The sequence below is a fragment of the Empidonax traillii genome, unplaced genomic scaffold (genome assembly GCF_003031625.1).
Source record: "Empidonax traillii isolate 1590-97213 ecotype Southwest subspecies unplaced genomic scaffold, ASM303162v1 scaffold23:size2178997, whole genome shotgun sequence".
Lineage (NCBI taxonomy): Eukaryota > Metazoa > Chordata > Aves > Passeriformes > Tyrannidae > Empidonax > Empidonax traillii.
Window position 1 is genome coordinate 1,171,091 of NW_020955216.1, and position 288,358 is coordinate 1,459,448.

Below are 288,358 nucleotides of genomic sequence, written 5' to 3' on the forward strand. Positions count from 1 at the left end.
ATCTCTGCACTCAGGATGCCTCGCGTTTTATGGGCACTCATATGACGGCAGCTTTGTTTTCTGGGGGGAAAGTGGAGTGCTGAGCAGGGAGAAGCAGGCACCTGGCCATCAGCAATGGCTCTCAGGGGGTTTTCCTCAGCTCCCTGCAGTTCCTCTTGGCTGCTCCAGACAGGACAGACATAGAGATGATGCATAGTATTATACAGGACAATGTCTGAAAAAAATACCCCATCCTGCCGGGGAAAGATCCAGATGCAGTCCCGTTCCTGGGCAGAGCTTGCACAGAGATGCGCATCCCTTCTGTCGAGATGGATGCTGAGGGAGGGACCGAAGGGCCAAGCTCCAGGGTGGCTCTATCCACACGTTGTTTGGGATGACTGGGGATTTAGAAACCTCATCTCCAAGCACCACTGGTAGATTTTATAGGAGTTACTAATTTAACTGCTGGGCTGCTCCAACGGTGTCACAGGGAAGGCGCACTTCTGGTGAAGGAGAGAACAACAAACTACGGATATTCTTGGCCTCTGCTGAGCTCCGTGTACCTGAGCTGTGGGGCTCAGATGCTAGGGATGCTGCATGAGCTCCTGTGCCGGCCACCAGCACCCAGCTCTGGCCTTGTCCCAGCCTGGGGAGTGCTGGGCTCCCTTGATCGGGGAGTACCCCCTGCTCCCCGGGGCTCTCCTGGGCACTGCCCACTCCGGGAGCCCCCCGGTGACACGGGCGAGCCCCGGCCCCGCGCCACCGCAGGACCCGGGGCACTGGTGCGGCGGCCGCGGGCGCGAAGGGGTTACGGGCAGCTCGTCCGGCCCGGCCCGCCCCGCCGCCTTCCCCGGCTGTTCCCGGCTGTTTACCTGGAACGCCCGGCCGGAGGCAGCGCTGACATCACCGCCGCGCCCCCTCCCTCCCTCGCTCCCTCCCGCCGCCGGCCCAGCCTCGCCCGCCGCGGGGCCGCAGCTCCCGGGGCAGCGCACGAACCTGTCCACCCGGCCCGGGCCCGCCGAGCGGACGGTGGCCCCGTCACGGGGGTGGTGGCCCTGCCATGGGGATGGTGGCCCTACCAGGGCAGTGGTGGCCCCACACCGTGACGACTCTGCCCGTTTTCACCCTGTGCCCACGCTGGGTGCAGCACACGCCTACGGTGCCCAGGCTCAGCCCCGCGGCTGTTCTGCCCTCCTTGCCCGGCAGCTCCTGTCCCTGCCATCCGCAGCTCGGCCCCCTCACCCACGGCCCTGGGCACACACGGTGCCACGGCGCTGCCTGCCCACCCACCTGGCTCCCGCGTCGCAGCCCGATGCTCGGGGGCAACCGTGCTGCCCGCTCCTCACTGCCTGCACCCTCCTCCCCAGGGCTGCTCTTGGGCGCTGGCGGTGCCCGAGCCCGGCTGGTCACATCGGGCTCTCTGGCAGGCCCGGGTGGCCCGTGGCCCCGGGCACACGGTGGCCACAGCCAGCGGTGCAGGTGCTCACCCCTCCGGGGGTTGCTCACCCCAGCCGCCCGCGGCAGAGCTGCTCTGTGGACGCTTTCTTCGTGCATTTGGGCAGGGAGCCAAAGTATGCAGCTTAAAGGAAATGTTTAATAAAGACACAGGAGCCCCAAACTGTTTATTTTTCCTTGCAGAAAGGTGGAGAGACGATGTCCCTGGAAATGCTGCCGGGCCAGGCGCAGGCTGGGGGCCGGAGGCCGAGCTGGGGCTGACATAGCCTCTCACCTCTCCCTCCCCTGACAGCCCCGGCCGCGGGGTCATAAACCGTGGGGGGAAAAGGCAGCCTATTAGTAACTCTATTAAGTCTCCATTAGTTAGGTGTGAACTCATTACTCTAATATACCTGGAGGTGGGATCCCACTTGCAGGACATTAGCGCTGCAATAAGCACGTTTACCACCCCAGCCGGACGGAGCAAGGGAGAGGACGGAGCAAAGGAGAGGACGGAGCAAAGGAGAGGCGCCCCACCACACCTGGAGCAGGCCCGTGGCTGCTGCAGCACCACCACGGAGAGCCCCTTCTAACCATGCTCACCCCGGGGGGGGCTGCACTCCTCCCACACAGGGTCCCTGTCCCCATAGTGGTGGCCCCTGTGACCAGTCCTCCAAATCCCCCTCTAGACCCATTCCTGCAGTAGCAACAGGGGAGTCACTGAAAAACACTCTCCTCATCTGCTCACCCAAGAGTGGCTGTGCCATGGGGAGCTGCTCTCCCACCCTGTAGAACCAGAGTCATTCAGTTTGGAAAAGCCCTCTAAGATCGAGTCCAGCCATTCCCCCAGCACTGCCGAGGCCACCACTAACCCATGTCCCCAAGTGCCACATCCACACGTCTGTTAAATCCTGCCCTGGCCAGCCTGTGCCAGTGCCTGACCATCCATTCAATGAAAGAAGTTTTCCCTAATCACTGAATTGTAGAATATCCTGAGTATGAAGGGACCCACAAGGAATATCAAGTGCAACTCCTGGTCCTGCACAGGACACTCCCAAGAATCCCACCACGAGCCTGAGAGCTTTGTCCAACACTTCCTGAATGCCCAATCTCAACCTCCCCTTTGCCTGACCTGGCCTTTTCGATGTGTTGGTGCTTTGTGACAGCAACTGCTCTGCTGTCTGCAGAGCTGAGCACGCTGTGAGTGACTCACAGTGAACTAAATAATGAGCTTATAGGAAATCAATTAATTAATAATAGATAGGATGCAGGAGCAGGACTTAACTGGGTTTGCCGAGTTAGCACAATGAAAATATGATTGTATGGAGAAACCTGTAGATGTAGAAATTTTTTTCCACCTCTTCAGTCAGCTTTAACATGCTTGCCCAAGCCCTCTCTGCCCTCTGCCAAAGCCCCTCAGAGACAGATACTGTTTGCCCTGCAGAACACAAAGACTCCGCACCGTTCCCTCTCCATCCTTATTCACACTTCGAGGCTGCACAAAAGCACAGTCCATGCAGAACTCTTCCCAAAGCTAATTTTTAAGCCCATTTATTCCTAAATAGGGCTAAACTGTACACGATCCCTGAACAAAGCTGTTCAAGAGCACACAAGTAGGATTTCAAAAATTATTTCAGGAGGAAGCATGATCTTATTTCTAAGATCCTTGGCCTAAAAGAGTATAAAATTAACGGCATTAAGTGCCTAAAAATGCTCTTGAGGATCTGAGAGTTGGAAAAGGGGCCTGGATTCTGTTCCTAGCTCTGCCATAGACTCACTGTCTGTGCCGAAGGACCAGCCCAAGCAGGACATGGGGTACACCGTGAGATCGGATGTTGGTGTAATTCCTCCTGGTGTGTTTCCAGAACACCATGAAACCATGTCCTTTCACAGTGCCCCACTGATCACCGGCAGCTGCCCTTCTCTTCCTTCCCTATTTCTCTGGAATTAACTCTCACAATTCAAAACATCAGCAGGTCCAAACAATTATGATTAAAAAAGAAATTAACTGCTAGAAAAGTACTTTCTCCCTTCTAGCAAATGCAACATCTCCTTGTGCTGTCCTCCTGGTCAGTGGCAACTTATCTACTGTAAGGATGTTAAAGTCCAGTATCCTGCAAAATTCAGTATTAAATGTGTTTATGCCTCTGAGCAGGAGAGATAGGTATCCTTAAAATGCAACACTAGCTTTTAACCCTGGGAAATCCTGAAATATTCACCTTTTAATATGCAATATTAAATTTAGGGAAATTATTTTGTCATGTAAAAGTGATTTTATGGGGTTTTCTCACTCTGTTTTTACTGTTACCCTGTTAACTAAGGTTTCTGTTTCTACATGAAATCTCATATAAAACCAGAATAAAATAACTGTGTGAGTGTCTAAAATGTGAACATCTTGCTAGTGGCAGGATGCCCAATGACAAAACAAGGGTCCATCAGCAAAGCCTGAGCAGAACTCACTGGTAGCATCTCTCATTACAAAAAAAGGGACATCCCAATGCTCTTTTGACAAGATCTCAAATCCCTGTAATTCCCTGTGTGTCTCAGCTATGAAATCACTTTTGGCATAGTAATTTAAACTGCTAACAGAAGATTCAAAATAGTACACTTCAGTGATAAATGGGAAAGTTTATGCCCCATAGTTGCTTTCACACCAGCATGGGGCACTGAGATGGGACAGAATCCTGTAGAATGTGTTCTGTATGGATCCCAGACTCTGCCAGGCTTTGCCATCAATAAAAGTATTCCAAGAGAAATGAAAACCCAGGCAGGGAAAACCTCCGCTCACCCACAAAAGGGAAAGAAAGAGACCGGTGTTTCTATGGGTGACTCCATCTGATAAAATCAAGTATTTAAATGACTTCTGTTTACACAGGATTTTGAGAAATAATGCTAATTTGCGGAATTGGCATCTGGGGTACGAGTATAGGTACCCTGGGAGAGCACTTATGGAGCCTTTGTGAAGCTAAGTAATAAACACTTTGTCTTCACCACACTATTTATGGGTTGCTTGGGGGCATCCTGCTCTCCTCCTGCCCCTACCTGGGCATAAAATTATTGCCCAACTAGGTTTTAATCAGAGCAACAGTAAATCTGAATGACCACACATGCACAGCCATTCCTGCTCCCCGATCTCCAGCATTAATTACGAAGTGGGAGTGTTTACACAGTACATACCACTTTCCTGATTTCTTTCTTGTTTATGTCTAAACCTTTATGGACATAAAACTTTGGAATTTGCTTTTGGAATAAAACTGCAATTGAAGTGGCAATAACTGTGTCGGAAAACAACTCTGCCCTTGCTCCCCCGGTTCCGCGGTCACAGCAGGTTTGCACTGGAACCTCTCCCATTGGAGCGTGTTGGTTCAGGTCATCTCCTTGCTGTCCCGGCTGGATGGCTCCTTAGAAACTCCAGCTTGAGGTGGCTCAGAGCAAACAGTCTGGCTTTCCCTCCTGAGTCCTTTCCTTTGCTCTCCCCATGTTTGGGCCCACCACACGCATCCCCACACTCCCAGTCAGGGGCTTGTGGTGCTCCTCCCGTGCCAGGCTGGGGGTCAGGTCCTCACTCCTTCCCTCCCAGTGTACTGACCTGGCAGCCTCTTTGCTCCTCCAGGTACAAACCTGGCACAAACCTGGCCCATGCCCTCAGACACCCCCTCACTCAGACTTCCACTGAAAGGGAAGCTTTTCTTCCACAATAAGTTATTACAAACCCAAGGGACATCCATCGGATGCCATGCACATGCAAGGATACCAATAGTAAAGTTACTCATGCTCCACAAGCACTAAATTATTCCTTGTCACATTGGCCTGGCTGCTCGTTTCGTTAGGCTGTCACACAGTAAATTAATATGTTGGCTGTTTGGGGCTGAGAACTCTTTTTTCTATTTGTTCAGTAAAAAAGATACTGTACACCCTGGGCACCATATAAAAATAATAAATTACCATAGCACACAGGCAAGGTATTACTCGTGTCTCTCTTTGTCTTTACTTTATCCCCTCCATCCTCTGCCTTTCCCCTGATCAATTCATCTTCCATTTGCTTTCTATTTCTGTCTGTAGGTTTCACTCTAATATGTATTGCTCCGATATTCCAACCATGCCACCTGCTCCAGAAGTACAAGTACAGAGGTTTTACTGACATGGAGAAGAGGGAATCAGCAAAAGCTCAAGGGGAGGAGAAGAAATAATGTATATACTGCAAACTGTAAAAATATCAGGAAAAAGGAATTGAGTCTCTACCTGGTGCTGTCTCTTACTCTTAGATGCCTCTTTCTTTACTCTTCACATCCAACACAGAAACGTGGAGACTTGGTAGCCAGAGGAATCAAACAGCCTTCTCTGTGTAGGCAGGTTGGGAAGTGTCTGACCCAATCTCCCTGGCAGGTTAAAATGCCTTTTAATTCTGGTGGGCTGTGTCGGGATGGGAATGAATAAACTCTCTCTTCATTTCAGTGTCCAGCTCGTGGAAGCTGCACAGGCTGGATATTAAGTCTGTCCAAATTCCTTCCCTCCTGGGCAAAGTTATCCTACCTACAAAAAGAATTAAAAATACGTCTGTGTTTGGCCCTTTACAACTTTGGTTCTTGCCTCTTGTTTGTACTTTCCAGGGTATGGTTCTGACCTGGGTTTAAGGACACAGCCCCCCAAGAGCATCCTCGCAGTCATGGGGAGTAATCACTTATGGCAATACTTAGTGCATCATGTTTCCAAAGCATCATGTCATCTTAACTAATAAAAAATCAACAGAATTTACTGTTTGTTCTTTAAAAAAAATAAATAAGCAAAGAAGCAAAATTTAAATATTTATTGAAAAGCTAAATATTGTAGCCTTGTGCAGTTATTGGCAGGAGATGCTGTGCAAATAAAACCACGGCCGGCTGCTGCTGCCCACATCCCCAAGCGCTGGCTGGTGGCTGCCGCTCTGCCGGAGCCTCCCTCCACTGCTGCCAGGACCCTCCCCAGAGAAGCACCTCTATTTCTGGCACTTCCAGGGCTCAGGTATGTGCTGGGCCCTCACCCATCTCCCTTCTCCTCTCATGGGAGGGTCTGGGGTGTAACCAGGACGCAACTCTCCTGAGAAGTTACAGACATCACTGCAGCGCTCTGGCAGGTAACTGGCCCCAAGGGCTGGGGAGGAAGCCAGGTGTGTTCTCCTGGTGTGTCCATGTGCTTTGTGCAGCAGGAAGTGCCGGACCATGGGAGCTGAGTGTGTGGCCGAGCCCTGGGCCCTGCTCGGGGTTTCTGAGCTCCACAGGTGAGCTGGGCTGACCGGGAGGGGAAGGTCGCCTGCTGCTGGTGTCCTGCTCCCACCCCTCTCATCCCACGTGGCCATGCATTAGTGATGGGCAGTGCTTGCAGATGGCAAAGTTCAAGCCGGCCTAATTAAACATACCAAGCTAATAACCTTCCATTTTGGGACTGGTATAATTCATAATTTAATGTATTGCTGCTGAGACATTAACCTTTCAACAACTGGCACAGTGCCCACAGCAGCCTGAGTGCTGACCATCTTTCAGGAAAATGAGTATTATTGTTAAAACAGGTATAAATCATTCATGGCTTCAGCTTTTGTGTCAAACTGCACATGAAAATAAGTAGTAGGCTGGGTAATTTATTTACCTTTTGGTGGTTATTCTTGTGATTTCATGATCATATTCTGTGATTCATAAACACTGGCCAGTTGCCATTCTGTTCTCATTTTACCTTTTCAATATTGCAGTGGTTATTCTGATTTCCATCTTTAAGGAGTTCAAGACTGGCGCAGAGTTGCTTGAGCCAGGCACAAACATAATCTCATTTCAAGAAGGAAAAATTTATTTTAAGCTAATTCTGCAGTATTCAATGCAATTATTAAGCTTACCAACTTGTTACAATTTTGCATTTTGCTAAAAGAAATATTTCTTTGAAAAGTGGTGTATAAACACAGATTCAAAGACTTTTCTAAGTTCTCCTTCAGAGGCAGTCAGGAGGAAGCTCATACGTTACTAAAGAGTTTAATAAAGATCACCTATCTCTTCCAATCAAATGGTGAACAAAGACGGCCCCTCAGTCAAAAGGGGAAACTATCTGTCTGTGAAGACACATTAAAGATGAGTCTAAAAAAAATCCTAAGTGGATGCTGAAGAACTAATCCACCTGAAAAATTGCTATTTTTGAAGAAATTAACTAAGCAATCAGCAAAAAGCTGTTTGTGAACATGTCTGTCACATTTAGTGCTCAAGATAATGCCAAGACCAGGACATTTTGGAGACACAAGAGAACAAGGGAGCAACACCAGCACTCTTGGTTTTAGGCTTCTCCTCAGGACTTTGCATGGTCTCTCTCAGGACCATGAGAGCAGCGTCAGAACAACCAAACATTAGGTGTTTGAACCTGCTCATGGGAACAGCACTCAGAGCCCCTCAGAACAGGAATTATTTGAGAGGTTGAGGTTCCTCTGGATACTTTCTTCCTATTGGAAACACACAGTGTTAGCCCCAAGAGCATTTATTTTTCCATTGGTAATGATGCAGCAGACAACCCCTCACTCCTACAAGTGATAACCTGCCTTTGTTAATCCATATCAGTGTTACCTGTGGCCCGGGGCTGAGCTGGTGCACCCACACTTTGGGTTCTGAGATGTGTTGTTTGATCCAGCTGCACCTGGATCAAAGCCCAGCAGCTCCTTTTTCCATGGACACTACGGTGTCCCTGCATTTCACTCCCTCTGCTGGCTTCAGTTATACATCAAATGAAGCTTTTGAGACCTGAAATTTCTTAAGGCAGGGATATCTTAAGTTCACCTCGATCTTCAGGCTCCTGGGCCTGCCTTGCTCTGCTCTGCTCTCCTTACAGGCATCACAGCTGGCAGGGATGTAGCCCTTCCTCCTCCCATCCCGGGCTCAGGACAGGACCGTGATGGCACCCCCAGCACTCCCAGTTGGAAGTCTGAGTGGAAAGTGTGCAGCTCCACCTCTAACAGAGGGAAGGACCTCACCTCACCAAGCCATGCCTGTGGGTGCAAGAGCCGTGTGTAGCCACAGGGAACTGCAGTCACGGCCATGCCTGCTGCCATTGCCTGCTGCCTTGATGTAACTTCCTGAGGGAACTGGAGCATGGACTTCAAATATTTGGTATTTAGAGAAGAAAAAAAAGAAAAGTAACACTTTTGAGGAATGCCCCTCCTAAGTCTGAAGGACCAGGAAGATCCCAGCCGTGGGTGTGCACCGGCGCTGCCACAGCTCTGTGGGAAGTCAAGTGCTCCTTCCCTGCTCCAGGCAGGCTGGTGGAGCACGAGCCCTCTTGGCCAACACTCCCCGACACAGCCGTGCTTCGGGACAGGCTCTTATGCAATTTTTTGCTTTCCAGTAGCCACGTGACTTTCTATGGCAAGAATTACTCAATGTGCAGTTCCTGTCTGAAGTGGCCCGTCCGAAGTATTCAAAACAAGTTCTGAGCAAACCCACATCTCAAGGGCTGGTGTTGCCTCCAGGCAGATATTGTTATTTCACAAGCGAGAATACTGAGGTGATTTTTTTTCTTTAAGGGGGGCAGATGCTGCCTGTGTACAGGCACTGAATACCCTCAGTGCTTGCCTAAAGCTGGGAAGAAGCATTGAAAAAACACACAGATGTGACAGATACTGCATTTTTGGGCACGGATTCCTCCCAAACCATTATGCTTTTTGCCAGGCACATACTTACCTGCCACAGAAACGGACCTTGTACCTCATTGTTGAAATACTTGGCTGAAGTTATTCTGTATTTCAGGTTTTTGATACTTCCCCCTTGCTCACATATCAGGCTGCAAGCCCCAAACCAGAGCAGAAGTCGCTTCCTGCACCGTGGTTATAAGGGAGTTAAAGTTCAGGTTTCTAATTGCTCTCTCGAGGCCTTATTACTTGTTGATTAGGGCCTTTTGGGAATGGCATCAAACCTATAATAATAAACACTCATTTCACTGGGAAGTTTGTAGCTGCTGTGGCAGCCCTGCGGCCCTTCTGTAACAGCACAGCTACAAACCAACCAGGAAAGGCCTCTGTAACCTTTCCAGAGGCTTTCCAGGCTGGACAGGTCTGATCCACTGGCATTTTCCTGTCAGGTTGGAGCTCGGGCTGCACTTCTGACAGAGACGCCTGTGTCTCTGTGTGACCCTCTCCCCTCTTGCAGCCCAAGGACCAGCGCTGTGAGTGGGGTCTGGGGCAGGAGCCTGCGGGGAGCACATCTGTGTGCTCTCTGACATCTGTTAATTCCTAATTCCCTAAATGCTGGCAGATTTGGGGACAGCAGCAAGTAAGAAGTATGACTGCCAGCACACTGCTGCTGGCCATTCAGTTTTGCAGAGATTCCTCCTGTCGATGTTCATAGTCTGTTATCTCCTGTTCTGTTATGGCACCCGAACAGCACAGATGGCCTGAAGGTGCCATCCTGAAAAGCAGGTACTTTATGATTCAGCAAAAGACACTGACATGTGAGGATGCTGCTGTATGAGAAGTTTCTCAGCAGTATCCCTGGCACAATGAGCCTTCTCTTGCAGGTGCCCATGGCCTGACCAGCCCTGTGGGAGCTGCAGACGGTGCCCAGTGCCAGCTCAGGGCTGTTTCTGCTGAAGGTCAGGGATGCTGCATTCCAATGGGGATCATGGGGATACAGTCCCCAGACCCCCAACTGCGACAGGAAAGGTCCCCCAGTGAGGAGCTGTGGTGGGACAGTCACAAATGCCCAGCTGGTCATCCCCACTCTGTAGCTTATCAGTGCACATATTCTTATTTACAAAACCACTGATTTCTCCTAACGCAAGCAATCCAAGGTGTCATTCCCAGGTTAGGTGCTTTTGAAGTGCTTGTACGGTACAGTCTGGGTGTCAGAAGGGGTGGGATGGGTCACAGATCATCTTGAGCAGGAGAGAAGTTGCTGTGAGTCCGCTCTCGGCAGTCTCTGGAGAAGGGCACTGGGTCTCCTTGAAACACCCGGAATGAATGAGCCTGGAGTAAAAGTAGGTGTTTATCTCAAGTCACTGCCTCAAATAGCTGGGTACCTGTTGGAAGGGGCTGATCGATGCAAACCAAGGCAGCCATGCGTGAGCTGTTACACAGTGGTTAGTATTGATCAGAGCTAACGGCTGCCGATAGGAATGCGGAGTACACTGACAGGCCGAGAAGAGGGAAGGAGGAAACAGCCTTTGCTGGTGGCAGACGTACAGAGGGAAGCCGATAAAAAGTCAATTCCACTTAACTGAATGGCTGCTAACTAAATATTTTTGGGGCCAGAGCCTTCCCAGATAGCAGCTGGAGCGTCTCTGCTCCGGAACTGAGACATCAAGTGAGCGTGGCATCGACGGCTGAGATAAGAGGTGCTGTGATGGCCGGTGGAGCACGAGAACCTGATGAGCCAGCCCTGCATGGTCATACACTGGATCAGAACAGAGCAATCCAGAACTGCTTTTCCCAGGCCCAATGCTCAGATTGTGGGCAGTGTTTCAGGCCAACTTTTAGTGGACTGGATCAGTGCTTAAGGCACCGCATATAAAGTAATTCTCCAGCAGTTTGATTAATAGTGTCACAGTCATAGCTTCAGTTCAGGTTCAACCTTTTTAACGTTTTATTATTTTACAGCGTAATAAATCAGGGCAGCAGGAAAAGACAGATGTAGGAATGTCCCTGTCTCCCGTCTGCTTGTGCAGACAATGGGTCACAGGATAACGGCTTCCAGGGCTGAGGCAGCTGATATTAGAAAATCTACTGGAGAGGAGCCTGTAACAGAGCCAGAGGTGCCCTGAGGAAGGAAGAGGCAGCTGGAAGCCGGACAGCATGTCCTGCAGAGCTGCAGCACTGACCAGGGAAGGAGCAGGCCAGCGGTCCCAGCGAGCTAACTGGAATGAGATGTCTCCTTGCCAACTGCAAGAAGAAAGGCAGCAGTGCCACAGCACCAACTGTCCCAGAGCAGAGTGGGATGCGGCCTTTTCTCATGGAGCAAATGAACCCCTTCCTGCCTTTCCAGCACCAGCAGTGGCCAAATCAAGCTCACCACACTGGTCCTTACTGGGCTTGGTGATGCAGGGATGGACACAGCCCCAGGATCATCATGGGAAACTACAGTTTGGGGAAAGAAAAGCCGGGTCAGGTAGGGCCAGTGCAGGTTGCAGACAGGAGAAAGCAGAAGCTTTGCAGCTCATCTCATGGACAATAATATAGATGATACAGATGGAAGAAAGAACAGAGATGTTTTTATGAGATCAAAAAAATTAAAGAAGTAAGTGTAGAGGTTCATCTCTGATGGAGCTGACGGAGAGACTGCGGGAACATGAACCTAAAACAGGCAGGGGAAGGGATGGAGGTGGTGAACGTGAAGCTTGACTTGTTAGGAAGGAGGGGTGAAGGAGGAACAAGGGATCTGAAGGGATAAAACAGATAAATCAAATGCTAAGAAAAACTCTCAAGGTGTAATTTTTGAAATGTGTGTAACAGCAAAAAGAAGTCACTTTGGCCATCAGAGGAAGCGATGACAGAGCCTTGGAAAAGAGGTTTTGCCATTAGAACGAAGAATGATCCAATAATTCAGAAATTGGGAAGGGTAAGGGAAAAACTGGAATTCTGGTTGGGTCATAGTAAGTTAAAAATTTCATGGAAAAGTAACCAAAATCTAACGAATGTACTTTGCTTCTCATATCACCTGCTTTGTTCTGTGCAATGCAAATTTGAGGAGAGCACATAGAGATGCAAATAAAGTCATGTGTAACGTGGCAAGAACAAGTCAGACTAATGCTTGAAATTTCTGCCCTGTATTTATAGCCTGCTGCTTACATTGCAGAGCAAAGCAAGTTGTATATTGAACAAACACTGCACTGTTTTCCATCTTCCTTTAACAGGACTTAAATTTGCTTTTAAATTTTAATTAGTTTCACGCAAGGGCCTGGCAGTCCCAATGCAGAGGCACCACAACTTACAGGTTATTTGTCATTCTACAACTTCTGAACTGTTAAAAGAGGTGTAAGTTACAACCCAGGGACCTGATGACCAAAACACTGTCACCAGCTGGACTCTGCACGCAAACATTTGTATTTGCGTATGTTGATAGTTCAGGTATTTAAAAAACAAGGGTATTTGCGTGTGCCGATCGTCCAAGTGTTTATAAAACAAGGTCCTCGTTGCTGTCACTGCCTGTCTGACACTGATACGGGTGTGTGGTTGCCATGCAGGTGTTGCAGGCTGAACCACCCTGGCCACAGACAGGGACAGACACACTGACATCCAGAAATCCCACAGCTTTTATACACGTGCTTTTAAAGACAGTGCTCTGAAACCTTATATTTACTTTTATTCTAGTTTAAATAAAGGTTAACTGTGAGATTTAAGCCACTTTCTGCCAATGAACTTTTAATTACACGGTGAAGGCATCAGCACAGATGGAAAACTCCTTCAGCCTGCATGTACCATGGCTGGACAGTCAGTGGGATGGTTTAGGGGAGAAAACAGTTCAATATTCCAGTATGTTTTCTGCTAAATACTGTGCAATTCCAAAGTGGACTGAAATCCAGCCTGTTTTATTCTGCTTTCCTACCAGGTTACATCCCTGCACTTCATTACACTGGAATGTTTTAAAGCTGACACAGTACAGGAAAAACTAATGAAATCTATGAGACTTCCAGTACAAAAGAGGAGAAATTTCTAAGAAATACTGCACAAAAAAAGTGCAGATTAAAAAAATAGAAGCAGTGGAGAACAGTAACTATGTGCCACAAAAAGATAAACACAAAAAGCTCAGCTCTCTCTTATAAGACACCCACAGACTCCATCTGTCATCCCAACCCTTCCTCTCCCAACTGTTCTTAAATTAAATGAATGCTTCTAATGGGAGATTTTCTCATGAAAGCTTATGAGAATTCATCCACAGACAAATTAAAACAATGCTGTGGAATCAAGCAATTCACCTCTCTCACAGGTTGCCTGGCTTCAATGGTTTCATTTACAATAGAAAAAAACAACAATAGAACACCCAAATAAAGAACAACTAGCGAAAGAGCAAACCTTACATTGACCAGTGCTGATGCAGGTTGCTCTCTGCAACTGTTCTCACAGTCCCAAAGTTGAGATAAAGGTTATTTTACTCTGTATGAAAGACTCCTGTACACATCAGATTTACTGGTTCTGTCCTTTACAGGCCCTGCAGTCTGAACACCTCCCAAGAGATCAGCAATCTTAAACTATATATCATATTTTTCTTCATGTAAAAAGACCTAGCCTGGGCTACTGAGTCTGAAGTGGCTTTAAAATATATTTTCCTACTCACCACTTTATTTGCTTTTAGCATCCTACTCAGCATCCTATCCATACTGGACATGAATAACCTGTCCAGACTTTTCATTCTCACTTTTCTTTCGCTTCATCTGGGTTTTGGGGTTGCTGTTTTGTAACAGAATTCTTCTGTGTTTGGGTCGAATGCCTTTAATTTCTGTCACTCGTAGCCTAGAGGGACATATTAGCAAAACTGTAGCGCAGTGTTTCTATTAAACCCAGGTCTGAAGGAGGACACTTGAAAAGGAAAGAGATCTTAAATTCAGACCCCATCAGCTGTCAGTGCCTCCTTCATAACAGGTCTCAGTTGCTCTGTATTTCACCATTTGCTCTTTGCTTTCACACCAGGCAGTCTGATACCAAATGGTTTGAGTATTTTAGTTTTCTTAGCTAATAGTCCCACTAAATTTAGATCTAGCAGCACAAAGGAACTTAAAAGGAGACAAGCCACCCAAGCCACCCCTGGGGCCCCAGAGAAGTTCCCAGTGCCAGGACGGGCTGAGGCTGGAAGCAACTGGGATGGGGGCCACGTGGCCGGGCACTGCTCCTGGTGGCTGTGGGGCCCGTGGCTACTGGTCTAAGTATGGCTAGGGCCAGGGCCAGGGCCAGGGCCAGGGCCATGCTCAGGAGTGTCCCTCTGCCAGGGAGGGCAGGGGCAGCCGGAACGCTGCCTGCATAAACCAGGGGCTCTGCCTTCAGCACCCTTTGGTCTAGACTGTTCTGCTGCTGCAGGTGCTTCATTTCTCTCTCTGGGTCTCAGCACTGGATTGCAATGCTCACATTGCCAGTCCCCTTGGATTTTCTCCTCCAATTGCTTTAATCTGTTGTACTTCCTCCCTGCTCTCTTGGTCCCTTTGCATGATTCCTGCCCTCACCCTCTTCATTACCAAAGTCACTGGGACTTTTGGAGTTCACAGCGGAAGGTAACTGACCCCCCAGCTTCCCTGCTCTCTGTGATTTCTGCATGTGCTCTTTCACAGTTTCTCTCACTGAAGTCCCTCACTGTTGTACTTAACCACCGTGAGTGACAGAAATCCAATGCTGACCACTTCATTATCTGCCGACCTTGTCCCCTGGCCTCCTGCCCCTCCATCTCTCTTGGGCAGTTTGCCCTGTGTCGCAAGTCCTTGTTAAAGGTCAGGACCCCAAACCATCAGCATTGGTCGTGTTGTTTTACTGTATCACCAGAGAAATCAGGGCTGTCGGATCTCATTAGAGCCCTATTTACGGGTGGAACGCCGCTCCTGGCGCGGGATGAGCCGCTACCTTTGAAACGCAATCTTCCCCAGATCTAACCAGCAGCACGCAGGGATTATATTCCACCAGTCAATCTCTCATAATCGCTCCCACCCTTATTGGCATGGCTACTGTGGTCCCTGCATGAGAAAGGAAATCCTCTTAAACAAATACTCTCCTCGGGAGTAGGACTCCACTTCCCGATGAAGGGGCACGGGCCGTGGCCGCAGGGAGGACGGGACAGGCGGCCACCCAGACTCACACAGGGCAGCCCGGTCAGTAACCCCCATGCACTGCCTGGTTCTTCCTGCTCAGCAAACCAGAGACACGTCACACTCGATGCAGCGCCAGTGATGGAGAAGTGTGAACTGATCCTCTCAACGCGCCTCTGAAATGAGCCGGGAACTGTCACCACCGCGTGGGAGCGGGGAAGTGACGCCGCTTCCTGCGTGTGACATCGCAAACCAGTGGCAGCACTGGAAGGTTAATTATTCCCAGCCTTAGAAAAACTTCTTTAAATCCTGACTCTTATCAGCTTCTTCTCTGACATGAGCATTAAAACAGAGAGACCCCTTCCCTCTCAGATTACACCACCGTTTTCAGTCACAGTCGTGGCAATGCTGGCATCGCACGAAGGGATTTCCAGAGGATGTTGTCAGGTAAATAACATCGTGCTCCACATGTCGATTGAGCCTTTTAAAGAAAGTTTCAGCATGGCTGTGTGCTGAATTGGTAATTTCCCCAGTGCACAATGCAGAAAATAATGCAAACCCATTACATGATTTCTGAAGACAAAGAGAAATCTCAGCTGCCTAAATGAGAATAAATCAAAAAGTAAACATGGAGGCTAACAAGAACCATAGAAATAACCTGGAAAACCAAATCACATCTAAGAAGAATCCCTGTACAACATGGCAGGATGGAGGAGGCAGCATGTTAAACTCACAAAATATAGATGTTTCACTGAAATGAGAGATTTGTAATGACTGCCTGTTCGGCCACATGAGCTCCAAGTTGTGCACTACAGGGTCGCACCTCATGATTTTTCTAGAAGCATTTAAAATATTTCAGCTTTCCTTGCCTGGAACATTCCACCTTGTTGTCAGCTGATGTTCCTCCTGCTCAGGATGGTTGAGCTGATGTGCACAGGGAGGTGCTGCTAAACCCAACAGCCCACAGATAAAAAGGGAGTGATCATGTGAGGAAAGAGGGGCTAAAGGAACCATAAGGGCAACCAAGCCTGGAGGCAAGGTTTGGATGAGCTTTTACACCACCTTCTTGGGGGTTTTGTTACTAAATTTAATGCCTAGAAAGAGGATAAAGTTAGATGTTGTATGGTGAGAGGATTATCTTTGTATGGCACTCTGGGAAAGGCACGGCTCACATGCAGTCCACGGCGGAATTTTGAAAAATCCTTCTTCAAAAAAAGTATAAAAAGAGGAAAAACTCTGAAATCCTCAACTAGATGGAAGGAAGAGAAGATCTTAAGAAGTCTAACAGACAACCCTAAAACCAAAGCATGTAGACTTGATATAATTTTTTACAGGGGCTGGAAAAGGCAGTATCTGCAGTGGAACAGTGAAGTTGTCCAAGGGGATTTACCAGGAGCTCAAAAACCTGCGAATATGGTCCAAATTAAGGGAACTCGACACCTGCTTTGCCCAGTTCAGAGCCAGGCAGGTGCAGCTGCATTTTTAAGAGTGTGTAAAAAAGGACCATGCCATACGTGAGAGGTGTGACAGCAAAGAGCCTTAACCAAAAGCAGAGACATTTTACTCCAGATTCTCAAGCAACTGGGAACTGAGAGGATGAGGTTACCACACGTGTAAAAAAGCCAGATCTGCTTTCTTTTAGGTCACTAATTCTGATATTTTTGCATCCACTGGGGTCAGCAGGGTCATAAAATATAACCTTTCCATTTTGCAAAGTTTCTTCAAAGTCATTCTCTAATAGCTCCTTTAATGTGTCCGTACCCGGAGCAGTGGGGCTGGCTCAGCTGGGCTCCTTTTCCATTCCGTGCACAGTTACAGACACTTTACTGCTTGGGCCTGTGATGTTCAATAGGGGAAGAAGAGCTAAATTAGGCTAAAGTGTATTTTAATTTAATACAATTGGTGCTAATACTGAAAATACACATCTATTATATCTGACATTGTTTAACATTTCAGTATTTGCTTAATTAGCAATGCCCTATGAGAATGAGTGACTCCTGGTAAGTGGTTTCCTTTGGGTCTCTAGAAGGGGTCTCTGCCCCAGAGCAGCTGTTCCTACAGCTTGTTCTCCGTGCGGCCGCAGTGGATTTGCTGCTTGGTTGCAGCACTGAAACTATCTGTCAAGTCCAAAGCAGAAAAAGAGTTTGAAAGGCAAACATGATCTGTGATCAATATCCTAACAAATCCAAAGGAAGCCCCAGCTCCCAAAGGGTTAATCCGGAGAAGAAAAGGCATCCACATGTTTAGCGAGCTAATGTGTTTATTGACTCGGAGGCCTTTAAGTCTTCAACAGGGAAAAGCTCTGATAAGTGACTGGAAGTTCAAGTCAGACAACCTAGATTTGGTGAAACTTGGGTGGAAGGGGGGGGTTACCTTTTCCAGCTGATTGACTTTTTGGACTCCTAGGGGGTCATCCCTTGGGTGTCCTTTGGCAGGGGGTCTACACCTGCCCAGAGCGAAGCCCACTATGGAACAGGGATGTTCCCAGAATGGGGAGCATCCAGGCTGGCCGGCATGGACACAACACACACACACCTTGTCCCAGAGAAAAATGATGGGCCAGTGTCCCTCCAGCATGCCTCAGTGCCTTTCAGCATGTTTGAGTCTGGAACGGACGTGTGTTGTAACCCTCTGACAAACCTGTCACCTGGACACTCCTGACTTCTGTAGAGACATTCAAAAATCTACAACTCCCTGCTGAGAGCACAACTCTACTTGGTGCCTCCACTTCCCAACCTGGAGCTGACTCCCTGCTTCCAGGCCAGCACTGGGACAGCTGCCCACCAGGCTGGTGGACACTCCTGCCTGGTACTGCCCTGAGAACTGCACTGGACCACTTTAACCGCCCGAGTCCACCCCCCACAGCCACGGGCACTGCCAGGGTCAGGGGTCGGTGTTCGCTTCCTGACACAGTGCGAGCCAACACTGTCCTCAAATTGCTGCAGGAAGAGACAATGCCCCCCTCCTGCTGCCAGCTGTACCTTGGGGCAGGGGTATCTGCTCTCCTGGAAAACTGCCAGCCTGGGAGGTGATAGAAGTGTCTGAGAGCAGCTGGAAAGTCGGGAACCTCTGACAGGCAGCTCAGTGACCTGACCAGCCCTACGGAGCTGCATGGCACTGGCTGGGCTTTTCCCCTGGATGAATCCCCTGGGATGAATCCTCAGCTCTGTGGATTCAGCCCTCTGTGCCAGCCAGGAGTTGCTGGTTGGGGACAAGTCTGGGCTGCCCTTCCCAGTCTGATCAGAAACACCCGGTGACCTGGCCTCATGTCCCCACACCCGACAGCTGGACCCTGTGCCCTGGCATGAGCACCCCACTGTCAGACCGAGGGTAAGGGAACCCTGGGTTACACGTGGTGCCTTTTGCCATGGCACTGTTGGAAATGGCTTTACAATCCAAATAACAAAACCAGGAGGTGAGAGACATTACCAGGATTCAGGATAACAGAAACACCAGAATTTTGGTAAATGTACAGGTTTTGATCTGTCCCACACCATAGCATGCACCCAATTCAAGACAAGTCTGCCCTTCTCGTGCCAAAACCCCCTGGTTCAGGTACCATGGCAGCAACTACAAAAGTGTAATGACAGGATATTCCTGACAGATTTCTGCTGTACTGGGAAAGGACTGTAACTGAACCAGGTACATCCCATTTCTACATTAGTTGAGAGATTATAAGAAGATAAATTAAATTAATGGTCCATCTAGCCAATATCCTGTCATCAACAGGGACCGGTAACAGCCCCGCAGGCAGGAGTATGGAATCAGTGAGCAGACAGTGCTGCTGCCCCAGAAACCACCAACAACTTGGGATTAAAGGACTTTCTGCACTACAAGTATGTCCCACTTTTCAGCAGTCCTCAATGGATTTTTCTCCCAGGAAGCTGTTCAGTTGCTCCTGCACAGAGAGATGATCAAGAGATGCCAGGATCCCAAGTGCCTATTCAGGAAACAAGTAAATACCCTGGAAAATTGTTCCCTGTGGGCCTGGCAATCTGGTAGGGAATAGCCATGAGGAGGCGGGTGGGTAGTAACACCACTGTGGCCTCGGAGAGAACGGGCATAATGTATCCTGGCACTGCTCCCAGTGAAAGGCCTAAATTGGAAATTTAGGGTGGGTGCTGCCCACCATGCAACACAGATCCCGCAGGAATATTCCCCTTCTGCAGAATCCCAGTCTTGCTGACAGGGTGGAGATGCAGCCTGAGCGGTGGGATCTGCGGGCAGACTGAGCACAAGGGCTGAGCAGGGGTTGGAGCCTCAGTAGCTCGAGATCCAGAATCTTCATGGGTTGGGCTGTTTGATTGACCGGGCCATCAAAGGAGACACCACGGTCGTTCTTGCTCTCAGGCTTCTCCTCGCCTCGATTTGCATATTCAAGGATCTCCGGTGTCTGGCTGTCAGAGATGGTGACAGTTGGGGGGGGTTTTTTAGCTTTATCAAGGGGGATTATTTTTAACCCAAATTATTTTGCATTGTAAATGTTTAAATCCACATCAAATCCAGATTAATGCATAAAATAGTCCAAGAGGGTATTTACTGGGGGAAAAAAATAACAATAAATCAAATTATTATGGCCAGTTCTCATCTGAAGTGTTTTAAAAAGGAGAAAGTCTGAGATTTTGGCTAAAATATCACTTCAAGGAGAAGATTGAAATAAACCTCTCTGCAAAACGGCCCAAGTTTACATACAAACTGGAACCCTTGGTACTTTTTCACAACATGACTGGAATTAATAATGCAGATAAATCCTAAATAAATCAGGATTAGTGTTAACTACGTCTTGAGGTTTAATACGCTGTACGAAAATGAAAGGGGGCTGGCGGGGGAGGAAGGAGCTTTGCCTTAAACCCCGCCGGAGCAGAGCCCGGAGGAGGGCCGGGAGCCCCCGGACCCGCCGAGCTGGGCAATCAAAGAGCCTCTAATCGCCCCGCTCCGGGATGTGTTCAAAGGATCCGGGCTGGCCACGGGCTGCCTGAGGTCACCAGGGAAATGCAGTCGCGGGGCAGGGGGAGGGGTGTCTCGGATTTTTGGACAGCCCGGCTGTTTGGATCTGGTTTCAGGAGGTCAGCCGGATTGCAGTATTTTACCGTCTTATCAGCAAAAAGATTAAATTTCCCTTCGTGGTTAAAGAGCTCAGCCCCACTCTGAAGGAAAATATAAATAAAACTGCCAACACAATTGCCCGAGCAGAACCTGTGGCAGCGTGTCGGCAGCTCAGCCTGGGGAGCCGCTGCCCGGTAACCCACCAGCCACACTGGGGGATGTCCCCAACATCCTCCTCCTCTTCCTCCTCGGGGTTTAAAGCATGCTCCAGGTCGGGAGAGGGGTGAAAGGGTGGGAGGGAAGGCCGAGGGAGGGCGGTTGGCTTCACTGCCTGTTGAGGTGAGGGTGGTTCCAACAGTGTTCCTGCAGGGGTGGCTCCACTGGTGTCCCCGTTCCTCCCCAGGGCTACTGCCCAGCCAGCAAGGACTGTCCTGTCCCATCCTCCTCCTCCCTATGCTGGATGGAGCCAGGGTTGATGAACCCCTCACTCTCTGATACAAAATAGAGTGTCAAAGTTTTTACATCTTTTTCAAAGCCACAGAGGAGTAGAAAAATGCTTCTCGTATTCACTTCATTACCTGGGAATTCACTGCCCCTCTCTGTTCTGGCTCTCTCCTTGTGTAAGGACAACGCTCACTCGGGGCTGCCCTGCCTCTCCCAGGTGTGAGACAGGGCTGGAAACTCTCAGAAATTTGCAGCATTCTAAGAAATCTCATCTCCCATCTGTTTCCTGTTCCTCTTTCAGCACTTTCTCAGCGCTCACACCAGCTCTGGGGCTCGGAAGAGCTGAGGGCCAGATTCTCACCCATCTTGTGCCACAGCTCATCTCTGACATCTGAGCCAATGGCGGTAAATCCGTCAGAATGATCCCATGGAACATGTGCCACTTCTGCTGTCCCAGGTCCCTTGGCCCGGATGTGTATGTCACAAATCCGAACAAGATCCCAGCTCTTTCCCTAAAGCAGCCCATTGGCTAACCTGTTGTTTGGATGTGGAATATTTACTTATGATTAAACATTGACCAGTAAGCAAACAGAGGAGGTTTTCAATAATTTTTAAATATTTAAGAGCTAGAAATGACCCTATTTTATATCATACACAGCAAAGTGTCAGCAGTCAGTGGTGCTGGTGCTGATGTTAGTTGTTGGGGTTCTGAAACACACGAGTCTGTGTCTCCAATCTCTACAAGAACAAGCCTGCAGGTCTGTGTTCAGACTGACAGACCCAAAATGGTCCTGGTGACACCTCCTGGGCAGGTCCCTCTGCACAACGCAGTACATTCACCTCAGTGCCAGTGGAAACTTAAAAAAAAGTTAAAGAAAATAAACCCGAAGTCTATCCTTTCTTTAGGGGAACTTAAGCGTAGATCTGAGGAGATAAAGATGAGATGCACAAGTGCAAGAAGACCTGAGATACCTCTGATTGCTCTAACTCCTGCAGAGAGCACGGTGCTCACCGCAGGTTCTCCTCTGGCAGGAGCAGCCGAACTGAGCACGAGCCGCCCACAGACTGTGCGTGACCTTCGGGTCGGTTCAGATGAACCCAACCCAAAGGATGCTCTCCAGCAGCTGCAGCACCTGCGTGGCCCCAAGGCAGGATGAGCCCTGGGCTGAGCTCACAGTGGCTCAGGCTGCTCATCCCTGGGTACCTGGTACCACCGTGTAATGCTGAGACCGCCCTGTTCCACACTGCACCAACACACCCATGCAGCCAAAATCCCTTCTCTGAGCTGACATGGATAGTTCAGCCAACACCTGCAGGCACCAGGCTGTGTGGGAGCAACGAACCAACTCTCTCACTGCCCAGTTCCAAGCAAGTATGTGTTGGAGCGGTGGGACCTGGGGTATGGCTCTGGCACCGCTGGCTCTGGCCAAGGCAGATTGGTCCTGTCCCAGCTCCCTGCCCCCTGTATTCATAGAGAACAGGAGGTTTTTATTTATACTGTGATGTTTAAATGTTTGGGTTTTACCTCCAGCCATTTCCAGTAGAAGAAAAAGGGGGGGGAAAAAAAAAGGGAGAGGGTGGGAGATCACTGAGAAATGAATGTGACTTGTGCTTTGTCCACTGCCATGACAGGGCCATGCAGCATTAGACCCTCACCCTAGCGGGCAAACCCTGAGTGGACTGATTGCACAAACAGCCAAGCCTTGTTATATTTCTTAAAAACCCCACACAGTGCTATTCCTGTGTGTTTGAAAGGAGTAAATCTCCCAACCCTAACAACACCTGTGCGGAACAGAACAAATAACCTGAAAATTCCCTGTGAAAACCAGCCAAGATCTAAGGACGAATTCATTTGGTGCCCCAAAAGCTGCAAATTTCTCTTCACAAGGAAGTTTATACATCTCTGCTAAAAGAGGATATGAAAGCAGCTATAAAAAACAGGAATCAAAGTACAACAAATTAAACAAGGAAACATCTGTGACGATCAGTATGAGCCAAAGCTGATGGGTGTGAACAACTTGTAAGAAGAGTCAGCTGCGTCGAGCACTACCCACAGAACCCTCACAAACAATAAACCGAGAGTTCTGAAGTTCACCTTTGATACGATAAATTCAAATAATTGATTATTATGTGCAATAATTAACCGTTACTAAACAGAGAGAGGAAAAATGTCAATAACTGTGGAGTAAAACACTCCTGGTGCACATTTGTAATCAAAGTAGTTGATGTAAATATATAATCAAGGTCATGCAATAGTAAAGGTGTAGGTTAAATAGCATCTGTTAAATATAAAGATTTTTAAATTACCAAGTCTGAACACTTGTATCTAATAATTTTAAAGGAATCATTTGGAAACTCTTCAAACGCTTCTGGCTAATCCTTAATACGTTTTTGAGAAATGGGGAAGTCTCCGGAAGGCCTGGGAGGAAGTTTGGTTGCAGGTCTTTAAAAAGTACACATGATTGACCTGAGTGTGTAATAGAAGGTAACACTTGCCATGTGTCAGCAGAGAGATGAAGGACGGAGACACGCTTCACGCTAACATTATTGCACTGAAAGTAATTATTGGTTTTAATTTTCTCAGCAGTTTTCATTGTGGACTCTTGGATCACCAAGTCTAACTTATGGTGATGTTGCAAACCCGCGCCAAGCCCTGATTTCCCAAAGGAGAGCTATCAGAAAAGCTTCCAGCCCTCCACTCTGGAGAACCCAACACTTCACGTGATGATCTTCATCCATGACATGTGAAGTAAGTGGAGGTCTGACAGAGAACATCCAGGAAGGCCAGGCAAAGAGGAATGGCTCATTTGGATCGCATGGAATAGCCTCTCAGGACGCAGCAGGGTAGAAAATTATAATATACTTAAAGATATTTTGATTTGTAGGGAATGATAATGCTCATTCAAACAAACAAGTAACAGCAGCGGGACTGAATGCTGCAAGGTGGAGCAGGCGAACCTGAGGAGAAGGGTGTCACTGGATATCATCCAATCTTCAACTATAAATGCTAAGTGACATAGATTCCTTCATGGGCCACTCACTTAAGAGTTAGACTCAATGATCCTTGTGGGCCTCTTCCAACTCAGAATATTCCACAAAATCTGTGAAATCTCCCTAAACAACTTGTTCCAACAGTTCACTAGTTTCATTTGATAAAACCTAGATTGAGTTTCTCTAAATTTTAAAATGCAAAGTACATTTTACAGACCACCAATCCCTGCTGTAGCTCTTCCCTGAACTCTGCACAGTTTTCTTTTTCAGATTCACTCACCCAAACCAAACCACCACTGAGAGCTGGAGCCCTGCCAGGAGCCTCGCAGGGGGCTCATACAAACAGCACCGCGACACTCACCTGCAGGTATCCAGCATCAACCTGGGTCCTTGTCTAAGGCACAGCAGTTACAGCCACCGGGCAACATGGACTGCCTGAACATCAAGTCCCTTTGCAGCATTTCAAGCTGGACACACAAAATTACGAATAACTTTGCTCTGCTGACCAAAAGGTCAGTTTCTAAACAAAGAGGTAGAAGATGTTACACCAGATGGCAGAATTCAGGAACTGACATGACTGCAAAGCCGTTGAAATATAGAGAATTGGGAAAATAAATAAATAAATATTCAATAAATTAATACACAAATAACAACGGACTCTAGGGCCACCTTTCATAGGAGAGGAAGAACTTGTAAAGAAACATGGAAAGTTTGTTTTCTTATGGCATTTACAATGCAGTATTGAACTTGAAATGATAATTTCCTGTGCCCACTGATCATGAGGATGTGATCTTCCTCGCCTTCTTACCTCCGTGTTTTTTCTATCACTATTTTCATTTGGTCTTAAACTAGACAGCAGTATTTATGGAATAAATGTCACATTTTCTCATAAGTTTAGTGGCAAGCACCATGACAACCATGTTCTGGTTTAGATGCTATTGACATTAAAGTAGGATGCAATAATAACAATAATAATAATAATAATAATAATGTAAAGGCCCTCAGCTGAGGTCTCTATCACTGCAAACCATAACTTACAAGAAGTGCACACCAGTGTTACACTACTGCAAGGCACAGTGTTCTTACAGGGTTGGACAATTAAACCCAATCACGTGGTCAATCTCATAAAAAACTTCACTGACAACTCACAAATAATCTACTATTATCCAATATATGCTGTCCCTAGCATATGAGTGTACACATATGTGTAAATACGCATGTATTTCATAGGGAGTACATGGAGAAAGCCAGGGCAATGCTCAGTGTTATCTTCCTCCTCAAGTGGTTAAACCAACACCAAAGTTCTTGGTACCAGCTGATGAACCTGAACAATTTTAATAAAAGAGACAACACTGAATAACAAAACAAAGAGTAAAGAATCATTTTCCTACACCTCAAATCATGTGGCTGCATCCTCCATATGGCCAGAAGGAAAAGCCATCTCCCATTTGCACACCAAACCACATATTTAATCCATGTGCTTATGTCAAACTTAATTACAGCACATTTGGCATAAAATAACAATCCACATCCTTGGAGAGGGGAACTTAAGTAGTTAATATGTGTGATTGAACGAAAGTGCTTTGCTGAATGTTTATGAGAAACCCAAGACAGCCAAATGTGGTGATATTTTAACCCTTTAAACACCAGCTCTCCCACCCTGTGCCGGAGCCCCTTCGTGCTCCTGCTCCCAGCCCCACACCAAGAGAAGGGCCCTGTCCACACACCTGGCCAAGCCTCACCCAACGAACTCACCAGCCTCTAATCACCCACTTACAGCTCTGAGAGACAAGATGCATCTTCCTGCCCTATTCTCTCATTCTGTGCCTTAAAAATATCTTGGTGCTTCTTTACTACTCTCATGCTAGTTTGTGGAATCCACAGATCTCCAAAATGCAACTTTCCTCTCTCTGTATTTCCCAGAACCTCTAAAGAACCAGCTCTAAAACCCGACAAGAGGTTCTGGATTTATGCTCAGACACAGATTTACCGGGGAGATAAGGACAAAGTAAAGAACATGAGAGGTGCTTCAGGTCGCACGGGGGAATCAGCTGTCACGGCTGTCCAGGTGAGCTGGCTTTGGGATCACTCTGAGACAGGGTCTGAGAACTCCTGGCAGCAGCCAGAGCCCTTGGACTATGAGACACGCTCAGCTGGTCTGGGAATCCTGCTCATGGGGACTGTGGGGTGCAGGACAAGGCACCTGCTGGCTCCAGCTGGCTCCCTGGCCCTTGAGGTGAGACCGGGAGATGGAGCTCACGGACACTCAGAGCAAGCTTCAGAATGAATCCGAATTCATTGCAGCCCCTGGAGCGCAGGGCAGGCTGGAGCGGGTAAGAGGGACAGCCTGGGAAATGGGGGCTGTGCACCAATGGCAAAAGGGGATGAAGCCAGGTCCTGGAGGGGTGTGCAGTGAGGGGTGACATGCGAACAAATGTTTCATGAAATCAGTCAAGAAGTGGGACAGGGGTCCAGGGAGGCTACTGAGGTTTTAATGCCTGACTGGAGAGGGCCTTTGGCAGCTTGATTTCTGTTGGCCTTGCTTTCAGCAGGGCTTTGGACAAGGTGACCTCCAAAGGTCTCTTCTCACCTAAATTACACCCCAATAACCAGGAAGGACAGAAATAGGGGGGTCGCCGCAGCGATGCACCCGAGATCACAGAGCGCCGAGTGAAGTTCCTGTGTGAGAAACGGTTTCTGTGGATAGAGCAGGGGAAGAATAAAAAGTGTTCAGCAATGACCTTGCTACAAGAAGCAGGAACAAAGAGGAAACAGCTGAATGTGGCGCAGGGGTGACGAGCCCTGGTAATGGCCTGCTCCTGCTCGCAGACAATGCGCATGGAAAATCTCCCATTAACTTCGGTGACACGGGACCAGGCTCTAAAAGAGCAGGCACTAAAGTGGATGACAGTGTCAGAAAAGAGAGGAGGAAAGAAGGAAAAATTTAAGTTTCGCTTTCATCATGGTGAGGACGAGTTCACTGCTGAAATTCTGCTGTTCTCTCTTTCAAAAATGAACATAAATATTTTGCACCAAACACAGTGCTGCTGCTGGAGTTAACTGGCTTGGGTGTCTTTAAAACGATGGCACGGCTTTCTTCTTGCCAGAGATTAATTCCTGATGATTTATCGGACTTAGTGTGAGTCCTTCACCCTGCCCTGGATATAAAAAAGGTGGGAATAGCCTAAGAATTGTCACATTGGGTGCAAAGTCCTACAGAACACCCTCTATACACTGATGTAACTGAGCACCATGTGCTGAATTTTACATCACCATCATTACCCTGCCTTTGCTAGTACAAAATAAGGTTAGTTTGCAGGCTGATTGAGAATATTTATATAAAAAAGATACATATACAGAGGACAAGCACATTAGGGAGCCTTCGATACATAAACACATATAATACAACCATATATTCCTACGTCTAGAAAAAAGCACACGTTGAAGAACTTGCAGAGTTTCTAAAAACCAGTGTTTTTACCCAGGGTGGACAAAAGAGTGCCCAGACTAACACATAAATTGTGTTTTTCGGTATGGGGAAGGTTATGAGAAGATAATACTGAGATTCATTGAACACCTGTGGGGCAGAGCTGGTCTGCAGCCCGGCACTGTCGCTCTCTGCTGCCACTTGTTCTGTTTGCTGTGGCATTCTGGGTTGTTTGTGCCTTGTGAGGAAGCAGCAGCCTTTTCTTTTGATGCAGGGGACACGGTCCCCCATGCCAACACAAAGCAGATACCCATGTGTCAGGATCCAACAGTGCCTGAGCCCTGTGAGGCGAGGGCAGCCCTCACCCTCCAGCTCTGTCGCACTCTCCCAGTCAGTAGTGCTCCAAGGAGCAGGATCCAGGCACAACCCGAACACTCCCAGGTGCGCTCCCTGTCCCACAGAGCCAGTGGCTGCCCTGCAGAACGCCCTCCCTGTCACACTGACTATGGCAGCAAACAAACCGCCCCGGCAGTGCCTGGCCTGGCCAGTGACGTCCCACGTCTGCCGAGCACGGTGCCCTCTGCCCCCCAGGGCTGGAGCGAGTTCCCCTTCCCACGTCTGCTGGACAGCCCTGTCTGCTCGGAGGGACCCAGGATTCCAGGCAGAGCTTTCCCATGCCATCGTCCCTCAGAATAGCTCTGCTCTCCATATTTTTAGCAAGGCTCTAATGGGCCAATATGTTTGATTTTCCACTGTTTCCACCCAGCTCGAGTCCCGCTCCATGGCAGCCTCCCCGCGTTTCTGCCGGCGTGTCTGGCCAGGGGCGCAGGGCCGGGGACACGGGTGGAGGAGCTGGGAGATGGTAGCTCTGGCAGCAAGAGCTGCTTTGCATACTTGGAGTTGTACAAAGCTGATTTTCTGAGAGAGAGAAAGACGGAGAAAGGGGTTTCTGTAAGTAGCGGAGACAATGAGAACAAGGCAGGCACTATGCCAAGCACGGGAGGGCTGCCAAAACACATATCATTAGCTTGGGCCAGCTATAAGCAAGGAAATGAGAAACATATGTTGGAGAGCAAGGTTAGGAGCGAGGGACTATGGGTCAGTGACAGTCGTCCGAAAACTTTTCCCTTGTTCTTCAGCTGTGGCCCGCCGGTGTCAGATGTCACTCTGACAGCCTTCATTTCTCATGACGGCCGGGCTTATTTTGGCCTGCTTGTTTTTTGTTGTGTTTTTTTTTTCCCTCCCCTAATGGGAGTTATTGAGAGGAAGAAGAGAACAGACAAGAAAGCCTTTGCCATTTTTTTTTCCCACAGTTATGGGAAAATAACCTTGTTTTCTGTGATGTTCTCTGAAATCCTCACCCTTTATAAAATAACGGTGTCTCAGGATTGGGATTCTGCCTGGCGCTGGTGAAAAGAAAAGGGTGGGTAGTGTATTCTTAAGTAGTTCTTGCTGTTCTTTCTTAAATATAATTAGATGCACCTCATTACCTCAAACTAAAGGCCTTTTGTACTTCTTCAGGGCTGTGCTTCCTGAAAGCCATGGCATGCCACAGCTTGCAGCACCCACTCTTATTTTATCACATTAGCAGTGTATTTTTAACTTTTTTACCCTCTATCCAAGCTGTTTGCAGATAATTTCATTTTTCCACGCAGGCTACACCCGGATGATACGTTACTCACTGACATTTAAGGAAGCGTTTGAAGTTCCCGCTCCCTGTCCCAGCTGTGTCTGTTTTCCCCTTGTGGAGCTCGCACTAGAGAGCGCCTCAAAGACCATTGCTGCTTCCCTCCCAGGGCTGAAATATTCCCAAACAGAGAAGAGCCTGATAGGGATCTTAGACACCATCCCAAGAGAATTCTGTTTGACCACAGTTCCACAGAAGACTGAATGGAACTGATGGGCCTCTCCACTTCACAAGGACCATGATGGGGGCCAAGCACCTCATAAAACCCCAGGTATCCTCAGATTGGAAATTTAGAAGAGGTTCCTTTCGCTTTGGGGCTTGGAAATGTGTCTGGAGTGGGAAGAAAGGCAAGGATGCAAGGAGGAAATTCATCTACAGAAAGGCAAGCACCATTTCATCCTCATGGATGACCCCTGCACTGTTGGAGGATGCAGGATCAGGGTTGGGCATGGTGGGGTTGGGCACCCTTTGTGTGATGGCATCTATCATGCCTAAAAGTTTGCAAGAAATAATTTTGTTCTAAAGACTTTTAATCGCTTTCCATGCCCTAAAGCCTGCTCTGAGAGCCAGGCAATGCCACTGGGGGAAGCTGGACTATCATGTTTCTAGGGAAGTAGGTGAGGTCCAAGACCAGTTTTGAAAGGAAAAGAGAGATGAAGCAAAGGTCTGACAGGAACTCAATGCAGGTAGAGACCAAGGTCAGAGGAGCAGTGACGAGGACAGGCTCGGGCTGGGGATGGCTGTTACTGCACTTAACTTGTCACCTGCACCGGCTCCAGCCAGGGATGAGGGGTGACAGACCTATCATTTCCAAGCACTTTAACTCCCCGACTTTGAGGAAGGGCTGGCACAGCACACAGCCACTCACACTCGTTTTCTCTCAGGCAGCAAGTTAAAATGCCTGGAAATAATATTCCTCCCGCCCCGTTTTTAGAGCCTTGGTTGGGCAGCAGCGACAGCAACAGCCCTTACAGGGTCCTCCCCGTCTGTCTTGCTCTGACACACCTGCAGCAGAATTCTTAGGGATTTGCTAAATTAACATACTCTGTAAATCCAGTATCTTTGATTTTTAAAATGCCATTGGAAACACTTGCTGGCAATTTTCTTTTTTAACTAAAGGGAGGAAGCTGTGCTGGCTGTCAGCTTTCAAACACCTCTGCTTTTCACACAGCCTTGACTTGTAATGTAAGATGATCTAAAGATGAAACGCAAGGTTTAAACAGAAATTGATGACCTATGGTGCTTCAACTCAGCCACCTTCACCAGCACAGACCCTGTCACTCCCAGTCATCATGGCCCAAAAGAAACTGCTCACTTCTAATTACATGCAATGTTCTAGGGGCCTAAAAGCAATATAGATCATAATTGTGATACCCAGGATTATTGGAAATATGTGTATCCTCGACTTCAGTAGGTGCAGTCACCTAACAGGGAATTTGGCTGAACAGTCCAGGATCTTCACAATAAACAAACAATTATAACTTAAAAATAAACAAATAAAGAAAAATAAACACTACTCTACTCAGAGTTAGACAAATCCTTAGGAAAGAAGATATTAACCTTGAAGTTAAGGATAAGTTGAATTCAAAGCTTTGCTACATAGTATCCCCAAGACACTGCTGGGTTTTGGAGGGTTCATTTGATGTGAAGCCCAATTCAGCTCCTGTTTTATCCCCCCCCAGGAATGCCCTTTGGGGCAAGCAGTGGGTATTTTCAAAAGCCTAATTTTCTTCTCTAAATTTAAAATCACATTAATGCGTTTAATTCAGATTTACAAAGCAGCAGGTCACACAGATCCAATCACACAGATTTATCAACAAGTATGGACTGGAAATTATGGGGTTCTAGATAACCCTTAATTATGTTTAGCAGCAATGACTTCAACATAGTTTCTTCCCAGCTCAGAACCACTATGGAGATGTAATTCCATCTGCTCTGCTGCTAAGGTGAGCTCACGAAGGTCCAGCTGTTTCCATGCACCCCTTTATTTTTGGAGTTGGAAGGGGAGGCTTTGTCTGACTGGGAGTTTTTAAACCTTGGTCATTTCCCTTTGTGTTTTTCAGTGTGGCTCAGAACCAGCTGTATCAGCACAGCCATAGGGATGGCAAACCCTGCCCAGGAACAGGCTCTGTGTGGAGAGCTGGGGGCCTGGAAGCACCAAGGCCAACCTTCAGCCTCGGTGTGTGACACAGGGAAGGGACGGGCCACGTGGGCTCGCGTGGCTGCGGCCCCGGACACGACTCGATGGCCTTTGTTTTCTTAAAAAGAGCTTCCTCAGAGATTCAAGTGGTTCCTCAGGGGCTGGTTACCTGCCCCCAGGTAGAAGGCTGGTGAAAAGGTCTTTTCTCTCACCTCTTTAGAGAGTCAGTCCCTTGTGTGTGGAGCACACCGACCTGTCACCCCACTCGCCCAAATGGACACCGAGGGACAGAGGGTGAATCCAGCTGGGAAAACCAAACAGGAACCAGCCAGGGCAGGGAGGCACAAACCCAGAGAACTCCTGTCTTCGAGTGTCTGAATTACAATGATGTCAACGCAAGAAAATATCTCAAAACAGATATAGCTTGATTAAAATTATAGACTGTAGGTAGAAAATATCTGAGCAGAACTGGGAAATGTGGACTAAGGAGAACAAGAGAAAGTGTGTGGCAATAATTACAGTTAATTTCCATCTTTGCTCTGAGGAAGGGTTACACAGAATTCCAGCAGCCTCAGCAAGTGTAGATGGATGCACAAGGACTTTCATGTCTCTTTGCACTTGTCCACAGAGCTAGAACCATACAAAGCAGATAATTTCTTTTCACCTGCATTTCATTATTTTCACTTTATGGTCACATACACTTATTTCTGTAATTAATATGGATGTGTGTGGTAATATTTCATGTATCTTATGTTTATTTATATCTATTTAATTGGCTTCCCCCAGGCAGAGTTGTGGCGCATCTGAGGTGAGAGTGAAGATGTTTTACTTGGTGCTTGCCATCAGCAGATAAAGTTTCCTGCTATTGTCCATATCAGACAACACAGAAGCACAGAAATAGGGAAGGGTTCATTTTAGTCTGTGCTTGCACTGAGCAGAAACTTCACTGGAGAAGTCCTTGAGCAACTCCATCTATTTGTAATTGCCTTGAGCAGGGGCCTGGCCCAGATGATCCCCAGAGGGCCCTTCCAGCCTAAATCATTCTATGATTCCTTGGCTGTATTTTCTGCCTTTACACCACATGTTCCCGTAGCAAATCAAACCACTCTGAAACGCCTCTGTGAGAGCCAGTGCTCAGGTGACGTTATTCAACACACACCTACGGCGGGTGGATCCCTGCGAGGCTGGGGGTGGGTTTGTGCACACGTACAGACCTCAGTGCCTACCCTGACGGCATTATCTGGATGAAATACTAAACCCAGTATGAATAATATGATTCGTTTTCTCTCCAAATCCATCAAATTTATAATAAGGGCATGGAAACTCGAAAAAAAACCCAAATCATTCCTAGCACAGTGATTATTTTATAAAGCAGGTATTTAATTTGTGTTCAGAGGTCATCACACTTCAAAAAATATTTTCACCTAAACACTTGGTTTTCAGCCTGTTCTAAGCCTGAGAATTCAGACCAAGCTGGTAACTCTGAGAGTGTACGGATACTTTTGAAAGTGGAAACTATTCTCGTGCTTATAAGTAATTCTGTGGGAGTGAATGTATTTGCAGCTTCCAGGCCAGGCGGGATGACCTTTCCAGAACTTGTAAAATCAAATCAAATAAAAATAGATTCAGACTTTCTTAAAATGAAACCACTTGAAAAAGAAGCCCACGGACTGAAGCGCTGGAAGAAAACAGAACGTGCACTCGCAAATATACTTAAAAATGAAATTTCATACTTACAATGGCAGTATTTGTGTCTCTGCTCCTCCGTGTCTCTTCACTCCCTGCCATTTCTATCTCATTCTTATCAGAGTTCTGTCAGCCCCTAAAGTGACATTTTCCCATCCTGATCATTCCCAGGATAGAGGAGACGGAATATTTTTCCCTTGGCTGATGCAAACAGCAGATCATCCTACAGAGAAACGTCAAGGACAGTTCGGAGTCCTAATCCCTGACCCGCCTGCCCTTTCCTAACTCGCTATTGACATTGAACTTAGAAAGCTGCAATGCTGAGATGAGATAATGAATTCTGTTTGCTCGGAATGTGCAAGAGGAAGAGGGGAGATAGGGAGGAGGAAGGGCTCTGGCTGCAAGGGCTCTGTTACGGTGCCAGTCCAGCTCATGCCTGAAACTTGGTTAAGGAAAATACCTGGAGAAATAACAACTCTTTTTTCCCCTCATTCATTTTATTGCTTCACAGGCACATCCAGGGAAGATGGGAATTACTCATCAACCAAGACTCCAAAGCCTTCTCTGTTTCTTTCTAGGATCAAGTGCTGTGTGCTGCAGCTCTGATTTATGTCTTTTATACTTTTAAACAATTACTTGTTGGTTTGGAAATCTTAGGAGATGCTACCTATTGTACCTATAATTCCTAGAGTAGCTCATCTCCACAGATGCTGCTGCCCAGTATCGCTCACTCCCACCCAACTCCATTAGAGTCTGAAGTGGAAATCAATTAAGTTTTGCCATCAGGAACTTAGGAACACTCAACTTTGAATGCTGCCATCCACAGTTTTAGCATGTTGAGTCAGAAAACCTGTAAATCCTAATGTAAGTCATAAGATTTATAATTTTTAAATAGCATTTGCTGCTTGTTCCTATACTGTATATTGATATTTTTACTGAGTTTTCAATTAAGGACTCATTAATCACAACCTGAGGACAATGAGTCCAACTTCTGGAAGATTAGCTGGTTTGCTATTTTGTATTTCTAGCACTATATATTCACCTTTAATAATGCAATTATCCTAATATGCTGAGAGAAAACAACACAATTACTGCTACTGAAATACGAAAAAAATAGGTATTTCTAAATCAATGTTAAAATGTTGAGAATGCCGTGAAGGTACAGCTCTTCCTGAGAAAAATAATGCCCGTTCTGGAATGACTCATTAAGAAGAATGAACAGGGGCACCAAATGATGTTGCCTTGTGTGAATTTGTTTACTTTCTTCCAAAGCACACAGGACACGGAGTAGAAAAAAACACACTAAAGTGACTAGTTTTTCCTGCCTATTTCAGCACTTTTGATCAGCAGATATTACTGGCATGGAAAAGGAAATCAGAAAAAAAAAAAAAAAAAAAGAGAGTTGGAGAAACCAAATTACTTTTGGCTGTACTTGTAGGACTAGTTCATTAGTTTTTAAAAGTCAATACCACTATTAACTGACATTTTTTAACTACTTCTACTTATTCCTGCCATAGGAAGTCAGGTATTGTCTCATTTTTTCTGAGCTGTGGTAATACGGAGTCAGCAACTGGGTATGACATGGCAGCTCTTACAAAGTCAGCTGGACTTGACGACAAGTTAAAATTCATCCTAAAAGTTTAAATTTTTGGGTTCTACTAATGCTGCCTGTGTAGGAATCCGGATCAGGTAAGTATTAACCTCTTGTACAGAGGGATTGACTATAAAGGGTTATCTACGAGTCTGCAAGTGCATAAACCATCTGAAAACCTGACACAAATTTTGAGATGCAGCACTTTATCCCATCTGCAACCAACCCTCCTCAATGAGAAAAACTGAAAGTTAGGCTGATGAGTGGTCTGAAATGGTTATTTGTCCATTTTCCTCACTGGTGGCTTTGGCTGCCCATTCTTTGCAAAACAGAGCAAACGAAACCAAACTCCAGCTGCTGGAACAGAGCTTTTCCTCTCATCTCTTCCCAGCCACGCTAATCAACATAATTCATGGTAAGAAGGGAGGAAAATGAACATCCTCGCATGGGTATTTCATCAAGATTCTGGAGAGCTTCATAAAGCAGCCTCTTTTAGAAACCATAAAATGAAACAAGACATATTTCTGGGGTTGTCAGCAGGTAGATCCACTGGTTTTGTGGTAAGTAATCTCTTTGGGAGGAAGTCTTTGCTCTGATGTCTGTGTTGGATGTTCTGTGGCTCCCCGCAGCCGCCCCAGCGCAGGTCTGTTCACTGGAAGAGGAGGTGGTGATGATATTGCTTCTAACAACCAGACTGAAGTATAGCCCCAGGCCATCTTCCAAAGCCCCCTCCAAACAGCCTCTAATTAATTTTAATCCTGCCACTCCAATGAGTCCCAAGAGTGCAGCAACCAAAACAAAAAAAACCTTCATCAAGTCATTCAGAGGAGCTCTGACGGCATCGCGTCACAATTTTAGGGCTCCAAGCAGAAAGTGCTATAGAAAGCTTTTAAATGCTGTTTTCCTTCGGTTTCTTTATTTTCTGTCCTCAAAACCAGAAAGAACCTATTTCTGATGAAAATGTAGTTCCCATCGCTCTCCAGGCCCCTCCAGTTCACTCTGCGAGGTGGGTGGCAGGGCTCAGGGAGACCCACCACCGTCATCGGCAGAATGGCTCTCCCCTGCCTGGGCTAAGCATGGCAGAGACATCCCCTCGGCTGCTCCTGCAGCCCTTGACCTCCACGGAAAGCCTGTCTGCAAACGTGGGAACCAGCCCAACACGCCCAACAGCATCCTGACACTGGACACCCCACACGGGAACCGCTGCCCCCAGAGCCGCCGCTGGCTTCAGCACCCATGAACCAGCCCCCTGGAGCACGAGGAGCTGCTCCCTAAGCTGCTCATTTTGTCATATCCCTTGGTATGAAAGTAGAAATGCTCACTCTATTTTTGTCTAGCTGATCTATTGCTCACATAGCCCCCAGAACATGAAATTTTGGGGATGCTCTCAAATTTAGCAGTAAAAGTGCTCTGCGTGGTGAACTTCTCCACATTTACCTTTCCACCAGGTTTTATGCGATTTGATTTTATTAGCAGAAACACTCACAGAAAACAAATTTCTAAACTGCCATAGAAGATCTCCCAAACTGAATTTTAGATCTGTGTTGCGTAAGAGTATCAGTAATGGAAGGTGTGTATAAATAGAACAGAGGAGCTCATGGAGAGGGAAGCTCAGGAAGACGAGAATGAGCAATTACACTGTGATGTGAATCAGTCGTGAAGATTTCCTTGTGAATCACCTTTGCAAAAAAAAAAATGCTGTTTATCCTGTTGGTTTATTCCATTTTAAATGTGCATGGAAGGAATTAAGTTTTAAGGGTTTCCTGGGAAAAGGACTTTGGCTGGAGGTGTTGTGTGAGGAGACAGGGACACTTAAAACAGGCTGTTAATGACAGATCAGAGAAAGGGACATGAAAAGGACCAGATTAGAAATGCAGAGATCCCCTCCTCCATTATACAGGTTATAAATTGGGGGCCACACTATTTTTTCCCCCCATTTCCACCGTTCTGATATGTTATGTAGAACAGACATACATATTTTCCCTTCGTTGCTCAATGCATGGCTCCCTTTATTTACTTTATACAATTCAAATGCTACTCTGACGTCTAAGTTATTAAATTCCTTGTAAGCTTTTCTTCAAATCCCTTGTGATCCAAGGTGCTATTATTACCTCTGTTGCACTGACTGTGGAGCTGAGATCTATAGTGATTAAAGGAAATGTATCTTCTAACTGCGGATGCCTAATTAAGAGAGGTCTACAAACTGTTTTCTCAGATCACTCCTTATGTGTCCAAAATGGTCTTCAGCAGCAGTTGAGTACAAATTCAGAGCCCTGCATCTCAAATGAACCATGAAGAAATTGAAGAATACCCAATTAGTAACAGTCTGTGAAAAGTTAGGTTGAAGTGAATTAACCAGCACCACAAAGGAGAAAAGGTGGTAAAGGAAGGGAAAACAATCAGTTTTCCAAGGCAGCATTCAACCATCTTAACCATCAAATAATCCTTTCTTCTCCTTTTCTTAGGCTGATTTGCTACTTCCAACTTCTGGAGCAGACAAAAGAGGGGTCCTGCAGGCAGCAGCGTCCTCCACCTCAACCCCTGCTCCTTCCTGCTCCTTCCTCCTCCTCCCTCGTGCTGGCCCCAGCAGGGGTCACTCAGAGCCCAGGAACCACGGGCTGCCCAACGCCAGCTCAGATGGGCAACCTATGGATCGTGCTGACACCATCATGGTGTGTCACCACACAGTGCCAACATGATTTGCCGTTTTTGTTGTCCCTGTATTTCCAGTATCACCATTGTGCCCAGTGAATGTTGTGCCATGAGCCTGGCTGTGGTTCTGCACCAGCTACACCTCCTCCTACATCAGATGGTCTGAGCCTCCTCCTGCTCCCATCAGCCTCCAATCCTGGAGAAAGGCGGTGCTGCCACATCATCTGGCTCTCTCAATGCCGAGTTGGATATGGATGATCCTGTCTTGTCCCCTCCCCTCTGCTGGTGATGATTCTCTCTCTCCCCAGCAAAGCACCAGAGGACAGACCCTACGTGCTGTCCTGGAGCCCATGTTATATGGACAGTGGAGGCTCCTCCTTCCCACAGGGGAGGGACAAGAAGTGCCCAAACCAATGTTATTCTGTAGCTTCTACCATGGAGCCGAACAGGAACCATCCAACACACAGACATTCTCAAGAGCATCACACATCCCTAACACAAGCACCTCAGTGAGACACAGCAACAGCTCTGACCTGAAACTGAGGGACAACCTCAACATCCGGCTGAAGTGTGCCTACCATGCATGGAGTCTCCTGAACACCTGTTTGATCTAACCCCATCTCCCTGCACATCTGAGAAGTGCAGGATTTGGAACTTGCTTTAAAGCTTATGATGTGGGTAAACAACAGATAAATCCCTGGTGCCAAATCCACTGTCTGCCAAATGTACTTGAAATCTGGGCTGGAGATTTCTGAGGAAAACTTGGTAGAATTCCTTAATATAAACAAACTATTGTATCCCTAACTCATTTTTTCTTTAAAGGATTCAACAATTTCCCTGGTGGGAATAAAAAAGACAGCCTATAGAAGAAATGGAGGATTTCCAGTTGAAGTGGGTTATTCCAGACAAAGGCAGAGTGGCTGCAAACAGCATTTCAGAATGGGAGTGTAAATTATCAGGTGTCTCTGCTGTGGAACACCAGCACAGAATGTCTCAGAATGTGTCCCCAGGACAGGAGTACTGGTCAGACTCTACTGGAGTTTGCAGTGGCAGCAGATGACTCGTCAGGGTGATGGGAAAAGGCAGGGAAGCTCTGCATCCCAACTGGATGGAGAGTCCCCTGGAAACACAGGGTCTCTGCACTGCACACTGTGTCTGACAGCGTGGGAAGGCCAAAGGGCTGCACTGTGGCACTGGCTGGTAAATGTTTCCTCCCAGTTTTTGTCATGAATGCACTATGGAACATTCTAGATTTACACCAATAGGATACTCCCACGAAAGAAATGCCTTCTGCTTCCAAGGTGTACCTATTCTGCTCCACTGAATTCCTTGAGATCTTCGTAGTATTTACGTGCTCCTTCCTTGCAAACAGTCCTGCAGTATCCGGAACACTCCAAAGTGTCCGTGCCAAATACAGTGATTCATTGCACTGCATTAATAATGGGCAAGAAAAGAGGCTTTTGAGTTCTGTAACCCATAACAACTTTGAAAAGAACAAAGGGCCCTCTCCGAAGTCACTGAAGTTAATGGGCTCTTTTCACTCAAGCCCAACCTGGTTTTCCTGAATGCCTGAACACGAGCTCCTGCCATCTCCCTCCAGACACTCTTGCTGGGGCAATAGCAGCTGTTCATTACCTGCTTCCCCATAATGAAACAAAATCAGGGAGGAGTAAAGAAAGGCACCAATGGTCCACGGAGGTGACTGGAGCCAGTGACATGGAACCAGCATCCCCCGATGCCCCTGCTCCCCACAGCAGCACACGCAGGCTCCCCGCAGGATGTTTCAATCCTGTGCCTGCTTACCCAGCGAGCATTAATCCTTATCAAAGAGATCATCTGTGCACAGTAAGGAAACCATTTGCCCTCCTCCTTTCCCAAGGACTACATTTCTCTGGCTGCCTCTGGCAGAGTCTCCCCCAGAAGCTGACACAGAACCCACCTTTCCAGGCAGCACACAGAAAGCACAGGCAAAAGCATCCAGAGAAAATCTGAGCAGGACCATTATCCAACCTGGCTTTTCGGTTTCCTGGGATCAAAGAGCAGCTCAGTGTCTTTTAAAACCGATTCCTTTCACAGATCTACAGAGAGGATAATGGGCTGATTAGCCAGAAAGCCTGAAGTGGGGGGATTCTCTCTTCACAAAAAATGTTAGTTTATCTTTCACAAGACACATTTGATTTAGTGGTATTTCAGTCATTCATTTTGTTTAAATACATTTTAACTATCTTACATATCCATGTGGAAAAAACTCATCAACTCTAAGAATTCATTTGAGAGAAGCTCATAGTTTATGGATTTAAGTGAAAGACTCTCATGGCAACACCCGGCTTGGGAAAATTTGTTTCAGTTCAATATATTTCTTCTTCTTTTGGAGCCAACTACTCTTTTCGAGCCTGATTTTCTAAGCACTCCTTCAGGAAGAGAGACTGCCCCTGCCTGGTCATTCCCACCTCACACCCAGTTTGGCCAATTTCAGCTAAAATGGAAAAAGAGGAGAAGTCTCAAAGATATTCTGTGTGACCACAGATGTTGAGGAAGGGGTTGCTGCCTGGAGGAAGCAGCGTTCCCAGGGAGAGGAGCCCAGGTGCAGCACAGCCCATGTGGCCAGCACGGCTCTTGGCTGCCCTGGTCCAAACACACAGTCCCAACACGACAGAGAAATGCAAAGAGCTGTAGGTGCTGCCATGGGATGAAGAGAGCACGTTGAGGGCACGGCCTTCATGGAAAACCAAGCCTTACAGATTCACCTACACAGAAATTCATTTTACTCTATTGTGTTTCAGAAATGTGCAGTCTCAGGCTAAGAAGGACCATTCAAGGCTGACATAAACCTGTGATCAGTTCCCTTCAGAGCACTGGGAAAGGCACAGGGGAGTGCTGGGTTTCCAGGGTAAATGTTCTGCTGGTGTTTCCCAGCTTGCCCGTATGAGATAACTTGGGATGGGTAGATGTGAGATTACTGGGAATTAGAAGGAGGATTAAACGACTCTTGATATGAGCTGACATTAGTCCACAGCATGCAGAGGCAGAGGAGCCATTCCCAGCTTCATCAGGAGGGTGAGTGCCTGCCCAGACCCCTGCCAATGCGGGGAGGGGGACGCAGGATCCAGGAGGAAGCGTACCCGCACCTCCGCACTGCTCTTTTGTATTTCAATTTTCTTTGGCCAGTGGGGATGATTTTATAGCATCACAGCAGAACATTATCTTTTATACTTTGACAAAATGAAACCGAGTCCTTGGGATTTTTTCACCCATTGCTCTCTTGGCTACTTCACTGCAGTACTATTTCATTACTTATTGATTTTTCAACGTGCTGTCTGCATCGCTGTAATTTACACAAGTTCTGATAGCCCTCAGCGATTCTTAACACCTCAGGGTGAGATCATGGAGTTCACCTGAGATACCAAAGGCAGGCAACAAGTTCTTCAGGAAAGACGACAAACTGACAAACTTGATAGTCAAGAAGGAAATTTGAGCAGCTGCAGGTGTATCATACCCGAAATTATCAAGATGTTTTTCTTAGCCAAACTGAATTAGAGCAAATTTGCACCCCCAAAATTAGTACAGCCAATAAGGGACTGCAAAGCGTACGGCTAAACCCCAAGAAATTAATAATGCATGTCCCTCACATGGCAGCTGAACTAATATGCTATTTTTGCTGTAGCTGAAGATAACCACTGGTCTCAGATAGGCGGGTGAGACAGAAGGCAGCCTCGTCGTGAGCAAGGACTGGGAACTACAGAGAGCTGCTCTTCCATGAGGCAAGTAGCTGCTGCTTCTTCAAGGCCTTTTCCATATTTCTGCCATTCTGAGCAGCTCAGAGCCCTCACTTGTGGCAGGGCTGTGCTCCCCTTGACCAGACAAGCCCGATGTCCCTGACACGATGTGGTGCTCTAAGGTCCCATCTGCCTTCCGCTCCTCAGAGCTCCCACACCGGGATGTTTCTGCAGTCAGTGCATAGTGAAATGGGCACTAATCCTGTCACAGGGTCTGCTCCTGATGGTACCACATGCACTGACCCTCCAATCACTTCAGGAAATCTGAGTCCATATGGACTGGCCTTTCCTTCCTTCCACAAATACTACAAAATCACAGAATCACAGAATATACTGAGGAATATCCCTAAGAAGACACAGGTACCTATAAGATTCAGGTATTTTATTTTGGTCTGTGTCAGGGAGAATGAACTCCACCCCTGCCCCCCCAAAAAAGCTTTTTTTTTTTTTTTTTTTTTTTTTTTTTTTTTTTTTTTTTTTTTTTTTTTTTTTTTTTTTTTTTTTTTTTTTTTTTTTTTAATGATAATTAATTTGGAGTATATAATTCTTAAACGTCAACTATTTGCTTTTTAAGCAATGGAAAGAGATCTAAGCAGCTCCCTGATGTTCCTGCAGATCACAGAAGGGGAGGAGGGGTGACTGGAGACTGGTGACCTGGAGACTGTTTCTGCAGCTCCAACGTGCTCCTTGCACACTCCATACACACATCTTTAACTGAGGGTCACAGCTAGTAAAAAGCAACCTGATTCCAGGGTGACTAAACAGAGATGGCTTTTTCTCCTTTTCTTTGGGAAATCTTACTATTAAATTAAAGATGGAAAAACATTTAGAACCTCTGGAACCAGAAAGGTCTCCAGTTCCTCCAGTGGCCAGACTGGCTTTGCTTTGCACGTGCATGCCTGGGTTTAGTTTTTATTGGTTTGAATCAAACTAATACCTTAAACTATTGCTTTTAAAAACTGTCAAGTATTTACATAATCCTTTATCTGCTAATGAGGCCAAGTTAATGATACTAACTAATGATAACAATATGTTTTTTCTGTAGCTCTAAAGGAAAACACAAATGACCTTGCCAGAACCTGAACTGCATCACCTCTTGACTTTGTTTCTTATAATCCCCACAGTACATGAAAGGCCTTTTTCCATCCCACAGCCTGCACTTTTGTGCACACTCACGCTCTGTGCAGGAACACCCACCCTGTGTGTGTGCACACTCATCCTTATTTACAGTCCCGACTGCATGAAACTGTTCATCAATGCTGTGTGAATAATGCCAGGAAAAGACACTCTTCAACAAAATCGATACTCTGAAAGTGCTGGTTTAGGGTTGCAGTAGTTTTTGGTCGTGTTTCTGAGTTATTCCTATTGACCTGAGTTCAAAAACAAGGTATTGATTTATAAAGCACCTTCAGTAAATACATGTGCATTCCCTGCTGCCCCCAATAACCTGGAGCACCTGGAGCAGGGTGCCAGCACAGCTCAGGGACTCATGTGCTGGGTCAGGGGGTTCCAAAAGCTGCCAGACTGTTCTGACAGAAAGGGCAATGGAGGAAACATTCCAAAAGCTCTGCGAGTGCCTAGGCTGAGAGCCGGAACTAAGATGAGGGAGAAATCAGGAGGGGGAGGACTCATAAAGGAAGTCCTGGGAATAATGAGGTTTGTTGTGTGTTTGCAAGTGGCACACAAGAGAAATTCAGCCTGTGTTGCCTGATGGTGCCCAGAGATCTGCCTCCACTTGGGAACTGTTGGGATGTATCATTAACTTCCAGAGTAAATGCATACTTCTCTGCCTGAAGGATAAAGTCCATACTGATTTGTTCACGTGGGTTTTAATTAAAAAACCTAAACCATCAAGGAGGTTTTGGAATAATGCTGCTTCATCTGAATTGGCAACAGCTCACAGGGCTGAGAGAGCAGTACCTGCAGCCTGAGCTCACTGAGCAGAGCCAGGGCTGGGCTCATCCCAATCCATCCATGGGATCACATGCAGGGGCTGCTGCTGCAGCACAGCACCTGGGCACAAAACCCCTGCACCAGCGACCAGCATTAATGTCTGCTACAGCTGCTCTCTCCAATTTGGGATGGCCACCACAAATATGCCTGTCACCAACACATATTTTATCAGAAACCAAGCTTTACAGAGAAAAATATCCCATATTTTCCCTTGAACTTACAATGTCACATGAAACCAGCCTTATGGGAAATAAGACAAACAGAAATGCCAGTGAAACTCTCCCAAAATAAGTAAAACATATTCATGCAAGGAGCCAGTGCCTGCCTTGCTAGTCCCTGCTTTAAGTTTCTCAGGATATTTACTGCTCACAGAGTCAAAATACAAATATGGGTCACTCACTGTGAGAATCTGACTACCCTGTAGTTACAGATTTCTGTTACATGTGCACTTGTGGGATGAAATCCCTTTGCTCCTCAGTCTGGGCACCACCTCACTCGAGCATCCCTGGGGACAGCCAGCACCAGAGTGCAGCGAAAACAGCCCCAAACTGCCAAACCTGAGTGGAGACTGAAAGGACAGAGACTTTTAGGCTGTATACAAAGCATATGTTTGGATCAAAAAGGAAATATTTCTGCTGTCACTGTTTTCCAAATGAAGCATTTATCCTGAGAGGGTCTTTTCTTTTAACAATGAGACCAAAAATAAGGTGGGATGCCCCACAAGGCTGAGTTTCCACTGCCAGTGAACTGACCGTGGGACAACCAGAAACAAGATGGTCAGTAAAATAAGAGAAGTGAATTATCTGTGAAGCTCTGTAAGCTCTTCCATAGTACCTTTCATCTTGTTTCCCACTACAGACCTGGACAAATTGGACAGGTCAGTGAGGGCGGAAGTCAGAGCACAGCCCAACGCTCCATGCTGGTGGCTCCTGCCTAGTGTGACTTCAAAATCAAGTGGTTTAGAAAGTACAAAAAGGCATCTGAATTTTCATGCATTCAGAAAGATTATAATACTTTTACTGCCATGGAAGGAAATTGGCAACAAGCAATGGCCTTTCCCTCCCAGCCCTCCCCTGTCGGCAGCGTGATGCGCACCCGCTCCCAGCACACAGTCCTGAGCTGGGGCTGTACATCCACTGGAGCTCTTCCAGTGCAGCATTTCCTCATGAGATCTGTCAGCCATGAAATGCTTCACAGGAATGTCTTGGTTTAAGCCCATCTCGTGAGGAGTCCCAGCAGGTTTTTGACAGACACCTGCCCACCCTCTCCTCCCTCGTACAGCCCCGCAGTGTCTTGGCAGTCCCCACCCGAAAGCAACGTCCTACACCCTGTATGGACAATACACATCTCAGGTATTGACACTGTTCGAGAGAGTCCATCAATTTAGCTCATTATGAAGGGAAAGACAAATGCATCCAAAATTAATGAAATTTTCCAGACAATAAAATTTTTAGAAGTACTGCCTGTTCATTTTAATAGTTTATGAATTTGAAGTGGCTGATCTCTCCCTATTTTTACTATCATAAACCATTCAGACAACAACTGCTACACATATTTCCATAACACTGTTCTAACTTTAGCTCATTTCATAGTTTTATTTCATACTCCTCAACGGCTGTACTTCAAAACTTACAGTCTTGCTACAAAGGTCACATACGACCACGCCTAAGTCCTCTAAAATCTGTGATTCCGAAACGCTAAGCTGATGTTGGTTTAATTGATTCTGTGGAAGCAGCGATGTCTGTAACCCCTGAGAATTGCGCCTTCCACAAACTGGCAAACTTTCAGTGGGTAAAATAAATATCCTCCTATCCCTGTGATGGAGGGTATATGCACAGCACACAGTTGTATCAACACACCTCTCTAATGATGCACTTTAGTTTAAATACAGTGTCCAAAGGAGCCAAAGGATCACAGTTTCTGGAGGACAAGCCCCAAACAAACAACGGCAACAAGTCCCAGCCATTCCCTTTCCCGGGTGCCGCTGCACCAAAGCCCAAAGATTCCAATGGCCTAGAGGGTTCCAGGAGCCCAGGGTGACCTCACTGCACTGACAAACACCCAAATGAGCCCATCTACCAGCACAGGCTCCCTGGGGTCCCCCCCAGCCTCCCCCATCCCAGGCCATGCACTGCATGCCCTGACACAATCCCATGGAGTGCCAGACACACCTGCTTTGGGATCTCTGAGCCTGGCCTGCACACTTCCCAGGACAGATGTAATAAAAGTAATTTATTGCCCCTTTTCCCCAACAGGATTATAGAAACATAAACAAAGAAATGTTGAGTTCTTCAAGGAAAGGCCCCTTGAACTCACGGATGAGACTGGGAGATTTAAGACTGCTCTTGCCAGACTGAGGCTCAGAGTAAAACTTTCCTCATCCTATTTCTGCAGGGGTCTGGAGAAGGTACAGCAATTGGGGTTTGAGGATTGTTTCACTTTGAGGGAGCAAAGCTTTAGCTGCAGGACTGGGGTGTCGACATCCTCCACGCGAGGAGGCAGCTTGGGGGCTGTCCAGGAGCATGGGCTCGGAAAGCTCAGACCATGCTGCAGATGAAGGGTATGAAACTAATTACAGGAACCTCATAAAGTGTTACAGAGCAGATCAGCAGCCCCAGCTGATGACAGCACGTACACGACGGGAGGAACACCAACAGCTTGTCAGAACCTTCTGCACGCCCCCACTTCCCTCCTGGCCCCATTCCCTGTGCTCGCTCTGCAGGACGGGATCCTGCTCCCCAGCTCCAGCCAGGCAGATGCGAACCCGAATCCCACAGCTGCACTGCAGGCGAGCCCTAAACTGAACCAGATGGGCAGGGCCCAGTGCCTGCCAGCCATCGCCGTGGCACACGCAGCGGAGCCGGGGAATGGGACTGGGACACTCCCAACATGCTCCTGCACGCTCCTTCCCCGCTCTCCAGGCCAGAGTTGCTGGTGGAAGGACAGAAATAGAGTGCCCAGAGCGCTGTTCTCCCAGTAGCTTTTCTCCGAATTTTGCTGATAATAACATTATGGTTTTCCCTGCACTGGCAGTCGGATGAGAGGAGCCTGCAGCCTTCGGAGGGATCGATCCGATCGATCCCAGAGGCTCCATGTCATTTCCAGGGGATTTGCTAAAGAAGCTACTTATGTCCCTTTTTCATTTTCACCAACTCATTACCAGCTGCTGCTGCTCCCTGCACTTCAGCAGCACCTGCAGGAATGAATCCTGCTGCTCCCAGCCCTGGATCCAGATGCAGAGCCCTCTCCCACAACTGAACGCCGCGGATCGGAGCCCAGGGCTGAAGGCGGGCAACGCCAGCGCGCGAGCGTCGCTCCCCACCTCTCCCTCTGCGCAGGCACGCACACACACTCTCCTTTCTTTTTTCTTTTTTTAAAGGGCAGCCCAGCAGCAGACTAAGCAACTGATCCCCTAGCTTAACTTTTAAATTAAGACCATTGTAAATTTGGGAACTTGAGAAGAGATGGAGAGGACACCCATAATCCTTTGCAAATGTCAAGTGGCTCTCGATATTGGTTACTTTTCAAAGGTAGCTAGGCTACAGCGTGCGCAGTAATGAAAAAGCCCTGCCAGGCCCACTCCATAGGGCTTCAGTCAATATACATAATATTATTGGGCTTTGAAAGGATTAAAGATTGTTTCTTTTGCTTCCTTGTAATATGGTGATCTATTGCGCTTAAAACTCGGAGCGCGCCTTCTCCCGTGGGGGAGATGCCGGAGGCCCTGGGATGCTCCAGCACTGGGCCTACGCCCGTCCCGGCAGCACCGGTACCCTCGGCACGAGCCCCACAGACTCACCCAGTCCAATCAGTCATTCCTGTTGACACAGGCATCCCACCACTTTTCTACGGGAAAGAGGAATCAAGAATTTTAAAAAAATAAAAGTTAAACGGCACAGAAAGTCTACAGCTACTAACAGGGCCGGAGAGCACACCTGAAAGTGTTGAAACATCTGGAAAAATACTGGTTTTTGCTACATCCTACTCAGAAAAGAGTGCAAGAACGTGGTTCCTCACAATCACCCATTAAGTACAAGAAATCTGAATAATTAGTACCGCTTTGAAGCTCCCAGGACTCCTCTGAGCTGTCATGGCAGCTCTGGACGAGGAGGTGGTGCAGGATGAGGCCCCAAAACAATGAGACTCCTGACATCAGATTCCCATGTTGAGTCTGGGGTTTCTGGAAACACCATCTTGCAAAAGGCACGTGCAAACCTTGATTTGAGGGGTCTCAGACAGAGCACCTTGTGGCTGAACTACTGACAAAAATATTTTTTTTTATCTTTTCACATCTGCATTTTCTTGTCCTGCTGTTTAATGAATATTATTTCACTCAATATGGGGAATTTTTCTTCTCACCAACCTTCTACATACAATTATAGCAGGATCACCTCTGACTCTCCTTTTACAAAGCCAAGTGTGCAATGTTGGCAAGGCTCTCGGTTACGCTCAAGAGAAAAGCAGCACTTGAGATTCCTGAGTAGGAGAGAGCAGGATGCGGCATCCTGGACACCAGCAGAGCCCAGCAGCTCCTGAGCTCCCTCTGCTCTGGAGTGAAGTTCCTGTGACTTAATGGCAAAGAGGGTGAACAACACCTGAGCCATTACACTGATCCTTCCTCACTGGGTCTTTACTGAAGCCATTAATTCTGAAAAAAGTAGTTAAACAAAGTAGTTTTTCCACAATATTGTGATCTTCAACAGGTGAGACAGAGATTAGAACCTGCAGAATTCCTGTTTCAGCAGAAGATGGGAAACGGGAAAAGGAATCAAAGGCAATGTTATAAGGTTTTTAAAAGTATCTCAAAAACCTTAATCTCAGGAAGATTTTAAACTTAAAACCTAACGAAAGGGCTGCTGCAGTATCAGGCCATTAATCCTAACCAAGGCTTCTCCGCTTTAGGAATGATCCAACATTCACTGAATTCAAGAGAAACGGTGTCACTCCACCAGCAAATACAGCCTTTGATTTCAGATTGATTACAAAAAAAAAAAGTTCTATATTAAACCAGTAAAAAATAACAGGGAGCATTTACAGACTGGGTTACACGTTAGTTCAGTTGCTGAAAATAGTTTTTCTGAGGTCAGGTGGAATAACCAGAAGAACAACTCCCAAAATGGACATACCCAGAATGGAACAACCAAAAGGTTCTAGTGCTTCTGGTTTGTCTGATGCTTGTGGGGACTGTCACAAAGAGGTCAAAGACAGTTTAGTTGCTGATTTCTTTCATGAGATATTGAGATACCAGAAACTCTCTGAATATCTTGTGTTTTCTATAATGTCACAAAAATCCCCCTCAGTCTTCAAAGGGTCTGTAAAACTCTGCTGCAGAGATCTGCAGGTGAGGAATCCCATGTGAAATCAGGGAGAAAGAAGAAAGAGAGCCAAGAGAGCAGAACAGGCCCAATCCAGAGGCTGGAAGCACGGACATTACACCAGGATAATGGAGAGAAAGGGAATAAAGACTGAAAAGAAATCTGTGTAATGACCAGATGATCCTTGCTCAAATAAACTCTCTTTACAGGCATCGCACTGTCACTTTCATCTTCGGTGATCACAGAAATCCCAGACTCGTGTGGTGCTTCTCGTCTGGTGATGGAGAGAAAGGAGACCTAACCCTGCTCTGCCTGCAGGTGTTGCACCCACCTCTGCCAGCAAAAGGGTCTGCAACGTGTTTTTAAAGACTGTAGCACAAATAGCCCAAATCCATTACAGTAAGGGAATTAAAAAAAATAAAATCAAAAGACTCCAGCCTGTCGGGGTGATAAATCAGAGGTTAAATACCCAACACTCGTTCAGGTATCACTTGGGGGATTTACTTTTCCTTTTCATGGTAATTTTCATTTGAATTTTCAGGCCGGCAGTTGTATTTCTTGAGAAATCTATACCATTCTCCTAGTAGTTTCCTTGAAATAACTGACGGATCTTCAGCAACTAAATTCCAATTTAAAAGACTTGTCAGGAAGAAAATCCCAATCTCAATAAAAGGTAAATGCAGCCGGAGCTCTCCGAGCCAGGCTGACGGCAATAAAGGAGCAGGGAGTTTCTATTAGCTCAAATAAGTTAACAGATTCCAGGTAATCCTTCCTATTACCACTAAACACCTGCATACAGATGCCATATCGTAAGCGAGGATGGATTTTTAATTTCTGGAAAAGTGAAATCCCAGCAACACCTTGTGCTGGGAAGGCAACGGAGGAGGAAGTGATTGTGGGGAGACCTTTGCCAAGAAGAGGTTTCCTATTGCTGAAGTCCACGGGTTGCTGCAGAATGGTAAAGTCATTCATCACATGTATTTAAAGTTGAATTTGCTGATATTTTATGGTATTGGATTTTATTTCTATTAACATTTTATGCTGAAATTACAGAATGATTCGTGAGTACTGAATTTTTGATTGCTTTTATACTTGCTGGGACACTATTAACGTTGATTTACGTTAATAGCACTGTAAGAAGATATTAACAATGAAATTTCCAAAAGCACTTAGCATCCCATAATTGGAGTTAAATGACAAAAAAAATGAGGGGATAATAAAGTAGAGAGAGACACAGAATTTTTGACAATACTCCCTCTAAACTGTATTTTTCAGGAAGAACTGGAGCAGGACAATTTTATAAAAGACTTAAGTCACCCATCAGGATGGAGAACACGCTAAGCCAAGCAACAGTGAACGGAGCAGCAGGTCCAGCACAACCTCCCACGGTGCCAGAGCCAGGCAGGGCATCCCAGGGAACGACACAGAGTCACACCCTCACACCAGCCAGGGCTGACAGTTTCCAGTCTGGACTGTAATCTGGGAGGCTGGCACAGGAGGGACACTGAAGAGAAAAGAAATTAGCCAAGTTTCATCTTTGGAGGCTGAAAGGATGAGGTTTCCCGAGGCAAGAACACAAACCAAATGGGACACTGGGGAAGGTGCTGCAGAATCAGCCACTCGACAGCTGCCAGAGGTGAAACTGGCCCAGACAGCCAAACCTCACTCCACACACCCCTACGATCTCCTCTGATTGCAAATCAGGCTAAACCAAATTTCATTTACTTTTTTCAAGCAGAATTTCCACAAACTCTACTTTAACATCACTTGTATACTGCTTTTAAAATTCTCTTCCCATTAAAAAAGCATCGAAGTGCTTCCTGTGGTTAAAAGGTGCTGCAGTGCTTCACTGTTCTCATCACCCAGAGTTAAACAGCTCATTTAGTCAGTCAGGGAACACACTGGACAATGTGACAAATCATATGAAAACGTGGAACAGAAAAGTAAACTGGAAACAAAAATCTTAAACCAGACAAGATAAAGAAGCAAAACACCTTGACTGGCTTTCAGTAGCTCTGGAAAAAAATGCCACAAGGGTTTGTAGGGATGTGTTTTAAGGGTTTGGTTTAAATGACGCTTTTGTGGGGCTAAGAAGGAGGATTTGACAAAACATTTTCAGGCAATTTTAATCAAGACAGTAACTACAAAATTATTACACTGGAAGAAGACTGTTTTGTCATTTCACTCAGACCAAGAAGGAAGCCCATGTCAGAGTTTTCTTAAAAAGAAATCTTTTCAGTGGCATTTTATGGTCCACTAAAATGTGGAAGAAAGTCCTCACAGAAGTCAAATTACAGAGTAGTGAATGAAAACTCCTGGCTCTACATAGAAAAATAAACGTGTAGCAACAACAAGTCTCATCAAAGAGATGGTATATCAGGTGTGGGATTCAAAAATGAGAAAAGTCAAGGAAATCTGAGACAGGACCAAACCCAGCTCTGTCTGAGATCCACAGAGTGATCAGAGGGAACACTGGGATCTCACAGCCTGGTGACCTCATCCCCAAATTCAGACATGAAGCTGCTGTTACAGCTTTTAAAATATAAAAATATATATAAAGAAAAGCAACCTGGTCTAGTGGAAGGTGTCCCTGCCCATGGCAGGGGGCTGGAACTGGATGAACTTCAAGGTCCCTTCCAACCCAAACCATTCTGGGACTCTGATAAATATTAATGTACAGAGTTCAGCTGAGCAGACACCTGCGAGATGGTTTGTTGGAGCCTCATGACCTGTCGTTTACCACATAGAACCCTTCTCGAGTCTGGAGTTGTCCAGCTGCAGTCACGGCAGAGATCAGCTAGGGAAGGGAGTTCTTTTGTCTGACCACAAACAACGATTGTACTGGTCAGGAAATACAAGATTTATTATTACACAAAAGCAAAAAGATTTCTTGTTTTGAAAGATCAGCCAATATTTCCTTTCTGTGGGAGAACAACTGTTCCTAAGGCAGAGCTGTATTTTGGGTACCGCCACCTTCACCGAGTTAAAAAACAAACAAACAAACCCCAACCCAACCCCTTTTATCAGCAGGAACCACATTTGCTTACAAAGAAGATCTGTCAGCAGCCCAGAGTAAATAGATCAAATGGAGCTGACATGCTACTAAATTTAATATGCATCCTCGTGTCTTTAAAATTCCCATCTACCCATGCATTTAAAAGGTAAGTTTGTGGACTTCTTAAGTAATTATATTTCAATAATAGGCGAGAGAGAAATGCCTGGAAACTTAACAACAAAACCACTGACTGCTTCATAAATTAAAAACTGATTGATGGATGGAGAACTTAAGACGAATGGTTAAATTGGCACATGATTGGAAAAACCAACAGATTCAAGACTTGTAGGGCCCAGCTCAGCAGGCTGTGTCAGATACTCACTCAAAGAAAGAGCCCCGCAGACATAACGAGGGGGTGAGGGCTCACTGGGTCAGCAGCTGGTACTCAAGGGCAGAGTCAGGTGCTGGGTCCTCCATCAACACATGGAGGAGAAACACAGAGCTGCAGAGCCAGGTAACAGCACGCAGCAGTAGGAGGACACAACTGTTCCCCACCCTGTCACCCTCCTGGATGTTCTCCCACAACCTGTTTCCAACCTGCTCCTGCACTGCTGTAGAAAATACCACCCTGATGGGGCTGACACGGCAGACGGAGGGGCCCAAGGCTGAGCCCTGCTCGAGGAGAGAAGGGCTGACACCAGAGTGCCAGAAAATGAGTATTTCTGGAGCAGAAATATCAGAAAGCGGTGGATTGTTTGCGGGGGGAGAGGAGGTGGCTGTGCCCCTGAGAGCAACACTGATCTCTGTGCCGTCGAATCCTCCCGAGGGCCCAGCGCCACGCTCGCCTCTCCAAGTTGTGCCACCGGCCAGCGCCTGCAACATCTCAAGTGGGAAAATGTAATTTTATTAAGGCTCTTGGAGCTTCCCTCTCAGCATCTGCACTGCAGCAGAGCATACAAAGGGAGGTTATGAAGAATTTCTCATTATGGCCATGGGCGCAGATTCATAACGTCCCCTGGCCAACCTCGGTTAATAAAGCTCGTGCTTGGCCCACCTGCCCCCGGCCCCTCACAGACAGGTGCCCCAGCCCTGGGCCACGCAGCACATCACCCCCTCAGCCTCCACAGACAGGAAACTCCTGCTTTGCCTTCCCTAAATTCTTATTTCATGGGCACCTTCATTTGCAAACCTGCTCTTGGAGGCCCAGAGCTGTAATTAATCCATGTCACAGGAAAGATGTAGTGTCGGGAGAATTTATGACTGGCTCTGAGCTGCTGTGATGAGCAGGGGCACCTCAGCCCCTTGTGATATAAATGCCTCTGCTAATTGGATTGCGGGAGCTAATCAGGAGCTGGAGAGAGAATGAAGGCGCTCGGCCTCCCTGCTGCTGGCGTGGGCTGATAAAGCCGGCAGCTGCGCTCGGGGAGAGGCGCAGGAATTGCATCCACGGGAATTGCATCCCAGCACAGAGCCTGGCCTGAGATGGCTATCACAAGGTGCCCAGGGCTGCCGGCCGTGCAGCAGAGAAGAGAAGGCTGCCATTGACCCAGGCCAGCCACAGGCAGACACGGAGGGCTGTGCACACTGCAGGGGTGTCCAGGGGGGCCCACGAGCACTGGGAGGCTGGTGAGAGCACTGGTGAACAGCCTGCATGGCCCTGGTAGGCTGTATCTGGCCAGGAGCTGAACAAGAAGCTGTGAGCATCCCGCCTGGCTGCTCCGGCCAGCAGTACCTCAGGCAACCCTGGGCCAGGGTATGGCAGTGGCACCGCGTGGCCGCCTGGCATGGCTGGTGTTCAGACACCCCACGGTCCTTCAGCAATCCTTGGGGTCTCCATTGCTGACCTCAACCATTAGAAAAAGGGCTGAATGCTCAATGATCCCAATATCGTGTCTACTGACACCTTCGGTATGTGCCTTTCCCCAGCAAGACAAAAATCTAAAGGGATGGAGGTGGAAGTCATGCAACAAGGACACTCCTGCAGTGGGAGTGGGGTTGACCACACCAGGAGCAAACTGTGTGAATGTCACCTGCTACATGTGTGCTCCACACATCATATGGGCCATCAGATGGTGGTGGGTGGGCAGGCAGGAGGTGGCTTCTGAGGATGGGCTCAGGAGGCTCTTGAGATGCTCCCACTCCAACCTTCAAGGAATCTTCAAGCTCCTTGATCATCTCCAGCTCCTGACAGAGTGGGCCTGTCCATGGGGAGAAGGGAAGAGCCCTGGATGGAGAGGTCTGACCTGACTTCACACGTGCACAAACTGGACACACACAGGGCCTGGCTGGAGACCAAGGGTTTCTCTGCAATACAAGGATCTCCCACTTTCAAACAGCTTTTCTGTCTTCTCCACGTCCTTCTTATTGCCCTTTATTTTGCTCTCTGCCTCCCTTTCTTGCAAATACATGGGTTTGAAAGTAAGTCCTGAAAATTATGACTAAACCCAGCCATCCCTCCTTACAGAAACACTTTCCCACCTTCTTAAACCTTTTTGGAGGCGCGAGGGAAAATAACCCTTGTATTTATGCAAATTTCAAAGTGGCGTGTGATGATGGAAACAAAACAGTGCTGGAGCGCAGCCAAGACATGGCACCGACGGGGCCTCTCAGCTGCTCGCCTCCCGATTCTTCGGGGGAAGCAGCTGTAGAGAAATGAACATACAGAAGCCCCCGCGCTCACCCGCCACCGCCCGCGCACACATTCCAGCACCCGTCACCTCGGAGGCGGCAGGATGCGGGCTCTGGCCAGGCACTGCCTGCAGCCCGGAGCACCCTGTCGTCCCCCACAAGCCTCCCTGTCCCGCTGTTCCCGATTCCCCTTTCAGGAATTTACAAACATTTTCCGCAGATCAATATCTGTATTGATTATTCATTGTGAGCGAGTCGTGTGTCTTTGGTGATCCAACCTGGCAGAGTGAGCAGCCAAAGGCTGCGGCAGATACGGGGGGGAAAAAAAAGGAGAAAAAAACCCCACAGAAGGCGAGAAGGACCCAGACCTTGCTGGGTTTGCCACTGCCAGCAACGGAGACGGATGGAGAGGAAGGAAGGAAGAAAATGGGGACGGCATGAAAAGGAATGAAGAGACGAGGGAGCTGAGGAGAGAAAGCGAGAGCAGGAAAAACAAAGTCACCACTGGAGAACTGGTGCCGGGGCACGCCGGCAGCCTGGAGAGATTCCAGCCTCGCGCTCGCCCTTCTGCACACGGATGCGATGGACTTATTGCTCCGGGAGCGAAAAGTGACTCACGGTTTTGGTATCTGCTACGTAAGAGCTTTGGGGGGATTCCTTGGCTGGCTGACAGAAAGGGAAGAAAGCAGCAGCAGTGAGGTAAAACGCGATCCCTTCCTCCTGCCTTCCTGGGAATACGCGTCGCCCGGGCTGGCTGGAGCAGCTTGCTGCTCGCTTATGATATGCAAAAGGAGAATAATTAAAAGCGCCAGCATCACTTGCAAAGTGAGTAAACACAAAGCCTTTCAAAACATGCTCTTCAGCTAATGAGAAGCTGTAATTTCTTATACTTAAAGGCAAAAAAGACCCTGATGAGGCTCGGTGGAGGGTGCGCGCGCGCCTGCGTGTGTGTGCATGTGTTTGTAGATATGAGAGAATCAGTTAATTGTTGATGATGTTTAGAAAAGGGATTATGAGAAAAGACACTGAAATGATGACAGGGAACATCTTGGATCAGAGCCAGAGAAATAAAATAATCAAGGACAATCAAGCCTGCAGCTCCGGAGAAAGCGCCGACTGCTCTGCCAGGGACTTGGAAGGAATTTCCCCGCGCTGCCGAGCTGCAGCTGGAATACGTGCTTGGCACCAGGAGGGAGAACTGCAAGGAGCAGTTTGCTTGAAGCATGAGACAAGAGAAGAGAGAACTATGGAGCTGTGCTATAATTCAGAGGTTAAGCAGCTTTGTCTGCCTATGTGTCAGGTGGAGACTCGGTTTTGTCCACATCTGACCTGCCCTGAAAATGCAACTTCTGAAATCCCCTGGCTGAAGGGGATTTCAACCTCAGCCGGAGCTGAGGATTCTCCAGACGCCTCTCCAGAACTGCTGTGACGTTACAAAAACAAAGGAAAGGGAGCTCGAGGAATTAAGTTCTCCTGTGGCTGCAGGACCTGATGGACCTGACCATGGGAACTGGCTCTGGAATTGATTCCTTCCTTAATTCCGGAAATCAGAACCACCTTGCTCCGGCTGGGGGTTGCAGCTCACTGCCTCCAAGCACACAGGAAAGGTGACACTCATCGGGAATACCAGGAGCAAGCTTTCCTTCCCACCTGGGCATCTGCCTGCTGTCCTGAACGGATGGATTTTAATAAATGTTGGCTTTCTCTTGGGCTGAGGTTGGGTGGGGAGAGAGAATAAAGGGAAATTTAAACCATCCTGTGACTGCTGTGTTGTCAGTGAGCTACAGAAATGCCGTCCCTTTGTTTTGGATGTTAAACTCCGTCTGACTTCATTGTTGCTGAATTTTGGCACGTTACACTCTGGGCTTCTCCAGCAGCAGAAACACATGGTCTGTTAAAGTGGGAATCTTTGGGGACGCGGAGGCAGAGGAACGAGCCAATCATACATGGCTTTTCCACATTCCATGTTTTTCAGCATTTGCAGGAAGCTTTCCGGATGGTATGTATGTGTGTGCCCAGGGAGGGGAGCGGGGTGGGCGAGGGGAGCGAGCGCGTGGCAGAACAGGCACGATGCCGGGATGTGTGTCGTGGACGCGGCGCGGTCGGTGCTGCCGGGCAGACACCCCTTCCCCACACCGGCTCGCCGAGCTGCGCAGACCTGAGCGGAATCTTAAACGCCGAGGAGCAGATTAGCATACTAACCAGTGGTGTCAACCCCGCAGCAGCCATGGCCATCGCCCCGCTCCCACAGCCTGCCAGGCGCTCAACCGGCTCCTTTGTCACAGCCCTTTTTATGTTTGTGTTTGGCTTTTGTTTCCCAATCAGACCCTAGAAATTCATTAACAGCAATGAAAGGCAGAGATGCAAAAACCTATAATGAAAACAAATGATCTATTTAAACGGTGCTGGGGCTGAAAGGAGGGGGCTCGCGGCGCCGGGACCAGAGGAGAAGGAAATCCTGCCACCTGGAAAATGCCTGGACATGCATGTCCTTCCCCGTGCCAAGGCTCCAAGGAGACCGTTACTACAAAGCCGGTGGTGTGTGTAAGGATGTTGTAGCATTGTCTTTACAGACTCTCAAACAAATACCAGCAACCAGCCAGAAGGAGAGGTTGGTCCTCATTGTCCCTGCTCTGGCTGTCGGTAATGCAGGAATTACTCTCTGCTACTCGACAGGCTTAGAGAAAACTTTCAGTGCCTGCAAACACAGACTTTTAAAATCACTCAAGTTCATTCACGCCACTCCTCTGCTCTGGCCCAGCAGCACAGGCAGCCTCAATGGGAAGGCACGGTGGCCATGGGGGACAGCATGGACGAGCCAGTGCCCCCGTGCCCAGAGCCTGCAGGATGCTGGACATGGCACCAGGCTCTTCAGGTGTTTTCCTCTCCTGTATTATCCCTTAAATAGATTATTTCACAAATGTTACTGCCCCCTAAAGTATCACGTGGTTGTGGAGAATAAAAAGATTTAATCCAAGCATGGCCTTTTTATCAGGATCGATCAAATATGGGAAAAACTGAAATAATCTATGTTGTATGATTTTTGTTTGTAAATGGTGTATGTGGGCTTTAAATGGCACAGAGGCACAGTTTATGTACTTGTCATATGATTTTTAAGCAAATCTGGATGTTCTCAGCCCCACTGCTCCGTGCCCAGGTTGAGTGTGCAGGTCCGAGGGGCTGGAGTCCAGCGCCGTGGCCAGAAACACCCTCCCACCACCCTCGGCTCGGAAAGAACCCGGCACAGCATCCTGGAAAATGTGTCACTGGCACAGTTCTCTGAGCTCTGAGAGTCTGTGTAATCTGCACCTTTGGGAAGCAGGCATGGTAGCAGGGAAAAGGGAAATGGGCTTCAGCCCCTTTGTCATTCTGTACCCAGCTCTTACTGCAGGCTGGGTCACAAGGGCAAAGGTTCCTGGGCTCTGTGTGTGTCTAGAGAGGTATCCCGCTAATTCCAGCTGATTTCACTGGCTAAGAACCTATAGCTTAAATGTTTTAAAGATAGACAATGTAAAGACTTTATCTTTCGGAGAAATTAGAAGAAAATCTCCCAACACCTGCCACATGTCCACATTTTCCAGTGAGGAAAACAACAACCAGCTCATGTCTGAGGAAACCTCTCTAATCTGTACATGGTAAGGACATGCTGGATAATCTTACTCAGTGTAGTTTAATCTACCTTCACAATTAGATAAACAAACTAAAGCCCTTAAGAACCTTCAAAATTTATCCTAAACTACCACCAGTCCCCATCACTACACTTTTAATTGCAAACATGGCAAAACAGTGGTGAAATCAGAATCACAAACTGGTTTGGGAGGCAAGGGACCTTAAAGCTCATCTCACTCCACCCCGTGCCATGGGCAGGGATACCTTCCACTAGCCCGAGTTGATCCAAGTCCCATCCAACCTGGCCTTGAACACTTCCAGGGATGGGGCAGCCACAGCTTCTCTGGGCAACCTGTGCCAGTGCCAAATGTTTTCTGCTTGCTCGGGGTTCCTACTGACCATGGCTGGACTGATGATGTGGGGTCAAAGAGTTTTGGAGCCACTGAAATAAAACCACATCTCCACAGCAGCTTCTGCAAGAGCCTTGTGCCAGTTAAAAAGAAAAAGTATTTTGGGAAATCACATGAGAACTGTCTCTCATATGTCAGCATATCACCCAGGTGATGAGCTACAAACACATTCCCACTCTTTTTGTTCAGTATTGAAATAAAGTAGAGGAAAGTTACTAAAAATATGTTATATTCTTATGCCAGAAGATCCAGACACGCATTAAAAGACATTAATGAATACCCCTCTTTTACTCTGCAGTACAGCCTTGGTCCCATGTTCTACATTTCCTTCACACTTACAGAGGAGCAATTAGCCACTAAACAGGTGATTATCACAATATCCCATAATGAAATCCCTGCAACTATAGCAGAGTACGAACAATGGCCTTTTCCTCAACAGGTTGAAATCAAAGCCTTTCATCTAATGACCAAGCCTATTCTAGATCCAAAAAGAACACCACAAACAGCATGGAGAAGAAAGTTCCTTTTTTACAGGGGAAGGGAACAGTGTGCTCTACTGACACAGAACCAATATTGTTGATTTTCCTCCCTGCAGCTGGTTAAGGCTTTGGGCCTCTTCTGGAGGCACATGAGCCTCACGCTATCCTGCCCTCTGGCAAAATGAAACTGTACCTACAAATTTAAAAGTTACAATTCTGAGAAACAAAAGCCCATTTTCCTGTGGACATTTAGAAGAATTATTCTTCTTGGTTTCTTCCCACTTGTGTGAGGTCCTTCCCTCCTCACCCCACACTCTGATTTTCACCACCTGTGTTTGTTTCTTCAACACCATCAAACCTGCAGTTCTAATTGACTAAGATGCTCAAACCAATCACCCACAAAGCTCCCCGAGGTGTTCACTGCCCATCTTCACTGCTTCCCCAGTACCAGTTTGGGTTTGAGCTTGTTTCACTTCCTCATAGCACCATCACTGCCCTGAGTCTGATGAAGCTCTGAGGCTGGGAGGGATTCCCTCAGCGTAATCCCACTTCTCCTGCTCCAGTCATTAATGGAAACAGCACACAGACTGATCCCAAAATGGAGTCCTCTGGTAGGTGCTGCTAATGTTTTTAAAGAAAACTTGCAATTTCCAATACAACAAAATCAGTCATGACATAAGAGTGTGAGAAAGTCACAAGTGACCACGTGTGCTCCCTCTCCAAAATGTTTCCAAACGTCCTGATGCCACTCCCCTTTCCCCCTCTCTTACCTTCTCTGTGCTTTTCTGTCCTTTCTGTGCTCCATCTTTTTTCCCTCTCATTCTCATATCAAAGTCAAGAACACCGACCAAAGGGAAGGTGGGATTTCAGCATTCCTCCCCCAGATCTCTGGATTCAGTTTACAACACCTCAAAAACACCATACACCCACCCCACAAAGGACACCAAGGCCTGCAAAGTTTCTAAACTAAATGGAAAAAGTAGAAGCTCTGCTCAGGATCCTCTGAGATATTGAGAGCACAAAGCGAATGAGTGTCTGCCCATCACACGATTTCCCAAGGCTTCCATTTAATTTATAAGTCTGATGATTCTCAAGAAATTGAAGTGTGCACTTGTGTTGTAAACAAAATACTTCAGATAAAAAAGCAGGAGAGAAGCTTTCCTTAAAGGATAAAAATACCCCAAAAAGTAAATACAAGGAAAAAATCCAACTCCAAATTACATTTCTCAGTTTTCCATCGAGACAGAGAACTCTGATGAGTATTTTCTGAAGCCTGCCATTAATCCTTCAACCGCTATTGGTATCACACAAGGTTAGTTTGATATTACCAAGTATCCCAGAGATTATGAAGGACCTTATAATAACTCAGAATATACAGATACATTAAAATCAGGTACTTAACACTGACTCACTGATTTCTAGTAACACACAAAATAATTCTAAATGAAATTACTATACTTGGACCACTGGAACAGAGCTTTCCAGTGTCAAATCTCATGGAGGAGTGATTGGTAGGAAAGGAAGGGATACTTTTCCCACATTCAGGAAGATGTGCTTTCTGCCCACACATCATTTACCACAGTTTTAGGGAACTGAATATTTAAGAATTAAAACAAGCCATCCAAATATGATTTACTTTCACCAATTCACATGAAAAATGAACAGGGTCAGGAATCTTGTCCTTTTCTCATCCCTCCTTATGCCTGTTTGACTTGGACAGACATTCAAGGGACAGTTTTTCTGCTAAGAAGATTAAGCCAGGGGCACTAATCATTTGGCCTGGTCTTAATGACAGAAACTAACAGTTAGGGTCAACATAAATAATTAAATACAGAGTCCCAGTGGTTCGCCACCAGCCCACACAGAACTACAGCTTGGCAAGGTATCAGCTTCGTAGGAAAAAAAAATCCAAGGATGGTCTTGCTCAAAAAACACCTTTTCATTGAAAATAAGAGGACCCAAAACAACTGACCAGTGAGTGCTCAGAAACACTTCACACAGATGGCATTTAAATAAAACCACAGAGCCGCGAGAAGGAAGAGCGAGCAAACCCTGTGGCTCTCCGAGAACACAAAGAACTCCCAGCTCCGCCAGAAAACAGCACAGTGCTGTTACATGTACCTCTCTTAATCCAGGTGATTTACTTACACATCCCAGGAGGGCAACCAACACTAAAATCACCTCTCCAAGGCTTACAAAAATTAGGTCTTCCTACCTCAATGTGGAAATGTGGAGATGTCGCAGGATCCGGTGCCAGTGAATGGAGCAGAGGAGATGGTTCCTATTCAGACTGGAAAAAGTCGGTATAAACTCTCCAGATCAGAGCCTGCAAATGAAAGAATAAGAAATACATAAAATGTCCTGAAGGATTTGCAATAATGCACCAGAAGCAACAGAAGTTTGGGTACAGCATGGAGTTGTTAATATTTTTTGTGTTCAGTTCCAACTCAGTCAACATTCCCAACAGTTCCACCTCTCCTGACACTGAAGGCTGACCTGTAGCACCTTTATGACAGGTATATTTTGCCTCCTACAAACCAGACAGCTGCACCTTCCAGCTTCCTGGCTTCATAGGGATAAGACTGTACCAGCTACATATAGGTGGCTTTGCCAATGGAAAGCCCACGTTTATCTGTACCACGGAGCTGGCTCAGCCATCAGCAAACACAGAAGCTCTGTGGGCTGTTCTGTTCTATCCAGTGCAGCCCAGTCTGGCTGCTCACACACCCAGCAGGGGAGCAGAGACACAAGGAAGGAAAACAAACACAATGAAGAGTCAGGGAAAACAGCTGGATTCATGAGAAGCCACCTGCTTCCCAAGGAAAACCCTCCCTGTGGGTGCACAGCTTGGCACCTGTGTGGGCAGCTGACCAGGAGGTGTCATGCAACTGGTGCCAGGAGGTTTTTGGGATGGGAACTCTACCATACTGATGGGGGTTCTTGTCGCAGTCACATGTCTGAAGGTGTCAGGAAATTATCACCAGGAATTACAAAAGCCTCATGAAATACTGTTTGCCTCTGCCCAGTTTGTTACTCCTCTGTCAACCCTCTACACCTGAAGTTGTGGCTGCCCCATGCCTGGGAGCGCTCAAGGCCAGGCTGGACGGGGCTCGGAGCAGCCTGATCTAGTGGAAGGTGTCCCTGCCCATGGCAGGGGGTGGAATGAGGGGAGCTTTAAGGTCCTTCCAACCCTAACCGTGATTCTATGACACGCTTTGGGACAGGAGTGCGTGTGAGACACACCAGGCGAAAGGCTAAACCACCACACACTGAAAGCTTGGTTTAAACCAACAGAACAAGGAAGCTATCCAAAATAAAAAAGGTACTTTCAGGAAAATGGAAGTTGTTTCCAAACAATGAAAATAGAAAAAGGACATAAATCCAGCACGCTAAGTGCAACCCCACGATAAGGCAAGGCAAAACGGGGCCTGGAGAACAATCACCAGAGTTCAGGGAGCTAATAAAAACTTCTCCAACACAAAAGCAGGAAGCCTGTCCGTCACCCAGTGCTGCTGATGGATGAGCAAGGCGTAAAGGGGGGAATTAAGAAAGATAAGGGCACAGTAGCAAAATTAAATTAATTCCTTGCACTGCTGTTCACTACGGAGGGGTCAGGAGGGTTCATATGCCAGAGCAACAAATCACCAGAGGCAGACAGGGCTCCCTCCAGAGTCCTCAAGGAGCCCAAATATGAAATTGCTGAACCTTCTTCCTTTGCATCTGAGGACCGGAAAGTGGTAAATTTTTACAATAGGCTGTAGGAGTGACCATGGGAATGACAGACCACAAAGTCTGACTTCCAGTACAGGCAAAAGGGTAGAAAACTGTGGGACTGGTTTGAATTAGCAGTGGTGAGTAAACACATGTCTGGGGAGGAGCCTGAACGCCAAGAGAAGAGTTTATATGTACAGATCCGAGTTGCCTGACAAGGAACCAGCCCTGCTAATACGGGAGATTTGAGCTGATACAGTGGAATCAGATTTTCTAAAAGCTTTTCTAGAACATCCCTCACTAAAGGTTCTTAAGGAAACTAAACTGTCATGGAGAAAGGAGGATTAATCTTCCTGAGAATTCCTGATGGAAAGATAGGGGAAAAAAGGGTACGAACACAACGTTAGCAAGGGAGGGAGCAGAAATTTTGCACTGCCTCAGCTTAGTTATAAATAACCTGGCAAGAGGAGACAGCAAAGTGACATGCAGGTAATGAAGGTAACACAGAATTTTTCAGGAAAGTCAAGTTTAAGAGTAACAGAGAAGAGTTTCTGCCAAACCTCCCAGAGTTCAGACTGGAGACAGGATGCTGATGCATCCTGTGAATGGCACTGTGGCTCGTGGCCCTGCTCCTGGTGTCACAGCAGTGGCACAGCCCACGTCCCCTGGGGCACCTTCCCGCACCCGGGCACGGCCCCTGCTCACCTCCCACAGCTGGTGGGATGGGATGACAGAGACAAATGGTTCTGAACCTGTCACAAAAGGATTGTTTTCTAGAAAGGGAGCTCTGGCGAAAGGAGGCTTGTCCCTCTGCCCAGCCTCACTGGCTCCTCTCCTGGGGCTCCTGATTGACGTGGGAATCCCCCCTGCGTGGCTGTGACTGGCAGGGAGCTTTCCCCATCAGCAGCTGCCCTGACTGTACAGCAGCTGAGTTACTGTACGGCAAAGAAAGAGCATCCGACAAAGCCCACACTGAACAACCGGAGCCCTCGTCGCCAGCACGGAGACAAAGCCCACGGGGAGCCTGCCCGGGGCAGCAGCGATCGGGCAGCCCCTGCCCCCCTCGTGCAGGGCCAGGGCACACGCGGGCTCGGGGCGCTCGCTTTGTCCCACCACGTGCCCGCACACGGAGGCCACTTGTTCCCGTCTGATCGCAATTAGCACCGTGCCAAATTCCACTGCCCCACGCTAATTCGGGAGGATGGGCATGTCACACCCTGCCAAGAACTACACCCACCACCGAGCCAGGGCCTGCCGACCCTTTCATTAGGCTTTTGTTTCAGAAGTGAGGGCTCGTGGACTCCCCTTCTTTGTCAGAAATACCCGTGGAGGCGCTGGAAGAGGCAACAACCTCAGGTCTGGCCTGAAAGATGCTGTGTGTGTCACTGAGCAGAGCAAGGGACGGCTGCCACACCCCCTGCTCCATCATGGATAACCTGCAAATTCAGAAAAATCAACTGGCTCCAAGATGCTGAAAACCCAAAGCTGCATCATTGCTTGCAGAGCTGGGGCAGGCGCTGTGGGAATGGAGCAGGGAGCACATCCCTCCCACCCCTCACCCCAAACCAGCCACTGAGTGCCCAGCCAGGACACAGCACACACTGCACCCACTGTCCCGCCCCCCCAACTCCGGACAGCTACAAACAAACCAAATGCTGTCAGGACAGGGCTGTACCCTGGCCACACTGGCCTGGTCATATCATTCTGAAAACCTGAGATGAAAACGGAGAAAACATGATTGTTTTCACTAATGTCCTGTATCAGATGCACTGTGCTGTGCAGCAGCTGCTCAGTTCCCAGGCTGCTCCCAGAGGAGCCATCATCACCCCACAAAGGGAGTGGGGAGGCTCCTCCAGTGACCTGCTCAGGCCCCGTGCCCAGGGGCTGTGTCTCCCTGCAGACCAAGCCATGAAGGGTGATGAAAACATGCTCCTTGCTGCCTTCTTGTCTCCAATTGCCATTTGAACATCACTCCTGACGTGATCTGGGGATGCCATGATGACAGCCATAATGCCATCCACAAATTCTGACCACTAAACTGGTGTGGTGGTGATTCCCACCTGCCTGATGATGGCCAGAATAGAATCACATTTGGGTGGGAAAAGGCCTCCAAGCTCATCGAGTCCAACTGTTCCCCAGCACTGCCGAGGCCAGCAGTTAACCAATGTCCCCAGGTGCCACATCCACGTGGCTTTTAAATCCCTCCAGGGATGGGGACTACACCTCTGCCCTGGGCAGCTGTGTGAGTGCTGGAGAACCCTTTCCATGAAAGAATTTCTCCCAATATCCAACATTACACAGACTCAGCAGTCTGGCTTCTGAAGGGAGCTCTGCTCTCTTGAAACCGATACTGTCTGCAGCACCCAAGGCTGTTGTAAAACCTCAGTAATTCCCACTGATTCTGAGGATAATGCTGTGAATTACCAGATTTGCCAGGTTAGCAGCACAAGAGCAAACTGTTCAAACAGACAGAACAATGCTTCACAAAATGCAATTTAACTTATTTTCTTAACTGTGGGCTGATTCCTATTTATGCTAATTCACAACAGATTATGAACTCTATTATGTAATTGGAAAAATGACCATAAAACTTTCACAGTCCTAGAGAGGTTTTGGTTGTCTGTTTTCTTACACTCCATCGCTTACAAGGGCTGGCACACACATGGCTGGACCCGTGTCCCCATGTCACCCCCACACACAGAGCCACCATCGATTGCAGGGCACAGCCCGCTCCACACAGCAAATGAAGCCATTTATCGAGCCCTGGGATTGCTCTGAGAGGGACTGTGGGAGGGACATGGATCTTTGTAGAGGCTGAGGCACACCAGGATGTGGTCAACTGCCCCATGTCTGGAAGTGTTCAAGGCCAGGCTGGACAGGGCTTGGAACAACCTGGGATAGGGGAAGGTGTCCCTGCCCACAGCAGGGGGTGGGATGGAATGGGCTTTCAGGTCCCCTCCAACACAAACCATTCTGGGATTCTGTGATGAGGACACTGCTCCGCTCACTGGAGTGCTCCCACAAACATCTGCCTTGGATCAGGGGGGCTCCTCTGGGTCACATCCTGCTCTGCCTCCTTGCTTGGGAACAGGATAGACAGACAATGACTGACTGCAGAAGGGAAAGATACACCATCAGCACCTCAGGGAGGAAATGCCCCAGCAGAGCACTGCAGCAGGACATGGAGTTGTTACATTTTAAATTCTGGTTTTGTGGGTTTTTTGCCCCTGGGTGTGCATTGCTGGCAGGGCCTGAGCCTGAGCGAGGGGCTGGGTGTGCAGCCACCACCCAGAACTGGGTGTTTGAGCTGTAATTGGTTTGCAATGATTGTATCTTTTCCCTTGTTATTGCTGTACATGGCCGGGTTTTGTACAATACTGAAAATCAATAATAATGCATGAAAAAATGTTCTCCCACCCCCCTTAAAAGTTAAATAATCTTGTTAGGATTCTGGCACTGCTATTTTAAATCAGTTAGTCTATGTTTTTAATCTGGAGCTCAAGACACACCGGGGGTTACCCACAGCACCTCCCGACTGCGGAGCCAGTGCAGCGTTCCTGATGGGGCTGAGGGGCAGGCACGGCCAGGGGAGCCCCTGCCCCGTCTGAGGTGCACAGGGATGTGCCTGGGCAAGTCCATGGCAGCATCACCTCTGTCACCAAACACTCTGGAAGAGTCAGACCCAGGAGGGACGCTGACTTTGCCCCAGTCATGGGGAAACCCATGGCAGGAGGAGCCAGAGCTCCCTGCCAGGACAGCCCACCTCGTGCTGCTCTGACGCCCCTCTGCACCTCCCTCAGTACCAAGGCAGGCAAACACACTCCTAAAGTTACACAGTACCCCCACACTGATGGGTTTGTGTTTGCCGACGTATACAACAAACCACAGAACTGTAGAATGGTTTGGGTGGGAAGGGACCATCCCATTCCACCCCCCTGCCATAGGCAGGGACACCTTCCACTATCCCAGGTTGCTTCAAGCCCTGTCCTTGGACACTTCCAGGGATGGGGCAGCCACAGCTTCTCTGGCCAACCTGTGCCAGGGCCTCACCACCCTCATAGACAAGAATTCCTTCTCAATATCCCATCTAACCCTGCCCTCTGGCAGTGGGAAGCCATTCCCCCTTGTCCTGGCACTTCAGGCCCTTGTCCAAAGACCCTCTCCGGCTCTCTTGGAGCCCCTTTAGGCCCTGGAAAGGTCTCTAATGTCTCCCCGCAGCCTTCTCTTCTGCAGTTAAACCCAAGGAGAATAATAACAGAAATCCCCCCCACAACAGCCTATTTACTCTCCACTCCAGATTAGGATTGGGATAGAGATGCTACAGGAGGTAATGAGCATGATGAGATGAGAACAGGGGAGCTACTTAAAGAGATTAAGGGATTCAGGGCAGAGTAATTGAAAGGGCCGATGGCCTCACCGTGGCCTTTAACAGCTCCAGGAAAAGGAGCCCGACCTGCCGCAGCAGCCGGCAGCAAAGCTGGGCAGCTGGGAATGGCACAGCTGGACAAGGGGCAGGACACTCACAGACAGCCACAGCACCCCAGCACAGGGTCATCCTGACCCCTGGGAGCCCTGGTACAGTCTCATCCCTTTTTGATACGAATCCACTGCTTTGTTCTGGTTTGGCAACTGACCATCGAACCCAGAGCCTGAAAGAAGTGTTTCATGTTAAATGGAAACATTTATATTTCTGAAGCAAAACCAAAAATATTTTGAGTTTGATAAGAGTATTTTGTTTGATGCAAGCAAAACCTTTCCCTTGGACTGTGGAGTTTTTAAAATGTTCTGTTTCAAGAGAAAACCTTGTTAACAAAACAGAGACATTTTCATTTTTTTCCTAATTTTTCTAAAATATCTTCACTTTTGTTCAACCTCTTCAATATAATGCAGCTTTGCAAACTTTTAAAAACTGTTTTTCTGAAAACAAATTACTTCCCTGTATGTGCTGGGTCACTGCAGGAGCCTTTGCCCCACGACAAACACACACACGTGTCTCCGAGTTAAGGGTGTTTTGTCACGTTATCCTGGCCCCACAGTTTGGAATTCCTCAGGAATTAAAGCCTTACATAAACACAGCATTTAACTCCATTACAGTATAATAATGGTTTTTAAACAACTTTGTAATAGGTTCTATAATCTTTTTTTAAAGTGCGTATTATTGTACTGTCACAGTTTCCTTCGCTCCATAACAGCCCAGTCAAAGCAACAGATACGAAGGTAAACACAACTGGGAAGGTACCGAGTGCTACGTGGCCCCTTTCCCAGGTTCAGAACTTGCTTTTCCCAAGTGCCAGCTGCTCCACAGACAGGCCGTACTAATTGTGGGACAATTTGTGTATTCTTAAACTAAAATATTTTTCAGTTAAAGCAATGCATAAATTATTTATTCGTTTGTATTTGCATTTAAATAGTTGAAAAATGTCCAAATTAACTGCTTTGAAAATTGTTCCAAAATTTCCCCCTAAGCTGTGACCTTGTGGCCAAGTTTAATCTCAAAGCAAATTGAAAGAAGGGTTTGTAACGAACACGTCCAGCGGCTCTGAACGCGCTTTGCTCCAGAGAACCAACACAGCCATTTGCAAACTCGGCCAAGGGCTGCATTTGAGGCCCCCACTTGGGATTCAGACATGGGCTTTTCACCAAGTTACCCAGCTCCAGAGCTGACAACACAAGACTTTGTTGGGGAGGTTTTATTCATCCTACTTGGTGGCTTCCTTAAAGCTGCTGCTCGCAGCTGAACACAGCTCAGCCTTCCATTAAAAAACCTTCCCAATGTCCGTGGATGTGGTGGAAAACACTGAGTGTTAGAAACCGGAATTCCAAGGAAAATAGGAACTACATCAATTCTAATATTCTATACATATTTGTGTCAAATCTGAGCTTTAGGGAGCTCAGCTCACGGCCCTGAGAGCAGTTTTGTTCCATCACCTCTAACCCTGCACGTACCTACAACCAGTTCTGCACCTCACGGCCCCAGGGCTGATGGCCCAGCCTGACCATGGACCTCCAAAGCCAAACACCGTTTGTTTATGGTCTCCATGGCAAGTTTAGCTGCAGGGAAACAGCCTGTCCTTCTTTGTCATAAATCTGGTTCCTGCAAACGGCAGAAATTACAGCAGATTAATTCCTTACACCACCCCTCACAAGGAGAACTGCTGAGAGGGAAGGGAGAAGCACAGGCACTGCTCTAAGATCTCAGCCAGCAGAAAAATGTCAGGAACCAGCAAGAGAGGTGGTTTCCTGACAACATGTGTCCTGATACCAGTTCCCCCAGATGAGGGGGAGCTCCCATGCTGACAACTATGCTCATTTCAGGAACAGAACGAAGAAAACAGTTATAAAAGAGAATTCCTAAGTGGGCAGAAGTGGACGAAAGCCAAAAGACTTTGTCAAATCTTCAGTGGAATAGTCATGTAACTAAAGAAGTAGCCAAGAGGTTTATTTTATTTAATATTTAAAATTAATAGTAAAATTCTAAGATAGTAAAAGTCTAGGTCAAGAGAGCAGGATGGATTGGGTTTGGGGCTCCTAACTTAGCAACCAACTTGGCACCTCACCTGTGAGCATCGGCTCTGCTGGAACAGGGGTGAAAAGGAGCTGTCATGCTCTGCATGGTGCAACTGCTATTTCTTTTATACCATTTTATAAGAGCATGTGATTCTTTAATAAAACCTTAGAGAAAACATCCCAAGTCCTCTCCCTCCCCAAGTACTCACGCCTCAATTTATAGAAAACAAAACCACTTATCAAGAGAAGCAAAATTAAAGCACAGGAGGCATTTCAGCTCCCTGTAAATAAGTTTAAAACTTGAAGGAAGAAAAAAATACTAAATGCCAATGAAGAACATATGGACTTGGCTGGTAATTTCTCTGGCATGGCTTGCTTGCTTTCCACCAACCTTCTGAGGTACTGGACAATCCTGAAAGACATTTACCCAGAGAAGCTGTGGCTGCCCCATCCCTGGAAGTGTCCAAGGTCAGGCTGAACAGGGCCTGCAGCAAATGTTCTAGTGGAAGGTATCCCTGCCCATGGCAGGGGGCGGAATGAGATGAGCTTTAAGGTCCCTTGCCACCCAAACCAGTCTGGGATTCTGAGATGCCAAGATGAAGAGACTATCAAAGCCTCCACTGCTACTTCAGCCCCTTCTCACTTCAGGGTCTCTGGGTTAGAGCCCTCTGAGCACCACAGTCTCTGCTTCTGTCCCTTTCCTGGCTTAGGGGCAGCTCAGGCTCAAACACAGAAAATACAAAGCTTTTGTCAGGGAATGGCTCCAGGTTGGGACAGAGGTTGGGGTGCCAGAGGGGAGCAGCTCCCCACCCCTTCAGTACACACATATCAATTATAAGGTTACTCCACCTTCCCCTCTGCTCCTTCCCAGAGCAGCACTAACAGTTTCCCCTCCTTCCCTCAGAACCCATTTACTGCTCTCATTTTAACATTCTCCAGTTCTGGTGCCCACAACTCCAGCCCCTGCACGGCAGCGAGGATCGGCTGCCGGCCCGCCCGTGTCCTCGCACCAGCGGCAGCAGGAGCAGCATCCCGGCACAAAGGCAGCACCGAGAGCCAAGACGATGCTCGGTGCCTCGCCGGCTCATGCAGCTCGTATATATCTTCTGTAAATAACCCTCAGTTTTCACATGGATTATTTAGACTTTCTGATGAAACTGCAGAAATGCCACTGCGGTGGCCGCGCACCCAATCAGGCGGCGGCTCCCTGACCCCAGCACCGCTGCCATTAGCTTCAAGGGGAAAAACCCTCCTCGTCTCTCGTTATCCCTTTTTTTATGATCTAGGATTCTGTTAATAATGACTCCGTGTTACATAAAACAGATACATTAATGTCACCAAGTCCCAAAAGTACTGAATCAAGCTGACTCCTTCAGAAAGGAAGAAAGTAATAGATATGAGCCTTAATAAGAGCGCGGATCCGAAGGACGGGAAGGGCTCCACCAGATCGCTTTCTCCTTCCTATTTGAAACGGGGGATTTAAAGGGCCATGCAGCTAGAGAAGATCAGAGTCGTGGCAAGATGACTGTGAACACACCATCAAAGGGAGCAAATCAAACGTGATTTTAGGTGGTGCTGCAAAGGCACGCTCAGGCTGCTCCACCTGCCCGCTCCGCTCCCAGGTGCTAATGGGGAATGGAGATGGAGAGGCTCGGCAGCCCCACAACCTGGCACTCACCTTTCATCTCCAGAATGAAAGAGCTGGCTTAGACCAACAGCTCTGGAGAAATAAGTTGCCTCGACTCAGTTTAGAGGAAAAAGTGGCCAAGTCTTTGACCTATGCACATGGCTGAGACTATTTCTATTCTTCTCCAGCTGGAGCACATGTTATCATTAAAAGCAACACCCAGTGATAGTTAGTGCTGGACAAATATTAAAACAGAATGGAACCTCTAATCAGAGCATCGAAGATATTTAGTGGCAAAACTAACTATGTCTGAAAGCTTCAGAAAAGAAAACCCAGGACAGTCTGGCCAAGTCATCTCCAAGAGAACAAGACACAGAAAAGTGCCATGGTCAGAATCAAACATCTGGTGGTCTCACACAGATACAGGGTGCAGACCCTTGTGTCAAAGCCCCTGTAAATTATGGCCAGGGAACGTGAAAATGGATTAATAAATTTGTAAATATTCGCAAGTATTTTAAGGAAAGAAAAATGATGTGAAAACCAAAGCCATGTTTGTGGGGAGCTTTCCACCAGCTGCAGAGAGAGCAGGTATTTTGATTCCCACCTCAGTGAATTTAGGAAAGGGTAAAATCCTAAGGCAAATTTGGACATAAAGACGGGTGCAGTGTATTTTGCAGACTGGCACCAACACCTTCTTCAGGCTCCACCACCACATCCACGGTTTCTGGTCTGTGCCAGAAGCACCTCTCCCAGCAGACAGAGCCTGGGAACAGCTCTGTACCAGCGTTAAATTTAGACTCATCTGTACAAACAAATCCAAATTCAACTCCCCTGACAGAGATACTCCAGAGGATTAGGTCTATTAAAATTTGTATTTTGCAATTACTTTAGTTTGCTTTGCTTCTTTCCGAGGTTTTATGCTAAATTACATGGATGGAAGATCAAGCTTTGCTTAAAAGATCTGGTTTTCTGAGTTGTGCTACTGTTAGAACAAATTTTAAATCATGTGATACAATCACCATTTTGATTGACAGGCTCACTTTTTAACCAGCCTGTGTGTGTTTAATAGAGAAAAATCTGACTTCATCTAGTAATTTCTAATTTAACATAGATAAAGAACATGACACATTAGCCATTTTTTTCTTAATTCCTTACTGGGATGAGGTTCGTGTTTATGCAGCCCACAGTGATCACCATCACCTTTAGGGAGAAAAGCTACCATCTCTGTGTCTGTTCCGAATTCACAGATGGCCGTACCGGTTCTGATCTCAGAGTGGCTGGAGGATTAACTTGTGAACAACCAAAAGTATAATGTAACTGGTAGGTGCAATCATTTTAAGTGCTAACTATCTCCCGACGATGGCAGATAGGAGTTGGACAGCAATGAGACTAAACTTGTGGTTATTTCATTATTGCATAGACAATGCCAGCCCTCAAAGCATGCCAGGCATTTTCCAGATCAGAGGAAAACGTGATCCCTGCTCTGAGAGCGCCTAATCTAAAAAGTCAAAGATGAAAAGAGGGAAAGGAACTCAGGATACAAAGGAATCTATGTAGTGACAGGTCCCAGCTTGTTATTTTAATTAAAAATATGCTAAGTCCTTCTTTTTGCCTCTTTCAGCCCTCTCATCCCAGCTCTAAGCTTCAATTTCAGTGTCCACATAACCTTCCTAATCATCCACTACTCCCTCCACATAAAGGAGCTCTTTGGAGCCGGAGTCAGTCTGGGAACAGGCTACGTGGCAGAGGGTGACACTGGGTAGGATAACAGACCCCAAAGACTGGAAATCCAACAGATCCAGCCCAAATGTGCTTCCAGAGAGCCATGTATGTCCTGCCAATAGGGGCCCTGGAATTTGGAGGCTTCTCACAATTTACAGGGGGTAAACAGAAGGAAAAATCCACAGCAGTGGCTCCCCTGCACCTGCATCTGTGTTCAGCTTGGGAAGTGCATCTTCTTCCCAAACACTATTGCCCTCCTCATAGGCTCCTGGATGTCCTCAGATGGAGCATCAAATCCTCTGAGCCTAACACATAAAAACCTGCTTTATCGGTGATTAGAGTGAGCCAGCAGTGTCGTGCTCGTTTAAATCTTCCAGGAGTTCTACCAGAGCTCAGGGATCCCACTGCTCCCTTCCTGTTGTGTCCCAAACTCGAGGCAAACGACTGCCAGCACTGCTGCCTGTGCTCCGCTCCCTGCCTGCCCCTGGAGCCCACTGGATATTCCTTCAGATGTCTAACATGCATTGAACACAACTGAGGTTTAGAGAGAGACAGAAATCAATACCACAGCTTCCACCAGGCACGCTGAGGGATTATCTGTCCCACGGAACAGCACAGACGGCTGAATGGGAGAGTCATGACTCCGAATAACGCACGAGGTTTATGAGGCTGGAGAGCAGCCTCTGGCCTTGATAACCTCCAGCTGGCCGTGAGGAAAAGCTGGCAGCGGGAACATGCACGGCAGGGCTGGCACGGTGAGGCGGCGGCAGGGGACCTGCGGGGCCGCGAGGTCACACTGAACACGGCACGGCCATCGGCGTTTTCCACACCTCCACCACAGCTGGGTGATGTATTTCAGCTCTGGAGATGGAAAAGGAACAACCCAGAGTTGTGGACACCCCACCTCTGGAAGTATCCAAGGCCACCTTGGACAGAGCTTAGAGCAACCTGCTCTAGCGGAAAGTGTCCTTGCCTATGGAAGGGGGTGGAAGGAGATAAGCTTTAAGATCCAACCCAAACCATTCCGTGATCCTATGATTCTAAACCAAGAGCAGCAAATGGCAGGCAAGGCAGGTGGCACAAGTGAGATGTGAAGGCAAGAAGATGAATCCTGGGAAACTGATGGAAAAACCACGGAAAACTGCTTGGCTCACACCATCATCAAAGAGACCCCACAAACCTCTAACAACAAGATACAGAATCCTGTGTCACTGCTGATAAATTCCTCTGTCTTCAGAAATCCAATCTTCTTTGATCTGGGAGCTCTGCAAAAAGCATCCATGTCTGATGGGCAGAGGCAGGGTTAGGACAAGCCCCTGGAGAGCAAAGTTGCTTTTAGCTTAGCTAACATCATCGGATTTTGTGTGGATTTATGAGCTGAGGACTTGTTGCTCCCTATTGCTCTCGTGTCTATTGTGGTCACTCTGTTGGGGCTCCAAAACCTGCAGACAAGAGTTTATCTTTGTCTTTAAAGTGTCAAAAATCATGAGAAAACAGGGATTCCAAGAGGAGAGAAAGAGGGAAGCAATGTCCAGAGGTCTCCAAGGTTTAATGAGACATCGGTACCTCGTTTACATAGTTTGAGAGAGGTCTTCTTCAATGACCTCTGAGGTTTCCAACATTTCTGAAGTTTACCACCCTGTGGAAGGTTTCTGAGAACCTTGAGTGGAAAAATGCTCTGCAAGTCCCTCCCAGAGCCTGCACAATCCCAGTCACAGTTTCCTTCACTGCTCAGGAAGCATCATTTATTGTCCACGGGACTCGCAATGTCATCCTGTGAAAGGACATGAATCCTTTACAATCCACATTTCTCCCACGGTGAGAGAAGAGCAATGAGACAACAGAGGTGTAGGAGAGCAGACAAAGATCAAGTAATATGCAGAAAAATGCCTCAAGGTAATTTTTGGTCACAAGCCTCTATAAAGGATTATTTCCTTTTACTTAGCTTTCTGATTTTTCTCAAGTGAATTAACATGGAGGGGGAAGGCATCAATACTTTTCAGTGCAGCAGCTGAACAGTTACAGCACAACAGAAAATTAGCGAGATGCCCTTTTATATGTATCTTCCACAAAATCAGCCCCGTTTATGACCTGAACATTGCTATTATTTCACTTCCCCCAACTTGTTGGATTCATCTCTCCTGATGTCCAACAACTACAACTAAAGATGATGAGGAAGCCCATGCTGCCAAAGACACTCAAACAACTTCCCTCTGCATTGCAGAATTGTCTCTAGCCCAAGAGATGCTGTAGGGTGTTTACCATAACCGAAATTTGAATCCAGGACCAGAACAGGTCTGTGCCTGCTGCCTGGATACGTGGAACCAGCGGAGCCCTGAACTTCATCTCCAGCCTTCAGAGCTGCCTTGGACTTAGAATCATAGAATCACAGATTTTTAAGGTTAGAAAAGACCTTAAGATCACCAAGTCCAACAGCCAGCCCAGCACCACACTGTTCACCACTAAACCGTGTCTTCAGCTGTCACATCCACAAGTTTTTTGAACATTTCCAGGGATGGGGACTCCATGGCTTCCCTGGGCAGCCTTTTCCAGCGCTTAACAACCCTTTCCATGGAGATATTTTCCCTAATATCTATTCTAAACTTCCCCTGGAGGAACTCGAGGAAACTTGCTCCATTTTAGGAAACGCCAGTAATTTTGAATGTGCTAACCAATTATTTGCAGAGAAGGATGCAAGAGCTGACAGGGTGGAAGCAGATCAGGAGCGTGCGTGCCCCAGCTGTGACTGCTGCCATGACCCGTGAGGGAGGGGACTGCCTGGGACAGGGGTCAGAGCTGTACAGCTGCACACACGTGAGCACTGCACACCATGAACCGCCAGGCTGACCACCAAGAACCAGCTCTTTTGTTCCAGAGCCCGCGGTGGAAGCCGTGCCACGGGCCTGTTGGTCCCAGGCTGGCCGGCGGGGCAGGCGGAGGGACCGCGGGGTTTCGCGTGGCCGTGTCCAGCCCGCTGCCCCCGCCGGGGGCCGTGAGGGGCACAGCTTCTGCCCTCCCTGGCTGGCACGCAGCGAGGTCAGACGGGCGCATCGCCGTGGGTGAGATCAGCCTCCGGCTCAGGGAGAACACCGCTCCTCAGGACATCATCGATCCGTCCCACCCCCGCACCGCGCCCCTGCTCCGCATTAACCTAAAATAGGAGCGCCGTGCTCGCCCCCAGAGCTGCTGCTCCCGGAGCCTCCCCGTGCCCTCCAAGGCAGCGAGTCGCGGGGAGTTTAAGGTCAGCACCGCCGGCTCCAGCCCCGCTCGCAGCCCGTGGCCCTGAGCCGCATCCGCTCGGAGCCCAGCCAGGCTCCCCGCCCCGAGCGGCTCCCGCGCCGCGCTGACCCCCTCCGCGCCCGCCGCCATAAATCTGCTGCACCTGATGGGAGATGGGCTTTTTAGGATCTCTCCGGGTGCTTTGAGGTAGCACTTCTATGAACTCCGTGCCACAATAAATAACGCTACCTGCAATATGTCTTGGGGAACGTGGCAGCAGCCGCTGTCCTGCCATGAATTTTTATTCTTTTGCCGTCTGGAAGATAGATTCCAGATACAGCATTTCCCCGCACTTAGTGTCAAATCTCTTTACCCCTTTGCCCCGGCAGAATGACAGGGACCACAAATAAAATAAAAGAATAAAAAAGAAGCATAGGAAAAATGGCCTGAGAGCAGAGGGAAAGCACTAAACTCCCCTCTCTCTGCAGCTGAGCAGCTCCACAGCTGAGAGCAGTGACTAAGGCAGGGGCAGTTGGAATGGGAAAAGGTAATTTTTGTAGGCTGCTGCTGAGATTTCCACAGGAGGACTCCACAGAAAGGAGTGTAGAGATAAAATTGCTATAAAGTGCATAATGTACGTAGTAGCAGAGGACATGGGAAGGTGGGTTTGTGTGCCAGCCCAAACTGCTGTGCCAGGGGTGGGGAAACGAAGTACTGACCCAATAAACGGGGTTTTAAAGAAAAAACCTTCCTCACTATAAAGAAAAGGGTCACACACAATGAGTAATGAAATGGTCAAAACATTTGCAAACCTTGCCCTGCAGGTCTGATACCAAGGTTAGAGTGCAAAGCAGGAATGCTATAACAATTACCAACAGGAATTCTAGGGAAAAAAGCACTGAATTGGCACAAGAATCCTGTCAGGTTCATTGGGATTGCTGAGAGCCAGTGTGTGGGACACCCTGGGGGTGAGGGGTGCAGAGCCTCATTAACCAGCTGGACAGACCCAGAGCTCACCTCCAGCCTGGCTCAGGGCGGTGCCAAAGCGGCAGGAGCGGGAGACTCACTAGAGGGTTGTGCTGCCCCTCAGGGGCACCTCAATGGGGCCAAGAGGAACCGTGGAATTCAGGAGAGGGCAAAGCCCAGTCCTGCATGCAGGGAGCAGAGTGCCCAGCGACCAGCACACCGGGTAACCTGCAGAGGAGGGCCTGGGGCCCTGGGGCCATTGGGCTGGCCACGAGCCAGCAGCGTGCCCTGATGGCAAAGGCAGCCAGAACATCCTGGGACGTGCTGGCAGGAACACGGCCGGTGGCTGGAGGGGGGTGATGCCACCCTTCCCCTCTGCTCAGCACTGCAGAGGCCGTGTCTGGAGCACCAGGCCCAGTTCTGGGGTCCCCAGTGCAAGACCAGCACAGATGTACCAGCATTGTGGGGCAACCTCCAGGGGTGCCTTCCAGCCTCAGCAACCCTGGGATCTGTCACAAGGCCAGGCTTTACTTTCTGGTTACCATATATAAGCAGCTGGGTAGACTACCAATAGGATTCAAAAACACTTAAAAAAACCCCAAACACAGGCAGGTAAAACAGTATTAGTTGTACAATTCCATTGGGACTATGAGAAATATCTGCTCAAACAACAGGATAACACCTGGAAAAACTCTTAAAATGTCAACAGTTCTGACTAGCCAGGAGTTCACAGTGCACAGGGGTTTTTTTTCCTCTTAGTTTCCCTGTACTAGCTCAGTGTCTTATAGAAAACCAAAATAATGACCTTTCCACTTCTGAATATCTGGGCTGCAGTACCATCTTATCTGAATTTGAAGACACTATTTTACTTTCTTCTTTTACTCTGATGAAATTACCAAATTTCATGTCCATGACATCTAAAAGATATTAGGACCAGCATTCCTGTATCCTCCCATTAACACACACATCCAGTTCTAATACAGAGCAGGGCGAAAACCTCCTTCTTCTGCCATCAAGTCACCACGGTCCAGCCTTCGAGTGCAGCCAGAATCCATCCACGCCATTTGAAATGTCCCTTTCAGCAGGTGTGAGCCCAATACACACCAAAAATGATGACCCTGTGGTTAGAACACAGCTACACAGCTGCCTTAACATCTGTCCTCTTCCTATTTGCACCTCTGAAATTGAACTTTAAACACTGGGACTGAGACTTTGCCAAATATGTATTTTACTGAGCAACAGCCGTACGAAACCAGCCCCCCGAAGATGCCGAGCGGCGCTTTTGCCACACAGCAGAGTTAAAGTGGAGGAGATTTACAAGGTCATTGACAAATGCAAGTATTGATTGAGTATTAAAGTGTCTTGTGATTAATACAGCCTTCGAAGTAATTAGTGCAGAAGATCTCTTATATCTCCCCATGTCTAAATAATGTATCTGTGAACACGCAGACCCCCTGTCAATCACTCTGGCTGAGGCCAAACATCATCTCACCTGATAACTCATTTGGAAACTGGGCTTCCTGCCTGCTGAATCTTTCAAAACCAGCAACTCTTCCCTAATTGCCTGGGGTGACCTATATTTAGAGCCTTGCAGTTCACTAGGTGGGTAGAGGGGGAAGAGAGAGCTAAGAAAAATGCTAAAGCATGTTATTCCTACAACAGCAACCAAACCCAGGAGAAATTCAGAGGCACCGAACAGAACTGGCCAAGGGACCCACGGCAGGAACATGCAAACAGCATTTGCTCAACCCAGCACCCCATTCCCACATCCCATGGAGCCACAGAACCAAGACACACCATTCCCACATCCCATGGAGCCACAGAACTGTCTCCCATTCACACTTAGGTAGGAGTTTAGATATTTTCACACAGTAGTCACTGTTAAAACTGGGAATTATGGAATTGTTTTTTTGATTCTGAGAAGTAAGTATGCCAAGATGGACACGATTTCTCCCAGTCTCCTATGGTTTTACTTAGGAAAGAGGTGTTCCTTAGACTTTTTAAGCACTGTCTGCATCTGTCTCACTAACAGATCCCAGCAATCTATGCTTAGAATTTCTATGATTATAATGACAGAAAACGGGACTGGAAAGAACCTCAGGAAGTCACTAAATTGATCTTTCTCCCCAGAGGCAGAGTCAATGACATGTAAGCATCCTTGTGTCCTGGCACCCTGGACTGAAAGGCTGGGGCATGTTAATCTAACAACAAACTGCTTGTGAGCTCTTGATCAACTTGGCGGTCATTGGCATCCTCTCCAATTTTCTCACTCCCTGAGACTTGGGACCACCAGGCTCATAGCAAAGTCTACTCCTGAGGCACAGGAGCGCAGGAGGAAGAGAAACCTTAATTTTAAAAGGAAAATTTGCTCCAAACACAGAGAAACTTCAGAAAGTAGATAATGGAAAACCAGAGGGTGGAAAAAGTGCCCACAGTTTGTAGGAGATACAGAACCATCAAGGGAAGGAGTCCAAAGACAAAGAATATGCACAATTCAACTTGAAAAAGTCTCTGTTTTGGAAACATTATTGCTCATTCATTTCCCATTTTTGGCAGCTATTTAAGGAATACTAATTTTTTTTTCATTATTATATAGTGGAGATAAAAATTATACACAAGAATGTGCTGAGAGGAAGATTTTAAAGACCCTAAAAAGTCACTCTGCTCTTCCCACATTCTCAGTGACATAACAAACTCACTGTGGGAGGGAGCTCACACTCCTCACAGGAAAGACTCGGGCTCTATGAGGGGCTCCACACTCTGCATTTGAACAAAGTCTCCAAGCCCCTCTTGGTTAGTCCTTGGGGTAACTACTGCAGGGGGAGAAAGCCCAGCTGGTGCCAAGGCCTCAGCTTGGTGTCCCTGTCTCAGCTCTCGGTCCCCACCAGAACGGCCTGAATCCAACTGAACTGAGGTCACTGGAGGGAAGATCAGGCTGCCAGCAGCTCCTATGACTGCACATGAGCTTTCCCAGAGTGAGCCGGTGCTTATGGGTCACCTGGATCCGGGAGGGAAACATTCTGCTCCAAGTGCCACTTCAGCAGAATAAGCAGCTTGATGCTTTCTGGGGACTTTTTGGAGCCCACAAAGCACCAGGAACTCACACAGTGTCTTCTTAATCTCTTTTGTACCATTCCCTTTAAGCAACTGCAATCACTTGGTTCCTCTGAAGCACACTTCAAGGTTGTTAAACATTTACTGCTCATTGGGTAAACAAGGTTATGGGAACTCATTTCCTTCCAACTCATCCATTTCTGAGCTCCTGTTTTATTCCAGGCTGGAAAAAGCCAAGGGCTGAACTGTGACCCCACCATTTCACTCTCTTACACTTTGCTCCAACAGGGACCAAGGGCTGTTGTAAAACACACAAATATTCTGGAATTCTGCAAACATCACACACTCTTCCTCCATGGCCAGTGACAGTGGATGCAGAGCTGCAGCCAGAGCGTTCCTGGTTCCAAGGAGAGCTGGGAACCCAGAATCAATTGACAGCCCCCACCTCCCACTGACTGTTGTACTTTCTGGGGTTAAAATATGCAACAAACAGAAGCTAATCATTCTCATACTTACAAATCAGAGCAATTTCTAAACTAATTTAGAGGGGACAAAAAGAAGGAAAGATCCTCCTTCTCCGGCAGACAGCAAAAAAAATACAAATCTGAGACTTCATAGAATCATGGACTGGTTTTGGTTGGAAGGGACCTTAAAGGTCATCTCATTCCACCCACTTCCACTATCCCAAGCCCCATCCAACTTGGCCTTGGACACTGCCAGGGATGGGGTATCCACAGCTTCCCTGGGCAACCTGTGCCAGGGCCTCAACCCCCCCCAGGAATTTCTTCCCAACATCCCATCTAACCCTGCCCTCTGTCAGATTAAAGCCATTAAAACTGGGACTTTTGGCCTCTTCTTTAGAAGCAGCACCAGAAATATTCATCTGCCTTTAATTTCACTCTCTTTTTTCTTGACCTGCTAATGTCCCATAACTCACAAGCCCCTCTCCCTTCTCCTCTTTCAAGTTTATTTATTACGACTATTTTACCAGCTATTGGTTCAACACACTCCTCTCAAATATTCATCATTTAGTTCTCTGGGTAAATCATATTTAATCAGCACAGCACAGAAAACAGTGTAATTATAGACCCGGATGCCATTACACTCAGTAGAAATTAAACCTCATCTTGAGCTGTCCAGTGGCGCCCTGAAGAGAACAGGAGGGGAGGTGACCCAGAGGTGAGTGCCAGATGTGCTTTCAGGGTCTCTGAACCCAAGCAATAGGGAAGGTGGAGAAGCACAGAGGGAGAAGGAAAGAATCCACTATGGACACACCAAGAACACCAGAACATCTTGTAAGGAAGCCAGTAAATGCATCTTTTTTTTTTTTTTTTTTTTGAGCCTGTTCTACTTTGTGCCAATTACAGCACTTCTAATGAGGTGCTTTTTTTAAGGTAAATAATTCTATTTTGGTAATACTAATGGACAAAGCCTTTACTGATCGATAAAGTCCAAGAAGTTATTACAGTAACAAAGATGCAAATAGACACTCCAAGTTGCTCAGAGGAAGCAGTGGGGCACACTCCTCCAGCTGGCACCGAACCACTTAAAACTCACCATTACCCTTGGATAAAGCATCACAGTTTACCCAGGCTGTGGCATAAAATGCCAGGGGAGACATTTCACCTGCAGACACTTGGTATCCATCACCTGCCATCAGCACATGGCAGCGACAGCCCCGGTTCAGCCCCAACAATGGCCAGAGAGGCCCAGCAGGGGAGGCTTTTTTTTCTAATAATACATCTGAGGTTTAGATAAGTAAGTAAGAGGAAGGAGAGCTCCTTCTAGTCCATCCTGCTGCCGACAATTAAGAAACCTCAAAGTAATTTTTGAAAATGTCAGCGTCTCATTTAGCAAAGGGATAAATAATGAATGAAGCATAATCACTGTCCTGCGCTGGTGGTACAGCTTCGCGGTGTCATTAGTAAACTAACGGTATAATATCTTCGTGTCACAGTTTAATTATATCTTGTAATTAGTTTCAGCAATGGATTGCACAGAGTCAGGCCCCCTGAGCTAAACAAAAGGTAATAGAACTTTCAGAGTCCTCGCATAAATCAATTATGAAAGTGTCCTGTGTTATTTGAGGCTTGTTTGCTGTAATTTTATGCACAAAGAAGAGATGATCCCTGCTGCCTACGGAGGGCGATTCACCTCTCCAATTGCCTGCCTAAACGAGCTGCAGGGGCAGGGGCAGTGCCTGCCCGCCCGGGCGTGAGGAGTGTGTGAAAGCATCCCTGGCCTGGCTGAGAGCACCACAAACACAGGAGCCTCACGTGCAGGCACAGGAGAACAGGAAGAAATCCTTCCTGTGTGGGTGGTGGGGCCCTGGCACAGCTTGCCCAGAGAAGCTGTGGCTGCCCCATCCCTGAAGTGTCCAGGGCTGGGTTGGATGGGGCTTGGAGCAACCTGGGATAGTGGAAGTATCCTTGCCCATGGCAGGGGGTGGATCTAGATGGTCTTCAAAGTCCCTTCCAACCCAAACCATTCTGGGGTTTGATGACATGCAGACATGGTAAGATGGCACCACAATTTTCCTGTTGTTGGTGCTGATGTGTTCCAGGCCAGCACTGATGGTGGGCACTGTAACCCTGCATCCAAGGCTGCACGTTGTTGTTGCGTTTCAGTTCACTACCCCGAGGACCACAGCTCCACCCAAACGGCACCTCCACCTTCCTTTTCCCTCTTCTTCACCCAGAGTGAAACATTCCCTGCATGAGACACCCGATCTCTGATTTGCATCAGCACACCCAGGTAGATGAGATGTTAGAAGAAACGTTTTCCCTGAAGGAGTGGTCAGGTACTGAAATAAGTTGCCCAGGGAGGTGGTAGAGTCGCTGTCTCTGAAGTGTTCAGGAGGTGCCTGGATGTGGCACTTGGGGACACGATTTAGGGGTGATTATGGTAGTGCTGGGTTGATGGCGGATTTGATGATCTTCAAAGTCTCTCCCAGACTTGATGATTTTGTGAAGACCAGCTACCAGCACTGGTTCATGGCCCAGTGACTGTCTTCAACCTTTCTAGGGCTGTTCTTTCTCCTGTTTCATTCCTGATCTCACTCATCTGCTGCCAGGGGAGAGAAGCACACAGGACAGCCCTGCTGGACACAGATCAAGGCAGACTGAGGGGCCCATTGAGGTTACAGAGCTGTAATTGCAGCTGATCAGAATCTGCTGCCATCCCACAGGCTCCTCTCTGAGCTCTGGAAATTCTACAGGAGACACTCTTTTCCTAAGAGCTCTTTTTACCACCCCAGAATTGTGGATAAACAACCCACACCTTTGAAGTGGCTGGGAATGACCTCCACCACCCCAGCCTACACACTGTCATATAGTTTCAGGGAAAAAAAGGGGTCAAATTATTGGAATTAGATGTATAAAGCAATGTTTCACATCTCAGGCTTAAGAGACGTATTTTATTTGCGTATTTTTTAAGAGTCCTAAATATTCCACCGCTGTTCCTCTGTGTAGGGATGCACACACAAGGCTCTTGCTGCTCTGGTGTCTGAGTGTCTGAATCATTTATCTTTTCATGTTGCTCCTCTGCCCCCACTGCTTGGTGCTGGAAGCTGCCTATGTGACGTGGGATGGAGAAGGTGGAAAAAAAACCCCTAAATAAAATGAAATCTCTCAGTGTGTCTGACTTTGGCCTACTGAGACCTCCAAAAGCAAAAAAGGCTCACAGGAGCAGCAAAGGGCTGTCCGGGGGTCACCCAATCCAGGGCTGAGTGTCTGGGATCCCCACTGTGGGCAGCGGAGATGAGTGTGGAGAGGAGTCTGAAAGGTGCCAAGACATGTAATTGTCTCAGTCCTGATCAAGCTGCAGAACACACCGGGGTCCTGGTTCAAAGCCCTCCTCAAGTCTGCCTTGAAAGTGAATCCTGTGGCACGTTGGCCTTGCTGTTTATACAACAACTTCCAGGTTTAAATGAAAAGCCGCTCGCTAAAGCAGCCGAATCCTCCCATTGTGAGCCCTTCAGCAAATTTAACAAAAGGAAAAGCACCGAGTGGGGAAAAAAAAAAAAAAAAAAAAAAAAAAAAAAAAAAAAAAAAAAAAAAAAAAAAAAAAAAAAAAAAAAAAGGAAAAAAAAAGTCCAGTCCTCGGAGCGGTGCTGCAATCCGGCTGGTTGCCATGGAGACATGATGACTTGTTCACATGGCAACATACCTTCGGTCCACTATTAAAATGATGAGAGTAAACTGGGTTGCACTAAGTATAGTGTGTGTGTGTGTTTGTGTATGTATATGTATATATATGTGTATCTCCCGTGTGCTGGAGCAGCCGCTGCGGGAGTTGGGACGATGCTGGCACAGGAAGAGGGACCAGGAGAACAAAGCTGGAGGTGGCAGTTTTGGGGGGGCAGGGGAAAAACAAGGGGGAGAACCCCAGTTCTAGATGTGCATCAGAGATAAATGACAGCTACCCAGCTGATAAATTAAATTTCACTTGGACATAAAATCTGCCTTTAGAAGCCCAAAAGACACGTTCTGTACATCAGTGATGTGTTCCAGAGGGCACCGAACTTCTTTAGGAAGTGACCTCGAGGAGACATGGCAAAAAAATGAATCGGGATGGGGTGGAATCACTGGAGACCCCATCAACACAAAACTAATTGTGGTAAAGATAAAACTTAAGAAATAGCTGCCGCAGCAGTGAAATGCAATCACCTAGTTTGTCATTTACATTAAAATCCCAAACAACTAGCAAGTGGGAAATTGTGCAACATCTATTTAGTCACAATGAATACCCAAGATTGCCAAAAATATATCCCCATTGTCATGTTATTGGTGGATTTTCTGCAATTCTTTTAATTTTAACAGATTTAAACACCTCCTCCTGATAGCACGGAAAATTGTGATACCGCTGGGGAACTCATCATCCACTTGTCCCTCGTTTAGATGAAGGACAGGATGAATCTCTTTGGTTTATGAAGCATGTACATCATACAACAGACATGAGAAAGTCTCTTAAAATATAAAACATGAGAAAAAAATACCCTTAATACAGTTTCTATTTTAATTTAACTCACAGAACAAGGGTGCAGTGAGGCTCACCACGGGTGAGGAGGTGGCTTTGGAGGCTGTGCTGAGAGCCCCCAGCATGGAGGGCATGGAGGCCCCAGATTTTAGCAGATGTGAGAGCAGAGAAGGATTCATTTCATCTCTATCACTGATGAAACAACAGCTTTGTCCTACTCCCCGAAACACAGTGAATGATAATGGCCTCATAAGGATGGTAAACTGCACATGGAAAAAAAGAAAAGCAACCTTCTGGTGTCTATCAAGCCATCACGACAGACACACTCATCTTCCCTCCTGAGAACCAAAACAGCTACAAAGTGCCTGAAATCATTAAGCAGATGAAAATCCCAGAGGTGGGCTTGAGCTAAACCTCATGATTTCCCAACCAAAAGGCATCAAAGACCAACCCCTCACCGTTCATTTGCTGTTTCCCTTTGTCTGCACACACCTGTGCCCAGGGAGTTTGCCTCTGCTTGGGAAGCACAGAGCCCTTCCCACACGGAGAGAGGTTCCCTGCCCGTCCTGGGCCGTAGAGTGAAGGGAATAGCCATGGGCAGACAGGCAGGAGAGAGGATGGCAGCACCTGGGAAGGCCAAGCTGCACCAAAAAGCCTTTCGAGTGCATCTGTACATCTCACAGCCACATCTGCACACTGTGTTTGTAGGGGCCTTTCAAACAATAAGGGGAATCTGTCGGTTTAAGGTAAATATCATATTTTGCACGAGTCAACAGGACAGTCCTTGCAGGAACACAGGGGATAAGGGCTGGTCTGCAAGCAGTCTGGGAATCTAACTCCGTGTACTGGAGAAGAGGCCCCATTTTTATTCATAACAATGTTTAGTCGATAAACTAAACAGTTCAAATGAACTTGGGATCTTTCAGCATGACTCACTGCTTTAACCAGACCTGCAATTTGATGTCCAGTACAGAAGGTAAGACTATAACTGACCAGAAAAAATCTGAAAGTAAAGAACAGGCTTCACAGCTCCATTTTGTAAAGACTGACACGAACTGTAGGAAATATACCCACAGTATTTATTTCAATTGGTTTAAGTCACGACTTTCAAAGCAGGCACAGAAAGTCTTTTGCAGTGCTGTTCTCTCTCATCTCCTCCTGCTCCCCTCTGGCATATTCAGAGATGTTTTGCTACTTTCTACTTCCCAGTGGTTCCACACACACCTGCCCAATCCCTCCTCAGAACAGCTGCTTCTACAAATTGCAATGATCTCACATTTAAAAAAAATAACAATTCCTATAAAGAGAAGAGAAATGGAACCCAGTTCTCTGATTCCTACACTTTTGAGGATAAATCTAATTTTAGAAATAAGATTTATCTGAAGGATAAATCAGGAAGGAATTTCAGCCACTTGAAGGAACTTCATTAATGAAACAGGAACCTGCAGGTTCACCAGTGAGCCAACAGGTGTTTAAACAATTCCTGCTACCTACACTCTCACGTCGACTTTATTTTCAAGTTTCACTCAATGATGGAGTTGTTCCTTAGCTCCTTGTGTGCTTAGCCATTTAATTAAAGCAATCCATATTGAATTCATGTCCAGATGCCTTGACCAGCAGATCCAGATCCTCATTGGCATGCCAGCTGCTCAAAGAAGAGCACAGCCCCTCGCATACTAATCAGAGGGGAAGGCAGTGATTCATCAGCCCGCGATACTGCTTCAGCATCTACAAGCACTTATGACATGTAATTGCTGGTGCATAAGCAAGCCAGGCCACATTAAAAAGCCCACAGATAGTCAGAGATAAAAATTAATGACTTTTGCTTTGTGTAATCCTGCCTGTGTTGGGGGAGGGGAGGGAGACTGGGATTAATGGACAAATGTAAGGAGGCACAAAGGAACAAAGAGTTTCTTGGCCTTGTTTACATATTGAACAATAATAATAAAAGAAAAGTGACAAGTTACGGAAAAGGCAAGTGTGAATTTTCGGCACGAGTGAGTTGGAAGACTGCTTGCAGTTCATTATGGATGCAGAATTTCCATACTCATTATTCTGAAACAAACCTCCTCGGAAGGCCCTTCTGGGACCAATGGCAGCAGCTTTTATTATTCATCTTTTGCTGGTATTGAGGATGTCATTAGAAGAGCTGCACGGCACGCAGGCAGAGAGGGGATCACTATCTGGGGAGGAATAGCTTATCGCTCCTGAGGCCGGAGCAGCCACGGAGCCAGGGTCACAGTGGGGCACGGCTGCAAAACCAGGGAAGGAGAGGGAGGTAAATCAAGGACAGCAGACAAAGACATGATGTAATGCACCCACAACAGCAGCTTCTGCAGATCAAGTGCTCATCAAAATATTCATGCACCAACATTGTTGTCTGAATCTCCATCTCCCTGTCCCAAGTCCCCTTTCTTCCCCAATGAGAGGTATGATGATGATGATGTTTCACCCTCCTTGGAACAGTTTTGAAGGAAAATGGAACTTTTCTGTTTTACTTTTTGTTTAAGATTTTCTTTTTGAAGCCTTGGTGAGATGTGTCCAAGAAGAACAGTGAAACTGGAGTTACCTGAGCCAGCTTCCTACTCAGAGGGAACAAACATGACACGTGTGATCGCACACAAAATCAGACACTTGGTCTCACCCAGTGTCCACCTCCAGCCCACCAGGCAGTAGAAGCTACCTCAGCAGCTTCTAGGGGTCTATTGACCTCAACAGAAACCTGCCCAGGTACAGTAGCAGAGACCTGGGAGCAGAGTTCCTTGCCATGAAGATTCCCAGTTACACGTCCAGCTGTGCGTTCTCCAGCACAGAGGGAGGTACCTCTAGTTTCACTTCTAAATGCTGGCTCCACTTTTGACTCTGATTTCAGTCCACTTCAGCCACTACACTCATCCAAGAAAGGCAGTTTACTACCTGTTGAATGGAAGTTTCTTCTCCATAGCTGGGGAGAGTTATTTTAGGACCTACTGAGCTATCCTAATTGCATTTATCCTGGCACTACGGAAAACTGCCATTGCCATGACAATAGTGCTTAAAAAAAGATGAAAAAAGACTATTCTCTAGTCAAGTATGTTGTTCAATTTAATACATAAATAAACCTTTCCCACAGAGGTCAGCTATGACCACTGCACGATGTGGAGGTGATGGCACAGACCCGGAATGTGGTTCGGCATCTAACCCGGACACAGCGGGACGGGCGTTATACAGAAGCCGTCCTTTGTGCAGCAGAAATAAATTCACCTTCCATTTGACCCCGTCTCCCAACTGGTAACATCTGTAAATGTTATTCTGGAGGAGTCCTACGCCTTCCCATCCTTTCATGGCCCCGTAGAGCACAGGGACTCAGGGAAACAGAAAATCATTGCTATCGGCAGGTGGCTGAGCAACCACTCAGAGCCATCACTTGTGTTTAAGGTCTGCTGCTGCATTCAGCCCTCCCCTCTGCACACCTCACTCTTTATTTGTCACTTACACCACCTACTTTCTTGTTTTGCAGAAATATTTACCGTGTACAGGTGAGGAAGCAGAAGCTGCAGCTGCATCCGCAGTCACCATATGATTTATTTACAACTGGGGCTTTGTGGTGCAGCCAGATAAAAGAGGATTAAATTACGCTCTGTAGATTAAGAGTCTGAACACTATAAAACTCCTAAGCCTTTGTATGCTAAGCAAGAACTTTGACTCCCACAGGAGCTGCAATAGAGATTCTGCATACACAGAGAAGACTTGGATTTTTTTGCTACCTCAGTGCATCTTTACCAACCAGAGATATTTTCAAACTGGTTTGGAAACATTTTATCAGCACCAAAAAAGTTAAACTGAATCATGATGTCCAGTTCATTTTCATCTCAGTTCCTCCACACACTGGTTCAAACAGACTTTCGCATTCTAAAGATGCTATCCCCAGTTATCCAGTGTCCATATATCCATCCCACTGCTCCCTGCCCACTGGAAGAACACTGTTCTGGATCTTTGCTTATGGCAAAATGCACTAACAGAACACACACCCCCCAACCCCTTTCCTGCCCCTTTCTTCTCCTTCTCTTCTCAGATATAATTTACAAAATGCATGCAAAAAAATTCTTCTTTCAAACAAATTATTTCTTCCTCAACCTTACTGTCCATTTTCCCTTCATGCTTCCAGGAAAAAAACAAGAGAACATTTCCATTTGATGTACATACACATACAGCATCTTCTGCACTGGAAGACAGAACGCGATGATAGCCTGCTCCATGTGGAGAGCTTTGGGGTTAATCACTTCAGAGTCCACTAGCAACTGTTCCTGGAGTTCAAAACACCCAATGAAAGTTTCCCATGTAAAACTGTTCAAAGATGCTGGGATTTCCTATGCACATTAATGGTTGGGCACTTTTAAGGTGTCTTGTCGTATCACCCTTTATTTCCTTTACTCACAGGGTAATGAGGCCCTGGCACAGGTTGCCCAGAGAAGCTTTGGCTGCCCCATCCCTGGAAGTGTTCAAGGCCAGGTTGGACAGGGCTTGGAGCAACCTGGGATAGTGGAAGGTGTCCCTGCCCATGGCAGGGGGTGGGACGAGATGACCTTTATGGTCCCTTCCAACCCAAACCATTCTGTGATTCCACAAAGAGACTGTTGCTGGAGAAGTGTTGAAGTGCTCCCCAGTCCAAGCCAGCCCCAGCTGCAGGGCAATATCAGATGGGAACGGCCTGGGAATGGCTAAGGAGGGAATGTTAATGGTAATCACAGGTAACTGTCTCAGACAGACAGAAAGAGAAGGGGGAAAAAACCTGAAGTAGCTATCTTTAAAGAGAACAAGCAGATCTGAGTAATCCAATTTAGGGGAGATAAGAGTCTGCTGGTAGCACTGTCCTTTAGCTGGACAAACGCCTTCGTTCAAGTGTCAACCCCAATCCTGGGGAGGTCAGCGCGCGGGGCCCGCAGCCTAATGGACTCCTCAATTGCCTGAGTGGATTTCCCAACAAACACGCTGGCCCAACAGAATTGATTTTCAGCCAGTGAACGGGTCCCTAACGCAATTACCCTGCAGCGAGCGGCCCAGGGCCGCGGTCAGCGCCGGGAGGTGCCTCGGCCCTGCACCAGCACAGCTCCACTTGTAATTGTTTAAACAGCTCTGGAATTCCTTTTGCTCTTTCTCAACAGAGAATCATTATATCCCTGTTTAAAGAGGTCTGGAGGGACCTCAGAAGAAACTTTCCCTTCCAGCTTTGTGTGCTAATGAAAAAAATCAAGTCTTAGCTCTCTAATAGGCGAATTCAATTTATAACAAGCAAATACAATCATCTCGACACCAGCACTGCAACAACACTCGCCCGGCTGCCGCTGCACATGGGCTCCTGCCAGGGACGGCCCAGCACAGGGACACCTGTCACCCACAGGCCCTGTCACCCACAGGTCCCACCACGCTGCCTGGCTCAGGTGGAGAGCAGGCTCTGCTTCCAGCTCAACACAGAACTCATTTCCAGGCACGTGAACACACAGGTTAATTCCTTAATGAAGCTCCCACAGTGCCTTTTCTGGATGTGCTGACAGGAATCAAACCACATCTAGGGACTCTTTTGATACCGAAGAGCCAAATCTCTCCATGATACAGTGGTATCAGATTTCTGTACCAACCAGATGGAGCAAGAACAGCTTCACAATCTTTCTTCTAATTTCCCCCCCCCCCTTTTTTCCTCAGGGAAGGTTTCATCTCACTCTGAGAGGCAGGAGGTGAACCCAGAAGGGCTGGGGTTCTGAGAGATGTACAAAAAACCCCTAAACCCCAGAAGTTATGTGCACACGACTGCCCAGTGCTACCTCCTGCCCTGGCAATGCAGGGTGCCATAAACCACTGGATGGGGACTAAGAACTACCACGGTGGGTCCAACTGGAAGCCAGGGTCCTCTCTCCAGCTACAGCCAGAAAACACAAGGGCAGTGCAGTTGCTCAGGGACTCTCCAGATGGCATTTCATCGAGGCTCCCGTGTCCAGTACCCACCCATGAACCCTTTCTCCACAAACTTCACTTATTTTGAACTCATTTATTCTTTTGTCCTCCATAATATCATGTGCAATCAATTCCATGAGTTATTCTGTGCTCTGAGAAAAGGTACTGACTCAGCTTTGGTTTAAACATCCCCCCCTTTAGTGAATACTCCACTTTCCTCTTCTAAATGTTCCCCAATCCTTTATCCTGTTTATAAGCTGCTACTGCATTTCTCCACCCCATTTGTTATCGTGGATTATGAATTCCAGTCTTTTCAGTCCCTCTGCTCGTGGAAGATGCCCCCTATCCATAAACAGCCTGGTGGCCTGATAACTCAGCTGGCCACTGGGACACTTTCAGGAAAGGCCCAGCACTCTGATCATCCTTCTGGGGCTGCAGCACTGATGAACAAAGAGCCCCTCCCGTATGTCCACTCCAGAGTGCCAAAGGACGTTCCACCCCTCAGCTTTTCACAAGGACCCGATTCCATCCACGGTGCTAAAAAATTCTTGGCAAACTAAAGCTGCAGCTGTACAAAGCTGCCTGATTTTGGATCGAGGGAAGCAGCGCAGATGCAACTAGCCCGAAGCTGCACCTGAGCAGCCAGAATCATTCCTCGACACATCTACCTGGATGGTGAATTCACTGCAGCCCAACTCCGTGCTGGCTCAATCCATGTTCCCTCCAGTCAGCCGGACGCCGCTCTAACTGCACTCTGCTCTCCCCGCTGCTGTTGCACAAAGCCATCTGTCAGGTTCTCAGCCTGATTTCCCTTTTCCTGTCTTTCCCCAAAGTAGGAGCAAACGGGGCCAGATTCCAGCTGTATTTTTCATCTTCCAATTAGCAGGCTCCAATTCATCACTCTGAGTATCTCCTGGCATCAGTGCTGAGATTCCCTCCTCACGCCTGGTAAATCGGTCTTCATTTAAAACCCTCTCTCTTAGCCCTAAATGGAAATCAATTCTGCAAGTTTAGCAAATAGTTAATTACTCCACAAAGAGGATTGATTGGCCTTTGATCACCAGAAAGCTCTGTAGTGCTATTAGTCTCTTTCATCTGTGATTAAACCACAGAGAAAAAGAAACAAAAACTAAATTAGGCTTCTCCTGTTATCCTACAAATATTTAATGACGGGATAATCTCCTAAAGGTGCGATCAGGGGATATACATTCCGCCAGGAAGCGTCTCCAGCTCAACCTTGAACCCAAATTCTCTCCCTGCAAAGAGCCTGGCAACGAACTTTATGGAGGCTCAGCGCTGAGCTCAAAGGGATGCTTTGTAGTACACCCTCTTCTTGGCCTTTTCTTCTTTCCTCTTCTTATGTACGTTTTAATGCAGATAAAGATTTTCCCAATGGAGCCCTGACATGAATAATAATAATAATAATAATAATAATAAAGGCTTCCTTTAAATTCAGTTTTGGCTCTGCTGACTTTCTCAGCAGGACAAGCCTGTGTCCCGTTGATTTGCAGCATTGTACAGAGCTGTTTTCCCAAATGATGGGATCCTCCCACCTCAGACAAATTTCAAACATCGCAGTCCCCCACTGCTAAGCCACTCTAAAATTCAGTCCCAGGAAAGCACAGAGCTTTCCAAACAGCCACTGAGCCACACTGCAGCAGAAGGGAAGGTCAGACGGGAAGGTCAGAGGATGGAGACCATGGATAGAGCTGCATTTTCACATTCCAGGCAAATCTAAGATCTAGGGATGTTCCTCTCACAACACTAATGCAAAGGTCATTAGGGGTGGCTAGCACTGGCTCTGTGCCCATCGCTGTCCCTCACAGTCACAGGTGCATCCCAAGCCTCTCCAGAGCCCTTGGCAGCCAGAGCCATGCTGTTCCATGCTGCATCAACACATACTCACAAACTGCTTCTTTCCCAACATCACCAGAATTTTTGGAGAACCATGGAAACATCCCTTTAATTTGCTCCTCTCCAGCAAATTTTCCTCAGCTGCAAAGGCTGCTGTTCCCAGAACACACTCCCGGATGCAGTGAGAAGGGCTGAACTCTGCACCACACATGGAGAGCCTCAAATTTCTACAGCCTTTGCCTCCCTGGAGAAGGAAACACCCATGGCATTTGGCCACCAGCTGGTTGTGGAAGCCAGTCCCCCAAAAGTCAGTGACACTTCCACAGCCAGTGGTGCCAACAGGCACTTTGAAAGGATCATTCCTGCCATCAGCATGGAAAGCAAGACCTGCTCTGCAGGTCCATAGAGAAGCACAGCACACAGCCACGTGTGCAGGAGAGGGGCAGACAGATACCCAGGAGAAGGTCAGACTTCAGGAGATGCATCTTGCCAGGTGACCTGATTGGACACAAGACTGGGAGGGAGGGGATGGAGCTGGTAAGGCTGAAATTCTTGAAGTTTCACAACTTGCTATGAAAACTGAGAAAGTTATCATAACTTTTTTTAGCACTAAAATGTCATAATATTCTTCATGCAAGAGAAAAGAGGAGCCTCCTGACATGTTTTCAACTCTCGAATGGCAAAGAGTCCTTGAGGGGCCGTGCCACGCATCAGGCAACAGCAGGCGTTAATTAGCCCAGATTTCCCACTGAATTGTTGTGTGCGGGTGTGCGGGTGCGCGTGTGTTTTTCTTTCCCTGGGTGTCTCATTTGCAGAATGTTCAATCATCCCCTCTCTCCCCCTGATTCCGCAGCCGTGTGTGCTCCTGTGCGACTGCCGAGTCCTGACACCTGTCAAACAGTGCCACCGCAAATTGGACGTGTCAGCCCCAGCGTGCTGGTGCCAAGGTGTGAATTAGATGGAGTCTCTCACCGCTGTTCTCCTGACCTCTCCGCTCCATCACTAGGACATCCCAAGCCTCGGGGTATCAAAAACCAAAATATAAGAACCCCACACACCCACTGCAACCATCGTGGGTCTGTAAGGATTTAAAGGAACACTTTCTTCTCTAAATGAGGGGAGGATTTAAATGACTAGAATTTGTGAACACGCCGATTGCATCTGCAAAACATCTAGAAATGGGCTTTGCCTCCTGGTTTGTGCCATACCACGAGGCTCTAGTGGCCAGAAAGAGAACGGGAAGTGAGTGGTTAGTGGAGCTTTCAGACAAAAAGACTCACAAGTCATTCTGCACAAAGGAAAACAAGTGTTTCTGTCCTGCCCATCAATGTGGTTGCGGTCACCAGCAAACTGCGCCAACAACTCCCCAAACAATGCACGTGGCTGAGATCGCCCCCCTTCCCAGCCCTCACCTTGCGTGGAGGTTGGGGGATTGTTTTGTTTTTTAAAACAACGGCTCCCAGAACAAAAGGCTGATTTGTGCAGCAGGCAGAGCTGGGGACCACCTAGAGCACGGGGCTGCAGCCCCATATGGTGCCGCACAATAACAAATAAGAACAACAATCAGGAAAGCTGCACCCACTTTGCTCGGTACGGTGTTCTCAAAGTTACACAGTACGAAGCAATTATCCCAAAGTGGCAATTTTATTTGAAAATAACATTTAAATTAAAATGGGCATTTCAGGGCCTCCTGCTGAAGAGTGACATGGGCTGTTCAGGGGCCCACTGTCACTTTGTCAGCTGTCACATGCTGCCTCCTGCTAAATGGGCGCAGTTTGCCTTTACCCTTTATCCAGACTCTTAAAAATGCCGCACGCATTTTATGAAGACCAACTAAGTGGGATTGCATCTCTGACAGCTGTTCCAGCTTGGATTCGGTAAAGGCGCTTTGCATACATCTCTCCTTCCTGCTAACAATTTGGATAGATAACAAAGCTGAGGGGAGAGAGGTGTGCCACGGGGACAGCCATGGAACAAAGAGCTTGCTCGCCCTGGTCACCTGTGAGCCTCCAGCCTGGGGTAACACCAACCACAGGGCACGTTCCACGAGAACTCAGCTCCGTGGCTTTGGTTAACTGACTTTTACGGCGCCTGACTCCTTGCAGCAGGCAGCTGCACCTCCTGCAAACCCCACCTCAGCCAAGTGTCCCTGCAGAGCTGGGAGAAAGTGACGCTGTTCCGGCCTGGGTCACCAAGAACGAGGGACCAGCAGGACAGTCCGGATTCCAGGGCTGTCTGGATTCCTTTACACTTGGTAAATTCTGAACTGCTCCTTAACATTTGGCAGTTTTCTTGGCAGTTTTCCTTATTGTTTCCCCTCCTCCTTTTACCAACACATTTGACTATTAAGACTTGACACGTAACAAATGCTGTCTTCACCCAACACATCACCACACTGAGCCTTTGTGCTCTAAGTTACCACCTGCACAGCTCTCACCACCACCTTCTCTTGAGTTCAGTGCTCCCCCAACCTAAAACACCTTTTAAATCCCAATGCTGGTGCTCCAATGGACACCCCCATAGATTGCTCACCACACGCAGACACATCCAACAGCAGACCCAGATTCTCTCTAGTGTTCCCTTTTGCTGCTGCAACACCTGTACCACACAATCACTGAGGCTGAAAAAGATCTCCAGGATCACCGAGTCCAACCTGTGCCTGATCCCCACCTTGTCACCCAGCCCAGAGCACTGAGTGCCACGTCCAGTCGTTCCTTTGACACCTCCAGGGATGGGGACTCCACCACCTCCCTGGGCAGCCCCTTCCAATTCTTGATCACCCTTTCCAGGAAGAAATTCCTCCTGAAGTTTAACCTGACCCTCCCCTGGCACAGCTTGAGGCCGTTTTCCCTCATCCTGTCCCCCTTGTTCCCTGGGAGAAGAGCCCTAGAGATGAAACTGGCAATTCCTACTGGCAAGGCAGAAGCAAAGCATCCATTCAACATACGGTCAATACTGTCTGAATTGATTCACCAGAATCACCAGATACTCGTGCTGGGGACTCCGTAGTTATAAAGAGCTAAATCAGTAAATATTTTAAAACAAAACCTTCTTCATAAAAAGTCTTCCTACTCAACAGAGCTGAAGCATCTGGTGGTCACCACAGCTCTTTTTTTTTTTTTTGAGGCTCAAGATGGTGGTTTCTCATTAGGAAGGCCAATCTTGATCAGTGTTTCTAGTAAGAAGGCCAGTCTTCGGTCAAAAGTTTTCCTGCTCTGTTAGTCTCCCTGTGCCTCCATTTCCTTCCACAACATGAAGGCGTTTTCATGCTGGATTATGTAACAAAGATTTTCAGAGCTGAGATTTTCACATCTATGGTAATGAGGACCACTTAGATAGATGGAACACGTGCAGGAAATCTACTGATGGGAAGTAAATTCTAATTTCTTCCTGCTTTTATTGCTGATTAAAGTGAAGAAATGTCTGTAGTTTGCTCCATTTTGTGTTGTGAGATCTCACATAATCACTGACAATAGTTTAAGGTATTATCTGATCTATGGAAGTGCATGTATTTAAAAAAAGGTAAAAGTCTTAAACCCAACATATTAAACATGAAAGGGGTGTCTGGTTCACTTGTTCAAAGTAAGGGATTTGCTCCTAGGAGTGACACATCTATTACTAATTAAACAATTAATTTATTATGCAGCACTTGCAGAAAACAACATATTTGAAGTCTGAAAACATCTGCTAAAGAATGGAAAATAATTTGGATACAAGTAATTATCTTCAGGATCTTTCTTCACACTGGAAGATGCTAAACACAATTCAAATGTTGTTTTCGCTAAGTAACAGTCACGGTGTCACTGGCAATGCTGAGGCAAAGCAGAGCAGGAACAGGGAGTCATTTTCCAAAACATGCCCATTTCTGACTCATTTTAGAGCATGTGCAGAGAGATAGACAGACAGACAGGTCCCTACACCTTCGAACCGTCAGTCTGCAGGATGGGCCTCAACACGAGAGATTCTCTGTCAGAAGGCCACACAACAAGCTGTCACTTGGCTTCCCAAAATCTTGGTACCGGGTGGAAGGTGAGCTCCTCCATCCCTTTCCCAGTCATCAAACATCAAGAGTGGTCAGTTTTTCTGTTCTCCATCATGGAAAATTCCTTGGAAGAAAACCCACTACATCTTATGTAGCTTTAGGTATAGTATATATACATATATAGAAATACATGTTTATTTGTTGTTGAATGGGAGGAGATGGACGTTCTCAGCCACCAAGGGAAACACAGTTGCCTCTCTATAAAGATTCAAAAGCTGTCCCTCTATCTAAAGGTATGATCCAAAATCCTGTCTATCACATGAAGAACCCCACTCAGCTGGAGCAGAGGTCCAAATCTGCCCTGCAGAGTCTCTTTCACTCCAGCTTTCTCAAACACTTTAACACTGAAGTCCCTATCTCAGCCATCAGCTTTCACTCCAGCTTTTCTCTGCCAACATACTGAGATTTTTGTCTACCTTTGGCTTTCTTTCTCTAAAAATCTTTTACTAAACATCTTCATTGCTAAAATACTTGCCTGGACACCCACTGCTTGTCACACATAAAATGGAAACATCCTTCCTCTACTCTTAACAGCTTCATATTCCTCTGAGAGCTGGGGCAAAGATAATCTTCCAGGTTTATCACTGTGACACTGCAACTGTCTACAGGTGCTTCCTTTTTACTGCATACATAATATATTTATCTCCCTCCTTTATAGTCCCTTATGATCCGTTCTCTATCACTTCTCCATTGGTATCCAGCAGCTAATTCTGCCTTTGTACTTTCCTTTCCATCAGCCTCCATCACAATTTCTTTCTGTCTTCATGTTCTCTCCTGTACTGCTCTTTTAACTGGGTCTCCTCTAAGGTTCATAAAACAGACCCACTATTTTTAAATTGTTTATAGAAGCTCTCCTTTTCTGTGCTGGCTGCAGTTCTGCCAACTGTGTATGGAGCCCAGTGCTCATCACCCCATCTCACGTCGCCCCAGTTCTTGTGTGTGTCACCTCTTTTGATTTCGGCAACACTTGTCACTCAGCTCAGAGTTTGCAAGGAAACCCCTCGGGCAGAGATTGGTTTTATTCCTACAACTTCATCAAAGCAACTTTCCCTGTGAACTAAAGCCTCTTCCTCCCACAGCACATCCAGCTTGAGAAACAGCAAATCCACGAGGGCTGGAGAGGCACCAGCAGGACACAACGGTCTGATGGCCAAGCAGGTTCACCAGGAAAACAATCAGCGTGACAGAACCTGTGTTAACGCTGGAGATGTGCACAGCAGACAGGAAATGGAGATACTAACACCAACTGGAGTTTTCCTTATGATCCACCAGAATCCCATCCCATCCCATCCCATCCCATCCCAAATGATCTACTTTAGTAAACCAAGCTGTGTGAGTTTAATGAGCAAATGTGACGGTGCTCAGGAGCTTCAGGCACCACAGCACATCTTGCAAAAAAAGGGGGCTGGAGAAGGAGAATAGGATCAAGCAATAAATCTAACTCTGAACTCATCACATTCCTTCCAGCTTCTAAAGTTTTGGTGTCTGTTTTATGAGAAATGGAACTCAGGGTCTGGTGATGGCCAAAAGCAAAAGGACCTCAAGGTAAACATGTGCAGCTCATTGAGCTCATCAGAGCTCCCTGAAGGTGTGGACAAAGCACGGCAAAGAGACGGTGCAGAACACGGTGAAAACATGAAGGAATCAAGGAACAGATAAATAAATACCAGCAAGTGAGAGGATGAGAAGCAGAGCTACATAAACCCACAGAGGTGTTCAGGGAGCAGGTTAGTCCAACTGTCAAGTGATTTGAGGAGGGAAGCAAAACAGGCAGAATGCCATAAAATCAAGATACATTTGGAGAAAGAAGGAGAACAGTTTTTTTTCCCTTGAAGATATCTGCCCTACTGGTACCTTGCTGGCAGTAGCACAGTGCTGACAGTTTGATGCCAACAGCTCTGCACAGAAGGGCAGCAGCCAGAGACTGTGCATGGGGAGGGTGGGACACACAAATGTGCCACATGTCCAGAAATGCTCCAGATCTGGAAATGACGGTGGCCAGCGGCCCCTGGGAAGGGTCGGGGTGCAGGGGCACCCAGCTGGTCTCACACACAGCTCTATCCCCACTGCGGAGCTGCCTCAGCGCAGCTCTCACAGGAGGAGCCTCAGCACTTCTGAATGTGATTAGAGAAAAGACTGGAAAATGGGATCCTCATGTTCATGATGAGAAAAGTAGTGCTTGAAATAAAGTCCCAAATATGTTTTGTCGCTGCCTTAGATATCACCATTATTAGCGGCCTTAAGAGGCGCAAGAAATTTCTATAACTAAAAACGTAACAAAGGACCAGAGTACTCGGGGAGAACAGTAGAAAAATCAAGCCTTTTTTTTTAATATATTTTAAAGGTACACGGTTCTTGCGATTTAAATTTACCACCAAACCTCCCAGCTTCTCCCCCAGTGTACCAATTCAGAGCTACTTAGAAGGAAAAAAAGGAGAGAAAAAGGAAAATCATTAAACAACCCCCCAAAAAGAGGGCTCAATGAGGTCTCATTTCGTCGTAATGAGCTCCAATTTAACATGATCATTATTTCTGACATTAAAGGCCTGTGAATAGTGTCACATGCCCAGAAGCTATTTTTTTTTACCCTCTAATGCCAGAAATAACAAGCTGCAGTTAAGGGACAGTGAATCAGGGTCTGTAAAATTACATTAAAATAGGAATTTCACTACTGATAGAACGACTCTTATCTAGGCAGCCCATTCTGAAGGAGGTTTTTGGAGCGTGTGGCTACTGGAGATGGGGCTGGTACCTGCCAGCCCTCACACAGCAACAGACCCTCTCTGCACCAAGGAGAAGGAAACCAGGAGAAGGCACAGAATCACAGACGGGGTTGGGTGGGAAGGGACATTAAAACTTATCTGGTTCTACCCCCTGCCATGGGTAGGGACACTTTCCACTATTCCAGGTTGCTTCAAGCCCCATCAAACCTGGCCTTGGACACTTCCAGGGATGGGGCATGTAATCCATTCTACCACTTGACCACTTCACACCCACGAGCTTATCAGTTTCTTTAAAGCAGTGCAACAGCTCTGCACTGAGAAACTTCCATTTACTAAAGCTCTGCTGATTCTCCTCCATCATGTCACTACTCCTTGCGTTCCTGCGAATTCCAGTTTTGAGATTCCTATTTTTCCACAACAGAAATAAAGTCTCCTGCTCTGAAGTTCCTCACAGCACTCTGGAGCCTTTCTAAAGACCTGTAATCACAATTCCCTCAGTGCTGGGCCAGTGTCATGTACAGGTTACACCACACAGTAATTTGGCTGGTTTGAATTTGAGTTCATTAACTGTTGGCATCTCTTGTCCTGACAATTTGCTGCAGTTGTTTTTATTGATTTGGTTTAAAACCTTCTCCTGACATTTTAATTTGAGAGCTTTTCATACCTATTCCCACTGAAAAGAAAAGCTTCTGATGTGGAAACCTCTCAAAGCTCTCCCACATCCCCCACCAGTGCTGGGATCACCGGCAGCTGCTCTCACTGCTTTAGTCCTGGTAACTGCTCAGCTCAGAATTCTGGCGTAGTCATCCGGCCTCACTTTCGACTCCCTGTCTGCCTTGGGAATTCTGATGGATTTGAGCAAGTTTTTAGTGTTACCTTTGATGTTTTCAGCAATTTGTTCCTCAAACATGTTGTTTTGGGAGGGACATGACAACATTTGTGTTACTATGATTTTATGTGTTTGGTGTTATGATTTTATGAAGGCTGGACTTGATCATCTTGGAGGTCTTTTTCCAACCCCAGTAATTCCATGATTCTATATTTAATTGCCAAAGCCTATGTTTTTCCCTTTTCCTTCTTTTTCTTTACATACAACTCTTGGTTTTTGTTTGTTGGTTTTTTTTAACAATTTCCTTGGCTCTGATATTGAGAATTTGAAATGCCACCATCCTACTTAAAGCGTTTTAACCTTCTGGATGTTTTCTTTTCAAAAACAAAAGATAAAATAACCCCCCTCATTTTCATGTAGTTTTCACAGTTAGACTTCACTGCAGTCAGCTTTTCTGGCTTTTTTCTTAGAAAACTGCTCTGAACAGTTCTCACCTAAACCATGTCCTCTGCACTGCGAGAAACCAAAAAATACCACAGAATCACAGAACCATAAAGGTTGGAAAAGACCTTTAAGATCACTAAATCCAACTGTCAGCCTGGCACCACCACCGTGTCCCCAAGTGCCACATCCACACTTTTTGGATCCCTTCTGTCCTTCCTGGGGCTCTCTCTGAAATGCTGCGTCAAACAAAAGCCACTTAGCGTATTTACAGAATCTGATCTCCAACAGTCTGTGTCTCCCTGACACCAGAGGTCCAGAACTCAACCTTGGCTAGTCTGGAACAAGCAGGGATGCTCGGTAACTGCACTTACCAGGAGTCATGTTTCTACATTAATTAACTCCACTATTTCATCTATGCAAAGCTTTGTACTTATTCCATTGCTCCTGTTTAATTTATACCCTTGGAAAAACCCATGTGTTCATTGATTATCTTCCTCCAATCCCGTTTCCAAGACCTGTTCTGCCCATGATCTGAAAGAGGCACTGCAGAACACTCCCTCCATGTCTGGGTGTCCCTGTCGCTATTTCATAACTTTTAAAAGGAGCTGGGAAAGATTCTGTGGAGTTCACCTCATCTCCTTGGAGTCTTTTTAAACCCGAATGATGGGGGTGAGAAACAGAGGGCCCTGGTGGTCCCAACACAGCCCGCAGTCCCTTCCAGCAGCACAGGCTCAGCCTTCCCCGTGTGCGGGAACCGCGGGTCGAGAAGGCCCTTGCAGAGATGCCCTGCAGTGGGAGTGAGGGATGAACCAGCACCACAGGCCAAAAGCAGCTTTCCTCAAAGGAAGAGAAATGGGCTTGGAAACACAGTTTTCCTGAGGGCAGGAATAAACTCCTTGTAGCAGGGGTGTGAGGCCTTGGGCTGGGGCACAGCCCTGGGAGCAAAGGGGGGAGAGACATCAGTGCCACAGGAGCACATGCATGAGGTCAGGGTTGGAAGCACATTTCCTCCAAACATTCCATACCTTGACAAGCCCCTGCACAGTTTAGAGCCCCTTCTTTTGGCATTTTTGTTTTTAGGCAGGTTACTGGTTTGCTGCAGGTTCTTCCCACTTTTGCCACCTAACACTCTCCAAGATGATTTCACAGACTCGGAACGGTGCCAGATTGATCAGTTTGTTGGAATGTCTAGACAAAAGCTGGAATATTAGGAGGTGGTCAGTGTGAGGTAAAGGGAAGCTCAACTACAGATGCACTTTGGGAAGATGTGATCAATTTTACTTCCTTATATTAAATACATGTGATGCCAAATTTCCACACACAAAGTATAGATCCATCAGGGCATGGCTCCAGAGCTGGGCAAAGACTCCAGATGATCAGAGCTGTCATCTCACACCCCGTGTGAAACATCAGTGTTACAAGAAGACAGAGACACATATGCATCTTCAGAAAATACACTTGCCTGCACACACCACACACAAACCAGCCGTGTTCAGTGGTATTAGTCTCATTTCATGGTACGTGAAAGCCTTGTTGATGTAAATTGGGGATGAACAGATCATTTGGGGCGTATTTTTGTCTGAGACACGTGCAGGTAAGGTCATCTCCAACGGAAGCAAAGAAATTCTTCAATTAATGAATGACCCCAGCTCTCATCATGGGCTTGTGTAAGAGCCCACACACACAGGCACATGCCTGTGGATACTGATTTCTTTTGCACAAGTCAATACCAGGTCTGGATGCAAAGGTGTGTAATTGGGAACAGGTAATTTGGCATGTGCAAGACAGACAGAGAAGGGGCAGAAGGAAACACAGGTTGATGTGTGCCTGTGAAACCTGGGTAAGTGCAAAGCTGAAGGAGCTTTCAAGGAAAAAGGCCCCAATTTGTATCTCCATCGATAATTGGTTTGTTTGTGTGGAGCGAGCAGGCGGAAAAGGCGGTGGAAGAGAGTGATGGAGTGAAACAGCACGGGCTGTGCTTCCCTGCCTGCCGAGTGGAGAGAAATTGTTAGTAACTGAGGTAGGTCCCAGAGGGGTTCATTAAGTGACTGGCCCTTCGCAGTCCCCTGCCAGAGCTGACCTGGAAACATTACCATGACGCCAGAGTTACAACACACGCTCGAGTGAGGGGAGTGAGGAGCACGCGGCAGTGAGGCAGCGTGGGCTGCACACGAGTGTGGGTGAGTCCTGGGACACGGCACACGTGTCTGTCCTGCTGGGAGAACACCCCCGGTGCTCCTGGGGGCTGCAGCCGAACTGTGGGCTGGCACACCTGTCCTGCTGCTGCTGCAGCAGAACTGTCCCAGCACTTAGAGCAGCACTGTGGAACCGGGGCAGGAGAACAGTGACAGGACACGGGACCACAAGAGAACAATGTTAGAGCCCCACAGTCAGGGCAGGCAGGACAGAAATGACCTGCTGCAAGAGATGACAAGTAATTCCCAGGAAATAAGGCAGCCATTGGGACCAATATAGGCAGGTAGAGCAGGAATAGGGAAAACCAAAGGAAAGCCTAGGGAATTGTCCCTTTTTTTTTTGTCCTTTGAAATCTGAGGATTTAGAAAACATGGAATACAGAGTTTAGAAATAGAGCTGAAAAGTATCATATCATCCCCCTAACAGAGCTATCCCAAAGTAACACACGTTCGAGGCTGGAGGATCCGAGTTGGTAGAGATCAGCAGTTGTACTGGTCAGTGAGGGGAGGGAAGAGCATCAGGGGAATCCAACATACCTGCCTCAATCCCAGGTCACATTACACTTGAGAAGGGAACAAAGACACGTCCCCAGAGCAGTCAGTTTAACCAGCATAATGGAATGATTCCAACATAAGAGTCTCCTGTGTTCACACCACCCTTATGCACATGACTAACTCAGCCCTTCTAAGACCCGAGTCTCCTCCCATCCTTCATGTGCCTCCACTGGAATATAATCACAGGATTTTAATCATTACTATTCAATCAAGATGTATTTTAAAAGGCTTAACAGAAACTTTAAAGGCAAAAGTAAAAATAAGCCAAAACAACTGACATAAGAGGGAAGGGAGACAGGGACTTTCTTGTTATGAAACGGAACAGAGTCAACCACATTAAAAAGTGAACTGAAATAAGGCACAAAAATGGCACAAAGCAAATGTACCTGTCCTTCTCCGAAGGTACTTATCAGGGTGTTGTCAATTCTTGGTAGCCAGGGCGAAGAAAGCCAGGAGGGTTTACACACAGGGAGGCAGCCCCAAAGCTCTGAGAACTTGTGAACAGGTGTGTACAGAAAAGCATTTTCCTAGTCCTTACTGCAGCTTTTGCACATTTTCTCTGCAGGGCACAACCCCAGCTACCTCTGTGTTTGCCCAAGGCACGGACAACACAGAGCTCTGCATCCCTCGAGTCCCACAGGCACTGCAGGGTCTGCTGCCATCCCCACACCCAGATGGAGAACTCTGCACTACTCTATTGATCATCTCTTTGTTCACATCATCAGTCACATGGGCGATTTTGACTGTAGCAGGGTCTTTCACCTGTTTGGGGTTTTTAAGAGGGGTGAAAAACCCCCAAACCCCAAGGAAACCTGCCCATACATGAGATTTGTCCACAAGGCCATGGATAAATGGCCCCAACCTGCACAACCTGAAGCCTGAGTCCCTCCTCTGTGCAGGTGTGGCTGCAACAACACCCCCTCTGAATTCTGTGGGAGCAAAACACTGCCATGGGCAGCACCCACTTATTCTGGTCTCAGGCCAAGAGTCTTCTCATTTAAGTATGTGCCAGGTCTAATATTGTTTTCCTGCATTAACTTGCTTTTCCCTTGCAGAAATCAAAAAGCAGCAAACTCTGCTTCAGGAAAAGGCTCTGAACAAACAGCTTTTCCTGTTCCTGTGACCTCTGTCCCTCTCTGAGCTCTGTGAGCACCGTCACCAACTGCTCCTACAACAGACAGTGTACTGCGAGATACAGATCAGGAGAAGTAGGACTTGGTAATCATATATTAGTATTTTTTAAAATAAAAACTGACTCCAAGTTTTTTAGTCAATTAAACGCATCCGGCACATCATGTATGTGATGTAATGACAGCTCGAGACTCAAAATGCTTTTGATGCATTATTAACCATAAAAAAGGCATTAAATACCGAGCTCAAATGCCATAGGGATGCATATTTCAATAGAAATTATTTTTCAATATATGCTTAAAGTTTATTTTGGTAAACAGATGACTGGGGGCTGTCAGGGCTGGAGACAGATTTATGTTTAGCCGGAGTTTTTCTGAAATGAAGGGAAATAGCTGGACTTGTTGAGCACATGGAAGGGACATAATTCTTTCTGCCAGCTCAGAGAAGGGTGAGCAGTAGCTTGGAAGCTGCCCCAGTTTGGAATATTAATTTCAGGGTGACAGTTGGGAATTTTGCCAGGTAAATACAATCTTAAAAATAAAATTAAAAAAAAAAAAAGAGAAACATGACATTTCACTACCTGATTGAAAGGTGTCACATTCGTTTTCTGCACCTGCAAACAGAAGCCACAGTTCAAAGTACCAAAAGGGAAACCAATCCTGGGGCTCCAACATCCAATAATCCCTGGCAGAAACAGAATTTTTCATCCACTGTTGTATTACCAACATAAAACCACCTATTATCTTGTATTACAAAAAACACAAACCAAGCCAAGCCTTCCACCCCTCACATGCCTCAACAACAACAGCCCTCAGGGGAACCCTGACAGCACATTTCTCCTCTTGGTTCAGGTGGATTCTGAACTCCGAGGTGCAAATTCAGAGCAGTTAAAGGAAGCAGAAATTTCTTGCTGATGTTCACATTACTTCCCCAGCTTCCCTACAGACATATGTATACATAAATATATCTATTATCATGACCAATTTTGATTTGGGGTTGGGGTTCAGGCCTGCAAACGCTACACCCAATGATTTTGCAGGGACATTATGAAGTGAGATCTGCAGGACCTTCATGTTTAGATCTTCAAACATTTGTAGGCCGTTATCAAGCCGCCTTGAACTCCTCTCTCTGCTAAGCTACACATATTCAGCTCCTTTAATCTTTCCTCAGAGATCAATCCCTCAGCCCCTTAATCCTTTTTGTTGCTCTTCTCTAATCTCCTCCTGCTCTGTCGATACCTTTCAGAGCTGCGGTGCCCGGGACACGACACTCTGAGGTTCCGCCGCTCCACACATGGGGAGCCCAGTGTCCAGAGTCAACACAAAGGCTTCCAGCACACGTCCTTCTGCTGGGAAACAGCTTCCTCCCTAATGACACGCTGACTCCATTGCTTTGTCACCGTAGCACAAATGACGTTTTTCTCACTGCACCCCAAGAAAGTGCCTCTGCTTTCATTTCTTACCTGTGGAAGTGGCAGAATACGGGCAGCCCCTCCCAAATGCTGATTTTTACTGTAAAATATGGAAAATTGATTTATTTAGATGCAAAGGGCACCTGAGGTGTGCCCATGCGCTCTGTGACAGAGCCAGAGCTGCCCAGCCCTGCAGGACACATCTGGCCACAGCCCCTGCTCTGCCAGACATCCACTCCCCATGCAAACCCCTGAGCACGACAAACCACCAATGGGTGTGTGAGAAAGGGAGCCCTGACTAAATCCTAATAATTTGTCTGGGCCTCCAAGGCCTTCCCCCAGTGCCCGGGCACAGTGAGACAGCAGCTCTGGGCTGGGGGGTGGGAAACTGCCAGGGGTTTTCCCCGCCTGCTCCCACCCACCCCCCTTGTTTGATCTGAAACGCTGCTTCACCATTTCACTACCAAAGAATGCTGCAAAAAAAGGGAAAAATACAGGTTAAGTTGCCTTTAATCTCTAATTCCTGTACAAGAACGGGTTGCATGTGGCAAAGGATAAAGGCAGATCCGAAGTCAGCGGGTTACGCAGACTGCGCCAGACCTTCGCTTTCAGAGAGACACAGCCTGGGGAATTACACAAATGGCCTTCCATTGCCCTCTTCGGTTCTTTTTATGGCAAAATGCTTTGCTTTTATCAATTCCTCCCCCTTCTCCGAGTCCCAGAGGCTCAGGCCAACAAAAGGCAGATGCGCAAAGTGCACCCTTCTCCCCTGAATGGAGCGGGAGCCTCGCTCCGCAGGGAAGCCACGGCCGGATGGAAAATGCTCTCGAAAAGTAAAAGCCGGTAAGAGCGGCTGATCTTTCTGCCTGGGTGAAGGAATTTGGCCTCAGCCAAAAAAAAAAAAAGGGGGAAAAAAAAGGTGGGGGGGTGCTGCTCTTTTCAAGCCCCCGTAGGCGCCACGGCATTGAACTGTGTCAGGCTGGAACAGACAGAGGAGGAACACGAGTCTATTGTTGGAGATACCATCAAAAATAGAAGCAGAGAGAAAATGATCCTGAGCACGAGTCTTGCAGGGAGAGGACACTCACTGGCTTCAGTCTCTGGAAACCAGGGGTTTTCAGGGGGGTTCAGAGCAGGGGCCCGAAGGCCAGAGAGCACCCACAGGCTCCCAACAACAACAGCAGAACAACCCAACCATCCACCCACAGGGAAGGGGCTGGAGCCCAGCCTGGCACAGAGACCGAGGGCAGGGTCACAAGTGTTGGACCGATTTCAGGTGAAGTTCTTTTGGAATCAAACAAAATCCAACTGTTGCAAAAAGAAATTAAGATTGATTTTAGGAGTGCCATTTTAGACTGCTGATGCTCAACACATATAATTTTGGATGGCAGAGAATGATGAATCTGTAATTGGCAGAGAAAGACATACAAACCGATGAAGAATCAACCAACCTTTTCCTGCCACCTTTCAATCTTAACATGTCACTGACTCACACAAAGACCTGAATAAAGATTAAATCTGTAATAATTTACTCAAAATCAGATGCTTGCACAGTAGGACTAAAGTACTACCTACATGCTAATTGAGATTGAAACAACTAAACCCACAGTGTTGGCTCATGGTTAACAACTGATGTGTTGAGTTTGCTGTGAGGAGGAAATGTTTAGACACTGGATTAAATCTGCACACAAACCCCGACAGCGTCCTTGGTACAAGTTCACATTCAGCACATCAATCTGTTGGGCAGACTAAGTCTCAATGAAATCTCAGCTGCCATTAGCTGTTGTGCTAGGCCATCACTCTTTGGAAGCCTTCTTGTACCAATATTTGCTTCTTGCAATCCTGGAATACCAGGCCCAAGGATCTACCTCCTGTCTCAAGCAAGGGGAAGCACTAGGCATCTCACTGCAGCCTTCTTCACATGAAGGAAGTTGCTAAACCGTGGGAAATGTCTATTTTAAATTTTGGTTTCTCCTTTTTACAAACATAACCCGTGGTCGCCGGTCAGCACATATCCTACACACTGACATCTATCTGCAAATGGACCAGGTCCAGAGTGTAAGCCACAGGTGAAATGTACATAACTCATCACACTGCAGCTCTAGCACTGATCCTTCAGGCCCAGCACAGGGAAAGCAGCCAGACAAAAGTCTAAGCTCAGGTTGGATTTGCACACACACTAAAGTCACCTTGATCAGGCCAAAGGGAAGCACGTAATTAAGAGCCACCTGCTTTCCTAAACTGGTCCTGCACTCCCACCCAGCACTGAGCAAACCCCTCTGTCGAGGCCACTACTCTCTCCTGCAGCCAGGACCGACTCTGTGTTTGTCCTGGACAGGAGGTAACTTGGGCCACGAATAAAAGCTCTGTTTTAGATCCAGTTGTGGCTGCCCCATCCCTGGGAATGTTCAAGACCGGGTTGGAAGGGGCTTGGAGCAACCTGGTCTAAGGGAAGGTGTCCCTGCCCATGGCAGGGGGTGGGACAAGAGGAGCTTTAAGGTCCCTTGAACCCAAACCATTCTGGGATTCTATGATTTACTGCACTAGTGCAGCATTTTGTGCAGCTCCACTGCCCCCCTCCATTGCTCTTCAGCCTGTGAGCATCATCCTGACCCAAACTCCTCACAGCAGATCCTTCAGAACAAGCCAGCACACACCCCCACCACTCATTTAGCTAAAGCAACAATAATGTAAACACTTTTCATTTAAAAAAAAAAAAGTATCTGTGGCACCAATGCAAGATGGAACGGAGCAGGGAACAGCTTGTACCCAGCAAGCAAGGGCAGAGTGTGGATGATGCTGGAAAGCATCCCTCTGGCACACCATGACCTGTTCCTGAAGTCAGCTTTGTAGAGCAAATGCACATTTTGACATGCTTTAGCTTAAAAAAGATTTTTAAACTGCTACTTATATTTACAAACATGAGATATTGAAGGTTTGCCAATGCATGTACGATTAATAAAACATCAGGTGCTGCCTCTTGCTTTAAACGTTTGCGTTTCTGGAAGCTGGAGAGCAGCTCGTTTAAACTGTGTGTGTATTCCGGGTAACATTCCTTTGCAAATGTTCCCTCTTTCACTACGATACCCTTTATAAAGTGTAAAACATTCCATGCTAATAAGAATCAACAGGGGGAAAAAAAAATTCTAAGCACAAGTGCTTAAATAAATTATCATCTTTGTAACTCTGCCACATCCCCTGCTTGGGATATGATGATTTAGCACTTGCTGCTCTGGCACAAATCCAAATCCTCGAGTTTCTTAATGGATAAAATATTGCCTTTTCACCTTTCTGACCTCACTTCAACTTCAGTCTGAGGTGACACGAGCCTCCTGATCTCTCTGCAGTCCTTGATGAACTGTGGCATTCAGAACACCAGGGCCTTTCCTGCAGGGCTGTGAGCAGGGGATGCCTGGGCAGAAAGGGGAGATGCCTCCTGCCAGCCCTGGGATCCCATGGGAGAACACACTTGCCTCCCTTTTCAGGCAAACAGAAAAGATGCCAACAGATCCCCTGGAATCTGTAAGGAGAAAACCCTAAATCCACAATGAAGTAAAACAGAAAATTCAAAAAAACCCCAACCACCACAAATTTGAACAGGAGGGGTCACATGTGAGCCAGTGCTTGGTTCTTCTTGTGGGAAAGAAGAATTTGCTACTGACTTCAGAGTCCACTGTGCTCTCAAGGTCAACGCTTACACAGGTTATTCTGACCCAAAATGCAAACAACATTTGCTCTATTCATTCAGGGTTATCACCACGGGGAAGAGGAGGAGCAGGGATGGAACAGCTCCAAGCCCAAGTCCTCCATGCCTGAGCTGAGGGACTGGAGCAGTGTCACCTCTTTGGTGCCACTTGTGTGGTGGAATCTGAACCATCTCCAGACCTGGGTGTTGTTTGGTGTTACGGAGTCTCTTCCAGTCAATAAACACAGAGGACAACACTTTCCTCCAAGAGTTTCCCAAGCTGCTTTCCAAGAACACTGCTCCAGGTACATGAACACCTTGGCCACCCCACTCACTGCTTTTTCTTCACCATTTCAAATCTCACCTGGCTTTTCAAAAGGTGATTGCAAGGCCACTGAAGTGAGGAAATCAATTCCTCAGCTAACCTATTTTTATTAGAGCATTTAAGGAGTGAATCTTATAGCATGTATGTTTATCTGGTGTATCAAGCTTCCAGGGAAATTTCATTTCAGGGGTTTGATTGGCTTCTCTCCCAGTTAAAATGACAAGTTTCAATGTCTTTATAAACCAGACCACCAACTCCAGACCCCTTCAGCAGGCAGCATCCAGGTTCTACTTTCCAAAAGAACCAGGAAGATCCAATTAAGGAAACCCGCTCCACTGCTCCTGAGCATAACATCAGGTACCCACATCATGCTGTAAAGTGAACATATTGGAGGCTTGTGGGTACACAACATGCCAAAAAAAACTGGTGAGGAATAAACGTTCTGAACAAACATTATTCCACTTATACAGAGAATTAGCACAGCACCTTCCAGCTCAGCACTGCACTCCTGCACAAACCCCTCACCAACAGCGACACATGGGACCACTGGAGCCACAAAGGGAACATGAATGCAACTATGAGAGGATACTTCTTCATCTTCTCTCCACTGTAACTCAAAGTAGTGTGCTCTTGCTCACCTCTCCCTTACCTTGGATACTCTTAATTCTGCCTGTGCCCCGAGCTACAGCCAAACAGTGGGTCCAAAGAACCCACAGACACACAGGTCTCTGTGGCAGTGGTCACCATGACCATACAGAGGTTTTGGGTCTGTGGTTTCTAAACGGTGCTCAGCAGAGATATTGTTCTTCCTGGTGGGAATATGGAAGCCCTGCTCTCCTCTGGTCTTGGCTTTGCTGAGGTGACCCAACGGCATCAGCACAGCCAGCACGCACCGAGAGAGAATCCACCCCGAGGCCGTGTTGAGAGGAGCAAAGGAAGTTGTTCCTTAGAACACAAAACCACCCAAACCAGGGAAGGCTGGTCAGGCTTCAGCCAGAAGGACCCCGTGGCTGGTAGTGCAGGGCTGGGGGACACAGTCAGCGCTCCGTCCATCCCACGGGGACAGGCTTTGTCTCCCGCTGCCTCTGCCCCCCCAGCACTGACCCCGGGTCGGGGGCACACACACCGGCCTTGAACTCTCCGTCTGTCTCTCTGCTGTCTCCCTGCCATATTAATTACCATTCCCCTCTGCCAGGGCCAGAAAACAACCTTCACTGCATTAGTGCTAATTAAAAAGAGTGAGTTTCCTATTCTGGCTGCCTAAATCACCCACTCTCCTCACCCAGAGCAGAAAGGAGTGCTGACAATCTTATTAAAAGCAGAAGGAAACACCTCAGTCATGCTTTGAGCTGGCAAATAGGGCCAGCCAGCTCTGTCCTTCTGTGGGGACAACAAGGCTGGACAGGACAGCAGCAGAATAGGAGGGGAGGGAGAGAGAAATGACACATTCCCTGTACCTCAGGGAGAGGTGGGGAGAGCACCCTGCTTTGGAAACATCTATATTTGAAAGCAGAACACCCAAAATGAGCACATTTCCAGCACAGCCCAGTTGGCAGAGGGGCAGTGTGCGTCTCCATCAGAACATGGACTTGGAGCAGCCTGCAGGATGGTTTAATGGAGTCACAAGTATTTGGAAAATACCGATTCTGATCTCTCAATATTCAGGAAGATTTCCATTTGCTTGAGCCAGGTGAACAGGTAATAAAGTCCATAACAAGGTACCATCACTTCCCACTGAGCTCCAGCCTGGGAAGGCAAGTCTTCCTCTTGGACACTGATGATCACCCTACCCATGTCCTTTCACCTGCATAAACTCACCTGTGAATTGTTCAGTCCAACACACACAGACTGCTTCCTCTCTTGAAAAGTGATCCCCTTGGTAATTAGAGTGTAATAACAGAGAAGATTAAATTACAAAGCAGGGATTTATGAAGGCAAGTGTCCAATCCTGCAGATAAACTGATTTTTAATATATTAAGTATTATTCCTCAGAATACCATTAGCTATCCCTTTGGATACACAATATCTAATGGAACACAGACATTCTCCTAAGCCATCCAGGCTTGAGGCCTGGAAGCCATCGTGACTGTGCAGCTGGGAAGAGAAAGGAGCTGGATTCAGTCCTCCTAAAGAGCCCTGTACTGCCTCTCTCCCAAAAAACTCTTGCCAAACCAAAATTCCCAAGGTTTCATCTTCTTTAACTATCAGAAAGTACACAGATCCAGCAAAACAGTTTGTCTTATTCTTCTCCTGTGGCTAGTCCATAAAGTGGGAGATCAACTCCTTGTATCCCACATTCTGTTACTGTGAGCAGCAGCAGCTCAAGTGGGAACTGGAAGGTTCCTGCTCAGTCTGTCAGAATACATACATGAGACTCCTGGATTTGAGTGTACATTTGTGTTTCTAAAAGGGCTAGGAAAATTCACAGAGAAAAATATCTATTAAAAGAACATTCTTCATATTGCCAAGCAAGGAAAAGAAAGCAAGCCTCCTTGTTGCAGATGCATTCAGATATTTTTTTATCTCCTGGCGCTATTTTCCCACAGACCCAAACCCTGCTCATGGCACAGGGGTGACTCGCTGCTGTCCCTTCCTGCTGACACCACCAGCAGCTCCAGCAGATCTGGAGAGCAGACCTTGACACCCACCCTGGCTGTGACTTCCCAAGGAAGCACAGCTTCTGCAAGACAGGACGTGCCCCTACTTCAGGTACATGCTATACATGACTGGAGAGGCCTGGAGCCACCAGCAGCGTCTGTTGTATCTGAGCCTTCACTGTTTGGTTTACAGTCCCCTGGGAACAGCAGATGTGCGCTAAGCATGTGCTATTATTTTAATTTTTATTGCTGGCCAACATTCAGAATCAGTGGAAGGCAAAGTCTTGCTCTGTACAGGAGGCAGACCTGAAGTGGTGGGAAGTGCCCAGTGCCCAAAGCCAGCCAGGAGCAGCACCCAGCACCGGATGGGGGGGATTTCTCCTTGCACCAAGGGCTAAATCACATTAAGTCATCCACAGAAGCATTAAAGAGTTTCCTGATGTTACATTTCTGTGTAAGCAGTTAGAGCTGTTGCCATAGGAATGCTAACAAATATAGGGATGGGTATAATTGCAAATAAAAGGGATAGGGAAAAAGGAAGAAGATGGCCTATGCTATGGAAAAAGTTTGGACTCTGCTCTGCTCGTCTGAGTAACAAGACCCAGAGACATCTCTGACACCCCTGGAAGGGACATTGGGCTGGGGGGGGGGCTCTGGCAGCCCCTGCACTGTGACACCTGAGGAACAGGGGTCCAGAGAGCAACTCCCAGGTTGGGCACTATCCTCGTCCCCCATCCCTCTGCCACAGGCTTTGCTGGCAGAGAGTCCTCTGGAGAGAGGCAGAGATTCAACCCCGTGGGGTCCGGCCTCCTTCCCTTCATCCCCCCCACTTTACAAAAATAGAAAGAACACATGTTCCCATTAGTCACTTGCTAGAGGGAAGCTGGGGGGTATGTGCTGACAGTCGCAAGGCTGAGCTCTAATTTGAATGCTATTTGCATATTCCAGGTAGACAAAGTGCAGCCGTATGAAAAACGGGCACGTGAGGACGCACAAAGTGAGGCAGCAGAGATGACACTTGCCAGAAATCCAGCCTTTTTCCCAGTGTGTTCCCAAACACACGTGCCAGGGCCCCTCGCGGCTACTAACGCCCAGCCTGGCTGGTCTCAGGGAGGCTCTTAATTAAACTCTGCTTGCTAAGAACGCTTTGTATTTGCAGGAGTGAGGACACAGCTGTCCTCATGGGAACATCACACAGAGGGCTCTTCCCTCTGGATAATGCCATTTGCCAGCCCCAACGAGCAGGAGCCATCCCAAGGCAATCCGAATGCAATCAGTGTCTTTCACTGCTGTTGACTAAGCTGAAATTCGTTATTTTCAGGCATTCAGTGGGGACTAATGAGTGTCTGAAGCTCATTGCAGGGCTGAACGTCCCTCCTCACTGACATCCTCTTGATCTCTAAAAGCTCAGTGATCTTTGGCTTGAGCGTAACCCCTGGGAGTTCAGAGGTTAAGTTTTGGGGATGCAATCAGTGTCTGAGCCAGGCAGGACAGAACTGCACCAAGGTTATGTCAAAGCACTGCTGGGTGAGGAAGAAAACCCCGACTCGTACAGGTGGCTGTTACTTATTTACCCACCAATTCACAGACGTTGCATCAAGAGCAGGATGTCTGGCCAGTGCCTCACCAAGCCTCTGCAACCTCAGCAAGACCAGAGGTCTTCTCCCGGTCTCCCAGTAAGAAGGAGCTTCCTCTCTTTGTGGCTTTGTTCTACATCCATCAAAGATACTACCTGACGTTTTTCCCGCCCTGAGGATTTTTTCCTGCATGGGTTTCACTGAACACCATTCTTCCCCTCCTGCTTGGTGACCCACTGGGAGATCTGAGCAGAGCCAGGGCCGAGGTTTGGGCAGATCGTGTTCCCAGTGTACTGATTACAATATATATAAAATAATACTTTGTACAAGTTCAGAGGGAATAATTAAACATTGCTCTCAGCTCTTGGCACTGACTTCTACAACACTGGGTAATGAGTTATCACATTTTGACCTTTACGTCTAACTCACCTTGGCGATTTTTGCTGAAAAACACTTTGACCACTCTATAACAAAAACAAGAGGAAAAGGAGAAGGCAGCCATGGGTGCTTTTCCAGCTGGCAGGTAAATGATCACAAACACCAGGTATCCCTCCAAGAAGCCACTGAACCACTTCCTAGTGTTGGATTTAATAGCAAATTACCAAAGAGACACTCCACATTACTACAATCTGCACATCAAACCAGGCAGAAAGCAACCTGCAATTATACAATTAGATTGATACACAAGCTTCCCGCTCGTGTTTGTTCCTGCTGCCAATCACGCTGCTTACTGGAAAACAAGGGCTCCGAGCTTCCAGCCTGCCTCACGCTTCTCCTCCTCTGTGCTTGTCCATTTTGAGGAGCTTTACTGATCACATCTCATTCTTTAACACCCTGACGAATCCAGCTTTAAGATCACACCCTGCCCAGGTACCTTTCAGCTGTACCAAAATCCACCTTTATACGTGGGGCATAATCCATCCCAGCAGCAACTCACTGTGTGGAACGTGAGAGTAGCAAAGAAGAGACAAATAAGTGTTTATTATTAGCTGACAAAGGCAGCTGATTGAAACCTAACCAAACCCTTGATTTCAAATGAAAATTATGAAAGGAAAATCACTTCACTATGCCGTGCCCTGAAAACCATGAAAGGGGAATGCAGCCAGCAGAAGCCTTTGCGTTTGAGCTTGGTCTCCTCATAATACAGTGCCTCTAAACGACTGAACATTGAGCACATCTCAGGTACTTCAGAAAGGTCTGCTCGCTCTGGTTCAATGCACTGGTGACCTCTCAGGTCCCTGTGATAATTCATTTTTCCCACCCTGTCTTTAACCACACCTGTTCCAACAGTCACACTTTGTGTCTCTTGAGCATCGTTCCCTTACAAGTACCTCCTCCAGCCTGAATGCTGAGCCTTCCAGAGAGCCTGTGCACCACAGTGATGAGCTAAGTCTGTACAGAGATGCTGTTTATCCAGCACTGCGTGTCAGCACAGCCCAGACACAGACAGACATGGATCTGCCCGGGCACAGAGCAATCCCAAGGAGCTGTGGGATCACACTCTGGCTGGACAAGATGGGAATTTCTCATCCCACCCAGCCTGTGTGAACAGCAGAGAGGCAATAAATGAGGGTGTCAAGGCAGTTGTGAGAGCACAGCTTTGAGGGGGGAAGGCAGAGGATGCAGAACCTCCCAGCAAAGCTGGACAAACACAGTCTGGCCTTGAGCCGGCACCAAAGCTGTGGCTCACTGGGATCACAGCCCCCAGTTCCAACAGTCAGAAACACACCTACCACAGAGACAGCTTAACGCATTTTGTACAAATATGGAAACAAAATGTCTGATAATAATTCTTTTTTCAACTAATTACGTTGTTTAGATCTCTGAGTTTTGTTAAGCTTTCCTGTCAAACCTTACCCAAAGGAGACCCTCATTTACCAGTAAATGTTGAGAGACTCTGTACCACTCATGAGCTCAGATCTCGGTGACTCACACATGTTTTCTGGAGCCCACATCTCATGCCGGTGGTAAATGATTCAGGTGGTGGAGGCACAACAGCTCAGAGACACGGAGTGGCACCTGCAGGGACTCACGTGGCATCGCCCCAACTGTGAGCACTGACGGGACACATCGAAGCACAAGTTACAAACTGACTCACTGACTTGCCATGGTTGTGAGACTGCCTGCCCTGATTGCCTCCTTTTCCCCTCATAGGATCAGCTCTCTAACTCTTCCTTGTCACACACTTTACCCTGTGGGTTATCTCACTGGGCTGTGCAATTCACCATCTCTCACATCCACTCGCAGACCTCCTATGAGCAAATCAGGAATTTCTTCTGCTCCCTTCTGTTCTGCATCTTGGCAGAAATTCTTTTATAATGCCACACAACATTTGGATTTACAAAGGCAGCGACATTATAGACCAGCCTGGGATTCAGATGAGGCCTTTTCCCTCAGGGTCAGGAGGCCAGCAAGACTTCCATCTACATTTTCAAACTACAGGGGGATTCAGCTGTGGCTTTTGCTTTTAATACGGGATTAAAACCAAATTCCATGTCATGAAAATGCAGGTGAAGCTGCGATAACTCCAACACCAGGTCACAAAGCGGTGGGGCCACTGGGTGCCACTGCCAGCCCCCCCCCCCCCATCTGTCCTTCCCTGGGTCCTGCCCAGACCGCGCAGCTTCGCAACTCACAGCTCCTGCCTTTCCAGCCCTTCACCTGCTGCTGCATCTTCTCACTGGGCAAAGAAAATATTCTGTATGTAAGAGACATTTAGGAGCTGCAAACAACTGGATCAGATCGTGGTCTTCTGTTTTTGACATCCTCTAAGGAGAAAGCACTTCCTGCCAGCGCACAAAGGGCTCAGCCATGCCGGGGAGGAACAGCACAGCACTAAGAGCAAAGGTAGAAAATGGAGGATGCAGATTATAAAATTCAGTCACATTTTAAAATTTTCTGCTACAATAATTCACTTTATGTAGAATTAATGTGGCTGATTGAACGTTTGTGCTGTAATTTACTTATAATTAACATTTTATGGTGAACAGATTTCACCATCTCCTTCATGCTGTGAACTCCAAGCCATAGGTCAAAAATAGAGATGAAACAGATAAGCACAAAATATTCTCACTGAAATATTAATGAGATTTTAATTTACTACTTTAAAAATACATCTTTCATCAATGCCTGTATTTCAAATCATTATTTTAATTTTTTTTTTACATTGTATTAAAAATATAATGAACTTTCCTAACTGGTTGAAAGACCCTGAAATATCTTCTGTGAAGAGACAGCTCGGGGGAAGAAAAAGGACCAAACACTCACAGCTCTCAGAAATCTCACATGGGGGTTGGCCGAGAGTCACCTCAAATCAAATACAACACCTTTACCCTTAACCAGCTAAAACTGGGGCTCTCCACTCTCAGGTCCTGTGCTCCAGCACAGAGATCCTGTTCCTGCCACCAAGATCTTGTTTAAAAACATAAGGTCAGTCTCTAAAAGAAACGCAACTGCCACAAACTTCTTCCTGTGCTTCAACAGGAGTTGTTGCATTCACTGCTGAGATACAACATAGACAAGGTGCTGCTCTGATCAGGCATTCCCATCTTTTCAGCCTGTTCTGGCTGAATTTGAAACCTTCAGGACAAGGCTCTGCTGTTAAGGAAGACACCACAAGTCAGAGCAAAAACAGTCTGGGAAGAAAGTCAGAAGAAAACTCGCATAAAACCTCCCACCCACTCGCCACGTGCATTTCAAGCCGCCTTTCCTGCTGCCCAGAGATGACAGACCACATCTGAATAAATTATTGAGTCATCTGCAATTCATCCCGTTTCCTATATTCCAAGGCGCTATCAGACAGGCAACCGAGGACATTCCCGGAACGCTCTGATGACAGAGAATGAAGATATGGGATGACAATGAAAAAGTCAGCAGAAAATCATAAGTCAATGGGACTATTTTATGCTCTTTACTTCCTAGCCTGCACCAGGCCATTCAAACGGCTCATTGGAATTTCAAATGAAAAGCTGAATAATACAGGATTATAAATCTGTTACAAACAAACCTAAAACGCAACAAGAAAAATATACATGGAATTTTCCTTCTTAAACTGCTTGGGTTTTTCTTACAGGTTTGTTTGCTGGGAACCAGCAGCTATTTGTTTTTTGGGTAAAGCTGCCTTTTCTTTACTATCTTTTAAAATGTACTTTACTTGTTTACATTGAAGGCCAGTGCTTGCAATGGACCCCTTGGTCCCTCCAGAGCTTGAAGAATGGAATCCAGACCCTTTCAGGTTGCCCTACACAGCCATGGGCTTGCTCTTTTTTTCCTTTAAAGATATTATGAGGAAAAAAAATAGTATTATTTACCTGTGGGAGAAATTTCAAGGGAAATCAGAGCCTGAACTTGCTGCAGCATCCCACCACAGAGTGACTCTGAATGGGAAGTTAAATTCTCATCTGCAGAAAAAGGACCCTTTGGAGGCACAGCAACAGGATTTCAGACGGGTCTGGAGCCCCCACCCTCCTGCGACATGGGGGAAGTACATGGGGCTCTTTCTGAAGTTGTTCTGGGAGACCAGGGGATTATTCATACAAGCATCTCTGCTCATGATTAGGACGATTCATTAGAAGTCCTTTAAAAAGAAAATAAAGCCTAAGTGTTTCCTCTGAAGTAAACAATTCAAGAGCATTTGTAACCAACAACCTACCACCCAAATCTGAGCGGGGTGAGTGCACTGCTTCTGGGAAGAGCAAGCAAGAAAACCCCAAGTTACAAGAAAATACATGATACTGTATTAATTTTCATTGGGTTTTGGTTTTTAAACATTTTTCATTGCCAGAATGAACAACACCCCAAACAAATCAAACCCCGAAGAATAGGGCAGGAAAAAATCCCGAAACACAGCAACCAAATACTGAAACAGGAATTCCCAAATAAATTGTGTAATATGATACTACAGCGTATCATCCACAGAATTCCCAGAAAAACTGCTGGACTTCCCAGGCACTGCCAAGCAGTAGGAACACGTGCACTGAGCCAGGACACCACGTTGTGCTTTGGGAAGTCAGAGTGGGGGCAGGAAGAGAGGCTGATAGGGTTGAGGGTCCACCCTCCTCCAAGAGCAGAGTGTTGCTCTGGATGCTGGACCCGGCAGGGATGAATCAGGACAATCCAGCTGCCCTGGGGCTGGAGAGAGAGCTGTCAGAGCAGGCAAAGCCATGAGTTGTGTAGCAAATAAAATCTAAAAAACTGCCATGAGGTCGAAGTCTTCAGCCCTTCGATCCCCTCCCTGGTGTCGAGACACCGCTGGAACTACACGGACTCCTCTTTAAATGGCAAATTAATGATGAGAAGCTGCTCTAACAGATGGTATCCTTGCACTCTCTCATTCCCAGGACCTCTGATACCACCCTTTAATACACAAGGTGTTTTTTTTTTCAGAACACCAACGAGGCTTCTACTCAAATATTGGGCCGAACCTTGAGAGACCGGCTCCCACAGGCACCTGCTTGAAGAAAATCTTAGTGCAAAATCTGAACGAGAACCTTAAACTCTAAGCACAGAAATCACAGAAACATTATTTACGACACACCAAGTTCACGTGGAAGAGACACTAATCATGGCTGCAACCCCAGGGCTCCCTGATGGAAAGGACCAGCCAACACTGAGTCCCTCAGACACAGCCTCGACATCGCCGGCTCAGCCGCGTGTGGGGATGCGGGATTCCTGCTCGGGGGAGCAGGGAAAGACATCCTATGGATGCATTAAACCAGCTTTCTGCGTCTTAAGGAAACAGAAACGAAATAAATAGACAAATAAACAAACACTTCAAAAATAACAAGGAAATCTCACCAGTTGCAGCACATGTCCACTCAGTTTCTCTTTTTTTTTTTTTTCCTGAGTGCCTTTTCCTCAGTAAAAGCCATCAAAGATCATTGTGAATTAGTAATAATTTTTTTTTAGCAGCATCGAAGAATTAAAGCAAGAGAGAAAGGGAAGGCATGCGAGGGAGAAAAGGAGGGAGAGAAAGAGAGAGGTTAAGCTCAAAGGCAGAGAGAGCGAAATGGACCAGATTATACAAAATTAAAAAGCAAATACGCACAGACAATTTGTGCCGAGTGATTGCAAGCAATTACAGTCCGGCTTTTCTGGAGGGAAAATTGGGGAGGGGGGGGGAAGGTTATTTCAGCTTAAAAGGAGACTTTATTCATTCCTGATCAGCTTCTCCTACTATTCTCTCTTTTATTCTCGGATATCAATTTTAAAAAAAATCACCCTTCAGATGTTACATGTCTAACCCTGGGAATCCCACCCCTGGGCAGAGAGGGAGGATTTCAGCTTCCAATCGGTTCTTTCTATAGCCCTGAAAAAGCAATTTGCTCATAAAGGATAAAAAAAAAGAGGGGGGGGCAGGAAGAAAGAAAAGGAGGGCAAAAAAGGGAAACCACAACAAGGGCACACGTTCCTCTTGGAGGAGAGCTTCAATTTTACTGTAATTGTCTGAAGAAGAGCTGCTTTGATCTGCAGAATTATTATTATGCTCCAAATGCTGAGCTGCTGATGTCCCAGCTGGGCTGGGCACGGCCACGCCAAAGGTCCCTCTCCCCCCCCTCCTCTGGAGCTCTGGACTTGATTTGGGGAGCACCTGAAGCAGCCCCTTGGCTGCCCTGGGCTGGGGTCAGTGCCCTCCCAGCCACGCTCAACCCTCAGCTCAGCAGGGCAAGGGATTAACACGGGCATGGCCTCGTGTGCGGATCAGGAGAAGGCTTAAGGAAGTATTTCCTGGTGTTTTGGTCTCCTTCAATCCCTCACTGAAGCAGTGGAAAGAGACTTCAAGGCCTGTATTAGAACTCCTGTCTTACCTCACTACCTGTTACTGTTGGGAATTGTTTAATTTTTAAATTACAACTAAATAACCTACAGTGTTTGAAATGCATCTCCCTGCCTGTGCCCCAAGTTAGGTGAAATCTGTAGAGAGAAGGAGCAGGTTCAGCCTCACTCTCAGCAGCAGGAGCCCAAGAGGGTGAGCACCAGCTCCAGGCACCAGATCCACTAGACCAGGACACTGAGTGCCACGTCCAGAGATGGGGAGCCCACCACCTCCCTGGGCAGCCCCTTCCAATGCCTGACCACCCTTTCCATGAAGAAATTCCTCCTGATGTCCAACCTGAAAGGACACAGAGCAGGGAACATCAAGCACGCGTCTGAATGTCGATTACTTTTAAGTTCAGCTCTTCATGAACTACACAGTCTGAAAGCAAGGTCAACACCCCAGAAATTTAGGATTTTCTCTCATCAGCTAATGCTGGCTGACACCCAGTGTGATGTTTTCCATGCCCTCAACCAAGTCCTGAGCACCAGGAGCTGCCATCAGAAGGGCTGCTGTGCAGATGCTCATGTGTGGACACAGCACTCATTGCACCCTCACCCTCCTCCATCCCTTCCACTTCAAACACCCCAAACTACTGCTGAAATTTCATGCACAAAGCCCAGTTCTGAGGTGAGGCACAGAACAGCATCCAGGCACTGGTGATGGGCTATTGGCCACCAACTATTTTTGCAACTCAGTAAGGACAGAACAAGGACATTGAGATTTTACAGAATGAGTAAAGCACTCTAGGAAGTCTGAGACAGGTATGATCTTAAACTCTCCCCATTACTATATACACAAAAATCATACTCTGTATAAGTGAAGGTTTCTAAAATCATCTCTGTACAACTCAGAGCCCTGGTAACTGCCAGTCTGCCTTCACATGGAGAAATCTATGAAAAACAGTACAAACCATTTCTTAAAAAGTCTCCAATATCTTTCTGAAATAGTTTGACTGTAAAATATGCAGCATGCCCAAAATACACCGAGATGTGGCGTGACACAAACAATTTATTGGCATTAGTCTGGGATGAGCCCCGTAAGTCACGCAGGGCCTCGCTCCTCATAAGTATTGCCTCATCCCAAACTCATCAATAACACCTTCACTCCACTCCAGCCGAGCATGAACTGTGTATCTATCTCAACTATAAACATACACAATTTTTCAAAGAGTAATAGGCAAATAGCTGGATTTCACTCATTTCATGTTCTCCAGGTAGTAAAAGAGACACATATTTAATGTACATACCCAAAAGTGCAGTGCCAATAAGTAGAGAGAGTCATATATCCCAGTTAGTTTATGGATGGCTGTATTTTATGGCTGTACTGCTCAAGCCATATTTGCATGCATCTAAATATAGATAAATATCTCTAAAGCCAGAATCTGCAGACATGAAATAGAGAACTAGATAAATGCAAGGCAACACATGATAAAAATAATCCTAATTTCTAGATACAATTATGAACTCTTGCCTAAAATTAGTACTTAGGAATGGGATGTTGAGGATATGCAGTGTCCTCTCGTGCTGATCCTGGAGGTTGCTGTCAGAGCTATCACTCTTTTGCTTCATAATTTTGCTAATTGGTCATTAAGAAGTCTGTAATTCTAATTCTGCCTTTGCCGGCAACACACTGTGGGTCAGCAAGGAAATTAATCTGCCTCTACACCTCAGTTTCTCCAACTGCAATACAGGGAAATGCAGATCCATCACCAGGTCCTGCAGGAGTTAATCTGTTAATGTTTGTATCAATCAAGTTGTCAAGTGCTATTTAAGTGCTTATTATTACTCATACAATAATTCTCTCCTTCTGGGCTCCATAGGTTTGTAAATACCTCTTTCATCACACACATGAGGTTCTGTTGGAGCACAGGAGATGACCCGGACCTTGGCCTGACCAAACCTGTCTTTGTGGGTGGTTTGAGCTCACCAAATGCTCCAGAGCAGGGCTGACCATGCATTCCTGATCTCTGCTCCCCTGCTGCAGGACACTTGGTCCTGTTTGTGTCACCAGAACACTTTTGCCAGCTGCCCTCTGCACTGCGTCAGGGGACTGGTGGAGCTTAGGGACATGTCTGTATCCTATGCCCAAGTATCACTACAGATATAAGCTCTGGGAGCATCTTTCCCAGAATGCAACCCTTGGGCAAGGGCCTTCCCCTCCCTTCAGCCTGTTCCTCCTCCTCCTGTGCTCCTCTTTTCTGGCCTGGAGGGACAAACTCGAAGGAGTTGTTCTGTTTATCCAGAGCATCATTTGCTCTGACTTCCAGGGAGAAACTCAGTTTACTCGGGGCACCTGGCTCTGAGACACCTCAGAGTGAGACCCCACTCCGGGCCAAGCTCTGTGCCTGGCTCCTGCATCAGGCCACGAGGAGGGATGGACCTTTAGCCCACAATGGAACTTGTGCTCTTTGTAACACCTGTCTACACCAAAGGCATGCAGCATTCCAGGCACGTGCCAGCCCGGATTCCTGGAGCCTGCCTGCACTGGGAGCTTCTTTAAAAATATAGCGGCTCCTCGTGTAGTCTGCTCCCAAAATGAATTCTCTCTACTGGCACCAGTGAAGCTAAATACAACTTATAAAATATTGAGCAGATCTTCATAAGGAATGCAACTAAAAAAAAGTGACACTTTAATTATTATCTTTATGCTCCAGAAATATCCCATCAATATGAGGAGCAGATAATTCACAGCCACTGTTCCAACCGCTCTGCAGCATCAGGAGATGCTGGTGCCTCATCCATACCGGGCGCACAGGCATCAGTGTATCTGTGTACGCAGCCTGTAGTTATTTATCAATTGTTTATGCATGCACTTAGTTATGAATGTATTTAATTTATAAACATTTATATTGCAGAGCATGAGATGATAAATTCAGAAGAAAAATACCAACTCCTAGAGCACACCCTCCCGCCTCATTTAGCCGGGAGCTCTGTCCCTCGTCCAGGTGCCCTGACCTGGATCTTCCTGCCAGCAAACCCAAAGAATTGAGACTTTGGGAAGAGCAAATCCCTTCCACTCATTTTATCCACAGTGGTCCTCAGCAAACCAGCTCTGCCAAGCTACAGAGTTTAGCTTATCCGGTGCTCTGCCCACAACTGATCCTTGGGGAATCCATGGGGTTCTGCAGCTGCTAACGTGTTAGCAAATTACAGAACTTCCTAATTATTTTTGTGGTTTCAAAATATGCTCTCCTATGTGCAAAACTGTAAATCTCTCAGTCAATCACATAATAAATAGATAAATAGATGTCTCTATATAATTCCTAGTTGAAGAGCTCATTCTCCTACAGCTCCAGCACTGACTGCCACCTAAACTCCAAGTCCATTGCTTCGGATGCAAGACATTTAAGGGTGAACTGGAGAAGAAATCTAGGGTAGAAAAGCCTCCTACTAAAAAGGGTTTTTGCAGAAGCAGCACAGACCAAGCCAAGGATGAGCCAACTTCTGTCCTTTATCCCCCTTATCTTTCCTTAAGACTAAATATGCATTTTAAATAGCATCTTGGTTTGAAATCAACATTTTTAATAATTTTGATCTCTTCTTCATCCTGTTAAATAGTCTAGACCCAAATCACCCTTTGGTTTCAGTCTGAGCTGTCTGCCCTCAAGGTTCTAAAATTATGTGAGTTATTTCTTCTCTGCTAGCAGCTCTGCCAGCTCAGTGTTTGTGCTTCACTTTCAAGGGTATTTTATTTATTTTCTTCACTTTCAGCTATTGAAATCGGCAAGAACAAATTTATATAATGAGCCTTAATAACAGTTTCTCCCATAAAGTTCCCTATTTATCTCCCATTGTAGTGGCTTAGAAAGTACAAAAATGATGGAAAAATATAGGTGTAGTGATAAATCTCTGGGACTGATAGCGAATAATTTAAAACAGTCTTTATCCACGGGGTGATGCTTGGAACCCACCTGGTCTGCATGAACCTTTCCCAGTCACTTCGAATCCTCTTTCCATAACACTCACAGTAGTATCCTCTCCACACACACAAATAAAACCCTGTTTATTCCCAATCTGTGCAATCTCTCGGTCTGCAACACTCACCCCACATCTCCCACCTTGATCTGAATGTTTTTGCTGTCCTGGATCAGTCAGATAAGCTGAGGTGCTGGGAGCACACATGCAGTGTGCCACATAAAAAGCTCGAGCGCTTCCCAGGAAAAGGGGTTTAAAGTTATTAGCAAAGATTTTTTCTGTTGTTATTTCCCTCATAAACATTATTTAAGGAAACTGGAGGCAGTGGAAGAACAGACTGTGGGGTTTTTTCCCTAATCAGCAGGACCAACACTATTTTGAGCCCTCCCCTTAATCCTGCAGGCGGAATGATCAGCACCAGGACCCCCCTTGGACACACACACACACACCTGGGGTACACCACTCCAAGCACCACAAGACTCACCCTCCGAGCTCCTTGGGAAGCAGCTACAGACTGAGTTTGTGTTTTGTACAGTACCAGGTACACTGCACACCAACAAAAGCCATGTCAGCATTTTGTTCTTAACTATTTATCCATTTTTAATGGTGGTAAGGAACCAATATCACAAGTGCTGCCTTTGCAGAGAGGATGGAGTCCACCATTTATTCCCCACATTTTTTTATTTGCAGACCCATCCTCAGGCAGGTCAGAGTCCAGTAGGGCCCTGGCTCTATCCCCCTTTCCCTCCAGCACTAATTAGCAATGCAATCCCACAAAGAGTGAAGTTGCCCGAAACCTCCCCTCACTCACAATGATTTATGTTCAATTTGTACAAATGGAGAAAATGAGATTTCAAATTTCAATGCCATTTCTGCAATGAGGTGATTAAAAGAGAGAGAGGTATTGCGTTCTACTGTATAGAATATTGATCCCAGTGCTATTTTCCTTAGCAATAACCATTAGCTCAGTATTATTTGCAAACCTCTAATGTGAACCTGGAGATGTAATTTACATTTGTGCTTTACTTATTTGCTTTAACAAAACAACACAAAAGCTTTGGGTCTTTCAATCTATCCTTATTGTCAATAAAATTAGCAGTTCATAAAAAAATTAATGTATATGCAAAACCATCACTTCCTTGTAAACTGCACCGAGACTGTAAACGTTGCCCAGAACAAAAGGGAGATAAAGTATTAAAAGGCTACGGCCATTAACAAATTGAATCCCAACCAAATTACAAGGAGCTCCCTTTTGTCTCATTTCTTAATTTCTGGGCCCCTGGGAGCCCACAGAAGTTTAGGAAGTGTGGGAAGGCGTCCCCGAGGAGCAGGGTGTTGACAGGGGGTGTCTGACAGGGATGGACGTGCCCAACCGGCTGTGCCACCACCAGAGCTGCCCGTGGCAGCCGGGACAGGGCACAGGGCACTCCCGTCCTGCAAACGCTCCTGGGGAGGAGGCGACACAACAGAAATGAGAAGAAAGAGCACAATCCCTGCCGAGGGCGGCGGGGGCTCGTGGCCGTTTGTCAGCACCAGTCCCTGAATGGGACCAGGCAGCTCCTCGTCCTGCTGCTGCTCCCTCCAAACCCATCAGCTGCTTCTGCTGCCTGGCACAGTTTAGAAGATGAGAACAAGGAAAGAAGAGGGAAAAAGGGAGGAAAAAAGAAAAAGCTAATGACCCATAATTGCCATGATAGTGGAATAGGGCCCGGGCAGCTGTTTTACATTCCCGGTATGTATAGTATGCAAATATCTACAAAGGGCCGACACAGTTTCTCTATTGTGGATCCTGAGGGTAACCAAATTAGCCTTTGGCAACCATGGTAATTGGGAGGTGCTGTTCCCATTAGGAGTCCTGCAAATTATGAAGAAAAATGGACCAAAGGCTTTGTCACAAATAATAATGCCGAGAAGAAAAGAGCAGGCGGCCGGCTTTGCTTTCTTTCTTTTTTTTTTTTTATTCCTACATTGTGTTGTTAATATCTTTCTGTTTAGTAATAAGAAAACAGTCCTCGGTGCCCTGCCGGACCCTCCTGGGCTTTCCATGGCAATACTGAGTTCTGGGAATACTAAATATGGGACAGAAACATCAGTTGTGAATTCCCCAAGGAGAAGCCCCCGACCAGCCCCCATGTTCAGTCAGACAACACTGACACTGCTCCGTGCCAGGTTTAGCTTTGGGAATCAGAACTGGGATGAAAACCCAGAGCTGGTTCTCTTATTTGCACAGGCCACAAAGCACCAGCCCTATTCCCTCCCTAACTCAGATTCACGCAGCTAAACACAGATTTGTTCTCTGAATCGCCCAACTTTGCTGCACAAGAGGCTCCATTTCCCACTAATGATTTGAATTTGTCTTTTACTCTCCCCACCTTCTTTGATCATCCCATAGTTCTCAATCTCAGCATGCAGAATCCTGTTTGATTGTTATGATCTACTAAAAAATTCACAACTGCCAACTTTTTGAGTGGAGCTCTCAGCTGTGACACCACAAGTCAATGCCAAACACGTTAAATGCTTTTGTCTCTAACACTCAAGAGCAAAGCTCAGCGTCCCCATGAACTCTCCTGGCTGAGATCCTGCTGAGCTCCCCACACTGTGACATGGTCACAAGATGAACCCACAAGTGCCACCAGCCAGAGTCAGCCCCAGCCTCTGCTCTGGGAAAAAAACCTGTCCTGCAAAGTCCAATGCTTTCAGAGAACACAACACTGACAAGGAAAATTAGAAAAATTAGGTCTCAGTTGTTTTTATATATCTTCCCTAGTCCGATGTTTTGCCCAACTGGCAGCAGGAATAGTCCCTGACAAGTGACTGTAAATTCCAGGAGAGCATCCAGGTCTTTTACCATACAGAAGATTCAGAACAACTTCAAGAATCCACACTCACTGTGGTGGTCGTAAAACCGAAATCAGGGAGTTTGATAGAAAAAAAAAAACAATTACAAACCAAGTCTCACAAAGAGCAGTCGTGTTTTAATTTTTCATGCTAGGACTAACCCTTCATCTTAAAACCGCTGCAGCACAAGTCTTAACCCCAGATCTTTATTTTTTCATGGTTTCCCCTCAGGGCCTCTTTAAAGAGCCGGCAGAAGAGTCACTTCCCCGCCGGTGCAGTTGGCACGACTGCAAGTGTACTTAAAGTTTGCGTCTGATCAGGTTATGTGTATTGGATCTGAAACCAGTTAGTCAATTCCTGCTGGTCCCTAAGTGGCGATTTGTGGTAATGTCTACATCAATACTCACAGAGCTGCGAGCTGCTTTACGTAAAGCAAATGTCTGCAGGATGGAGGGGCTGCTCCGAGGGCTCCTCGCTTAATGGAGATGTGGCTGGAAACACAAACACGCGGATACAACACAAGTGCTGCTGTTAAAAGGCCCATCCTTCACCCAAACACACCCAGAGGGGACGGGCCGGCACCGCTCGGGCACACGCTCCCTGTTCCCGGCCATCTCCTGGGCAGCCCCTGGAGCCTCAGCAACTGTGACCAACCCGGCTGCCCCGGGCTCAGCACCCCCCAGACCCACCTCTGCCAAATTCACTACAGTGACTGTTTCTCCCTTTTCTTTTCAGCACCACTCCTGGTCCTTCCCTCCTGCATCTCCTTCCTCCCTGGATTCCAAATGGTGGATACAGGGCACAAACGAGAAACAGTAGAAGGTCAAGGAAACAAACCAACCAACCAAAAACTCCACACTAAGGCAAAGTGTAACAGAAAATTAGAAGAAGGTAAAAGATGTCATAGCACAAGAAAATTATGATTAATGTAAAAGCAGGAGGGGATACTGCTCAAGTTACAAATATCAGAGGACAACTCTGAGCAATAAACAATATCGGATTAAGCTTCTACTTTCCAAAACCAGTTTTTTTCTTTAATATTTTTCTTTTTGGTCCCAAATAGAACACAGACTCTTCAGAGCAAGGATTATCTCCTGAGTTTGCAAAGTGCACACAACACGAGCTGACCTCAGCAAGGCCCTGGGGCAGCACTACACCTACAGGTGTGTGTCCTGGACACAACTTCCTTACACGTCACTTCTCTGTGAGGTGTCCACAGCTCTTGTCGTACCCCACAGATCCTCCTGCATGTTGCTGCTTCTGCTTCAGAGTGAAAACCCACGACTTCCACAGCAGCTACACAGCAATTTACACCTTGTAAGTCATTTAAATACACAGCCTGAAGTGTAAAATCTGGGAACTGTCAGCAAACCTCAACTTGGCAAAAAATTGTTGCTATTTACTACAGTAAAGTGCTTTCTGTATACCAAAAGCTGGCTCTGATAGATCACATCTTATCTCAGACAAAAATACGGAATAAATGATCTCCCAAGGTCTCTTCCAACTTGTTTTCCATGACTTTATAAAGAAAAACAGCAGAGCACAAATCCTACAGGTCAGCCCTGCCTGTACAGGGCAGCCCTGAAATTCCAGTCCTTTAGAGCACAGAAATTCCTCTTCTGCACCAGCACTGCAACAACCTTCTGTGCTCCAAGTCTCCAAGATGCTCCAGGATTGAAGATGCTACTTCAGACCCTCATTTACACCATCTAAGACTTAAGGGTGTCAAATAATAAAATCAGCAGGAAAAAAACAAACAGGATTTGCCAAACCACAGCAAAGAAAACATTCCCAAATCTATCCAATCTCTGCACCCTCAGTTCCTCTGTGCAGGCGAAGAGGGTTTGAGCAGCATTGTTCAATACAACTTCACTTTCTCTAACTATAAGAGAGGGATCCTGCCCAACCACTGCAGGCCGAGGAGCCAGTTACTTTTAGAGGAAAGGGAAGGTCAAAAGCATTATTAATTTATTCAAATAGTTTTCCTTAAAAAGGAACACTGACTGACCCTCCTTCTTTGGAAGCTCCCATGGATCTCAGGGGAGAGAAGTCAGGTTGAGCAGGATCAGACTCTCCGAAGGCTCAGAGAAGAGCACGGGTGAGAAGCAGAGCTGTTTGTCTGGGAGCAGGTCCTGGGAGTATTTGTTCATGGTCAATACATTTTAACCAGTGACTGCTGCAGGCTCTGTGCCATGGAGGGAACAGCAGCTTTGTTATCGCTTTGGGGGCTCACTTCAGTTTTATATTCACATTTGTTGTTCTGTTTAGATCAAATAGTAAATGATCGGCAGGAATCCTGTAAATCTGAAAGGATGCTCATTTACTTCCCACAATTTTTTCCCTACATTTTCAGAGATTAGTGCATGTAATATTTTAAAGCCCTGGCATAAATATGCCTGTGAGGGAGAGCTCATATTTATACACTTGTAGAGCGTGTGATCGTGATATCCACGTGATTGGATACAAGGACGTGGTAAAATGCATTTAACACAAGCTTGTTTGGGGCTCAGGGCCAGTTCTACCCAGTGAGATGAAACAGTTACATCTCTCACAGTGGCTGAGAGCTGAAGTTTTCACCAGAAAAGAAAGAAAAAGTCTGTATTTCCAACTGAAAAAATAACATTAATATTGGGGATGTTTTAGTATCAGAAAATACTAATTTTAGAGACTCCTTAAACTAAAAAATTTCAATTTCTAATTTTTCATCTGAGTTGCATTCATGGCAAGTTATGTAGTAGATTCATCGGACAGAAAGCTACTTTAGAAAACACATCAAATACATATTAAAATAAGAAAAATCACTGAACTATAATAGTCAAAATAAGGTGAAATCAAATCTAAAACTCCATCTCAATAATTGTCTTAATGAAGCCTATGCAGGCATCAGTACTTCTACTAACAACACAGAAAGGCAAAAGATGGAAGAAAAAGTGGGATACATGGAATATTCTGGAACAAAGGAAATTGAAATGCAGTAACTGCAAAGGTTACTATCATTAGGTTATTATTCAATCAAGCCTGCAGTCCATTGTTAGGAAGCCCTGAACTAACCTGTAGCCTCCCTGGGCTCTGATGGCCCCCACACTGTCCTGTTTCCCCATTCCCTCTTGGGGAGGACAGATCAGTTTTCCTAATTCAGGCCTTCTCTCCACTCCAAAACACAGGCAGGATTTATTCCAGGAGATGAAATGACCAAAGAGTGTCCTGAAGAAGAACCGTAGGACAGGCCACACATGAAAGGCAAACGTGTTACCCAACAAAGCAGTTGAGTACTTCAGACAAACATGGGAGAGGACCAATATTTTGTCTTGGTATTTTTTTTTTTTAATTATACAGAATCATAGAATTGTTAAGGTGAGAAAACATCTTTAAGATCCAAACCCATCCACCATTAAACCACATCCTCGACTGCAGGCAACCGCATCAATTTGGGCCATTCCTTAGTGCAGTTGCTGGGTTTTGGTACTGCCAGGTTAACACCTGTTCCCAGCAGTGTGGCTGAACCACAGCCATGCTCCTGCGCTTCCAGAGAAGCGATGGACACACTTCAGAAAGGGGTAGGGACACCACATCCTCACAGCAACCACTGCCTGCCACCAAGGATTTTGGCCAATCAATGGCTCAGCTCTGGGCTGATGGGATGAACTTCAGTTCCTTCCCAACTTTAGCCCTTCCGGCCACCACTCAACACCTGGGCAAGAACCAAGTCACAGCAAAGCCTGATGGGCTTTGACAAACGACAGAGCACAAGCAGAGTGAAAACTCTGCCAAGACCCTGACAGGCTCTCTTGGTCCTTGTGCCCACAGAAATGGTGTTGGAGGCAATGAAAAAGCACACGAGCTCACTCCCATGGAGTGGGAAAGGAAAAGGTCCTTCATTCACCCACTCTGTGGTCACAACCATTCTGTCTCCCAAATACCACATCAGAAAAGAGAAAAAGAAAAAAAAAAATCTTTAATGAAATTCATGGATGGGTTAAAACATAAACTGACTAACAAAATAACAGGAAGAATTTTTCGCTATGGATATTTCAAGGGTCTCTCCGTCCTGATGTCCTTTCCGCCTCTGGAATAATGACTCTCTAATCCCTGATAACGTTCCTCTCTTTCCATTAGAGATGTGGACATGGGGCAGTTGGGAAGAGGAGAGCACCAGCCTGACCAGCACCAGGTCAGTCCCCTGGTCACTGGGCAATTCAAAAACGGCTTTGAGCAAGAAAATGCTCTTTTTTTCCTTTTTTTTTTTCCTTTTTTAAAAATTTTTTTTATTTTAAATAGTATAACTAAGCCTGTCTGGGAGCACGTACGCAGTTCATCTTCCCCAAAACCAACCCGAATGCAACAGTGTTCGTTGTGAAAAGCGGCAGCCACGGTTTAAAACCAAACAAACAACTTAAATCAAGGCAAAAGAGCAAAATGAAATACCTAAAGGGGGATGTGGGTCGAGCGAAGACAAAGCAATGGACTGAACCCACCTGGAGAGCAAAGCCAGTCAGCCGGGCTTTGGGGCGGGAGGAACATCGGCTCGGGTGCATGTGGCTGAGGAGCGTCTGGGGCCGCGCCGGAGCCGCACCGAGCGCTCCGCGACTGCCCACGGCCCCGGAGATTGGCTGCTGGAGCCTGCTGGGGAGGGGGGACCAACTGGGAGGTGGTGGGGGAATCTGGCAGGCTGGGGAGGGGGCCTTCAGATATTTTATTTTACTTTTTATTTTATAAGCTACATACATGTATTGCAAAACCTCCGTTTATTCCTTCTGGGTCATATGAGGGAGCCACTGGCAAAGATAATAATATATGAAGCAAGAGAACGAGAGAGAAAAAGGGAGGGAGGGGAGGGAAGGAGGGAGGAAGGCAGAGAGAAGCAAAAGGCTTTCTATTATTCGGGACACTGGTGATGCACACTGAGGCAGTTGGAAGATTAAATTAAGTATTATATCTGCTGACCCCATTGCCATGGTTACCGGACAGCGGAAAATATTAATCAAGGCAAGCCTTTTCAGCTGAACATACCAGAAAAAAATGCTAAATATAAATATATATGTACATATTTGCTGCTCTGCCATGCTAATGTGGGCTGCCAGCAACCAAACCACCTGATATCACCGAGATAAACAAATTTAAAATATCCTTGCCGCACAAGAAGGCTGACGTCAGCGTGGGGAGCGCAGTGTGGGGACAGGCTGCAGCACTCGCCCTTCAGCCGATCAGAAAGGGAATTTGAATAAGGAAGGGCGACATCTTGCTGGGTGCCTGAGCTGGGGAGGCACTTAGGGCTCTCTTCCTACCAGGAAGAAAGGGACCAGCCTGTTGTCCAGGGTGAGTCCCGGCCGCAAGCTGGCTCTCCCATGCAGAGCCGTGGAGTCACATCCAGACCATGCGTCTCCTGCGGGAAATTAAAATGATTCCCACCAAGTTGGTCTTCACCTTCAAACCAGAATCATGCTCAGAGGAGCCCCAGCTGCACCTCGGGGAGGGTTCTTTGTGTGTATGTTCTGTGTACGTGACCTGCAGGTCTCTGCCCTCCTGCAGGTGTGTGACAGACCCGGCGTGCGGGGGACGGACACAACATCCCCGCACTGACGCACAACACTCGGGGACCTGAGGCGGCACAATAGACACGGCCGGGCTGGAAGGAGAACACTGCCATGAAATTGGACTGTATCTAATGCCAATAAACCCAAGTCTGGCTGCACCTGCAGCCAAGGCTCTCCCGTCTCACCTGGGATGGGGCCAGGTCTGTTCACAAGAAGCCCTTAAGCTTTTGGAAAGAACAAAATAAAACCAACCCAAACCCAGGCCAGTAATAACACTGATAGTGAACTATTATCATCTTTTTAACTCTGATCTTAAACACAGAAATGGGAATAACAGCACAAATTAATCTTTCCTTTTCCACCGAGTCAATCACTGTCATAACTAAACCCTCATTCTCTGCTCACCACATACTAAAAACAGGATGTCCATATGAAGGCAGTATTTCCTCCCTGTCACCATCTTCACTTTGCCTTGTTGCCTGGTTTTGTCTGTATTTTACAGGTAAGTTTTATGCAGCTGCTGCTGACTTGATTAATTTTCCCCGAGATTTTCAAACCAGCAGAACACTGAGGTGACAACTGCACATCCTTAGCTGTGACCGACCCACACATGGAGGTGTAGAGAAGAGAAACGGAAATACATTGAAAAATAAAGAAATAATGAGCCACTAGATCCAATGAGAAAGCCAAGTATTTTAAAGGTATTTGAGATGGAAGCAATCAATATTTTCTCAGAGAAGCTGTGGCTGCCCCATCCCTGGAAGTGTCTCAGGCCAGGCTGGATGGGGCTTGGAGCAAACTGGGCTAGTGGAAGGTGTCCCTGCCCATGGCAGGGATTAGATGAGCTTTAAGGTCCCTTCCCATCCAAACCATTCCATGATTATATGAATACATTAATAAAAGTAATTTATAACTGTTCTGTGGAGCTGGATACATCCCAGCCTGCCCAAAATCCAGCAGCCTGAGCTCACCAATGCAAATATACATATAAAATATTGTATAGATTATACAAAACAAATGTTCTGGTTCATTTACAGTTCTATAAAAGCAGAGCCAAATTTACTGAAGGCATAAACAAGTACATCTATTTCATTTTTAAAATGTTAATGAAGAATGAGATTGTTATTTGTTCTTGGTCTATTTTGTGATTTTAGCCAATAGTTCTAGTGATAATTATCAACTGTTTATGTTTAGATAAAAAGCAGCCCATATGGCAATAGCAGAACAATCTGATGTTTAGATCCTCAGCTACATGTTTTCTATAAATAATATGATTGAAGAACTGTAACAAATTATTTTATCAGTCTAAAAGCAGATACCAATATATAACAACTAAGAAAGCCATTTACTCATTATCTGCAAATAATAAATACCTTCCCAAGTACATTTAACACTTAGCAAAAGACAAAAATATAAAAATACAGATATTAACCCATAAATGCTTACATTAATGTATCTTAAAATTTACTTGTTAATTTCCATGGATGCACACACAATATCAGATGGGTTCTTATGGAATTAAAGGACCTGCCTAATTTTGCACACATAAACACACACTGTTATTTGATACGTTTGTACCTGAATCCTACCCCGATCTCATCCCTATTCAAGCTGTCCTTCCCATTTCTCAGATTCCAAACCTTACAAACGCCCTTCCTCAAAGAGACCTCGATCCTCCACCTGGGAATCCTCCTCAGGTTGGAAAATATTTGCAACAATCGAACTAACGTCATTCTCAACATTACAGCAACGTTGCACGCACCCGGAGAGAAAGGCTGCAGCAAAGCCTTCCCGGGATTTTCGGTGTCAGTCCCTCAGTCAGGATTTCCAGGTTGCACACCCTCCTGCTCCTCACACAAAGGAGCAGCCCCAGCCCCAGCCCCAGCCCCAGCCCCAGCCCGGTGCCGGCCCAGCCACCCCTTCCTGGCGGGAAAATGATTGCGGCACAATGGCCGGCACGGCCAGCGCAGGGCAGCTGTGTCATATAAATTGTCAGCAATGACCATAAGCACTCAGAGAAACAATTTAATTCCTCACTCCCGCCATCATGGGCTGATATATTCTTTCAAGGTCATTACCCAAGGCTAGGAGGGTCGCATGATTAACGAGTGACACGTCCAATGAGGGCGGCTGTGCCTGAGCAGGCCTTATATTAATTAGACAGAAGCGCTGAAAAATAAACGGTGCCTGGCAAGGAGGGGCCAAACCTGCACCTCGATGGTGCTGCACCTCCCCAAACTCACTGCCACTGCCCTGCCCCTTCAGCCACCACATTCCAGCAATTCACAAGCAGGATACACAAAAGGTGCTTCTTTCCTGGTTTAAATGACCTGGGCTCTCACCCCAAGTTTCCCCGAGTCTTTGTTTTATGCTTTTCTTCCTCCTTGCCATAACTCACTTACTTACACCACATGGAAGCACGAGACACTGCTGTTCACAATTAACTGTGCATCTCCGGAGCAAATTTAAAACAAAAAGTCCCAAGGTTTGCAGGTTCCAGAGCAAACACTGGCCCATCACTGACACCTTTGGCAATCTAAGCCCATCTCCCCCCAAACCCCTTCATAACAGTTTTGCAAGTTAAATGTTTTTCTAAAACCAAAAGCTACCCCTCTGCCCCTGGAGCCAGCAGGCATTCCTGACCACATCTCCTGCCTCACCACAAAGGAGAAAACTGAAAATCCCCTCGATGAATCCCAGCTGATTTCCAGACACTGACATCAGTCAGTGATGAGAGGAGACTCCATGTGACCAGTCATCAGAATGGGGATTGCGTTTCAATAGCAAAGGCAACCAAAAAAAGCCCCAAAGCCTGAAGCTGCTGCTGACACCACCACAGAGGAGATTCTGTGATCCCAAACTCCTTGTTCATGTCCTCAGCAGACAAAATCCACCTCCCTCCCTCCATCACGGCCTCTCTAAGGGATACAGGAGGATTATCCATGGTTATTAATTGCAGTTCTAGTAAACACCAAAATGGTCAATGTGCATTTTCAGGCACTCTGAACAGTGACCACACAGGCAAACCTGAGTCTGAAGCACAACAACCAAACACAAATAGGAATCCCTTCCAAAATTCCATTTGGCTGTTTTTCCTGCATTCATGATGACCAGCACTAAGGCAACATGCCCGGGAATACACCTTGGCACAGCTCTCACCATCTCAGCTGGAGTGACCTGGTTGGGGGAATTTCTTTTTCTGTGTCCAGCTGGCTCTGGAGAGGCCCTACATGATTCCATATGCCCATGATGCCAGGCTATTTGGGAACATCCTCTCTCCCTTAGCTCTGCTGTTGGACACTTATGTCCCCTGCTAGTTGGAAGCTCCAAATTCAGGTGAGCCCACGCCCCACGGGGCTGAGGCCCTGCTGAAGGAGTGTCCCAGCTGGAATTCAAGAAGAAAGTACTAGAGCACTATGCCATCTCGCTTCTTGGCACTTATATGTTTTCTGTAACAACAGAAATAAACCCATTTTGAACATTTATCGCCCTTCTCTCAGGTTTCTAGACAGTCCATAAAGACAAACAAATATTATGCCCTATGACAGAAGGAGAAACAGCTACCCAAGATTAACAGGCTTGCAAGGATAAGCAAATAACAAACAATGGGAACAACAATAAATAAGGGCACACAGCTAGCCAGCTTTAAAAATTTCATATTTAAGGAATAAAGGCCCCTCTGACGGCTGCAGCCACTACCCAAGTGCTCTACCATGATGCCCCTCCAAGGAACTGCTGTAAATAGCGCGGCTCCAGCCCAGCCCACAAACCCCCCAATGCCATTCCTTCAGCCACCAGCTGTCTGAAGTTTATGAGTGAGTACAAAAGTACTTTAAACAAAGACAGGGTACTCAGGATCTGCCTGAGCAAGAAGGACCCAGTTTTCCAAGACTCTCAGCATTCACAGCTTCAACTGACCTAAATGAAGTCACCTCAACAGCTCTGCAAAATTGTGTTCAAGTGTTCTTGATATCAGCTATTCCACCCACAACACCAAGAAGCCTCCCAGCTACTCAGGTGACACACTGGAAACCAGGACACCTCCTGGTATTTTATCTTACAATGGTCACTAGACAGGACCCTCTCCTCAGTCACAGCCAGATTTCTGGAGATGCAAACCACTCACCCCTCACAGCAGAGCCCAGGTACCAGGACCTTGAATCTCTACATCTTTCAGGCTGGAATCTTCCAGACTCCTCGGATAAAATATCCCCCGGCATTCCTGAGGCAGAGAAACCGTCCTTGCTCCATTCCAGCCAGCAGGTTTCCAGCCCCTGGTGTGGAGAGCAGCCAGTCCAGTCCCCCCACCCCCCTGCAGGTGACCCTGCTCTCTGCTAATCACCACCAATTAACTCGTTAACACTCCTAAGCTGATTTCTTCAGAACCCCCATTTTCTACTTCCAATACATTATGACAAAAAGGAATCACAGAGAAGAATAAAAGTTGAGTCTGAGCAGCATCTTTTCTAGGGTGTCACTGGCCTAATGACACCCAGTGACTCTCCTTTATTCTCACTTCACAGACTCAAAGGACAGAAGAATAAAAAGCAAAGTTCTGCCCTAACTACAAACTTTTGATCATCACCTGCTTCTTATAAACCACCCTCAAGGGTTCCAAGACAATTCCCTGGGTACACCTGTTGGGCACTTAGAAAATAACCAAAAGCTGGAAGAGGGAATTGAGACCAAGAGCCAAACACCAGTGGCTGGGTTGTTAATTAGACTCAAGAAGAATTTATTTTTTAATCAAGCCCAAACTTTCTAGCAGCGTAATTCAGATTGATCCCTTTCTTCCTTCTGAAAAATATATTAACAAGAAATTCCCCCAATTTCCCCGTAGTTGTATGAACCCCAGGTGCAACGGCAGACACGCAGATGGGACATGCAAACCATCCCTGGGTGTGGAGCCAGCAGCTGCTCGGTTCCTGGGGCACCTCTGGAACACGAGCAGAATCAAAGGGAAAGACCAGCCAGCGTCACTGCAAACAAAATCTAGCATAAAAATAATTATATAGGATATATATCAGGAATAAATAATAACTATCAATAAACCTATTTTATTACAAAAAATGAAACCTGGCCATTCCCACTGCCCCCTTCCCCCAGGGTCCCGGGCTCTGCTGTGCATCACCTGAGGCAAACACCCCCTCCCTTCCCCTCTGTGTTCCTTTAACACTCCAAAGCACCGGGGAGGGAGCATGGGAGCAACCCCACAGGTCATGGTATCAAAGGTGGGAGCTGCCACACGTGTACCCAATCACACAGGCCAGGAAAGGCAGCGGCCCTGGGGCCTGATGCTGTGCAGGGAAGGCACCTGGACACACACACACACACACACACACACACACACACACACACTCTTACCACACAAGACCCTTTGCACACCCAAACAGGAGCCAAACTCCATGTTACCCCTGGGCCTGGCAGCCTTTCCCACCTCAAGGGGTGCCCACAGTTTCGCCAAGTACAAAGCCTCACTCTGGTCCTTCAAAATGGCCTCTTCCTCCTCCCAGAGAGGGACCACTAAGGACTGGACTTTAAACATTCTTGGCATTTCCTTTACTTAATTCTAGTTTACCCAGAAACATGAAAACTGAAAAGGAAGAAAACACGAAAAGGCACCACTAGCCATAGACCCTCCTTATGACACGGGGTTATGGCTTGACCTGGTAACACTGTTTGATACTTCCCTACTCTTAAACTGCTGCATTTTCGGCCCTTTCTTGAAAGATTCCTCTTCATGTCCATAAATTGCACCAGTTTGGAAATCTGTTGGAAGAACTGAGGCTAAATCTCACACTCTCCTCCACTACCAACATCAGGTTGGGTCCAGGATGAGTTGAGGTGGAGGCAGCGCAGTCTGCACCGTTTCACAGACCTGCACACCTGAGCAGTGTGCGCTCTGTGTGTGGGGGCACAGATGAGACCTGCAGACATGGTGCAGGTCCCACCTCCTCGTCGGACAGTCCCAGCACACCCTGCAAGCAGAGCTCACACATACAGCGCGATGCCACATGCTCAGACACGATCCTGCATCTCAACAATCAGAAGCGGTTTGGATTCATTTCCCAGGCACCTGCACGCTGAAGCTCTGCAGATGCATTCCCCGCAAAGCTCGGGACAGCCATTTGAGCAGGGGCTCTTCAGCACCAGCATCATCACTACGAGCAACATTCCCTGGCCTGACACCACACAAAGGCCAACATTAATCAGAGAGGCCAGAAAGGAAAGATATCTCCCTACCCGTTCCAGTCCCTCCCTCCCAGTAACAGTCCATTCCTGCACATCTGGGAAATGGAAACAGCGCTGGGCTCTGCCAGGTGGGCAGTTCAGGTGAAAAGCTGACTCGGGCGGGCTATTTTTAATGTCTTCCCTGTGTAACCATTTACGTTACATCTATTTAAGTGCGTGTGAGTTTACGTGTTAATGCCTGCTCACATCCAGGATAAAAACACATAGCACGGTAAGGCAAATACATGGAAATACAGACAGAATCCAATTCCTCTGGCAGACCACACAAAGGCTAAGAAATGAAAAATGCACTCACGCCCTCTGACACCGTGGCCGAGTGCACACGCGAGAGCTCTCGTGGTGGGACTGAAGGCTGCTGCTGCTCCCTCTCTCCCTCTCCCTTCTCTGCTAAGGAGACACTTTGAGCGCCGGGATTGCTCACAATCTGGCTCTGTGATCCACATGCAGGACTGGTAATATGCCTGCTATTTCCCTCTCTCCCCCCCATCAAACCTCCCCCCCCCCCACCCCTCTTGTTCTCATGTTCAGTGGTTATTTTAGCTTAATGTGGTGACATCACAGCTCGCTCGGTAAAGCCCTTGCTGTGAATACAGAGCGCGGCTCCACTGATCACTTCCAAACGATGGGATTTACTGAGGTTTGATATTTAGTGCTCGTCCCCACGGCAGAAAACGCTGCGTCCTGTGCAGCTCTGTGTGGGTTTTATTGTGGTTTGCAAAGCCCCGCTGCAGCAGGGGGAATGGTGATGTGTTTCATTCCCTAAATTGGGAGTGAAATCTGGGAGAGACACTTTTATAAGTTCCTTCATTTTTTGCTAGCAAAGAGAGCAGCTGGACACCTGTCTGTTGCAGTCCCCTGAATTTGGGGGGGTTTGTATGCACAGGCTGGAAGGAGATGGTTCTTAGGTGGGGGAGAGATGGAGTGCTGGAAGGCATCTCATTTCTCAGCATCACTGAGGAGCCAAACCCCCACCTTGTATTAAAACAAAAATACTCTCTGAATTTTTAAAACTGCACCCCTCTACAACTGTTCATCTATCAGTAATTCCTCCACCCCGTTATATCAGATCTGCAACAGCCTCAACAGCTTTCATGATTTTGTTCCATGTTCTTCTAAAACGGGAAACAAAGAAACAGCACATGATATTAGAAAAACTTCACAGCAGAACAGATAAGAGATGCAGGAGGAGAATAATGCAGTCAAATAAGCTTTCCATTATTAACAACCGAGCCCCGAGGTCTACGGGCATAGTCCCAAAACCTAAATTATCTTAAATCATGAGGTTACCAATAAAGACAGCTTGGGACAGCAGAAGGGGTCTGTGATTTCAGGGGGTTTGCAGACCACATATATATGATTAACATTTCTGTGGTACAGTTTATTACTTCATTATAATATTTTCCATCACAAATGAATAGGTAAAACACCTGGCTATTAAATATAAACCTATCCCTCAGGATGATCAGATTATCACTTGAATTTAAAATCTTTCTGAATTTTTAATAATGCATAACAAATAAGATTATTTATGCACTTTCTTGGCTCTGCTTGCAGGCCCACAGTGACGTGCAGCCGCCTCTCCTGAAATCCAGGTCTGCGGGGGGGACACACTCCCTGCTCCCCACCTCTGCTCCCTCACCCAGCGATGGCCCAGATCCCCGCAGTTTTGAGGATGAGGGATTTTGGGGGGATTTGGCCCCAGCCAGGCCGTCAGAGCGCAGTAATGAGCCCTGCAGAGCCGTCGGCCACGGCCGTGTGGAGGCAGCATCTGAGGAATCAGGGCAGGCTGATGGAAAGTCAAGTGGAGGCCTGGCTGTCTGAAACCTCTTCAATAGATCTGTAGTCTGGACTTGAACCCTGCCCTCTCACCTCAGGGTCCCATATTTCTTCCCCCACCCCCCGCGCTCCCTCCGTGGTCGGCGAGGGGCCGCGAGTGACCCCGGCCCTGCCGCCGGCAAGGGAGGGGGAGCGCGAGGGGGGAGCAGCACCCCTGACTTCCTCACAGGTAATTAAGGGACTGTTTTCAAGGTTGCATGGGTAAAAGACAATTCGGCCTAATGAAGCATCGATCGGCCGGCGCGGGCAAACAGGCACTGACATTCACTCCGGCCCCTCCGCCGGTGGAGCCATCCCGCCATCGGCACTGTCCAGGACCCGCCTGCGGACACGGCCTGGCACAGCTCCTCATCCCACCGTCACCCCAACCTGCACGCTGAGCGGGATAAAAATATTAGCTACAGGGGCAAAGTGGTTTTGTGGTGGGTTTTGTTTGTTTGTTTTTCTTTGGGATGAACGTTGCTCGTTCCCACTCTAACCCCGCCAATCAGCGCTGGCGGGGCTGGATGCATGAGGTCAGTTATGGAGATGCAGGAAATTACTGGGGATTGGCAGGGCTGGTTTTGTCAATTTGTAAGCAAAACCCTGTGTTATTGCCAGGTTTTCATCTTTTCATCACTGTCAGCCTGTGCCGGCACACAAGAGCTAAAAGCAAAAATGCCTCAGAGGCTGCTGGAAAATTAACAGGGAGGATTAAAAATATTTCTGTGTAAAATAGAAATAGGAAACAGGTACTTACATTAAAAAAATAAAGCAAATTAAGCCCCCTGGAAGTGCTGACACATCCAGCTCGCTGCTCACCCTACCCAGGCATCTGCTCCCTGGCTTGGGAGCCGAGCGGCTCGGCAGCATCGCGCTCCTGGGCTCCCAACCTGCCCTCGCCTCACCCAGCCCCTTTCTTCTGGCCCAAATGTTTGCATTTGTAGGACGTCTGAATGGTAATAAAAGAGCCAGGAAATGATAGTTGTGCCAAGTAAATTGGGGTGAATGCTGGGGGAGGGGAGGCCGGATCGATTGTGAAACAACTTGTGCATTATCCAGGAAGGATTTGCTCACGGTCCTGCGCTGCTCCACCGTATGAGAGGCCCCGCACTCAACAATAGCGTGTCCCCTCGGAGCAGGAAACACAAAGGGAATTTGCTCTGATTCAATCCACACAGTGAGGCCCCTCTGGGGCTAAAGAGGGTCACTTTTACCCTGGCTAAAAATAAAGAAAAAAGATTTTTTTCCCTTCTTACACACACTCACACACACACACACGATCTGGCTGGGGAAAGCAGCCTGCCTCCACTCGACCAGATGCTTAAAAATCATGAGCCTCCTCTCTCATTTTTTCCATTTAGACTTTAGAATTTATCAGAATTTACTTGAAAAAAAAATTTAAACAAGTAGAACACGATCAAAGACCAGCAAAACGGCCTCTTTCTTTTATTCCATTTCCTTGTCTAACAAGTGCTTTTCTCGGGGACTGCTGCAGCACCAGCCCCTAATAACAAAGGAGGTGACACTGCGAGGGCACAGAACTGTAAACTGAATTTTAAAAGCCACACGAGAGCCTGGATATCAAGGGTCTGCTGTATTCAGATATATTTGTTTTCTAATACTTTGCCTTTTTAGTTCAGAGTAGCAGTTTGTGTTCTGCTCCTAAACCCAAATTCTTCCACCGCGCACAGGTCGGGAACGACGCAGCAATTGTGTGCCACACCTGCTGAAATTACACACAACAGCAAGTTTTCCCTAAAAATCACTAAAATGTAGCTCAGCAGATTCTATCTGCATTCATTTGGTGGAACAACAAGATATTGCTGGGGACAAACTCAGCATAAAGCGGCCCCGAGCCCCCCGAGTTGGCGGAGCTCAGCCCAAACAATGGCCGCTTCCCATTCACCTTTCCCCAGCTTTTCAAAAGAACATCCCAGAAACACAAAGCAGCAGCGGGAAATGGCAATTTTATGAATCCTAATCAATCAAAGGGCTTATTAACTCAATGTGAAGCCAGATTAAAATCTTTAATTATAAATCGTGCTAAAAGGAAAAACAAAATGTACTTATGGTACATTGAAAATTCCGGATATTAACATAGTTGCCATTATCTCTCGCAATATTAAATTTCCCCTCCCTGCCCTGCAACATGCTCACCTTTTTCTGTTCCTAAAGAACAGAACCGCGGAGCAAACTCATTTTTCTCCTTCCCAGCCTTATTAAAATGTATTCCTGCTCCCCACAGCCGGGGCTCCGCGGCAGCGGGGCTGTGGGAAGCCCCATTCCAGGGGGAGCGGGTGTTTATTAAGTGGGCCGGGTCAGAGTTCCAGATGATGTTTTTTGGGCCACAACCCAATGTGAAGCATTTCTGGCAATGGAAGCGGCTCGTGTGTCCGCATGGGCGGTCGCAGGACTGCAGATTGAGAGCCACAGGAAGGGCCTCGGCGCGTGAGGGGCCACGGGTGCTTTTTTATCAGGCAGACGTTGGGAAATGACCACGGCAAATGTAATCCCGGTTGGACGGGAGGGGGAGGGAGAGCAGGGAATGAGCCACATGTTTTATTTATTTGTTCAAAGTCACGGTCATCCCATTGTGTCCCTGTCCGTGCCTGTCCCCTGGCCCCGGTGCCGCGGTCAGACCCGCAGCAGAAGGCGCGCACCCAACTTCTCCAACACACAGCATTTGGCTGGGAAAAGGTTTCTTTTCCGTTTGGAATATCAGCATATCAACTCTAACTGTTGTTGAGTGTGAGGTTCCCTGTGCTGCCTCTGCAGCAGGTTCCCTCTGCACCCCAGCCTCATGCCCGTCCCCTCCGCGGTGCCACATCCGGAACTAAAGATCCTTTTCTTTTTCTGCACCAAATTTTTCAAAGGAGAGTGAAATTTCCTTTGGAAAAAGATCCTACAGGACACACTCAGATTGTGATTCTAGGTCATGTTTTGCATAAAATTTCTATTTTACTTTCTCTCAATGAACACTTCCCTGGGATTTATTCCTCAAGTACTCCCCAAAGGAAGAGCACCTTTGCTGAATTGGGATTTTTCAGATTTGCTGTCACTTTTGCAACTGTAACTGAAACCCCAAATCTTGTTTCTCTTCCATAAAACTTAAGGAAAACACAGCCAGTGAATTTGAAATACAGGTTTAGTTTGAAAAAAACTGGGAACTTAATTCTGTATTTCACAAACAACTGCTTGGCTCCAAAATGCTCACAAAAGGGGATTTCACACCTTAGGGAAGGGAATCACCTTCTCTGCTTTGTAATTGCTGCCTGACAGTTCTGCAACCTGTCCTGAATTTCCTCTCCTACCCCCAGTGCTGGGATTCCCTGCCCGGCTATTCCCAAACCCTCTCAGCCTGAGCAGGGACCATGTCTCACTGAGCTCCTCGGGCAGGTAAATCATTCCTAACGCTGCTTTCCAAAACAGGAATACACCTGTCTGCACATTGCCCAACAACACAAATGGAAGAGTCTGATGACATGGAATAGAGAATTTTAAATCTAATCCATCTGGGACCAAACCTTTCTGTGCTCAACATGCATTGCTCTGATTTGTGTTTTTTTTACCCCCAAATACACCGTCGCACGTGCACTGCGCACATCTGTTCTTGCACTGAATATTGCTGCTGTGGCCTGTGTCCGGAGCACGGAGCTGCACGCTGGGATTACCCTGATTAACACACTCTGTCATGGGCTGAACGCCCCAACACTCCCGGAGCCCCTCCAAGCCCTGAGCGCGGCGTCGCAGCGACGCTGCTCCGAGGACGTTCATCACCAGTGGCCAGGCACCGCAGCCCCGGATCCTCTCCAGCTCCTGCCTTTCAGAAAAGATCCTTTGTGCCCAACTCGGGTTTCATTTCATTGCTTTTAAATTTGTTCAGCTTGACTTTTGACACTTCAGAGGCTTAAGCCTTCTTTAAGTACAACAATATAATAAATATTTGTGTTGCCAAAGGAAAAGTGGATCCGTTGTTAGTGTTAGGGAAAGCAGGATCTCTTTTTCATTCGTTTGGTATAAATAATTCACACAACTATGTGCATTTTATAAACATCATCTTTAGGAAACTGATACTATCAAACATTTTCGAGACAACACTCAGCAGCATATAAATATGCACAAAGTATTTACTACAGCGGATCTGAAACTAAACAAAAAAATTGTTAATGAAAGCAGAAAAATAAAGATATTTTATGTAAATAATTATGTTAATACAAAGTGTTTTCAGACTTATTTATACAAATTAGTCATCTGAATGACAAAAAGCTTTGACAAACTACAAACACCTATCAAAAATCATATTATTTGGCTCATTTTCCCTTGCAATTTCCATCTTTAGCTTGCCTTAAAAAAGCAGATTCAGAACCTCCCCTGCTCTCTGTCAGTACAGCAGGAACAAGCCCAGTCAAAGGCATTTTCTTTACTTGTATATTTAAAAAAATTGGTTTTGTGTTTTTCTCTTCAAAATATTTGAAGAAATTGAATTTAAAAAAAAAAAAATTCAAAATTAAACAAGATAAATCCATTTTAATCCACAATTATTTTCCCTAAAATATTTGTGTGAAGCATGTTTGGTTCAATCAGAAAAAAAATAATAATTGTATTTTCAAGTAACAATTTGATATGGAGCAAATATCTTTTTATTTTCCAACAGAAAACACTTTAAAATCATCCAGGAAAGAAACAATATATTGGTGTGTATGAACTACCCAGAGCTCCACTGCTGCATTTTTTGCACTTTTTGCTATCGATCTAATTTTAGGATTTAAGTGTTCCTGGTTTTTTGATGGAATGGGATTTTCTTCTTTCCAAATTACAATTTGGAATAAAACTTCACGTTATTTATAAATTCGAACCATAAAATCCCAAACAAACTGTTTTAGAGGCTCTTTTAGCTGTCTGGGACTGCCATGCTGTTCAGCATTGCGGTCCCACAGTGCCCGTCCGAATTCCATTATTCCCGAGAACAACAACCCCGTTTCTCTAACAGATGCTTCCACAGGCAGTGCCGTGGCCGGGGACAAAAAGGCTCTGCGGCGTGAGCAGTTCCAAATCGTTTAATCTGGATTAATCTCGCTCCGCGTTTGCCCACGGACCCGCCCTCGTGGGGGGCGACGAGCGGCACCCCGGGGCTCCAGATGCCCAATTAGCCCCGGCCCGGCGCGGGCTCGGCCTCTCATTGGGGTAGATCCATTTATCTTCCCCGCTCCCGGGCGGGGGGGCCGGGGGAGCCTCGTTCGCCTGTTGTCAGCGGGCATTGATCGGCCCTTCCCGGCTGGTGCCGGGGTGAGGGCAGGTCCCCCCGGAGCCCTTTGGGGGGAAGCTCTATTGAGTCATGATCCGAGCGACTGCTCATTGAGGAAAACGGGTATTGGCGTCCCCATCAGCACAGACACCCTGGGTAAGCTTAAACAAGTCCACTCTGTTAATGTCAGGCCACGGGGGACACGCTCAGCCCCTCCACTGACCATTAGACCCCTTGATGGAGTGGACAATAAACTTGACAGGACAGGCTGGACACTGCTGGGGAGCGTGGCTGTGCTGACAGCGCACCGGGGGCTGTCCTCCACTGCCTGCCCATGGTCCATCCACCTCTGCCTGTGCTCTGTGCATCCTCCACTGCCTGCCCACGGTCCATCCACATCCTGCCCACAGTCCATCCTCCACAGCCCTCCACGTCCTGCCCGTGCTCTCCCCAGGCCCAGGTGGGCACTGCCCGTACCTGTGGCAGGTAAACTGGACGCCACATCTGCCTCAACCAGCACCAGAGGAGAAGCACCCTGGGGACTGTTCCCTAAAAACACCGCAGCCAACACGCCAAACCCCAGACGGGGAAGGGAAATTCACCACGTTTCAGGTTTTTGAGTTAATTTTTTCCCCTCCAATTTCTACTGACTGGATATTTTGGAACCTGTTTCTTAACCAAACTTCTATGAGGAAAAAAAACTGCTCTGCCACTAAGAAGAAGGGACTGTATGCAATTAACTGCACCTTGGTTACACCACCTCAAAGGCAGACTAAGAGCGGGTTATTTCATGCCATGTTCTTGGAAAAGAAAATAATCAAAATGGGAAAATAACAAAATCTACCACGCTTCTCCATCCAGAGAACAATTCTTGGGGGAAAAAATCAAGTTTCAAAGTATTGATTCTGCATTCATCAATCAAAACCAAAAAATTATTAGGAAATTCAACCTTAGCTGTTTTCAGATAAAGTATTGATAATTGCATTTATATTATTTAAAGAAATTACATTTAATTTTTTTCTTGTTACATGTGAGCTTATTAGTATTTACTTTCTTAAGTTTCTGCCAGTAAAAAGGGCCTTGGGTTTGACAGAGCAAATTTTCCAGCATTTGGAAGCTTTTATCCCAATTTTAACACCTTATCTCTTTTCCTCTAGAGAATTAAATGATATTGCATTAAAACAGAAAACGATATAGAATTTTAAACAGTCCGCACAATTGGGGAACTGACAGGTCATTAAACAGCTCGACTGGAAAGAAACTTCCTCCTAAAAATTTAGGGGTTTCCATATAATATAGGAGCATATATATATATATACACATGCACATACATATTAACATATATACATGTGCTAACATATGTAACAATTTTTCAATAACTAAATAATTTGTCTAAAATTAATTTAAATAAAACCTACCTCTTAATATTAAGTACTTTATCAATAAAAAAACATTAAACCTGGAGATTTTCTTTTAACCTAATAGTCAACAAAAAGCAACACAGCTAAAGAAAATGTAAGTATAATCCAGATTACTCCAATCTGATTTGTATTTTCAGTTAAACCTTAATAGCTTTTAACAAAAGAAACATCCTTTTGGCACTAATGCATTGTCTAAGCTGCAGAACACGCTCAAATTTCAAGATATTTTTTAAAAGCCATTGAAAAAGCCCCAACAGTGACACGTTTCTGACTAACTCAGTTAATGTTGTGTTCAGATGAATCCAACAACAGGAGGGTTTTTTCCTGCCCCCCGGGTGACAGCACTTGCTCAGTGAGTTGGAATATTTTATTTTTTATATATATATAAAATAGTAATTTTTAATTGTGATTAAAATAATACAAAAAAAATTAAAAGAATGCTAACTCTTATTTTTCCCTGTAGGACCTGTTACTTTAAGATGCTACAAACAGTCCGGAATTCTCCGGGAGTGCATGATCCCAGGGCACGAGGGCACGCGGGCTCTAGATAAGGAATAATTTAGTTTATCAGAAGGTGAAAAGAAAAAGCAGAGTAGGAAAAAAAAGTCCTATTTGTGCAGAAAGCGTTCTCCAACAATTAAGTGTGAGGGCTCTTGTTTATCCCTCTGGAAGGCCGCGGCTTTCCCTGGGCCTGCGGATGCAGATCCCGGTGTCAAAGGGGAGCCGGCACCGCTGCCCGGAGCCTCACCCACGGCTCCTCTTTGTGCTCCGCTCCCCTCACATCTTCCCTCCCGCATTTCCATTTCAAGCAGCTGCACAGGCATCGCTGCACGATCAATTTCCACATCGAATATTTAGGAATACAACCAATGTATATTTTATAAAAATATTTTCATTTATTAGGAGCACAACAGGCCTCTCAAAATGAGGGACAGGGAAGCTCCTCACTGACTTGCCTTCCCCCCTGGATCCCCAAAGCTTTTGTGGAAATTCCCGATTCTGCGTCACTCCCACAATTCACTGCCTCCTTCATGAAGCAGCTCTTGCCCTGCCAGTGATCCGTGGGCACCTAGAGGTGTCCCAGTGCCCGAAATGTGCCTTTGTGCTCAGGTACCACCCCCATAGGGCCCTCTCTGTCCCCTCAGTCCAACCCTGCTGATGCTGCCCATACAGAGACCCAAAAGAGCACGGAGCACCTGAGCCATGGAGGGGGCTGGAAAACGGGCAGGAAAAACTCTGAACCCAGCACCCACTGCCAACCATGAAACCTATGAAAGGATTTTGTGCAATTAGGAAAATGTCAGGGGCAGAATCGTCCCCTCCGTGGGCACAGAGGGATTGCCCAAGCCTTTGGAAGAGTGTGCTCCCAGTGCCTGCCCGGCACGCTGCACAGCAGGGCCCCGGGTCCAGAGTGGAGCCCAGACCTGCTGTGCAGCACCAACTGCAGCATTTACACACTTCCAGAGCTCAGCCTCAGAAGGTCTGGAACGCCACCGAGCCAAAAGCCAGCGTTGCGTGGGCATAACCACCTGCCCTACGGGGTCTCCGTCACATCTGCCACAGTGTGAGGAACAGGAAACTCCCAAACTTAACTGAACTTTCACTTTTGAATCGACACAGCGACTATAATTATGTCCCAACAATCATTGAGGTCTCCCTGTGATAGCCAGTTTATGTATTATGGAACATATACAATCGTGGGAAAAGAAAAAAGCAGAACTGAACTGAAAACTGAAAATCCCCAACCATTTTACTTAGAAGGAGGACAAAAGAAAAATGGTTTAAAATATAAATAAAACCCTAAATGTTGCATCCACACAGTCTCTGTTTTCACGTCCACCGGACTGCAGTGCCATTCCCAGCACAGCACAGCTCAGCCTGTGGATCCCTCTCCTTCCAGTTCTTCCCGTGCACCAGTCCCACACCTGTGCTACCTGTGTGCTGCACCTGGGGTGCATCTCACCAGGATTCTCTACTGAAATGGAAGTCTCTACATTGCTCACGCCTCAAAGGATTCTTTCTTCCCCCTTTCTTATCTTTTCATGTGGTGTCTAAAGTCATATGTGACCACTCCATTGTTTGTAATTGCAAATTTTCTTGAATACCCTAAACCTGCTTGTTCCTTTTCCATTTTATCTTTTGCAAATCACCTGCGTGTTCCTCCTCGCCAGACACTTCCGTGCTAACCAGCAAGGTCACTGCAGACCCTGTATTGATTTTCCTCCTAAATATCCGACCGTACAAATACAGATTTTACCAAGGGTTCAGAAGTCGTCCCCGAGAGCGAATGTAAACACAAACCGATACAGCTGCGGAAACCTCCAGAACGTGGAGTCAGAGACGGACTCGTGCAGGTTCCCTGGAACAGACAGGGCTGGTTAACCCTTCTCTGGCTCAGTGGGAACCACGGCTGGGACCAAGCACTGGGGCAGAGTGGGAGCACGGCCCCGGCACCACAGCCACATTTATCCCTCGGGGGTGTGCAAATACAGAGTATTTCGCTTGACTGACTGACTTCAACATTCAAACACACCTTCTGCTATTTCAACCCACAGGGATTCGCTGTCCTTACTTTGAAGTTTATCACATGTAAATTTTCCAAACTTAGCAACCCCAACTGGAATCTTCTGGCAACCACAACAAATGCCTGCAATCTCCCTCCATGGCCGGGGAGCCCTTGGGGCTCAGCCGGGCTGATCCTGCTTCTGTTCCCCACAGAGTTTAAACGCCAGGCCTGGCACTCACCAGGAGAATGCCCAGCTCAGTCAAGGATTTAACACTGTTAATTTTTTTTATTCCACACCACCCCCCCCCAATGACTGAGTCCTCCTTTTTTGCAGCCAAGTAAGAACCAGCTCTTCCCAACAGAAATTTTCAGGTAAAACCAGATTTTCTTTTTTCTTAGCTTGGTCACTTCTAGGTACTAAAATATTTAAATCAGGATTACTAGAAAAAAACCAAACATCAAGCGTGGATGGCAAGAGAAAGGGATCAATGTGGGACTGTGCCTCAGACACACATTTGTAAGAAACCAACTTTGCATTGTTGTACCAGATGCAGTCCCAGGGAAAAACGTATGCAGGCAACAGGGAGTTAAGTAAATAATTTTTTTCTTTTCTTTGTCGATGTGTTTAGTTCTCTTCCTGCCAAGACTCATTTCACTCTGCTATCTTGTGAGAGACACATATGGTGCAGTGAAATTGCCATCCAAGAAAGCATGTCCCAGCCTGTTGAGACATCATCAAATAAGATTAAAGCAAAGTAAAAATAAAAAGATAGAACGATTTTTTTTTTCTTTTTCTTGTACAGGGAACATCTGATGAAAGTCACTGAGGTACTTGAATGCTTCTAAAGGTTTTGCAACCATTTCTTTACTTTGCCTGGTTAAGAAAAAGGCAGAAATAACAAGCCACTATCTCCTTTTTCTTCTTCAAGTTAGTGAAAAAATGTATTTCATAATCAACCTGATGTATGTGAATGAAATACAATAATGCCTTCTCTGCTTCTGAGAAAACAACACTTAAATGCACAAAAATACCCCAGACCCTGCACTGGTGGCCTCTCCACTAGCATCTCTGAGTTGTACATGCTAAAAAGGAGCCATGACAAAGTAGTCAGGCTACTAATGTACCAGTCAGGACCTGGGCTTCATAATCCTTGGGGGTCCCTTCCAACCCAGTATATTCTCCATTCTGTGATTCCATTCCACAGAAGGGTCCAAGTTACCTCCCAATCAGCTTATTCAGGTGTCTCTGGCTACCAACTGCTGCATTAAATTAAAATTCATCACCTGACAAATCCAGAAGTCCGAGCTGCAGGATTTAAATACATGTGGAACTGCTGCATGTTTTCCTTACACAGGATAAGGCCTCAGGACACTGAGCAGGATGAAGATGACTTTACAGGTTCTTTCCCTTATGAGGTCCTTTCACACATTAAACAAAAAGGATTGGGCACAGAAATCCCAGCGCATCACCACTTGCGCTTTCCAGTGGTCCTTCAGGACAAGCTGGAGGACCAAGGTAGAACTGTTGCAGCAACAAGAATCAGTGAGAAGCAACTTGGCAGCTCCTCTCTACCGCTTTGAAATCAGGCTCTAGGAATATTCCACCTCCCACCAGGAAAGCACAGGCAAACACAACACAAACGGTATGTTCTGTTCTCTAAGTAAATAAACAGGGGTCTGCTCAAGGCCAAAAAGAAACCCCAGACGGCAGGCGGAAGCTCAAATCAAATTCACATTGTTGATCATCAGAGAAGTTCAGGGGGAGCTTCTGATCCCCACAGAATAATCTGCAAAATGGGTCCAGTTTGAGAAAAAAGAACATATTTTGGGCACTTCTCTGCCAACCTCCCCAGTTCGAGCTGCATGTCCAGGTCTTGTTTCCAACGCTGTCACTGGACTGCAGGAAAGCAACAATGCATCAGTAGCAGAGATTATCCCTGGCCTTAATAAGCTGTTGTTGGCTTTCATAACAACTGCAGCCTAGGCCGAGTCACACCGAGCTCAAAGACAATCTTACCAATAGCCTGGAGCAAGGATTATAGAAACAAGAATCCAAGGGGGGGTGGGAGGGAGCAAAAATCCCAAGGAACAGGGGCTAATGTAAAATCGTTTACATATTAACCTTCTTCCCTTCTGACAGTGGTCAAGTTCTGATTCAAAATACAAATTATCTCCAATTACTTCAAAAGAGGCAGTCACAGAGCTGTCACTTAACCTTCACCATCTGTTTGGCTCAAAAGCAAGCTGTACAGCCTGCCACTTTGACCTCATCTTTCTCTTTCCACACTGGACAAGCACCAAAAGAAGAGAAGATGGTTTATTGTTCTCCCGAGAAAACTCCAGCCCGTGGGGAGAAGGGCTCAGGGTGCCGGAGGGGAGGGGAGGGCAAGCTCTGGAGGTGACTTCATTTAACTCTTCAGGGGGATTTCTTTGGGGAGGATGAGTTTGCAAACCTTCCTTGTTCCTGCCAGCCCGTCCCAGAGATGGGGTTTGTTTAAAGTGGAGCCTCTCTGCAAAGAGAGCTGCGAAACAACAGGGTGGGGGAAAGTCAGGCACTGATTCACAGCGGATTCTGGCTGTGGCAGTTCTGTGAATCCAGTAGCCAGATGTACGCAGGGAAATATCAGCTATTTAAGATGTCAAAGGGACAATAAATCCTGGAAATGAAACAGCTTTCTAGCAAAGACAGTAACACAAAATGTTTGGGGAAAAAGAACAAAACCCAAAAACCCCAAACAAACCAACAGGAACCCCAAAGAGTAGAACACGAAAAGGTCTGGGAAAGCACTGCTTAAAAGTCATAAATCTGACCTCACTGTAAGCTAAATCAGAGTTACCACTACTTTCAGCTGCACAGATCTGACCAAGGCTGCTCCCAAGCTGCTCATTAACCGCTGCATATTCCAGCCCCTCTCCTGGCTCCGGGGGAAGGCAGGAGCTGAGCTCAAACTCACCCTCGAGCAGTGGCAGCACGAAGGACCCAGGACAAATCCCCCCCCCCGTGAGGTGTCAGCAGCTCGGGGCGCAGAAGCACAGCCTGCAGTGCAGAGGTGTTGGGAATAAAGCAAATCTGTTGGAGAAAAGAGATTCCAGAGGGGCTGGAGGGCACAGTAATAGGGTGCAAATTTCTGAATGCCTCATGGTTTATGGGCAGCTTCTAATGCTTCTGCCGAGAAACATTACAGCATTTCCACTGGCTCTGATCTTTATTTTTAGTTTTATTACCCACTGCATAGCAGGTTTCTTCAAGAGAGAAAGAAAGAAAGCAGATCCCTCTGTAAACAGGAGCAACTCCTGAACGTTTCACATCACAGTGGTTTAGCATGAGGATAATTCCACACGTGAAAGCAGCTCCGAGAACAAACATCTCTGTAGCTGTGCAGCTGCATGACCCTCCTGGCATCATTTGGCATGGGGAGGGAAGCCCCTTTTCTTGTCACACAGCATTTAACCCAAGAAACACACGCCACAGTGCACATGAGCTGCAAAGTTCCCATTTCCAGAGCAGATGGTAACAAGTCAATTAAACACGCAGCACTCGGGCACCGCTAATAGCAGCGAGAAGCTCTGAGCATTCCCATCGGTGGGGGAAAGGAAAGGGCTGCAAAAGGTGCCGAACCAAATAATGATCTCAAGCAAACAGCTCTGACTTCCCAGAATCCAAATTCCTTTGCTACCTTTTTATGAAGGCAAACAGAATATTGAACTCGATTTGCAGTTCAGAAGGGGCAGGAACGTCCGTCCCCATGCTGGAACTGCCTGACACCCGCCATAGCCACGCTGAAATGTTTAATTTTACTTAAAACATTCTCTCAGGCCTATGTATTATTTGAAGTATAATGTACAGAATTATCTAATGAATTCTCAAATCAAATACTCTCATTTTGCTGCAGGCCATTTCCCGAGAACAAACTAAAGGCACACAGGCTGCTCTGTGTGCCTGGCTGTTGAATTTAAACAGATGTCCAGTGGACATCAGCCTCGCTCAGATTACCTCTCCCATTCACTCCTCTCTATCTCCGGCCAGTGCAAACCCCCTTAAATTAAAAACAAACAGAGAATTGAGATAACAAAAAAATACAGCAAAGCTTGCAGGCCCAGAAAGGCCCGTGGTGGATCGTGGCCGTGCCCTTGCTGTGCTGAGGGCCTGGTGACACTGAGAGCGTCGCCGGGGAGCAGCATCTGGCTCTGATTAGGTAACAAGCTGTAGCATCTGCAAACTTGTCACTCCTCGGCCCACAACAAAGCCCAGCCAGCAGATCTGTGTTTAAAAAGGGAACTGGCTGTTGGGTTTTATAAGACAAACATTATCTGTTCCCGTTGCAGGGTGCCGTTTTATTAAATGCCGGCTAGAAGAGGAGAAATTAAATGTGCTTGTTACATTTTACTTTTCATCTCAAGGAAAAAAACCATTTGGTTTTGTCTGTCAGAAACCTTTTTACTTGTCTTTCCCCTGTGGAAGGGCTGAGATACCAGCAGAGCTTTCACATCCCTCAGTGAGCAGCCACTGTGACCCTGGGGTGCTGCTCCTACAGCATTTCAGTTTTCTCTCAACAAAACAAATAAAATAAAGTGTAACTTCCATGCAGCGAATCCAGGAGTGGTGAGGATCGACTCCCCCAACAGCTGAATTAAAATTCACTCATCTCTGTGTTTTCACTTAGACACTTCAGCAGTATATTTGACTATGAAAGCTTCTATATTTCAACTTTTTTTTTCTTTCACTTTTTTCTTGGTATGTTGGAGTTGGCCTTTTTCTCTGCTTCTGCCTCACTGAATGACAGCTACAGTCCTCAGCGCCTCTTCTGTACCCTGAAATGTATTTATACTTCTCTTTTGAAAAAAGAAAAGAGAATACTCTGTGCCCCATATAAGACCGAAGTTCAACATAACTGAGGAAGAACTGAGGAATATTAAACCTGAAAAGTCAAATTTCTGTCCAACCTCACAGTTATTTTTGAACATCTAAGGGAAACCACCTATGAGCACCTCCACAAAACAGGGACCTGTAAAACTAAGCATTAGTCAAATCAGCAGCAGAGACTTAGCACAGATCCCTCTACATAGTTCAGGGAATCAGACAGAAATCCATGGAATTTAAGAATTCCTCAGTTTGAGTAGTTTGCTTCTGGCAGCTCTTCCTGTGGTGCCCCAGTCCCTCTGGAGCCCAACCTGTGTGGATGTCAAACCTGGCTCCAGGTCTGCTGGTACTTGGCACAGCACACACAAAAATACACCAACAGGCAGAAGTGACAAAACCCAGGACAGCCTCACCACAAAATACCAGCAGAAGGAGAAAACACTATTTTTCCCATACCCAAAGTAAAGCAGAACTCCAAAACAGGACTCTGAGGGGAAAATGTAGGTGTTACAAGAACTTGTGGGTGCAGGGCCTTTGGTTGGCTTTTTTCAAAACCTTGCTAAGAGATGTGGCCTATTTATTAGCTGTGAAATACAAACCACGTTATCAACCATCTTAAGGAAATGGATTGATGTTAAGTGATACTTGAGAATCTGCCCCGTAGCAAAGCTCCTGCACCAGCACAGACAGATAAGCAGAAAATCCTTCCTGCAAACACAGCCCTGATACAACATAAACCGGGCAGCAGAGCTTGGAAAGGCACTGACAGGACTTACGGGCCTGGAACACTTTGGTACACATCAGACTGATGAGAAAAGAACAATTCCTAATTAGGGTAATTATCCCAAATGCTGTTACATAAGCTGCAGCTCTAACTCTTTTTGTTAATAACCCAAATCAATCTCCAGGTCACCTGAGCCAGAGGATATATAGAATAAAATCCCCTTCTTGCAAAATTAGGTATTGGTTTCTTCTGAAAAACGGTATGTGATACAAAAAGTAATTGATGTGTTTGGTGTTTTAGCAATCCTTGCTGCTGCGGGATCACTGAAATGGCGCGATGAGAACTGGAATGGGCTGGAGAAACCCCTGGGAACAGTCTGATGGGAGCCAAGGCTGCTCATGGAGCATGGCTGTGTCTGGACACAGCCTTCCATCACCACCACCCCCACCAGGCGCTGCTTGCCATGGAGACAGCCCTTCTCACCCTGCACAAGGAACCTCACAGCTCTGCAGTTGCTCTTTTCCTTCTGGTTTCAGAGCTTTTTGAACGCTGACAACCCTCGGGTCAGAGTGCCCCGAGTCCCTCCACACCCCACTGCTGGTGCCTCCTCCGTTACAGGGGACCTGGGGGTACAACTCAGGTATTGAATTTTGCTTCTATCCCGCTTCTCTATTCAAAGCAAAACAGTGTCTCCCAAATGCCTCAGTTCTCTCAGTGTTACAGCCTTTTTCCCAAACTGCTGTGATTGCCATTACAGAAATGACGGAGCCGGCGTTCCCTGACAACCATTTTAAGTGCTCAGCACAAGGCCGTGCATTCCAACAGCAACATGGTTTGTCCATTATTATGATTTATTATTTTTTGCATTACAGTGGTACCCAGAGGCCCCTGCCAGGGTTCCTGTGCTGGGCATGTACAGAACACACAACACACTGATCAGAAAAACCTGAAATCAGCCTAAAGAGTCCCAAACCCGTCTCTCTGGATATTGCCTTGCTCACTGCATCCTAACAATAAGAATTAGAATTTTTTTCACAGTACTAAAGATTTAGAAGTCTCCCAGCACCTTGATCACCTGTGAAATCTTACAGCCAGGATTCAGTAAGTCCTTTGGATCCAAGGACATGCAAGGTACTTGTAAGCACCAAGATGACACTAACCGGCCTGCACCAAATACAATAATCAAGCAAAGACATGATTTGATGTGATTCTCTCTCCTTTAGCTGAAAAAGAAAGCCCAAAGCAGCTGCTCTAAATGAGAAAAAGTATTCAGAAGCACAGCAAACAAAAAGAGCAACACGGCCGTGGATGCACAATGTTGCAGGGAAACAAAGGAAAGGTGAGGAGATGGCATATATCACCCTGGGAAGCAGGACTGGAAAAGCCTCTCCTATCTCTACAAGCAGCTGGGGATGATTCACAGTAGATTTTTCTGTAATAAAATTCCCTCACGTTTCTTTACTTGGAAAACTCAGTTTATAGGTCAGTTAACAAGTATTAAAACCACAAGAGAACATGAAACGCACCACCTTTTCCTTTTGATCCTTTTCCCTTTTGGATGAAAGTTTTGAAGTTGGGAATATAAAATCCCTGAATTTTTGTTATGTTTTATGCCTCCACGAAGGCATTAAAACACCAGTTTGTGGGCTGAAGAAATATCCCCTAACTCGGGGGGAATTAAAGCAAGCTGTCCTCGGCACAGCCCTGGTCGCCAGGTGTGCTTGCTCCCCAAATGGAACACCTCATTTACAAAACAAATCTGCCTCCAAAATTACCTGCCCCTCTTGATTGCTGCAAATGTTTTTCATCAACCTGCACCGGGTCTCTCCAAATTTACAGCATCGGCTACAGGAGTCGTTGTAGGAGGAAGAGGAACGGCAGCAATGTTTAAAAGCCATTAAACAAGCCGAGGGTCCCCACTGAGAGTGGCCGGGCCTTGGGTGTCCCTTCGTTAAGGCCGCGTCCTGCTGGGCACACGACACAACCCACCATCAGCACGGAATTGCCTTGGCTTAAAGGTTTTAAAGGCCCCGTTCTCTTGCAGGATGCTTCGGTTTTGAAATCTATCAAAGGAATCTCAAAACAAATTACATGGTAAATTATTATCTGTGTTCTGGCCTCCTCTCTACACCCCACTGTTCGGCATGAATGGCGATGGGAGAGCCCTTGTGAAAGCCGGCCAGATAAGCAGATTACAGAGTGTCAGGTGCCTCGGGCTACTCGGAATTTCACAGCCAAACTTCCTGGCCGAATCCGTTCATCTCCCGAACGTGGGTCACAGGCTATTTCAATTAATGCACCTCTAATGACCGGCGTTTGTTCCTTAATGGGAAGGGAATAAATACGGAACACACAAAACAGCCACAGAGAGCAGAACGCTCTCCCCTCGCTCTCACCGGCGTCACTGCCTTTGGCTTCTCCAACCAACTCGCAGAGAGCGGAACGGGCTTGTGAGGAATAGAGAATTTCTATCAGAAAGAAACCTTTTATGTAGCTTTCCTATCATTACCCACGCCTTTCTGGCAGCTCTCAGTGTCCTCTAGATCCCAGTGTGCTGCCTAACAAGACCTGCTATGAAAACAGAATGCAGAAAACAAATTAGCATTTTGGAAATAAAAAGCCTGGCTTTTAATCCTATTAAGATCATGGTTTTTTTTTTTTTTTTTTTTCCCTAAGTTCTCCGAAAGATATACTGATGTTTCCATTACCATAACTGCTGAAATCAGCATTTCCTTGGAAAGAAGTTGTTAATATTTGGAAATGGTCGGATTTCCGATCCCGGATTCGATTGTTATTCTGCGCTACCCCGCGAGTGCCAAGGTCACGGGGAGATTCACCTGCACACCGAGCGAAATGAATGCGCTCGGCCACAATCCATGTATAATTTAACATTCTCCTCTCCAGTACCACCATGCATTCCGAAAAATATTTTATTACAATAACAAATTGGTTTCAAAATCATGCATTATGTATCCTGAAATTAGGTCTGCCAATGAAACCTGGATATACAAACACACCAGCAGCCATGCAGGGCAGCGCGAACACAGGAATTATGGGTTCTAGAGGGGCTGAAAGGAACAATTAATTCTTCCCCTAACTCTAAAAAGTCCTTTTTTATTACTTTAATCTGCATAGCTAAAAAGAACAAAACAATCAATTGCTGCGAAATGCATTTAGGAATCCAATAGCATGTCTTTTTCTAGATGTCTTCATAGAAAGGAAATGTTTAAGTGCAAAGTGCCCAGTATATCAAAACATCCATTGGGGACTGCAGTTCTCAAGGGCAGGGCTGGGAAAAATAATACAAAGCTCCTCAAATATTTAAAAGAGTGTTAGTTATTTTTCAAACTTTACCATTGTAACATTTTAAATGTGGGGATTTTTTTGCAGATCAAGCTCCTCCAAATATTTCAGATCAATTTATAAAAAAATTCCTGCTAAATTCTTGATAAATAGAAAGAGTCCTATACCATTTCCTTTTTAGTTAGTTAGAGTTAAAATTTTCATAATATTGCTGAATTTTCAGCAGCAAACACTGTGATGTTAATGCACTTTCATGATAGACGGTTGGTTCTGATTTGCAGGTTTCATTTTAAGTTAAATTTACATTGATAAGTTCTCCTTTTACAGCCCAAATATCCTTTTTTCTCATGCAAAATAAGCATGTTTCTTGGTCAACTGACATTTTGTTCAAATGGACTTGAGGTAGCTATTTATGAATAATTAAGATTAAAATGTTTCTGTGATTCCCTCAATGCTTTTTTATTTTAAAACATTTATATCATGTCAAAATGGACTTATTCTTCCAAAGGTAACTTTCCATTAAAATAATGGAGAAAATGACATTTCTAATTTTGATAATAGCCCTGAGTTCAGAACGAAAGTCAGAGCTTCCTGCTGCAGAGCATGAAGGGGTTTAGGATTGAAACCATGATGGGAATTCTTTGTAATGGTGTTAAAATCCTGGATTTGAACTATTTACAACATGACAAATAAAATCAAGTACATTTCCATTTTAAAACAGCAGCCCTGACAAAACCTTTATTTTGGACTCTGTTTCACTCGGTTAAAATGATTTGTCTTTCTGTTCTTTATGGTAAGAGAGTCTGGCAGATATTGCTATTAATTAGACTTTGTTCAAACTTTAGGAACTATTTTCATGAATACCTTACAAACGTCTATTCAACCTGGATGATAGTAATTTCATTTTTATTTCAAGAAGCAAAAATGAAAAATTCCCTAAACCCAGTGTTTTGCCACAGGAAAGGCAGAAGAGATCGAAGCCCTTACATTTGTAAGATATTTTAATTCAGTAAATATTGCATAAAACAAGACCCTTTACTCTGCCCTGTTTGAATCCAAGTGCAACCGTTGCCCTCAGCCGCTGTTTGTCTGTAATTTCGTTGAGCTGCTCTGATCTGACCAGACACAGCTCGCTCGGGAGCAAAATCAGGAGAAATAATTTAATCTAATCAGGATATCTGAGAATGGGAAACGTTTGCAGCTTAATTTGGGATCTCTTAAAAAGCCTTTTGTAGTGCTATTTACCGACACGCTGAAGCTTCGCTCTTAAAGCAATAATTAACAAATTGTTGACAGAAATTAAATGTCCCTATTTTAAACAATTTTGCTGTTCTTCCCCCTTTCTTTCCCGAGGGTGAGCCTGACAAACAGGGAAACCGAGCCCACCATTAACAGGGGAACGCCACTTTCCGGGGTGGTTTTTGCAGTAAAGAGACGTGATTCATATAAGTAATAAGCAAACCCCACGCTCTGGATTTTTAAATGTCCTGGCTCGTAATCCTGAGGTTAAATGATTAAACCCATCCCTGCCTCTTTGCTCTGGCTGCAGATACGTTCCCTTGAATTTAGCTGTGGGCAATTCGAAGCTGAATGGGAACTGCTCTTTTATTTGTTATTAAAGTCCCTTGCTATCTTTCAGAACTGTTTGTTACACAGATCTGAGCACATCCATGTATTAAGAAAATACACTGAATAAAGACAAGGTTATAAAAACCAGATGAAAATCACTCGCTGTTCATTTTCACGTGGCAATTTGCTTAACGAAAATGATCAACGGCAATACCTTGAATCAGTAAATACCACCATTATCTGTCTTGTACAAATTTAAGTACAAAACAAAACTATTTCCCAAACACTGCATGTAATCCTGAGGGAAAAGGATGTGCAGAGGCAGCGACTGGGGGGGCCTGGGCTCTGGCCAGGGACATCACCACTGGGCTCTGCTCACTAGGGAGGGTTTGCTGCTGAATCCATCATGTAGGTTAAAGGCAGCAGCCACTGCAGACCCTCTGCACAGCTCTGACTGGCAACAAGCACATCTGGAAGCTAAAATGGAAGCAGGTTTCTCCATATTTTTCCCACTCAGGATGCTGGAACTGGCTGGCGAGAGGCACAACACCGGAGAAACGCAGGCTCCTAACAGGATTAGAGGCAGAGGGAGAAAACCCAGCCCCAAAGCACAGCAGTGTTTGCCAGTGCAGTTGTGTTTTGTTCATGAAATAACCCCGGTATGATTTAGTGCTGTGAGCACAAAGAGCTGAGTGCAGCTCAGGGAGGGGCTGGGGCTGCCTGGGAGGGAGCAGCCCCTGCTCTGTGTCCTGGTGTGACACTGCCCGAGTGGCTTTAGTGTGGACATCAGTCTGGGGTTGGATCCATTCCTCAGTTTCTCCTTTAAAATAGCTTTCTGTTAAATGCAGCTATATTAATAATGATTCCTTTAGGGTGTTGGAAGTCAACTGATGAATAGTTGTGAATTCAACGGAAAAGTTACAAAAACCCCAAGAACTTTATTTTACCATGATTATCTACTTGGCAGAGACTCATAAAATTGTCTTATTTCACATCAATGAAGTTCTAGGAAGACTTCACCCTATGTTCAAAACAGAGTTCTTAATATCTTTGAAGAGTAAATCAAATGTTTTCCTTCTCCTTCTTATTCCTGCCTTACCTTTCCCCCTCCCCTACTACTAGAAAACAACCTTTTCTTTGACTTCACTATATGTCTTCACTTCTTCTATATTTTAATATTCATTCACTTCCATGCTTTTTGTAAAAGTTTTCTTTCCACAAATGTTCTTCCAGCAAGCAGAACCAGAAAATGAGATTTACTGTTTGTTTGCCAACAGTCATGAGCATTCAGGAAGGTTTCTTCCAATACACCACTTTTACACCCAAGTTTACACAATGACATTTAGGCAAAACTAAACCTGGATGCTGCTGGAGTCCCTTCCAGTCCAGCAGGAATTTTCTGTCACTTGCTCTAGGTTTTATCTCCAGATCATCACTGAAAACTTCTTTCTCAGGGTAACAGTTGAGGAAAGTTTGCTACCTCTCTTCACTTCCAAATCACCAGCTCTTGTGTGTGATGAGTTTGGGGTGAGAAGTCAGGCAATGACGGTGATGGAGCCACCTTTATCTTACCCCTCTTGCCTTGGAGGCTTTAACCTCCCATGTCCCTCTGTCCCCACAGGAGCTGTGTGGGCACAGCCCAATGCCCTCTGCTCCCACAGACACTCCCTGGCTGCAGCAAATCCAAAGAGAGGGATTCAGGAAGTGACTACCTGCATTTTAGAGGTTAAGGATGCGGCGCTGTCACCGCCGAGGCCCGGGTTCGATTCCTGGTCAGGGACACTCCCCGGGCAGATGGAGCTCGTTAGCCCTGTAAGGCAATCCATCTACGTCCTGAGGACCTCGCTGCCACTGCTCAAGCTCGCTTGGCCCCGGCAGATGAACCTCAGGATTAAAGGGTGGGCTCAGTTCCGCGCACACTGTGTCTCACCTAAAAAATCCAATGCACAGGCTGGAAGGTGGAAAGACCTTCCCCGGATCTTCGTTCGCGAAGACTGGCCATTATATATATACCTGCATTTTAAGCAGCAGTTCTGAGTGTCCTGCCACATCCCCCAGCAGGACCCAGGCCAAGTGACTTTCATTTTCCTGGTTCTGTGTTTATTGGGGCTGATCAGCCACAGAGTCCATAGGAAGGAGCCATTTTTCAGCATAACAGGTTTACAGTAAAATGAGATTATAGTTTTCTAAATCCCTCAGATAACCCTACATCCCATATGTGCAGAAGGGGACATTGCCTGCAGTGTCCCCCTTTAAGGAATAGCTACTCTGCATCTCCCCCTTCTCCAACAGTTAAAGGGCTTTTTGCCATCAAACTATTGGCATGTGATTGTCACTCCATCTCCCTCCTCAGTGCATTTATTGAGTCCCCTGAGGTCCCTTCCCCTTCCATAAAGGAAGGCCTAAGAGACTGGGTAGATGTTCCTGCTATTGTCCACGAGAATCCAGAGGCCAGCAGCAGACGCTCCTGCAAGTTGTGATCTGGGTCCCCTCTGAGCCTGGCACCCAGACACCCCTTTCCCAGGAGCAGGGAGCAGGACAGCAGAGCTGGAGCAGAAGGGAAGCACAGGTCTAGCCTGAAAAGATTATTTTTAGATTGAATGAAATACACCGCCCACAAAGACAGGGAGAGCAAGACCTTGGGAAACCATGGGACTACTTTCTTTCTCTGATTTAAAGGAAAACACTGTTTCCTCTTGGCATTGTTAAAAAACAATTCCCATTTAAGCAGTGACAGGCAGGACTCTGTAATCTGTACATACAATTTAATCCTTTCAAGAATCAGCAGAACCCACATCAATCAAGCCTTCATCAACTTGTAAAAACAATATTTTGATTCAATCAGATTCAAAGCCCCGAAATTCCCAACTAATTAATGCAGGGTCACTCGGAGGCAGTGAGGCAACGGCGAGCAGAGTGGTCAAATATTTACCCCTCACCACAGTAGACATTAGGACAACCAAAGGACCTGGAGAGTGGGCAGGAATAGATAATGTGACTCTCGCTGCAGCAGGTTTCATTCACTGAGAGTATTTGGATAAAGAATTATTACAAAGGAGAGGAAAAAAGCAACTGAAGCCTCTGCCGTGAGCAGCGTTCTCACATCCTGCTCAGGGGCTGTGAAATGGGCAGTGACCCAGGCAACATCCTTCCCATTTTTGGATTTTTAACATGCATGTCTCCAGACAGTTGAGTTGCTTTGGTTCTAGTCCTGCCTTATAACATTCACAATAAATTATATTGTAAGAATGTAGGCAGCAAGAAATTACAGAAGAGTGCAAAGCACTGAGACCTTCTGCCCTGCCTGAATTCCTAGAAATTACACTGGACTTCAGCTTTTTCCTTTAAATATCTTTAAAATCCATGCCCAGCATGCAGGATATCCTCTGCATAGAGTGCGTTTCCCCACTGTGGAGGTGCCTGTGTGTGCTGCCGACACTGCCAAGCCTCCTGCCTCCCCCTGATTAGGGGCAGTTCATTTAGGCAGCTTTAAACTTTGCTTGGGAGGACATATTTTGTGTATGTTCCCTTCCAAAGCTAAAACATTTTAAAATGCAGTCAGTAAAGAGTCAGAGTTGGTTACTGCAGAATATGGAATCCTATACACATGTCCATGGGGCCTGTGTGCAGCTGAGGGAGTTCTTTGACCTCACGTGTATGGAACAGAGAAGCTGTGGCTGCCCCATCCCTGGAAGTGTCCAAGGCCAGTTTGGATGGGGCTTGGAGCAACCTGAGATAGTGGAACATGTCCCCGCCCAGGTGGGAAAAGATCCTTCCAACCCAAACCATTCTGTGATTCCATAATGCTCTGGATAAAGACACTTTAGATTAATGATGACACATATTAATTCGTGCTCTTCCTTGCACAACAAAGTTTTCAGAAAGTTTAAGAGCAACCATTTAATAATTCCCAATTTTTACACTACCTATGCTCTGAGACAACTTGGGAAGGAATTATATGCCCAGAGGAATTTTTAAAAAGCCATTTTCTAGAGCCTGTGTTGTTGGTATTTCACTGCAACAACAGTCAGTGCCTGGTTACACCAAATGGGTTTCAGAAGGATGCCCTGATCACACGCCTGTGGAAATGGCAAAAACCTGGATGAAAGCATCTCCTCTTTAACTTACATTACTGCCACTACTCAGCATCACAAAACAATACATGGAATCCTATTTGCTTTCCCAGACTCCTGGGATTTCCTTGTGTTTGCACTTCACAACCGCCCATCAAAGAAGCTGCCTAGGTCGATTTTGGGACAGTTTCCCATTCTTACTCCAAGTGCTGGAACAGTCCTGAAGTGTGGGGGATCCTAAAATTATTCCAGACTTAAAAATCACAATCACAAATGTCATTTGGGCCCTGGGTTGACCTTTCCAGCAGATTCTGACACATAAAGGGAAAAGCAGCCGAGGCACTGGGGCCGTGTGAGGGCTGCTGCAGCTGCTGAAATGACGTGCAAACGAACTAATGGTTCAAAACCCCGCCCTTTCCAGCCTCTTCTACACTCCAGCTACTACAGAGAGAAAAATTCTGGCATGGAGGTGCTATCCCTTCCATTTTTTAAGAAAGACAAGTCTCCTCTGGAATGCTTCCTGGTCCCAGTGGTGGCACCAAGGGGTGTTCCCAGGCTGAGGGTCCCTTGGCAGCTCCCAAGCAGGGCACAGCTTTTACTTCTGTCCCTGACCGGAGGAAGGGACATCAGAGGAACTGACATCAGAGGAGATGCCAGTGGTTGAAAGGCAAGCATGGGATGAACATTCTTTCCATATATCCATTTTTCCAATGTACATCCTCCAGGTTTCCATTCAGCCAGGCAATCAATGCTCATGGTAGCAAATTTTCATGTTGAAATTACATCTCTTTTTGAAAGCGTCAGTGTTTCAGTTTCACCTTAGACATTAATCCAGAATCTAATCCCTAACTGTTGGTGAATATGCACATTTGGGGAGTTATTCTAACCCTGACCCAAAGATCTTCCCTTTGGGAGCATTCCTTCCATGACTCTGCAAACCAGCCTGAACTGCTCCCTGAGGCAGCACAGTGGGATGAGGCTAGTTTTAAGTTCTAAAATATAACAGAAAAATTATAACAATAAACCATGGATCAACGTACTAAGTGCCCTGGATATTAACAGAAATGTACCTTACACACAGGAGTTTTAACACTTCTGCCACTGATATTTCAACATAGTAAGGAACAGAAATTAAGGAAGTTTGGAACCCCAACCGGCAAGGGATATTCCGAGGAGGAAATGCTTTTTACATCATACTTCAATGCAAAGTGTGCTCCAGATATCAAACCCTTCCCATTTTTTTTCCCCAGAACTTCTCACAAAGAACAGGATGATTGATTCAGCACCAGAACAATCTCTCATCATGATGCCTCTGAACCATTTTGGCTTCTGATCCTTCTGTGCCTGTGTCCCTCCTCAGTCACCAGAACTGTCCCCTGGCCTTGGGGCTCTCCAGTTACTCCGTTTTCTCCCCCTGGATGCTGCAGGCCACCAAATCCATCCTACCCCTTGCATTTGGACTGAAGGCATTACCCTGGCACACTGCCCTGCTTCCTCGAGTCAGCAGACCTGTCACCTGGCACTGTTACCGTCTGTCACCTGGTGCCACTGCTACAACAGGTGCCACCTTGCCCTTCGAGCCCTCCACACGGTGCCTCTCACTTCACCCAGCCTCTGCAACCAGCACTCCCCTTCGTCTCTACTCCACTGACATCCACCGTGGCGTCAGGATCAGAAATTCTTCTGGAAATTAATTTTTCTCTCACTGTCTAAAAGAACTGATTTATTTAATTTTTTTCCCCACCAGAAATAAGGAGCTTAAATAGCAGCAAGATGGGCACATGCCAAGAGCAAGCAACTGTCACTGCTCCATGGGCTGCCTCGTTTTTCCCTCCATGATCCTCACTATGTATCTCAAATCAGACCGTAAGCTCTCGGAAGTAGGGCTTGGTTTTTCTACATGCTCCAGTAAAACAAATTACATAATAAAAATAACTGATGTTTGAAATGTAATTGGTCACTAGAATTTGCAAATCAGTAAGATAAAAGTAGAACAGCTCTGTAAATCAGGGGGTGATGAATTGGCCCAGAGTGAAATAAGCTGAGCAGCCCCTGTCAGTGTCCCCCACACGTATATTTACAGTCCAGAGGCACTTGCCTTCGGAGGAGAATTTGTGGATTCTGGATTCTAATCTCCAAAAGCAAAAGACTCCACATGGAACAGATGGATCATCAGCACAGGGTGTGTAGGCAGTGCAGAATCACAGAAGGGGTTGGGTTGAGAGGAACCTTAAAGTTCACCTCATGCCAGCCCTGCTGTGGGCAGGGACACCTTTCACTAGGCCAGGTTGCTCCAAACCCTGTCCAACCTGGACTTGAGCACTCGCAGGGATTTCTCTATTGTATGGTCAGCTTTGACTGCAGGAATCGATCCATGGCATTAATTCCCAGTTCTCAATGTTACCTTTACAGGTGCAGCTACAAACAAGTAATTAATTGTTCAAAGTAAGTAAGAAACAAGCTAAAGACTGCTACCATGATTAAAATTAGAAAGCAAAATCAAATAACTGCAGCAAAATAATTCTATCAAAGTAAAAAGACTCTATCAACTGGTACTGAGGAATGCAAAAGGACAGAGGGTGTCCCTGCCCACAGCAGAGGGTGGAACCAGATGGGCTTTAAGGTGCCCTCTACCCAAACCACTGTGATCACTAATACCCACTTCTGTCCAACTCAAGGCCATCAGACCCTCGAGAGCCACAGACTTGCACTGTCCCAGCCATGTGTCACATTCCACACCACAGGTTTTCCAGAACTTTCAGCAATGTGGGTTCCTGTGTGCTGGGACAGTGCTCCACAAAGACAGATATATAAAGGCTGCTGCAGTGAAGAAAGCCCCTGGCACTGCTGTTGCTGTGCAGCCCACAGGCTTCCATGGAGCTAAACAGAAGCTGTTTTCTCTCTTTGCATCTCATCTCTTTGTACAAAGTAAGCGAGAAATCTATAAAGGATTAATTAAGACAAAATGTTTTAAATCAAACCTGTCCTTCCACAGTCAAGGATTATATCCCAGCATTTTGTCACAGCGTGAGGAAGGGCAGATTCACACGGTGGGGAGGGCAGAGGCAGTGCTGAGGTGGCTCTAGCCCTTGTGTGGCTGTCACCACACAGCAGGGCTGCCCTCCCACCTCTGCCCAGCCCTGCTGCCAGCTGGGCTCTGGAGTGGAGGAAAAGCATTTTCCACAGCCCCACAGCCCGATCCCAGCTGCAGCCCTGTCTGCTGTGCCAAGAGCAGCTTATTTACCTAATAGACTCTAAAAGGTATCGAGGGAGTCATTCCCTTCAGTTGGGTCAATCTGACGTATGTAAATATGTATTTAAATTTGGTAAATATGTACAGTATTTAGAGTATGCTGAGAATGACTCTTCTGTGGAATGGGGCACCTCTTTCCAAAGGCTTTGTGCTACTCCAGGTAAATTAAACTCCATACCATGCCAATCTTGAGAGCTGGAATCTACTGGAGAAGGGATGCTCTCCTTGTGAGCTGGTGTGAGCAAGCCCTGTGGAATCCAGCAGCATCCTGACTGCAGTTGGGAATTAAATGTACTGCAATAAATGAACCAAGTGCATTTGATATGATATCTCATTTTAAGGGTAGAAATAACCATTCAGTTACACATGGGAAATGACTCATTCATGAAAACAATTCCATTACTTAAGGACTGACTGTATATATGTATCTGTGTGTGTATATATATGTATGTATATATGGCAGCTGGTGACATGGTTTAGGGGTGATTGTGGCAGTGCTGGGTTGACAGATGGACTCGATGATCTTGAAGGTGTCTCTTCCAACCTTGATGACTCTGTGACTCACAGAATCCACAGTGTTTGCCTATGTGCATGAACCCCAGCTATGGAAAAAGCCTCACAGACATGTTTGTGTTTCTCTTCTCTGCACTAAAAATGCAAAAATTTCCCCAAAATAATCTCCTCATCATCCTTCTGGCTGGAATCCCTCATAGGAGAATAAATCTGTGGATTCTACACCACTACTCCCACTGCTCTGCAACCCTGAGGTTTTTTGGACTAAGCAGCCCTGTGCTAGGGAAATAGTTTACTGAAGAGTTCTCTAAGTAAAACCATCAGCCAGCTTGAGGCACATGGGTTGGGACTCCTAACAGTTCTGAAATAAATATATTTTTGAGGTACTTATGTCAGGACTCATTTTTGTAGGAGAAGTTTGTCCATCATTCCAGTGGCTTGTTAAGGAATACTGGAGGGTGGGAGGGGGAGGGACAGGAAATCAGAATATTTCAAGGCTTAGAGAGAAGAGGTTTTGAGCCACAGCAAAAGCTCTGGAGATTTCATTTCACAGAAAATGCCTCTTTAGTCCAAGCTCACACCTCACATAGTCGGTATCGAATGAGAAACACATTAGACCACACTTATTTATATTACACCCCAAACAGCAAGTCTAAATAATTTAGGATTTCTACAGCTTGAAGGGGAAAAAAAAAAAATAAAAAAATTAGTTCCCATTTTGAAATGGTAATTCCCTTTTTGGAGTTTCTGCATACAGCTTTTCAGACATGGAGTATTTATGTATTTGTGTATATTATATATACACAGTGTGTATCTGTGCATACCCAGTCATTGATAAAGGAGGTATAAAAACAGGCAAAAACCCAATAACATGTTTACATTTTGTTAAATGTAAACAGTGCTGACACGTTTCTAAATATAGTCATTGAAATATCTTAATTTCTGTCTTCAGAAAGGCTTGTGAAAACTAATCTAACCTGCATTTCCATATGCCCCAACCAAACAACTGCATCCCTGCAATATTCAGGGAACTGATGGGTGACGAAGGGAAACGCAGGGAAGGTGAGATGGTCCATAGGAATTACAGAATTGACCTAACAACCAAAACTGTCCAAAAGGAGGAATAATTTTCATAACTATAATAAAATCAGCTTTCGCAACCAGTGCCGACACCTTCGGCTGACGGCTGTTTGCCATTAAAGCCTTCCCTTAGATCAAGTTATACAATGAAATTCAGCTTTCTGCCGCCTCCATTTTCAGCAGATTATAATGAACAACATCTTAGGTGTGCATAATACCTTTAGTAGTGTGTCAGAAAAGAAGAAAGTGCTCTTTCCAACACAAGCTTGGTTAGGGTAGGAGACACAGAGAAATCACGCAAAAAACCTCTTATGAACTAGTGTTGAATTTCAACATTCTACTTGCTTATCATATAGTATAAATAATTCACACTTGAAAATCTTCTTTTCAGAACTGTTTACTGACACAGCAAAAATCCATGTGAGGGGTTACTGACATGGCATGTAAATGCACACCTGAAGAGACTGGAGTGATCACCAAAAGGAGGAGAGAAGAATTAATCTAAAGGAGAATGTCAGCCAAGAAAATACATCCTGAGTAAATCAGGTAATTAAAAGCTCAGGGCCCCAGGTCTCCTTTGGCTCAGATCTGGCCAATGGTACACGAGCTCCAAAACACCACCTTGCAGTACAGACTTCTTCTGCCCAGGTGTGTGTCCTGGGCTGCCCTTCCCACCCACTGTGGCCACCTCCACAGCCTCAGTGACCATCACACCTTTCCCAGGGAGAAAAGCATCGAGGGAGAGAAAAGGTTTGCTACTTAACACAAAAAAAACCAATGGTTCAGAGAAAGGCAGAAAAGCTATACAAAATTTTAACTGCAATTATCTTAGATTAGAATATTTGGCTTGAAAGATCTGGAGGGTATTGTTTTTGATAAGGCAGAGTCATTTGACAAGGCCTGTCACCACTCCAGGTCTCTCTGTTGTCAACTCAAGATGAAAGGACATCACAAAGAATTAACTTCAGCTTTTAAACATTTTGAAAATGTCAAAGAGGTCATAGCTGATCTATTTCCTTATACAGCATATTCACTTGATGAAATTTGTGGTAACAATGTGTTTTTACTTTTCATTCAAATTGGTCTCAAATCCTGGTAATTGATCCCAGACTAATGAGAGCTGACAGGGCCCCGGCGCGATTGGCTGAGCTTTGTATCAATCACAGCTGCTGCCGGGCCACGCTGGGCACATTAGACTTTGTAATGGCACTAATTGGGGACTACAGAAAAACCTGCTCAAGCTCCTCCTGGAGTTTCCAGCACCATTTATTTGGTTTCCAGTTACACTAAAGCCAATTTAAGCCCTTTTATAACCAACACCTTCCTGCATGTCGGACCTATTGTTCCTGCCTTCCCACAAGCCGTCTAAATAGTCCTTAAAATATTCAGTGAGATAACTCTAAATTAAAAATGGGTCCGATCTATGAAACAGCACAAGTAAAAGTAGAATCTAAATATTTGTATTGACCTTTTAGGAGTATTAGCCAAGTCAGTAAAATATCTTAAAGGCATCTTGTTATGCATAAAGAGGTGAAATTTTTAAATCTCACTCAAATGAACATGTGACCACATTTGCTAGAAAGTGATTTTCTATTTCCAGAACAGATCAGAGTCTCTAAATACGAAAGTTACCCGTTAAAACCAGTTGAAACGCTGTTGGACGGTGCTAATTCTGCCCCCACCCCCGTACGGTTTGGAGAGAAAGGTCAAGGCTGCTGTCACGTCCCTCCCAGTGATGCTCAGAGCCCGTGTGCACCGAGCATGAGACGCTCAGAGAGCCCAAGAATCCGGCCATTTTCTGCATCAACTGGATTAATCATAACCCTCCATCTTGAGCTAAAACAAGGGATAAACACACGTGTGTGTTCGTATACAGAGAGAGAGAGAGAATACCTGACACAGGAACACGAGGGACACAACGTGGCACTAACAATCTGAAACACTTTGTATTTCAAGCCATAATCTATAAAAACACAAAAGAACAAGACAGAGACAGAGGTAAAGTTTAGAACAAGCAAGCACTAAGGTTTAGAACAAACAGATCTAATTATGCTGTTTGTTCTCCAACCTGAGATAAAAATAATCCTTAACACATTAACAGGACTCTTCAGTGATACTTCAGATATTCTTCTAAGTGATTTGTATTTGCTTAGTGCGAGTAGCTGAGGAGTGACACCGCTCACGCAGGTTTCTCGTACGTTTAAATGGAGAGGACACGCAGGAAAACATATTTTAATAAACTTCCATCTGCATTTGCAATTATACTCCAAAAAAAAGAAATAATTTACTGTAATTTTTTAAAAAATATATTTCCTTACAATATTTAGCAGACAGCATGAGGTCACATCTCCTAGACAAGCACGGCTGGCTGAAGGTTTAATAAGTGACCTGTCCCGCGAAGGTGAGCCAGGTTCTGAATGGGAACGGGAACAATTCCCAGCAGGATCTACAGACGTCACCCAAGGTGACTGTTCCAAAGTCTTTCCATTCAGAATTGTCTCGCTTGTATTTTGAAGTGTTTCACTTTCGTGAGCCACTGCTCTGCCACGGGTGAGTGTGAACCCAATTCAATTAGTCACTGGCAGCAGCAGCACTTCAGCACGTAATTACCCCAAGTGTCATCTCTCCTTTCCCAAACACGGGGATCCAGCCACGTCTCATCGCTGGGCTCACCCTGCTCACCAACAAGCCCCCTTGAAAACAGGCTGTCCAAAACATGAAGAGAAACGCGTAAATGAAACACTGATCTTAAAGATACCCATGTTTACTGAAAAATACTGCAAAAGCCTTAATTTGCCAATTTCTGTACAGAGAGCTCAGCAGGACGGGCCATGGAACAGTCCCTGCCCTCCAGTGCTCAGCTGCTGGAGAGCCAACAGGGAGAGGCTCCCACCCTTCTCTCTCAGCAGGTTTGTAAGAAGCAAAGACCACCAAGTCCAACCGTTCCACCACCACCACATTCACCGCTAAACCCTGTCCAACGTGCACGTGTCTGCAGAAAGGAGCCCTTTCCCCAGAGAGTCTCACAGAGGAACGAGGAGCTCTTCACAAATCTTATCAGAAACAGCTTTAAGCGACCCTTCCAAAATTTTCTACCAGGTTCTCAAAAGAAGAAGAAGTAAAACCCTTTTAAAACTCAATGCATATGAAAAAACCTGCAGGAAACAGCAAGGTCCCCTTTGCTTCCTCACCTTCTTTTTAGGCCAAAACATACTGAACTGACATTGAATTCTGGCACAGCAGCATCTAAAAATGGGGGAGGAAAGTCCTTGAAGAATATAATTTCCTCATAAAATTATATTTGATGGCAATAATACACATTTTCTATTTTCAGTCCTAGGATAAAAAATCAGCAAACTAACATAAAGGCGTTTCACATCCCCTGAACTCTACAGCCCCCACTTTCTTATTAAGAGGGTTTGAGGTTAAAATTGCATTGATTTATATAATCATTTGGATTCGGTGAGGGAATAAATTGAAATGAATTATGAGGTACATCTTAAGTATATGCTCCATTTTGCTGCTTGTTCAAGATTTGGATATAATACAAGGGAAAGCAACACTCATCCCATGGAATTCTCATGGATCTGTGGCAGTCCCAGAGCCAAAGAGGCCAAGGAGAGCCTCTGAAATAATATTTTAAGCAAGGGAAGATGTGATAGAAAAATTTAGTTTATCATCAGTTAATAAACAGAAATGAAAGAGATTAAGAATTAATATAATTTCTGTTAGTACATTTCTTAGTCCTGTTGTATTCACAACTGAAACTGAATTACTCTGGCACTACCATCCTCTTTCTCCTACAGTCTTTCTACTCAGACATCCTCGTCCTCTCTTAGAGCACAAGTTATTCTGGGGTAAACGAAGTTCCATTTAAAAGCTGATCTTGATCAACTGCTTTGCTAAATAGAGAGGAATTTGATTATAGCTTTCTAACCTACTCCGCATTGGTAACTCCACAACCCATTTTCACTTCCTCAAGCTTTCTGGACAGAATAACTCCCAGAAATGTGATGCTCCAGCACTAGAAATCCCAACTGCTGGAAGCTTGACACTGAATTTAAGACTATCAACACGATCCTTCCTTGTTCACTATGAGTCATGCAAAGGGCTGCGACAGAACCTGGTCCATGAGGCAGTCCATGATACACAAAGAAATGAAGCCACAGGGCAGATCATTTGCTGCTGCACAGCACTGTTGGCTCTTTGGCTTCAAGAGACCTGTTTTACCAGTTTGCTGGCCCAGAATTTCTCCCAGAACACCACCACAGTAATGACTGTGCTTGTCCAGCTCTGTCCATGTAAATCCTCTCGCATGTTTCGAGGCATTCGTTAATTACAACTCTTAAACTCTCGGTCAGTGACATCCTGTCGTGGCCAATAAAATGCAGATGGCTCCAATACTGGCGATCAGTATTTTAGGAAACAAAATACTGGACTATTCTACAGGAGTATTATTTGCTGAAGCACCAAAGTACTCCCCAGAAATCTCTTGACCAGCACTGAACTAGAATCCCATTCCTTTTGAGGATTGGAGCCAATTCCAACAGAAGGGGGGACAGTGCTGCTCATCCCTCAGCTGTGCCAGGTGATTACAGCACCCAGAGCCCCTTCCCTAAGGGAACTCTGCATTCCTGCGCTCCATGGGAATAAAGCCCCATCCCTGGAAGCACCCAAGACCAGGCTGGATTGGGCTTGGAGCAACCTGCTCTAGTGGAAGGTGTCCCTGGCAGGCAGCAAATGACTGGGACTGCTCCAAAAAGCCCCAGTCATTTCCCACGGGCCTCATAGTGGAATCTCTTATGCAATCAGAAGATATTTGAATTTTGTTGAATTTAGATCTCAGCCTGACTTTTTTTTCCATCTGCTTTTATTTTGGCATCAGACTGGATTCTTGAACAGACACAAACACAAGCAAAATCTGGTAATTTCCCCAAGCCCAGACGCACCAGACCAGGGATGTTTAAGGCCCTCCCAGTGAAAACCCCTTTGTGCTGCCAAACCAGCACCTCCTCTGCCCTTCTGACTAACCTCACTCTCAAAAAAGAGCCAGCAGACACTAAAATAATCTGCTTCTTGGAGAAGCAGATTATATTTTGAAAGTGCAACTTACTTTTTTCCCTAATTCAAAACAGCAAATGTAAAACTTAAAGACTCTTCCTAGTGCATGTTAGTGACAGGCAAAGCTCCCAGAGGGGTGACTGCCTTCAAAGACAGGTAAATGAGGGCCCATATAAAACAGCCAAGTATTGATGTTGTAGTAAAATTCAAGAAAAACACATTGGCAGACAAGTAAATTTGTCACTAATAATTTAATGTAATTTCCCTAAAATGGAGGTAATAGGTACTCAGGGAATACACCTCCAGGGTTTACATCAAATGTGCCTGTGGAAAATTGTGAAATAATATTTTTTTTAAAATGTAGATGCTTGGGCTGATATGTTGGTTTATGATGAAAATCACTCCCCTGAAATGATAAAGGGGAGGGAAAAATATCAGTTCCCAAACATACCCACCTTGTATCTTCCCAAACTGTTCCCAAAATGCCACTGCTGAGATCACTTGTCTGGGGTTTGGTTCCCCCTCTGTGCACAGTTGGGCTGTATAGTGAATTAGTATCTAAAATTACAAATTATTCTAATGAAAGTTAAAATATAAGTGGATATTTAACTTCTGAACTTAGGGTTTGGTAGAAAATGAAATAACAACAATTATGTTCCCAGCTACTTGGTAACGTTTGGATCTTATTTCCCACCTCGTGAAACAGCAATTGAGCTGAAGCTTTTCCTAACTGAACAGCAATATTTGATTCTAAATTTTGGAAAATGCAGAAAAAAGCAATGGAAAAGATAAGGGGGGACATGTCTTGGTGTTTGTAAGGACACAAGAATTAGGCTGTCAATTGCTTAGACTGTTTCCCCCCCAGTTTTATTATAAAATGACTGAAGAAAGGTTCGAATCTTGAAGTAAAATCTGTGAATATAATTACAAAGAACAGATTTATAGTTGTAGAAAGTGATAAGAAAAAGAAGCAAAAAAAAACCAGTTTCCCCACAAACTGCACCTTTTTCTCAGCATTACAAAGAGCACAGGAAAGGTCCCAAACTACCCCCCAGCAGCACCGTCCCTGGGCAGTAACAATCCCCCTGGAATGGGGAGCAGAGGCTCTTCTGTCCTTGCCAAGCTCCGAGGACAGGGATCCGTTCCCTGACTTGCCAGACAGCAAACACAGCGCAGAGAGAATCAGCACCATGGAAATCAATGGCTGTTTAAATCTTTCTCTCCCATTTGTTGTCACTGACTGTGTTTGTTGTGTTGGTCTGGGCACGTGTTTTAGGCACACAGGGGACTCGGGCACCTCTCAAACAAAAAACATCCACAAATCTTTAAAGAGCCAGAAAAAACCCATCTTTTTCCTCTTTTCCATTTCTGTTTATCTTTGCAGTATTAAAACAACAAACAGGATAGAGAAAATTCCCAGCTCCTTTGGTGAGAGCAGGGAGGCCAGACATCCAGACTCAAGGATTTTTCTTCTTCTGTGAGAAAACGTCTCTTTAAAATTGCATTACTGGCATTTATGATTCATTCTGCAAATAGTGAGGCTTCCCTGTATAAATCTGAAATTCATTTCAGATATTTTGAGTTTAATAAGAATAAAGGTGCCCCATTTTTCATGGCAATAAAGAAAGATGCACCTGCCAGGAGCCTGACCACGGAACAGATCGGGAAGATACTCACTTGGTGAAGGTAAAAGCAGAAGGTAAAAGCAGAAAAAAATAAGAACTGATACAAAAAACCCAGAGCTCATCTATCACTTCGTACTGAAAGATGCATGTAATACGATTAATTTAAAACTATAAAAAAAAGCTGCTGTTTTTCTCTTCTCCAGACTGGGAGAATCGGTGGGGCAGCAACAGAGAAGGGACTCTGCAGGCTGTGACTGGCACCGAGGTGCAGCTCAGGAGGGAACGGGCCCTACCAAGGCCAACAACCTTTGTCTAGTCAGAAAGTGAAGCTTAAGCATTTCCTAAGCGTTCACAAAATATTTAATTACACTTTTGCAGCAGCGTAATAATTAGTCTTAAATCCGACCTGTGCTTTGTGCTTTTTCCCTGCTAATTTCTTCTACTGTTTCTCTGCTCTCCTAAACAGTCTCTCCATTCAGTAACTCCCTGGAGCATATCTCTGGCACTGACATCCTTCCCAGCACGAGGAATCGCTGGGAATCTCTCTTCTGTCATCCCCCCTGCCCTGTCAGGGCCAGTTGAGCACTGTAAGTTCAGGATACGTCAGTTCTGCTGCTCAAGGAGGCTGAGAGGGGAACGCACCATGATGATACAACTCCTTAACTACACAAAGGCAAAGCCATCAAGGCAGAAGAAATGACAAGCTCTAATTTTAAGTAATCCCTTTGTAAGTGATGAGCATTTTACTAATAACACTTCAGGATCTAAATTTTTTCACTTACTCAACAAAACATTGAGGTAATTTAGGTTAATATGAGCCTTTACAGAATGTTTCATTTCTCCTGTGGCTATTCTCTAGTTTTCCATAATATTTTGTGTATGAATCCTTCCCAGACATGAAGATTGTGTAACCGTGGCGTTTGATACACATGGACACCAGCCAGGAAATTGTAAGTCCAGGCTGAGCTTCATCCTTCATTTACACCCCTGCTGAGGAGGGGAAAGCAGAGACATCAAGGTACGGACAGGGAAGGGCTTAACTTTTAATTTCCTGGATGTTATCATTTTAAATAGAAGCCTTGCTGTTATTTAAATCTGTCAGAGGGAGGTAAAGGGAGGGAAGAAAATGGAAATAATATGATTTCTTTGAGCAACAGGAGCTGGATGGTCCAAGTCATTTGCTCCAGAAGAAAAAAAAAGGACCCCCAATCCAACAACCCCCAAAGCAAAGCAACCAAAGGGCACTGGGTTTCTGGAGTTCTGCTGGATAATGGCAGATGGTGTCAAACAGCAGCTGCAGCCTCTCAGGAGTGAACCCGGGAGCCAGGTTACACCCACACAGACTGGAATGCTCAGGCCCTGCTCTCCTGGAAGCAGGAGCTGGATTCTGAGTCCTGCCCAGACAGGTGACAGCCCCTGATCCTGGAATGAGCACATGGAACACCTCCAGTTCAAGTTTTTAAGCAATGAAAAGCTAAATACTGTGCAAACATCACAGATGGCACCCAGACCTTCAGAACAACAAAGTCTTGCCATGAGCCAGTAGATCTTCATGCCTTGTAAGAAGAACACAGAAATGCTGATGTTCGCTTGGCAGGTCACCCCCAGCTAAGATGCTCTGGTATCTGTACACCAAAAAGTCACTCAATGCCCAGCAACTTCTGGTGTTCTGGTTTGGAGCAGAGCTGGAGGCTCTCACGTGCAAACATCAGCAACAGAAGTTGTATTTCAAAACTCTCAACAGTCGCTACTCATTGTTTCAACACCCAGATCTCACGTGAGAATGAATGATGTTCATTTGCACACTAAACAGCTACAAAAATTTGTTTGGAAAAAGTATAAAAGATTTTAAAGGGACAGTTTTGAACTTTATCACTTTACTTACAAAGTTACATCATAAAAGTAAGAAAAAGCAGAAGGAAGCCCTGACAAAAGAAGGAAGCTTTAACAGTTTTTCATGGACTTCAGAGTAGCTGCAGCAGCTGAAATGGGACATCGAAGTGCCAGCATAGGGAGGTAGCTCAGGCTTGGCTCTGATTTATTTCCCTCTCCTGCACAAAAGTGCTGACATACATCTCGAAGCACATTTTGACATATGAATGTACACTAGACCATTTACTCCATAGGTAATTGTACAATTTCCACTAGAAGACAATTCTCAGGTCTTGGTGAAAGAATACTTTTAGTAATGGATGACACCTGAATAATTAATTATCCCTTCCCATTCTACCCATTTCGAATCCAGGAGTCAGTTTCCTCCAAGCACTGCCTTGTATTTTCCAGAGCTCATCTTCGTTATTAACTTGAATTTCTGGGTCCAAAAGCTTATGTTTTGTATCTTTCAAAGGCCAGGAATGTTTTCTGTCTTGAATCATGTGAATATGGAATAGTCTGTAGTTCCTGTTCAATTAAAGGGATAAGGAGGATGCCAGAATCTTACGGCAGTAAAAGCTCACCAGCACAGCTCTGAACTGACCACGCTACCTCAGCCAAAGGAGAAGTTTATCAGGAAGATTTTTATCAAGAAAATTAACAAAGAAATTATCATCCCACTTTGCCACATGGTTCTTGATATTGTATTTTATTCTTTTTCTATCAGCAGCAATGGGCTTTATAAAAATCGACTGTGGAAAGAAAAGCAGCGTGTTATGTTAGGAAAACATGTAGGGACTGTGGTGACACCATCGTGGTGTCACTATTGCTGACAAAATTCACAAGGAGATATAGGAAAAACGTCCTTCCTTGCTTTGTATGAACAGAGGAGAGACAGGGACAGAAGGGATGAGAACAGATAACAGGCAGATACGTGGGAGCATCTGACAGAACATATGCCAAGAGCACTGATCACTTTAGGACTCCAGTGAGTTAAAATCTCTCAGTATCCATGTTGTAAACCAAAGCTCCCAAAGCTCTCCTAACACTCTCTTGCTGAATACAGAAAAAAATTGTTTCCTTTTCAGCTGAAAGGAGGATGGTGCCATCAAACCCTCCTGTGCCACTTCCCAAACCCCCCCTGGTGCTCCTGGGTCTTCAGCAGAGCTGGCTGGTGATTAATCAATAACTGAAGGACCATTTGTTGAAAGTGAGGACAATGTGGGATGGACAGAAAGAGAGCCCAAGGGCAAGGGCCAAGGATGGGGAGATGGGAGAGTCACTGGATGGACCAGCAGGCAACACCAGCAGGAGACCCACACGACAGACATGACATGAAGCCCTGGGAGCTCCTCTGGTGACAGTCTCCAGGCAGCTGTTGCACGACCACGTTGCCCCACCCGTGCTGTCACCTGCACCAGCTCTTCCCAGTGCTCTACACACTCCCAGGACACTGACATTAATGTTCTATTAACGAGCTCATATGATCCAGAGCAAGCAGAACCAGCAGCAGGATTTGTGAACGAGCACCGTGACAAGTATGGGAATGTTGGTCCCTGACAGAAAGAAAACACCCCCACACAATTAATTCTACCAAGGTAATTTTAACTGGCATTTCAAGTGGCACTGGCATATTTAGTTCCTGGCTTTGCACTGAGAAATGTACTGTACAGAGGAATCGCCTTCTACACTCACCAGAGAACAAACCATGGAGTATGTTTGGAAGACCTACACTTGGGAGCAGAGGCCCAAGACTCTACAGTCTGAGAGCTCAGAAGGACCCCGAGGTGCTCGGCCTTGTGGAGAAGGTTTCTCTAGTCAGGCACAATCTATTAAATCAGTACTTTTTATTTTTAAAACACTCCAGTATATCTTTCAGCACGAATTTTACAATAAACATCTATATATCATCTGCAAAGAGATATTCTTTGCACTTACTAGGAAGCCCAACTGCTGTTGGTGACATTCCTAGAAATTCGGGGGGTTTTGTATTCTGAGGCTCTCCACCAGCACCAACCCCATGTTCACCAGCAGCATTTTCCCTGTTCTCTGCTTTCACTTTAAAAGACACAAGAAATTAAAGACTGCTGGCACCCAGGAAAAGAATCAACCCTTACAATATTGTCTTCCACAGAATTCTGAACAAAGAAACTCATGTAATAATCTCTGCACCAAACCCATATTTCTACTTCAGCTGTTACAGTTACAGGAGGAAAAGCCTTAAAAACATCCAGCCCTGAAATTCCAAGAATTCAGTGACAGGGATCACACGATCCCCAGTGATGCTGTTTTAGCAGACGAGGACACTTTCTGCTAAAAACACACATCTTTTATTTATTTACATTACACACAGATCAGGCTCCTGCTCTTCCCCTACTTTCCTATTTTCACAACCTACAGTTCCTCTATTCTTTATTTTTTTAAACAAAGGTACACTTTTGCATTATCCAATACTAAAATGTACATTAATGATAAAAGATGGCCTTAAAGATTATTTGGGTTTGTCACTAAAACGGACCTGCACCCATCAATACTTACACAATATGATTTTTTTTTCTAATTACCTGCATATTTGCACAACTGTTTTACACCTTTATGATTAATGTGTTGCCTGCTGTGATCCCAACCAGACCACAAGCGTGTGTTTTGCTTCCTTTTTTTTCTGAGCTATTTGTGCTTTCTATGTCCTCTGTGAATTTCAGAAGCAAAGAATTGGCTCCAAAATTAAAACTAAGAAGAGTTTACCAAGAAAAATAATCCCATTTGGAGAACGAAGAAATAAAGGAAAGACCATAAGGTAAAATACTAATCCTATCGAAATCAGTGGCAAAACTTGTATTCACTCCATCAAGGCGACAGAATCACCCCAGAATTCCTCCCCTCTGTGCCCTTGGCACAGCCCAAAGGCAGGACAGGCACTCGAATGCTTTGCTGAGATCTGCTCACATTTAACCCTGACAGTTATAGTGATTTTCCATTCTTTAATTCAAATATTTCCATTTTTTTCACCCATATCAACCAAATAAATTACTTGTCCCTCAGGACTCTGTACAAGCCAAGTCTCAAGTGGGAAAGTTCAGCTCCTTCTGTCTGCATCAGTCCTTTAAATTGACTTCTTAGACTTTAATGAAAAAACTCCCTCCCCGTGTTCGTTCCTGGATGAGGGTTTGGCTCCGACATGAAAGGAGCAGCCTCGTGCACCCAGTAAGGGTCCGTGTCACCCCCGGAGGGAAACTCTGGACAAGGAACAGAAAACCTTTCTGATGCACCAGCAATCTGCAAAAACATCACAAAGGAGATTCTTGAGCACCTGTAAATTCACAGGTAACTCAAAAGAACTGTGTTCATTTTCTCAGCTTATCTGTGGGCAAAATAAGACCTTTTTATGAAATAATAAATTCTCCAGATGGTTCTTGCACACTGATTTGCAGCACAGGAAACACTGGAATATGCACATCCTCAATGCAGGTCGCTGACAAATTCTGAAGAGACTTCACCGGGTTTGCCAGCAATGATAAATAGACGTGACTTTTATAGGAATTTTTATATTTCTATATGTATGTGTATCACAGAGCACGCCCACCTACCAGTGTTCTCTCCATGGATAAAAGCAAGACTGCTGGAAAAAAAAAAAAAAAAGCTGTTTTTTCTTCCTGACAAACGGGCATGAAATAAGAGGCCGACATCTGCCTCTGCAGGTCATTCCAGTCAGGCTGCTGCGTGTCAGAATTCCAACTGCTCCATCCATCAATGGCAGCCCAAAAATTAACGTAGCTTGGAAACTCTGCAGCAAGACAGTAACAGCCCAATTGAAAGGCTGACCTTCGGAGAACGGCGGGGTAAGATGGAAAAATTATTTCATGCCCTGTACCAAAGCCAACACCACAGTTCAGAGGGATTTGCAGTTAATTTTTTTAGATATAAAATCAGGTTTGCTGGTGTACAGTGGTGAAACTGCAATGACAGGGAAACTGTTATAAAGGCTTTTCATTTCTAAGGCATTATCAATGACAACTACAGAGATACATTTTCATGGCATTTAGGATTTTGATTTGTCCGAATTACTGATTAAAATATTTTTCTAAAGTATAATCTATTCAGTGTTATAAACAATGCTATTTTCTTAGTGATCAACTCAGTAAAAACTACGGCTGGTCAGCCTGAAAAATCTGATTGACTCAGCTGTGATTTTTAGCAAATACACATTTCAGGTTCAATTAAAGAACCAGGACAATCTGTTTTAAAATAAACCCTCAAAATTCCAGTTTTAAGTTATTTTATAAGGGAGTCAATCACAGAGTTATTTAATCACCAGACAAACACGTCACCCCTGTGCACAGCCCAGAGCAGAGGTGCCTTCACCCTCCCAGGCTCTACACCAGCCGAGAGCAGTGATTAATCCCTTTGTTAAATCACCTGCTGACACCCAGTTAATAACTCCATAAGCTAATTGAAGTGGAAGCTTAATAACACACAAATAGCAGAAACACCATATAGCTTAAAACTTCAAGTAGTTCAATAAAATTGAACCAATTAAAAAGAAAATTCAAATAATCCAATAAATTGCCAGATCATGTTTTACATGTGCATCCCAAACTTGAGAAAGTAATTTATTTTTTCCAGGTCTTTCTCTGGAGATCATTGAAAAAGCTCACGGAGTGTTTTCTTCCCTCACACATTTTTTCCCAAGTTACAAAACATTTCCCTTTTTACACAGGGAGTTAACTCAGCAACAGAATCAAAGACACCAAGAAATCTGGAAGATGAAATTAAATAATTAGGAGAGAAGAGAGAATCTCAGTGTCAGAGTTTGCCAAAACAATAACATCTGGATATTTACTCGTTTGATTTTATACCAAAACAGAAGTAAATATGACCCTGTTCAGATCTAAATATGTTTAATGGCAAACTCAAAGTCCCAGAGAAGTAAGAGAGATCATTTCTTTCACCAATGATACAGAGAGGAGCAGCAAAATCCCAGTTTTTGATAGACAACAACTACCCAGATTTTATTCTTGACGAGACGAGAAGTTTGATTGACAGTGCTGTGAAAGGTCAAAGTTCTCTCTCATCTTTTAGTATAATAAAAGTGGTAATTAACACATCTGCACAATAAACTACCAATAAGCCATGGCAAGAACCAACCCAGAACTTTGGCCAGAGAAGCTGTGGCTGCCCCATCCCTGCAAGTGTCCAAGGCCAGGTTGGACGGGGCTTGGAGCAACCGGGATAGTGGGAGGTGTCCCTGCCCATGGCAGGGGGTGGAATGAGCTGGGCTTTAAGGTCCCTTCCAACCCAAACCAGTCTGGGGTTCTGTGAGAATGAGCTGACTGACAAGTCTGAGCAGATTGGCCTGAGAAGATTGTCCTGCCTGGAAATATCAACGCAAGTTAAACCAGCACAATACAGACTCTATTCAAAGCCAAGTTTAAGGCTTAATGCAGAATTAACTGGGCTCATTTGAATGGTACATGTTATCTAGGATGTCAGATCAGATGATTTAACACTCCCTTCTGGCCATAAAATCTATAATCAATGAAATAGTCCATTAGCTGCACTTTAGAGAGTTTCTTTCATGTTCTTGTGAAGGATCTGGGGTGGCCAAAGCTTCAATCCCAGACTCTGCTCCCTGCCTGGCTGGAGTAGGGAACTGGGACACTCCCACCCTAATCACCACTGAGAGCACAGAGCAGGCAGCTGAGATGAACTGTAGGAATTTCATGACCAAACCCACACATCAGTAAAGCTGCTGCACAACAGTAAGAAACTGGAAAAGTTCAAGTTATTCCCAGACATCTGACCAGGATAAGCAATTATTTTCCACATTTTCTCTTCAGCTGCAAAATTATTGGTTTAAGATTAAAAAAAAAAAAAAAAAAAAAAAAAAAAAAAAAAAAAAAAAAAAAAAAAAAAAAAAAAAAAAAAAAAAAAAAAAAAAGGGTCTCATGCAAGAGTTTTAACACTTTCTGGTGACTATTTAGACTTGAAAAAAACCCCTACTGTAATAAACATGATCGTTTACAGTAGTAGTAACCATATGGAGTTCTTTATAGTATCCTAGTATTTCATTCTTCAAATAAACTATGCAATTATAACACACCAGAGAAATTGTGCCATTATCTCATTATTTCCATTAAACTAATGGAAATTATTTATTCTTTTTTTGTTTGTTTTCCACAGAGTTACCACGTGACGAATTATTTTTAACTAGTCTCGAGACTTAACAGTTTGCAGTCAGTTCACAGACTTCTTGCCAATGAATTGGACTTACTGAATCCCAATTATTTTAAGGGGAAAAAAAGTCTTTCTTAACAATAATCCTTGCACCAAGCGAAGGTATGAGGAATATTCCCCACTTATTGTGAAGTAACGAAAGCTGCAGTCAGTGTCCTTTAAAGGACCTTTAAAGGAAACTCTCCCAAGATTAATCTGTAACTGAGTAGGACTATTCTGAAAAAGTAAGTTTTCACTCCTGTCTGCTGGACTCTCCCAAAAGGGTCCCGTGGGAGAAGCTGTTTAACTGAGAGAAGCAACACTGATTCCCAGACAAGGGAAAGCCATAAATTTGCTCTATGATCAACATTTCTTTGATTCAGGATGTTGACCTACTACACAGATACGGGAGATGTAACTAAGGGTGACCTTCAGGAGAGGTTATTTCCAGATACGAAGATGAACTGATTTATTTTCAAGGAGAGCAACAGAGCCCCTGTTTGCTTCTCCCTCCCAGTCACAACCTCTACGATGCAACAAATCCCTGCAACGGCAAACGGAGCCACCCGAGCCCTTAAGAGAAACTCCACTTCTGCACTTCTGTAACAGATCTCGTTGTTCACTTCCCACCTGTCCCCATCACACCTTTATTTCGCTCCGTAAGAGAGGGAGTAGCTTACCTACTGACTTGGCAAATTATTTTAACAGTACCAGGCAACAATTACCATTACACTAAAATGGCTCAGAACAGGATTTGATGCTACTTGGAGAAGAGTTGAAGAACACGAGTCCAGGATGGATGGGGTTAGGAGAACCCAGCCCAGCCCAGTTACAGGAGGAAGCTCAGTTCTCCCTAGAACACTCTGCAAGGAACTCCAACCAATGTCCCAATGGAAAACCCACCCTCCGGCGCTGGATCCTCCTATGGCCCTGCAGAGGGCTGGGAAAGTGCTGTGGTTCCATTCGTCCCTGTGGACACAAGGACACACCCAAAGCTAAGGGGGAGTTGATCCCTTTGCTCTGTCCAGGAGTGTTCCCAGTTGGAAGCCTGCACACCTGTGGAGTGACCGCAGTGTTGGTGGCTGTGGGGATGGAATAGCCGGGCCTGAGCCACGGGATGTGCAAACTGGATTTACGCCCGCTGAAATATTGCAGCGTTTGATTCTTCTTCTTGACAGAGAGCAGGGCTTCCACTGAAAGCTCATTTAATAAAAAATAATGCAATGCAAATGAACCTGAATCAGAAAAATTAGATTGATGGAAGTAGCTCGGTCGCTGTAATTACACAAGGTGTATTATTTCCTAAATTCTCTTTGCATTAAATATATACCATACATTTATCAAACATAATTAGCAGTTTAGGTGACAAGGATTTGATTCTTCTCCTGCAATAAAAAATCCCTCAACACGGGTATGTACATGTTAAATGTAATATGAACATTTTCATACTATCATTGTTTACTCCTGGAAGAAAAATTCTGTAAGATCAAAGAATCAGAGGGGAAATACCATGTGAGACTTACAAAGCAGAAGATGAGGCAGACAGCCAGGTCAGCCTTCTGTGGATTTCATGAGCATAAAATAAAATTAAATCAGTCCAAGCTTTTAAGGTTGTTAGTCAAATAAATCGTATTTGAAAGCAAAATAATTGATGATACCCCAGACTTCCCTTATAATCAACCTTTCGTTTTTTCAAGCACAGAAATAAATTGATGAACAAACACCAAGAGAAACAGAAGATACAAAAGAAAGTTGACAAAGTAATGGGGTCAGCAGGCATTCTGCTAAAAGAAATGGGGTCTCAGAAAAAGACAAAGTAGTCAATTTTCATTTTAACTTCCTATTATTGTGCCCTGTTTTCTAAGTGATCCTTGTATTTTAAAAGAGAGGTTGCTCCCTTTTTTTGCCCAGGATTGCAACAGTCAATACTGTGGGGCAGACCTTCAAAAACATTCCAAAGATGAGTTAAACATTCAAGACATCGTGTACAACCTGTCTTTGTTTTTCGTGGGAGATCTCAGGGCCTTTCTAGTCTCACAGCCCTCCGTCCTAGAGCCAGGATTTACAGGTTGTGATGCAATTCACCAAACACAGGGACATTAAAAGCTATTAGACAGGTTTAAAAAATTTCATTAGCACACACAGACAATTACGAAGCCGAAATTCTCCCAGATGCAACGTCATCAGACTCACCAACCTCCTTCCAATGGAACGAGAACATTTCCAACACAACTAAGTTAATCAAGTTTTTTCTTCTCTCAGCGGGGTTTTAGGACTCATGGGGAGGTTGTTTAGGTTTTGGGTGCTGTGTTTTGTTTTAAACAGTTTCACAGAAAATAACTATATCAAAATAATGGCAGAAAGCACTTTCATTTTTTCTCTTCAAATCCCTATGGACTATGTGGGGACCTCAAGTCAAAAACCTTCACTTTAGAACAATAAATAAATAAACTCGCTAAAGCCTTCCCAAGGCTGGCCAACTGTAGCATAAGTAATGCAAGAGGCTGAGAGATGCCAGATAAATTTGATTACTATAAAAGATGGGAATATGTTTCTTTCCTTGGAGAATTCACAAAAAGGGGTCAAAAACAAAGCAGCACTGAAAGCCAACAACTTCATTTCGCCGGCAACTCAAGGCGAAAATACAATACAATTCCGTGGGAACGTTTTATCACATCGGTGCAGACACCTCCTAATCTTCTATTTCTGAAAGAGGAAAATAGCAAAGATAGAGTCCAGGCAAAATGGGGCTCTTCTTTCTTTTCTGCAAAAGGCACTCCGATTAGTATATCAATTTAGCAAAGAGTTCAAGAACTGTTTTCTTCTTCCACCTGCTACCAGTGTCATAGTGGCTCTAACACATTTCAGTAGGGAAAAAAAAAGTAATCTTACACTTCATGTTATTGTCCCTATTTGTCAGATTACCGAATCATTTATCTCGAACGCATTCAGGAGCATCATTAGGAGAAATGACCCATCATCCTTCCCTTGTTAAAGAAAAACAAAGTCCTGACTCGGTGTTAATTGTTCCAGCCCTGAGTAATGATGAGATCTAGAGATCCCCCCGTGCACTGTTCCCCGACTGACAGTCCTGATTTCACATTTTTCCTCTGTAAATAGATGAGCTCCTGCTAGTTACTGTTACAACAGCACCAGTATTTAGCAAACCTCTCTGGAATTACTGTCCCTTTGCATGTCCGAGGGCTGCACTTGGCTTTTTCTTGAGCACACCGTGTTGCTGGCACAGCTGAACCGGTGTCAGCCCATGCCCCCTCCCCCTGATCTTTAGAAAACACTACACTTTGCAGCAGCAGCAGCAAAGCTGTTCTTACCAGCACCTTATTTTCATCACTCCTTCAAAGCCATCCAATTCTCCCTGTTTAACATGCCCAACTCTCTCTCCATTAACAACTCGTCTCAGTACTAGGTCTTCAGCCCCATTTCAGTAAACCATGGGTGACATTTATAGAAGAGTAACAAATAAGATGTGTAAAAAAAGGTTGAACTTTGAGGAACCAGTAACTTCCAGGCAGCCTGATAAATACATTTTCAGCACACAAATACTCTTTTATTTGCACAACAGTTCTTACAAACAATCTGCTGCAAACACTGTTTTCCACAGGCTCACGGTGCCAGTGTCTCTGCAGGACTCAGGAAAGGACTGAGCTTGCAGCACTTCTTAATGAGGATCTTCTTCAGAGATTAATATCCACACCCAAATTTGGTCAAAAGCAGTTCAGATTCAGTAGTAAATGCTTTTCAGTAACCAAGCAGAACCCTCTTTTGTGTCAAACAATTTTAGTAAAAAAGTGGTTGATTACCTGTTTAATTCATGCCATTGCTTCTTATTTTATCACAACTATCTCAACTATCACTGTATCCCTTATTCTCTTTTTTTCCAGAGTATATGCATTGCAACCATCCATTTCCAGTAAGGCAAAGTCTAATAATATTACAATATTATATAATAATATTATAATATTTAATCTTGTTATATTAACTAGTTGTACTAACACATTAAAAATATTACCTACAGTAAATGACCTTAAAGGCAACACCTTCATTTTCAACTTCAAGGCCAAAAGACAACTATAACCTGGAATGAAGAGCAGTTTTCTCAGAAGAACAAAACATGTTTTAGCATATTAACAAACACTTGAAACACTAATCAATACTTTTAAAAGAGTGATTTCTCTCTACAGATTTCAAAACATTTTAAGACAAAGAGTGAAACCAAGACAAAAAGACATTCAGTAATCTGACCCAAGACAACTTGAAAAAAAGAGAACAAAAGAGAAAACCAGAAACGTTCTCTGGCTGAAGTTCTGGTTTATCCCACTGTACCACCAGGGCCAGGTTTATTGAGAAGCTGAGGTGACTGCGGTGGCTTCCGACTCATGTGAGGGCTCCCTGCAGCTCTCTGGGAACAAGAACTCCTTCAGGGGATGACCCAAGGAGTTGGGGAAGAGGCAGGTCAGAGCACAAGAGCGTTACCACACTGGGAGTTGTGAAGCACTGCACCAGGAAGGAGGGGAAAAGCTGGAGAGATGGAAGGAATTAGGCTCAGGCAGGAGCAGCTCTTGCTCCCCCATCACTAAACCACGAGCAGTGGCCGCTTCTGCGAGTGCTCCCTCTGAGCCAAGGACAGAGCAGACACTGGAACCAGCTCTCAGGCACTGCCATGGACACGGACTGGGATCATGGGCTGGGGGACAGCAGGGCACAAAGAGCTCGAGTAATGCTGGTCCAAGCCAGCTTGAGGGAATTTAGGGGTCTGTTCATCACTCCATTGCTTTTGCACTTCTGCTCTGGCAGGATGGCTCAGAAGCTGGGAAATTCCAGCAGATGGATCAGACAGGCAATTCAGAAGCCCCACATACTGAATGAAGGAAACAATATTGAGGAACTAAGAAAAGGGCAATACTGACTATCATGACAACAAACAAATCAGCTGCTGGCTTTAAAAGCCATCTATACACTGTTCTCTTATCATCTTTTTTCTTTCTAAGCACTGAAAAGCTTGCTTGGATCAGCACAGCAGAGCTGGAAAGAAAGTACATGCTTTTAGAAAGCAGAAACACAGCATGAAAATGCTAAAAAAATAAAATAAATAACCAAGTAGGATTTATGAGTGTTCTCAGTTTCTTCAGACATGATTTTCTCTTTTCTAAGAAATCTGATAGCACAATATAAAAATTATTTCCCTTCCAGTATTGTTTTCTATAGTAACGTAAAAAAATCCTGACCACCAGCAATTCAAAAACACAACAGAATCCTATGATAAGAGACTTGGAGACTCATATATGCAAAGCACTATGCATAAAGGGTGCTGAAAGGTGATTTCTGTGCTTGAGAGATCCCTGCTAGGACATCTATAACTAAAATACAAAAGTATTCTAGAGAGTCAGTAATCTGTGTACTTCAGTGGTGCAATTACTTGGGTTTTTTTACACCAAGGAATAATTGAAAAAACAGGTGAAACCTGCTGAAGGATGCTGCATAATTCTGTATATTTTACAGGTATGCAGTTACCTCTGCACACGTTCCTTAAATAAACTTTCAGAACTGCATTTTCAGACTGACACAGAAGTATTGGATTCAATTGCTAGGAAATAGAGATGTTCAACTAACCAGGATAATGTTGCTTTAGATCCTTGTATGTCTGTTTTGACTGAAATAATTTCATTTTTCTCCACAGGAGCCACATCATCAAATGCAGGAAAACAGTCTGGGTGACTGAGATGGAAAACTGGAGCATGTCCTGTCTCTGGAGTTCCTGCTCTGTATCAACCATCCATCCCTATACCACAAACCCTGTACTCTTGGTTCCCTCTCACCTCCACTCCAGTTCCTAAAATCACTCTGCCTCTCAAACCATGGAACTCCTGAACTTGAATCCCATCATTCAGCCTTTAGAATTCTCACTTTAGAACGGTTCAAAGCATTCTCACCACCACCGTCACACCCACATAGTGTTCTGTAAAGTAAAGCTGCCCAGGTTCAAAAACACACACAAACCCAGAAAACTGCCTTAGGATATTTATTGATGCTGCATCTTGAAAGATTTTTCTAATGAATTTTTGTTGCTGTGAAAGAGTTCAGTCTTTCACATAAAGCAGAGGAGTTTTATAAAAAATTAAAAGTTGGCATTTCTGAAATAGTATTAGAAGAACTTGAGTAACCTGGTCTGGCAGAGGGTGTCCCTGTCCATGGCAGGGGGGTGGAATGAGATGGTTCTTAAGGTCCCTCTAACCCACCCATCCCGTGATTCTCTGAAATAGCCTCTCGCAGCAGCGATTTCACAGACATCAATGGCTCTGCTCGCCCTGTGCATCAGACAGGAATTTTTCATTTCATACATCATTTAAAACTTGCTGCAGTGATTCCACAAACCTGTCTACAAGCACCTTCTTCTTTCCCACCCCTGCTGCAATTCAAGTTATTTTGGCCAAAATTCAATGTGCAAGCAGAGCACTGACGACAGAGGAACACAGCACACTTAGCAATGGATAATGCAGGAAAAAAATCTGATACTCTCCAATAACATTGCACCGTGGTTCTGAATACATCAGAATAAAATTACACCAGTGACATCATCAGCAAACTTACCCCAGAAACAACACCCCACAGTGAGGAACCAGCATTAGCACACAGGTGTTTCAATATTCCTAAACACAGACAGTGAGAGTGTAGCACAAAGCTTGTCCTCGCAAAAACACGTGTTCAGACAGAGATCACTTTCGTATTCTGGGGCCATTCACATGGGCACATCACTGACTGCTGCAACCGCCGCGGATCAAATTGTAAAGATCTTAATTATTGCTACATTAATTATTGCTGGAATAGTCCCTAAACGCTCAAATACAGAGCTAAGTTCTGAAAATACAGGATTCCTATCCTATGAGCAAAGACTTCAACTCACAGTGCAGCCACAACTCACACACCTCCAGACTGAGAGCCGGAAAACCCACAGCTTCGACCTGAACCTCACTGAAATAATACTAAACATTTAGCGAGGAAATCCAAAGCAAGAGGTTTACTCACCATTTATGAAGGACTTCTGGACTGCTGCATGTAACACAGGACACTCCCTTCCTGGGCATTAATTCAGTAATTCCACTTCTCACTCAGGATAAATCCAGAAAGCAGCTGGCACAAAGAAGTGAAAACCACAGATTTAGCTGGGGCTGGATGTGAACCAACAGAATTTCTTCCTGTCCATATGACTAACAAAAAATCTTCTCTAACTGCTGAGCCTATATACTGATACAATCTTCTTTTCAGTCAACACCAAAACATTTCTGCACGTGTTGTGACCCCGAAAAACTTTGATTTTAAGTAAATTAAAGGACAAGGTACAATGATGACTTGGAAAATTCCGAGTATTTTTAACACATCAGAACACACATAAGTATTAAAATGTGGCAAGTCATATGAATCAAATGGGTTTGAGTCACGAGGATATTTGTGAGTAGCACAGTACTGGAAAACAAGGAGGTTATAAAACCAAAGACCACTCAACGACAGCTTCCAGAAAGCTTCCCAAATTACTTGTCCACGTGCCACGGAACAACCAGCCACGCAATGAAAGACTCTACTAAATATGAAATAAATACAAATGGTTATCTAGTTCCATTTATGCAGCAAGTCTGTAAATGTGCTTGTGTGTGTTCACAGCTCAGGACCTAGAACACACCAGTCTCAGGCACAAGCCAGTGCCACCACAGGAGCAGCAGCTGGAAACTCCAAGGGAACTCCACGTACTGACTAATGCTGGAATTAAAAGAGGTGAGGGACAGAAAGCAGGAGAGGGACAGAAAGCAGGAGGCAGGTATTGCTGCAGATTCCTCTGTTAGAGGCTGCCCAGGTTCTCCTGCATCCACCAACCAAAGGCTCTGCTCCCCACAACGTCCTGTGTCACGAAGTAGAGATGCGTAGCTCTAAACTGTTCCACTTCCATCGAGAACTTCTCAACTCACAGATCAATAGAACACTGAGCAATAATGAGCCAGAAATATTCTTGAACAAAAAAACTAAACCCACCTTTATTCAGAATTGTGAATCGTGCAGCTCACACATTTTCCAACATAAGTTCAGGAAATAAAAATCTCATTAAAGCTTTAGCCAAAATTTCTAATTCATCAAAGGGGCATGTTCTGAATACCAATGAATTTCATGAAAAAGAAACACTTTTTTTCCTTGTCTGCGTGTCTGTAAAATCTCTCTCAGGTTACAAAACCAAATCTGATGACACTGAAAAGTCTTTCAGGAACAAAGACAGATGAGTAAAACAACCACCAGATCTCTTTAATTCCATGCAAAAGTGTCAACAGCAAAATCACTGCATCTCTGCCACAGCAGAATATTAAATAGTTCATTAATATCCATTTTCCCTTCTTCTCTTTTCAGAGGCTACTAAAATTGTTTCTGTTTGATTTTACACGAGTGAAACTCCTCCCAAATGAAACAGGTACAAGGATCTTGAAAGAACACTCAAGTGCACATCACTCAAGCCCTTGGCAGGCCCTATCTCTGCGAAACAACAATAGCATCCCACCAATAACAATGACTTGCTTAACTATTCATTTTGGTAAATAATGGAACTGAAAATTATCTAGTGATGGATTTACACTTTTACAATGCATCTCAGGGATGAAAATGAATAGGGACGGAGAAATTATGTGTGTTACAATGGGTGACGCACAGAACTTCAGATCCTGCCTCGCTCCACGGAAGAGCACGAGCTGGAAAATGTGGCACTACAATTTTTAGCATTTTACCTTTGTCTGATTCTCCTGAGAGATATCCTATATGTATTATTTGTCTTACAGAAGCACTTGAAGATGCCAATTAAAACTCAAACACCGCGGTATTAGTCAGATATTGTATGAAAATTACAGTAGGTGTCATAGCCATTTTAATTCCAAACAACCGCAATAAATTACCTGTTTCTCAGATATTCCTTCCTTTGTCTTGCAATCGCCCACAGAGTTTAACATATTTGGGTTTATATTTGGGGGAGCACTAACAGAAGTGCCTGAGCAGTCCTTGTAGCCTTTTTTTATTTGGAAACCAAACTAATATTTCCAGAGGAGGCACAAGGCCCAGAGAGCCAAAGCCTAAAGACACAAGGCTCGCTCTCCTACACCACTTTCCTTGAGTAGCCCATGGAGCCCCAAGACCATGTGGACCATGAAGTGAAAAGTCAGATTATTTGGAGGCAGGAAGCTGGTAAAGGTGACAACTTTTCTGGCAGCAATGGAAAACACTAAGCTTCTATTTCAAAAGTTAGAGATTGCTTTGTGTTTAAGTAACAAATGGCAAGTGTTTACCTGTGACTTTAGTTCTCTCATAGGGAGTTTATTATAAACAGTATTTCAAACACAGGACTTTAAGAGACAAAGTATAAATATTTTAAATGGTAAAATATAGGTGTTGGCTTTTTTTTGTACTGTGTCCAGAAAATTTGCACAAACACATCAAATTCTCCACCTAGGGAATTTACTTTATTGTTAAGTTTGCATTTAAAACAAATGTACATGACCTATTTTGGGGCTAATATAACTAAAAGGAACCTATTTGTTGTTTATTATTTATAAAAGATTCACTTCAGATTAGGCCTTTTGCAGACGTGTGTATCTGTGTGGCATCACAAAGCATCTCCAGATCTCCCCCAGCACTAAAACACACGAGGAAATGACAAGTTAGGATGTATCCAGTACACACAGTGTTTTATAAAAGCCAAGATTAAAAGCTGGTTTTTCCCTCCTCAGAAAGGCCACATGAAAGAGCCGCTACCCTGGGTAATGTATTGACCTTCTGGGGCTGATAATGACAAGTTCAAGTTCCTGGAGTTGGGGAAGATGTGGAACTAAAGTAAGTGCACTCAAGCAACGAGTCCTTCTGCTCTGTTAGAATCCCACTCACAAAACCAGACCCATAGAAAGAAAGAGGAAAACAGTTTAATTTTTTTTATATATAACCCGGGAGTTTTTCTACGCCATCAGCATGGCTCAAAACTGCTTTCTCAGAGGCTTCAATCTAAGGCACTGGTGGTTTCTTTCAATTTTAACAGAAAACTTGAAATTATTTCATATGAAAGGTGTCAAATCTGTGAATATAGAGATGCAAAATTGCTGCTTGTGTCTAAAATTTTGCATTTTCAGCTTTTTTCTTGTAAAGAGAGAAAGAGTAAAAAAAAATGCTAAAATGGTATCCATCGTGTAAGAGATAAAACATCTCTTTCCAAATTTCTGGGAAATCAGAAATGCATTTTTTATACAACAACTAAGAAAAACCAGGGTTGACCCAAAGCTTTCATTCCTATCAGTCATTAGTTCTGTACAGTTTTGCAACTCATGGTGTCTGGAGCTCTTCAGGGGCAGAGTAAAGCTCCTTCAGGATGCTGCTGGCAGGACTGAGGCACAGAAAAGAAAGCTAAAAGGCTGAAGTAACCACATTACTAGTACTACTAATAGTACATATTAGGACGTACTACTACTACATACGTATTACTGTGTGGTAGCACATTTTGCATTTTCAAATATTTACATTTCAGATTACACAGTGATATCATAACCTTTACATCTTTGTTTAAGTTAGAGAAGACAAAAAAATAAAGGCTAAAAAAAAAAAAAAGCTCCGACTCCAGTTGGTGTAAATCAACATGTAGATCATCAGGTTTTAATCATCAGCTCATACCCAATGGTTTACACTGAAAGATTCTTGCCAGGACAGGCTGTGATCACAAAGGGAATAAAATAATTTAAAAAAAAAAAAATCCCTTTTAAGTTTGGCTCTAAAACAGTATTTCTAATTTCCTTCTCCTTGCCCCCAATTTGTGCTCATCTCAGAAACAATAATTTATTTAGGAATTAATCTGGGGCATCTCCAAAGTCCTGGGTTACTCCACTCCAGTCAATTTTTGTAGATTTCTGCTTTTCCTTAGAAAACACAGTGATATTAAATACAAAACCCCACACATTCAACGAACACTAACATTTCTAAAACCAGAGCTTGAGCTGAAGTTAAGAAATTGCTATAATTAAACTTGTCCAGGAAGACAGATTAAGGTCAAATATGTCTATTAATTTTGGGTATCCACTCTAAGCCACCTAAGACTTGATTTTTTTTCTTCGAAGCACAGCATTTCACAGCATTTAATACGTTCCTAGAATGGTTTTCACGGCAGTGATTTTTCACCCCCGCTCGCGGGCTGTGCCCAGACAGTGGGAGCAGCTCAGCACCAGGGCTCAGTGACCTGCCCAGCACCGTCTGCAGCCGGTGGCACAGGCAGGAAAAATCCTGGGTTCTGGAGAGGCATTTACGTGATCCATCATGGAGCACACGCTCCTCTTCCTCAGCACTATCTCAGTCCCAGCCTCTCCTGCTCACACGGGAGCCCTCACAGCAGCGAACGCCTCCTTTGCTACACCAAACACCCCTATGGCTCTGTCCCTACACCCCTGTTCCCCATGAGGATGGACCTGCCCTCCAACAGCCCCCAGAGACCCCCAGCACTAGGACTGCTCCTCATGGTCCTTTGTCCCCTGTACCCACCCAACCTTCCTGGGGGCTCTGACAGGGCCAGGTTGGCCCCCCCTCAGAGCCGGGGCCCAGGCAGAGCCCACAATGGCACAGACTCACCTGTCCCACCTTTGTGTGCTCTTAATGAACACCATGGCTGGGACTGAGGGGACAAAAGCAGCTGGAAAGCACCATCAGAATGGCCTCGTGGTGGTGGGAGTCGTGGGAGTTAAAATACAAATCATAGAATCTCAGATTGTTCGGGTTGGAAGGGACCGTAAAGCTCACCTTGTTCCACCTCCTGCCATGGGCAGGGACACCTTCCACTGTCCCAGGTTGCTCCAAGCCCTGTCCAACCTGACCTTGGACACTTCCAAGGGATGGAGCGGCCACAGCTTCTCTGGCCAACCTGTGCCAGAGCCTCACCACCCTCACAGGGAAGCATTTCTTCCCCAGTATCTTATCTAAACCTATTCTCAGTTTAAAGCCATTTCCCCTCATCCTGTCACTTCAGTCCCTTGTAAACAGTGGCAGCAGGTAAAAAATAAAATGCAAAAAGTACAGTTGTAAATAGTAAAGTGAAGGGCAACAGCGTCTGGCTGAGGTGCCCAGGGAAGGGAAGCAGAGATTGACACCGGAGCCCTCAGGCTTTCAGGGACCCTCACGGCCCCTCACGGCCCCTGGTCAGAGCAGGGCTGGGCACAGACTCACCCGGGGCTTTGCCGTGAGGGAAATGACACTTTGTAAAATAAAAGACGCGTCCACACCTTGTAACACATTTTCTGGGGTGTTTGTTACACCCCTCACTATTTCTAATTGCCAAAGCGACTTTCCCTAAACAAAGGGGCCGCTCCTTCGAGCCGCGGTCACTGAGGGCGATGGCGCCGCTGCCACACAAAGAGGTCAGTCCTGGGCTCCGGGAGCGCTGCAGGGACAGGGACAGGGACAGGGACCGGGACAGAGGAGAAAGCCGGGACTTCAAACAAATGTTTCCATAATCAACAATTACAGTGAGCAAGGTTCACAAAATTACACGGGAAAAAAAAAAAAAAATCTGCAAATAAATTGTCTTCCTCTTAAGGGTGAAAAAACCCTTTTTTTCAGGTATCACTCTTAAACTTTTTTTTTCAGGTTAGTTTGGAAAAAAGAAAAGAAAAAAAGGCTATCCTGCATTTTATTTTTAATTTGACACAGTAAAACAAGAAATACCTCTTATGGAAATTCTAGAGCCTGTGACATAACTTCTTTATTTAGATAAATTCAAAAGTATCTGTTATTTACAAAGAAGCCACAGAATAATCAGTACTATTAAGACTTTTTTTTTTTCCAACATACAACATTATTTGTTAACTTTCCTAAATATTCATTGTGGGAACACAAAGTCTTTAAAAAGCTGACTATTTTCTCATTTAATTTGGATATTTGGGAGGATTCTGTGCACTGTGTTAAACAGATATTTGGATAATTTTCAAGTGAATGTTTAAAATACAAGTATTATCAATGGTTAGAAACGCAGTTACTGCCCATCTCAGCTCCGCTGCCTCTTCAGCCCCTCAGGGTTTGTGTCCCCCAGGTCACCCACCTGTCCCTTACAGCCCCTCCTGGCACACGCAGTGAGTTCCCGTGCCCTCAGCAACCCCGGCAGGGGGAACACGAGAGAATTTCGCTAATTCAGGATCCTTCTCTTCTTCCCTTTTCACGTTCCATACATAGTATTTTTAAGTCACACCCTCCTTCCCATCTTTCTGTGACATGGAGAATGTTACGCTTTGTCCAGATATAATTTCAACAGTTTCATTTATTTCAGAAAGTGCTTAAGTACATTTATTTTAATCAGGTTCTTACTTGCATTCAAAGTTACTACAAAAAAAGTAAGTATCAGAAGGCTTGATACAGTGCCTTAATCTGAGTGTAGTAAAATCCAGGAGGAGATCTTGAAACTCACACACTAAACTTGCCGACTGACTTTCTACATCTTCACACAAAATTCAAGTAATTGCAGGCAAAAGAAAAAGGATATTTTTATAACTTGGACCAGTAATAAAAAATTTGTCGGAACAACTGCTGAGTTTGCACAAGCAAATGGTGTTTAGAAAGCAATGTCTGAACCTAGATCCCTTTCTTGAAGTAATTTTTAATGAAAATTAGTCCTTCCTAGCCTGAATGTGGTTTAACCCACCTCGGTGTTGCCCACCGTGCAAACCAGTCCGGCAGAGTTTTACTGCCCGACGAGTCGGGTCAGAGATGGCTCCTGGGGTCAGAGCAGGCACTCACTGCCTCAGCGGCCTTTGGCAAATCACTTAACCTTTCTGTATTAATGCTTCCCTGCCAGAAGAATCGTTCTTCATCATGGTAGGGAGGAGTTTATCCTGTTAATTTAAAAAATTACTATAAAAATGCTTCTTCTTTAATTCTGATCTACAGAGTGATACTGAACTCCAAACCACTCTGTACATTAGGTAGAAATTAGCTATTTCTAGATAAGTGGGTGCTATTTCTGAGCAGGTTTCCAGCATCTACACTCTAATGGACTTTACACATTATGAAGAAGAGCAAGGCTTACACTTTTCTTGCATCTCATGACTAACAACAACAAAAAGAACCAGCGTTGTGCCCTGAACTGACACCTTGTACAGTTTAGAACACTTCCCTAAGTTTTAATGAGCTAAACGAGTTAAAAATATGTATATATTGTGAAAATCACCTTGATCCGAAATCCTCCATGCCACGCTTCAGCCTAAACCACACTTTACTGCCTAGAAATAAGCTCCCTGGAGAACAGGGTTTCTAAGGGAAGCAGTGACAGCACAGCAGCTCCACTGCAGCATCCGAACGGGGACCACTGCAATACAGTCTATCCCAGAATCATTTTTCTTTTTATTATTTCATTAAGTTGTATCTCACTAAAGTTCCTCCTAGGATCTCTCTCCAGCACCAAATTTTTCATTGAGAAAACTATAAATCATAGGCCTAAATTACAATTTAATTATAAACGCCTTCCCTTCTAATGCTGCCTGGGACCTTTTACCCTCCTACATAATTCTAAAAAATGACCCCTGTCATAATTTCCTTCACTAGAATAATATGCAGAGATCTAATCCTGAATCCTGCTGTCTTATAATTTAATATAAGAGGTAATTATTATTCAAAAGATAATGTTGCAGATATTGAAAATATTCTGAAGTTTAAGTCTAAAAAAACCTTCCCTTGGTGTGTAAAAGCCTCTTACTTGACTCTTGCAGGAAAGGAAATAAATAAAAAGGTTTTAAGACTTTATGCAAAATGCTAGAAGTGTTATTTGTAGCTGGGATTTGTCGACTATAACTTCTATAACCCTTGAACTACAGAGAAAACACACACACACACACAGCAAAACCAGGAAGGCAGCGGATCATTTATTATTGATTTCTGCTTTTTGCCACAGGTTAGACAGACAGTTCTAGATTGCTGTTATCTACATGAAAAATATGTTTTAGGTGGCTCATATTTCGGAATACAAGGGAGTCTGAGGTGAGCCAAAGTCAAAAGAAAACCAAACCAAACCCCTGTCATGAAACCTTCTTACACCTCCAATTTTATTTTAAATTGATCACATCAAAGTCACGGTTGTGTGTTTATCCAAAACATTCCTGTAAAGAAGTTAAATTATAATAAAACTTTAGGGAATTAGTATATTTTTCCCTAAGTCAGGAAAGCAAGGAATAGCACCATTATGTCAATTCATCCTGCATAAGAGACGGTGGGTTTATCTCAGCCCAGGAACACAGCTATTACTGCCTGGCTATTCCCTCTACAAAGGAAGGCTTTGACCTTAAAGCCCTTTTTTCTAAAACTGGGATTCATCCATTAAAGCCTGTTTTCTTTTTAGTTAACTCTTACAGAATGCAGTAATATCTGCCAAAGAAGGGAACTGATAGTGCAGCTGGAACAGGAGAAGGTGGCGATGAACATAAGGAGAGAGAATTAACCGAAAGGATTGCAGAAGCACAGCAGAGTAAAATCCATACAACAGGAATGCTTTTTCTGTTTTCAAACTCATGGAGCAAGCCCCATTTTTTCAGGTAAATGAGATATCAAATGAGCTTCATTGCTTCTAACCATATCCAGCTCCATCAGTGAGAACAAATAAAATCCCCTAACTGACAGACTCAACACCCTGAAGAGGGAGAGGCCAGGGAGGTTATCAGAAAATGGGGTTCACAAGAGGTAATTATAGCCCATGCTCACCCTGCTTAGGTGAGGCACAACATCACGATACAGCTCCATAAAAATCAAACTATATAGAGCAGAGGCACCAGTTTACTGCCCTCTTTGTTTTTGCTTTGGGAGCAGTTCATTTAAGATGTAATAAATCGAAGTTTTTTTCCCTGTCCCTCCATAAATTCAGGGACAGTGCAAATGAGGAGCTCCTCATTATGGACAAAGGCAAGGGGCTCCCCAGACAGTGACATGAGCTGGGAGCATTAAGGCTCTCATTAAAGGGAGCCCTGTGCTTTTTGTAATAAGGAATATTACTTAATAACACTCCGAGCATGGTTCACTTCATACTGCTGAAGTGAGCTTTTGGGGGGCAGTGAAGGGGAAAAGAGGGAACGTCCACAGTACCACAAACATCATAAAAACAGAGATGGAATTTTGCCTGTAACAAATTAATAATAAGGAAGTGTTGTTGACTGTCTCTAACTGAATGGCTTCATGCAACACACAGATTTAAGGATCTCGAGGGGATTTGTGGAAGATGTTAGACTTTACTCTTAAATGAACAAACAAAACTAGACTGGAGGGACAGAGGTAGAAATAATTTCAGTTCTTACAGCAGAAGGATGACATGAGATTTGAATCCTCCGTCAGGGCAGCTGGCCAAGAAACTATTACTATTAACACATTACACTTTTGTGCACATCCCAAACTTTCCCTTAGAAGATCTTGGAGCTGTCCCCATAGAATTTAATTCATTTTTTGCCAAGCCATCACCCCCACCTGTCAGATTGCTTTGAGTTGTGCTCCTATCACTGAATGTACTCACTAGCTCAGCTTTCTGGTGTCTGAAAGCTCGGTAAATATATTTCCTACTTTGTGATTCAGCCCATTAAAGCAAACACTGCAGTGAGCCAGGGTCAGGCAGACCCCAGCCAAGCCTCAGGTCATACCTCCTTCCATTCTGACAGTGATGTTTGTCCTAAAAATGATTCTTCAGCCCATTGAACACCTACACTCATCTCAACCAAACTTCCTCAACTTGCTTAGACCTAAAGTCACGTGAGGCGTGTCAAAACTCTCCCTAAATTCATGATACGTGGCAGCGATTGCTCCCTCCCTGCCCACACCTGTTATGCTGCTCTACAAGTTGTTGTGTTGCCAAAAAAATATTTTTTCTGGCAAGTCCATGTTTGTTATTCGTTCCCTTGTCATCTTCCAAGTGCTCACAGATAGTTTGGTTATTTTTTCCAGAGTTTTTGCAGGAACTGGAGGCTACCTGACTGGTCTACAATTCCTGCCTAGACTTCGGACACTGCACTGTCTTCCAGGATTTCACCTTCCCTGCACGTGTTTTCAAAACAAACCACTGCTAGGTCTGAGTTTATTTTGGCTCTAAATGTTCTTTTAATGAGTTTTGAAAGCAATGGTTCTGACAGCAGCTGTCTTGGACACTTTAACCTGCTTCTTTTCTCTTCAGGACTCAGATCTCATCTGTTTGGCAATGGCATCAATTAATAATTGCTGTCCTGTGGGCCACCTTCAGGAAAGGAGGATACAGAAACATTTGGCTGTCTCAAAATGCTCTTTGCTCTCCACTGAATGGTGAACCTACACAGTTTTTATTTCCCCATTCCTACTGTTCTCTAGTAAAGTTATTTTTGCTATTTTGATACATCTTGCTTCTTACTTGATGACTTGGTCTCTCTGGTTTTATGACAGCATGATCTGCTGTATTTTTATACTCATTCATGGCAATCTGCAAGGTGGTCTCTTACATCTGACACCCACCTTCTGCACTAGGATAGTATGCACTTGATAAAAAGATTCCATTTATATAATTATCCAGGTTTCAGGTCTGAATAATTCCCAATAATTGTCACAAGACTTTCACTGTCACTGATTATTCTTAGCTTGCAATTGCTCACTGAGCTCAAACCTCGCAGCTCTTCTGGTCTGTGATGGCCCAAGCAGTTTTGGCTTGGCCTTTTGTGTTCCTTTCACAGCCCTGCTCTATATGGCAGTAAGGATTTGAGTTTTTACACCACTGTGATGTGGAGGACTAACAATGCTTTCACTTCGCTCCTGTCTTTAAGTGGAGGCCACAACTAGGAGAGAAAAACCAAGCCCAAGCTTGCACTCGTTGCTGGTGGCAGTGCTTACTTATGGGTCCAAGAACATCTGTCCTTCCAACTTTGCAAAAACACTTTTGCAGAGGGAGCCCAGCCCGGCACGTTTCCTTTAAGAGTGGCTTCACTTAGTCCTCATCAAACCCGGGGAATTGACAGCTTTCCACCCCCAGCATCCCCACTCCGAGAAGGCCTTTCCCCAGGAGCTGCCTCGCACAACCTCAAACACTTTATTACTGGTCAATTTGGGTTTCCTGCCCACTGTAAGTGGCAGTGCTGAGGGTCTCTAACTCTCTCTTGTCTTGCTAATCAATATAAGCAGTCACTTCCAGCGTTTCCCTGCTACTCAGCAAGAAGGACGAGAGACAGCCATGGGCTGTAAATAACGGTACAGCTTCAGTGGTACCTCAGAAAGTTAAACTTCAGAAACAGGAGGCTGCTTTCATTCTGGACTTTTGGGTTTCTTTTGATATTTCCCCTGTTTTAATTCTTTCCAGGCAGAGCAAAGCACTGCAGTTGGTTGATGCCATTGCCACTGAGAGCCTCCTCAGGGGGCAGGGGGACGGTCCCCCTGTGTGGGGGCACAGAACATCCCTGGGAGCAGCACGTGGCACCACGTCCACTGCAGAGAGCACAGGGAAATTCTATAAAGTGCCAACCACAGCTTTACAGTCACCGTGTTATGGGGATGAGAAAGTCGGGATTAAACAATTATTGCCTGGAACTAAGGCAGTAAAATTTGTTTATGAGGTAAATTTTAACAAGAAACAAACAGTTAGTGTTGTTTATAAGCAAACTCGAGCTGTAAAATCCAGGGAATGCTTTGTAAATGCCCGTCCATGGGCCAGGTGAGGTCCTGCAGGGAAGCTCCCTGCTGCTTGCAGCTGGCTCACACACAGCGTGACCAGCTCCAGCTGCCAGGTGACATCGAGCCGGTGGCTGTGCCCAAGGATGGCAGCGGCAAAACCTTCATTTGGTTGTAAAGGTATTTATTCTCAAAGGGCTTCTCCTCCACTGCATCAAACGACCTCCTTGTTGCGTCCATACCAGAAATGGCCACAATCATAAAATCCACTAATCATAAAATTGTTCATTTAGGTTAGCAAAGGCTTCCAAGCTCCTCAAGTCCAACCAGTAATGCAGCAGCACCAAGGCCACCACTAAGCCATGGCCCGAAGTGCCACATCCACTTCTACAAGATGCAACGACATAGAAGAGAAGTCTCTGATCTAACAGCAAGTAAGTCAAAAAGACTCTGCCAAACACACCTCCAGTGCACAGCAGAGTGGTGTGATCCAAACACTCCAAAATTCAATATGGTTTAGTTTCCCACTATCTTGTTTAATAGGAATTGCCCATATTCTTCCTCAGCATTGCAACATACTCTCTCTTTTAATGAAATTAATTCATTAAGTTGAGCCCCAGGAAACTTGAGGTGTCCCTACAGTGCAGTGGGATCACACCATTAACACCAGCACAACAACAACGACTCAAAGTTGATTCCCACGAGAGTGGTGTGAGATGGACCCTCTACACTTGCACACCCTGAGGACAGAATAACCCAGGGATGCTGCAGATGTGAAGACCGTAGACCAAGCTCAGAAAAGCCAGAGTCAAAGGGGGATGTGTAGTAGAGGGCACACATTGGAACATCAGGGACAGGGATGTGGGGCCAAGCCAGTCCCTGCCTGGCACAGTGCCAGCTGTCCCTGTCCCTGTCTCTGCAGGACAGGCCATCCTTCCACCTTCATGATCACCCAATGTGCACGCTACTTAAGGAGGACCCATTAAAATCCCTGCATTAAAACCACTTGGCATTCCATTAGGAAGGGAATCCACCCTCACTGATCCTGCTTTACTCATCCATAACAACAAAGAAATAAAAAACCTCTAGGAAAAAATGTAACATTATTCTTTTTACTGCACATACACACACACAAAAACCCGCTTAAAAGTGAATATCTGCCTACTGCAAAGTACTGAGGTGAAAAGCGAGGTGTTATCATCCCCGTTCCCCCAGGATCTCTTAGAGCGTGTGTGTTTCTGTGGTGGTTGGCTTGTGGTTTCGTTGTTCACTACAGTTTCCCAGAGCCCTATATTTTACTGAAACATAAGTACAGGCCCACCAATTTGCTGACAAGCTGATCTATTGGCTCTAGGACACTGAGGGGAATTATGCTCCTGCCGCCCTGATGCTCTCCTTTGTTTAGAAAAAGAAGAGAGAAAGAGAGAGAGTGAAAAAAAAAATCCTCAATCGTTTAGTACAAGTCATTTTACATGCTGGGATAATGAAGTATAAAAATGCCTTCAAAGGACTGATTTCCTACTTTTAACTCACTACCAGCCGAGCTCTTTGTGAGGCCCTCTGGAACATGCATTCCCAGCCCCACTCAAACAAAAGAGCTGCGAATTCATTAAACTATTTAATTATGCCTTTTTATTTTTCTCCATTAGCAAGCCCTGCCAGTACAAAGTAAATAAAGCCACCATGGTCTTTCCCCAGCAGACACACTGACTGTTTTTATTCTTTATTCAGTTTACAATATAAAGGGCTATTTTTCCCCCCTCCTCCTATTCTTGGCGAGTTTCCTAATACAAGCCCTACAAACAGAAGCATCCAACTGTACATGCGACGCATGGAAGCAGTGGGAGCAGGGAGCAGCACTCAGCATTGCGAGCACATACCCCAGACAGCTTTCAAAGTACCAGCAGCCAACGGCAGCCAAACAGCACTTTACAGCCAGCACGGAAAAGATATTAGCTTTTTTTTTTTTTATACTCTAGTAAATTTGCTTTTTACATCTATTTCTTTTCAGAAGGGCTTGTTATTGAGCTTACTGTCCACAAATTCCATTGATCTCAGGCTGTGACTCAATCCATATGCTCACGCTTTGACACCAGCACAGCAAGCAAGCGATACAAATCCTGTTCAGGCTACAAACTTATTGATTTTATAGATTTCCCCCAAAGTTGTGATAATGATATATCATTGTTAAATTTGGTAGAACAAACTGCTTTCCCAATCTGTCAATGCGAGCATGAAAACCAATTCACAGCCTTGTTTAGAAGGCTTTCCCTCCAGAAGAATAAGTACTGCTAGCGGAGGCAGATCCCCGGCACCCGCCGCTGGCAGCGGGTGATGGATGTCACCTTTCCAGTTGCCCTTTCCTGACCTGTAGCCCGCTGCGTTCCCAGACTTGCCTCCTGGTTATGAGAACCACCCTTCTTTTCCAGGAGCATTTCTCAAATTCATTATTTAAAACTTGCAGTAGATGTAAACCGTAATAATAGCTTTTAAACATATTTCCTTTAAATATTTTAGATGCATTAAGATGACATGAGAATTATTGATTTTAGCAAATCATTTTTGCTTGTTCTGTTCCTGTGCTCACACAAATGGCAAAGCCATGCTGTTCCCTTCCATGAGAGGGAGACAGAACACTGGCTTAAAGAGGAGTGGTCTCACTCCCTGCTTCCATCACAGTTCCTCAACCTCCCAACAGTGGGAACGATGGAACGTGTCCCTTCACAGCGACTGGCTGCCCTGCCAAACCCACTTGGGCATTTCCCTCATGGCTTTGCTCTGCCAAGGCAGAAACCTGATCCGACACATCTCCCAACCAGCAAACATGACTCCATGCCAGAGGTATTAGGAAGAAGAAACTCAAGCTGTTTCTCAGGTTCTGAGAATACAACATGAGAAGCTCATCAGTCCTTCTGTGCTGATCACAGGACAGAAAGGCTCCCACCAACACCACGTCTGTGGGGTGCAGGAGATGCACACAAACTGTAAACAGCTGTTGTGTTTTTAACAAACCATGAAATAGCTCCAACAAGACTGTTTGCTGGAATGACAATGTCGGCTTTCATTCCCACATTCTCCTCCAGCTCTGAAGCAACTATGAGCCCTCTCAAGACAGACTTAGAAATCATGAACGTAACACCTGCCAAAGAAACTGAAATTAATAAAAAGGAAAGGCTTACAAATTTAGAAAACTAAATTTAGGAAATCCACGTGAATAAATAATTTCTCTCTTGAAAACCTCTTTTTTTCCATCAGGGCCTTTCTGCCTGCTATTTATCCATCTTCACTCAACATCCACCTCCTTAGCACTGGAAAAGGAGCTTAACTCCTCCGACATGATGTCACTAGTTCAACATACCCCACACAGTGAGAGCTTTGCTGTGCTCTCCCAAGTCCTGCTGTTGATAACTCCTCACATCTGGCAACACATCCCTGAGCATTTGACTGTGTTCCTGGGACAACAGCTCTGAGACACATTTTGAAGGGCTGAACGTCTCCCACCAGCGCCTCTGCTTTCACTCCTGATTTAATTCAAGGTGATAGGTGCTGAACTCTGTTACCTACCATGTTTTTTTTTGAACTTGCTGAATGCCCTTTCTGAATGTGTCTTTGTGAAAAGTCTTTCTGAACTTCAGGGCACTTGAAATTCAAGCACCTGCCTGCAGTCTCTCTTCTGTATCTTCCACCTCTGTTAAAAAACAACAACTCTTATATACTCATTCATCTGTGCTGTTTTCGCTATTTTTCTCACTGAAACAGCAATGTCAGCCTGAGAGGAAGGTGATAAAACAGTATTAATTCTAATTTTTATTGTCACATTGCTGAGGAGCTTCTCTTTCAGAGACAGGAAGGGTCTCAGCTTGTCCTCACAACAAGAGGTGGTCTGTTTGGCAGAAGGGGTTCTGTCTAACAGAATCAGCACTCAACTGGTCTGGTTTGAAGAAGTGAAGACCTTAACACCGACAAGTGTCATTCTGAACTCGCTTCTGTGATGGGAGAGCTGAGACTTGGGGAAACTGCAGGACTTGCCAAAGGCCTCACAGGACACCAGTGATAACGTAATGCCCCAGGGGTGAAGACCCTCCCTCCCAGTGTATATTGTATCCATTCTGGATAACCTCAGCTTGTGTCTTCTTTAAGAAAAGATGTTCTCAATGGGAATGTCCTGTCATGTTCCCTGTTATTCCTTGTTTACTGGACAAATAATGACCTCACCCCAGCCAGTCCTCACAGTAGCAAAGGCATCACATACTCCTCTACTGGGATCCTGAGGACCTTTTATACCCTTTGATATAGAATTTATATGACTCCACAAGAGGAAAAATCTGTTCTTGGTGTTCTGCAGAATTCCCACTCAGGGTAACAGAACGTGGGTGAGGATTAGCAGAACCTCTTGGTTCCAGATGATGAGAAAAGAGAACTGCTGTCTCAGAAAAACTGAATTCTGAATGCATTACAGGAAGGTAAAGACATCCCAAGAGTACAAGTACTTCCAAAAATTATCGGACTTCCTTCCTTGCCCCACAAAGCAATCTGCTTGGACAAGTCACAGAACCTCTGCCTCCAATTTACACTTGTGGAAAAATAAGTCCTTCCTTTCTCGCATCCCACTCTTTCTCACTTTCCACCTCCCCCCCCACCAAAAAAAAGAGAGAGAAAAGGGGGAAAAAAAGCCCTTCCTGATAATTGCACTGGTCCAAATGTGCAGGGCTTTCATACAGAATGATGGCTTCCCTTGTCTCCTGCATTTGTTCATCTCCTTTGGGAGGAGCAATTTACAGAAAGCATTATCGATTTTTGCCATAATAGGTACAGAGATGCCTCACTGTCCCCGCTAAGCCAGCTCACTCTCTGCATCACAACTGTCAGGCCAGTTTGTGAAGCCCGTCATTATTTTTTTTCAAGTAAATCCATCACAGGAGTGGGGGAAAAGTGATGAAAATAAAATTATTTTCACCTTGCCATAAAAAAGAATGGCCGTGTTCCCTAACAGAAATAAGTGCAAATGCTGTCAACTAAGAGAGCGGAAGGGAAATTCAAAGCAAATAAAAGTGAGCTGGGGGGGGAGGACGGAAAGGGGGGTGCAGGAGGCATGGCAGGAGCTAATTTACTTTGAACAACATTCTGGAATTTTCCTGTTAAAGCCGCTATTTACAACTCTTCCAGTTGTTCTCAACGTTCTCATTTCCCAGGAAGCACTGAAATCTATACCTTATACAGATATTTGCTTTGGCTTTTAGGGTGTAGAGGAGATTGCGGGTTCTGGGCTGCAATTACGAAATATTCTTGGTCTGCAGGATGAAATGTGCCGTCCAGGCTGCCCCTGAGCACAGACCACCCACCAGCACCCCGGGATTACCGACCCACTCCCTCCTTTGTGCGCAGAGCCCGTTCGGGGGCTTCTCCCGCTCCCCTCCACCGGGGCAGGCTGAGGCCACCAAACTCATTCTGCCCCTGATCAGCATGTGAATGTTGAGGGACACTTACTTCAAATATTTCTGAAACTCAAAAAGCCTTTTAGAAATCACATCTAAAAACAAACAATTCCCCCCTGCCCCTCGCCTGCATTGCTGACTCTCCGACAAGTCCTTTGGTATTCAGCCCTCCTCCTTGATTAGTTTTTGCTGTACCCTTCATGTTGGTCACTTATCTCACATCTTGAAGGTCACACTCTGTAGTGCCCTATTCCGGCGGCCCTGCCTTGTTTTTTATTCCTGAAGACAGCCTTGTTTTGGGCTCAGAAGGTTTAATCCAAGAATTGGCTCTGGATCTAATTCCCAGATCCTCAGTTCATTAGCCATGAAAAGTGATAGCTGCTTAAGATTTTTATGAGCCATTGTTCCAAAGCGGGCCACAGAAACGGCACAATTACCCAGCGCAGAGCACAAAGCCCGGCTGCCTCTGGCACTGACACGAGGAGCTCGATAGCAATCAAACAGCTTAATGAAAAGCAGCAAGTTTGCTCTTGGTAAGGAGAGAGGGATCTGTGAAGTTTGTTTCCAAGTGGTACTTTCTGTAAGGACACTTGTTAGGACAAAATTTAAATCAGCACACCCGTCCTTCAGGAGCACTGGCACTAAAGGAGATACAACTTGGCTTTTTGACCCTCCACACAAGCACTCGTGAACATCACGGAATCCTTTGGATTGGAAAAGGCCTTTAAAATCATCAAGTCCAGCTGTTCCCCCAGCACTGCCAAGGCCACCACTAACTCATGTCCTCAAGTGCCACGTCCACATGGCTGTTAAACCCCCACAGGCATGGGGACTCCACCTCTGCCCTGGGCAGCTGTGCCAATGCCTGGGCACCATTTCCATGAAGAAATTTTCCCAATATCCAATCTAAACCTCCCCTGGTGCAACTTGGGGTCATTTCCTCTCATCCTGTCCCTTGTTGCCTGGGAGCAGATCAGATCCCCCACCTGGCTCCACCCTCCTGTCAGGGAGTTGGAAAGAGTAAGAAGGTCCCCCCTGAGTCTCTTTTTCTTCAGGTTGAGCCCTCTCAGCTCCCTCAGCTGTTCCTGGTGCTCCAGACCCTTCCCCAGCTCTGTTCCCTTCCCTGAACATGCTCCAGTCCCTCAATGTCTGTGCTGGGGTGAGTGGCCCAAATCTGACCCCAGAATTCCAGGTGTGGCCTCACCAGTGCCCAGCACAGGGGATGGCACTGCCCTGGTCCTGTGCCCACACCCCGGTTGGTACAATCCAGGTACCACTGGCCTCCTTGCCCACCTGGGCTCATCTTCAGCCACTGTCACCAGCATCCCCAGGGCCCTTCCCACTGGGCATCTTCTCATGGAGGTAGATCAGGTTGGTCAAGCAGGACTTGTGTTTCACAAACCCCTGTTGTCTGGCCCTGACCACCTGGCTGTCCTGCATGTGCCATGTGATGGAACTCAAGATAATCTGCTCCATGACCTTTTCTGGCACTGAGGTCAGGCTGACAGGCCTGGAATGCCCTGGATCCTCCTTCTGACCCTTCTGGTAGATGAACATCACATTTGCTCACCTCCAGTCACCTGCAACCTCTCCAGTGAGCCAGGACTTCTGGTAAAATATGGGAAGTGGCTTTGTGAGAACTTTCACCAGCTCCCTCAGTATCCATCCAGCCCCATGGACTTTGTGTGTGTCTGAGTGGCACAGCAGGTCACTGACCATTTCTGCTTGGATTATGGGGCTTCACTCTGCTCCCCATTCCTGTCTCCCAGCTCAGGCGGCTGGGAATTCCAAGAACAATCAGTCTTACTATTACATCCAGCATTTAAAGCTCATCTGTCCCATCCCTCTGGACTCTCAAGCAGATCTAGACAGCAATGCTGAAGCTGGAATCCACTGCGCTTAGGCCAGGCAAATTGTGAGAAAACCAGCAAGGCGGCTGGACAGAAACATCACAGCATTGCTCTCAGGCAAGCGCAGCAAAACCACAAGAACAGTCCCATGTCCAAGTAATTACAAGGATATGATGCAGGCCAGCAAAATCTAAGAGGTTTAGAAGTAAAGTGGATACTCTACTGAGCGGTGGATTAAGAATAAATGGAGCCAGATCCAGTGCAGCTCAAGTGCTTTCAACAGCTCTTGGGCTCCAACCGCCACCGAGCCGACAGAAATCCCACCTGCCCATGCTCCCACTGCCAGACCAGCACAAGCTGGGCTAACGGGGGCCCCCCAGGATCAGGTCCCAGGTCTTTAAATCCTTTCTAAATCCACCTCTTGGTCTGTCCCATAGCTGACTGCCCTGTGTGAGCTCTGCAGCGTGCCCTGGAACAAATCCATGTCCCTGTGCCTGGATCCACTGCCTCAGTGCCTCAGGGACAGCTCCGGGGTGTTCAGCACATCCCACCTCGCTGGGACCCAGAGGGAGCTGCCTCTCACAGAGAATGTCCCTGCCCTGAGACTGTCCACACCGAGCGTCAGCACCGAGCCAGCTGAGACTCACACCTCAAATTACTCCACAGCAATTGCCCCACGTGAGATTTTTGGAACAAAGCAGCAGAGCTTTGGCTCCACGTGCCTGTTGCGTGTCCTTGGACCCACAGCCATCGCAGTGACAACTCTGTGTTCTGCAAATATTTCCAATCTGTTCCTCACTGGATGTATTTATATTAAAACTGTGTGTTAAAAAGAAAAGCAGGCACAAAGCAATAACTGGGTCTTTCTGGGTACACGAATGAGAACGTGAGGTAACACTGCTGCTCACAGTAAAGAGCCAGCACTTTCATGGTGCAGCAGGGCAGATAGAGGGAGTTGGGAATGAGGGCAGCAGTGATGGGGTCAGCAGGCACAGAGTGGCAGTGCCGCACCCACCCCTTAGTGCTCCACTGCCTCCAGACCCTCTGATTGACACCCCCTCAAGAGCTTTGTGTGCCTCAGGTATCCACAGAAAAGCAAAGACATCCTGGTTTCTCATCAGAAAGCAAAGAATAAACTTTGTCATATAGATCAAATATATCAGGAAAATTTTGTTAGTTTATTAATTATATAGAATTACTATTAAAGCTATTTATCTCACATACTCTGCTGTGCAAACAGGGCAGTCCTGCCAATGCATTCCCATCCCAAGGGAAGAATTAGCTGAAATTACTTCAGTTTGTTCTTTTGCTCTGCCAAGTCCATGTGAGAGGGGAACTGTTTTCCAGTCTCTCCTCCTCGGCCCGTACACACCGAGCATCGTGTCAGAGCAGGTGGCCCCCTCATGGCTCCCTCACCTCGCCCATATGGAACTGCACTTCATTCCTACACATGTTCAGACACTGCATCCCCACCCACAACAGATGTACATACACACACACACACACACACGTGGCTGCTGGTTAATAGAACAAGCACAGTAAAAACAGGAGGACTGGCAAAATTTGGAAAACAGCCTGCAGAAAAACAGCTTTCATTTAACTTTTTAATTTTAAACTATATTAAATTAACCATGATCACAAGAGGAGAATGTGCTGAAACCAGACGAGTTCAAGGGTTTGACGCCTCAGTGTTTACATTTGGGAACAAATGGGATTTCATTCCGGACATGTAACATGTGCAGACCACCCCTCTGCCTTCCAGTCTGAGCTTTTAAATGTGGCTTCACTCTGAAAAATCACTACAGAAATGGCAACTTCATACTCAAAGATTCTCTCCCCGTGTGTAAACAGGGTCAAGTGCATTGACTTCAGTGACAAAACATCTATTTACCAAATTTCTGCGGTCCTGTGTCAGTGCAGATAATAGTAAGTGTGTGGTATTGCTTCCCATCAAATACTCCAGAGTTTACTGAGCTTTGTCAGTCCTAACTGAAGGGGCAAAGAAAAGGGGGAAAAGAGCAGGGGGGAAGGGGAAGGAAGAAACAGAAAAGTCCAATTTAAGGACATGTTTCCATGAGCTGACCTGGATCTCACCAGAGGTGATCCACCTGCACACCAATGCTCTGCTTTGGCCAGACAGTATTTGCTGGGATCTCCCAAGGCTTTATTTCCTTTTTTTTAAGAGACAGCAAGACCCATTTCTCGCGTGTCCCTCCTACGCTCCTTGGGCTTGTCACTGCCGGGAATCCAACTGTTGTCAAACCTCTATTTTAACAACCTCGTTTCTTTTCGTGTTTGTTGAAGCCTGACAATGTCATGCCACAGTTCTTACACTTCAAGCACACTGTTGCCATTAAACAAATAAAATATAAAGAGAAATTAAGAGAACCACTCAGAAGAGATAAATAGAGCTGGAAGAGTAATTTAAATGGATATTTAAATGGGCAAATGGGGTGAGTGATGCATCCTCCTCACAGATAAAAACCTGTGTATTGAATTTCCATGGTTCTGGTGACAGACAGAGTAAAAGTTGGAGGAAAGAAACATCTCTGTTTTTTGGGTGGAATTAAACTAGGAAGGGAGTATATGAGAAAGTGGGTTATTTGTGGAAAAACACTCTGGCTGAACACTAGGGCAGAAATTGAGTCTGCTGTGCTGCTTTGTGCTCAGCCTCTGGCTGTCCAGCTGGTAACCAGATCATGTGGAACACAGGCCTCCAAAGGGTGGAAAAAGATCTGAAATATGAAGCACTGCTGTTTTACTGCTAATTCAATAGGGAAAAACCCCTATAAAATATTAAAGAAAGTATTTAAAAATATATTAAACACAATTTGTACCATAATAGCTTAACCTGACATCAAAACGCAGCTTACAGCTTGTTTGTCCCGAGTTTCAGAGTGTGGCTTAACGGAATCACGGGCAGAATGTTCCACACAGCCTCCAGCGTTCGGCAAAATAGGATTTGGGCTTCGTTAAAACAAATTCCAGGTGGAAAATTGGGCATGCTGATAAAAGCAGTGCAGGAAAGAGTGTTAGCTCTGATAGGGTAGGATGGGTATTGAATTCACTCTTAACATTACAAGACTTAATTAAAGAGGTTGACCTGAGGACCCCAAGCGGCGCCGAGCTGAGAGAGCCATTCCTGCTCCAACGTGGTGTTACCAAAGTTAATTCTCTTTAATAGGACTCAAACTGGAATGTACAGAGAGCATCCTAATTCAGGGGCAAAGCACGGGGCGCTTACCAGGTGAAATGAAGAACACACAAATGCAGATAATGCAGAAACATCAGAGTATTCAAATGTAGTTCTCATCCAATGAGGACTGATTTTTATTTATGGATCGGAACGGTTTTAAGTAATTTCCTACGGACAAGCACAACACTGTTTCTCCAGTAACCCTTCTTAATCAGAAGGGGCCAAAAGGACAAGGGCTTAAGAACAGCCTTAGTCCTTGAATCTGTGCTCCCATTGGGCTGTGGTTCGGTGCTGTTGACTCCCAGCCAGCTACACTCACAACCACAGCTTTAATATTATTCTTAAACAGAAAAAAGTTTAATTAATGGATATTTTTAAGACAAATTCTTCTGTGATTGTTTTTTTCACCTGAATTTCAGTCATGCCAACAGTGATGCCTGTGCTCAGTGTCGGTACCTGCTGCCCCTCCCCTGCTATTGCCGACCGCAGCTCTCAGGTGAACCACCAAGAAGCTGCAAAGTCAACTCTGTCAGCTCTAAATTACAGGTGGAAGGTTCCTTCAGTAAGATATATGGAAAGGAAGAGACCTGTGTGAGGGGGGAAAATCCTGATGACAGGAGGGTACCCTGCCAGTGCCCGAGCTCCATCCCCAGGGAAGATGAACAGTCACAGCTCCGTGTTTGAAGGCCGGCAGGGTTGGACTGCACCAGTTCCTAATTCACTCCCAAACAGGATGTTTTGCCCTTGGCTGCAAAACACTTGCCTGGAGTTGGGACGGGAGGAGATGGGCTCAGAGCACACCCATAGCTGTGTCTCGGCCCCTCTCCCACATGGATGGACCTACAGCTGTGGGTGAGGTTTCCTGCCAGGCAGGAGATGTTCGGCCAAGAACATTCAGCTTGCCACCCTTCACCTCTGCAGACCCAGGATATTTTATTTCACCAAACTAAAGCAAAGACGTGCTGAAAATGTTGGAAATCACAGAACTTACAACATCTGCAAAAGTTAAGGTGCAACAAAAAATAAAAAAAATTATTTCCCCCTTTGATAGGTTCCTCATTCACCAAACCAGGCCCCTGTCAAAAATCTACAAAAAGAATTTTTGAACAAAACCACAGTGAGCCTAAACAACATCTGGTCAATCAAATTTACAACAATAGAAAAAGCGCAATAAAAGTTTACTTCTTTTGAAGAAGAAAGATGTATTTTTAAAAGCCTTATATACAACCCTGAAATTAAGGTTTCTAAACTAAACCTCCCTTCAGCTGCAGGACTGAATGGAGACAAGGAGCAGATGAGAATCAGCCTCTAACTCTGCAGTGCCCTCAGCATTAAAACGTTCCTCTAATAATCCTTGGAAGGACCAACATGAAGAACAGTGTGAGCAAATCCGAGGCCATTTCTTGCCACGTGCTCATCACTAGTACCGCTCCAGGAGCCTCCTGGATGTCCTACAACCACCAACACCTGGCTGGGCTGGAGTCTAAGGACATATGAGCTTAACAGCCTGGCCAGATCTCTCCGTGCCCGTTCCCAGCCACAACACAAACCCCACTGAACTGCAGCTCTGCTCTTTCTGAATTACTGCAGAAAATGAGAACATACAAACAGCTGTGCTGGGTCCTACCAAATGTCCACTTAGTCCTGTGTCCTGCATCCAAGAGCCATCACAAGCAGGTGCCCAGGGAGGAGCGTACAATGCTCCAGCAGTGAGTGCTCAGGGCCCGCCCGAGGGCACAGCCACATTTAATATCTCGTGATGGATTTCTCTTTCCACGCACTTGCTCAGTCTCCCCTTGCATCTACAGAAACCTACAGCATCCATCACACTGGAGGGGTGTAAAGAGGATATTTTGATCACACTTCCCACACTCGCCCCTCGTTCTCAGCACCACTGAACAGGCTTTGCTTCCAAAGGACGGAGCAGGTCGTGCTGACGGTGACTCATCAATGCTCTCCCTCCAAGTGCCAGCAGATCGTAAATCCTCATCCACGCAGTCAGTGCAGTGAGAATCACTCTCCTGCAAGACACTTGGGCGCTGCTGAGGTGTCTGTCCTTTGTGGTCTCTTTCTAAGGGCTTGTTCTCTGTTTAGTGAATTTTGTGCATAGTTTAGACTTTATGAGTTTCCCAGTGCCCCTCCTCAGGAAGCCTGTGTGACTGCAGCCACAGGCCCAGATTAACTCTACGGTTTCCCCTCTTCGCTCTTAGAGAAATTACTGGAAACTTGTTTTTTGAAAAAGCTGGAATAAATAGCAAGGAGGCAAGGCAAGGGCTGTCAGTGTCTTCCCATGTGTGATTCCCACAAAAAAGGAAACCTAGTCTATTGTTTCCATCAGTTTCCAGTTCTCCACTGCTTCATCACACTAAAAATGAAATGAAGGGCTCTTCTGGGCTGTTGGCTAAAGAATTCTAAGTGATCCATGTACTTGTCTCCCCTAACAATGGATAGAACCAATGACCCTGATTATGCAAAGATTACTAAAAACTGTAAAAACTATTTAAAAACCCAACAAACCTGCAATCTATGTAGGTTGACCACTGCTGGCAAGGACAGAAGCACTTTTTGGAACTACAGAGAATGAATTCTGTTCCTCTCAAACACTTACTACCCAAACTTCTCCTGTTTGATACTGAACCTTTATTGTTATTCCATATTTATACCGCGGCATCATCTTCAAGTTCTGTACCAATGGATGAAACGACAGCAACTGCCTTAGAGCTACCAAGTAAAATGTCAAGCTGTAGAAGTGGATAAAATTCTGAAGGGGGCCGGACAGGTGATGGGAGACTGTGGGCAACCCAAATATGAGCAACTCCCAGCAAAGGAACCGCATGCTCCCAGCTTGCTGGGGCCTCGGCCACGCCCCACCTCAGGCTTTAGAGGGTACAGATGGATTCAGGAGATGTGAAAGAAGGGAGGGCGGTGGCTTCGGGAACTCTGAGTGCTTTTCTCACTCTTTAGTGACAGTATGGCAAAAAGTGCAAAAATACTCATCAGAAAAGCAAGTAATTGGAGAGGATGAGGATGATGAGGAGCATCCACCCTGAACCGTGACAGGGAAGGGAGCCCCTAGCAGAGCTGTGAGGGGATTGAAAGGAGCACAGAGGTTTTGCTGGGCCAGTGAAGGGCCTTGAACAGAGCAGTGAAATATGTGATTGAGGGTATTTGCAGCAGATGCAGGAGGCCAGGACAGGGGCTGTGGGCAGGGGATCCCTGTTGGGATGGAGCCGGTGCTGCGGGAGTGCACGGCAGGCGCCGGTGACACCGAGTGTACAGCCCTGGCACAAACCAGAACAGGCTCCCTGTTACAGGTAGAGCCAGGATTAGGAAAAAGCCTGTGGGTGTTTTGAGAGCAGAAACAACAAAATAACAGTGACAGTGCACGAAGAGCCATTTGGTGTAAAGTTACTACCTCGGCTTTACAAAAAACGTGTCCTCTCCCCACCTCTTGTGCCAATCACCTGATGGTTTCCATTTGTCCCTGGGTCTAAAGGTATGGAAATTTTCTGCCAAGAGTCCTTGATCCCTTTGTTATCTGTAGAAACACGGCTATTAACCACACACATCAACCAAGGCATCAGATCACACATTTTCCATACAGAGTTGGATCTTCTTTTGCGGCTTGGATGCACACACATGTGTTCTGGGAGCAAGATTGCTCCAAAAAAAATTCAGTAGCAGCTTAATTCTGAAATGTGACTCCCACTATAAAGATGTTAAATTTTGTTCTTAAGTTCAGTTGGTTTTACAGAAGGTTCAACACCATAAATTCCCTAATCCACAGTTTCGGTCTCCTGTTTCTTCTGTCAATCCTCTCTGCTGCTACTGACTGCCCATCCAGCATTTTCCAAACAATACAGGTGATTGTCTGATCATCCTTCTCCCAAACCTGTACGAAAATGTCTACACACCCCAGATTCCACCATGGAACCTCACAACACACTGTGCATCAGCCCCCTTCTTGTAGCACCCTGAACCACCTGCCTTGGGGCATTAGAGATTATCCAAATTCCTGAGACAGGTACAAAATACACATCAGGCTGTTCACTCTTTCCAGTGTACTGAGTGGTGCAAGGAGAAGGACTGAACCAGAACACTGCTGGTTCACCCACTGCCAGGCTTCCCTCCCGTGCTTCAAACAGATGGGATAAGGTTAAGAACAGGTTCTTTCCTGTCTCTTGCCTCTCTGATGTTCAGACCCTCGAAGTTCAAGAGTATAAACTTGTATTTAATGCTACTTTGAAACCAATTCCTTTCCAGAAATGCTGCCACTACCCCAGAAGCACCAACCTCCCACAGGCAAGGGGCAGCCAACATACCCTACAGGCACAGATAGATATTTATACAATTGCTTCAGGAAGTAAGTAGGAAAATATTGAGCAACTTGGGCTTTTCAGCCTTGGATACACAAATCAAGATGAACTTCCAAGGTTTCCAAAGAGCCTTGTGCAGGTTTGGGTCGGAAGGAACCTTGAAGTTCATCTCGTTCCACAGCCTGCCATGGGCAGGGGCACCTTCCACTACCCCAGGTTGCTCCAAGCTCTGTCCAACCGGGCCTTGGACACTTCCAGGGATGGTGAGTTCACAAACTCTTCACATCCAGCTTCACAACCCCAAGGGAGAGCAGATCCGATGGGATCTCACCATGAGACCACTGGATTGCCTTTCTCCTCAAAAAGAAGCCCCAAGCCAATGCCCCAAAAAGCCCCCGGGGAAGAGGACGAGCAGGTCTCACCTGTGAGCCAACCCAGACCCCCACGGGACCAGCCCAGGCGCGATGCAGCGCTCGCTATAGGTGTCGCTGTGGACCCATCCAGCACACCTGGAACACGCGCATCCGTGTGCCACGGGAGCCAGGGAAGAAGAATGAACGCTTGAAAATTAATGATGTCAGCCTGTCTTCATATATCAAGCTAATTTGAAAGGGCTTTAATTTTCTTAAAGGATAAAAAAAGGTTTCTTTGCTAGATTAAACTTGCAATTGTCATTCATATATTGTTTATAAGGTACTCATCTCCTCACTCGCTATTTTTTTGTTTTTGATTTTGTATACTAGTTAGCAGTGAAGACTTGTCTGCGTGTATCAGAAGGAATAAAGAGAGAAATGTCCTTAACTGTCAGTTTTAATAAGAGGAGTCAACATGCCTCTATTCAGGTTAAATATTGCCCTGTCACATTTCAATAGAGTCAACAGATTTTTTAAAGAAAAGTCAAAAGCACTGTGTTTGCAAAAAATAATAATAAAAAACCCTACCCCCCACCTCCTTGTCATAGAGTGTCAAAGCCCTTCTTTATTTGGGGGGGCGTGGAGGCAGGACAGAAAATTCTTTTGTAAAATGTGAAAAATTACTACTCATAATTGGCACTGACATGAAAAAGGTTGGGTTTTTTTTGTTCAAAAAACAAAGAAAATCTCTAATTTAATAATCACCTGCAAAGTGTTATTGTGATGGGAACAAAAAACACACAATCAAAGTCATCTCTTTTAAGTAACTATAGTGTTTTTAAGCAATCACTGCGCTTTGCTGCAGCTCACACACATAAACCGATGATGTGCAAAGTATAACACGACACTCCAAATTCCTCAAGTAAAGTTTCTCAAATAACAAGTGACAAGCTACACAGAGGAAGAGCAAGAAAGGATCTGTCAGGTAAAAGGCAATCACCAAAAAGGATGTAAAAGGAGGAGATTCCACAGCGATTGATTCCATAAGAAAATTTGCCAGGGTTGACTCAATCCCCTGGGCAGAGCCTGCAGCCCGCGGGGAGGGTCTTCGTGACCTTCAGATGCAAACTCACGTGGGTTGATCCTGCCTAGTCGAGACTGGTCTAACTCTGTGGAGAAAGACGAGACACAAAGCAGGTGTCTTGCAGAACAAAACACAGAGTTCCTAATTTACTTCCAGTGACAGTGTTTGAAGACCAAGATCATTATTCGGAGTTACTTGTGCTTTACTTCCTTTGTTGAGAAGAAACAACGTTTAGAAGCCAGTTCTTGGTCGATTTTCAATCACTATCTAATAACATTTAATAAATCGGACCTGGGGAGCCCAAACACAGCCCCAGAACTGCACCAGGGGAGGGTGAGCACGGAACCACTCCTCAGGAGAGGAGTGTGAATCAATTCATAATCCAGCATCTGTCTTTGTGCTCATGGTGGAGGGATGGACGGTTGCCATTCCAAGCACCCTGTTCCCCCGACCTCGGCCCCCCATGGTCATGACCAGGACAGCTGTTTGGATGAGCTATGAGAAACCCATAAATCCTCAAGTAAGATGTGAGGTTCCTTTTTCATGGGGCAATCACTAGGGTGACACTACTCCTGCACTGGGGGAACACGTGGTATTTCACAGAAATCGCATCTGTAAAACTGGTTTCACTTGAGAAGCAAAGCTCACACAGGTCAGCGATGCCACAAAACCTCCTCTCAGTTCAGGTAACCCACATCCCTAAAACCCAGGTGGTTCCCAAGATTTTGTTTTACAAGCCATCTGCCAGATGCTTACATTTCATTTCACAGACTGTCTAATTTTCATGAAACAGCCCTAAGATTTATTCAGTGAAACCGAATCCTGCTGCGTGTAGAGCCGGGAGAGGCTGAGCGGAAAAGCAGAGCTCCACTGCTCCGTGTGCTCCTGCACAGGCCGGGGACCTGCCTGGGATGGCTTTTCCATCCTCTTGGAGAGCATTTCCTTTGGTGCCTGCTCCCTTGTTTACAAATCCCATAACCAGCACGTTCACCTCCGACTCCTGCCAAGAGAGACCCTGCAGGGACCCGGCCGGCTACCACGGTTGGGACAAAAGGCTCATCCATCCCATCCCTCCTGCTGGATCCCAGCCCCACACGGCCTTGGCAACAGTGGGACAATGGTCCCGGGAGAGCAGGGCACTCGGAAATACCCATCCCAGCCACCAAGATCCAAACATGATGGGGCAAACTGCAGTTGTAACAGACTTCTGCAAGAAAACCCCAAATACTGGTCGAAAGAAGTATTTCATTAAAAAGAAATAAATTTTAAAAATGAGTGGAAACTGATCCACCAAATGTCACGCAAAAAGATCAATGGAAAACCCTCCACCAGACTGGTGAATGATAGAACTGTTTTCCCATGAAAATGACTTTTAGCTATCCCTAAACTTACAGAAACACACTAAAAAAGCACTGGAATTTTCTGTGAAAACAGCAGCTTACTTGAAAAAGGGACACAGTTCAAATAAAGCCATTGTCAAGTCAACAGATCCATCTATTGACATCCATCTATTGACAGAGTTATGATGAGGTTGGTGGCCCCAGAGTTCAAAACAAGTTCTTCATTAGAACACTCACTGAAATTAGATTTGATTGCTTTACAGCAACTTGTGGAGAAACCAAACCCATCTCTGTTTATCCCAGAATCCCAGAGTGGTTTGTGTTGGAAGGGACCCTAAAGTTCACCTCATTCCACCCCCCGCCATGGGCAGGCGCACCTTCTGCTAGACCAGGTTGCTCCAAGCCCCATCCAACCTGGCCTTGGACACTTCCAGGGTTGGGGTAGCCACAACTTTTATTTTGTATTGTTTATTTACATATTCTACTCACTGCCAAGCTCCTCCTATATGCTGCTTTCAGCTTTATATTTCCTGTAAATGAAGTAAATTTGGTAGAGCTGGCAAGGGTTTCATCCTCCTGCTCGTTATTTAACGTCTCCCAGCAGTGGAGGATGTTTCACGTCGGAATGTTTCCCATTCCTGCAGGATGCTCTGTCATTCCTGCAACCATGAGCTGATGTCACAGGAAGTTAATTTTGCTTGGCGTTTCACGTTTAAATTCAGCCATCCACACACACACTGTGCTCGAGCAGACAGTGCCAGTGTGACTTCATAGAAACAGACAACAAATATTTCATAAATTAATCTTTGCAAGACAGGGTTCATTAATCTGTAAAAGACTCTGGTTGTGTGTGAACCCAAAGGGCATAACACTGGAATTCTGTGATGCCTTCTGACGTACAAAAGTAGTTCCAAATTTGCAGTCATTATCCAAATAAGCCTCTTGATAAGTCACAGCAATCAGACACTCAGTTTGGGAAAAAAATGCAAGAAATGCCACTAAATCCTTACCTTCGGAGGTTACACACATTTAATTGTACAGTTCATAAAGCAGGGTTTAATCACAGATTGGGGTATTTTTGCTCAACGTACACGGGCATTCCAACATCTCTGGTAAAGTCCACAGTGACAGCTGCAGGACCCAAAAATATGGAGTACCTGGTTTGGAAAATCTTCCAAAACTGTAGCTTCAACAATTCAGAGAAGATACAAAGCATATCCAAGTCCTTCTGCTTATCTGGGGGAGTCTGTTGGGGTTTTTTCTTTGTTTCGGTTTTGTTTCTTTTGGTTGGTTGGTTTTTTTTCTGGTTTGTTTTTTTTGTTTGTTTGGTTTTGGTTTTTTGTGTTTTTTTAATTTTGGCTATTTGTATCTTTCTCCCCCAGTACACACAAGGAACTTTCTGGAGTTTGCACAGAGATGAGTTGTCGGGGGGGGCTGTTTTTTCAGTACTCAAATGAAAAATGGCATAAAACAGCCCAGAATTTATCTAAATATTGATTAAAACCCTTCTTTCAGAGGCACAGAGTTGAGCTTGCCCACAGATATGTTTGGCAGCCAGAGGACACGTGTCAAGTTTCCTCTTTGCCTCTGTGGCCACACATGTGGGGATGCAGGGGAGCACGGATGTTCTTCCTCCAGGTGCCCTTAGGAACTCCCATGAAAATCTGGACCTATATACCTAAAACTTCTCCATCTCACAGAGCCTGGGACCTTTCCCTTCCCGTGCCAACGCTGTTTTCATTAACATCACCCTTTTTCCCTTTTTCTTACCCACATATACAATATTTCCAGCTCTGGAGCAGTACTTGGGACTCTAGCTGGAAGCTAAAATGCTTTAGCAGGAACAAAACTCTTCAGCGACTGCTGCCCTGCACAGCCCGGATTAAATCTCACAATTAGGAACCCAATTTGCATTCTAAAAGTGAAATCCATTGTTACAACCACAACAGCAGTTGACACAGTAGAATAAGCCATTGTTGAAGTAATTCCTGCAAAAGGTCAGATACTTAAAGCCTTCAATTTTTCTTGACAACCTCTCAGAAAAGAACAGCACAGCTGCCCTGTGTCCAAAAGAGCCACACTGACCACCCTGCTTCCTTTGGCATGGGCTGTTCTCACCCATCACAGACATTCCTGGCTGTGAAATGTGCTTTGGGATATTTGGGACACCCCAGCACCTATGAATCTGGGAAGATTTCATCCTCTCAAGGACCAGCACAGAGCAGTCCTGCCTCTACACTGCTGAGAGCTGGGGAAGGGGTGCAGAGTTCCCACCTCTGTGCCAGAGCATGGTTGGACTTGATGCTTTAGAGGCCCTTTCCAACCTAAACCACTCTAGGATCTTCTCAGTGGAAAAATAAAAGGTTTCTTGTCCAAATCAGGAATTTTGCCAGGCTGGCTATGTGTTGTAACCTGTATTATGTTGGCTGTCTGCTTCCCATGGTAGGGCCCTGGCACAGGTTGCCCAGAGAAGCTGTGGCTGCCCCATCCCTGGGAGTGTTCCAGGCCAGGTTGGACAGGGTTTGGAGCAACCTGGGACAGTGGAAGGTGACCCTGCCCATAGCAGGGAGTGGAATTATATGGGCTTTAAGGTCCCTTCCCACCCAAACCACTCTGGGATTCTGTGATATTTATGAGTTAATTCCCATTTGAGGAGTTTCCCTTGAACACATCCCTGTATCCCGTCTCCATGTGGAAGGGGTGATCCACCTGCAGTGAGAACTCCCAACACCGTCCTGCAGCAGATGTGTGATCAGACATCTTCCCTCCAAAGCGACTGTGCAGTTTCATTACCCCAAGCTGCTGCTGTCCTTGCACACCCTGACAAACTCCAGGAGTGCAGTTGCTCAGCTAAACCCTCTGTCAGTGCTCCACTATCCAGGGTGGGATTGGCACATTCATCCATTACCCTCTCATTGAACAGTGGGAGAGGGGAACCTACTTGTTATCATTTTACTATAAATATCTCTGATGGAGAAGATGCAACCTCAACAGAATTCAGTTCCTAAATTCAGAATTCAGCTCCCAAGAATTCCCTATAGTTCTCCCCCCCACGGTTTAACCCCACCGAGCCCGCCCCGCAGGAGCAGGGAGCACACAGCAGCCCTGCCTGCTCCGCTGGGCCTCGTGCCACGGGGAAGGTGTGTAATGTCTTACTGATGAGCTCACACTAAGCCATTTTTACAGTGTCAGAACACAGGAACTCCTCCTCAGAGACATTTCTGGGCGATTTTGTCCAAGAAAATCTCCCTGGGAGGGGGAGCTCACCGTGTGACGTGGGTCACTACGAGGACGGCGGGGATGCGCAACAGGCTGGTCGTGCACGGAGCACTCAGGGACTGTGGTTGAATTCCTCCAAAAACAACAAATAGCTGTATGTGCTGGACTCTTGTCCTTAATCCCCCACTCCAAGCCCATATCTCAGTAAAAGGCTTACTTCTTAACATTTTTAAACTATATATACTGCATTTTACACCCCTTTTAAACCACCATTCCCGATTGCTTGGTTGGGTTTGGTTGATGGGATCATTTAAAACTCCCTTCGGGGGCAAATGTCAATATATTTGTGGGTATCCCTCTGATTCATACAACTAATCTTCCTCTTTAGAGCAGTTGCCTTAGTGAACAGAGCAGAGCAGAATTTAGTAGAGCATCTTTAGTGCTGTTACCATGAGTAAATCATCATATCTCAATACCTTGGAATTTAAAGGGGGTTTTTTTGTAACAAATATTCCCTTGCCCTCCCCAAAAAATTTTGGCTAAGCAAATCAGAAACTAGAAAAAAGGTTTATGAACAAAACACAGCCAAACCTGGTTGGTGTGAGCCAGTTTGTGATGGAGTTAAATTTGGGGATGGGGCGGTCGCAAGAGACAAAGCTCCCTGAAGACTCCAGGAACCATAATCCACCCAACTAATGCAGCTTTAATTATATCAATAAGTACACGGGGGACCAGACTAGTTTTCAGGATAGAATATTATCTATGTATAATTTTTCATGCTATTTCTAGTCGGTTTTTAAAGAACATCCAGAAATTATCAGTGTGAGCAAATCTACGAGGAAAAATTTTAATAATGTAGCAGCATCATATAAGATTTAATGTTTCTGTTTCCTCAGCAAGAAGAACAGTGGCCAAGCGTTAGGTGTTTCTTCAAAACAATTTCCCAGTTGTGAAAAATTGCCCCATTTGGATTTTACATATGTTTCTAGGTACAAACTTCCCAGAATGTTTAAATTAAATATTATCATGGTTTTTAAAGTGTGCAGAAATCCACAAAACAAGTTCAATTAAAACACAGATAGTAAAACTAATAGGACCAAGCTAGGTATGTAATTATAAATAAATTCTAATTAATTTCCTACTGCATCTTGGCTATTATCCCTGTTTCCCATGAACCCATTTATGTTCATTTGCAAACAAGAACGGGAAAACAGATGATGCTCTACACGTGTGTTTGTTTAATTATCTCGGTAGCTCTGCCTCTGCTCAGTGCCTGTTCCTCTGCTCCGTTACCTCCCAGGAACCTGCACTCAGGAAGTGGAGGTGCCAATATCTGGTACCAAAATTTTCTCTGCCAAAATGAGAAGAACAAACTAACCAAAGAGCAGCTCAGCTCCCTCAGCCACAGATTTTCTCACTGGTCTTGCTCTGAGTTGTCCTAAAAATTCAGTGCAAACTTTCTTTGGCAGCTCTGCCCCATGTGTGTCTCTTTTTTAGCATAATTAGCTGTATAAACAGCTCTGCCTGTAAGACTCGCAGCAACTAAAACCCTACTGAACACTCAGATATGACATAGAACACGTACTAATGAAAACTTGGCTGCTTCTCCAGAGAAAAAAGAGCAAGAGTCACAGGGACCTACAGGCTGGAGAGACTCAGGGAGCACCAGGTGAGGTACCTGACACCTCAGGGAGATACCCAGAGATTGAGATGTTCCTCACACTCCAAAGAAAAATACAGAGGGCAGCCACACTAAGATCGGCCTTGCAGCCTCCACAAGTTCTAGGAATTCGCTCACTTCTCTTTATTACACCGAAAACAGATTTATTTTTTTAAAGCCTCGGTGGATGAGCACACAGGATTTATTTTCATTTATCTTCTCAGGTGATCAAAAAGTAACAGATTATTCACTCAGTGCACATGGGGAATATATTTTCTAGCGGATTAAATGAAACCATAAAATTTATTAACCATTTCTTAGCTGCCCCTGTTTCAGATAGTTGAAGCCAAGTGCATATCCCTCTCAGGGCAGCAGAAGGGTCTACCCCACTGTGGGTCTGGCCTGAGCACCTCCAAGTGGTGGGGGAACCCCAACCTCTTTCCCTCTCCCAAGGCAGCTCAGCCCTTCCCAGAGTTCTCACACAGGGAAAAGTCTCTCATGAACCATCTCACACTTGGGAATTTCTCCACACACTCCCTGACAGGGGTTGGACAGAAGCACAGCCCAGTATATTCACATAAGACAAAACTACTGACATTTGGATTCCACTGGGAGGGTTTCAATGAAACCCACAACATGTCCTGTTTTCGCTCAGTCTCCTTCAGTCTTTACTTCAGCCTTGTGCTGCTTTTCCATCTGTCCAGGTTTGAGGCCATATTGCTCTGGGCTGAACATCACTTTTGTACCTGAAATACGTAATTCTCATTTCTTCAGGTTCCTAAAGCCAGCTCCTGTCCCACTGGTATTTGTTATTTCTGATTTTGAGGTCAATCTCAATTAGTCCCATTTGATTTTGCACCTTTTACTAGAATCCCAGAATGGTTTGGGTGGGGAGGAACCTTAAAGATCATCTGGTTCCACCCCCTGCCACGGGCAGGGACATCTTCCACTATCCCAGGTTGCTCCAAGCCCAGCTGGGGTTACCCACCTGGTAACTCCAAAGAGAGAGCAAAAGTGGGTTTTGGAGTTCCTTGATTTTTGTTTGTCTTGTCCCCTGCACTTTTATCAACAGACCCAGCTGCTGTGAGAGCTGCTGAAGTTGTTCTTCACCTGCAGACCAACCCCTGTCCAACTCCTGGACAAGCTGTGAACTCATCTCTTTTCACCCCTGATACTCAGAACAAGAAAACAAATAAAAATCAGGATGGAACAGTCTGTCTCCAGTATTAACAACAACATGAGAGTTTATCAGCTATTTACATTTCAGCTTATTCCATTTTCCTTCCACACCAGGAAACCCCAAACCCAGTTGTCTCACAACCCCCCTCAGTCCTGCTGCACCTGCTGCTCCCGCTCTGTGGGAGCAGAGTGGATTTACCTCAGGATGTGCAAACTGATCCCGTTTCTCAGCTCAGGAAAATCAGATCCTCTGCCTCCAAACAAAATAAATAATTGCACTGCAAACAGCACAACTGTTCCTGTGCAACCAGGAGGGTTAAGATAGGAGCACTCAGCAGAAAAAAAGAAAAAAAGCAAAGCAGTAAATAAAAGGCATCGCTCCCAAAGACACTCGAACCCAGCCCCATCTTTGGGGGGAAATAAAAATCTATAAGTACAACTGAGGCTTCTTTATTGCTGTCAAGAGGCAGGAGGAAGCTTTTCGGACTGGAATATCATCAAGATAAAGAGCAGCCTAGAACAAAAGCTCTCTGCAGCAAAGGGCAGCGCTCGCTCTCCAGGCTGAGCCCGCGCTGTCTGAGGCCATCGCCCCTCACACATCAACAGTCCTGTGCACCCCAGAAAGGTGTTTCTAAGGACACTGAAGCCCAGCTGCCCTCTCTCCGCTCTGTTGGACACGTGGGTGCCGCTGGGATGGGCAGGATAAGCCAAGAGGCAGGGTAAGGTCGTATCCCTCGTGCTTGTTTCACCCATATTCACTCTTTGTCTTTTTTACCCAGACAAAACAAGAAATGCTCTGCAGAAGTCCCAGATCCACATTCTGCCAGGACAACAGGGCCCTTTCTGCCCAAGCCAGGGACCCTCAGGAGCTCCAGTGTGAAGCTGGGCTCACTGGAGATGCTGTCAGTGCCTTGGCTACCTGGGCTGAGCCCGTGCTAAGCCCCCATTGTGTTCAGGCAGCAGAGGAGAAAAACAGGGATATTAACCTCTAACACTGATGAAAATAATAGCCACAATAAAACCAGGATGAAAACCACGGTAGCAGTAATTATTCTGCTCTCATTTACCCAGGAGCAAGCAGAGCCCGTAGGAATTCCAGTCCCTCCAGCCACTCCATGGGGCAGAGCAGGGCCAGGGAGTGTTAGGGCAGTGGGACCCCTCTCTGCCCCCCACGGGGTCAGCACCTCCAGCCAACCCGTCTGGCAGCAGCCCACAGTGCAAAATCTCCTGGGCTGGATGTGGGAAAACCAACCAACCAAGGGGCCGAGCGCACTGAATTCCTGCTTTTGAGTCTGGCTCTTAAATTCCTACAGACCCCACTTACAGAGAAGGGGGGCCATAAAAACCAACCTGTGAAACCAGAATAGACCTTTGGGGATTTCTCGCGTGCACACGGTGGGGAAACCAAAACTCCTTTTATTTGTTCACTCCCTATTCCTTGGTATTCCTGGCGTTCTCGCATCCTGCTGCTGGCTAAGGGTATAGAACCAAACACCAGGGCTAAATCACCTGGGGTTTTGTGTGTGGAGAGCAATGATCGTTGCTATTTAAAAAGAAACTGTTTCTTCTCCTCCCCTCCTTTTTTTTTTTTTTTTTGAGATTCTCCATGTCTGTAATTAATTTTTGACATAAATAGCACAATTCCCTTCCATGAGTGATCTTAGTTCTTCTCAGGTTTAAATGTCACTCTTCTTTGAAATCTTCTCATTCAATAATCAAGTTGGAGCTAATAAAAAATTCAAAGGTGCATCTAATAATAATGAAAGAATAGCAGCAAAAAACATGCACCTGCATTTATGCCAAAGAACAAGGGATAGAAGAGACAAAAATGTAGGGAAAAAAGAAATTAGAGGGAAAATCATGATATTGCTGAAGTGCTGCTCTCACACTAAGACCAGGGGGATTGGGATAAGGCTAAAGTTAATTGCATTTCCAGATGACAAACCTCTCACCTCTGAACTGAATGGCTCTTTATAAAAGCTATCAGTAATAAACTGTAAATCTCAGCTATGATTGCAAATAAAGGTCATCCCTTTCATGCTGCCACTTTCCTGGGCCTTATTATATTCCTGTCTGAACCTTTCTTACTTCTTAAGGTGTGTTGGCTGCCCATATAAGCAATCAGGGAGGTTTTTTGATTTTATTTTGAAAGACACAAGGCGATGGGATTTACATTCTGGCACCGCGCTGATCCAAAATGGAAAATCACTGAATTCTGACAAGCAGACAGAATCCTGCCAGCAGAATTAATCTTCATCTTATATTAATGCAAAGAAAGGCAATCCCTTCTCTCCACTCCTGAAATCTGTATTTCCTTCTTTACCAGTACAAATGGGCATCTCCAATTTTCTTTTAGCCAAATGTGAAGATGACTGTGATGCTACTCAGGGGCTGGTGAAGCTCCCAGGTGCTCCATCAGCTCACACCACCCAGATGTTCTCAGGGTTGCCTTCCCAGACTCTGCAGGGGACACGTGGGATGCTGGGACCTGACCATCTATTCAGAAAGAAAATTCTCCATCAGAGAAAAAATTCACCTCAGCTCAAATTCTCCTGAGTGATTTTTCTCTGCAGAATATTTCATATTCGTGAATGCCAAGATTCCTGACACAAGGAATGCAGCCCTCACACCTGACGCTGTGAGAAAACAGAGCGTTCATTACAGAGGCTCCAATCCAAGTAAGCTGAACTGTAAACAAAATGCAGAGTGAATTTGGGGGCCATCCCACTCCCACTGCTGCACCATCAGGAGTCCTCTGCAATGGGTTGGTGCTGGCCAGTCCAAACCAAGGGATGCCAGGAAGGAGGGAGGGGAGGCCCATGGGATGGTGCAGCCCTGGGTCTGTTTTCAGTGTCAAGAAGGACTCCAGAATGGAAACACAGGACTCAATGCAGACACTGACGTCAGACCCCTGGGGGATGTACTGGGGGTGTGGGTGCTGTTGGAGCTGCACAACAGAACACACATGGACAGCCCAGTCCCAGGGTCCTGAGAGCTGGGACAAACCCACATCCTTCTCATCCTGCCCATCCCTGCAAGCAACAACAGATCCAAACTGAGCAGCACCTGTCTGGATCAGGTGTGACCAAACTTAAGAGACATTTTCCACATCTGTCAAGCAGGAGGGGAGTCTGGAGATGGCCACAGAACCAGCACAGTGGGTGTATCTGCAGATCTACAAGGTGATCGGGGACATGGGGAATCCAGGCAAATTTAACTTCAAAAAATGTTTATGTTTGCAGCATATGCAAACAGGGAACCTAAGGAAAGCATCCTGGTGAGTCTGTTGGACCCTTTCTATAAGCAGAAAAAAAGATAAATACTGAAATTGCACAGCAACTGGTGTAAGGAACAAGTAGATGGGATGGGATAATTATCTTCTACATCTTCAAGGTCTTGGAAGATGTGCCAATAGCATCTCTGAATAAGGATTCTGACAAGTCCCAGATGCAGCCAGGTTTCTTTCAGTTCAGTGTTTAATTTCAGCTTCTCATTTTGAAGTGATACACTGATACTCTGGTTAAGAGGCAGGAAGGAGGCACTTTGGTTCAGTGCTTCATCGTTCCTCACTCACAAATACATTGGCCCCAATACATCATTCCTCCAGCCCTGTGTAATCCTGCCAAGGTACCACACCCCTCATCCTTTCCATCCCCAAATTCCAGTCTTGGAAAGACTAAAGAGAGACCTGTGATCAAAGGAATGCTGCAGCGTATACTGATTTTCCAGGGGCTTTGTTTCCTTGGCCATTGTTACTTACACTCAGGTGATCTGCCCAGAGAGAAGCAGCTCTTGGTGAACACCTGGCCCCAGCTGCAGCCCAGGGTGGGCACAGCCCCCCCAAAGCCAGGCAAGCAGGAGTGACTCCTGCGGCATGATGGAGGCAGAACCTTGTGGGTCCTTCCAACTCAGAATATTCTGTGATTCTTCATTCTGCTGCTGGGGGACTCAGAGCTGTTCATTGTTTTCACTTTTTCTTTGATCTTGAAGACAAAGCCCTCGATTTTCATAGAGGATGGTAAGTGGGGAACCTTGAAGCCTTACTGTGTGATACAACAGGCCTCGTGCAGCTGGAGGCAAATGCCTTCCCCTCATCTCTGCAGACCCCGAGCGCCTTCATCCGCATTTCACCTCCTGTGTCTTCTCACAGTCGGGAAGTCACATCTTGTTCCACACATCCCCCTCAACCTTCTGCTTAGATGCCCAGAAAAATCAAGCAAACCTTGTGAAAATTATTGCAGGCATTAACTGTCTGTAGCACATGATAATTACCAGCCTTCCCCGTGTGGAGCATCCCTACTCCGGGTGTGCTCACCAGATGTAACCCTGGGACAGTGACCAGGGTTTTACAGAACACATTCATTAGTTGCTCTTTCAGCAATGGGGCTGTGTTTGCAGGACACCTCATTTAGCACTTGCACAGGTATTTGTTTGACCCTGGGGAAATGAGTATAGTTTGGGTATTCCCACATCGATATTGGGAGGGATTAGAGTTTCATCTGGATTTTAGGGGAACGGCTCATCTCCTGGACACATCCTGCCCATGCTGACTGACCCTGCTTTATATTCCTGCTCCCCTCTCCACTCTGCCCCAGCACATGCCCTGTGCCCAGGGCTGCCCACTGGGAGCATCCATGGGCAGAGAGTGCGGCAGCACCGGCTGAGATCAGCCCTGTGGGCTCCAGGGAGCATCCAGTGAGAGCAAGAGAGGGTTCATTTCTGCTCTGTGCAGAGTTGCCTGAGGTTCTTCTACCGAGGACGATGGAATGAGCACCTGGGCAAATAGGCTTTGAAACCTGACTTCACAATGAAATGTGATTGTCTCTGTTGTGTCTAAGGCCAAATGCTCTTGACATGGAGGAGAATTAATTTGAGGTCTTGCTGCAACAGCCACAGCCTGAGAGGCTTCTCCTGACAATCCCTGTCCTTCTGTGTGTTTGCATCCCAGGGATTAGAACAGCTCCCAGGCAACACATGAGCGGCAGGACCTCAGTGCCAGGCTGGGATGGGTCTGTGGTCACCACATAGTACACAGAACCTGCCATGGTGTAGTTTAACTGTGGGAGTCAAGTCCATGAGTCTCTTAATGAGAAGAGCACGACATTTTACCCTGGACTGCACCAACATTCACAGCACACGCGGCAAAGAAACACTGCTGCACGTGACAAGAATTAGGTTTGACTCCAGCAAAAGCCTCTGAGAAGAACCTGCCTGCCAGGTCCACCTTCACCCCTCTCCTTCGAGCCTCACCTGGATGAGGATCACAGAGACAGGAGAAGGTCTGGCACAGGCAGCACACCTGGCTCCATCCTTCCCACGGCACCAACAAAGGAGCTGCGACCCCGAGGGCTGACAAAGCCCTGCTGGGCACAGAGGGCCCCAAGGCAGCCCCAAGGATGCTCCCCGAGCAGGAGTGGGGCAGATGGCCCTGCCCCAGGGTCTGCAGGAGCTGGAGACACTCAGCCTGTCACCTCACGTCAGTCACAGGGACCAAAGGGCGCCTCTGACACAGCACGTTGAGGGGACACATCCCACACGCACACATGCAACCGGATTTATTTGTGTGAGTAAAAATAAGTACAGCCAGCACACACCAACCATATGAAACTAAACTAATGGCTGGAAATGGAATAAAAATTATATTGTATGTATAACACACAAGTTACCGAACCTTCCGAATTCACAGGATCCCAAAGAATTATTTTTAAATCGCTCTATAATAAGTATAGATCAAGGCAGCAGCATCCAACTCAAATGCTGAAATGTAATCAGTCAGCAGAATATTTTCTTAAGCTTAAAAATACTCCCTTTCTTGAAAATGGACACTAAAGCCCTAGGCAACATAACCACTGAGGTTTTATTATAAAATACATTTCAAAAGAATGGTTGAAAGTCTTGGGAGCACAGGAGATGAAAAAGAAGAAGTAAACAAGCCTTATTCTACCATTAAATGATAAATTAAAAGCAGTATTTTGCTGTTCTACCTCATTTTTAATCACACTGCTCTGGCTATGATGGTGTGGGCTTTCCCATCAAAAAGCACCTATTATTAAAGGTTTACAATTTGACGTAGCCATCATCTGTCCCAGACAACAGCCAGGTAAAAACCTCATTCCAAGTCCAAATTTTCATTACATTTTCAGAAAAAGCACTGCCTGCTTGACATTGCAGGCAGAGCCACAAAGAAATACGCCCCTCACAAATGCCCTTTAAAAATTTGAGTAATTTCAGAATGGAGGCTTTCGGGATTTTCAGAATAATAGTGGAGATACTGGATGTGCTGTTGTTGCCATCAGATAAAGAGCTAAATCTTAATCCTCCCTGCTATCTTGCCTGGGTGCAGATTACGCCGCAGCACATCTCTGTAAAATGCTGGAACAAATACCAAGGAAATACTTGCCTGGGAAAAGGGAGATTTACAGAGATGGAAATGGGCTGGGTTTAAAGTCTCTCGCTCACTAAAATTTTTACTAATTAATACTCAATTTGGTTTTGTTCCTACTGTAAATCTGTAATAGAGCAAGACTGGTGAAAACACTTTCAACTGTTAATCCATTACTAAATTTTTCTAGACAGATTTAATTTGGGTGACCAAAAGGCATTTCCAGCCCCAGCAGCCTGGCACAGTGGGACAGAACACTCATATAGTCACAGCTCTGCCCAGACTCACGGGCCTAAACACTGTTTGAAGCCAGGGAACCCTAATAAAGACATCTGCTATAAACACCTCTGCACTGTGTTTCATGTATTCTGTGAAATCTTAATTCCTTATTGTGACATTCATATAAGAAATTGCATCTTTAATCAGGAGCCAAACTCCCCCCAACATAACCCTGACCACAAAGTGCCTTTTTGGCTCTTACTTCACCTGAAAGAAATCATGGAATCCCAGGTTTGGGTTGGAAGGAACCTGAAAGATCAGGAGGATTCCAAGCCCTCTGCATGGGCAGGGACACCCTCCACTAGCCCAGTTGCTCCAAGCCCCATCCAACCTGGCCTTGGACACTTTCAGGGATGGGGCAGGCACAGCTGCTCAGAGCAAATCAGCAATATTAAATCAACAGAATAATGTGAGGTGGAAAAGGAAAGAGACAACCGTGGACAAAATAAAAAGGAAAGTTCTATTAATGCTAAACACACTTTCCCTGTTGGGTTTACACCACTGCTCCTGTAACTGTTTCCAGATGGTTCGGCAACCGTCTGAGCAGTGAGCCAGGAAGGACACGCAGCCAGTGCCTCTTCCACACCAAGGGGCAAAGTCCTGGGCATAAACATGAATTACAGGTTTGATAAGCTCAAAACAAAGGTAAAGACACATTGAGAGGAGCAGGAAGCAAAATTAAAAATGAATTTAAAAAAAAAAAAAACAAAAACAAAAACAACTGGCAGCTTAAGAGTTAAGCACAACCTTCTCCCTTTGAACAGAGCCTTCTGTAGTAGCTAATGAAGGTAATGAAATATGACATGTAGTTTGGCCCTTGACCACAGCGAGCACCTCCCTCCCCTCTGCCTGGCGAACAAAGCCAAAACAGATGTAGCTGCCGTGGCCGGGTTTGGGGTTGACGGCTGTTACACAGCGCAGGGCAGCGGGCGCGTTCCCAGGGGCACGGCCAGGCCCTGGGCAAGAGCAGCCAAAGCCACCCTACCTGTGCCACCGAGACCTGCACTGGCTCCAGCCTCCGACAGACCTCATTCCATACGACCACATTCCTTCCATAAAAGTAATCATGAATATGGAATTCTAGTGGACGGTGTCCCTGCCCACGAGATGAGCTCTAAGGTCCCTTCCAACCCAAACCAGCCTGTAATTCTACGAATACAGGTTTTATATGCCCAACTAGTTTCTCCACTGTTAGTCTAAATACAATTTAACAAAAAGTCTTACCAAAAAAAAAAACAAAAAAACCCCAAACCAAAAACACACCAAAAAAAAACCAAACCAAAAAAACAAAACCAAAAAACAGACAAGGTATCATTTGTCCAGGGAGAGCTTCACATCACAAATTGTCATCCTCCTACCTCAGGGAAGTGACCTACCAGGAACATGGCACCCAGCATTTTACTAGTACAGAGCCAGGGACGGAAAAAGCTTTCTTAAAATACACTCTTTTTCTTAAAAAAAAATTTCAAATTCACAAAAGTATCACAGAATTTATTAAGCTTTTTCAGTTCTTTCAAAAGTTCCTCACTCATTCCTTGTTCTAGGGCAAGACTCGCCTTTGCCTCAGTCTGGGCAGATGCAGCTGCCAGCTGATAACCTTGAGCAGGAACCAGGTGAGAATGCATGCCAAGAAGTACCAGGCAGACACTTCATCATCTAAGGACAGGGAAGCTCCACCACAGCTGCTGGTTAATACCAAATATGTGGATAATGATCCCTGCTGAACTAGTGACATTAGCTCTGTCCCTCCCTTGGTTGAGCAACAGCTGCACAAGGGGATGTCTCATTTCTCAGGGTTGAGGTCACCCATCCATCTCCCCTGAACACCCGCTGGGTTTGCAGGGACAGAGGGGTGCAGGCAGCCCTGGGCAGCAGAGGAGCTCTAGAGTGGGGTTTGTTGCCACCACTGGGACATGCAGCTCGTCAGAAAGTCTGACCTAAGCGGGCCGTGCTCCCCTCGCAGCCGGGACAAAGGGCTCTCTGGGGAGGAGCAGGCAGGGCCCCGACCTGCCAAGCTGCCCTCAGAGGGTTTGTCTGTCTCCACCACTCCACAGAGAGCCACGGGGGCTGTTCAAATGGCTGCTCCTGCCTCCACGGGCACACGGACACCACCCTGGGTGACATCTGCATCCTCCTTCATGGGAAGGACCAGTGACAGTTGGTCAAACTGACAAAGTTCTGAGACTGCAAATCTCAACACTTGGAGTAAGCCTAGAAAACAAAGTGATCTCTGCAGATCATTAAACCTAAAGATACAGCAAATGAGCAAAGAGAGTTCTCCAGCCTCACAGCTGATGGGAGCCATTTGGACAAGCCAGTAAAGTTACCCACCCTCCCAGTGTCCACACATGCTTCACGGAAGCCACTGGCTTTTGTGGCTGCCCTCTCTGAAGAACACGTGGTATCTATAAAAAAAAACCTATGTACAAAATGCTAAAGTTGCAAAAAGCTAGAAAACTCTATCATTAAATTTACCTATTCAACCTTAATTTGTCCCTCTGTTGCATATGCATTATCACACATGCTTGAATTATATGCTAATTTGCTATCGTTCTATAGGAGCCTGACCTCATTTAGTGAGCACAGCAGGGCATGCTCTGGGGCGGTGCTGAATAACCAAGTCCTGTTCTGGCTGCAGACACACGGCCTCTCCTCAACCAAATTCGGGTACTTAACTCATGCACGTGACCTCAGTCACAGTGACTCAGTTGCCTGTGTCTAAAAAGGGGTTAACAGTGAGTTATTTTGCTTTATGCCATATGATAACATGGTATTTCACAAGGAAGCGTTGAGGGTATTTTCCCAACTGTTCACTAAGACCCAATGCCCCTAATAGATTTTGAACCGAGAGGGAAAGGATGAATTTTGAAGCCAGCACCCCTGATCCCTGTGCCCACAACAGCCAAGGCTTCTCCCAGAGAAGCCCTACAAGCTGATGGGATTTCAGGCTGGGTCGGACACATCCACTCAGGGATGGTGAGCTGGGGTTGTGCAAACTTAGGCACTTCCAAGATTTTTTGGCTCACTGCTTGATTTTACAACCTTAATGACCTACGGGCACATAAAGCTTTGAACACTTATATGTGTGAAATCAGCCTCTCCAAATGACTTTGCTGGGCCAAGGGCAGAGACACTCACAGGTTCCATTCACTCAGAGACCGATACGTGCTGGGAGAGCCCTTGTGGGGTCTGAGAGGCGGCCAGAGCAAGAGCCAGCACAGCCTAAACTGCAGGACCAGACCTGGAGCCACAGCGGGATCTGTTCTGGAGCCACGGCAGGAGCAGGATCCACTCCCTTGCAGCACCCAGGCCCTCGGCAGAGTTCGGTGTGGCAGAAAGGGGAGGCAGGCCCTGGGAAATTGATAGCCTGTTCCAAGTGTTATTTATCATTCCCAGCACAGACACTGACATGTGCCTTTTGAAAGGGGATACTGTACCTTTAACCTTGACTCTGAGCGCGCTGGTAATTTGGGATGCGAGCCCGGGTTCAAGCGGGGTGACCTTTCGGGGGGAGGGGTGGGACTGCATTTATTTATGAGGCAGTTGGAAATTTTTGACATCACATGCTAGTCCCATTATTCACATGTTACATGACACGAGATTGGCCCTTTTAATGCAACAACATCACATCAAAAAAATCTGATTTTCTGCTCTGACAGCAGGCTTGTCCTCTGCAGCTCCCCAAAATGTAATCTGTGGGGGTTAAAGGCCACAGGAAAGTGATTTAAAAATCGCACGGAACGTGGAAAAACAGGTCCTAGACCCTGAGTGAGAGCAGGGATGCTCAGGGGCTGGAAAGAAATGATCTGTTAAGTGCAAAAGCCCAGCTGTATCCCAGTGAGGGGAATCCCTCTGCGTGATCCCTGGGATGTGGTGCCTGGGGGTCCCCACCACCCCTGCCCAGCCATGGGGGGCTCCAGCATCACTCCCACCCACCAGATTTGCCACAGCAGGGATGGATCCCACCTTTCCTCACTATGGCCCCTGCTCCTGAGATTCACCCTGAGCAATATCCTCCCCAACACACACATGTAACACACCCAACCCCCCCAAGAGCAGGAAAGGCTTTTTTTGCAGCACAGAACACCACAAACCTGCCTGCATTCAGCAAGGGAAAATGGGGTTTTGCCTACATTAAAAAAAAAAAATACACCACCAAAATCATTCATTAGGTTTACCCTGATAATTCAGCCCAGCAATAATAGTGTTTTCTATGCACAAACTTCAGGAACTTCCCTTCCAGGGCTGTGCTATATGTACCTCAGAGGTGTTTGCTAATCCAGCTCCCTAAGAACGTGCCCACACTGTGTAAAGAGCTCGAGCACAGAAATACACTCTCATTTTCATAGAATTTAAAATATCAGCTAATGCACTTAAAGCTAATGAAATATATTTCACAATAATGCACCACAAAGCACATATATTAAATTACTCATCAGCTAATTCCACAGGGAGAAGAAAAGAGTTTATATGTTTAATTTTTCTAAATATCCTTGGTTGTGGGCAGGCAAAGGAGGAATTTTGATTTATATCTGGAAAAGCGTTTCTAAGATTGCTATAATTTCTTTACAGAAATATCACATGCTGTTGATGATGAGGTTGATACTAAAATAACATTACAAGTAAATAAAACAAGCTAATTTTATCAATATTTTTATCAATTTAAACATAGTTCTTTTCTACTGTGTACATGCAATGAGAGAAACAAAACCCCCAAAAAACATTCAGGTCAGACAGGACTTGGAACAAGCTGGTCTGCTGGAAGGTATCCCTGTCCATGGCAGGCAGTGGAACAAAGATGAGCTTTAAGGTCCCTTCTCTTCCATGATTCTATGATATTAAGAGTGAATAAATTTCTCTTATGGGTCCAAAGGATGTTCATTGTGCTCTTGCAGCAGAATTTTAGGTGTCTTATTTACTCCAAGGGAATCCAATTGAGGGCAGGACAGGGGATCACTGGCCAAGCAAATGAGACAGGAAGGCGAAGGTGGGTGAGAGCATCCAGGTTAATGAGCCAAAGCTCAAACATCTCCAGGAAAACCCTCCTCCAGGAGCAGGAGGAAGAGGCTCCTAAGGCACTAATACATTTTTACAGATTTATTCAGGGTTTGAAGCCAAGTCCCAAGACTGGCAGAACACAGAGGGGAATCATTTTCTTCTTATTAAAAGAATGAAAAGACCCGCCATTGATTTTGTCCTTCATCACCACACAAAAACCCTCCCAAGCACGGCGAGGATGACGGTCCGGATTATCACAACGCCGTAAATCAAAGTGAATGTATTTATTAGGGCGCCTCTCTTTGTTGCACATGTGTGTGCTGTTTGTTGGCCCATACTGTTATTATTTTAATTTATGGTTTGCTTTTTCCACTCTTTCCTCCTCCTCCTCCTCACAACACTGGAGCCTGTCCACAAGTTCTCCTTGTGCCAGTTAAAATCAGCATAATGAAATGTCACGGCCAGATCCCATCGCTCCGAAGGACATGTCCGTGGAGTCCTGCAAAACTTCACTGCTGGGGGTTCACCAGAGGAGTCAGGGCTCAAAAACGGCTGGGTAACAAAGCCCACAGCCTTCCTCAGGTGCTTAAAGCTCTAGCTCTAATTAAGTGCAGTAATTTTAAGCAATATGCAGATCACACCTCACCTCTCAATACAACGCTGATGTTGTTGGGAGTGAGGCACGTTCAGTGCTGTGCTGGGTGAGGCCAGCAGGGAGCTGTGCAGAGGAGTCCAGCTCAACTCCCCATCTGCCCCAGCTTCACTCAAACCAGACCTGACAAGCTCATCTGGGGCAGCCAACGGCAGCACCCGCTCCCGGGGTTCACCAGGCACAGACGCAGTTCCAGGCATGCAAATCCACCCTTGGGTGCTCGGGAAGCACAGCGTTTCCCCCGGAACACCCACTGCGGGGTCTGTTATTTGCTCTCTGCTTTCTGAACTTTCGGGATGACTTGTTTTAATCCTCTCTTGGAAACCATGAAATTTTAGGTTCTTTTTTTTTTTTTTTCTTTTAAAGAGTCTCTGTAGAATCACAGGAGGGGGCACACCAGAGACTGAGCCCCTTCCAGCTGTACGAGCCAAGGCAGCACTGTTGAGGGGCTGGATGAGAAGGAAGACCTCCCTCCCTTCCCACTGAAGAGACCTGAAGACTCTGCAACTGTAATATCCAGACAAATCATACAATCATAAAATCATTAACCTCTAGATAATCATGTCCAACCATCAGCCCAGCACCTCCACCACGTCCACCATTAAACCATGTCCTCAAGTGCTACCTCCACATGGTTTTTGAACACTTCCAGGGATGGAGACTCCATCACTGCCCTGGGCAGCTGTGCCAGGGGTGGACATTTCCATGAAGAAGTTTTCCCCAGTATCAAACCTAAACCTCCCCTGGTGTAACCTGAGGCTGCTTCCTCTTGTCCTGTCACTTGTTATCTGGGAAATACCAAGCTCAGGAACTGCTGCCTCTGCCAAGGCTTCACTCCAGCTTTTCTCATTTAGAAACTGGAGATTGTGCCAGTGTGACCGTAAGGTGTCAGTTCATGTGAACTGAAAGATTTGCCCCATCCCTGCACTCCACCCACGCTGAGGACAAGCTGAGTAAAGAGGGACCTGGGTATGAATAAAAACCAGCATCTTTAAGGAAGGGGGAATTTCATCAAAACATCAGATTCAAAACCAAACTGAAAGAACAACACAGAAGAGTCACATGGAGCTTCATTTCCAGTATTATTGAGATTGATTCCTTGCTGGTTTTGTCTTTGGTGCTTTGTTGGGTTTCTCCCAGAGAAGAAGAGGAGAGATCAAGGGTTGGAGCTCGTGAGGCTCCTCCGCCTGCCCCCACCCGCAGCAGGGCCACTCCTGGAGCTGCTAATCCACTCGGATGCTCAACAGCAGAGCCTCGAGTTTTCACGGATTTATGCCCTGCACTGCTCACAGCTCCATCTGTTTCACGGTTATTGTTCTCACCAACTCGACTTCATCATTTAAATTATTAACAGCAGAATTACACTGACTGAGATCTACAATGGGCAGCTTTCAAATATAAAGGCTTCTATCGATACACATTGACTGGAACAGAGAAATTGGGAGAAATTTAGATTTAAGGGTCACTGCTTCGTTTCAGTGCTGATCGGGGGTTTGGAGATGAGAATAACAGGGGGAAAAGCTGGAAAAGCTCCTTTAGATGGTCACCTGCAGATTGACACTCACGTTCAAGTCCCTTCACTGAGTAGCCTGGAGCTGCCCAACCGAGGTGCCACACATCAGAGCAGGTGGCACCTTCACCACTTCTTGGACCTACCCCAGCCCCATGTCCACGGCCAGGGAGGTGCCCCAGAGACCCCAGAGCAGCACACGCTCCCCATGAGCCTCACTGGGAAGAGCCTCCAGCTCGGGAGGAACGTGGCTCCTCCACCACATATGTTTGCAGAGCACACACCTCATACAACCACACTGGTGTAAATCAAACCCGTTAGAAGAACACTGTAACTGGAAGAGTGGAGGAGAAAAAGCAGGACAGGAGCATTCAGAACCTCCTGGGTTCCAACTCACTCATGTCTTCTCTGTCATCTTCTCATTAGGAAGACGAAATAATTACCTACCTGTTATACCCCTACTGCTGTCACTAACTATTCAGAAAAGAAAAATCAAGTGTCATAACTATGAAGTCTCAGTAAAGCACAAAATCCCAAGCAAATTCACTGCTCTCCTTTAACTACATTTTTCCAAATGCAGCACATGAGAAATGGTGATGGTGAAAAGCCACTTATGTTCCAAACTCCCAGCCCCACCTGCTGCCTGCCCCAGCCCCTCAGCCACCAGACTGTGCATTCAGGGGCGACTCCAAACTGATCCCAACCTCAACAATATCCATTAATAACAGACCAGACAGTGCCCACATTCAGCCCATGCATATGGTTTGAATCCAGGGCATTTGCTGTTCCCATGCACTGCATTACACACTTATACCAAAATAAAAGCTTTTTTTCCCCTCCCCACTTCTGGGGTAATTGGCAGATGGATCTGATTCCGAGAAGGGTAATCAATGCATTCAAAGAGCCTCGACCACGCTGCTGTGCCCAGGCTTCAAATGCTCTATTACACAGGGTTCTGTGGACATTTTTTTAAAATTAGTCAAAGTTCCTGTAGCTTTTCATGGGAGATTTTCTTTTAAAAAACTCCATCCTGCTGCAGCAAGTTTCACTGCAATCAAGTCAAAAACCCAACACAGCTTTCACCAGACTAATAATGAAAGTCTTATGTGCACAGACAAGTTCCTTTCAAGTAAAAATCAAGTGTATTTTCATTACATCATATATCCCAACTCACAATACTCCATTAGACACCCAGGCAGGAGCTGCCCCAGTTACAAGCTGGTTCCAGCAGGTTTCACAGCCACCAGGTGCAACCAACACCTGAGCACACAAACTGCATTTCACAGAGTAACAGTGAAAATAATACCAGGAAAAAAACCCTACTTGTATGGTGAGGAAGAAGAGACAAAGCAGGAGTTTGAGGGGGAGTCAGCATCAAGATTTGCCAGAATACACTCAGAATATTTGTTAGAAAAGGCTCAAGAAATGTTAAGCCAGAGCTGCCCTCAGCCCCAGCACACAGATCTACGAAAGCTTCCTCGAGACAGTGACCACAAAGCAACGTTTCAACTCTGAAAACCACAGGGCCCAGGGACAGGCTGGCTGAGAACAGACACTCCAGCAGAACCTCCACTGCTGAAGTTACTCACATTGCACAGGAGTATTTCATCAGAGACACGTGCAATTAAAGTCATCCCCTGATTCCTACAACTGAAGAGAAGCTGAACCAGCAAACCACAGACAAAAAAATCCAAACATACCTTAACTCGTCTCAGAACAGATGCTTCTTTCTGGCCTCGCCTGCTCCACCCTTACTTATACTCTCCCCTCCTACCCACAAGACACCTCAGCTCCCACTCCTGCAGTATTTGGTAAGGACACCCCACAAGCTGAGCTCCAGCAGGTGATGCTCGTATGAGCTGATGCACTCATAGGGTTCAGGTGTATCCCACTGCCCTCACACCTGAAGCAGCCCTTTGCAACAAGAAACCTCCAAGGAGAATTAGCAATAAAACCAGAGGAATCCTTGCAGCCCAGAAGTACAAAATGAGTTCCTTTATGCAATGGGATCCCACAGAAGAAGTGCACCAGAGAGACTTAAAGCATGATTCTTACAGAAAAGGAGCAGCCTATTCCTGTCTCTACCACTCCTCTCTTTCCTCACTGATCATAGACACCTGGCACCAATGGCCCCCGACCCTCCATACTCAGATCTAGCAGAGATGGGCTGCTGTGTTTGGAAAAGGTTCTGCAGATGCTGGTAAGCAGCCACACAAGTGCTGGCTGGATGTCCAACCAGTGTCACTGTGAGGGCTACAACGCACAACAAGAACTCAGTGTGAAAATATTCTGAAGTTTATCTGTGCACTGCTTTCAGATCATTTTTTTCCCCAACAACACCTAATATCAGAGGGGTGATAATTAGTCGATATACTAGTCCAGTTAATGTTCCCTATACTCCCCAAAACTGTGAGTTCACAACAAAAACTGTGCCTGAGCCGTGGAAGGGAAATCACCCAAATAGACAGGCACGGCCACCTCCCTCCTGCCACGGCCACCTCCCTCCTGCCTGGCGGGCTCTTCCAGCCGGGCGTGAGCGCGGGATCACCACAGAAAGCATTAGACATGCTCTGGAAACCCTTTGCCCAGCTGCTCATTAGGACTGCATTAGTCTGTAAACTCGAGCGCAGAACGCCTAGTTCAAGTTGCTCTTTCTTGATGTACTTGAAAGGTCCTGGGAATTTATGGCAGGATAATGCGGAGCACAGCACCTATTTATGAGTTGATCATTTGTACAAAACCCCCCTCAAAGCACTGAAGGTTACCATTCGACCAAGAGCTGCACTTAGCTGCTCAGAGGGCAAGAAAGCCAAGTATATGAAAGTTAAAAGCATTAATAAAAGTGTGACTTATAAATTACTTCATCTTTGTCACCCTTTTTGAAATGGGGTGAGAGAGGCCAGGGTAAATTTATTTTTTAAGTGCTTTCTGAGACCTGCAAGGGTCAGCCCTGAAATGCTGTACTCTATAAATCATTCCATGCGTATCTGAGAGTTGCAAGTGCATCATAACATTAACAAATATTGATTTGTTTATCATTTGCAACTGTTTATAGCTAAACAGCTGCCTCTATACCGTTTGTAGGGAGAAGAAACTTTAATCCCTTAGAATGCAGAAGAGAAGCTGCCTCAGCTGCAGGAGGAAACAGCAATCCCCCTTATCCTGTCACCCGACTGCTGGCTCAGGGTACGCGTTACCGGCGGATTATGAAACCACTTATTTCACCAAATGACTAAAATTTCCAGGCGTTCCATGGAACAGCTCCTGTCGCTGCTGAGAGCCAAGTGAAACCCCACATTACAGGGCTCGGCTGAGCCACGGCACGAGGAGAGAAGGCAGAGCCGTGTAGGAAAGGCTGAACGAACACAGTGCTGTCAGAGAACCAAGGATGGGCGTTCCCCCTGTCCTGGCACAGCTCCAGTCTGCTGTGCCACATGGAGCCCAACAGGAGAATGGGCACACCACCCTTCCCAGAATGCCACCAGCACCTGGCCCCAGTTTTCTGCTGGAATCAATGACACAGGAGCAGGAATCAGCCCCTGGAGCCCTCCGGGCTGCCCAGCAGGCATAGAGCATCCTCACTGCCACCAGAACATCACCTCTCACCAGAGCACTGCAAGCCCCATGGCAGGGCTTGGAACAAGATGAGCTTTGAAGTCCCTTCCCACCCAAACCATTCTGCAACTCTGATTCTCTGAACTGACCTCACACCATCAACCCTGTCCAGTTCCAGACCTGACAAAACAGAGTAGCATCAACTGGTCTGAGTTCTCCTTGGTTTAATATTGTACAGAAGGTCATAAATGCAGGGTAGATACCTGGAGCAACAAGAGGAGGCTGGAAAAAAAACTACAATAAAAATCTCATTACCCTAATGAGGGAGACAAACTATCTGGCAAACCCCTTCCCGATGCTTTAAATCATGACATATTAGGGTACAAACCAAACTGTTTCATTAAGCAATAATACAATAAAAAAGGATTCTCTCCCCTCCTTCTTTTTTTAAATCACACAACTGTCTGCTTTTATTCCTTTTTGGACCTAAACAGGCTCAATAACCTATTTCTCTTCAGAATCACCCACCAACAAACTTTGTTCAGTTGCAACTCACGACACTATCAGTGTGCACACACCCTCACCAAAGTTTCAAGGAGGTGATTTGGGATTTGGTGACTTCCCTGGGAGAAGGTTGTGCTGTATTTGTAGCAGTTCTTATCTGCAACTAAACACCGTTAAATCTGTGAAATCCAGGTGTTTTAGCAGTCTATTCTTCAAGCTTAAGAGAACTGAGCCCTCAAACCCCAAACCATTCTTGTAGTAAAGCTGTAAAATCAAGTACTTCAGAACCAAAACAAAACCTGAAGGTGCCACAAAGCAGAAGCAGCATCAATTCCCTCTCCGGCTGGTGTCTCTGGAGAGAGCATCTGTGGGCTTCTGAGGAGCAGAATTACAGCCTGGGCTATAACTGAATAGCAAAGTTAGATCATCTGGAGATGATCTACTTCAGGTCCTATCTACTCATGGAAAGAGCTCACTCTTCTTGAGGAAAAATGGCACCAAGAAGTGACAGCTCTGTGTCTGAGCTGAACCCCCAGCAAAGCTGAAATCAGCCTGTTCCTTGGAGGCACAGGGGTAATTAATGGCATGGCCTGTGCTGGTGGGGAAGGGGTTGGGAACTGCCCCTGGGGTGGATGGAGCTGGGCTGGGCTGGGCAGGGCTCAGCCTCGAGGCCGCACACGGAGCGTCACTCCAGCACGGGAGAGAACACTCAGCAAGCCCCTCTCTTACCAATTACAGGTCGTCAATATTGACTATCTGAGGGATTTCCATGCTCAGGAAGCAAATTAGAAACTCAATACCTGAACTATTCCTAAATGCAGTTATCAACTTCAGAGTTTTATCTCATAAAACCAATTCAGCTTAGAGTTTAATTCTATTAAATTAGGACTTAGAAATAAGATTTGCTCGGAGAATGAATGCATCATTAGTTTTAAAATGCAATATAGTGAAACCCAAAATGTGCAGCATTACAGTTTGAAGAATGAGTAAAGATGGCACCCACATGTGCTTCTCCCTAAATATATTTACCAGAAAAATCCATTGGCTTATTAGGACAGTGAGTGTTTCGGTGTGCGGGACGTCCACCTTCCTTCAGGAATCATAATCCTCTTGTGTCTCCCCTTGGCACAAGTTTTTCCTTTGTTCTTAAAACCTTCTTATTTCAGCAGCTGACAGAGAAAAAAGAATCAGCATCCTCTTTCTTAATAAAAATGCCACAATGAGACCCTGTCGGGCTTGTGCCAGGCATGTCAAAGGAGCAGGGACTAATACAGGAAACCTCAAGAACTCCCGGTTTTGTGCAAGTTACAGTATAGGGAAGAGTCACGTAGGGCTGGGTTTTAAATCAGGCTTCCAATAGATGAAAAGCACCCTTCCATGGGGTGCATGTAATCTCTGAATAGGGCCCTTAGTTTCCTGTGGTATTGTATTAGAAGTGATGTTTGATACAATAATGTGGGGATAGAATATGCTCAAAGCGGGCGCGGGGCCGGCGGGGCCTGTCCCCCCCCATTACGAACCGCGGCGGCTCTTTCATCCTGCACCGAGTCCAACCCTTCCTGCAGCACCAGGATTACAGACTGGAACTTAGGGGAAAAGAGCAGGAGAAAGGCAAACACCACAGCAGAGACGCGACAAGTCTGGAACAGAAATGAGCTATTCCGGGGACTCACATTTCCCCGCCGCCCTCTGTTCCAGATGTGCCGTTTCAGATGGTCCGGTGAGAACAGCAGGCGGCTCTCCAGGCCTGGCCACACACTCTGCATTTTAAAAAGCTCCTTTTTCAAAAGAAAACAACACTGTCCCCAAACAGGATTGCAGAGCGAGTTACAAACTGTGCGGTGCTGCCACAGCATCACAGAATAATTGGCAGCCCATCGTCTCTCGCGCTGGGTTAAAGCTTTAGAGATGCATTAGAATATGTGTTAATTTGCTATTTTTACTTGAGTAGACTATAACAGTTTTGTTCTTATTAGAAGTACAAAATTAAAACCAACTCAAATGATCTCATTATAATTTTTGGTAGCAGAAGAGTCATATGGAACAGCACAATTGACTGTATCAAGCCTAAAATACTCACCAGTACACATTTTAATGTACCAATTCCCATGAAAATGCACAGAAAGCTGTGAGAGAGAAAAGGCTGAAATGATATATGTGATGTATGTCCATCTCATTACTGTGCAGCAGCTCAGGGGGTGCTGCCCACACCACCACCCCCTCCTCCATCAGTGTCTGGTTTTACAATATTGAGTGAATTCTCATATTCAAAAAGGAGCCAGAGAAGCACAACACAGTCAGATGTTTGTGGTTTGCCATATGATCTTCCTCTTCCTTAATTTTATATTATATTGAGATCAAAACAGTTCTTGTATTTTACATGAACACAAGCTCAAACTTTCCCTTTTATATTCCACCTTCAAAAGCAGCGAGAGGCCGCCCCGTGTGCCAGGCCACAACTACAAAACGTTGTAGTTTTGCTCCAATTCATGTTTGCTTTTGGTTTTCATTGAGTAGAATGACTTTATGTGTTCCAAAGAGTGGAGCAGAACAGCTCAACCAAGATGCTACAAGGCTGCTGACATTTGGAATGCTATTTTCAGTCCTATTTTACATATGCTTTCAAAATGTATCCTATGAAAAATAAAAATCAGATAGAAGAGGGGCTTATCAGTGTCCCTGGCAAAGCAGATGACCTACTTCCAGCCCCAAAGATGGGGAAAATCCGTGGATATTGGCCGTGAAGGGAAGACTCAACACCAAAACCTGTGCAAATGCCCCAGGAAGGAAAATCCAGCCTGGAATGGGGAACTGGGAAGGGAGAAGGTGTCACAGCCAGGCCGAGGGAGGGACACACGGCACTGAATCCAGCAATCTGCCTTCTCCTGACTGCTGGTAACGTGCAAAAACAGCCGGGAAACAAAATGGTTTAGCAAGTGCAGCCTAAGAGGGAACACTGCCGTGCACACCTTTTAATGAAGCGCTTCCCAACATTCCAGAGTGGGGGAAAAGGAAGCACACGGGGGAAGAGAACCCCAAATTCTTCAAAAACAGGAACAGATTCTTTGCAGAAACTGTAATGAATCAAGGCATCACCTGAGCAGAGAGATTAAAGGGAAAACTAAAATAAGAAGCTATTAAGGTTATTAAAAGTGCCTCTATTTGTGGCCAGAGCAGCAGCTCTGAACTCCTCCCTGATCCTTCCCGTCCGTGTGGCTCTTTCTGCCTATAAACAAATTGTAAAAGATGGCAACAGCTAATTTAAAAAATAAAACGCGAAGTGTTGCGGCAGAGTCCAAATTGAGTCTGACAACCAAGGTCACATAACTTTTCACTTTTATTTAAAGGCATTGCCTTGATTACTGAAAAATATTGCGAGATACATAAACACAAATCCGGGGGCAGGACACGCAGCCTCCGAGGACTCCAGCCCTGCCTCCTTGTCCTTTGCTTTAAAAAGAAAAACAGCAATAATTTTTTAAATTGCCAAATGTTGTATAATTATCAAATTATAGAAAATAGTCAGAAATCATCGCTATAATTTTTTGAATTATTGTTTTCTGTGTAAGCAGTATGTCCTGACCAGTCCTGTTACGCCTAAATAAATTTCAGTTATTTCCAGAAATTTTAAGAAATGTTTCTGCTTTAATTCCCATAAATGCAAAAGCTCTTGTTATACCTTTGATTTCTTTTAATTGTATTTATATCGTTCGAGGCCTTTTACTGCAGCCTCTGGGAAAAGCTGATCAGTCTGGTTCTGGGAGCCCCCATGAGTGCGGGGAAGGCACAGGGGCTGCAGCCCCAGGTGACACTGACGGAGCAGACACGATCTCACGTCTGACGCTCCCGCTCTCCTGGGCCCATTAAAGCCTTCGGAGGTGCATCTCACTTACAGCTTTGTTTAAAAGGAAAAAAACACGGATTCTGAGGAGAACCAGAGCCTGTTTGATGTTCAGCCTCTATTGTCTCGCAGGCAGACCTGAATGAAAGCTCAGAATTAAACAACCTTTGAATATAGTTTTCATTGCAAGTGGTTTAAAATAAAACAGCCTGGTTCCCACTTCCAAGTTTCCAGAGCCAGCTGCCACATTCTCCCTCGCTCACACACTTTCAAAGTTTATAAAATTAGGATATAATTTTGTCACAGATTTTTTATAAATTAAAGGCAGTAATCAGCCATTTTCTTTTCATTTGTAAAAATTCCTTTCCAGAACCTGGAGCTTTCCTTGTCCTCCCTCACTGTAATGCCTGAACACACTCAGATGTTCACACTTGCCCTGGACTGTGAGAAATTCCTGCTGGAGTCACCAATATAGCCTTTAATTAGGAAATAAATATAAGGTAACCTTACAAGCACACAGGTAACCTGAAGTGGACTTAGACCAGTTAAGGACTGGAGCCCCAAAAATAAGAAGGACCTGGATCTGTTGGTGTGGGTCCAGAGGAGGCCACAGAGATGCTCTGAGGGCTGGAGCCCCTCTGCTCTAGACAGGCTGGGAGAGCTGGGGAAGAGAAGGCTCTGGGGAGACCTTAAAGCACCTTCCAGTGCCTAAAGGGGCTCCAAGAGAGCTGGAGAGGGACTTTGGACAAGGGCCTGAAGGGACAGAAGAAGGGGAAATGGCTTCCCACTGCCAGAGGGCAGAGTTAGATGGGATACTGGGAAGGAATTCTCTGTGAGGCACAGGTTACCCAGAGAAGCTGTGGCTGCCCCATCCCTGGAAGTGTCCAAGGTCAGGTTGGACAGGGCTTGGAGCAACCTGGTCAGGTGGAAGGTGTCAATGCCCATGGCAGGGGGTAGAACAGGATGATCTTGATGGTCCCTTCCCACCAAAATCATTCTGGGGTTCTAAGAATTAGCTTTTTTTTGTAACTGTATTTGGGTAATGCTTTTGGCATCTGAAGATTCTTCTAAAACATAATCACGAAGAACATGCCCAGGTAAAGTCACTCCCCAGCCTGGCTCGTTACGCTCAAACATTGCCCAGTCCTGGTATTTTAACTCAGCTGGTTTTGTACCAAGGTGCACCAGCTCATTCTTTCTTGATGGCATTTCCATGCTAAGCTAAAAGGAATTGCAGTAAATGTCAGAAGCCAATTCTATTTTCTGTGGAGTAAGAACCTTCAGAGCTGACCTGGGCACAGCAGATGAAGGTGGGGAAGTGGAGGGAAGACAAGCTGCCCCAGCTGCCCCCTGTCAGCAGAAGGGCTCTGGGTTGGAACCACAACTCGCTCTGGTGTTTCCAAGCCCCCAGCCAGACCCTGTTTTTTTATGTCTTTAGGTAGGCACGTGGTCCCCATATCCACAGGGGCCATGGCCAGCGCCACACTCCCTTGCACCATCGGCACCAGCACCGCAGGGCACCAGTGCAGCATCACCCTGCACACTCACCTACTCAGCCTCAGAGGGAACGGCAACAGCTTTCCCTATTCCGGCAGTTTACCTTAGTTCCCTGTTTCATCAGGAAATGCCTTAAAAGCCCACAGAAATATTGCCAAAACTGAGGTGAAGCCACTTCACCACCAACAGCGACTGATTTGTTTCCAATGGCCACCTGAAGCACAGCCCTGTGTGTACGGGGTGAAACCCAGGGGGTGACACCCTCAGGAACGCTGAACGGCCGCGTGCAGAGCAGCCTGGATGTGCAGGAGCTCCAGAGTGTCCCTGGCCCATGGGCACGGGAGCAGTGACACGGAGGGACTGGCAGAGCCGCCTGGAGACAGCCCCAGAGCCATCGGAGCGGCGACACACCGCCCTCCCGGATGCAGCAAGAGGGAGGAATGAAGGAGGAAGGGAGTCGAGTTATAAAAAGAAAAGGGAGAAATCAGACATTAAAACAGAGGCAAAAAGCTCTGCTGAACATTTTTTCCCTGGGACAAGCAATAGCGGGGGAAGCATTGAGCGTTGTGCTGTTTCTTCATCTAATGACACAGAAAAAAAAAGGATTTTCTGCAAATAATTCAAGGAAACAATCTCCGGGAAGCATAAACAACAGGACCAAATGTCTTGAAATTAGCCAACCTCCCGGAATCCAGAGGTTGTTGGTGCTGCAGGAGCCTTCGGATCCCAAAAGGGGAGGGGGAACTCAGAAGGACAGAAAACCCAGCCGCTTCTTCCTCCTTTAGAGATTACCTGGAATTTAGTTCCCTGTAAATTTCATTTCAAAGGCAAAAAAACCTTATGCCAAACTCACCTTGGCTAAATATCGTTTACTGATTTCTAACAAAGATCTGATGCACTTTTGCTTGCGAAACACTTTGTCACTGGTTTATATGCACCACTTCCAAAGAAGGGAGAGAGAAAGGAGAGATTTTTAGGTCAAATGATTAAGGAGAAAAGGGATTTAAACCAACAATTTTTTTTAAAGTTCTAATTGTTTGCTTATTGACACCAATTTACATGGAGCCACTTACTGAATAAAGGTTTTCACAGTACATGGCACTTCTTTATGTCAGTTTTTAGCCATCATGTCACAGCCTGGCTTGAAAAGAAGAAATGCTGAAAACTCGTAGGCCAGAAATGAACAGCCTATTAAGATCTGAAAAGCTGTCATCCCCGCTGAAAAGACTTGCGTCAGCCACTGAGGATATATTTTAAACCGCCTGTCCGCAAGAAAACTTTAATAATGCAGCCTTGCTCTAATGTCTTGTGAGAGGAGAGGCAATTTTACTTCTTCTATTAACCCAACGTGATTACAATGGCTTATTTCATGGAATATTAAGTTCAAATTCTGCTCCCTGGGAGGACAATAAAAAAAAAGAGTGTGCTTATGACATTGCCCGAAATAGCCACAAGGACCGCAACTCCTTGGTGCTTTTAATGCATCCGAGCTGTAATCCACCTTAATTTGCTAATGGTTAAGTAAATTAGCAACAAAATAATAAACCACAAAAAGGTATCGACACAGGAGCAAAACGCTTTCCTCTCAAAAATATTAAAATAACAAACCAATGTTTTCCTAAGGATTGTCGTGGCCTTTCAGTCCTCTCCCTCCCCCTCCAGCCACCCCCTCCAGCCAATTCCAGAGAAAAACAAACTCGTTGTGTCGGCCGGGCTTTGGCCATGAGGCACACAGAGGTGAAGGGGTGTGTGCCGAGCCCACAGCTGGGATGGCTTTGTGCAAATGGAGCCCTTCGTAACTGCCTGGGAGCCACGAGCACCCCCACACCAGCGGAACAGCCCTGTGCCCACACCCACACAGTGGGATCCCCAAGATGTGGGTGCTTGGCCGGGGGTCACGAAGCTGCCAGCACACGGTGCCAGGCTGGGCTGGACCAGGCCGGACCACGGGATCCCTGTGCCACGGGGCATGCCTGTGCCACAAGGCGTGTGGGTGCCAGAGCACTGTGCCAGAGGAGCCCGTGCCCCCACCCATCCCTACTTCCAGGTCAGAGTATTTGGAAAGTGCTGGGTTCGAACACCACTTGCAGGTCAATCCAGCAACATCCCCCCTTCCACGGGGAGTCCCCCGAAATCCCAAAGCCAGGGACACGCATGTCCCCCGGTAGCTGTTCTGTCCCAGGGCAGACCAGGAGGGATGTTCATCCCCAGACTCAGTGGGCAGAAACCTGCCCCCTTCTTAAACATTCAGACAGGCCTGATCCTGATCTTAAAATCTGAATTAAAAATATAAATTAAAACTCAGAATTAAGAACGAGAATCATGTCACTGGTCTCAGTAATGCCAGTCCTGATCACGTGAGGACTCCTGAGGCCAGAACAGACCTGGCACCTGCTCTGCTGCCAGTCCCGGCAGTGACACACTGTCCCATAGCACTAGGAATTCTGGCCTTGGCTCTGGTGGTTGCAGCCAAAGTTCCTGTTCCATGGGAAAAAAGGGGAAACAGCCCAAAACCCCGGCAGGAGAAATATAAAACACGACGTTCTGTTTTCAAACTGATACAGGATGCATAGAACTCCCTTTCCCCCACCCCACTCCCCCTTTCTGGCACAGCCTTCCCCCAACTTTTTTATTTTTTATTTTTCCAATGCAGAAAAAAATAAAAAAGGAATATTTTTTTCATTTAAAAAAAATTAATGTATGCAAATAGCTGGTGAAATTATAAATAGCCACCATTAATTTCTTCTCCCTAGTTCCACAATTCCAAAGCAAAAAAAGGCAAAAACTTAAATAAATACATTTAAATCTCCTGCTGTGTAACAGTAAAGAGTCTCCATAAAACCAGAACAATATTTATTTTTCCTTTTCGGAGCAGCTCCCTGGTTTATTAGGCCCGTGCTCCACAGTGATCTGATAAGCAGGAGCGAGGCTAAATGGCAAATGGCAAACATCCCAAATCCCAACCTGATGTATTTCCACAGCCCTGACCTTCAGATAAAAATCGCGCAGAAATCTGCAAACCCACCAAATATGCAGCACCACACGCTCGTGTTCAGACACAACAGTCAGGGGCAAAAAAAAAAGGAGCAGAGAGAAGGGCGTTGCTGTTTCAAGCCCTGAGCCTTCCCCTCCCTTCGAATTTCAGGATCCTGCTCCGATGGGGGGCACATGGACACACCCCGTCAAACCTAAAGCTTCCTCAGGCACCAAGGGCTCGGAGCTGCCCAGCTGTGACCATCAGGGAAATACCAGAGAGAAGGAATAATCCCACTGCCACATTCTGTGGATATTTAGGAAAATACTTCAAACAGAAAAAAAATTTTTTTGCACTGTGAAATTAGCTACAATTATGACAACTGCGAGAAAAAAATTATACGGGCAAAATTTGGGGCTGGTGGAAGAATTCTTTGATGTCTGGATTCCAATTTAACCCCGACTGAGTTCTGAGAATCAAATGAACAAAGTCTATCACACACCCCAAGTCTGCCTGTCGGTGCGAGGCATCATTCCTATTTTATTCTTCCCAACCACTCGGATTTCCAAGCCCCTGTGCCGACATTTCCTCCCTCTGTGCCGCAGAGGCCACTCGCCCAACACATCTGTGCCACAGCCCAACTCTGTATTTATTTATTCATTAAAACACAGGCATTAGTACCAATAAATATGGATAACAATATTTTCTCCCCGTTGTCCACAGCCACGCTCGGGTTGGGGGCTGTGTGGAGAACGTACAGAAATAGATCATATTTCAGAGAAATATTTGTAGGCAAAAGACTGTCACAAACCCTGTCCCTGTACCTTTACAGTCTGTGGCTGGGGAGAGCAGGAGTTTATTAAATAAGACTATAGGTGAATAATAAAGCCCTGACAAATGCCCAGGAATATGTGGAGTAGCAGAGCAGGGAGGTGCTGCCTGTCGCTGGCTCCAGGAACGTCACCTCTATTTTCTACCGGGGCGTCAGCGCGGAGCCTTCGCGGCCACCCGGAGCCCAGGCTGAATAAATAACATAATCCCCATCATTGGGGTGCTTTGCATATAAAAATCACTTTTTTCTTCAGGTACTGAACCACTTTATCCTCTAAACCTGAACCGAGATGCTGGATTTTTGAAGCAGTTGTAAAACATTAATAATATATCTGGGTTGTTTAAAGAATATTTCCAAATAACATGAAATATTTAGTCTATTCCCCCCCGGCCCCACCCTCGGCGCTACCACCACCGTAAAAAGATAAGATTTATCATGAAATGTTTGAGGGGTAATCAGCCATTTTTGGCCAATATATTTTAATATTTATATACCTGACATAGCTGAATATAAATGATACATCACGATTTTCCATAGTGCATGGAATTTATACAATTAACGGAGGGATCCAATGGCTTTAGGGCACACAAGGTGCAAACAGTGTTACAGCCGGTTGCTGATTATTGTTATAAATCTCACAAACCATAAAGACATTAAGGTGCATTTTGTTTACCCCATTTGTTTTCAAATATTATATGCAACAATATTACTTATCATTAAAAGAGTTACACTTTCCCAGTGTATTTATTTCACGAGATACATTTATAGAACTATTTAAAAAAATACAGCTGGCAAAATGCATGGCTGAGACCGACAGGAAAATGGGATTATTTCCAAGTTTTTTCTAAAGATGATGTTTTCTTCATTCTGAAATCAAAAAGACATTAAGCATTACCCATCCCTGAAATGTCTCATTTTAAAAGACACTGAGATGCAGAGGTGTGCCTGGTTTGGGTGGCCCCTGCACCCCCAGCACCGTGTGCTCCCAAGGACAAGCTCCCTCCGGAGCTCCCGCCGCGGCTGCTCCCCCGCCGGACGCTGCTGACACTGCCTCTCACCCAGAGCTTAAAAACCCAAATCACCGAGTTAGAAAAGCCCAATCTACAATTTCAGAGAGAAAAACATTTACAAATACGCAGCCCTGCATTTCACTACATGAGCCTCTATTTTTCCTGGGAAGAGCCACATCCCTGCTCCCTGTAGATGCAGCAGAACTGAGCGAATATACTCACAAATACAAATCCCCCCAAATGTTCCCAAGTGGCTACAATGTCCCGGGATTGTTTCAATTATTGCCCTTTGGGTTTGCGGGGTTTGAAGCGCCGGAGCCCCGAGTGTGAAACGTGAGCCGGGCAGCGCCGGGGTGTCCCCGGCAGCAAAGGGACCGAGCGCTGCAGCTGCTCATCAAATCAGGGTTATGTGCCTGAAATGAGTTCCTGCTGCTGAGCCTCAATTCACAGACAGTCGGGGAAAAAAGAGATGGATAGAGCCCCAACCAGCCCCCTTGGAAGCATGTCCAGGGGGTGGCCCTTTGTGCCCCTGCAGAGGCAGCCAGTGGATCTGTTTTATACCTACGGAAACATGGCGTGCCGGTTCCGTGTGTGTGTGTCTGGTCCAGAAAATCCCTGAAAAATACATGTTATAAAGGCATTGCTGGAGTTCTATTTGCTTTGCCAGAGGTAAAAGAGCCCTTTCCCTTTCTCCAGCTCTTCTGCAGCACTTACAAACAGGTTTCTTTCAGATATTTTGCCATCTGGGAGGTGCAGCATCATTTACTGAACATGAGCCCATTTTTCCTTAAATTTACATTATTTCAGCTAAACCAATCAGAGAAATAAAAAGGCACAATTTTGCTGTTTGCTGCCCTTCTCCAGCACAAACAAAAGCCCAGCCCAGCGACTTGCCCACAATTTGCTTTTCTTTTTGGGCCTGCTCAAAGGTTTCTAATACACATAAAATATAGAAATCGGGACAGAAATGTGGGAATGCTCCGAACTGGCTGTTGACTTCAGGCACGGGAAGTGTTTTGTTGCGAATACAGCAGGTGCTAAAACCTCATCAATGAGTGGGAAATGGTGCTAAATACGAGCTCTGCGAACTTTATTTTTAATGATGACTTTAAAACCCGGGGATCAGCGAGGTGAATGTAAAAACTGTTAATCTTAAATTTCTACAAACCCGAGTGTCAGGGCAAGCATGTCTGGTGCATCAAGCATAACAAGATGAAAACGAGGAGGTGTGGGTGAGGAGGGGGTCCGAGACACTTGCTTTTCTTGAATCCCTCTGAATACATTTCACAATTCATCAGTTTTTGTCTTCCCTGCCACGAGTGAGGACAATCAGACCAGACACCCATTAGATTTTTCATGCAATTTTTTTTTTTCTTGTTCATGACATGTTGGCAGGGAGGATGGCAATTCTGAAATCTTACCAAATGAGAAAAATGTCAGAAACTGAACTGACAGCTGGTGGTTACTATGGTGATAGGTGATATTGAAAAAAAAAATAAAATAAGACTCAGTTAATTCAAAAGGAATCAAGTTCAGTATTTTTAAGCCAGTTGATAGAGATGAAAACTTAATCCTTATACTGGGGTGTTTTCCTATTTTTGCAAGAGCCAAAGAAACCATTTGCTTGATTAGATAATTAACTAGATATAGCCAAATATGCAATGAAAATTATAGTGAAACCAAAAATAATAATAAAAAATAATAACATGCTTTTAAAAAAAGAAACTGCCATATTAGGAAAAGAAAAAAAAAGCATATTAGGGAAAATCTTCTGTCTGTGTGAGCAATCCAGAATTGTCCTCTCCATAATCACAATTACCGACACGGGTCTGGTTCTCTGCCATCGGTTTGAGGCAGAAAGAGTAGTTTCACTCAGTGACAAAGACAAATCAGCTGGAAGGGAGGGAAAGCTGCTGACTGATGGCTTCAATCGAGGGAAGGCTGCGCAGGCAACTTCGCCAGGAACCTGGATATCTCCATATTTGTGTTTATGTATTTTATGGGCTTTTTAAAAATTCCCGAGGGAGCTATTTCTGGGGCCCAAATACCGCGAGATCTGGTGTTCTCCTGGCATTTCCATCGAGGAATTGAAATACTAAAATACCATGAGAACATCAGATCTCCTGTTATTTCGGTTGCATTAATGGTTCCCTCAGGTATTAACAAAGCCCCTGAAAAACAAACACAAATATTTGAGGCAGAAATAGAAGTGCTGGAATATCCACCACCCCCCCAACAACGCAGCGCACCCGCACAAAAAACGCCTCGGTTTTGTGATCTCACGTCTTGAGGAACAAATTGTATAACTGTACACATCTAAAATTAATAATATATGGAAATTATGTGACCACCACGTCTGTCTTTGCGGTAGGAACTGAGTTCGTTCCCCAACAGCCCTGAGAAAGATGATCTCCATGTAAATGCAGGTGGGGTTTAGGGATACTGTTGTGGAAAACAACATCTGAATGCAAAAATCTCCAAAGGATGCCGAGTTTTGGTGCGCTCGCTGTGCGGGGCTGGGGTGTGAAGGGGTGCGATGGGGCCGGGGTCCCCGCGGTGCCCGAGCCGTGCCGGGGCTCGAGGGGCTCGAGGGGCCCGGGCCGGGTCGCGGCTCCTCCCGCCGCGCTGTCCCCGCGGGAGCGGCCGGGGGGGCCCGAGGCGGCGGCGCGGGCGGCACCGCCCCCTGCCGGGCACGGCGGGCAGCGCGGGCAGCGCACTCCCGGCACCGGGAATCGCCTCGGCCCGGGCTCCGCTCGGCCCCGCCGCCCCGACTCACCCCCGAGCGCAGCGCAGGGCACTGGGCCCCGCCACCTCGGAGGGCTTTTCCAACCGAAATGGTCCTGGTTCTGGTAACATCGCGGGAAAACAACCCATCATTATTTCACCTTGGGGGTCTCGGCTTCTCCCAGTTCCCGGGGACCCCGGGCAGTGCCCGTCCCTGCTCTGCGCGGCCGGGAGGCTGCGAGGCCGGGGACAAGGAGCCCAGAGTCACCAGACGGAGGCCAGCCCTGCCTCGAGCCTTGGGACCAGGGGCAGCACGGCCACCATCCGTGGCCTTCTTCCCCACCTGCTCCAGCTGGTCATTCCCCACGCCAGGGCAGGAGGGCAGGAGAGGGGTCGGGGGAAGAGGACATGTGAGAAGCTCCAAGTGGGCTCACGGGGCTGAAGGTGGGATGGCCTGGGCTGGGCTGGAGACCCCTCTGGGATGCAGGTGTTCTCCCAGGGAAGCAGGTGGGATGCAGGTGGATTCCCTGGGCTGCTCCATCCGTGCCAGCAGCACTGAACAAGGTCCCTTGTTCCTGCTCCGGCAGGTGAAAGCAGGTCAGGCAACTAGGAAAGCTCCCATGGGCAGGGCAGGTGACCAGCAGCAAGGCAGAGGTGAACACAAACTGGCTGTGCTACCATTACCCCACACAGTATTCCATGCGTTATCCCGAGGTGGGAATGGGGCCCTGTCCTACCCAGCACAGTCCAGATTGTGACTACATCTCTCGTACAGCAAACCTGCTTTCCTCTCAAAAACACAGGGAAATGTCCAGAAAAGTGCTGGCTTGTAAACAGAAATTGCTTCTGGAACAGTTTCAACCCAGATCCACGACACCAAACTTCACTGCTCCTTACAGAAACGCAGACAATGCCAGCTTGCTCCCATCCTGAACATCGGAACAACTTGGGAATCTTCCCTGTTTGACAGCACATATTCCTGCACTGAGCTGCTCCAGGGAGAGCAGCAAAACAAGTTCATTAATACTCACAAGAAAAAAACTCTTGTCTAAACAGTACAATTATGGTAAAAGTAAAAAATACCATTTTAAATAAATGCAGTTGCAAAAAAGGCTCTGGGTGCTAAGGAAACGATGAGGTAAATAAACCAAAATCAAAAGACAGAACAAACCTCACTTCAAGATAAAAACCACTATAAAGAACTGGTTTAGACTATTTAAATATTATTATAAATTATACATTCATTATGCATGAAAAGTAGAGACTGTATAAAATTGAAGACTATAGAAAAAATGTAAAATTACTTCAAAATCTACATTATGTATAACTTAGAGTATGTTAAATTCAGTGAGATGCTGAATTTCAAAAGGTTTAAAAGGTTTGTCTTCCAGCCACCACACCAGGAAATCTGTAAAATGCCCATATGTAAATACATGCAGATACTGAATAACTTTTATATATATTTCAATAAAAATCAAAAGTGCCTTTTTTATTTTAATGTGGTTTATAGTGTCCTTTGCACGGGACACGGGAGTGGGGATCAGCAGACAGCTGATGTTAACTAATAATAAAGACAATTAAAAATAACACGCTTCATTCTTGTCCTCTTTTTCCCTTTAAAAATGTTGATAATTAAATTGTGATAAAATTGCCAGTGGTTTATGGGATTATTGTTTCTCCCTGAATATTTTCATTTGAAAGCCAAACGGAGCCTTTTTGGAACAGCACAAACCAGGACTCGGAATTCTGGAGAAAGCGAAGTAGATGCAATCTGTTATTTTGTGTGTCCATGTGCACAGCCCCGGGATGTCCTGCAGGTACCTTTCTTTCACCTCACACCCCCCTTCAAATACAGGTTTGTTTTTCAATCGAGCCACACTTATTCCCTCATTCAGAATAAATCTGCACAAACCAGCCCCGGCAACTTTCAGCAACGCTGCCTGGGGGGTCTGCGGATCCCCCAAAGAAACAAGAAACTCTCTCACATCTCGCTCTCACAACAGACGAGCTGCGGAGCAGGGAATGCTCTGGGAACTGTTCAGTCTGTCGCACCGACAGGGAAGTTCCCGGTACTTCCACAACAGCCTTTCAAGGCTGAGCTGCTTTGCCGAGCTACTTGTGCACATCAGGAACCACGGTGGGCACGGAAGGGCTTTTTTTCTTTTTAATGGAGAAAAGCAGCTGTAAATAATCCCTAACTCCAGCCCGTGGAGCTGCCCGTTGCTTTTTCAGAACTCGGCAGTTCTGCAGCGGCATTTCCAAAGCACAAACCCGGCGCTCTCAGGAGCCCGGTGGCTCTTGGCACCCGGTCAGAGAGGACCTCAGGTCAGGATACCTTTGGTTCCTTCTCTTTATCCACAGGTGTGGCCAAACACCTCCCCAGAAATGCCCCACTTTGGGGTCCAGCTCTTGCCTTTATCCCGTTTCAATATGGGTTAGTTCAGTGAAATTAAGCCTGACTTAAGCAAGCCAAGTACCAGTTCGAGTGGTCGGCCCTTCCACCAGCCCCCAGTGCCAGAGTCCCCAGCTGGTCACACTGTCACATCGGCTCTTTGCGTTTCTTTCACGCACACTCTGTTTCCCATTTCTGCTCCAAATTCCACTCCGCAGGACTGCTGTGTGGGGAGCAAGGCCGGCTGTGGCAGCAGCCATCGACCCGTGCCAGGGTCACACGGGCAGGTTTGATTGATACCAATATCAGAAATCAAGGCACAGCTCTCTGTTCTGGAGCTGTTCGGGGCCACAGTCACTGCAAACAGGGCCGTGACACGGGGGAAGGCAGGGACAGCACGGGGGAAAACACGGTGCTGGTGTCACGGTCCCATCTTTGTCTCGGAAAAGTTGTTTAAACGAAACAAAGTAAAATGCGCAAGAACAAAAGTTCTACAGAAACACGATCACTGAACTTTACATTTAGGAAGAATTAAGCTTTTAAAGAATTTTTTCCACTGGAAAAAAAAAAAAGCCTTTAATGGGAGTTATCCAGGTGGCCCCTGGATTTATTGTTGGATTTCGCTTTGACTGCTCTGGGGTTCCCAAGGGGACTATTACGTCAATAATTTCTAAGGCAACATTTTATTCCAGGTAACTGAAATTCTTTAGAAGATGAGAGCTTTGGCTTGGAGATTCTGGGATCCCATTTGAAATCACTCACACAGACTACAGAAGAATTTTTAAAATAAATTACTGTATTGCCGTCTGCTTTTCAGTTATATCTATAATCTGTCTATATATATTTATAAACATTCTTTATAAAACAATTCCAAACTTAATTCCCTCTGTAGCTATTAAAACTCTGTATTTAATTACATTCATAAGAAGTTGCCTGGGATACAGTCAAAACCGACCACTAATTCAAGGTGTATTCTATATTAACACACTTTGCCATTCTGAAAAATTAGTGATAGGGGCCGTTCTGTGCATGGAACTCCCATCAGAGTCAGTCCAGAGTTTTTATTTATGAAGTCTGGGGGCTTATGAAGTCTCTAATGACTATTTTTGGTCAAGTTCGAAAGAAAAAGACAAGACACGAAGGTCTCCCAGTTTCCAATGTACAAAGCATCTATGGCCAGTAGGAAAAGCGGAGTAGGCCTTCGATCCAGACTAAACAAATTTCAGCATCAAATGATAAATGAATAGAGGAACTTGCACTCTCAGATGCTAAATTATATTAAGTCACTGATTTTATGAAGCCAGAAAAAGGTCATTGCACGATACTTACAAACTATGGTAAATAACTAAAATTTATGCAGTAGGATGATTTTAATCGTTGGTATCCTTAAAAGCCTGGAAATAGATACAACTCTTAGCAAACCAGAAAAGTTAAAGGGAAAAATATAATTGTTCCTTTTAAGATCTATTATGTTTAATATACATTGGCTGTATTTGTTGCACAGGTCATGTATAAAAATAAATTTACTGTATTTCTTGCATTTGATTAACAGAAAGAGCCTAATGATACGTGTCCACATTCCTGTCTCTGTGCTACCGTCTATCTGGGCTTTCTTGCCTAAACTGAAAACCATCTGTCATAAATACATAATGGCTTTTAAATCCACCCCACCCAGTCCTCCTGCTCCCCAAAAAGGGGCACAACAAGCATGAGCTGCTCCTGAAATATTCCTTGCAAGTTGCTAAGTGGATATAAAAGAACACAGACCTAAAATAATCTGCAAATAACTGTAACATAAGCCCTGAGAAATGCTTTTGGAGATGGTGTGAGGGGGGAGAGACGCGTCCACTGAGCCCAGGCCAACGGCGGGTCCGGGTGACCCGGGCGGGAGGGACAGGGTTTGTCCCTGGGTTACTTTGGAAACGTGAAAGATTATTACAAAGCTTATTTAAATCGAGTTTCCCCTCGAATATTTTGGTCTAATTGGACAAGTGCTGAGCTGCACCGGGCTGTCACAGCTGTTACAGGACATGAACCACGCTTACAGTAACAGCTTTCGTTCCACATTTTTGTGGAGCAGTTTCCATAGCACTGCCATCAGGGTTTGCATATTTTTATACCACTTGCATATTGAAAATAAACTCTGATGTTTAGCTTGCTTTCTCCAAGTGCATCTGGTACTTAAATTTCCTGAAAAACAAGCTGGCAATTTCGATTGAAGCCCAAGCAGCCAGGGTGGAACACTTCGGTTTACTTTTATAAAGTATTTTTAGCCTTCCTTTCCCCTTAAAGTTTAACTTCATAGAAGATGGGATGAGAGAGCTGGGAAATTGGCATTTATCTTAGTTGCCATCCCGGAATTAAACATTAGGGCAAACTTTTTTATTCACAACAATATCCAAGATAACCAAGTACTCTGCATGTGACAACGCGCTGTGTAATTCCCCGCGCCTCGATGAAGTGTTTTATACGTTCTGACCACATGAAAAGCAAAGTGCCGGGGAGCTGGAAGGACACGGTGGTTCTGGTGCCGGGCACCTGTGCCCAGGCAGCCCCAGGGACCCTCCTCTCCCACCCCAGAGGGTGTTGGGACGGTGAGGCACAGCCTGAGCCCCGCCGGGCAGAGCACGGACGCTGTCGGGAAGTTTATTTTTCGTAAATGAGTCACTGTTTAATTAGAAAAATAAACACAGTGTCCTAATTTTGGATTACAAATCCTGTGAGTAAAAGCCCTCTTGCTGTGCCCAGTACCTGCCCTCCCCTGTGCCAGGGACGTGTCACACGTGGGGCCTGTCCCCCATGTCCCCGTGTCCCCTCGCCTACTAAGCCCTTCCCAATTAGCACATTGAAAATTAGCAAAATACAGCCCTGCTTTGCACTTTAAATTTTAATAAGAAACAGAGACATCTTTTCTCTCTTTCTTCTGCTGTTCCTCCCTCTCCTCCAAGAACAGAAGGCTGTTGGTGAAAGGAATGAAAATCTGGAAAGAATTTGGGGTGGACTGGCCAACCCCCTTTCATTTCCTTCAGATGTTTACAATCTAGCACCTTTCTGAAGACAAAGATGGGAAAAAAGCTATTTTTTCTTTTGACTGAAGGGTGAGACAGGGGGGTATTAAAAACTGATCAATGTAATTTTTTTCACAGAAGTATTTGCACATCTGTGAAATAATGTAATTTATGAAAAAAATCTTTTTATATGACATCCATGATTATAGCCTGATCTGGAGAATTATTCAAATATAAAATTAAATACTCAAAAACTCGCTGCGCTGTGGATGACTGAGCTTTTACCAGCTGTGCATCACACTTCTCTAATTCTATTAAAAGTATAGAAGTGAGGCTTCCCAAGGATGTCTGAATCCCTTGTAAAAAAGAATGTTACATTTCTAAATGCTTTATGATCAGTTGCTTTTTGTTTTTTCTTGATTATCATCCCAGTTGTTGGATGTTTTATCTGACTGTACCGAAAAAAAAGCAGAGAGGAGGAATGCATACCCGTGGAGAGCGCTCTATAAATTATATTGTATTTTATTATCGCAGGGCTTAAGGAAAAATTGGCTCTTAAGAAAGGTTAAAAACCTTTAAAGTGAATTCTTCTGTTTGCTTAAAAGTACTTTTGATTTAATATGATCCATGTGCAATGTGGGCCCGGCCTCCTCCCCCTCAGGGAACGGGGAGATCGATGCCCACGGGACGGAGACAGGCAGCGATTTCTGCCCCAACAGGACGAGTCTGGGGTGCCCTGTGCCAACTTCCCTCCCATCAGGAGACCCCCTCACTTTGTCCTCAGACAGCAATTCCCAGATTTTCAGGCAATTAATGCAGGGGAGATGAGCGGGCACACGCTCCCGAGGTTGCTTCCCAGCCCGGAGGAGCAGCCACTTGTAGCGGGCAGGGCTGTGCGGACACACCGGCTCCTTCCCTCAGGAACAGCCTTCCAAAGGAAAGTTCAATCCTATTTTCCAAGCTTAAACAGAAGCTTTGGGACAGATCCTGTGTGGCTTGGATATTATCTACAGGTTACAGATGGAATCATTGGGAATGCGCTGTGCCTTCCCGTGCCACGAGCCAACATCTAACTCAACGGGAAAATACAACCCTAAGCCCACCGAACGCTGTGGTACAAACCAGCCAAGAAAAGAGCCCCAAAACAGGCCACATTAGTAAAAGCCAGTTGGAGTTTAGCAAAGAGAGAGGCAAAATAAGGGCTAAACCATTGTTTCTGCTGCCGAAGACAGACGGACTTTAATAACACTTAACAGAATGATGCACATTAACGATCTCAGAAAGCACTTCTTATGCCTCATCCATCATGCGGAGGAGAAAATGAAGCCTTCGACAGCATTAGGAATTATTCTAGATCTTGTCAGTAATTCGCAGCTTCTCGGTAGTATCGTAACACAAATTTGTGTGGATGAGACACTGACCATTAATCTAAGGGGCTTTTTTCCCCTCGCCACGGCGTGCGGAGAATGTATCAATTGTTTCATGGAGAAATTTCACAGCTGAAACCTTACTAAATAAAACAGGGGAGAGGAAAGAGATATAGACAGAAACATAAACAACTGCAACACGGAGACAAATCATTATCTTTAAAACAAAACCCACCATAAAATCTCCATATGTGTGTTTTGTGAATGGGCAGCGAGCAGCCTGCTGGTCTGAAAATCCTCAGAATATGCTGATTATAAAGTTATGTTCCTACATACAAACACACTTAGATTTCATTTTCTGGGAGGCTTTTTTCCCTTTTTTTTTTTTTTTTTAAAGAGTATAGGCAAAAAGTCCCGATTTCTCCTCCCAGGAGAGCAGTGTATTTTAACAAATAGTAGCAAAACAAATTTCAAGACAAAATGCCAGGCGACTAAATAAACAACAGCTTTTGGCAACCTCTTCCCTAAGTCGCAGGCTGCTGTTCATCGTGTGATAGCTGTTGCCACTGGAATCTCTACTACAAAGGGAAAGGTCCATAAATATTTGTACAGCAAACTCCGCGGAAAAAAAGGCTCCCCAAGTGCGCTCCGCGCTCATTTCTCCCCGTGCGATGTAAAGATGAAAGCTAATGAGTTCTATGGAGTTTATGATAAATTAAAAGTCGGCGCTCCCCGCCCCGGCCGCGTGTTTACACGGATCTGATCCGCTGCTCCCCAACAAAACACTTGTCAGACAGAATGAGGCGAATTTGCCTCCGGATGTGGAGGAGCTGGATTGTCTCAGGGACAAAACAACAGATAGGATTTGATCAAATACTAATCAGGCAGCAATAATGCAGTATCCTAAAACACACCCTATTTTATCTCCATTGAAATAATGACATCTATCCAAAAAGTCCTCAAAGAAACTTGGGTTTAGGTAATATATTGTGATTGCAGCAGATAGGCAGGATTAAAATCAGGCTTGATCTTCAAAGAGAATAAGAATGTATAGTTCTGTTTACTGCACACATATTTGTATATAAAAGATATGACAAATATTTTGGGTTCTTTAGAAACCTGCATTTCTGTATTTTGAAATTTTACAGAGCAAGTGCTGGGAAAGGGATCTGACAGTCCCAGGTAATAGAGGCAAATTAGAGATTAAACTCATTAGAAATTATAAACACTCATATAGTCTGTTAAACCCCCTGACAAAACCTGGAAATTAGAAATCCAATAACGCAGCATCAATAGGGTCTTTAACGGCTGGACAGATGTTTAAACTGCGCGATGTTCGTGTCAGGAGTGAGATGGAACAGTCGGAATCGAGGTTTGCATTAAATAACACGGCATTGATGTCGGATCAGAGCATTCGTGTGAACTGGTTTGATCCTTTTTTTGACATTAATTTCCATTCTCCTGTTATGGTCTAAATTTGTTGTTCATTTTGCATAGTATTAAACATTTTTCTTATTTGCAAATATGCAGATGAGGGAGGCAGCTCTGAGAGGCAGAGCAGGGCTGGGTCCGAGGGGCTGCTGACCCCCGGGGCTGCCGTTCCACAACACAAACGTAAAAACACTTTCAAATAAAATATTATCTGTAAGCTTTAATTTTTTGGCTTAATTAATTAAATCACAGAGGGAACTATTGTGAGAACAATCACTTCACTAAGAGCATCTCAATAAATCCTGAGGAACGGGCACTGGGATAGCAAAAGCAAAATTGTTTGCGTTCCTAATGTTGGGTCTGACCTGGAAAGGATAACAAAAGAATCTGGCATGAATATGTATTTTTAGAGGGAGTGCTGCTGGTAAACAGACCGAATAAAAGAGAGGGGATTATTTTAAAATAGTTTCTCCTTAACTTTCAATATGTTTAATCTGATGATATGAAAAACCATCCGTAAAGCAAAAACACATTCAGCCCCTACAAAATTCTGTATAGAGCAGTGAAGAGGCAGTCGGGTTTCAGCAGAAGAAAACAAACAAACAGCAGAAATCCTGCAAAGCCCCGGCGTCTCCCGCACCCGCTGCTCTCCAGCGCCGAGATAAAGACCCAATCTGCTCATCAAACACCTCCGGGCTCGGCCATCTAATAGGAACAAATTGGCAATGACTGCCCAAGCAAGTAACACAGGCCCACTGATTTGTAGATTGATACTGATGCCTAATGATCCCCTTGGGCAGATCAATAGCAACAATCCTCATCCCTGCCTTTCTTCTTTATTGGCACGGCGGAGCAGGCGGGAGGCCGTGTGTGCACACACGGGGACAGGTGTGCAGGGCCGGGGCACCAACGCCCCAGACAGCCCCGCCCGGGCCTGTGCCGAGCGCTCCCGGCTGCCCCTCACAGCCACACTGCCACCAGGCCGTGCTGGGTGTCCCCCAGTGTGCAGCCAGGCACACATGGGCACCCGGGACCAGTCCACAGCATAACGGGAGAAAACCCAATGCTGCCAAGCCGGGCTGTCTGAGAGCTGAAGGCCAGCGCGGCGTTGGGCGGCACAGCCACGGGGAGGTGGGACACCGGGCACGGTCTGGCAGAGCAGGGCACAGGGGAGGGGGGTTTATCCTGCTGTAACTGGGTTATGCCGTGCCCCTGCTCTGGGTTTCACCTGTTCCCTCCTCTGTCTCTCAGTGCACCACAGTGGGATCTATCAGGCAATTTCAGTGCAGGGGTTTGATTCACTTACCCACGAGTCACTTTCATCTGCTTCCTCCAGCCCCACCCCTCACGAGAATCAGGGATTTTCTATTTATTTATCAATCTAGTGAATACAGTTATCCCATTAGTAAATCCTTTTAAAGTCCCTGGTAATACCTAAGAAAAACTAATGGAGTTGCTTTGCATTTATATTTTTTTCCCATTGAATTAAAGCCAGTGATGTTGTGCAGACCCACATGTGGTCATTCCCACCTCAGGGTGCTGGCAGACATCCCCAGCAGTGCTCCACTCCCCTGGAAATCACTCCCTCTGCCTGGAATAACCAAGTATAAACCTAAGACTTGATCAGGTGTACACAAATCACCAGGCAGGCAAATGCAGGGGAAGAAAAATGTACTACAAAGTTTGTCCTACTAAATATGAAACCTTAACCTTGCATTACCATGTGTGCCGGGTCACAGGCAGCGTCCTCAGCCCTGGTGCACAGCCGGGGGTGCTGCCGTGGCCCCGCGAGGCGCGGGGAGCACAGGCATCGGTTTTAAATCCTATTCACACTCGAGATCTGCTTTGTTCAGCAATCACCCGGCTACTCTTATTCTTCATGGCTCTTTTATTAAAATGTGGATAAAGCAAAAGGCAAAGGATAAAATTAAATTCCATTGACTGTAAATTTCTAAACCATCCCTCCAATAAAGGATTTTCCTTTAATAACAAAAACGTCTTTCCCATCTTTTTGCCGATCTCGGCGTATACTTGCAATAAAAATGGGGCCGTGTGGAAACCTTTGTAACTTGACCCCTCCAGTGCATAAATTAATCATTTTCTAAATCCTGTCTTTTCTTTCCTTAAGTTCCAGGGCGCAGGGGTCGTGCCCCTGCCCAGCCCTGACCATTGCAAAATTCAAATTCCCACTAATGATGAGAGTAATCATCGCAATCACCATCACCATCATCATCATTGCCCGAAAGCGGGGTCCTGTTGGCCCCTGACATCAATCAGCAGCACGGGGGGTGCCAGCCCACACCTCGGTCCATTCCCTGCGTGTCCGTGTACACCCTGCTCCGATCCCGGCCTCGCACCTCCGCCGTTCCCACTGCAGGATGGGACAGGCAGGACAGGACGGACGGGACGGGGTCCGTGCCCCCCATGTCCCCACGTCCCCCCACGCTCCCCCGAGCCCCGCGTGGGGAGCGAGAGAGAGCGGAGGGGAGGGAGGGGAGGGGGAGCAGCCGCACGTGTGACGCGCCCGGCCGCCCATTTGCATATTCACATCAGCGCCGCGCCCATTTAAGCAGCGCCAGGCGAAGGTGTCTCCTCCACCCACCCACCCACCCACCACCCACCTCCCACCACCCAGCTCACCTTCCCTCCCGCTCCCCACAGCCGCGCTCCCACCCAAAAGCGAGGGCGCGGGGGACCGGGAGGAGGGTGGGCGCAGGCTGCCTTACCTCCTCTCCCGCGCTCCCAGGGATTCCCCGTGGTTCCGCCAGGAATTTTGGAGAGCCATCCTTCAAGGGTTTTTAGTTCTGTCTTTCTCTCTCTTCCTCCTCCTCCTCCTCCTCTTCCCGTGTTGTGACTGGGTTTATAAAAAAAATAAAAAAGACAACTCCATGTAAGCTCGCAGCCAGGGCACGGCGAAGTCTGGGGCTCCGGGGGGAGGGAGCAGCGGAGGGAGGGTCACAGCTCCATGCCTTACAAAAGGCAACCCAAAGCCTGGATATTTTTTTAATATCCTACACAAAACGCCGTGCACACATCCACGTAAGGCGGGCGCCGGACCTGGCGCTAATTAGGTTTTTGCCAAAAACTGTCGAGGTTCAGCCTGTGACGAGAACAAACGCAATGGGGCTGGGAGTTCTGAGCCCTCACCTGCCCCGAGTGTCCCCAACGCTCAGCCCTCACCTGCCCCGAGTGTCCCCAGCCCAAGAGCACGAGGTTTTATGGGGCGCGCCGAGAGCGCCGCGACACTGGGGACCAAGGGTCAGCCATAACCACACGGCACCGACCTGGACTAGTTCATCGCAACACGAGTGGTATTCGAGGGGTATTTTTTGCACAAATTAATTCTACTATTTAACAGCTCCAGTCACAGTGGGGAAAAACAAAAAAGATAAATAATCAGGGTTGTGTATCCCCTTGCCAACGTCACGGAAATGGCGTTGCAGTGTGCTGGGACAGGGCTCCAGGAGCACAGGCCTATTGTTCCAAGGACACGGCTTTTGTGAGCGGGGCAGCACAGCCAGGCTGGAGCAGCCTGTTCTGAGGAGGAAAGGAGGAGGAGGAGGAGGAGGAGGAGGAGGAGGAGGGAAACCCTTACACAAGCACACCGTGCACCGCAGCCACTGCTTCACACCCTCGCATTAGATGTTTGCTGAAAATACACGGTGCACACATGTGGCACTTTTTTCCAAACATGTCATTACTGGGAATGATTAAGGGCTTCGTTGCTTCCCAGTGCAAGGTCTTGGCTCCTATTGCTGACTGATGGTTGAATTCCCCCATACACCAACATGATTTTAGCACGAGGATCGGGGGGAAAAATGTACTTTATTAAATGTTTTTCGCACGCAGAATATTTAGGAAGGGTCAAATTCATTTTTGCAATTGGCAAAAGCAAATTTGCTCCTAAGCTGAACCGTCACGAGTCGTGTTTCATCCCAGAGTACATTTTTATGGAGAAGTTATAAAGCCCTGAAATATGTGTTGTCTCTCAGAAATGCTGGGATGCTCCATCACAGGGAGCCAAGCAGTGGGTCCAGGCGGTCCCTCCGTGTGCGTGGGGAACGAGGGAGCGGCGGGGCCGAGGCAGACAATGGGAGCTGGAGGCAAGGAAGGAGGTAGAGGGGGGTCTGCCCGAGCCCCCCCGTCCAGGAAAGCAGGTCACTCCTTATCAACTGGGTAAGCAAACGCCAAAACAAAGCGTGGGGTTGTATTTTGACAAGCCAGACAAGCTTTCTTATAAAAAATAATTTCCCTGCCTTTGTTTCTCCTGTTCTCCTTCAAAGTGAGGGGGAGAGCAGGCTGCTGTGTTCATGCCAGTTTTATGAGGGAAAAAAGGTGATTTTTAAGAATTTGCCCCCCAAGAACAACTTACTTGTCCTTCCTCCACCCAAAAAAAAAAAGAAAAAAAAATCTTTGCAAGACTCAAAGGGTCCCTGAAATAAAGAAGAAAGAAAAACATCCAAAACATTAGACACAGAAACATTATATTTCAATATTATCATATGAATTAAATGTAATCCTTGAAGCGACTCGTCCCAGGGGTCACATATTAGGCCATTTTTTTCTTTTTTTTTTTTATTTAATAGAGGTCACCCAGGCTGAAAAGCAGAACCCAAATGAAAAGCATCTTCAATGTGGTTATAACATGAGCTGGACGAGGTCAGGCAGTGTCTTGTATGGCCTCATAAAAAATACATAACCAGACAGCCTAATAGTATTTCTTTGCATTCATTTTTGGATGGGAACTGGCGGGTGGGGGAGGGGGCTGGGAGAGGGCCACAACCACGGGTGCATTTCCATAATGGGCAGCTTCTCCTACGTTCCAGTTAGGAAAAAAATGAACATTCATCTTAACACATCCCGGGGTTAGCTCGCTTTAAAAAACCATCCTACAGACAATTCCTATGGCCCCTAAAAGGTTTAGGGAGGGAGGGGTTTAGCACCGCCCCCGCACACACACAAACACACGTGTTCATTTTGGACACACTACCGTCACGTTTAATTGGGAGTGCAACCACCTTGGTCTTGCCTTCATCAGCAGTGGCTTATGGATGTTGTTGTTTGTCCATACATACACCCAGGCTGAATAATTTGAATTATTTCCCTCCTGAAGAGAAGCAGAGGAACCCCCCATTCTGAGGTGTCCCTTTATCTGGGCTTGCCGGGGAGGCATTCACCCAGCACCAGGATTTACACAGGTCTTGGGTGGGAGAGGGGGCAAGAGAAAAGCAAAGCATAAAAGGGGAGGGGGGTGGGGTGTAAATAAAAATAACCAGTGCTAAAAATGCCGGGTGAGAAGAGAATCTCTAAATCTCGGCTCCCTTCCCCCTCCCGAAATGCCGCCTGGAGCCGCGTGACCCTGCGGGGAGCGGAGCCGCAGAGGTGACCCGATGCTAACCAGCCTGTTAGAACTAATAAGGTGTGCGCCTAAGCCAGGGGCTGACACTGGGGCATTGTGGAAATAACTCTCCTTGTTATTGCCCATCCTCAGCTTGAAATTTACTGCTCCTTTGCATTATTAAAGAGACAGCTTGCGTGCGCGATGGGGGAGAGGCTGGGCAGGAGGAAGAGCCGCGCACGTTTTTTTAATGGTATGTTTGTGCTCTCTCTAGTCTTTAGATTCAGATTCGGAGCATTAAAGCATGCTGGGTTAATAGGTTGCTATTTATTATTTGAATAAAATTTGGTTCATAAAAATAAAAAAATTTCCTTTTTCCCTCCACGGCAAATGGTCAGAAAATGGGAAACGCGTGAGACATCTCGGAGAAGGTCAGGCTGAGGCCTTGTGGGACAAACCCAGCCCCAAACGTTTCCAGCAGCACTGCTCTGCATTTACATCACACGTGAGCAGAGCTGAAAACACCCCAAACATGGTGGGTAACAGGGACTGCAAGATGGAAACACAGCGGCACCCACTGCAGCGTGGGTTCATCCCCAGCAGGGCCATGGGAAGGGTGTCGGAACATGCGGAACCACTGGGGGATTCCGCACTCTGTAAATAAAGAGCTGTTTGACATCGCGGGGTTTTGTTTTTTCAGCAGCTGTAGCGAAAGGCAGAACTCAAAGATGGACGAGGGAGGAAGAATCTAGTGTGTGTCTCCATCCCTGCTCCCACAACTCCCCTTTCCCCTCCTCCAGCACCCACACTCCACCTGCTGAGCTGATTCCCACAACGTTCCCAGGATAACGGGAGGAATTCCCCAGAGTGGTTCCTGCCAGGTTCCTGCCGAGGGGACTGAACACCAACCCCACCACGTACATTTGAACCCGAGAGATCAGATTTTATAGAAACTGAGCTGAGCTACTCTTTCAGATGCTTTTGCCATCTCTGAGCCAGTTTTTATGGACAGGCATTTTCAACTTGATCCTTGAGGGGCTGGAGAGCCTGTCTGGTGCTGGCTGGGGGCACGGGCAGAGCACGCAGCTGCTGCTGCCAGGGGAACCCCTCCCCAAGAATTAGGACTCAAGTATTATTAATTTTCTGCAGCAAAGCAGCTGAGTGCACATGGGAGACATCACTGAGAACGGGGATCAATGATAAATAACATCCTCAAGGTAAATACAGAACAGGATTGAGCCTTTTCAGGCAACTGCCCGAGCCAAGGGCAGCTTCTGAGAGGGCTGAGCCAAAGGGGTGGGTGGTTTATTGTCAGGGATTCCATGGAATCAGCTACTGGAGGGATTTGAGAGAATTCTTAAGAGCACATGAGAGCCACAGCAATCCTTGAGCTGTCTAAGGCAACCGGTTTTCCTGCATGTTCATAGACAACCCGTTCTTCTGAAAGGTTAATGTGGGTAGCTGCTGGGAAGACCTGGGATGACAGCAGGAATCAATGATGGAAATGTGATGAAATACATAAAACTACCATCACACACTGAAAGAGTGTAAATATATATGTATATAAGTATTTTAAAAGAGTGTAAATTATATATATATACATGGTTCTGAACATTCAGGGACCAGAGAGCAGCTCTGAAAGCAGGTGGGGTTCGAAATGAGACCCAGAGCAAACATGAACATGTGGTGGAGACAGGTTGGGCAGGGGGAGGAAGACGCAGTGTCCTCCTCGGCTCATGCTCTCAGAGAGCTGGTGTGTCCCACAGCACCTCTGAACAGGTCCCAGTCTGAACGTGTCCAGCCCTCCTGTTCCAAACCACCCTCCCCCAAGCACAGAACCAGTGAGAGTCAATGTGACACCAGTGCACAGAGGAGGCTGAAACACTAAACGTCGCCATACATTTGTGGGAAGAACAAATTACAAAAAAAAGCTCAGGAGCAAGGGGTAACTGCCAGCTGAGGCAAGGAAACGAAATCCAGGCTGATAATGCCAAATACAAACAAGGAATTAAAACTGATACCTGGAGAACAGGCAAACCAGAAGCCTCACTGCCCCCTCTCAGTTATTCCCTTTCTGGCATCCTGGTTTTGTGAGTCAACAAAAGCAGCCAAATGAGTCCTATCAGCATCTGAACGTACAGATATTCCTAAATCCTCTGTGCCCAAAGGATAAAGTAACTTTTATCAACACACTGTTAAATGGCTGGACTTGCCTACATTGTATCTGATCATTTTTGCATATATGCATTTTTAATCCTATCCCCCCTAAAAGGAATAATAACAGCAAGAAACGTGATGCTCCATATTTTAGCTGGAATATCCAAACGTTTTAGAGTAAAATCAAAGGTGTGAAGACTCAGAGGACTGTGTTAAGCAGCTCTTTTGCTCAGCCTTCAGGTGGTAAAGCTTAAGTAACGAGTGTATTAGAACCGTGACAACACTCTACTGGATTTAAAAATACAATTTTCAGAACTGATTGCCAAACTCTGATCTCAGGAGCGTGCCCATTTTTTTCAGCCCTACCAGCTGATCCCATAGAAAGTACTATTTCTCCTTATAAAACCAGGCAAAGTCAGGCAGCCAGAGAGGAGTGGTTTGATTGGAGGGTTTCTAATCCTCTGCAGCTCTCACAGTTACATCGCCCTGAACGGACATCAAAACCACAATTATAAAACAACAGCACAAATTATTCCTTGCATAATGGGCTGTATCAGTTCTCCCATAAAGCCCAGAAGTGTTTACCTGCCTCACATTTCATTTGGTACCTCTCCTTTAAACTTTTGAAGGGTTCTCTTGCCATTTCTGAATAACACAGAATCACAGAATGGTTTGGGTTGGAAAGATCATTAAAGCTCATCCAGTCCCACCCCCTGCCATGGGCAGGGACACTTTCCACTATCCCAGGCTGCTCCAAGCCCCGTCCAACCTGGCCTTGGACACTCTCAGGGATGGAGCAGCCACAGCTTCTCTGGGCAACCTGTTCAGGGCTTCACCACCCTCACAAGGAAGGATTTCTTCCCAATATCTAATCTAAATCTACCTTCCTACTGCTTAAAGCCATTCCCTTCACATGTTATTAATCTAAATTCTGCTTTTCCTACCTTTCTGGTCTCTAACACACAGTTGTTGGCTGACAGATCACATTGTCCATGTGGATTTGTACTGGACAGGGAGAAGGTGGAAAATGCTGGTTATCACCTGCCACTGAATTCTGTTCAGGGTATCAGCACATTCAGAATAAGCACGTTCTCATTCTTAAACTTCCAATTCCATGGATGTGCCCACCTATAGAGCACAGTCAGGCCAGGACCACACCAAACAGGAGGCAGTGACCCCACACCCCTGTGCTGCCCTGCACTCCCACAGCGCTTCTGCCAGAACCCTGCTCTGCCCTTCCCTGCTCCCCAAACATCCCAGCAACCCACAACCACTTAAAACAGCTTCCAAGTAACAGAAAATCCTGTAACTTTGTTATATCCATAACAAACATACAGGTGCATTTTAAGGCATTCTTCTGGGAATCAAGAATAGCCGAATGTTTGTACAGAACAGGAGTCACCTGCTCCATTTTCCAAACCGTATCATTCTCAGTTATTAAAAAACAGCTCGCAAAGCTTTTAGCATCCAAAACCTAATACCTAAATAAATGAGGCCTCTGCATGTGACCTGTGAGAAGTTCTGAAGGGGCTCTGAGTTTTTGTTCCTTCTGTTTTTAGTGCAGAACTGTTACAGCAGACCAAGGTCCCCATGGTGAAGGTGTGGTCCTGCCCCTAGACACGCCACCAGCTGCCCCCCAGGCTGTGGATGGTTCCTCAATCCTTCTGCAGTGTGAGGACAGTAATTCTCCTCTTCCCTAACTCATCTGCTTTAGCTATTTGAACTAAAACTCCGAAAGATAGGGAGTGAAATTTTAGCTCCTCACACCCTGGTGAGTTTGGCTCCCTCCTCAGTCAACACAAACGGGCAGTTAAACGAGTTCAGGTGTCTGTGTGGTGAAACCCTGATCTGGGCTGTGGTCTCTCAATGCTTTTAGAGTGCTAAGAATAAGAATGTGGCGGCAGATCCAAGACTACACTGCAGCCACAGAAATGTAAGGGCTCCGTTTTCAGTCATCTGAACGCTGCCAAAACCAGCTACCCAGAAAAACACACCCTGGCAGCATTCCAGGATGGGAGATCGGGCAACGCTTCCTCCTCCTCACTTACAGCCAGAGGTACTGCACTGGTGTGCAGACCACAGAGCAGGAAAGCAGAGAGCACACCTGGGACTTCAACCTGCGGAGAGCTGAGCTGGAAGTGAGAGCTGCAGAGAAGAGGAGTCCAAATGCAGCTGCCCCGGAGGGAAGCCGTGGTCTGTAACTGCGGGAGGTGGGAACTGGCGAGCCCGGGGGTATTTCAGTGTGGGCACAGGCCGGGCAGGGACGATCCTCCAGCTCACAAGAGGCTCCTACAGGAGCAGCTGGCAGTTCTCCATGGAATGGAGAAGGTCCTGGAGAAGATCTAGGTCCCACCAAGGAAGCCTACAGATCATTAAATAAATCACCAAATCTGGCTACAACTGACAGTGATGTAGGAGAACACACTGAAATTCACTGGGATGAGATTTACTCCTTTTTAGGCTTTTTACAAGAAGATGTTAATTGTTAGGGAAAAATGAAAAATATTCTTTTTTTTTTCCTAAGGTGATCCTACAACTCTGAGCTGCCATAAGCACAAAAATCTGGTTTCTGAACATTAAAAAAAATTAAAATTTCAACCCCCATAAATGGGTCAGTTAATACAGAATAACAGCATTGATTTTTTTTTGTTGCTGTTGCTTACGAATTTAGGAATCATATTGCAATTTAACTACTAAAAGATGGAGTGAGTATGCCTTTGTTTTAAAATCACTTTAAGATCTAAAATATTCTACATCAACTTAATATTAGTGTTATTCCATTTTCCAAAGGATGGGGGTGTGGCTCTGCACTGTAAAAGGTGCAGAATAATTCTCATTGGATTTCCTTAACAAGTTGGGGCTACATTAATAAAAACAAAGGCATGAACTTAAAACATACCCAGTTGTAACTCCCCAAATGCCTTTAATTTGGAATAAGGACATCTTTATTTTATTTAGTTTAGTGGTTCTTAAAGTTAGGACCAAGAAACCGCTGCCCAGTGGTGGAATTTTTTTGAGTCACCTTGCACAACCACACAGAGCTGACTCATTCATAAATTTTACTGTTTAATGGAATTCTGGAGACTAAAGTTAAGGAGCCAGTGGTTTGGAGAAGTTAAACTAAGCCAAAAAAACCAATTATTCCGGATGGAGTGATTCAGGAGTAGAACTGTACTGGTACAGGAGGTGTAACCTTCCTGTGTAAACAGGTCCTGAACACCTCGAGTCCTCCTCAAGCTCAATGGCACTTGTGTTCCTAAACCAGATGCTTTTGGAACATCCATACATTTTAAAGATAAAAAAAAAAAATATTAGAGAGATAAAAGATTGTAAAAATATCTGGATGAAAATTTGGAGTCTGAAGCCATGAAACTGAACCTACATCCTTCTGTCTCCAGCTTGTTCCCCGCCTCCCCCTGCCTGCCCAGGGATCGCACATATATCACACAGGGAATAAACAAAATCTCTCCCAGGGGGATCAAGAGGGGCATTGTGAGAACAGACAGTCCATTAAATATTATCTGCAACTCTTGTTCCCCATCTTTAAACCAGAGAGCACAAACCCCATTCCCTTTACCAGCAGCTCACTCATGTAGGTGCCAGCTGACAAGTCTCATGCACTATGAAATAGATATTCCTACAGACTCCAGGATTATTCCTGGAATTGTAAATACAGAGGGGTGTTGGCACTGTGACTTTAACATAAACACAAACTATACACACAGCACAGACGTTCTGCTGCACAGTTTAGATTTAAGCTACAAACTGGTGGCACAAGGCGAAGGCAGTTTTTATACAGAGCCATGAAAACGTATACAAAGAACATGTGCTCCAAAATAACCCAGCGCTGGGCCCAGCCCATCCACGGCCGGTAGTTTGTGTTCATTAAGTGAAAGGGGATCAGCCCAGCTCAGCTGCTCCTCAGTGAACTCCCCTGCCGTGGATCTGAGAACTGGGGCAGCTCACACGGCGTTCTCGGGACTGCCACCTCTGGATCCGCATCCACAACTTCAGCCTGAAAGTGGGGGTCTTGGAGAGGAACAGTTCAACTGGCTCCAGTTAATTATAATTTAAGAGATGTTTTTCTTTCAGAAGGATTCAAAACCTCTGCTGGTTTTCAGTGGAACTGTGGGTTTTGCCAGGTGAGCTGAACTCATCTCTCTGTCGATCACAACCCTGTTTGTGATTCCAACCCCACCACCACCACCACCAGCTTTGCTCTCTGCAATGCCCCTGGGAAGGAATTATCCCAAATGTCACCGCTGCTCTACTTGATATTGCCAGCTCAGTGTCTCTGCAGGCAGCAAAAACAGCTGGACTCTCAAATAAGATTTTGAATTAACAAAATTTAATTATTTGAATTAAAATTATTCTCTGCACATTTTTATACTCTGTGTTCCATTGTTAAATTCAGATTGGAAAATACAGTTTCCTTTGCTAGTTTTATATCCTCCTTTTCTACACTAAATTTAGGATAGGCCAATCAGAAAGGAGAATGAGTTTTTACAGAAAGCACAGAGAATAAAGAGAATATGGGTTTAGCACCAAATAATTCCCATCTGGAAGTCTGAAGCCAAGGCTTCAGGAACTTCCACCTTTTATTAAACCTGCTTATGCTGATTACAGTTCCAAAGTACACGGATGTAGTACTTCCTAAGCTACAAAAGTACTGAAAACTGATCATAAGAAAGGATTTAGGGGTTCTCCTCTTACTTCAGGCCCTTGCCCAAAGTCCCTCTCTGGCTTGTTCTTTGCTGTGGGAAAACAAAGATCTGGTAGTAAAGCAAAGTTGGAAGATGGCTCAAATGAGAATCCAATGACACATTTCTTATCACAAAGGTGATTAATCTCTGGGAAATGTTAGGGAAGGAGGGTTTGATTCCCCATGTGACAATTTCAATTCCAAATTCAGGCCATTCTTGAGCAGAAGATTCCGTAAATATCTACTTTTGAACTAGAAAACTCAGTTATTAAGAAAAACTCAAAGGATAGAGAGTTCCATGCAGCCCAAGACCTCTCTGGCTTCAAATTTTATGGGGGGGGGGGGGAGACAAAATAAAGAAAAAGAATAAAAACAATTCCAAAAATACCATCAGAGCAGCCTCATCAAGTCAAAACCAAGCGTTCCAGTGACCACATGCTCTGCAGCGCTCAGGGTACTTCTTTTCCCTTTTTTTTGGCATTAAAGTACCACTGGCCAGAAATGCAGGGTCTGGGCACCTGCCATCTGAAGGGCGAAGCAAGACTTATAAATGTGGTTTTTTAAGCACAATTTACAGTGAGGATTTGGGCTTGAAAGCACATCCATATGCTGAAGGGGGGATGAAAGGCCAGCAGGGAAGAAAGGCACAGAAACATCACTGTAATATCCCAAACTCAATAATCAGCTGTCTCCGAACAGAGCAGGGTGCGGGCACAGGGAGCACGAGGCACGTTTCCCACCCCAAGGCTTGTTAAGAAAATCAGGGGCACAACACGGAACGCAGAGCTCACTGCAGGTGTTCTGCCTTCCCAGAAGACCCAGCTCAGCCCGGGGATCGTCCCTGCCCACGTCCCCACTGGTGCCCTGCAGCAGCCCATGGCACCAGCACCATTCCCACCAAATCCGATGGCCTTGGCACTGCCAGCCCTCAGCAGTGGGACAGGACAGCCCCTCGCCCAGTCAGCACCTGCTACCAGGCAGCTTTTCTGTTCCCAGCACCCTGGAATGCCAGGAATGAAAGTGTACAGGTTTGAATTCATTTTCATCCTTATCAGCTCAGAAGGAAGCAGAGAAAAGAGCCTCGCTGAGGAGCTTTGTGCTCGCAGCCACCGCGCGGGTTGGGTGAGGACACGCTGGGAACGTCTGCTGAAATATCTCTTTTTAAATGAGGAAAAAAAGGTGGGGGGCTTTGAAAACAGGTTTAGTGTCCCAATGAAAGCATGACAGCAACAATTTATAATTTCCTGCTGCCCAGTGCCCTCCATATTTCTCCCTCGCTGCTCATCCCTCTCTCCCTCTCCCCCCACGTCCATCCTCCATTTCCCGATAACTCCATCCCGCCTCCCGTGAAATGGTGGCGAGCGGAGGGAAGGGAGGAAGAGAGGGAGGAAGGAAGGGGCTCCGACGGGGAGGGCAGGGGAAAGAGAGAGATTGAGAGAGCCAGAGAGAATGTCAAAGCTCAAGTCTGGCATTTGCCTATTTAAATTCAATCACGCAGCCCTCGCCGGGCTGGAAATGGATGGCCTGCGTTATGAATTTCTGATCAGACGGCTGATAGGTTATGAGCGGGGACGTAATCCCATTGAGGAAGGCTTTTTTCCCAAGCAAGGGCAAGCAATAACTGCCCTTCCGAGATGGCTCTTTGCTTTGCCCTTTTTATAATTTTTTTTTCCTTTTCTTTTAAAAAAAAAAAAAAAAGTCCAAATAAGCATTTTTATGATGATAAATGTGTAATAATGATTCATTCTGCCTGCCTCTGAAATGGGAGATGCCTTGGTGGAGCAGACATGCGCTCAAAATAAACTGCCATATTTTTTCTTTTTTAAACCTAATTAGAATTCTCTCCTTCGCTCAGCTCATTTTGTACCAACACTAGTGATCTAAAAAGAAAGTGAAAGGAATGAACACATGCATTGAGACCGGTATTTTTAATACCCTGCAGGGTTTTTAATGTTTTATAGTTTGCCTTTTTTAACATGATGTGTTTACATAAAAGGATACAAAAAATTTTTTTCTTCAAATGGCAAGAACCGCTGGCACACAGTGGGACAAGCCAGAAATTAGTGTAGAAGCTGATGTTTTCTTACATCTACCATGTGACATCATCGTGTTATAGCAAGTTAATCAGAAGAGCTGAGGGCAGCGGCGGGTTTGCAGTACCACACACAGCAGTGAGGGAGAGCACGTGGTGCTGTGGTGGTGCCGGCCCGGGGCCTCTGATGCTTCATGCAACCTTTGTACTCTCCAAAAGCACAAAACAAGGTGTTTGCTGCTTGAAATCAGGATCTATGTGCTGAAACAAGACTCATCCCAGTTTGCGAGGACTGGAACCTGTCCTGGGGAGAAGGACCTCGGACCAGTCCTGAGCTAACAGGGATCACACTGAGGGCTGAAGCTTCTGGAAATAATCCAAAGGTAAAAAGTACTGCCTGGTGGCACCAGAAAGGGAGGGAAGAGCAGGGAAACATCTCAGTGTTGGTGCCAAGTAGGAACCTGCTTTTGGAGCTGCATCTCTAAACAAATTTTAAAGTGCAAGGAATGTGGAATCATGGAATGGTTTGGGTGGGAAGGGACCTTAAAGCCCATCTCATTCCACCCCCTGCCATGGGCAGGGACACCTTCCAGTAGACGAGGTTCCTCCAAGCACCATCCCAGCTGGCCTGGAACACTTCAAGGGATGGGGCAGCCACAGCTTCTCTGGGCAGAAAGAGTCCCCTGAGAGCTGGGATTTAGGAACCACTTCCCACCAGGCAGAAGCTGCAGACAACTTCAGTCTCACATATGCAACCCCTTCAGCAGAGCCAGGCTACCGAAGTACAGACTTCTCATGTTTTCTCTCATGGTGCTCCAATGCTGCCTCATCAGCTAAGAAAAGGAGCGTTGTGGGGAATGTCTCAGGTGTGCTGGGCCAAAGCACCACGTCCTGCCACGAGCCAACAGCCCACCGTGCCGCCCGGCAAGGACAGCCTCGAGGCAGGAGAGGTTCTGACAGCTCCTGACACAACAGCCTGCTTTTCTCTTTTACATTAGTACATTAAATTAACTTAAATTTGCCTGTGTTGAATTGGCAAAGCTCTATGCACAAAGGGAAAATTGTAAAAAATATATAAAATTATTTTTTTCCCTTCTGAAAACATCCTAACTGCAGAATTTCTGAATTTCCACATACCCAAAAGGAAGGTCCCAGGAAACCCCTGCGCTGTAAAGGGATATTTTTCATGAGGAACACAAAAAGCTGATGATCCAAGTGGTTTCCTACTCTCACATACCTCAAACAGTTAATTTTGCTCAGTATCCTCACACAAATGGGCCAGAAACCTACAGCTGATAATTATGAAATACTGTGGCCACCGGGGAGTTCCCTCCCCATCACCATTGGTTAGGGATCATCTTATGTCCTGGAGCACTCAAATTTTGATTATTTAATTGAAATTACATATATTAGCATGGGTGTTCTCATTAGCCATAAAATAAAACATCTAATATTTTCCATCTTGTTGCATCAACATCTGGTGGCGATGAACTCCAAGGGCTGCGAGCCCAGAATGTGAAAATATCACTGTTTAAATTTGTCACCCCTCAGTGTCACCGCCTGGATTCTTACATTAGGGAAAAGGAAAACAAAAAGGAAGGGGTGGGAATGAAGAACTGCTTATTTGCCTTCTTCATCTCTTTTTATATCATATGCAGAGTAAAAAATTTGCCTTAACTGAGGTGGAATTGTCAATTATCCAGCATATCACAGAATTTATTTTCAATTCAAGTTTCTAACTATCTTCCACTGCCAGATCTTAAACCCCAGTGTTGATATTCTCCTTCAGTTCCCAGGACTGATGAGTTCCCAATGACCAAGTAGAACTCCGGAAAGATTTTTTTTTTTTTTATTATCTGTGTTCTAATCAAATATGGGAATTCCTAAGATGGTGATTACAGTGGTGCCACTTGTATTTGCAATCTCTGCTTTACACGTTTATTTGAAAAATCAAAAATAGAGCATAGCTAAAGAAGGAACCTACAATAATAAAGCATCTTCTTGCAAAAAGCTTTGAGTGGTTTCTCTAACTTATCACTAAATTTAAACTCATTTTTCCTGGATTTCACTTCTGCAGTTAATAACTTTTATACAGCCATCCTATAATTACATTAACAAAAAAGTAAATTTCCCCTATTTCTCACCACATTACCGGTATCAGAGCGTTAATGGCAAATTAACCAGTAAACCTGCAAATTAAGTCAACTCATCTTCCACTGATAGGGCAGGAATTTGCAATTTAGGCGGGTTGGGAGTCTTCAGTGGGTTTTTAACTATTATCCAGCTTCTGCTTTTCCCAGCGTACCAGTAAAACCCACACAGGAGCCATTCCCACATTCTAATCACCATTCAGCCCTTTTTATTTGTTTCCTGGAGAACAGCAAACAAGGAAGTGCTCCAGGGCAGAGCGGACCAAGACACTGTGGACGCTGGGATTGTCAGGGCGAGGTGGTGACACACCAAGGACAGCTGGTGACCACGAGCAGAGCCAGCGCAGCACAGGCTGCTCTAGACAGGACAGCTGGAAAGTGTTTTTCTCTTATATTGTCCTAGGCAGTGCACACCCTCAGTGTCTCAGTCATGTTCATCCCACGTTATCCTCAAACTCAGGTGCCATGGAACATGTCCGTGGAAGCATCACCTCCACCAGACTCTTCAGTCTCGGGCAACCACATCAAAGCCACTAGTGCAGGAGAGCTTGTGCAACACCTATTTCATAGAATCATGGAATGGTTTGGGTGGAAAGGGACCTTAAAAATCATCTGCTTCCACCCCCTGCCATGGGCAGGGACACCTTCCACTAGATGAAGTTTCTCCAAGCCCTCTCCAACCTGGCCTTAGACACTCCCAGGGATGGGGCAGCCACAGCTTCTCTGGGCAACCTGTGCCAGGCCCTCACCACCCTCACAGGGAAGAATTCCTTCCCAATATCCCATCTAACCCTGCCCTCTGGCAGTGGGAAGCCATTCCCCTTGTCCTGGCACTCCAGGCCCTTGGCACATGCCCTGTATTCCAGCCCCACCTATGGTGTGGTAGGATCCTCACCCAACCTTCAGTGCTCCGGAGCCAAGGAGGGGAGGGGCAACACAAACTCGGCATAAAATGAAGGGAATTTCAATAGCAACAGTCAAAGACATATCTTTGGAATATTAGATTTATGCAGTGGGAAGGAACCATCAAAACCATTCCATTTCAGAAATATAAAGGCTTCCTGAGCTAGTGAAGCACAACAGAAACACTCAGTGATAAAGGACATCACAGCTCTTTATAAACTGAACCGGTGGTTTCCCAAATTTAATATGCATGAACAGTGCATGTGAGTCCTCTTAAATCCAAGTACCAAACCCTGCCTGTTTAATAAATCTCACCAGTCCTCCACTATTAGACAGGGGATTAAAACTAATCTATCAATCCCAAAACCAAGCACAGAGTGGATTAAAATGCAAAACACATGAGAGTATGAAGATGCTTAATGCTAAATAACAAACATTTCAATCACAGAAATCATTTTTATCTTCTTGTTTATGCTAAGTAGATACTATTAGGCTTAATATCTGTATTAACACAAGTGGGGGAAGAAACAGTTTTAAGGAGACCTAAATACTTGAATGCTGCTGGATTGCCTGCGAGCAGAAGCTCTTGTGGTGGGAGTGAGCACAGCCCGGTGTTTAAAATCCTGTTTACTCTCTCAGGCCAGCTCAGTGGTGCTTGACCTTTTTCCTATGTTTTTAACCCAAAGCAGAACGCCCAGAGGGTCCTGACAAAGCCAGAACTTAAACCTGTTATTTGCATGGTAACATCTGAATACCCCATTTCCCCAGCTCTGGTGTTGCCACGATGTCGGTCTCACAGCGATGGAGTTGTGTGTGCTCCAGAGATGGAGCTCTGTGTGCCTGCCTGAAAAGGGAATGACCAAACGTGACTCACACAAGGGCTCCCACTTCTGCCAATAACTGACTTTGTCATTCTGAGTTCCTGGCAATGGGATGATCCCCCTTTCTGGCAGGAAGCTACCCATCTACATCTGTGTTTGTCCATCTGCCTGGTGGAGATAAGGATTTGGGAGTGCTGCACCCAGCTGTGGTAGGAGAAGGCACTCGGCATGTTCCGTCAGCACTTCGAGTGTGGGAAATGCCCAGTGTTTGACAGGGTTCACTCGAGAGCATCCCAAACCTGCAGAGCTGGGCCTCATTCCTGGGTATCCGAGCAAAAACTACCCACTGAATCAGAGGAGTCCCCCACCAGGGATCTGTGTGAGGTCAGCACCACCCACACCTCGCTCGTGGGCACACCGGGCTGTGAGGTGGGGCTGGAGCATGAACCCCAGCACTGTCCCCAGCAGAAGGGCTACTGAGGAGCGAGAGTGCAGCCTGGGAGGGGCAGAATGGCACACAAGTCCAGGCCATCCAACTGGAGAGGGAAATCTGGCAACAGGAAAAAAGAAGGGAACAGCCAACCTCAGCCCTCGCCTCAACAGCACTGACTTACGATGATGGTTATCTGCCCATGGGGCCTTGGTTTGGGTGTGGTAAGAGCCTACAGTGCCATTTCAGCTCGTAAACAGTAGGAAGTTGCATTTTTGGTGTTTAGCTTTGCCTGGGTGGCGAAACACTGTTTCTGACGTGTCGTCATTCGCTTTGACTAAGTCCTTCACTCCCTTAGGGAAGTTTGAAATACAGAAGCAATACAGAGGCACACAATTTTTTCTATGGTTGAGACAGTTAAATAACAGGTTTCTGCTGTCCTAATCTTTTAATGTTAGCAGAAATCACAAATTCAAGAAAAGAAAAAGCAAAGGATGCAGCAGTTTGGGTTTCTCCATGAACTGGAAGCAGGCATATTTCATTTCAGAGGAAGGGAAGGAACCCAAGGCGCCACCTGCCCCTCAGCCCCTCTCCAACAGAGATGGTGCATTCCTGACCACAGCCCAGCCCTTCCCTGCTCATCCTCCCTGTGTCTGTGCCACGTCGACACCAGCAACATCTCGGATGTGCAGCAACACCAGAACAGCAAAAAGTTCCCCATGGAGGGATGTACAAGGCAACACTTCTCCATGTCCCTCTGTGCCACTCCCCAGCTCGAGAACTGAGTGTACGGACACGGCGATGCTCTGGGTCTCCCCTGTCCTCTCCAGACACCTCCAGCCTTTCCTCCGCCCCTTTTCCCATTGGGGGTCAGTGTCGCTCTTCAGTGACTGCCAACCCCCAAACGCCCAGAGTTGTTCCATTCTGGCCTTCAAAGGCATTCCCATTTTCCCCACTTCATCTAACACTCAGTGCCCACGATGCCGAAGGGGAGGTGAGAAGTGAGGATCATCACACCCAAACAGCTCACGAGAGTTGGTAAAAGCTGTGCAAAGTAAATGAATAACTTTATCATCAGTAATTGTGGAAGAACTCATTACACTGCCATTTGGAGTGAGGAAATACCTTGGATAATGGCAAAATACCTGCATACAAAATTAGTCCATGGCAGTGTAGGGAGCAAAGAAACCCACGGGCAGGAGGAGGGGAAAGAAAATGGCGCACATGGAGCACCTACACAGCAGCTCCATGTCAACAGGAGGTGTGTAAAGCCCTATCCAGCTTCTTCCACTTTGTTCCCCGTGGCATAGGGGGGAAGGGGCAGAGGAAGCAGAAAGGCTAAGGATCTACAACACTCATCTAGTCTGAGCCAGCAGACACAGGCTGAATGACCGGGGCAGATCTGCCCCTGTGCAAATCAGGTCCAGTACTGAGACTAAACTTCATCTATGAGAGAATCAGGGTCAGGAGCGCAAGTATTTGTGTCTTTAGATCAGCCATATGTGTCTGTAGATCAGCCATATTCCCCTTTCAGTCTCCAATTTCCATCTTCCCATCCCTGTGCATGTGTTTCGGGCCCAGCTGCCGCACATGTGTGGTTTGGGTACCGCTGTCAGTAAATCACATCACTGCTCAGAAATCATCCCCAGCGCTCCCAGGACCCGGACCAGCCCTCCCTGAACTGGGCTCGCTCTCCCAGCCAGGGCTGCCCTGGAACAAAGAGGGGCTGTTCGGCGGATCAGAGCCCTGGAAGTGTGGAGAGGTTTATAAGATTAATTCTTATCTCTCTGGGCAGTGGGTCAAGTCAGAACCGTCATTCAACAAACTCTACGGATAATCTCCCTTTATTACTTTCAATCAAACTAAGTGTCTGCAATCTGCAGCACGGTTACTAATTTAGTGAAAGAAATTACCTGTAGAGCTCGATTATATAATAGACAAAATATAAAATAGTCTGGGTAAGCAGCCATTCAGCTTTTACATCTCTCCCTGCAGAGCAAAGCTGCTCCAGCCTGGCTGTGGTTGCACTCACAGCTGCTCTGGTGGGAAACTGCCCAGAAAAGAGTGGACAGTGTGTTTGTCCACTGCCTAATTAAAGTAAGAGAAAAAGAAACTTGTGGTTTGGGCTACAATTGGCATTAAATCTAAAAATTTGCTATTTGCGAATATTTAACAAATGTGTTTTGTGAGAAATCAGATTTCCAGCGTATTCCAGTTAATGGAATTCTGCTGCAGCCCCTGGACAAAACAATGTAAAGCTGCCTGGCTTGTGGAAATCATTCTCCTCCAGTGATGGATAATATAGCACGAGGTTTGCCTTGGTTTGATTAATTTCAGAATATTGCAGAGAAGCTGCATAATCCCTAAGATAGCAGAGAGAAAGAGGAAGACACGACGGAGCGGGATAAAAGCGCGTGGTAACGAGCACAGGCAGTTTCATACATACATTAGATAGATATTATATAGATATTATTGCAAGGCTCACAAACTCGGGGGGGTGGCCAGTAGCCACCACAATAAAGGGCAACACCGAAAGCAAAAACCCGCTGAACATTTCCACAGCTACAACCAGAGAGAGAACACAAACAGAAAATTCCCATTTCCTTTTGCTGTTCACAACAGCCATTATTTATACAAGCCCTGAATATGGAAAAGGCTCTGACAAATTTACAGTGGGGTTTGGATGGATGAGGATGACGAATGATGGATGAGGGAGGCAGAGGATTCCCTTATTAAAGCATCAAATCTTTCCCTAAATATCAAACAGACATCTCAGCCTCAGCCACTTGGCTCATATCAAAGGAAGCAAAATAAAACAAGGAAACAAACCAAGAAAGTAAAATTTTGCCTCCTGATAAAACCTGGAAATTTGTCTTCCATTATACACAATTTCCACTACATAACTTAGTCACTTTTATTCTGTGTTTTACACCTATTTGAAAGCTACATTTATTTAAATTAAAAAAAAAGACAAATATGACAACACAACACCCCAAAATCCTCCCCTCCCTGTACGTGTGCAGCCCCTGGGTGGGCAGAGGCTACTTTAATTCCCAGGCATGTTGCCGGTGCGCACTCGGAGGCACAGCTTCTGGAAGGTACAAGGGAGCAGGGGTGGTGGATGCACTGTGGCTTGAAGGCAAGAAGTTACCAGGATGGAAAGGCAGGATCGATAAGGCTGGAATATCCTGGTCAGAAAAGCCAGAACACGAGGATAATGGGTAATATGGGAAAATAACATGTAATACGTGGGAATTGAGTGTTCTGAGGTGCAATGTACAGTAGTGACCATCTTATTGCCAAACTAATAGTGCACAGTTAGAGCTGGCTCATAGCAAACTGCCAGGAATGACCAGGGATACAGAAAATCTCTTGTATGACCAGAGTGAAAGACCTTTTTATCTGACCTTAACTAGGCAATAAATAAGAGAAGACATAACAACAGCAATAAGTTAATGAACAACCAGCAGGGGGTAGATCAGCTGCTTCTGGGCCATCTTATACCACAAGTACCTGGGCATCCTCCATGAAATTAAAAGGTGATACATTTGAAACTAATCAGGGGAATTTCTTTCCACAAACGCAAATTAAACTTGGGGACTCCCTGACACAGAACACAGCAAGCAGAGCACAGACAGATGCAAAAATGGAGGGGACGTTTCTGCTAATATTAAAAAAATCCAGAATTATAGTAGCTAATGGTAACAATTAAAAAACCCCAAAAAACTACCTCATAGAAGCTGTGGTTTAATTCCCTTTCTAACTGCAGGCAATCAAGAGGGAAACAGCAAATGGGCAGGTGGTTGCACACGTGGAACTCGATGTTTCTTTTCTGGAGCACATGGTCTGTGAGGCGGGACAGTGCTGGGTTAGGGGAAGCAGCAGGTGCTGTCAGCTCCCCACGAGGGGTTTTCTCAACCGCAGAGCACACACCAAATAAACAGAATTCAAAATCCAAATCAGTGAAGCAGCGCTCCGTGCCCAGCTCCCTGTGGATCTCCCTGCCCCTGCCTGGCACCCTCCAGGCTGAGCCTGCAGCTCTGTCACACATTCATTATTCCAACCGTTGATGGGTTATTTTTCACCAACACCCTCGCACGATGATTTCCGAGCCTTGCTTCCAGATGAAACTCAGCCCCAAATGCTCTATCTATAACATCCGTGCTCCTCCTTCTCCCCAGCCCCACCAGCTCCCCAGGAAGGTTCACAATGCACTCACTGAGCTGCTGGGAGATTTTACCCTTCAAAATGCTCCAGTGTTTCCCTCTTAGCCAGTGAGCAAAGGCTCCGGATGGAAACCCAGACAGCCCAGGTTCTGGTCTCAGCATCCCAGGAAATGGAATCCACATGACAAAACATCCCCTTAACTGCCTTTTGATTAAAGCTTGTCACAAAGCGTTTTCTCTATTTTTTATGTGGGAAATAAACCCAACCCAGCCCATTTACACAAATAATTGCTGGGCTCAGTCTTATCAAAAATGCAAAGAAAAAAAAAAATCTGATTTCAAGAATTAGCTGTTCTTTTTCATATTAAAGGTCAAAGATTTTCAATCAAGGCAGATATTTAGGAGAAAAATTCCATTTCCTCACTACACTATTTTTAGCTGTGAAAAAAGGGCAAGTGAAGCTTTTTTCTAAACATCTCTTGTTCCTCAGCACAATCATGGAATCATCAAATGGTTTGAGTGGGAAGGGACCTTAAAGTTCATCTGGTTCCACCCCCTGCCATAGGCAGGGACACCTTCACTATCCCAGGTTGCTCCAAGCCCCGTCCAACCTGGTCTTGGACGCTTCCAGGGATGGGGCAGCTACAGCTTCTTGGGGCAATTAATTAGCTTCAAGTGCTTTCTTCACATCCCCAGGACTAAGTGTGGGACCATGGCAGCCTCTCCCGCGATCCCAGAGGCAATTCCAGCACCATGGTCACTGGACACTGGGAAGGGGAACAACACGCACTGATGGGGATGGGAAACTCCTCGAAGCGCCTTCACACTGGGAGTCACCCCCAGTTTTACTATGAAATATGTACAAAAAGCTAGGTC